The sequence below is a fragment of the Rhinolophus sinicus genome, linkage group LG12 (assembly GCF_036562045.2).
Source record: "Rhinolophus sinicus isolate RSC01 linkage group LG12, ASM3656204v1, whole genome shotgun sequence".
Lineage (NCBI taxonomy): Eukaryota > Metazoa > Chordata > Mammalia > Chiroptera > Rhinolophidae > Rhinolophus > Rhinolophus sinicus.
The window spans coordinates 22,910,979-23,199,336 of record NC_133761.1 but is presented as its reverse complement, the minus strand read 5'-3'; the positions used below and the strand labels follow the sequence as shown (position 1 = coordinate 23,199,336).

General features: G+C 35.8%; 3 protein-coding genes across 6 annotated transcripts; 2 read left to right on the top strand and 1 right to left on the bottom strand.

The window, feature by feature from the left end:
* Window positions 1–59,116: 59,116 nt before the first annotated feature.
* On the bottom strand, window positions 59,117–113,558 carry NUDCD1 (NudC domain containing 1). 3 transcript variants are annotated; one of them, XM_074316782.1, is made up of 11 exons: window positions 113,318–113,469; window positions 105,815–105,945; window positions 105,504–105,658; window positions 95,395–95,580; window positions 91,925–92,105; window positions 89,376–89,555; window positions 85,710–85,917; window positions 80,811–80,955; window positions 77,350–77,475; window positions 63,553–63,712; window positions 59,117–61,526 (listed from the first exon to the last, which is right to left on the bottom strand). In XM_074316782.1, exons 3-11 carry the CDS (start codon window positions 105,609–105,611, stop codon window positions 61,234–61,236), a joined length of 1,587 nt encoding a protein of 528 aa, XP_074172883.1. In that variant the 5' UTR covers window positions 105,612–105,658; window positions 105,815–105,945; window positions 113,318–113,469; the 3' UTR covers window positions 59,117–61,233. The 3 variants fall into 3 exon arrangements, with proteins under 3 accessions (XP_074172883.1, XP_074172882.1, XP_019606196.2); XM_074316781.1 differs by lacking the exon at window positions 105,815–105,945 and having other exon boundaries at window positions 113,318–113,558; XM_019750637.2 differs by lacking the exon at window positions 105,815–105,945 and having other exon boundaries at window positions 85,710–85,914; window positions 113,318–113,558.
* Window positions 113,559–113,722: 164 nt separating this feature from the next.
* ENY2 (ENY2 transcription and export complex 2 subunit) lies at window positions 113,723–123,921 on the top strand. Of its 2 annotated transcripts, none has more exons than XM_019750650.2 (5): window positions 113,723–113,823; window positions 115,301–115,377; window positions 119,623–119,693; window positions 121,053–121,127; window positions 123,660–123,921. In XM_019750650.2, the coding sequence occupies exons 2-5, from the start codon at window positions 115,310–115,312 to the stop codon at window positions 123,734–123,736; spliced, it is 291 nt and encodes a 96-aa protein (XP_019606209.1). In that variant the 5' UTR covers window positions 113,723–113,823; window positions 115,301–115,309; the 3' UTR covers window positions 123,737–123,921. The 2 variants fall into 2 exon arrangements, with proteins under 2 accessions (XP_019606209.1, XP_019606207.1); XM_019750648.2 differs by having other exon boundaries at window positions 113,739–113,895.
* A 10,535-nt stretch (window positions 123,922–134,456) lies between these two features.
* On the top strand, window positions 134,457–285,557 carry PKHD1L1 (PKHD1 like 1). The gene is made up of 78 exons (XM_019750644.2): window positions 134,457–134,675; window positions 136,571–136,660; window positions 145,733–145,877; window positions 146,800–146,908; window positions 150,379–150,436; window positions 152,200–152,293; window positions 155,127–155,180; window positions 155,713–155,786; window positions 156,707–156,749; window positions 160,421–160,491; window positions 161,690–161,800; window positions 164,034–164,120; window positions 167,000–167,268; window positions 168,602–168,693; window positions 172,358–172,517; window positions 172,819–172,954; window positions 173,741–173,884; window positions 175,405–175,562; window positions 176,458–176,571; window positions 179,770–179,919; window positions 180,915–181,039; window positions 182,248–182,411; window positions 183,630–183,802; window positions 189,618–189,765; window positions 190,281–190,435; window positions 192,307–192,429; window positions 193,156–193,261; window positions 196,085–196,195; window positions 197,385–197,549; window positions 198,519–198,640; window positions 199,999–200,131; window positions 200,576–200,771; window positions 202,584–202,726; window positions 203,134–203,238; window positions 203,911–204,099; window positions 204,882–205,052; window positions 205,594–205,820; window positions 206,451–207,435; window positions 209,543–209,791; window positions 210,542–210,691; window positions 212,147–212,321; window positions 213,293–213,449; window positions 213,834–213,990; window positions 214,962–215,041; window positions 215,509–215,638; window positions 216,597–216,726; window positions 218,933–219,174; window positions 220,887–221,023; window positions 223,062–224,091; window positions 225,395–225,586; window positions 232,524–232,675; window positions 233,619–233,778; window positions 234,336–234,507; window positions 235,101–235,189; window positions 235,529–235,683; window positions 236,930–237,059; window positions 238,463–238,581; window positions 241,241–241,370; window positions 243,085–243,258; window positions 247,145–247,248; window positions 248,198–248,327; window positions 249,088–249,209; window positions 250,751–250,841; window positions 254,767–254,915; window positions 254,998–255,120; window positions 255,677–255,788; window positions 255,869–255,985; window positions 261,362–261,527; window positions 264,024–264,256; window positions 264,446–264,613; window positions 267,021–267,178; window positions 269,320–269,461; window positions 272,548–272,892; window positions 276,312–276,463; window positions 276,856–277,002; window positions 277,335–277,488; window positions 280,997–281,275; window positions 285,350–285,557. Exons 1-78 carry the CDS (start codon window positions 134,603–134,605, stop codon window positions 285,358–285,360), a joined length of 12,786 nt encoding a protein of 4,261 aa, XP_019606203.2. The 5' UTR covers window positions 134,457–134,602; the 3' UTR covers window positions 285,361–285,557.
* Window positions 285,558–288,358: the final 2,801 nt, after the last annotated feature.

Below are 288,358 nucleotides of genomic sequence, written 5' to 3'. Positions count from 1 at the left end.
CAGCATTCAAGAACAGATGGACAATGTAAGAAGAGAGATGGAAATCCCAAGAAAGAACCTCTGACAAAATGAAGAATGCCTTTGATGGATTTATTAGAAAGAACACAACTGAGAAAAGAATCTCTGAGTTTGAGAATATCACAATAGAAATCTTCAAAGTGGAAAAGCATAGAGAATAAGAACTAAATAAATAAATCAAATAGAACAGTATATCCAAGAACTGTAGAACAACTACAAAAGGTGTAACATATGCATAATAAGAATATCAGAAGGAGGGAGAGAGAGAGAGAGAGAGAGAGAGAGAGAGAGAAAGGAATAGAAGAAAAATCTTGAAGGAATAATGACTAAGAATTTCCCCAAAATTAATGTCAGAGACCAAACCACAGATTCAGGAAGCTCAGAGAACAGCAAGCAGGAAAATGCCCAAAAAATTATACCTAGGCATATCATATTCAAACTATAGAAAATCAAAGATAAAGAAAATATCATGAAAGAAGCCAGAGAGAAAAAATTTACTTTATTTATAGAGGAGCAAAGACAAGAATTACACCCAAATTCTCCTCAGAAATCAAGCAAGAAGAGTGAAATGAAATATGTAAAGTAGTGAGAGATGTAAACCACCAACCTAGAATTCTGTGCCCCATGAAGTTATCCTACCAAAGTGAAAGATAAATAAAGACACACACACACACACACACACACACACACACACACACACAATTGAGAGAATTTGTTGTTGGTATACATGCTTTGAAAGATATGTTTTAAAAAGTTTTTTAGAGAAAAGGAAATTCATATAGGTAAAATATATATATATATATGCACTTATATATAAGTGAAATAAATGACAATACTGACACAAAAGATAAGAGGGAGGAAGAAGGTGGGTATTTGGTTATTGTAAAATACACCACTTGTAAAGCTGTATAGTGTCATTTAAAAAGGGACTTGGATTAGTTCTAAGCGTATACTGCAAACTCAAAGGCAACCACACAAAAAAAATTTTTTTGTAAGTATAATTAACGTGCTAAGAAAGGAAAGGGAATCATATAAAATGCTTGATTAAACCTCCCCCCAAAAAAAGTCAGAAAAAGAATATAAGACAAAAATAGGAAAAAAGAACAAGTGGTACAAATAGAAAACAGTTACAAATATGGTAGATATTAATCCAACTCTATCAATAATCAGTTTGAATGTCACTGGTCTAAATGCACCACTCAAAAGACACATATTGTCAGAGTAGAGCAAAAAAACAAAACCAAACTGTATGTTGTCTACAAGAAACCCACTTTCAGTATAAAGACACAAAGAGATTAACAGTAAATGGATAGAGAAAGATACGTCATGTTAACACTAATCAAAAGAAAGCAAGAGGACCTATATTAATTTCAGACAGAGCAGACTTCAAAGCAAGGACATTTATTGGATCTAAAGAAGGGCATTACATAATAATAAAGGAGTCAGTTCTTCAAGAAGACTTAACACTCCTTAACATGTGCTCTTAACAACAGAGAGAAAAATACATGAAACAAAAACTGATAGAACTGCAAGGAGAAATAGATTAATCTGCTATTGATGTTGGAGTCTTTCACACCCCTCTATCAGAAGTGTGAAAGTTGAATTTATTACAAATCCAGCAGACAGTAAATCAGTAAGGACAGAGTTGAACTCAACAATATCAATCAACTGGATATCATGGGCATTTATAGACGACTTCATCCAACAACAGCAGAATACACATTTTTCTCAAGCTCACATGGAACATTCACCAAGATAGACCACATTCCAAGTCATGAAGCAAATCTTAACAAATTTAAAAGAATAGGAATCATATAATGCTTGCTTTCATACCTCAGTGGAGTTAAATTAAAAATCAACAACAGAAACATAACTGGAAAACCCTAAAATACATGGATATTAATCAATCACACTTCTAAATAACATGTGTGTGAAAGAACTCTCAAGACATAGAAAACATTCTGAACTAAATTAAAATGAAAATATGACATATTTTGTGAAATACAGCAAAAATAGTGTTTAGAGGAAATTTACAGCATTGAATGCATATATTAGAAAATCCAAAAGAATTGACAAAAAATCTGGAACCAATAAGGAAGTATAGCAAAGTTTCAGGATATCAGGTTAATATATAAAAGTAAATCACTTTCCTATATAATAGCAATGAACAAGTGAAATTTTCAATTACAAGCATAGTACCATTTACATTAGAACCCCCAAAATGAAATGCTTAGGTATTAACCTAACAATATATGTACAAGAACTATATGAGAAAAACTATAAAACTGATGAAAAAAATTAAAGAGTAATGAAATAAATAGAGAAATATTTCATGTTCATGAATAGGAAGACTCAATATTGTCAAGATGTCATTTCTTCCCAACATGATCTATAAATTCAATGCAATGCCAATCAAAATCCCAGCAAGTTATTTTGTGGATATTGACAAACTGATTCTGAAGTTTATATAGAGAGGCAGAAGATTCAGAATAGCCAACACAAACTTGAAGTTGAAAAACAAAGTTGGAAGACTGACACTACCTGAATTGAAAACAGTACAAAGCTACAAAACTCAGACAATGTAATGTTAGCGAAAGGATAAACAAATGTATCAATGGACTAGAACAGAGAACCGAGAAATAGACCTACATAAAAGGTGTGATCAAAAGATATGTTGAATGTTTAAATAAAAAATAAATTACAGTAAAGACACATTGCCATTAATCCCCCTCAAAATACTCCCCCTCGCTTTGAACACACTTATCCCATCATTCTTGCCACTTTCTGAAGCAGTTCTGGAAATCCTCTTTCATGAGTGTCTTTAATACATCCTCCATCAAGATAATGCTCTGTGTCACACATCACTTCTTGTATGCAGCAATTTCTGTCAAATGAAAACATTACAGTGTGTCCTCATCCACCTTATTCATTGGATCTGGCACCGTGTGACTTGTCTCTTCCCCAAAATCAAAATAACCATAAACATTAACATTTTGAATCGATTCAGGAGATGGAGGCAGCCACAACAGTGCAACTAAAGACATTCATGAAAGAGGACTTCCAGAACTGCTTCAAATAGTGGCAAGAACAATGGGATAAATGTGTTCGAAGCAAGGGCAAGTATTTTGAGGGGGATTAATGGCAATGTGTCTTTTACTGTAACTTTTTTAAAAATTTAAACATTTACCATATTTTTTTATTACACCTTGTAATTATTGCCAGCTGACCTTTGACAAAGATGCAAAGGCAATGCAATGGTAAAAAGACAGTCTTTTAACAAATGGTGCTGAAACAATGGGAAAGCCATGGGCAAAAAAGTGAGTCAAGACACAGACCTTATACTCATCACAAAAATTAACTTCAAATGGATCATAGACCTAAATGTAAAGTGGAATACTATGAAACTAAAAGATAACATAGGACAAAATCTAGATGATATCAGGTTTGACAATGACTTTTCAAATATGACATCAAAGGCACAATCCATGAAAAAAAGATGGATAAACTGAACTTCATTAAAATTAAATGTTTCTGCTTTGCAGAAAACATTGCCAAGAAAATAAAAAAACAAACTTCAGACTGGAAAGAAATGTTTGCAGAGGAATATCTGATAAAGGACTGTTATCGAAAATATACAAACTCAACAGTAAGAAAACAAACAACTCGATTAAAAAAATGAGGCAATGACTTTGAGAAACACCTCACCAAAGAAGATATATAGATGGCAAATAAGCATATGAAAAGACGTTCCACATCATATGTCATCAGAGAAATGCAAACTGAAAGAACAATTAGATACCTACCACTACACAACTATTAGAATGGCCAAAATCCAAAACACTGACAACACCAAATGCTGACAAAGTTGTGAAGCAACAGGAACTCTTATACATTGCTGGTGGGAATGCAAAATGGTACAGTCAACCACATGGATGTTTATAACAGTTTTATTCATAATTGTCAAAACTTACAAGCTACTAAGATATCCTTCAGTAGGTGCAAAGATAAATAAGCTGTGGTACATAGGAATAATGGAAAAGTATTCGGTGCTAAAAGGAAAAGCATTATCAAGCCATGAGAAGACATGGAGGAAACTTAAGTGCCTATTATTAAGTGAAAGAAGCCAATCTGAACAGGCTATATACTGTATGAATTCAACTATATGATATTTGGAAAAAGCAAAACTATGGAGACAGAAAACATATCAGTGGTTGCCAAGGACTAGTGGGGAAAGAGGGGTGAGTAGGCACAGAGGATTTTTAGGGCAGTGTTACACGATATTATAATAGTATACACATGTTACTATACATTTGTACAAACCTCTATCGTATGTACAACACCAAGAGTGAACCAAAATGTAAACTCTGAACTTTAGGTGATCATGATGTGTCAATGTCACTTCATCAATTATAACAAAGGTACCACTCTGATGGGGGATATTGATAATGGGGAGACCATACAAATGTGTGAGTAGGGGACATGTTGGCAAATCTCTACACCTTCCTCTCAATTTTGCTGTGAACCCAAAACTGCTCTGAAAATTAAAATCCATTAGAAAATAATTCCATAGAGGTACATTTTATTTTATGATCTATAAAAATTGACAGATTAATTATATTAGATCCTACATCATCTTAAGTGAGACTTGATTGCTTTTGGTGCTCTGTCCTACAAGATGCATTCCGTAATTTTTCAGTGCTTTTTATAATAGTTTTTGAAGCACATTCACTTGAATTAAAAAATAAAGCCAGGCTTTCTAACAATGAGTAAACTTGATTTGCTTGAATGACATGTCAATTGTCTTGACAAAAATATATTTAAATCATATGTATTAAAGCAAATGGGAGATACAAGCATTTTATTAAACTATTATATTGATGATGTATATTAAATTATTACTATTTCATGCCCCAGTTCTTTCTGAGTGTATTGGGTTAAGCTCTAGACCTCTAAGTGCAAAAATATAAGGTATAATAAATAGGCATTTTAAAAGTATTGTAAAGCATTTTTGGTACAGTTTTCAAAAACTGAGAAAATGAATGACTCCAACAACTGGCTAACAAATCTTTGCAAGTGAGGTGATTTTCAATTCTTTGTTCTCAACAAAATTGAAAGCCGACCTAGTAGAGTATGCAGCTAATAGAGCATTAAAAATGATTTTTCGTGTGAGACCACTTTGAGATGTTTGGCATGTAGCTCAGAAAGTATCCAAGGAGTTAAGGGAAATCACTATAACAAAATTCATTTCATTCTCATCTACTTATCTATGTGAATTGATGCTGAACCCTCTCTATGCCACTCAGGCAATAAATAATATTCATCTAGAGTTACATTAACTAATTGGGAGAAAAAGTACAACTAATCATATAAGTGGTTAATTTAATTGTCTTTGTTAAATAATTATCAAAAATTGTATATATTATTTTGATCAAATTGCATAGTCATGATGCAGTAACATGATCCAGAACATGTTTTAATATAATAAAATATTTTAATTTTGATGTATAAATATGGTTTTGTTTTTAAAAGGATGATGGGAATCAATAAAATAATTTTAAGCATAAAAATATATTTTCTTAACATAAAACACCATGGAGGAAGTGGAATAAAATTTAAAGCTAAAGGAGAAAACGATGTTCAATATCTTACAATAAAAAAAGAGCTCCCTCTTGTATCTTTAAAATAAATGGTTGTGGCTGTGAAATTGCTAGGCTATTTAAAGAATATTGCATATATTTTAAGTAGCATTTTAGCAGTTTTGTTTAAAATGTAAATACTGAAATATATCTGAAGTTTTATCCTTTGCTTTTATTGAAATTAATAATTAAAAATTAAAAATAATGGTTTAATGTTAGTCACTCTCAGTCTAATCCTGTCAAAGAACATATCCCAACAGAGGGGCATCCTACAAAACACCTGATCAGCATTCCTTAAAACTGTCAAGGTCAAGGTCACCAAAAACTAAGGAAGTCTGAGAAACTCCCAGAGTCAAGAGAAGATGTGATGTCATGTGGCATCCAGACTAGGATACCAAAACAGAAAAAAGACAGCAGGTAAAAATTAAGGAAATCCGAATGAAGTATGGGCTTTACTTCCTAATAATTCAATATTGGCTCATTAATTGTAAAATATGTGCCATAATAATGGCGAGATGTTAATAATAAGAGAAACTGGGTGTAAGAGTATGGGAACTGTCTGTACTATCTTTACAATTTTTCTGTAAATATAAAACTGTTCTTAAAAGTAATCTTTATTTTAAAATTTAGTACTAAATTAAAAGTAGATGTAAACCTAAAAATGTGGAAGAGGGTATTTAGCTTTTCAAAAAATATTTAGCAGATATCCGTGAGAAAACATGTTTTACGAACACAAGTTTTGGCTTCTGCTATTTTCTGACTGTATTAACTGAGACAAATGACCTAAATTCTCTCTGCCTTGGTTTTCCTATCTGAAAACTTACCTCTGATTTGGGTTGGTGACAGAGTTACAAGGGGGTAAGACCAAGAAACTGAGATGAAATGTTCATAATCATGAAACATTCACATGTACACAAACCTTCTCAAGATCTGGGCCCTCCCTTGCAATGTTTTTCCTCTATTCTTCAATGTATAGTTCCCTGTGCCCAGTTCTGACACTAAGCGCAACCTCTGCCTGCAGCCAAAGGGCAGTTGAGTCAACTGTCAGTGACAATCCTTGGGGGTACCCAGATATAAGTCAGAAAACCCAGCCTCACAGCCATTAAGGACTGTAAGGTCAACCTCTACCAACCTTTCCTTCTTAAAACCATCCACCAAGGACTGGAAATGATATCCATGAGATCAAAGTCACTTGTAATCAAGATAATTGAGGAAAAGATCATTGAGAGCAAGGCAAATTTGCAAAAACATTCAAAGTGGCATGAGAGCCTTGCAGACATATTTGAAATACTGAAATTTCATCTGCATTCTTCCATGTCTGTTTTTCTTTCCAGAATGTAGACTCAATGGAAGACACCATGGCTTTTTAAGCTCTTTATCTCCAACAAGAAGCACAGGTTGGCACTTAGTAAATATTTGTTTAGTGAATAACTTGGACCCCAAAACAATATTTAATCAAATATACTTTATGAAGATAATGAAATAACGTGCATGTTCCCATTATAATATAAACTGATAGTGAAAACAACATGATTACTGTTACATTGAACGTTAAACTTTCCACTTACAATTATATCTGGTATCTAATTTTTAGCTTTGCAAATGTGTTGCAGAGCATATATCATTTATTTTCATTTGTTAAAAATCAAGGTTTTTCTATTTGATGTAAAAGAATCCAAACATTTAAACACCTACCTGTTTACAAGACACCAAATCATTGCTGTCTGTGTGAAAAAAAACTGTTGAAATCCAATCCTGGTTTTGCTTCACTCCTACTTAACATTTTGGACAACTAACTTGGAATGATTTATTCATTCAATTCTTAATTCATTCTTCAAGTCAATGAATATTTATCAAACATCTAGTTTGTGCCAGGTGCTAGAGTTCAACAGTGAACAAGACATAGAGCTTATAGCTCTTGGTACACACTAAAGCAGGTCATGAAAATAGATGATATACGCATATGCCAAAAGTTGTGAGTTTCTAAGGAACCAGAACTATACATGGATGGAAACAAGGCACCTACTATTTCATTAAGTACGTGACACATTAAGTTTCCTAGACTCTTTATGTGCTTTGTCATGTTGACTACTCCCTATAAATGTGCAAGATAGGTATCATCCTTAAACTATTATCACTTGCATTTTGAGGTAGTCGTGTCTCCATTTTACAGATGAGGAAACAGATCTGAGAGAGGTAAAGTTATCTAAGTTCCCAGTGAGTGATGGAGCTGAAATTTGAACCCACATCTTTTTTTTTCTTTTTCCTTCAAAGTGATTCTAATTATTTTATTTTATTTTATTTTATTTTTAGTTTCAGGTGTACAAAACAATGTAATAGACATTTATCATTTATATCCCTCACACAGTAATCACCACCTCCCCTCATCTACTACCCCTCTAACATTGCATACAGCCATTACATTTCCACTGTCTCTATTCCTAATGCTGTACTCCACTTCCTATAACTCTCTCTATATATGACATTGTAGTTGACATTCATTATTGTTCAGCTTCAGCTTCAGGTGTACAGTACAGTGATCAGGTATCTACATCTTCCCTGAAGTGGTCTCCCTAATGGGACAAGTGTCCATCGGATACCCTACAAAATCTTTACAACGTTATTGATTACATTCCCCAAATTGACTTTTGTATCCTCATGGCAATCTTGTGGTTACCGATTGTGCTTTCTAATCCCCTCACCTTCCCCTTTATCCTCAGCCCCCTTCCATCTAGCAATCCTCAGTTTTTCCTCTATGTCTCTGAGACTGTTTCTGATTAGTTCATTCATTTATTCTTTTATTTAGATTCCACATATAAGTGAGATCATATGGTATTTGTCTTTCTCTGTCTGACTTCTTTCACTTACAATAATGTTCTCTAGATCCATCCATATTGTTGCAAATGGTAAGATTTCATTCTTCTTTATGACTGCATACCCAATATACTCTGTTGTATAAATGTACCACAGTTTCTTAATCCAGTTGTCTACCGATGGGCATTTCGGTTGTTTCCATGTCTTGGCTATTGTGTATAGTGCTGCAATAAACATTGGGGTACATAAATTTTTTCGAATTAGAGTTTTGGTTTTCTCTGGGTAGATACCTAGGAGTGGAATTGCTGGGTCATAAGGTAGTTCCATTTTCAGTTTTTTGAGATACCTCCATACTGTTTTCCATAGTTGATCCCACATCTTTTAAATGGTCAAGCCCATCTTCTTTTCATCTATGATTTCTAATATAGACAATGATGGCACTTTGAAAAATCAGAATGGGACAGAGCTTCAAATTTATAACAAGTACTTTGCTTGTCGTGCCCAAAAGAGCATATAAAAGTTTCTTGTTAGTGCAACAACCAATGCTGCTACTCTGCAACCATTTTCCATTTGCCATTCTGTTGAAGTCCTTGGGTCTATTCTTTTTTCAGGAGAGGGCACTTGCCTTAAATCCCAGAGTGACTCTTCCCACTGCCTTTCCTGCTTTCCTCTCTCTGGGTCCAAGTGGTGTTTACAAAAAGGACAGGAGATGTGCAAGCCAAAATATTGGTGAAATAAGCAGCAAGGGTGCACAAATAAAGTGGGAGATAGTGATGGAGGTCTTGGGAGCAGTTGTAGCAAGAAAACCAGAGCGAAGGAGAGAAACAGTGTTAACGGCAAGAATTGGAGCATAACGGTGTGCAACTCGGTTTTGCTGGGAACTGAAGAATATGCAAATCTGTAAGAAGCATTATCCTCTTGAACAACTTCCCTTGACAATCATTTCCCCCCTCCTCCCAAAATAATAATAACCTATTCAATCAGTTTTTGCTATATAACCAAACATAAAAATTTAGCGGTTTCAAATAACCATTTACTGGTTCAAAAGTCTATGGAGTGGCCACTTTATGGTGAGATTCAGCTGAGTGACTCTCCAGGTCAGAGATAGGCTCATTCGTGTGTCAGCTGCAGAATTGACTGGGGACTGATGTAAAATGACTCCCACTGTAACTGCTGTTCTTTGCTCCAGGTAGTTTCTCATCCCCCGCAGGCTAGCCTTCACAAGGCAGTGGGGCAGGATTCCAAGACAGCAAGCAGAAACACTCAGCGCCTCTAAGAACTGGCACAGCATCACTGCTGCCCCATTCTCTTAGTGGAAACAAGGCGCAAGGCCAGCCCCAATTTGAGGAGGAAACAGAGTCCACTTCTTGATGCGAGGAGCTGCAAAATCACATTGCAAATGAGTGTGGAGATGAAGCAGAGAAGAATTGCATTTTTGCATCAAGCAATCAGCAGCTGATTCCAAAGAAAGCATATCGTATACAAAGAATTTTCAATTTCCAGGGATTCCATTAGAACTTAGAAATATCAGGGCTCAGAACTTACCTTTAACTTTAAACGTCCCTCTCTGCTCATTAAAACTTCAATGACAGTAACTGTTTATTGAACACTCATTATATGCCAGAAGCATTACATTTAATCCTCTATATAATACTGCAAGGTAGGATTTACAATTCTTGTTTACAGAAGAGAAAACTGTGGTTCTGAGAGGTTCAGTAGCTTGCCCTGGGCCACAAAGTAATGAGTATCAGGTCTGTCTTATTCCAAGTCCCATGCTTTCCCTCTCTATCAAACTCTAAATTGCCATCTGAATACACATTTGGAAACTCATTTAGTGTCCTGTGTGTGTAATAACACCATGTTTCCCCCAAAATAAGACCTAGACGGACCATCAGCTCTAATGCATCTTTTGGAGCAAAAATTAATATAAGACCCGGTCTTATTTGACTATAATGTAATACTGGGTCTTATATTAATTTTTGCTCCAAAGACACATTAGCGCTGATGGTCCGGCTCGGTCTTATTTTCGGGGAAACACAGCATCTGCACCAAATGGGAAGACCAGGGATTGACATACTGTAGTGGATATAGTGGAACGCTTTTAAGTATCATCCCAGCCTCCTTATTGTATACCTTCCTTTATTCACAGAGGCTAGAAAGCTAAAATCTATATTTCCCATAATCCCTTGAATGTAGGATTCTGAAGGTGATTTAGTTGTTTGGTTTATTTTTTGTTTTTTGGTTTGTTTTGTTTTTTAATACCAACTGTAAGATTTTATATGGTTTATTTTTTAATTTTTATTTTTCAATAAAATTATATATATATTAAAGGTGTACCACATGATTTGATATACACAGAGAAATGATTACTACAGTCAAGCTAATTAGCATATCATCTCCTCATGGTTACTATTCGTGCATGTGATGAGACCGCCTGAAATCTACTCTCTGACAAGTTCCCAGTATTCAGTGCAATATTCAGTGTAGTCATCATGCTGTACAATAAATACGTCTCTAACATTTTTCATCCTACATCACTGCAACTTTGTACTGTTTCTTTATTTTATTCTTTTTCTATTAGACAAGGAGAGTCCTTCAAGGGCTAGTACCACATTTTTGCTTTTGTTTGTTTTCCCTGTCCTCATCTATTATCTAGCTCAGTACTTAGAACACAGAATATGCTTGATAAATGTATTATTTATTGGGGTAAAAAATTTATAACATGAGATCTACTCCCTTAACCAAGTTTTAAGTGTATAGTACAGTGTTTTTAAGAGAGTATAAGCACAGTATAAGAAGAATGTTGTACAGCAGATCTCAAGAACTTTTTCATCTTGCATGACTGAAACTTTATAACCATTGAACAGAAATTCCCCATTTCCCCTCCCTCCAGTCCCTGGCAACCACCAATCTACTTTCTGTTTCAATGAGTTCAACTACTTTAGACACCTCATGTAAGTGGACTCATGCATTTGTCCTATGAGTGGCTTATTTCACTTAGTGTAATGTTCTCAAGTTTCATTCATATTATAGCATCTGACAGGATTTCCTTCTTTTATGGCTGAATGATATTCCATTGTATGTATATACCACATTTTCTTCATTCATCTGTTAATGGACATTTAGGTCATTTTCACCTCTTGACTATTGTGAATAATGCTGCAATAAATATGTGAGTGCAAATAACTCTTTGACAGTCTGATTTCAATTGTCTTGGGTTAAAGACCTAGAAATGGGACTGCTGAGTCAAATTTTTAATTTTTAATTATTGTTAATTTTTTGAGGACCCTCCATATTATTTTCTATAGCAATTGCACCGTTTTACATTTCCACCAACATTGTACCAGTGTTCAAATTTCTCCACATCCTCACCAATACTAGTTATTTTCTGTTTCTGTTGCGGTCGTTGTTGTTGTTTTGATAATGGCCATTTTAACAGGTATGAGGTGATATCTCATTATGGTTTTGATTTGCATTTTCCAGATTATTAGTAATGTGGAGCACTTTTTCACATACCTGTTGGCCATTTGTATGTTTTCCTTGGAGAAATACGTATATATTGAAGTCTTTTGCTCATTTTTACAGCGGTTTATTTTGTTTATTTGTTTGTTTACTTGCTTGTTTTTTGCTATTGAGTTGTAGGTGTTCCTTATATATTTTGGATATTAATCCCTACCATATATATGAGTGGAAAATATTTCTCCCATTCCATTGATTGCCTTTTTACTCTTTTGATTATTTGCTTTGCTATACAGAAGTTTTGGGTTTGATGTAATCCCACTTGCCTATTTTTCTTTTCGTTGCCTTTGCTTTTAGTGTCATATTGAAGAAATCACTGCCAAGACCTGGGGGTGATTTGTTTTGGAAATAAGGTGACCTTGCCTAAAATGTGAAAATTGAAAGCAAGCAGCATGCCACTCTTCTTTCCTCCTCTGCTCCTGCTGTTGCTGTTGGTGTTGCTGTCAATCCAGATTGTGGAGACACTTGTTTTTCCATTGGCTGTATTAGGAAAGGTGCCAGTGTCCAGGCATTACCTTCATGAGTGGTACATGTTGGGCATGTATTTCACAAATACAGGTACAGATTGTAAGAAGCGGTGTGGTTCTCAGGGCTCTGGCAGAAGTAGCCACAGCTTCCTGGTTGTAAGGTATTCTAACTGCAGTGATGATAATTTGGGCTGAAACGAATAGCTTCTTGATCACAGGAAAGGCGGTAGCATTTTTAGAGGCCCAACTTTGCATGTGGCTTTGGGGTTCATTCCTGAACGCTCAACATAGAATGTGTTGCGTCATCCCACCCAACATTTCTGTAAGCCATTTGATAGCCTAGAATAAATAGTTTCCTAAATAAACTAGCCAGAGTATGCACTAACTATATAGCTACAGTAGATTATTTTTTTCCACAACTGAATGCCAACCAATACAGGCATTAACATTGTTACCTGGATGGTAAATATGCTTTTGTTTTCATTTTTTTTTACAGTGGAAATAAGGGGGGAGGGGAGAAAAAGGGTTCCTCTCTGGTCCATTATTGTTCAAATTGTATAAGACTTTCACACCTCTATAACATCTTGTCTGACTCTCTCCTCTCCCATGTACACCAAATATACCTCTCTACAGGGTGCCTGGGGAGACAGAATTGTAACATGGCCTCTGGAGACGAACCTGTACTTAATAACTGAGAAGCAATGGAACAGATATGCTGACTATATTTAGACCTCACCAAGCACAGCAGGAGCATTTAAATTGAAGCTTTAAAACCAAAATTGAAAGGCTATTAGTTCTAACTTAGTCATTTCATCCAGTTATGCTACCTGCACGCACCCAAGAGTTTCTTGTTCTGTTAAGGATTTTGTGTTTAAGTGGTTTATGGGGTGGGTACGGAGTAGAATGTAGACTAGCAGTGATGGGAAGGGAGTCTTGAGAAGAAGCAGAAGACAGGAAGGGAGAAGGTCCCCATTATCTGGCCTTGCAATGTCCTCTCATCTTCTCTTGGGTTGCTATGATCTTAGGCCTCATCTCTTGGTCCCAGCTCTCCTTTCCCTTCCTCATTTGTTTCCTTCACAAGTGCGCCTTCACTTCAGACTACATCTCAACCCCACTGCTCTTTTTCTCCCTCCTTCTCACCTTTATCTCTTTTTATCTTCTTCTCAGTCAAAAGAAGAAACCAAACAGCAAGACAATATGTCCTGCGAAGGGAAGAACAAGCTCTTACTCTGACAGCTAATATGTGATTCTCTTCTGCTACATTCAATCATTTTTATATCTAAAAATTGACACAAAAGGAAAATAAAGAAAAAAAGGAGAAAACATAAATAAGAAAAAGATAAAGTAGTATTTAAATGCTCTCTACTACTTGCCTTTATAACTAGATAATACAGTAGCAGTAGTAGTAGATTACAAGTCAACTTGCGATCATTTAGCTAGCTTTTATTCCATTACCACTCTATATTTGCCTTCATAATGGGTTAAAAAATGGATAGAAAATTGTCAATAAGACCCAGCCCCTACCCTCAATCAGCTAGTAATAGAAAGAAAAAAAAATTCAGTTAGTCTCAGAGTCATCTATTCCTCTCTGGAAGGAACTGTGCCCCCCTGCTTTACCACATGGGCTAACACACTCCCCAATAAATTGTTACTGGATAGTTGGCGCCTCCCACTCAAATGCTTTTACTTCAAACATAGCTGCTTCAGTCCCCACACCTATAGCTGATCAAGACGCCTTCTTCCACTATCCATTCATGTTTTCTTTACCATTTGCAAGCAACTAAACCACAAGGGATTTTTATGTAAAGGGTGACCTGTCAGATCCAACTGCTTGGCAGTCTTGTCATTTTGGGGTTGTTGCTATTTTTCATGGAGCAGAGCTATTAGACAGGGGAGGGCTAACAGGCATCCAAGAGAAACCCCTGGGCTCTGAATATAGTCCTTCTGAAAGATGAGAAGTCATGTGAAAACCATGGAAAGAACATTCCAAAAAGAGGAAGAAGCCGTTCAAAGAGGTCCATATGCATATCTTTCCTTATCTTCAATTTTCCAATTGTGTCTGCATGTGCCTGATCACCTGGCCAGCCTATTAGCCCCAGCCCACAAATAAGTTTAGATTTGTCTAAAGACTGTCTCTTACCATACGAAGTGAGCAAGAGTTTCACCTAAAGTTCTGCCTATATATATACACACTTTCACCACAGTCTTTTGGAGCCTTTGTTAACTGGGGCTATATTGCAACAGCATCCACTCCTGCCTGGTCCAAGTATACCACGCAGGTACATCAACCCAGCGCCACATTTTTTTTCCTCTTCCCTGAATTAGTCACAGGAATTCTCTATGAGGACAAAGGTATGAATTGAGAGAGAGGCAGCAAAACAGTAGAAGCAGATGAGTCTGAATCATCTGCTTATGCAGTTTCTCTATGCCTGTGGACCGCCTCAGATCTACTATTAGCCATTCCCATTGTATCATGGACTGTTGTTATTCCTTTTGAATTGTATGCTTCATCAGCTCAGATAACACTAGTTAATAATGTGCAGTTTGGGCAACAGTTACAATGTCATGCTCCACAGTTCCAGGGTCAGGCTTTGGCCTCCATTAGAGCTCAGCAATCAGATCTGTGAAGTAGGAAATATTGTTTTCACCATCTGCACAGCTAAAGAAATTAGCACAGAGTCACATAGCTAGTTTAAGTGGCAGAGCTAGGAGGCAAACCCAGAGTCCACACTGTTAATCAGCACAGAACATTCTTTAGTAGTGTTTGATTTGGACTTTGAAAGATGAGTGAAGTTTGCACAATGGTATCAGCTTAACATTTTACATTATCACTAAGTCCCACGAAGTGTGCTAAAGGCTTTTCATTTATATTGCATTTAATCCATACAGAAACCCTATGAAGTGGGTACTATTATCATGAATTTTTTTACACATGAGGAAATTACAACTTAGATTAAGTAATTTTCTCACATCACACAGCTGTTTAATGGGAAAACAAAGATTTTCACCCGTGCAGTCTGACTCAGATCAACACGATGAGCCTTGACAAAGTAGAGCATTTAGAAAGAAAGACTGGGTAATAGCCAAAAAGAGCTAGAGACTTAAGGTTAGAGTCAGTTTCTGAGCCTTGATTGCCAAGATAAAGAGTTTGAACATTATCAGGTAAATAATAAGGAACTACAGAAAGGTCTAAGGAATTACTACATCTAGGAGAACCTGTAGTAGTTAATCTGTTTAAGGGCAAAACTCATGCCCAGTCCTGTCACTGCTCTCTGGTTGTGGTTTGCAACAGTAGGTCCAAGGTAATCCAGCAGCAGTGGGAGAAGTCAACAGGGGTGAGACAAACTTCTTCTGCTATGTGTGTGGAAGGCATGCTCTAGATAAGAGAAGACAGTGTCATGTTTTTTAAAGATTTTATTGAGGAAGGGGAACAGAACTTTATTGGGTAACAGTGTGTACTTCCAGGACTTTTTTCCAAGTCCAGTTGTTGTCCTTTCAATCTTAGTTGTGGAGGGCGCAGCTCAGCTCCAGGTCCAGTTGCCGTTCTCTAGTTGCAGGGGGCACAGCCCACTATCCCTTGCAGGAGTCGAACCGGGAACCTTGTGGTTGAGAGGACGCGCTCCAACCAACTGAGCCATCCAGGAGCTCAGTGGCAGCTCAGCTCAAGGTGCCGTGTTCAATTTTATTTGCAGGGGGTGCTGCCCACCATCCCTTGCGGGATTCAAGGAACTGAACTGGCATCCTTGTGGTTGAGAGCCCATTGGCCCATGTGGGAATCGAACTGGCAGCCTTCGGAGTTAGGAGCATGGAGCTCTGACCGCCTGAGCCACCGGGCCGGCCCCCAGTGTTATGATCTTTTGCAAATAGTTCCAGCCTTGGGGGGGGGGGGGGGTAACCATCTATTTGGGATATAATACCTCTTTTTCCTGGTCACATGCACTGTTTTTGACATCAAGATTCAAGATCCTTCTTTCCTAGAATTTCACTGTCCCTGACCAGCTAATATTAGGTTGGTGCAAAAGTAATTGCGGTTTACAAGGTTAAAAATAATTGCAAAAACTGCAATTACTTTTACACCAACTTAATACTTTCTGCCTCAGCAGAATCCTTTGAACTTAGCCTATAAAAACCACTGATCTTTCTACCCAAGCTGTGCCTCTTTGAACTTGACCTCTCACTCGCTGTCCTACGACATTGATCAGCCAAACCCTTTCTGGTCCTAGTTTCTCCTAGATGGTCTCAAACTGCCTGTATTCCCTCTGATTATTTTAGGATATTCATTATAGTGGAAGTAATAGCACAGTTTGGAGAAGGAAAGCACATGATACATGGAGGCCAGTTGGGAAATTCCTGTCATTGTTCACATGTGAGGTAGGAGCTGCAACTAGAACGAAGGCAGCATGAACAGGAAGCTACTAAAGACTTCAAAGAAAGAACAGCATCAAATGGCTAATGAATAGAGGGAAAAAGAGAAATGAAGTATTCAGGGGTGAATTTGCAGTTTCAAGTCAAGGTAAGCAGGAGAATGGAACCATTGAAATGCTAGGTTGAAAGCATGGGAATCCAACTGTAGACAGGTTGAGATTTAATGTGAACACTGACCCCTGAAGTGCAAATGTCCGTTGGGCAGTTGGGAATGAAGAACCTGAGCTCAGGAGAGAGATCAGAGCTAGCTTATATAGATTAGGCATTGTTTACGTAGTGGAGACCAGAAAAGCAAGGAAAATAAAAGAGCTCATCAAGGGAAAAAAATGTTTTTTTTGTAGATTCACTTCGTATGTCCAGTAGATAAAAATGTCAGAGCACAGTAGGCCTTGTTATTCTCTTTATCTCAATTGGTTTCTTTCACTTTTGAGGCTCAGATGAATGTGTAAGGAGAAATAAAAGGACTAAGTTGAGAGATATAATGAGTATAACAAGATGAAAAATGTTTCCCCTAAAAAAAAAATTTTCTCTAAAAATCCTCAATTATAAATCTTATTGAAGCACATTTCAGCTTTGTTATAAAACGATAGTATGAAAAAAACTCTCTTATTTTCAGTTCTCTTATTTTTATAATAAACTTCATTACATATTATGGTAACAGAATGGCATAATCTAGTTATTCAATCATTCATTCCAGTGAGATGGTAGGTTGGTGCAAAAGTAATTTTGATTTTTGCAATTATCTTTAACCTTTTAAACCACAATTATTTTTGCACCAACCTAAGATAACATGTATTACATATATGGATGAATAATTTTTAAAGAACTAGAAAATCTCAACCTCTTACTTATAAGACTACATAAGGCATACTATTTAATTTCCCTTTGATAATTCAAAAGGCATATTGAGATTTTGAATTCTTTAGGGTCATTACTAAGGCTATAAATTTTCATTGGTCAAAGCATAGAATTCATTGGAGTTACTGATATAAAACATTCTAGGCCATCATTTATTCTCTACCTGAGCAAAGGAGACAAATGAGTCTAGACACAAGAATTTCTTGAGTAGGTACAATAATAAATCCTCTAGAAATTAAATGCCTTTATAGTGTAGTTAGCTTTGCTATATCAAGGGTCTATTTAATATGATCATTAGAATCTATCACTTTAAGATTTCATATTCTGGTAACCCATTAGACACAAAAACTCTTAGTAAAACTCTATTTTTAATTTGATTGATTGATTGATTGATTGATTGATCGATCATGAGTTATCTTTTAAGTATGATTTATTATAATCTATGCCATTGAAAAATTTATCTCAGGCATAAAAATAGAGGTTTTTAAATTAGTTCTACCATCTGAAGTTTCCTTTGATAAGAAGAAATGATAAAATGGGCAAGCCTATGGAAGCCCAACGGGACTAACTACTATTAGTTGGGCCACTTTTGCCACCTTCACCCAGGAAAAAAAGTGAGTGGCATTTTTTTTTAACTTAGAGAATTTAGTTATTTGTTTGTTTGTTTGTTTGTTTTTCCTGGAAGGGAATCCTTTTTCTAGTGCTTCCAGGCAGCATAAAGCACACTACATCAATATATGGGAACAAGAAAATTTAAATCTGTGCACAGAAACCTCAGGTCATAAATAATAAATATATAAGTGAAAGAACAAATTCATTGTCCCCACCCACTCATCACATTGGGACTACAAGAAGGTTGGTGTTTGTCTAAGAAATCAAAACTTTGAAAGTACTACAGGCATTCCTTGCTCAGTTACCAAAAAAATGTACAGGGTGGGTATGCAGTTCCGATATGCAAATGTTTGAGTTAAGACAATGCTATACAAATCAAGAACTGTGTGTATTTCAAGGAGAGGCTAGGATTGAGCTCAGGTCTCGAGAAGGCAGACTTGCTCTGTGTAATCAAATTGGATGAATTTGTTGCCATCCGATTTATTTCTCTTTTGGTCCTGAGAACACAAGAAGGGAAGAGAAAAGAGAGAAACCTATTAGCTAGCAAGAGGCCAGGATGTCCGTCAGAATGCCAAGGCCTTTAAAAATTCCTCAGGGAAAAGACTTTTGAGAATGAAACTATTTAATACTGAAATATAACTTGTTTGATGCTCTAAATTTGCATCATCCAATATGGCAGCCACTAGCTAGAGGTATCTATTAAGTACTTGAAATGTGACTAGAAAGAATTGGGATGTGCTCTAAGTATAAAATATACACTGGATTTTGAAGATTTTATATGATGAAGAAGTAAAAAAAAATATCATTATTAATTACATTTGATTGATTACAATGGATTATATTGGTATTTTGGACATATTGAGTTAAATAAAATATACTATCCAATTAACTTTATCACTTTTTAAATGTGGTCACTATAAAACTTAAACTTATATATGTAGTTCACATTATATATCTGTTGGAACGTATTGCTCCAGTAAAGCCTGATACACACTCAAAGGCCTTGTATGAGTGCATTTTGATGAGAAGCAAGAAAAAGGCATTACGTCAAGGACAGGTTAAGTGAGATGGCATCACAAATGGATTAATAACATGTACAAAGCACAACTTTAAGAGTTCTACATATATTGATATTTTTAGTCTTCATTACAATCCTATGAGGACCTCATTTTTCAAACAAGCAAACTGAGGCTAAAAGAGATGAAGAAATTTGCCCAAGGACACAGAGGCAGATTAAAGGGAGGAACAGTATTCTCTGAGACATAGATGACATAGAGATTAGGTTTGCTATGGGCCATTCCATAATTCAATTAGCTTGAATACAAACTTATTCATATACTTTCTGTTTCACTATCTTCCATTCAGAAGGCCCCACCTTTGTGCCCCACTTTTGGCATAATCATACTTTCTTATTGGTTCTCTCTTGAACTCAGTATAAGGCCAAACTGAGTTATTTCTCAGCAAGGTAGATTTTCGGAGAAGTAGGGCTCTTCCTTTTCTAAACTACATGAAGTCGAACAATTAAGTTTGCAAACTCATCCTAGAAAAAGTGTTACATACCTCATTGTTGAATGTCACTGTGGCCACTTTCGAAGTATTCCCCTTGGGAAGTTATGCACTGATGCCAGCACCTAGTCCACACTTCAAAGGAATTTTGGAACTCTTTTTCTGGAATGGCCATCAGAGCTGTTGTCGTATTACCCTTGATTTCCTGTATGTCATCAAAATGTCTTCTTTTAATATTTCCTGTGTCTTTGGGTAAAGAAAGAAGTCATTGGGGGCCAGATCAGGTGAGTAGGAAGAGTGTTCTAATACAGTCATTTGTTTACTGCCTAAAAACTCCCTCACAGACAGTGTTGTCGTGATGTAAGAGCCATGAATTGTTGGAGAAAAGTTCAGGTCGTCTAACTTTTTCACACAGCCTTTTCAGCACTTCCAAATAGTAAACTTGGTTAACTGTTTGTCCAGTTGGTACAAATTCATAATGAATAATCCCTCTGATATAAAAAAAAGTAGCAACATTGTTGCAACAAATTAGTGAACTTAATTGTCAGACCTCATAGATCTAGTACTTGAGTTTAGATACACTGTTCTCACATAATCACATGACCCACTACTTAGCCATGTGTCCTAAACACCAGCTGAAATTCCCTGAATAGCCTTTCTTCACATTTACATTCACTGTGCGTTGGTCTCATCTGTTCTGCTTCAATTTCTCTAACATATATCTCCCACTTCTATATCCACAGATCTTCTAAAAGCACCTCATTTTTTAGAACACTTGATTGCCTCACAGCATTACTGTCATGGTGCATAACTCTCATTCCCAAAGGAGAACATAAATACCCTCTGAATGGAGAAAGTTTTCAGATATTGTTAAATAGGATCTGTTATAATAGGCCCTTGTCCTTAAAAACCTGGAAGAGACTTCCTGGGTGGAATTTACTACATAGACTTGGGCTGCCTTCTGATGAAAAAGCTTAAGTTTTATTTATTTATTTTTTTTTGAATGGGGTAGCTATCTTTCCTTAGAGTTACTTGAAATACTAATTGATGGTGGCTGCAGACACTATATATTGCAGTAGGCAAATACTTCTTCCCTTTGTGTTCCAACACTAGGTATAACTCTGTAATATCTTATAAACACGGCAAGAGAACTCTTGGTCTGCCCACAAAACTACTCTTCCCTGAGTTTTCCCCCATTTCAATGAATAATGCCACCATTCATAACACTGTGGTCGAAATCCAAGAATCAGCCTGCTTTCCCCCTTGGCTCTCTAATCTCCACACATAGCCAAACTAATCTTTTAAAATATAAATAGATCTCATCATTCCCCTGCTTAAATCCTTCCAATGTTTTCCCATTACACCATCATAAAGTCCAAATCCTTAGCAAGACAGGCCAAAGCCCTCCATGTCTTGTTCTCTACCCACCTCTGACCTCATCACCTACCGCTCTTTATCATCCACCCCTTGGCCACCACTCTCCAGCCACAAAAATGCTAGACTCATTTGTATACCACAACCATTATACCCATTTATGCCATTCAGATCTTTACTCAAATGTGACCGATCTCCTTAGAGATTAGTTTCCGGATCGTCATATTAAAAATAGCTCTCCTCTTGCTTCCCTCCATCACTCTCTAGCACCTTAATTTGCTTTCTAATTTTCATAATACTTACCATCATCTTAAAATGTATTACTTATTTGTGCATATGTTTATCTATCTTCTCATTCCCCATGCAGGACATTATAAGCTCCTGCTTTGTTCATCACTATATCTCAAATAACTAGAAAAATGCCTCACATGTAATAAATAATAAATGCTGTTGAATGAGGGAAGGAATGAGTTGCTTTATCCAACAAAGCCAATTGGTGACAAGTTGTAGTTGTTTTTGTCTTAGAACTTTTTATCTTTACTTTTATCCTGATTGACACCTAGGATTTTTATATTTAAAAAAAATTCTTCAAATCAATTAATGGTGGATATAGGGAAGTTCCAATGAGATCCTTACTGCCAAAAAATCAAGTAAAATGGGGACCCATTTGGACACTATTCATTTTTCATTGACTGGTGCTATATGCCACAAGATTTCAAACCATCACACACATAAATACAGAAATGAAGGAGATGTTTCCAAGGCCATATTGAAGATGAAATTCATTATTCCCATCTCTTTTGGCAATGAATCCATTTTGGTATACAGCTTCTATGGTAATTGAAGTAGTGAAGTGTTGAATGTTACAATAGGAGTAAAGGTTTTATAAGATTAAAGCCTTAGTCATGTCAATGTGCTTTGGCAAAAGACCACCAGAAACAAACCTGTAGTTGAACAAAGTTGAGTTTTTTTATCTGTTCTCAGAGGGAGATTATATACCATGGGGAACTATGGCACAGCTCAATAAGGAAGTCTGACAAAGGACCTATGGAATTTGATCTTGTCTTAGGTTTGTTCAAGCAAGTAATGAAAGCATTGTTGGGAATGTCCAAGCAAGCAGGGCTTAGCTTTGGATGGATTCTATCTAGATGCAAATGTAATTCTATGGTTAGATGTCTTAATAAATCACATCTCTATAAGTTGGAAAGAAACAAGGCTAAATATGTGATTAATGAAAGAGTAGTCACTATTAGCTAGGTGAGGGGAATGTTGGATCATTTTGCTTGTACAATGTTCATGTTTTGTCTGTGTTCAGACATGATTACAGAATGGTCTTGTTTTTGTCTTGATCCATCCTGGTCACAAAGGGGCCTTGTATGATGTCTCACATGCTACTCCTAAGTGATGCATCTACCAGAGTCCCAATTACCCCTCCCCCCATGAGAAGTGGCAAACTGGAAGTCTCCGGGACACATCTGGCCTGAAAATATGTTTTGTCTGGGCTGCCCTGTATCTTTGTAAAATTACATTAGTGGTCAACGTTTAAAATTGGGAAAATTTACATGAAATAAATTCAAATGTCTGGCTTGTCTGGAAAGAAACATAAACTCTGGCAATGCTTAGTCTACATTCCCGCCTGGTGGCATTCAACTGGAGCTGAGGAACAGGCTTTCATGTGGTCTGCCTCCCTCATGTGTGTGGGCTTCATAGGTATTTGATACAGAGCTTCTGGTTCACTTCCTTTCCTTTTCTCCCTACCGCTGTCATCATTCTCAGCGGTTTCAAGAGCCTCTGGGTGACCCACCTAACACCTTGGGTACAAGTGTCCCGACCTTCTCACAAAATGATCTTTGCTCCTATCTGATTTAGGTGTTACACTTCTACCTTGCCCCCTCTACCTTATCACTAGTAAATGCACCACCTTCCAAATCCTCAAGTAGCTATCGAGTGTGCTTTTTAATCGATACGAAAGACAGTTTGGGGAATATAATCAATAATGTTGTAAAGATTTTGTAGGGTACTTGATGGACACATGTCTTGTTAGGGAGACCACTCCATGGACGGTGTAGATGCTCTGTACACCTGAAGCTGAAGCTGAATAATAATGAATGTCAACTATAATTATATATATATATGGTCACAGGATGTGGACTACAGCATAAGGAATAGAGTCAGTGGAACTGTAACAGCTATATATGATGTCAGAGGGGTAGTAGATTGTAGAAGGGGGGCTATCACTTTGTGAGGGGCGTAAATGTCTAATTATTGCATAGTTCTGTACACCTGAAACTAATAATAAAAAAGAAAACAGAAAAAAAAATCCTCAAGTAAACCTTTTTGACTACAACCTGCAGTCCTCCAGCTGCTTCACTCTATAACTCCTATTGAGACTCCATTTACCTTACCTACACTCTGCATTTTTAAATCTCATCATTTCCCCCCCTGTCCAACACCCTCCTCATATTGTCACTGCTGCATATCCAGCTTAGATTCCATGACCTATCATATAATTACTCATTTGCAAGTCATCTGCTCAAAATCCAACTCACTGTTTGCAGTCAACGTCTCTGTGTCTGCACCAGACAGCTGAATGCTGCTGGAGACATCATACAAGTGGACCCAAGGAGCTACATTTTAAACTCATTTAAAACTCCAATATATTGTCAACATAGCATCAGAACATTATTATGTTTGCCTAGAGTGTTCTTTGTTTCCCCCCAATATTTACTCTCTTCAAGCTTTCCCCTTCTCCTCTGCAGCCATCTGCTTCAGTCAAGAACCTCACCTCAGACTCCCTAGAATGAGACTTCAGGGGAACCTGGGTTTTGTATTGTTTGACATCACTAGTTAGGCTGGCAGTGTGTAATATAATGCCTGGCCCACAGTAAGAACTTAATAAATACTTGCTGAAAGATTATTTCAAGGAGAATATTTTCCCATCATCAGGTCTACCAACCTTCTTGTGTCTGTACCCATTTCTCTCTGCAACCCCAACTGTTCAACAGAAGAAGTATTCCTACTTACATTTGTGTTCTCTACAATTCAGTCCTTCCACATCATTTTGAAATACATAATAAATCTGATTTAATTTGAAGATCCATCCATGTTATCACAAGATATTCCAACATTATGTTGGTCAAAGAGTGTAATAGACAAAAACGTTATATGGAACATTTCATTATGCTGATTATAATCATAACTAACAGTTATTGAGATCTCACATTTGCTAAGTACTGTTCCAAGGGCTCTTCATGTACCAGCTCATTCAATCTGCACAATAACATGAGTTAGGCACTATTTTTTTCATCCACTTAATGAAGTGCCAAGTACTTGGGTCTGCTGCCCACATTCTCATAACCTGAAAACAGCAGAGCATCACTTGGATCCATGTACTCTACTGCCTCCTTTTAAAAAATTAAATAAAAAGGTGAAAAATTAGTACAAACTGCCACAGTGATGCAAAGAATATTGCTGAGATGGAGAATGGAAAGCAAAGAAGAGGAAGGAATGGGGACCTTGATACTTCTGCCTCTAAGATCATCTCAGATCTATCCTTTCCCTCTTTATTGCCACTGCCCTAGTCCAAGCCATCGCCATTTTCCACCACAGCTATTGCAACAGCCTCCTAACTGTTGTCTGTGATTCTTTCTCCTCCTCAGAGCAGCCACAATCATGTTTAAAACATAAACTAGATGTCAAAGAATTTCCATTGCATTTAGCATAAAATCCAGACTTCAGGCCATGGTCTATCGAACACCAGATATTCTGGCCCCAGCCTAACTTTCCAACCATGTCTTACTTTTCCCAAAATCCCAACTGCCATGCTGAGGAGGAGGAGCCTTCCTTCCTTCAGTCTCTGGAACAGGTGACATTCTTTCCTGACTCAGGGCCTTTGCCTGGAATGCTGTGCCTCCTGGCTCTCTACCTAGCTCTCTTGGATCTAAAACCAAAATGTCACCTACGCCAAGGCATTCCCCAAGCATCCTATACATCGCAGCCTCCTACCTGAAGTTACTCCATATCACATGACTCTCTATTACCTCCATAATATTTAGAATTATCTGAACATATTTTGTTTATTCACTTATCTTTTATTGTATGTCTTCCCAACTCGAATATAAGCCTTCTATTTTTCTGTCTCTTTATCCTAGGCATCCAGAATAGTGTGTGGAATTTGAATAACATCCAATAAATATATTGAACACGAGGTATTGCTTACATAACTCTTAGCACAATTCCAAGGTCCCTACATGTATAACATTGGCCAACAATTGACCAATTATATGACTTCCTAAAATAAGTCAAACTGATTTCTAAATATTTTTTAATCTAAAAATAACTCTTGTTAAGCTCAACGCTTCAAGACTTATTGCTCTTAATTTTTTAGCAATTTATGAAAGGAAGCCACCCGGTTTCCTTGATCATGTGCCCTAATAACACATTGTTCCCTAATAACACATTGGTTTATATTGTTATTCTAGTTTTTAATTTATTAAAGTCATCCTCAGGAGATGATCTTTTCCTATGAGCATCTCTGCAAATATCTATAAGTGATGGTGAGGAATGAGATCTCTTAATTGGTCATTTCCAAACCATTGGCTTTAATTCAGGAGGAGTCAACATGTCATATCCTTTCTTTCAAAATGACATCTCTAAGAAATAGAAACAGAAATAACTATTTCCATTCTGAATAATTCTTGCTATCTCAACATGGTTACTTGGGCACTAAGAGAATATCTACAAAGAATGAATAATGTCTTACTTGAAAACTCTCTGTTTAAAAAAATTAATGCTAAGCTCCTTTAATTTAGGGTAAAAATAAACAGAACTCCTCTACCTTGCCCAAGATCTATTACCCTGAGTGATCATTTCCCCTCCAATTTTAGTCACCCAAATTCTTCATGGTTTGTAGGAAATATGGTCAATTTCTCAAGTGCTACATTTATGAACTCAAAGTTTACATAAAATCTACATCGTAAAGTCTTGAAGTAATCAGGACCCTTTATGGTCTAGTTCATCCAGTATATCTGTTCCTCTATGTAGGAAAATTTTTCAGTATACAAGAATTTGTCCCACATTTTAAATACATGGAAGTTAAGTGATTACTCAGACTTTCTTTGGGGTCACATTCAGCCTACAACTAACATGGTTTTACTTTGGCGAGAGTTGGTCATCATACACAATCCTTTTTTCCCAATATATTTCTATTATACAGATTAAATAACCTACATTCTTTCATTTTCTCATCCATTCTGTTTTTTTGCTTGTTTGTTTGTTTTTGTTTTTTTAATTTTTGAATATTACCCTACTCCCTTTTAGGCTGTTGAGTGGTACAGAGCTAGGCAATACCAGAATCATCATGTCTAATCATCATGTCTAATGGTGTCATCAGGTAAAACTGAGAATCCAGGTGCACTTCTTTTCTTTCTTGGTTCCTTTATAGACAATTGTTTGCTTTGAGGCAATAATCAGTATCAGGAGCACTCTGTCACCCACTACCATGCTGAGTGAAAAGGGAAGTAAACTCTTTTTGCTAAAACAAAGGAATGAGACAGATAAAAAATAGAAATTTTTTTTTCACAGGTTGAATTTATCACTCTACAAATCAAAAAAATTGTCCAATGATGATGCCGCTTCTCTAAACCCAGAAAAATAATGGCACAAAAGAATTTTCTGAGTTGGAAAACAATTTCTTGCACATCTGGGGTTGTACTGCTGCACTTCTAGTTTTCATAATCAGAGTATCCTTTGCACAGCAGCTTCCTCCTGAAAGGTCAAGGAAACTAACTGAACCCACATTATAAATAACACTGAGAACAGCAATGGAAAGAAACCAGGAAAACAAGCATAATGTGCAGTTGCTATTAACAGGTGGTGAGAGAGAAGAAGCTTCTGCTTAGTTGTAGGTCTACTTTGTGTTCTAAGCATGCCGTGACCCCCAGGGACATGGCAGGAGGTGAGGGCAGCAGCCCGCTTTTGATTAATGAGCTCAGACAGGGAAGCAGCTTGTACCCATGTCCTGCAGTGTGTACAAGAGAAGATGCAAGTGGTTGCTTTTAATTTACAAAGCCGTAGATACTTCTGGCTCCTTTGGCATGGCAACAGTGGTCAAAATTAATGGAGGATTTTTGTTTCCCAGCAGCAAGTAGTTCTAGGGGTTGGGGCTTCTCAAAGATCTATTGTGGCTTTATATTACTAGGATTTGGTTGCCAAAATATTTGCAGTCCATTCTCATTTTGCAAGATCAGATTCTAGTCACATGAGATGAAACAAATACAAATGATTACTTGGAACTTATTTTTTTGACAAAGTCTAAGAATCACATGCTTTTTTTGTCGTATGCTTCTTAACCCTATGCCTCATTCATTCCTTCCCTTCCAAGCCAAGATTCAAAAAACAATGGACTCCACTTACTATTATCTCCAGTTCCTTGCTTCTTTTTCATTCCATAATCCATTGGTTGTTTTCTGCATTCTCCAACACACTGAAACTGGCCAAATGTCACCAGTGACCAATAACCCTTTTCAGTGATTGTCTTACTAGCTATTCTGCTGCTTCTGCTCCCGTGGATTTCTCTCTTTCTTAAAACTCTCTGTTCCCTAGACGTCTGTCACACATTATGGATGTCCTCCTACCTCTTTAACTCTTCCTTCCTAATCTTTATTTGCCCCTATTACTATCTACTTTCCAAAATACTTCTGCTCTCATTCCAGTTTCTTTAATCAACCACTCTGAACCATTTCAGTGCTTTAAACATCATTTCTGCAATAAAAATTCACAAATTGTATTTCTACATTTATCCCATTCTATGAGCTCGGACTTGACTACCCAAATGCCTGTTGGATACCTCTATGTGGTTGTCCCACAGGCAAATAAAAAATACAAATTCATCATCTTCTATCCTTCTCTTTTACATCTTACTTCAATAAATGCTGCTAAAAGTCACCCAGTCAACCAAGCCAGAGGCCTTGGAAATTTGTTGAGGCTTCTTACTACCTATCCCTCATCCTCCACCGTCTTTGCGCCATATGAGGTCTGTGACAATTAAGTTCACAAACTTATTGAACCGATGTTGCTAATTTCTTTTGATATCAGAGGGATTATTCATTAAGAATTTGTACCAACTGGACAAACACTTAACCAAGTTTACTATTTGGAAGTGCTGGAAAGGCTGCATGAAAAAGTTAGATGACATGATCTTTTCACCAACAATTCACGGCTCTTGCATCATGACAATACACCAACTCACACGGCTCTGTCTGTGAGGGAGTTTTTAGCCAGTAAACAAATAACTGTATTGGAACACCCTCCCTACTCACCTGATCTGGCTCCCAATAACTTCTTTCTTTATCAGAAGATAAAGGAAATATTGAAAGGAAGACATTTTGATGACATTCAGGACATCAAGGGTAATACGACGACAGCTCTGATGGCCATTCCAGAAAAAGAGTTCCAAAATTGCTTTGAAGGGTGGACCAAGTGCTGGCGTCAGTGCACAGCTTCCCAAGGGGAGTCCTTCGAAGGTGACCATAGTGATATTCAGCAATGAGGTATGTAGCACTTTTTCTAGGATGAGTTCACAAACTTAGTTGTCTAACCTCATATATACCTCTAATGAAATGCAAACAAAATCATCAAGAATTGCTGATTCTACCTGCAAAATCATTCTACTCTCTACTACCTCATTTGAGGAAAAGACACTCATAGATTTTAAAGCAGCTATTATAAAAATGTTCCAACAAGCAGTCCATACTATTTTTCTTAATCTACCAATTACTGAAAGGGATATGTTAACATATGCTGTGACCGTGGGCTTGTCAACACTTTGAATAAATTCCAGGTGGGTAAAAGACTTTAATATAAAGAACTGTAAAATCTATGACAGTTCCTCAGTCTTTCATTGTTTATTGTGACCTTAACACTTTTGAGGAGTACTTGTCAGTTGTTTCGTACAATACCTCCTTCAATTTTTCTAATGTTTTCTCATGATTAGATTGACATGGTACATTTTGGCAAGAATACTACAGAACTGGTGTATCATTATTTTTCCCTTTGTAATTAATATCTTGGGGGGATACTTTGAGACTGTGGTGATATCCTGTATCTTCTTAAACTTTACACCACAAATTTTGGAATTGACTAATGGTTCTTGCCTGTAACAATTATTACTGTGATTTCTCGTGATGATTTTCTAGTCTTCTCATTCCTTCAACATATGTTAATTAGAATTCTTCTGTAAAGAAGACCTGTCCCTTCTACCTCATTTATTTATCAAGTAATGTGTTTGTATCACTACGAACTTAGGTATTTTTATTTTATTATTTACATTATAATCTACTACTATTGTAAGTTTTTTTCGTTGGTCAAATAGTTTTTTGCCAGCTTTTGCCATTAGGAGCTCTTTCAGATTGGCTCCCGTGTTTTTCAACATGACCCTCCCCACATTCTTTTTTGACTATTTCTTTATTTTCTGGCACCATAAAATGCCCCAGGCTATCTTGTGTCATATTTTCAATGTCTCACTCCTGGAATCCAGCACTTCTTCCAGGAGCCCTGGTTTCTTATATTGGAAAATGACATCTAGAAACCAAAATCTGGTGCTAGGTATAACCATTATTCCTGGGGTATCATTGGTTTTAGGTCCCCTCAGCAGCCAGAGCTTAGTTACACACACACACACACACACACACACACACACACACACACACACTCCACATCAACCCATGGATATACACAGAGCAAATTTATTTATTTAGCTATTTGAATACATATAGTAAAAAATAAAATAAAATGAGTTCATACCAATGCTTCAGATTTCAAAATATTTATTCTAGCCTTCCTCCTTTCCTTATTTATAACTTCTTTGTCCAACAGTGAGAAATCTGGTTCTCGTTAGCTAAAATATATTTACTTATTTATTGAACTTTACTTTATACACAAAGTATTTGAATTGCTAATCCATACCCTGTGAGAAACATTTACTAAATAAATATTGGATTTATGTAAAATTCTTTGTGTCTTTATCCAGTCAAATACTGTTTTCAAAGTGATTTATGTTAGTTTTTTACCCTCCCAACTCTCTTAGTATGGTTATGTTAATTTGTAATTCAGTTAGGTTTATTTGTTACAGTTTGTATTTCCTTTTCAGTTCCTCTTACATTCTGGTGGGGGTTTTTTTTGTTTGTTTGTTAGTTTGTTTTGTTTTTCTGTTTGGGGGTTTGTTTGTTGTAGTTTACATACAGTAAAATTCACTTCTTGTACAGCTTTTGGATTTTGACAATGCATACTTTTAAGTTCACCACCACAGTCATGACACAAAATTTTTTGTCGCCTCAAAAATGCCCTCGTAAAGAAAAATTTCTAATAGCAAATTTTTAAAAATGACAAAGACTAACCATAAATAAGACAACTGAAAATTTTATCTCCCATAAACATTTTTTCAAGTTGTTGACTTTTTTGGTTTGGTTTATTTCATCTTAATATTTTGTTCCGTAAATGTCATATTTGGTCTTACAGTTTTATAAGACTTTACTGGGATATATTTTAAATTAACTTTATTAAGGTATTATTTACAAAAAATAAGCTGCTCCTATTTAAAGTGTAAAATATCGTGAGGAAAAGGCAGAAGAGATGAGGCAGAAAGGTATGTTAGAGAGATCTAACGTGTGAGGATTCAACCAGCCATGGCTGGCCTTGAAGTTGGAGAAAAGGGGCTACAAGCCAAAGAATGTAAGAGGCTTTTACCAACTGAGAACAACCCCTGGTCAATAGCCGGCTAGAAAATAAACCAACAGTTTAAAAAAAAAAAAAAAAGAAAAGAAAAGAAACAAATGGGAACCTCGGTCTTATAATTGCACTACTTACTACTGAATTTTGATAACAATATAAATGAACTTGGAAGTGAATTCATTCCCAGAGCCTCCAGAAAGAAACACCCTTTGCCAACACCTGGATTTGAGCTTGTGACAGAGAAACCAAATAAGCCCACCATACTACTGTGTTTCCCCGAAAATAAGACCCAGTCGGACAATCAGCTTTAATGCGTCTTTTAGAGCAAAAATTCAACTTTTGCTCCAAAAGACGCTTTAGAGCTGATTGTCCGGCTGGGTCTTATTTTCGGGGAAACACAGTCCTGAGCAGGGTTTGTTTGGCCAGTTTCAGCTGGAATATATCAATTTTGAAAAGACTCTATTGGTACAGACACAATGGAAAACAGTATGAAGGTTCCACAAAAATGAAAAGCTTAAAAATAGAACCACAGTAAGATCCAGCATTTGCACTGCTGGGTATGTATCCAAAGGAAATGGAATCATTATCTTAAAGAGATATCAGCATACCTATGTTCATTGTAGCATTATGTACAACAGCCAAGATATAGAAACAACCTAAATGTCCATTGATGGATGAATGGATAAAGAAGACAAAGATGGATACATACATGTGTGTACATATTATAATGGAATACTATTCAGCCATGAGGAAGAGGGACATCCTGCTTTTTGTGACAACATGGGTGGATCTTGAGGACATTATGTGAAGTGAAATAAGCCAGACAGAGAAAGTGAAAACTGCATGGTATTACTTACATGTGGAATCTTAAAAAAAAAAAAAAGGGCCGGCCCGGTGGCTCAGGTGGTTAGAGCTCCATGCTCCTAACTCCGAAGGCTGCTAGTTCGATTCCCACATGGGCCAGTGGGCTCTCAACCACAAGGTTGCCAGTTCAGTTCCTCAAATCCCGCAAGGGATAGTGGGCTGCGCCCCCCGCAACTAACAATGGGAACTGGACCTGGAGCTGAGCAGTGCCCTCCACAACTAAGACTGAAAGGACAACAACTTGAAGCTGAATGGCACCCTCCACAGCTAAGATTGAAAGTACAACAACTTGACTTGGAAAAAAAAAAAAGGCCTGGAAGTACACACTGTTCCCCAGTAAAGTCCTGTTCCCCTTCCCCCCAAAAAAAACAAACAAAAAAAAAACTCAAATTGATAGAAACAAAAGCTGTTACCAGGGACTTGGGGGAGGGGAAGAATTAGGCAGCAGTTGGTAAAATGGTACATACATATTGTATGTATGTCTGAAGATCTAATATATAACATAGCTACTACACATGATAACACTGTATTGTAATATTTAAATTTGCTAAGAGAGTAGAACTTAAATCTTCTCACCAAAAAATAAACAAACAAATAAATAAATAGGTAAATAAATATGTGAGTGATGGATATGTTAATGAACTAGATGGGAAGAATCCTTTACAATGTATACATATATAAAATCATCACTTTGTACACTTTAAATATCTTACAATTCTATTTTTCACTTATACCTCAACAAAGCTAAAAAAATAATAAAAATTTTAAAAATAAATAAAGAGAAAGAAGTCACTTCAAAATGTTATGGTGAGTAGAGGACTGAACAATAACTACCAGATTGGAAACTAGGATATAATTTGCCATCTTAGTAAGGGTTTACTTTTCAGTGGGTTGAAGAGAGAAGCCAAGGTACAGGGTATGAAGAACAAAATGAAAAACAAGAAAATAGAAATAGCAATAATTTTTTATTTCTTTTGGATGCTTTACTTGGTAAGAAAAGAAAGGAAGAAAGGGAGTATAAGATTTTATTGTAAAATTAATTTTTTTGTCCAACTTTTAAAATATTTGTTTTACCTATAATCTTCCAACCAATTATAGTATGAAAAGAACAACTACTATAATTGAGATAATTAAGATCTTTGAAAACGAATGTACAATTTTTTCTGGCATCATTTAACCTTATCTATTATTATTTGATAGCAATCTGACATGCATAATATTGTCTCTATAATTAATGGGCTTTAGGCATAGTTCCTGTTTTATATTTGGTTTCCTACCAATTGTTCTATTGCTTCATATTATCTTAGGGTTTTGATAATATGCCTAAGAAATGGAAATCCTTTCTCAAATATAAAGAATTAAGTAATGCATCACACAAAGGTAATATATGTCTTCCCAATTTTTTGTCTTTTTAAAAATGCCTATACATTGCTAATTTATAATAAAAAAATTTAAATTTTTCAAAAGAAATCAGCACTATGACTATATCATTACCTACTTTAATTCTCTAAGTTTGACTTTTTACGTTTTCAGTAAGAGAGTTTCACTAAATTTGTTCTGTATTCATATATTTTTATGTTTTTAAAGTTTGTATTTTTCTATGAAGACTCTGAGGAATAGAAGCTCTAACCAAAAAAACAACAACAAAAAAAAGACTTTAAAAAAAATTTTAACCAAGACAGGAATAAAATTGAGATTTCCAAAGCTAGATCACATATGCACACATATCCCACATTTTGAATTCTCAGCCAGATCAATTATATAAATGGTTGTCAGAGTGAAGAAAAGAAGTATTTATGAAGGTGTGTCTCTGGAAGATCTATTGTAATGCTGTGAGTCTCACCTCAACCTCTGCGGGATGTGTAGGTTACAGAGGGGTCATTTCCTTCACCTTAAGCCTAGTAAGCCCACCTTAATACAGGAGTTAGTTTTTAGTGTAAACAGGCACATACATACTTGATTGTACTTTGTCCTAGCTTTTTCCTCTGAGAATTTGATCTGGACCTTAAGGAAGAGAAATCACTTTTTTCCACTTCATCAAGATGACAGTTGTAACAGAGAAGTATTATTGAACGAAAGTGACAGTGAAAGGGGATCAGAATGAAACCAGCCACCTCAGGCACACAAGCAGTCTGCGAGCAAGAGCTCAGAAAGTCACTTCCAGGAATTAAAGAGGAGAAGGGTATTGACATCCAACCATTGAGGTCATTAACAACTGGTGACCTAGTGGGTCTCTCTGTCCAAGAGGAGAAAGACGTCATAGGAGATCAGGAGAATCTCCTTAAAGAGAACACCTGAGCGTGTGCAGAGGACTTCCAGAACTAGCAGAGAATTATGACAAGGATGGAGAGATGTTCTTCTGTCACGGTGGTGTGGGGAAACACATACTCACCACTACTGCAAACCTTAATGATTCGGTATCAGCCCTGCCTTTCCAACTGAAAGATGCTTCTGCACGTGTCCCTCTCAAAGGAAAGCTTTAGTCAGTAAACACGCATTTAATGAGCACCAATGAATGAGCTAGATTCCCTGAGAGATTATAAGAAAAAGTACATGTTTTAATTCAAAATGGAGGAAATGAAAGGCCAAGCAAGAGAGGAATACTGTTATTTACCTACAATCTGCTCTTCAGTCCAGGACTCCTTCAGGTCTGGGTGATGGTTTTTCCATGAGAGAGGACTTCAGGCCCTAAAGAAAGTGTCTTCCACATAACCAGGCCTGGTTCATTGGTAGAGGTGCTTTGTTATTGAGGGTGAGGAAGCCCTTTTCTCCCACAGAGACTGAAATAAATCCAGAGAAAGCCCACCAGTCTGAGTTTACATGGAGACCTCAAACACTGTCCATTTGTCCACACTTCTGGATGACCTAGGTCTCTCCTGGGGTTGGATTTAACCATATATTTTTAACAGATCCCTTTTATATATCTCAAATAATCCTAAAAAGACCAAGACAAAAATTTAATATACTCTTTTCTAAATTTAATTCATTCCAAAGATTATGTTTAATCTTGTCAGATATTCATTTGTTTTCCTAATCATAAATACAAAAATTCGCATCAGAAATGAATATAAAAGATTTTTCAAATATTTTACCTGTAAATTGTGTAAGAAAGAAATTTTCTTCCCTCACTCACACTTCTCTGGGCCTCAGTTTTCTTTATAAAGATAGAGATTAGATTAAGAAGTTTCCAACTCTCTTTTTCTGTCTGACTTATTTCACTTAGCCTAATGCCCTCAACTTATGTAGTTGCAAATACAGGATTTCCTTCCTTTGTGGCTGAATAATATTCTATTGTATATATATACACCACAACTTCTGTATCCATCGATCCCTTGATGGACACTTACACTGTTTTCATGTCTTGGATACTTTAAATAATGCTGCTATTAACAGGAAGGTGCAGATTATCTCTTCAACATAGTGTTTTCATCTCCTTCAGATATATTCCCAGAAATGGAATTGCTGGATTACATGGCAATTTTGTTTTTAGTATTTTGAGGAACGGTGGACATATGGGCAGTGTTTGGGGTCTCCATGCCAGATCAGATTGGTAGGCTTTCTCTGGATTTATTTCAGTCTCTGTGGGAGAAAAGTTTCCTCAATCTCAATAACAAAGCTCCTCTACCAATGAATGTGGCTTGGTTATCTGGAAGACACTTTCCTGAGGTCCTCTTTCACGGAAAGCCCTCACAGACCCGAAGGAGTCCTGGACTGAAGAGCAGATTGCAGGCCTTCAGTGCTGGCTCTTCAACACAGTGACTGAATCACAGGATTCCTCTCTTGGCCTTTCATTTCCTCCATTTTGAATAGCAACATGCTCTCAGGGAACTGAGTCCATTAATTGGTGCTCATTAAATGCTTGTTAACTGACTAAAGCTTTCACTTGAGAGAGATACGTGGAACCACCATAATATTTTCCATAGTGGCTGCACCAATTTACATTTCCACCAACAATTTACATTCCTTCCTAACAGCAAAACTAAGGAAGGAATTAGTTTTAAAACTTTCTCCACATCCTCATCAGCACTTGTTATCTCTTAGTTGTCTGATAATAGCCATTCTAAGAGGTATGAGGTGATATCTCATTGTGGTTTAATTTACATTTCCCTGAAAATTAGTGATGTTGAGCCCGTTTTCCTGTACCTGTTGAGAACTCATGTATCTTCTTTGTATAAATGTCTATTCTGGTCATTTTTAAAATTCGATTGTTTGTTTTTTGCTACAGAGTTGTGTGAATTCTTTATATATTTTGGATATTAACGCCTCATTGGATATATTGTTTGCAAAATTTTTTCCCATTCAGTAGATGGCCATTTCATTTTGTTGATTGTTTCTTTTGCTGTGCAAAAGCTTTTTAATTTGATGTCATCCCACTTGTTTATTTTTTATTTTGTTGTTTGTGCTTTAGGTGTCATAGCCAAAACATCTTTTCTGAGACCCACTGCAAGGAAATTTTATTTCTAGCTTCTTGCCTAATTGTTCTGGCTAGGACTTCCAGAGCTGTGTTAATTAGGGGGAGTGTGGGGGACAGCCTCCCTGGTGTTCCCAAGCAAGCTTTCTGGCCCAGAGGGGCCCAGAGCTGAAGCCTGGTGGGTGTGGCTATTAATTAGCTGGCTCCCCTGCCTGGGTGGAATGGGAGGGTCAGCTCCTGCTGCCATCCAGGTGTAACCAAGCAGGCCTTCTGGCCAGGAAGTGCCAGGAGCTGCACTTAGAAGTGGGTGTGGCTATTAATTAGCTCCCCTGCCTGGGCTGACCTGGGAAATTGACTTTAAACTCAGAGAGGCTCTTTGTGGTATTGACTCAAACGGACTCGCTCTTTATGTTCTCTTGGTGAAAATTGCCACTGGCTTTGCTCTGGGGACAAAGAACTCTCTACTTGATCCTTGCTTGGCTACACAGCTTGCGGGTGTTCCCACCAGGCTTTCTGGTCAGGGGCGCCAAGAGCTGCCCTCAGCGAAGGGCCCGATTCTGACTATGCAGCTGGCTGTGCAGTTACATTCAGCAGAGACGAGAACTGGGACTGTGCTTCCCGGCCTAGGCAGGAGCATCCCAGGCTCCGGGCCCATCAAGGTTGTTCATTTGAGGACCCAAATCGGGCAGACCTGCGCCTGCCGACTTCCCTGCACCACAAGCAAAGCTGCTGGTTGGGATTACTCCGCGGACACAGCAGGTAGGAACTCTACCAGTATTCCCCTCGCCACACACATACACACACTCGGGGCTGGATGTTGCAAACTGTCCCCCTTTCTCCATCACAATTAGATTCCCAGTGGGGAATCTAGCCTCACAGATTCCCTCACATTCCCCTTGTGGGGAGACCAGAGTGGAGGCTCCCCATGCTGAGGGAGCTGGATGCCTGCCCTGGATTGTCTTTTCTCATTGGACGAAGCACAGACCCAAGGGAGACTTTCTGCATGCTGCTGCGGAGACCCGGGGAGGAGGCAGTGTGGTTAACATGCAGCTCCTCTTACCCTTCTAATAATCTGCCTTGGTGTCTAGTGCAGGGGCTTCAGCCTCACCCCTGTGTTCTAGGATTTTCTCAGTGGGGTCTTAGTGGTTTTCCTTTGTGAGGAGGCGTGAAGCCAGGAATGACCTATGTGACATCAGTCTCTTGAGATGGGTAATTCTTTGTTATGGGGGCCTCCACTGCTGGGCAGAGCAAGAGAAACCCACGATGTAGGATGCTTAGCCGGACCCCTGGTCTCTACCACTAAATGTCAGTAACATTCCCCACCCCAGTGTGACAATCAAAAATGTTCGTAGACATCGCCAATGTCTCTTGAGGATCAAACTGCACCCCCCACCCCTTGAGAAACGTGCTACAGAGAGACTAGAAGGAGGGACAGATGGAGAAGAACGTGTGCACTGAGCTCCCATTCGTGTCAGCATTGCCTCTGTGGTAGCAGTTGCTCTCGTTTCCGGTTTCTTTTGGCGCTACCAGAATTAGCCTCATCATGGCCCCTCAGAGACACTAGAGACTGCTGATGTGGGATATTTCTGTGAGTGCCGGGATCGGGGTCTCACAAAACGGAAGAATGGAAGCATGGACCAGGGAGAGGCGAGGAGTTGCAAAAGAGCATAGTTTATTAAAAGAGTAGCAACTCTCAAACGAGAAGGGGGGTCCCGACTGGGGTGCCCAGTATCTAAGGCTAAAGCTCTTGTTTTTATATCTTCCCTTGCCTGCTTGGAGAAGGGAGCTGGCGCCTTCTAATGGAATTGGTCTATTAGGTTGGTTCTGTTTGCCCAGCCTGAAGGGATTCACGAAATAACCCATTCCTAGCTATCAGATCTGCTCCGTGTGGCCAATAAGGGATTTACCAAAAGGGATTTAGGCAATAACTTATTCACCTCAAGGCTCTAGTTACATTTTGTCCTGGAGTGAATGAACCATTTCAGAACCTGGAGTTTCAGGATATTGGCTGCCTTTGTTTATTCTACCAGAGACCTTCCTGTCTCCCCAACAGCATGCTAACTAACCTGTCTCACTGCCACACTGAGTAGTGTGCCCCTCTTCAAAGTTCTGGTCACCAGCTCCTCTGGGTCTCTGCTCTGAGCTGCAAGGTGTACCCATTATTTCCTCAGTTCTAGGGGGATCATGGTGGAGTGGCTTCTTCCCGGAGATATTACCGCTGGCTTACCTCAGAATCCCTTTGCTGTACTTTCACCTTCTCTCTCTCCTGTAACTATGTAAATCCCCTGTATTCAATCCCCTCTATTTGAAATGTCTACTATAGTTTGTTTTCTGAACTGGCCTCTGACTAATAAAGTGATAATAACTATAATCTTGACATAGGCCAAGCGTAGAAAGGGCAGGAACCTGGGGTCTTTTTTTTTTGTTTGTTTGTTTTCCCCATTCAACAGACTTTTATTGAGCATCTATAAATAGATAGGCACAGTAGGAGGCTTTGAGAACAACAGGTAAGCAATATGCAGTCCCTGTTATCTGGGTCTAGATAGAAAAGGTCTCTCAAAAGCCAACTGTGTAGATGGATTAAGTGCCTGAAAAATTGTTTTGTAATCCAGTGCCTCATTTGGCAACCCACAGATCCATGTCAAGAGGTGCATGCTAGTATTATCTTTCTCTTTACTAGTTTTAATTGTTTGGGGCACATACCCTATTTCTTTAGTTTGGCTTTGCAATTGAAAATACACTCATCCTGACACACCACTTTTATCCTTACTGAAAGAGTGGGTGATTCAAATATGTTATATGAATAGTCACCCAAACATTAGCAAAAGTGAAAAGAGGTTAGAAAACTTATGTTCTCTGTTCAAACATCTCTGTTACAACTTGGGGAAATAAACCAGATTTATTCAGAAAAATGGATGGAGAGTGAGCAAAAATAGAAGCTAGGTACTAGTCATGATAAATGTTTAAAATTTCACCAAATCCTTCAAGATTGATTTGAGACTTCATATGTTGAAGATTGGAGAATTTGAAAACTTTTTTTCTTTTTTTAAAGTCTGCTGGTCACTCATTTTCAGTCCTGTAGTCAGGGTGTCTGCTTTCCTGTTAGCTTTAAAAAACAGTTGTTGTAATACAATGTTGATTTGGCCCAACCCACAGGTGATTTTGCCCAGTTCAAATATTCAAAGGTTTGAGGAGCAAGACGTGCAAGGCAGTTCCTCTGGAATGGCTGTCTTAGTTCTATTTTAAAATGGCTCCACTTATGTCAACTTCTTACAGGCAAGAAATGGATCTGAGGCTGGAGAGGGGTTCGTTCTGTATTTGTTTAACTTGTGCAACACTTAGTAAGGTGTGCTTACCCACTTTTACAGCCGAGGAAACTTAAACTCATTCAGTGACTTGTCCAAAGTCACAAAGCCCATTAGGGGCAGATGTGGAAGGTTTACCAGGTCTGTCCTGATTCAAAGCCCCTGCTGCTTTCTCAGCAGAGGTTTGAACATCACAGCTGGGCTTTCCAGGCTGTAAATCCTGAAGAACAATTCCACGGAGGACTGATAACCTCCTGGAAAGCAAAATAGGGAAATCGTCTAAGTCACAGAGAGAGACACTCTTGTAATGCAAGGCTACTGGATGGAAGAACCCAGCTGCAGACCTAAACCTTTTTATTGAACAAAACAAAGATCCTGGCCTAACTTCTTACATAAATCATTATTGTTCTGCTTAATGGGGCTGCCATAAACCTAATAACCCGAAGGATTTGCAAGCATTTTAATGAAAAATACACTGGCATTTTAGAGGAAAGTAATTCAGCCCCAGCCCAGGGGAACAGGGTTTGGATACAAAGGAGATTTATCCTTGTAGTCAACAATAAGCTCTGTTACCTGGGCAATGGAACACATTAGCACAGATGAGTTGATGTGATAAGCCGCTGCCAGCAAAGAGCAGAATCTGAAGACTAGTAGAAGCACACAGGAGCCGTGGTTCCTTTGGTGTATGACAGGAGTTCAGGGGGAGGAGGGAAGAGAGATAAAGGCCACCTGAAGAATAATGAAATTTCTAGGGAAGTTATATTGAGTTTGCTATTGTTATTTGTTTGTTTAGAAGGTTATCCAATGTACTTATTAAGTGTGTGTTACACGATCCTTTGGTTGTCACTCCATATTAGAAAGCTGCCTTCTATGGGATTATAAGGTTAAGTTACGTGGAATGTTACTCTTGTAGGATGCTTGTAGAACAGGCGTTCACATATTCTGATCTCCATAGCCTGATGGGTTAATAGGCCTCAGATAGTCCATGATTTTAGCTATTTCCCTTGGAGCCAAGTGAATACTTTTTAAAAATTCCTGATTTAAAATGTCTTGTACTCTTTGTACATGTGTTAACTTTGGACTCTATTGCTTGCTTCCTTGTGTTGCGGAGACAAGCTAGGCTCAGAATTCTCCCATTAGCTTTGTTTGGCCTCCTGTAATGTAGTATCAGTGCTAAGCCCCACTCCACGGCTGAGTCATTGGAGAAACTTGCTCTTTCAGCCACAGTGATTGCCCAGAGTGGGGCACATGAATCACGTCAAGTCTATTTGAGGCCATCGCTGGGACTTTCCCAGCTTAAGCTAATCATCCTTAAGCTAGGATGTAATACTCTAAACTGTTGCCAGTCACCTTGCGGCCGATGGAGAGATCCAACATGCAGCAGGAGACAATAAAGCTGATACACTAAGGAGAGGAGACCAAGAGGGCCTCTGTGTCAATGGTGTTTCAGTTCAAGTTCAAACTCTCCGGTCCCCAGTATACCCTGGTTCATACAGCTCAGACCCTTCCAACACGTGTTTCTGTCACTTGCAGCCAAAGTCCTTGCTTAGTATAATTTGTACTGTAGGTGTAATGCTGGTGATTCAAATCTGGCTGAAATTTCCTAAACTCCCCTTCTGAACCCATCACCTGTGGAAATCAAAGCTGCATACAGCCCCTCCAAAGACCGTAGTTAATTCCTGAGAAGTTTACATTCCCCCAATAACTCCAGTGATTGGTACCCAGCATCCTCACATATTACCTGGTAAAGGTAAATACCATGAACAAGGCATACGACATGACAGCCTCTTTTGGGAACAGCCTTCACAAAAATCACATATGTGCATTTGGGTGGCTGTACTAAAGGCTTGGTGGCTGTGCCCTGAGGTATCACACCTCGCGTATCTCATGGCCTTTTAACAGCTCTTTATGCTCTCCCTTCTACTACTTCTTTCTCTCTCTCTCTCTTTGCAGCAATACCAAAAAATTTTAAATCCACTTTTCCCATATAAAAATGGACTCATCATCATCTGTTGTTACCTGTACATCTCAACATTTCAGCTCCAGCCCAAACGTCTTATTATGATAACTTCCTGACAAAGTTCTCTTTCAAAGTCTGATGCCAGCTAGAATTTTACCGTATTACAATAGGTCCTCCAATAATGTCATTTTGTGCAACGTCATTTTGTTATAACATTAATGGAGGGGGGGATCGATTCCCAGCCAGAGTCAGTCTGTGTGGAGTCGGCATGTTCTCCCCATGTCTGCGTGTTTTTTTTTTTCTTCAGGCACTCCTGTTTCCTCCTACATCCCAAAGATGTGCACATTAGGTGAACTAGCATATCTCTGCTGTCTCAGTTATGAGTGAGTGTAGGGTGTCTGTGAGTGGGCCCTGAAATGGAAGGGCATCCTGTCCAGGGTGGGTGACTGCCTGGCACCCTGAGTTGCCAGGATAGGCTCTGGCCACCTATGACCCTACCTGGAATAAGTGGGTTTGGAAAATAATTATGTTGTTTTCGTTGGTCTTTCTTAAATAGATGTATAGCTCACATTTATTTCAGTGTTTATCATTAGAAGTGTTTGGGGTCTTTGTTTAGAATTGTGGTGATGCTTTTGTGACCAGAAATATGCCCTAGGAACTTAATTCTTGTTTATATCACTTAGCCTATGGTAAAATTGGTTTCATTTTATGTCATTTACCTTAGTTGTCGTTTTCAAAGAAATAATGATGACATTAAGTGAGCACTCATTGTACATAACACTTTTTGCTTATTTCTTTTGTTTTTTAAAAAAGTAGATACATTTTTAGATATTTGAGATAGTACATTATGTCTAATTTTATATTCTGCTCTAGTCACCTCAGTTTAGACTATAAGCATTTCCCATGTGAATAGAAACTCTTCAAAACCATATTTAATGTCTTCATAGTATTTTATTATATCAATATATGATAGTTTACTTATAATTTCCCTAACTTTGAGTATTGAGATTGTTTTCAGTTTTTACTGTTGTAAATATCAATGCAGTGAACATCATTATAGATAAATGTTTGTATTTTTTGTCTTTTGGAATTGTTTCCAAAAAGTGAAATTACAGAATTAGAAGGTATGAAAAATATTAAGGCTTTTAATCAAATCACTACATTACTTTTTCAGAAAGATTGTATAAGTTTAAACATTCTCTAGCAATGTATGAAAAAGTACTTGTGTCACTTCACCTTTATAAAAAAGTGCTTGTTTCACTTCACCCTTGTTACCTATGTAAACGTGGTTACCAAGTTTTTAAAGATTTTCTGACTGATAAATGAAAAATGATTCATCATGACATATTTTTAATTACTAGGGAGGCTGAGAAAATTTCATATGCTTTAGCTTTTTGTCCTATTGTAGATGGTCTTTGCCACTTAGATAAAAAGAAGTCTCCCATACCACTTCTCCCTCCATCAGAGAAAAACTCTTTTAATTTTCCTCTTTAAATTTGTTCTGGTGTTTTTCACCATAACTGAGTAGTAATATGCTCAAACTGCCATATCTTGTTTTATCAAATTTAGACAATATGTATTAGCTCCTGGGTATGGAAAAAAAAAAGGATTTGACTCATATTTTATAGCTTAGTTTGGTTCCCACTAAAAATAGATCCTGAGACAAGGATTTATGTACAAGTAGTTTATTTGGGAAGGCAATTCTGGGAATGACACAAAGGAGTGAGGAAATGCACCACAGAAGGGAGAAAACCCAGGGAATGTTGGATTAATGAACCAGTTACCTCTGTGGGCAACTGGGCTTAATATCTCTGGGAACACTGAAAAAATGGGACAACTGAAAGTTGTCTCACTGAGAGCCAACTCTCATCCTCATTAGCTGTGGGTTATTCCTGCGCCATCTTCCCAGTACTTCTGGCCTGTCCAACTTGAGGCCAAGGCCATTCTGGCAGAGAGAGAGAGAGAGAGAGAGAGAGAATATTTTATATTCTCCAGTACAGTAAGAAAAAACATCTGATGTTAATATAACGTTTAATTCCTAATAAGTGATTTGGTTTTTCTGTCTTTGAGGTTTTTAGGATCATCATTTAATCTTGGTTTTGTAAAAATTCATGACGCTGTCTAGGTGTGGGTCTTTCTACACTTATTTTCCTGGACACCAGATGGGTCCTTTTCACCTGAAGATTCTTCCTTCAGTTCTGGGAAATTCCCTACTATAACTGCTCAGTGACTCCCCACCAGAAAACTTTTGCCACCACAGGTTATCCATTTTTTATTGAAAACTAATGGGCAGATTGCCCCTGTGGATATTCTATGATAGTAAGATCTTGGTCTCTTTTCTGATTAGGTCTCCACATAAAAAATTTTGACGGAGAACTCTAGTGAGGAAATTCAGGGTATCGTGTTTCCCCGAAAATAAGACCTAACCGGAAAATAAGCCCTAGCATAATTTTTCAGGATGACATCCCCTGAACATAAGCACTAATGCGTCTTTTGGAGCAAAAATTAATATAAGATTTAGGTTTATTTTCAGGGAAACACGGGATATCAATTCATGTAATTTACTTTATTCTGAGCCAACAGAGAACCAGCTGTTAGGCTGCAAATCTGCCCAAATTCTAGAATGAGAAATACTGTTTTTGGAAGCTTCAAAATTTTCACCAGAAGCCTTAGTTGTCTCCAGACAATTAGTTCTGAGTTTTTGTTTTCACCTTAAAAAAAAAAAAAAAAAAAAGGGCAACAAATGTTTTGCCTTGGAAAATGCCATCTGCTTCTGTTCTATGCGCAGGGTAGAGGAGAATAAGGAAAGCTACAGGTACAGTCAGCCATATAGAGATATTTAATCCATCCCTCTGATTTCAGCCTCATTCACTTTCCTACCTAACTGAATCTGAGCCCAGTGCCTCCATGGGGGTTCTAGCTTGGTAAACTGGCTCCTCTATCTTCAGGAGCCCCCTCACAGTGTATTAGCATTATTGTTTTCTCTACTTATTTCATCGTCAACCCACTTCCAATTTCTGTCTTCTGGAAATTGTTTTGAAATGTGCTTAATCTTCTATCTTCCTATTTATTTGAGGGTGATCTTGAGGTTTTTATCTAGTTGTATGAGGATTTCAATACATGACTGTTTGTCATAATTATACAAAATATTTCTACCAATATTACATTTAAAACTTTTTTGTTTGTTTAGACATTGTCTTTTTCAAGCAGGATTTAAGATATATATCTATATAGGTGTATATCTATATAGATATATATGTTATGTTATGTTATATATTATATATATAATATGTATATATTATATATAAAACAAAAATAAATAATAAAATAAAAATGTATAAGCTTCAACCTGTAATATGGATAAAAGAATTCATATACTCTAGATAGCAGGCTGAGGACAGCTGTAATAAGTAGGATGCCCCCCCCCCCAAATATATCCACATCCTAATCCCTGGAACCTATGAATATGTTACATTGCAAGGCAGAGAAACATTATGGTTGCAGATGGAAATAAGTTTGCTAAACAGCTAACTTTAAGATAGGGAAATTATCCTGGATTATCTAGATAGATCCAATGTAATCAAAAGGGTCCCTAAAAGTGGAAGAGAGAGGCAGAAGAGTCACTGTCAGAGTAATACAGCATGAGAAAAACTGGAACACTATTGCTGGCTTTAAAGATGGAAAAGGGCCATGAGCCAAGGAATGCCCACAGTCTCTAGAGGCTGGGACAGTCAAGGAAACAAATCATCCCCTACACCTTGATTGTCACACCTTGATTGTGATAATTCATTGTGACATTTGCCCAGTGACACTCATTTGGGACTTCTGACCTCTGGAACTATTAAAATAAGTTTGTGTTTTATTAGGAAACTAATACAACAATAAATACACCAAGTTAAAGAGTCTCTCTAGGATTCCTATTGCAATTAAGATTCTGGAGTCCAGAATGGGCAAAACCAGCTTGGAAGTACTAGCTGGAGAATGCTATCACTTAGCACATTACTTCTGTCTGGGTGAAAGTAGAATAATGATACCAATAGACTCGTGTAATAGTTTTTTAAGTGTGGCTTTAAATACAATTCTTGGAGAAAATTATAGAGTACAATTGCCAAAGCTTCTCTTTACACAACTTTAAGTGCTTATGGCGATGTTGAATTCTCTTATTTATTAAAAGCAACATTTTCTGACTCACCCTATTAGAGTTAGTGCTTGATGACTGTGAACTGACTGTAGTTTTTAATTTCACATCAGTTTGAAAAGTTGGCATTACTGGCCTTCAGACTTCGGTCAGATCTAGGATTCATATTTCTTCACATTAAAGTAAAAACATTTGCTAAGGGACAGATGGCTTCCACAACTTGAACTTTCTACAATGAGTCAATTCCCAGGAATCATCATTCTAGAGTCCTACCAGGGATGCAATGGAAACCCCCAGTTAAATCCCTACCAGAGCAGTTCCCTCATCTCAAAAATCTGTCACTACAACTGGCTCCACAATGGGCAGACTTGGCAAGTAGGTCAACAAGCTTTCCTGCTTTGTTAATGACTCATGGACGCCCCGGGTAGGTCAGGGAGCTTAGCTGGCAGCTATCTTTGTAAAACAAGATCTTTGGGTAAGTAAACAAGTACTTTTCGCCCCAGACGGAACACAGGTTGAAATGATACCTTGAAAACTAAAACACATCAAGGGAGGTTAAAAAAGGGGGAGGTGGGAGGAACCAAAACTTGGAAAAAAGAAAGTTAAAAAGCTATGAAGGAAGCCTTGCCTAAAGGAAAGTTATTCATAAACAATTGGGTAGCAGTTTTTCTTCTCATGTACCGAACTATAGTAACCTTTTTAGGCCTAATTAGGAATTACCATACAGCTGGGGTCGGTCACACATCAGATCACTGGAGAAATCATTAAAAAGTGTTCATTTGGAAGGAATTCAAAAGCAATGCGATGGAAATTAGAATGTAATTTATCTAGAGCAGCCCCACCAAGCATGGCGTGAAATCATGAGTTTCTTTTTTTTTTTTAATTAAAGTTTATTGGGGTGACAATTGTTAGTAAAGTTACATATATTTCAGGTGTACAATTCTGTAATATATCATCTATATATCACATTGTGTGTTCACCACCCAGAGTCAGTTCTCTTTCCATCACCATACATTTGATGAAATCATGAGTTTCTAAAATGAATATCATTTGAATATTTTTAATTACTCATTTTTCCAAAGCCTCTGTCTCTGAAGATTTTGAGTATTGACAACTGCAAGAAAAATTAACCAAGCAGCAAAAGAAAAGGAATGATTGAGAAATACAATTGTGCCCCAAACTCTATCTGCTTAAAATCCTAAAGACTTGGGGAATCTATGACTTAAGACATCACCATCCGCACAGTCACCAAAAAGTATGTGGACAAGTCACTACCTGTGTGGGCAAAGCAGATTTTAAAAGTGGCTAAAAGCTCACTAGAGTCGATACTGCCTTGGTTCTAATCCAGGCTCTGCCACTTAATGGCTGTGTAACTAACGTATCACTCAGGCAGGTTATTTAACTTCTGTGTCCTACTTTTCTCTTCCATAAAATAATAGTGGGGTTGTTGTAAGAAAAGAGTTATGGAAAGTCTTAGAACAATGGTTGGTATGTAGTGGTGCTATATATGTATCAGTTGTAATTGTTACTACCTTTACAAAATAGAATTTTGCAATGCCTGTGGCTATGTACTTTAAGGCAAAGATTGCAACCTATCATTTAGACACATGTGTAAATTTAAGATAGATAGTATTAGTAGTCTGTCTTCTATTACAAGACCCCAAGAGGTTTTGTTTGTTTTTGGTGTTTGAAAGAATTCTGTCTGTCCTTAACTTCTAGAAAATTTTCAAAGAAATTTAAAAGGGTGGACCTTTCAACATAAGATATCGCAAACTAAAGACACGCTGCGTATATTCCTTCCACCACTTGCTCCTCATCCTGGTTGTGTGATGCAGGAGAGATTGGTATGATTTCTTCCTCCCTGTCCCTGTCCTCTAACATTGTCTGTCCCCTCTTCTGCCACTGTCCTGACTCCAGCTCACTTTCTCATGAGCTCTTGCAAGGACTATTCCAACGGTCCTCTTGCAGGTCTCGTATCTCCAGCTTCTCCACTGTCTACCTACTTTTACAGACGAACTCTTGTAAGCACTTTAATCTCACTAATCCTGAGCCCCAAACTTCCTGTCGTTCCCTATGATTTTCCAACTAAACTCCAAGATGTTAATTGTGACATTTAAGGCCTTCCTAATCTGGCTTCAAGTTTATGTTCCAACTTTATTTCTCCTTGTTCCTCTCTCATAAACTCAAGACTCTATCCCAGTTGATTCTCTACCATGGACAATTTTGCCCCTCATGGAACATTTAGGAATGTCTGAAGATATCTGGTTGTCACAAAAAGGCGAGCATGCTACTGATACCACGTGGGCAGAGGTCAGGGATGCTGCTAAAGAGCCTACAATGAACAAAACAACTGCTCACTTGCTTTTGGCGAGAGAGGGTATCACCATTTTATCTCATCAGTTTCCCCCAATACAATTATATGAACAACTTGATTTTTAACAATTTCCCTACCCAAAATATTTCTGATTTCTTTTAAAATAAGACATTTCAACAAGCTGAAGGCAAAAATACCAATACAGTTTCTTAAATCCACACATGTTTAGCATGGAAAATGGCTTCAGAGACTCTCTTAGTTCCTTTCTTTCATGTTGTTTCTATAATGGCTTTATTGAGATACACTACACAATCCACTTAAAGTATGTAAGTCAATGATTTTTAGTATAATCACAGAGTTGTGTAGCCATCACCACAATCAATTTTAGGACATTTTCATCATTGCCTCCCCAAAACTATGTCACCCTATTTCTCCCCAGCCCTTGGCAAACACTAATCTACTTTCCTTTTCTATAGATATACCCATTCATATAAACAAAATCATACTATCCCTATTTTGGCTGGCTTTTCCATTTAGCATAATGTTTTCGAGGTTCATACATGTTGTACCACATATCAGTACTTCATTCCTTTTAATTGCTGAATAATATTCCGTTCTATGGGTACATCATATTAATATTATTTATCCATTCAGTCATTTGGGTGTTTATACTTTTTGGCTATTATGAACATTAATATACAAGTTTTTATTTCTCTGGGGTATATATGTAGGCATGGGATTGCTGGGTCATAGGGTAACTCTATGTTTAACCTTTTGAGGAAGTGTCAAACTGTTTTCCAAAGCAGCTTTCCATGTTTGAAGTTGTTGATTTCTCAGTTGTTTTTCTTATATCTAATTCCAACTGGGTTTCTGAAGCACCAGTAATGAACATCCTGGCAGAAACTATGATACCAACATTATAGAAGAATACGCTTCATACTTTTACTACCCTGTATCTCCACTAAGACATCCTCAGCCTCTTTTTTTTTTTCTTTCTAGTGAAGTGTATATTTGCAGACAGAGAAAAACACTGAGTACATATTTGCCATTGAGTAAAGGACCTTGGAAGAATACAGTTTCTTTGAGAGTTCTTTGTTTAATGATGTCAGTAGCTGAATTATTGTGGCATACTGAACAACATTTTTCCTGGGAAAAATATAGACGGCAGATGAGTTTTAATGTTAAGAATATGTTCAGTCTTCTTCAACATTCACCTGGTACCTTTATCCTGTGAGTAAGAGACCCATGTTGGATATTTTGGCAAGTATTAAAAGTAAATCTCAAATACTTTACAAAAGTCAGTTATAGAAGTAGAATACATTTAAATGGCCTAAAATATATTTCCACATTTTTTTTTCTCATTTAGAATAGATTCACAGCATGGGCGTATGGAAAATGTCAAAGTCAAAAAATACAGTTTCCGGATTGAAAGATCTCATAAATCTTTGATCTCCCCCCTCCCTGGCACCAAAGAAGTTACTTTCTAAATTTATTATTATAGATATACTTATATTTTAAGGTAATATATTTTCATAGATGTAAATATATTTTTGAGGAGAGGAGCAAAACTATTTTGGAGTGAATAAAAATTTCCCTTTTTAAGGAGCATTTATAATTTATTAACCCCTATTTACTGCTACTATTGATAAAAAACATAGTATCATCCATAAACTCAGATGTGAAAACCTAAAATAAAGTCTCAATGTAAAGAATATAGTTACACATTAAAATTTCACCGTGGAATCAGGCCTCTTTTGACCAACTCGCTTAGGCAAAACGAGAACTTAATGACTCACATTACCTAAAATTCCAAGAATAGATCTAGCTTTAAACACTGGTAGGTAAGACTAGATGATATAATCAAGGTCCATTTTCTCTCTGACAGCCTCTTAGCTCCATCCCTCTGTTGGCTCCATATTTTGAGAGGTTCTCACCTTACTATAATGACAAATTTGGTTTCATTTATATCCTTTCATCCTTACATCCAATGGCAAGTTTTTGTTCCAGAAATGATAGCAAATGCTCATTGTGAATCATTGGTTCTAAGTAGATCAAGTGCCCACCTATGAACCAATCACTATGACCAGGAAATGTGAACTACTGATTGGCTTAGCATTAAGTGATTGTGCCAAGAATGGAGCCAGTAACATTGAAATATTATATATGATCTTAGAAATTATGATATAGCTACCAAAATAAAGAGGACTAGATGATTCCCAAAATAAGGAAATGTGTGCTAGAAATGCTGTTTCAATATAAGAAAAACATATGAGTACACCAATAGGAGAAAAAAATTGATAAAATTCAATACCTAATCCTTAAAATTGTCAAAGCATTATTGAGGAGTTACCGACATAAGATAAATTTCATGTTTAAAGTATGCTGTTTAATAAAGTTTGACTTATGTATACATTCATGAAACTATCATCACAATTAAGATAATGAACATATCCATTACGCCCAAATGCTTCTTTCAACCCCTCTCACTCAGGCAATCACTGATCTGTTTTCTATCACTATAAATTTGTTGGTACTTTCTAGAATTTTATATGAATGGAATCATACAGTATATACTTTAGTTCTGTTCACTCAGCATAATTTTGTGATTTATCCATCTTGATGGTATCAATAGCTTATTTTTATTGCCAAGTAACAGTCCATTGCACAGATATATCACAATGCATTTATCCATTCACCTGTTGATGAACCTTTGACTTGTTTTCAGGTTTGGCTGTTATAAATAATGCTGCTATGTACAAGTCTGTGCATGGACATATACTTTCATTTCTCTTGAGTAAGAGAATGGGTAAGTGGAATGGCTGGGTCATATGGTAGATGTATGTTTAACATTTTACAAAATTACCAAACTGTTTTCCAAAGTGGTTCCACTATGTTACATTGTCATGAGCAGTGTATGAGAATTATGGGTGCCCCATGTCCTTGTATTTAGTATGGTCAGTCTTAAATCTGAGGCATTTCAATAGCCATGTAGTAATATCTCATTGTGCTTTCATTTTCCAATTTCCTAATGACTAATAATGCTGAGAATCTTTTCATGTGCTTATTTACCATTCATGTACTTTATTTGACGTGATGTTTGTTCAATACTTTGTCCTCTTTTTTACTTATTTTATTTATTATTTTTTGTCTCCTTTTTTTAAAAAAAGTATTCATTTGTTTATTATCTTATTATTGAGTTTTGAGGGTTTTTTTTTTTAATATATTCTGCATACTAGTCCTTTATCAGATATGCACTTGCAAAAGTTTCTCCCAGCCTGTGGCTTGTCTTTCATTCTCCTAACACTGTCTTTCCATGAACATAATTTCTTAATTTTGATGTTCAGTTTATCAATTTTCTCATTAATGAATCTCTCCTTTGGTATCATATACAAGAAATCTTTGCCTAGCCTAGAGTTACAAAGATTTGCTTTTATGTTATCTTTTGGAAATTTCATAGTTTCAGGCTTTACATTTAGGCCTATGATCGATCCATTTTGAGTTAATTTTGGTATAAGGCTGTTCATTTCCTATGGCTGCTCTAACAAATTACCACCAATTTAGTGACTTTAAACAACAGAGATATATTCTTTCATAGTTCTGAGGCCGGAAGCCCAAAATCAAGGTGTCAGCAGGCCATACTCTCCACATATTCTGGGGGGAGAATCCATTCCTTGCCTCTTCTAGCTTCTAGTGCCTTGTGGACATATCACTCCAATCTCTGCCTCCCTTTTTACACAGCCTCTGCTGTATGTTTATAATCTCCTTCTGTCTCTCTTCTGAGGTCACTGTAATTGATTTAGGGTCCACCTAGATAATCTAGGATAATCTCCCCATGTAAATAAAGATCCTTAATATAATCACTTATGCAAAGACCCATTTTCTTAATAAGGTAACATTTACAAGTTACAGGGATTAGGACCTAGTATCTTCAGGTAACCATTACTCAGTCTATCACAAAGGTAAAAATGGATATCCAATTGTTCCAGCACCATTTGTTGAAAAGATTATCCCTTCTCCACTGAATTACCTTCACATTTTTGTCTAAAATTGATTGACCATATATATGTGTGTGTGTGTGCATGTATATATATATATATATATGCCTATATCTGGACTCTATTCTGTTCCATGACTCAATTTGTCTATCTTGATGCCAATACCATATTGTTCATTGTCTTGATTACTATAGCTTTATAGTAAGTCTGGTGGAGTAAGATCTTTTTGGTGTTCTAGGTCCTTTGCAATAGCATATTCTATCAAAAAAAAAAAAAAAGCCTGCTAAGATTGATTGACTGCATTAAATCTATAGATAAACTTGGGGAACACATCTTACCACTAATAACTCTTCTGATTCATGAACATAGTGCTATTGTTTTTATATCAGTTTCTGGTTGTTCATTGCTAGTATATAGAAATACAATTTAATTTTGTATATTGACTGTTTCGTCAACTTTGATAAACTTACTTGTAGTTCAAGTAGTTTGTTTTTATTTTTAATAAAGTCCAAAGGATTTTCTACATAAATGATCATGTTGCCTATGGATAGACAGCTTTAGTTTTTCCTTTCTAATCTGGATTCCTTTTATGTATTTTTCTTGCCTGATTGCATCGGGTAGAACCCATAGTACAATGCTGAATTAAAGTGGTGAGTGTGGACATTCTTGCCCTGTACCTGATCTTATAGGGGGTGGGGGACATTTAGTCTTTCATCATTAAGTATGATGTTACCTGTAGTTTTCTGTGGAGGCCCTTTATCAGACTGAGGAAGTTCTTTCATTTCTAGTTTGCTGAGTTTTCAGTAAGGATACTGGACTTTATCCAAGGCTTCCTCCCCACCTCCATCTACTGATAAGATCTTCTGTTTATTTTTTTAGTCTGTCGGTATGGCAAATTTTAGTGAGCTATATTTTAAATATTAAATCAAACTTGCATTGCTCAGATAATCTCTACCTGGTCATGATGTATTGTCATTTTTGTTTCCTTTATAGTATCCTTTAATTTGCTGAAAGTATGTTAACAATTGTTGCATCCATGTTTATGAAGGATATTGCCTGGTTTCGGTATTAAGGTAATTTTGTGGTTGTAGAATACAGTGGGCATATTCCCTCTTCCTCAATTTTTCAGAAGAGTTTGTGTAGAAGGAAGATATTTCTTCAAATGCTTGAAAGAGTTTACCTTCATACCATCTGATCTGTGAGTCTTTGTGGGGAGGTTCTTAACTATAAATTTCTCTTCAAAAATAGATATAAAGCAATTCAAGTTATCTATTTCTTCTTCACTGATATTTGGTCACTTGTTTCTTTTAAAGATTTTGTCCGTATTTTCTAAGTTGTCCAAATTATTGGTACAGAGTTGTTCGTAATATTTCCATATTATTTTTAAAGTGTTGATAGACTTTGTAATTATTTCACCTCTCTCACTGCAATTGGTAATTTTTATCTTCCCTATTTTTTTTCCTGATCAGTTTGACTAAAGGTTTATTAATTTTATCAGTATTTTCAAAAAAACCATTATTTGGTTTCATTGATTTTCTTAAATGTTTCATTTCCCATTTCATTGATTTCTACTCTAATCTTCATTACTTTTTTGCCAATTTAGGTTGAGTTTGCTCCTCCTTTTCTAGTTTTTTAAAGTGGAAGCAAAGGTCATTGATTTAAGATCGTGTCTCTTCTAGTAAAAGCATTTAGTGCAATAAACTACCCTTTAAATACTGACTTAGCATCACAAAATTTGATGTTATTTTCATTAGTTTTGAATATTTCCTAATTGCTATTTGATTTCTTCTTTGACATATGAGTTATTTAGAAGTATATTTACTTTCTAAGTATTTGGGGATTTTCCCAAAGATCTTTCTATTAGTGATTTCCAATTTAATCCTCTTTTGCTCAGAAGACATACTTAGTATGACATACTTTTTGATTTATTGAGATGCTTATTGGCCCAGAATATGGTTTATCTTGATAAATGTGATGTTTGCACTTGAGTGTTTATTCTTAAGGTCAAGAATATTAAGGATTAATGAATTTGGAAGGCAAGGGAAGTAAAAGCTAAAATAAATGAATGGGACTATAGCAAACTAAAAAGCTTCTGCACAGCAAAAGAAACCATCAACAAAATAAGAGGCCACTAACCGAATGGGAGAAGATTTTTGCAAACAACGCCTCCAAACAGGAGGTAATATCCAAAATATGTAAGGAACTCATACAACTCAACAACAAAAAAACAAACAATCCAATTAGAAAATGGGCAGAGGACCGGAATAGACAGTTCTCCAAAGAGGACATACAAATGGCCAATAGTATGAAAGGATGCTCAACATCACTAATCATAAGAGAAATGCTAATGAAAACCACAGTGAGATATCACCTCACCCCAATTAGAATGACTATCATCAACAAGACAAATAGTAACAAGTGTTGGAAAGGCTGTGGAGAAAAAGGAACCCTCATACACTGTTGGTGGGAATGCAGACTGGTGCAGCCGTTATGGAAGGCAGTGTGGAGGTTCCTCAAACAAGAATAGAATTACCATATGACCCAGCAATCCCTCCCCTGGGTATCTACGCAAAAAATATGAAAACATTTATCCGTAAAGATGTATGTGCTCCAATGTTCATTGCAGCTTTATGGTGAACATTTTCTTCTAATAAGTAAATAAAAGTTAAATGTCTTTGTTTACTGATGAATACTACCTCGTTTAATTACTGTTTCATAATGTATCTCAATACCTAGCTGTTTACCTTTTACCTTGGCTGTTTTTGCTCATTATTCTTTCATACTAATTTTAGAAGGGCTTACTTTTCATTCGTTTATTATGCTGACATCCCATCATTAGGTTTTATTTTTACCAGCTCAACTTCTATTATTGGCTTATTAAGACACGTTTAGGACTAAAAAAATAATTAAAATATTCTTCCAGTAATCAGCAATGACTAGTATACTAGTTTTATTAATTACATTATTTGCCATACATAAACTCACCATTTGTTCTTTTATCTCAATGATCAGAAATGTTAGAAATGCCTGTGCAATGATTTAACCTGTAATTTCCCTGCCTTGTAAAAATGTAGTAAGAGTTGTCATTACTTCAAAGCATCATTTAACACTATTAATCATTAATTTCTCTTTAATCAGTTATTTAACACGTTTATTAAATGCTTATTATACATTAGGACCTGTATCGGGCCTTGGATATAAAATGGCCATAAGTCCCTTAATTATCACTTGAGACTTTGCAGTGGTTATCAGGCAGAACAGGACAGAGCTAGGTTGCTGTCTTTGAAGATGGGAGGTAGGAGGGGGTGGGTGGAGACTCTGTCTGAGGGCAGAAGGGAACAGTACCCTGAAGAGGTAGGCAGGAAAAGGACTAAACCCAAATGGTGCCCATTCGCAGGTAGCACCCTAAGCCTTCAACTTCCGTTTCTTCACAGCACAGCTGTCCTCACTTTCGCTGCTGCACTTTGCTGACCTGTGTCTTCATGGTGGTCCCGGGTAAGAAAGACAGGGGAGATGGGGTTTCTGTGGATTCCTTGAGTTTGGTTTCATGTGGAAGAGGCCATTGGAGCGTCCTGCCCCAGCAGCCATTATCCCTCCCCTGGGACAATCCTTCAAGTCTCATCCTTTTTTTTTTTTTAATGTGGCAGCTGAACTGTGACTCAAATATTACAGATTGGTTTCATTATCTTTTGCACCCTCATTTTTTGTGATTGACATATACATTAATTTCAGGTGTACAACACATTAATATTAGTACATACTGAAAAATGATCACAATTAGTTGACATCCATCACCATACATAGTTCCAACTTTTTTTCTTGTGATGAGAAATTTTAAGATCTACTCTTAGTAACTTTCAAATATGCAATACAGTATTAACTATAGTCATTCTATTGTTCATTACATCCCCAGGAATTATTTATTTAATAACTGGAAGATTGTATTTTTTGACCCCGCCTTCAACCATTTTGCCCATCCTCCACCCTCTGCCTCTGGCAACCACCATTCTGTTCTCTTTATTGTTTTTGTTTTTTTGAGATTCCACATATAAGTGAGATCATGAGGTATTTGTCTTTCTTTGACTTATTTCACTTAGCATAATGCCCAGAAGGTCCATCTGTTTTGTCCCAAATGGCAAGATTTCCTCCATTTTTATGGATGAATGATAATCCATTTGTGTACACACACACACACACACACACACACACATCACAATTTCTTTATCCATTCATCCATCAATGAACACTTAGGTCGTTTCCGTATCTTGGCTATTGTAAATAACTGCAATAAACATGGGGAACATATCTTTTCCAGTATTTTTGTTTTCTTCAGATAAATACCCACAAGTGGAATTGCTGGATCATATGGTAGTTCTATTTTTAATTTTTTTGAGGAACCTCCATGATGTTTTCTGTAGTGGCTGCATCAATTTACATATTCAACAATACACAAGGGTTCCCTTTTGTCCACATCCTTGCTAACACTTATTTCTTGTTTTTGATGTTAACCATTCTAAAGTGTATGAGGTGATAACTCAGTGTGATTTTGATTTGCATTTCCCTGATGATTTGTGATATTCAGAATATTTTCATGCAACTAACTGCTGGCCATCTGTCTTCTTTTGAACAATGTCCTTTCAATTATACTTTTATACATTTGAGTTGTACTGAATTCTTAAATACTTTGAATATTTACCATAAATACTTTGAATAGAATGATACCTTAAGTATGTATCATTTGCAAAGATTTTCTCTATTCAGTAGGTTGCCTTTTTGTTTGTTGATGGGTTCCTTTGCTGTGCAGAGTTTTTGTTTGATGTAGTTCCACTTTTCTATTTTTACTTTCGTTCTTTGCTTTTGGTGTCAGATCCAAAAAAATCATTGCAAAGACTGATGTCAAGGAGCTTACTGCCGATTTTTTCTTTTAGGCGTTTTATGGTTTCAGGCCTATATTCAAGTTTTTAATCCATTTTGAGTTAATTAGTGTGTATGGTATAAGACAGTGGTGGAGTTTCATTCTTTTGCATATGATTGTCCCGTTTTCCCAATACCATTTATTGAAGACACTGTTCTTTCCCCATTGTATATTCTGTGCTTCTCTGTTGTAGATTAACTGACCATATATGGATGGGTTTATTTCTGGGATCTCCATTCTGTTCTATTGATTGATTTATGTGTGTTTTTATGCCAATACCATACTGTTTTGATCTCTATAACTTTGTAATATAGTTTGAAATCAGGAAGCATGATGCCTCCAGGTTTGTTAATCAAGTTTGCTTTGGCTATTTTTGGTCTTTTGTGGTGCCATATAAATTTTAGTATTGTTCATTATATTTCTGTGAAAAATGCCATGGGAATTTTAATAGGGATTACACAATCTGTAGATTGCTTTGAGTTGTATGGACATCTTAACGATATTAATTCCATGAGCACGGGATGCCTTTCTATTTCTGTCTTCTTCAGTTTCTTTAATCAATGTCTTGTAGTTTTCACCTCTTTGATTAAGTTTATTCCTAGGTACTTTATTTTTGATGGAACTGTAAATGGGATTGTTTTATTAATTTCTTTGATACTTTGTTAATGTATCGAAAGAGGACAGATTTTTGTGTCCTGCAAGTTTACTGAATTCATTTATTAATTTTACCAATTTTCTTGTGGAGTCCTTAGGGTTTTCTATATATAATATCATGTCATCTGCAAATAGCTTTACTTCTCCTTTTCCTCCCCATTTCTCCCCTCCCCTTTTCCCCTTCCTTTCCCACCTAATTGCTTTGCCTAAGACTTCTAATACTGTGTGTTGATTTAAAAAGTGGCAAGAGTGGGCATCCTTATCCCCAGAGGAAAAAAGCTTTCAACTTTGCACCATTTAGTATGATGTTAGCTGTGGGCTTTATTGAGGTACATTCCCTTTATATTCACTTTCTTGATAGTTTTTATCATAAATGGTGTTGAATTTTGTCAAATGCTTTTTATGCATCTGATTTTTATGCTTCATTATATTAATGTGGTCTATCACAATGATTGATTTGCAGATATTGAACCATCCTTACATCTCTGGAATAAATCCCACTTGATCATGATGTATGATCCTTTTAATGTATAGTTGAATTTTATTTGATTTGTTGAGGATTTTTGCATCAATATTCATCAGGGATATTGGCCTGTAATTTTTTCTTTCTTTTTTTGTGTGGCATCCTTGTCAAGTTTTGGTATCAGGGTAATGCTGGCCTTGTCAAATAAGTTTGGAAGTGTTCCATCCTTTTCTATTTTTTTTTTTAAATTTTAATTTATTTTTTTATTTGGGGAAGGGGAACAGGACTTTATTAGGGAACAGTGTGTACTTCCAGGACTTTTTTTCAAGTCAAGTTGTTGTCCTTTTAATCTTAGTTGTGGAGGCGCAGCTCAGCTCCAGGTCCAGTTGCCATTGTTAGTTGTAGGGGGCGCAACCCACATCCCTTGTGGGACTCTAGGAATTGAATTGGCAACCTTGTGGTTGAGAGCCTACTGGCCTATGTGGGAATTGAACCGGCAGCCTTCGGCATTAGGAGCACAGAGATCCAACTGCCTGAGCCACAGGGCAGACCCCCTCCTTTTCCATTTTTTGGAAGAGTTTGAGAAAGGTTGGTATTAATTCTTTAAATGTTTGGTAGCATTCACTTGTGAAGCTCTCTGGTCCTGAACTTTCACTTCTTGGGAGGTTTTGATTGATTCAATCTCCTTACTAGTAATTGGTCCGTTCACATTTGCTATTCCTTCATGATTCAGTCTTAGAAGGTTGTATATTTCTAGGATTTATTCATTTCTTCTATGTTTTCAAATTTGTTGGTAGACAATTGTTCATAGTAGTTTCATATGATATTTTTTATTTCTGTGGTTAGTTTCTGGAACTCTCTCGTTTCTGACTCTTGCCATTAGCAACTCTTCTGCCTGATATTACATGGGTTCCATCCTTGGCTAATCTTTCTAATAGTAGAACAACCACTCCACTTATACCCCTCCTATTTTTTTTTCACCCAAGGGAAATTTTACTTGGAAATCAGGAGAATATAAACTCTGTGTCTCTTCATCTTGGCACTGAATTATCTTTAACAATGAAAACATCATGTTATGGTATGTAGTTGATGTTTACTAAATATGTTGAAATAATGACTATTGTTAAATGACTCTAATATGAAAAACACATAAAGTACTACTTTATTACTATCATAAATTACCACTTATAATTTATGATCAAAATCAAGAAAAATACAGGGTACTGCATTCATAGCACTTGTAGTATACACCTCATTTAAATGTGTTTATTATGAAAAGTTTGGAACACTGTTTAAGCTGAGTTAAATGTTTGTGGAATCCTTGAAACATTTTAAGAAAACATGGCCTGGAATAACTGCTCTAGACCTATTACTCTCTTAACATAGGTCAATATGCAACAATATTTAGGCCTAATTATCCTAATAGTTTTCAATTCAACATTAATCATATTAAAAATCATATGTACAAAGAAAAAATTGACTACTATATGGAAACTTGCTTATATACATTGCCATATTGTTAATTAAGCAGCCACATTAATCTGCATTTTTCTTATATTCCCTAAGAGAGTATTTATGACCTGTGAGGTAAATTTTAAAGAAAATTTAAATCTACTGTTACATAACATAGTCTTTTAATAGTTCATTGTTTAAATAGTCTTTTGTTTAACTAAGTTTTACAATGACACTACAAATGTTCTGGAAATATGGTTTTGTTTTGGTTCACCCATACATTTGTTTCCCCTATGTTCATTACTTCATGATGCTTGATATCTAGTCTCTTTCCTAATACTAACAGTACGATTAGGACTTCAAATGCCACTATCAGTTCTCAGGACTTTTCTTAACTTCTCATCTAGCATCCCAATACTTCTTTCTAGGAAATTACATTCTGACATAGTGCTTAGAACATGCAGGTAATTCTCACCGTTTTTTCTCCTTTCCTATATCTTAGACTTGTTTTACCTTCTTTCACTAAAATTTAATTCAGCCAAACACTTGCAAAAAGATAGGCAAGAAATATGTTAGGAACAAGTACTTTCTGTCTTATATCTCTTTTCTTAATTTTCTGACTCTTATATTAAGGTCTCAATTCCCCTATTAAAATACAAATTCAACTTGAAGTTTTTGTAAGGAATACCTAAAGATGGTATAAAAAGTAAACAATTTTCTGGGTAAATGCACACCACAAGAAATCCAAGGAAATAATATGAGGAACTAACTATTCATGGCAAAAAGAAATTTAATGCATAAACAGAATTCTTTTTTCTTAACTGTAGAAATATAACGAGAACTATAAGGACAAATTATAATTTGTGTGGTAGACTGTTACATTAATAACCCCCAATCATATCTCCTGCTATCTATATCCTTATGTATCCCTCCTCACACTGACTCTAGACTTGACCATATGACTTACTTTGTTGAATGGAACATGACCAAATATGATGCAAGTTCAGGCTTAATAAGGTCTTATCTATTAGGGTTTGCCTCTTGGAATGCTTTCTCTCTCATGGGAAGAAGCACAGTCTAGTCTACTGGAGGATGAAAGGCCACGTAGAACACAGACAGTCAAATCACTGGATCATGAAAAATTATAAAACATCCTTGTTTTAAACCACTGAGTTTTGGGGTGGTTCATTATGTAGCAATGGTAAGAGCTACAGTTTATAGAACCTTATCATCTCTTTGTCTATGTCTATGGAAGAGCAAATGGATAAAAATTAAATAAACTATACTTAATTTGAAAAAACACTTAAGGTCTCGCAGCAAACTTTAACAATATGAGACCTGTTGTACTCCTGCTATATTTTCCCCGCTACCTCAACTATTCAGTTCGTTTCAGTATTTACAAGAATCAACATTTAACTATTATCCTATACATTCTAGAGGTACAGAATGTAGAAACCGTATCAATGAACATAGAGTACACGATAAATATTTTTCTTTTTAAACAATGAATTGTATATTTTTCATATAAAAAATGAGATTATAGCCTATTTTTAAAAAATAATTACACTTGCTAATACTTTGTTTTTTACAGAAGCCAATTTTCTCTAAATTTTCAGCTTCATGTCATAGCTTTTATAGAATTATAATCTCTTGAATATATTTCCAATATCGCTTAAAAATAAAAAATTAATACAAGATAGTTTTATTTAACACATTTAAAACTTAACAAGTCATGGCATAACTACCCAGCCTTCCAGCTACCACTGACACTTCCCAGTACAGAGAAGTCAACATGTTGAAGTAACTAATTCTCTGTTTTTACCTTTATTAAAAAGAGGTTTTTGGTAGTCAGAACAAATAATCTCTCATTTGTTGCTTGAAAGCCTAAAATAGGATCATTGGTTTCTAGGCTTGCTACTTGCTGCTTAGCAACCTGCCCTACTTGCCGGCCTTCCTTTCTGTTGTAAAGTACAGTGGACATGGGAGTGGGCTGACGGTAGATGAATACTCGACGAAGGCACTCACAGAGGGCTGCATAGGAGTAATTTGGAGAACAGGCAAAAAATTTTTTGTCTCTCTTTGATGCTTGGACATAGCCTGCCGAGAAATATGAGACAAACAAAAGAAAAATTACATATTAAACAGAAGGAGAAAATTGTGATTTAACATTCCATATTTCATAATTTTATTACAAATTAAAATGCCTAAATAAACTGCATACCATAAATACTTAACAATAAACCATTAATGATTAGCCACAATCAATCTCTCCCAACTGGTGCAAAAAATACAGCTTTACTTCCTAAGGAATAAAATAGACAGGGTTTCATCTCTTCAAGAAAAGTGAAATATAGCACCATATAATTTCCATGAATAATTAAAACACTAAAAGTCTAAAATATAAAACACTAAAAACCTACCAAAATATCTTTAAGTGCCAATTTAATAAATATTTAATCTAATATTTAATAATTTGATTCATAAATCACAGATGTTTCATTATAGAATCTTGTTTTTTCTAACAAATGGGAAAATGTTTACAGGATACCACTGTACAGTTGTATCAGCAGTATTTTCATAATGCAGGCCCCATTCCTGAAGGTACTAACATGCACAATATGTTCTCATTATTTCTGTAATGTAAGTGGTATTTTTATATACCAGAACCAACACTGTAACTGAATTTTGTTGTACTTCAGCTCCCAGAAGTAGAACCCTGAGACCACTTCAAGCTCGAAAGAAAATTCAAGTATCTAATATTAAAATATTCATTAGGACATCTCTTGAAAACTAAACTTTGAAAAAAGTATTCATCTTTTTAAAAATTATCTTTACAGATTAAAAAAAGCATTTATGTTCTGAAATATAAATTAGGATTTTCATATTGGGACATGGTTACTGAATGCTGTAACAAGTGAGATAAAAAATATAACACGAACGTAAATTGAGTCTTCATGAAACAACAAATGAGCAAAGGAACCACTGAACACAGGCAGATCAGTATTGCTTTTTTAATATTAAGCAGAGTTTGGGAAGGAAAAAGGATGTAGATAACCATTTGAGCAGCTTAGAATTAGTTCTCGAGGCTAACCTTGACAAAATTAATAATGTATATAGTATCTCAAGACTACATATCTGATGTAATGTTGATTTAACTTAAATTCACACATAACATAATTCTTCTATACTAGGGGATTTGGAAGACCTGAGCATATGAAAATTATAAGAGTTTCCTCTTACTGAAAAAGATGGAGGATTAAAAAAATAGAAATTTACAGCAGAGACTAGAAATTATAGTTAAATTAATCAAACTTGATTTCAGGTAATAAAAGTCCATTTGGAGTCTGAATTAACCGGTTTAACAGCCTATATTATAAACTCTAAGGGATAACTGACAAAGCTCTACAATTAGGGTTGTGCACATAAAGCCATCAAAATGTACAATTTTATTTCTGCTGCCAGTTTAAAATAATATTTCCATAAAGCAACAATGGTGGCTAATCCATGTGAAAAGTTTCTCCCACACAATACTGATGTATATTGACATAAAATCAATTACTGCATAAGTCTACAATTGTGTAGTCTAAAATGTATTAAGCCCTAGATTTAAAACCCTTTTATCCTACAGAATAAATTTTATTTCTCCTTATCAACATTTCTCCTAAGTGTTTTCATTACAATGGCTCTCTTTGCACTTACGTCCCATGAAACATCTCTCTTAGTATGCATTATCTGAGAGCAATTTTATGATGTTTTTGAAGATTACTCTGAAGAAAGCTGACTACAAGTTCTATGTAGGGTATTATCAAACTTCTTGCTTATATTCTAATACCATATAGCTTAGTTGGAATAAACAAACGATTGATTAGGACGATTTAAGTGGTTAAATAATCACTTTTCTATTCTGCATTGATCTTCTGTACAACCATAAAAACAGATTAGTCCTACTGTTCCAAAAGTACTAACATTCATCAACTATAGCACAACCAACCACATTATAGCACAAATCAATCCAAATGTAGTTAGGATAGCTCAAATTTTTAAAAAAGAAATAAACTTAAAAAAAATGATGACTGTACTTTCTGACATAATGATCAATGCTGTCAAAGAACTTGCTTTATACCTAAGGCATTGAACGTTGCGATGTGCTCCCACATATCGTCTCGTTTGCTGGAATATGGCTGCCAGAGCAGCGCATCAACATCATGGCGCAGACAGAAGCAGGGCATTTCTTTAGGATCCACAATGACAGAGAAAAGGTACTGATTGCTTCCAAGATTCACCTGGAATGAAAAGTGATAAACAGTATTTTAATCAACAAGAAATTATTGAAAATAATAATGATGAGAAAAACTGACACATAACACTTTATGTCAGCAACTGTTCTTTTTACAAATATATACTTAATGGGATTAACTCTTCATAATGCCCTCGGAGAAATGTGCTGTTACCTCCATTTTAAAGCCAAGGGAAGTGATGCACAGGCCACTTACGTAACTTGCCCAAGGTCTGCCTGGTATAAGTCCTGGAACTGAGATTTGAACCCAGAGTCTATGTTCTTAACCACTATACTGTACTACTTCTCAACTGTTAAGTAGTTTAAAACAGGTAAAGCACCAATTTCATAAGCAGAATATTTTTTTTAAACTGCAGAATACAAATAGGAAGTTTACAAATGCTAACTTACAACAATAATTACCAAGAACAATGATAGCTACTAGGATTTATGAGCACATTCTGTATGCAAGTTATAAATATTAATCTCAGCAGCCACAAGGCTGTTATTACTTCATTTCATAGATGAAAGAACATACTTGGAGAGCTTGCGTAACTTATTCTAGGCTACACAGAAAAACCACACTGCTGAAATCCAAACTCAGATCTGTCCACAAATTATTTACGTTGGTGTACTGTTTAATTACAATATGAATTTCAAGAATGTCTATTACATTAATAATTTTTATTGCAATATTGATAGCTAAAGGAATTCATTTTAATAGAAATGAAATCATCATCAAGTTGAGATGATTTCATAACTGGATTCCATCTACAGAAATAGTTACTTTTAATAGAAGTAGGTTGCAGTGATATTCTTCTTTATTAGAAATGTTATTCTCAGAGTTAAAAATGCCTAAATACCAACAAAGTCACATCATATGTAGAAAACATAAAATATGTGTAGTACTTGATAAACATTGCATTTTTTCCATAAGGCTTAGAGCAGACTGGAGGATAAAATGGGTTAAAATTTGAGATGGAGACCTGAGCAGTATATTCAGTAGGGAAAGCAGTGAAGTGGGCTCTCCAGCAAGAATGACTGGTGTAGCTGTGCCACTGTTCTCAGGAGAAACCAGCGAGAGAGCAACCCAATTCCTGTTGCCCCAGCAATGGCTGGGGATAGGGTCTTGGATGGGGCAGGTGCTTTTTTCTACAGAAAGGGCAGGCTAGCACGCAATGGTCACAGACTATTTCTTTTCTCCCTTATCCAGGTAATCATTGGCTCAGTGAGGTTTATTTGCAAAATCACCAACTAACGAGCCTGGGAATGGACACACTTCTTCAGCTAGGCCACTAGTGTGGGCGGTTATGATAGAGCAAGGTTGAGACAGGATTGATCTGAGCTTGAGTTCTGTTGTTGCTATGGCTGGTTACCTTCAGTGCATCACTAGCTTCAAATTCCTCCAGTGTTACCTTGTGCTCTGGGGGGGACTGGATTGCTGGAAGATTTTCCCTCAACTGTACTGTTCTCCAGCCCAGCTTTAGGTCTTCACTATGGATCTACATCTCAGAGAGTCTATGCTCTTACTCCGTCTCTCATGATAGACTGCTGTTGCGTGGTTTGGTGCTTCCCAGCCTGATGGTGGTGGGCTGGAGGGACATAGGAAGAGTATTCTCTACTGTCTTGGTTCAGCCTCAGGCGTGGGCCTTGTATCCTTAGGTTTCAGGGTTGGTACCTTTTCAGTGATACTGCCCCTCCTCCAGTGGTAGGAGACGTCTAATAGTCTGGGCCTCGGATGAGTTCCTGGCCCTTCCCCACACACAAAGATGATGTTTTAAAAATTATTTTTATTTGCCTCCAGCTGCAATAGATTTTCTTCCCAGCCCTTGAGATGCTAAGATTTGATGCTCTTACTCAGCGGCTTAAGGTTTTTGTTACTTAAGGAAAATAATTCAGGCCGTACTTCATGCTTTTTCCACAGAAGATACTTCCGTCCTCCAACCCCACACCACCAAAGTAGCTTTTCTCTCATTTTCTCTCCTACTCCCAGTCTCTCCTGCTATGTCCTGCTTAAGGTCCACAAAGAGGTTCTGTGAATCCCAAAGGTTCTATGGTTTCTTGCTAGGCCACACTGGGACTTGAGCAATTTGTTAGTTGAATTCTTCTTACCCACTTATATGGCAGACCTTTCTTCTTCCCATGCTCAGATGAACCAGTCCTCGTAACCCATCTCTTCTTGGTGGCACCCATTTTTCCTTAGATTTCAAGCTACTTGGTTGCCCTGTAATCTCAGATCTCTGATGAATTTTTTAAAAGTAAGGATTCTACAGATTTTCTAGTCCTTTATTGTTACATTGGGAGTGACACTCTTTTTAGCTTTCTATATCCAAGGAATCTGGAATTCCCTTGCTCATTAATTATAAACTTGCCTAAAAAGCCTAGGACTTCAACTTATAATCAGCAGACTGGCAACAGTTCAACATCCACAAGAGGTTCCATTTACACAAGTAGGCAAATTGTATACTGTAGGACCCTGTTCCCCAGGATGCTGCTAAGAGAATCCGGGGTAGGCATCTAAGGCAACCATGCTTTATCTGAGATTGAAGTGTTTTCTTGAACAGGTGCTTCCCATTATTGGATGGTGGCTGGCCAAAATATTTGGGAAGCCTAAATGCCCAAATAGACAATAAACACACACACATGACTAAAACAGAAGACAGGCAAAAGATATATCCAGAGAGACTAGTAACTAGAAACCATGATATGAGGAGAAAGTAAGCCATCAACAGAGAAAGAGGCATGAACAGCAGAAGCCAATACAGACGATCGTGATGTGATCACCATCATACAGCACTGAAGTAGCGAGCAAGGGACACTTCATTCTCAAGAATATTATCTGGTCATTAGAACTAGGTTCTATTTTCTAATGTCCCACTTCGCCTTTAGGCCTGACTTGCCAACACATTTGTTTATAGAACAACCCTCTAGTTCACCATGAAATCTAAAGAGGTTGTTTCTACTGTTCCTTCATCTCCATGTATGTTCACACTAAACATCTAGCACTTGAGATAATCAAAGGTTTTTTTCCCCTGTTCCCTGCAACCTCTGTAAGTCCAGAGAACAATATTTTGTCCAAAAGAAAATCAAACCAGAATTAACATTATGAACTAAAGTAACTAGTTTTGTTAAGTGAATGAAAATGAAGTGTGATAATTAAAAAGTACAATAAAATTAAGTGTACTTTTGTATGGTCCTATAGAAACAACAACAACAAAAATCAATATAAGCAAAAGAAAGAAAATGTTTGAAGAATAAGACATCATACTGCAATTTGAAGCAGACAAAACAGGGAAGTGAGACATTATCTATATCTGGCATGGGCAATTACCTGTAAGAATCAGGAACAAGATGTTCAAAACGTCCCAGAATAGTCAAGAACAGATGCCCCAAATCCCACTGAGTTTACATCTTAATGGCCAATAGCAAAATGAGACAGCAAATAAGAAAGAAGGAAAAAGACAACTGCTTTGGTCAGACAGGTCAAAAGTAAGAATAGCACCTAATAGCTTATTAGCAGCGGAAAAAACAAAAACAGGAGCACACACAACAAGAACAGAAAATTTTAAAGTGGAGTAGGTTAAGCTACTTAGTGTAGGGTAAAGAGCCCAAATTACTTCAAATGCCTCTAAGGGTATTACTATAGAAATACATAGCATGGTAATTAATATTCACACTAATGATATTCAACCATCAGTAAAATATTACTTTCTTTTTAGAATGCTCTACAAATGAGGTTGGGCAAATAATAAATTTTAGTAAAATTCCATGTAAAAAGGAAGCTTTAAATGTAGTTTTAACACTTAAAATAATTAATTTACATTAGACAACTTACTTATTTGGGAAACTCATTCTTTGTTAATGCCAAATAAATACTGCCTTAAAAAAACAAAAACAAAAAACCCTCTTAAATCCTGAAACCCTTTGGCAAATAAAACTCTACATTTCTTCTATTCTCATGTTTATTGTAGAAAAGGTTATATTTACCTTTGAAGTACCAGTGAAGACTACAATTAGGTAAAATATTCTCTAGAGAAAAATTTGAAAAATGAATTCCAGGTAGTCAATTGTCTTTTTCTTGTATTAGAACATTTAACAATTAAATTAAAGACTTCTAAAGATTAAATGTCAAAGTGAAGGCTTTTAAATAACCTTTAATCACTGCTATTACGAAATTAAATTCAAAAGTAGTATTAAGAAAGGGTTTATCTATTCAGAAACAAAGTATTTGTTAGGAGGCCAGACTGAAAAGTTAATGACATGAAACTTTAATTCCAAATTCATATTCTGTACATGGAACGGTTAAAATTTACTGTTCTTCCTATGCATGAAATATTGAGTTGCTCTGTTTCTACTACTGTATAAGTAAACATATTCCCTGTGTTTCTGCTTTACTTTTACAGTACTACCACACACAAAACATTTGATTCCAGATGTGAGGGTTTTCCACACATCAAGCAATTGTGCAACACCAGCTGGTATCCTACAATTCATTTCAGTTCTGATACAATCTACTGGGAGATAGCGTCAGATTCCACAGATTACTGGCTCAGTTCTACACGACTCCTCCTCTCCACCCCACTTCTGATGCCAATCACATGTCCGAGGTTGCCACCTGTACATCTGACAGACTGGCTATAAATCAGGGTTCCAATGACCCCCTCCTTGGGATTGGTAATTTACTAAAATGGCTCGGCTCACAGAATTCAGGGAAACACTTAATCTTTTGTAACACGTATTACGAAAGGATCTGATAAAGATGAACATCCAGATGGAAGAGATGCACAGTGCAAACTACAGAGGAAGGTGCACTGAGCTCCCATTTGCTCGCCAAGCACACCACCCTCCTAATGCCTCCATGTGTTCTGTGGCCCAGAAGCTCTATAAACCCTGTACTGTGGGATTTTTATAGAGGTTTCATCACACAGTCATGAGCAACCACTAATTCCCTCTCCAGTCCTTCTCCCCTTCCTGGAGGATGGGAGGTGAGCCTGCAAGTTCCAAGCTCGTAATCATGGCTTGGTCTTTCTGGTGACCAGCCCCTGTCTTGAAGTTATCTAGGAGTACACCGGGAGTCGCTTCATTAAAACAAAAGACACTCGTATGCTGGAGGATCAAATTCCAAGGGATTTGGGAGAGCTGTGTCAGGAACCAGATCACAGACCAAATATTACAACAAAATATGCTCCTAGTGCTCTTATCAGGAAATTACAAAGGTTCTAGGAGCTGTGTGCCAGGAACTGGGGTCCGAGACCAATATATACATAGTTTCTAATATTTCACAACTACCTTTATTTAATCTTCACTTCCTGAGAATGAACAATATGATTCTGTTTTATAGAAGAGGAAACTCAAACCCAAGACATTAAGAGATTTAATAAGTCAAGAAGCTAATAAGTGGGATTTAGCTGGGATTTAAGTTCAATTCAATGTGCTTCCAAACCCAAGTTCTTAATCACGGCCACTCTATGGTCTTCCAAAGCCCATTTTATAGTAATTATTACATAGCCACCAGAGTGTGCCCCTGGCTGGGCACTATTTCAGATATGGTAATCCACCTACTATAAAATATATGTATATTCTGCTTGGTCAGTTAAATGTGTTGGTAAGTTGTGCAGGTGTGGCATGTCTAAAGTTGATGTTTATAAACAATGGCAAAGAAGTCTTATAAAATCCTGAGTTGCATTTTTGTTTGAACACCCGTTCGTGAAGTAAAATATATAATTAAAGATGTTGAAACACTGACTAGAGATTGGGCATAGGAAAATGCCAGATCTTAGCTAAGTGATGTAAAATGCAATTGGGGGAAATGCACTTACATTTTTACTTTACTAAAAATTGTAAGAAAGAAAATAAATGGAGGCTATATCAGACAATAGAAATCTATAACTATATCAGAAAATACAAAATTCCATGAGGAAAAAAAAGAAGGAAAAGCAGGTGAGGAGCTAATGTGGTTGTGTTTGACATAGGTTAGTAAGGGATGGAAGGTAACATGAAGAGGTCAGAATAAAGTGAGGGAACTAAGAAGAAAAGGCAGAGCACTTCAGGTAGAGAGATTGATTAATGCAAAGGCATAAAGTAGAAGCATGTTTAGTATGAGGAAAAGGACGAAGGCCAAGGTGGCTACAGACAAGTGAGCCAGGTGGAAAAGGAAAGGTAATCAGTACTGGATTTTACACTATGGGTCTCAGTACTGGTAGCAAAATCCATTTAGTAGATCGAAAAAAGAGTTTTCTATTTTATTTCATTAAAAATAGATGGAATGGAGTACTTACACAACATGGAGAACTTACACAATGGGGTCTTATACAATAAGGACTGCTTTGTGAAATTTCTGTTTCAAATTTGTGTGTGTTTAGTCTCAATTTAAAATATATACAATGAGTCACAGGAAGTTTGAAGGAGGCTTGTAGAACATGGAAGAATCCTAGACATTATTCTAAATATGACAGAAAGCCCTGTAGAAAGAAAAGGAATAGAGAAATGACAAAATCTACTAAAACCTTTAAAAGGATTACTTTGACCTTCACACAAAGTCCTTATTAATTCAAAGGGGAAGATGATAACTTTAGAGCAGAGAAACCTGGTGCACACCATATAATTAAATTTAACACCAGGTGGAAAAAAACAGTAGGAAAACCCACCAAGTTCTTCCTAATGTGATACTCTGGAAAGGAAATATCATTTATGTAGTATTCCTGGCAAAAATGTAATACCTGAATCTGATCTTCAGGAAATATTGGAGACAGTCTATAAAAGGTACAAAATAAAGTCAATGTCATAAAGGCTTCATAACTGGATGCTCCAAATTAAAGGAGAATAAAGAGACATCACAACTAAATGCAGTATATGACATGGGATTAGATCCCAAAGCAGGGAGGGGAAATTGCTATAAAGTACATTATTGAACAATTGGTAAAATTTGAATATGGATTCCATAGTAGATAAAAGTATTGTATCAAAATTAAATTTCCTGAATTGTATTGTGGTTATATAAAAAAATGAGGGGCAGAGGAACCTGTGGCATGTGCAACTCCTTCCTAAATGTTTCAACAAAGAGAAGAGGAGGTAGAAAACACAGAGAAAAAAACAAATGTGGCAAAATGTTAACATTTGCTAAAATCTAAGTAAAGGATATTATTATGGGTTAAGCTATATCCACCCCCCAAATTCATATGTTGAAGTCCTAACTGCCAGTAGCTCAAAATGTGACCAAATCTGGAGATAGAACCTTTACAAGGGTAATTGAGTTAAAATGAAGTCATTAGGGTGGGTCCAAATCCAATATGGCTGGTGTCCTTATAAAAGGAGATTAAGACACAGACACATGCAGAGAAAAAACCATGTGAAGACAAAGGAAGAGCACAGCCATGTACAAGCCAAGGGGGATTCAGAAGAAACTAACTCTGTTGGCACCTTATCTCAGACTTCTAGAGTCCAGAACTGTGAGAAAACAAATTTCTATTGTTTAATCCACCCAGTCTACAGTATGTTGTTATGGCAGCCATAGCAGGAAAATTATTATATAGATAGCTTAATTTCTAATATGGTCAAATTTTACATAATCCAAATAAACAAAAATATTAAGTACCTCAAGGAACTTAAGAATGTAAAGGGGTCCTGAGACCAAAAAGCTTGAGGACCACTGCTTTAAATACTTTCTAAAAGTATTTTCTTCCTCTATAACTTCTGATCCTATCCTTTGTATCTTTTTGAAAGAATTATTATATTGAGTATGTGCCTTTGCTACTTACTAGATTTCAAAATGACATTGACCTAAAAGAATTACTTCCTATTTATAACTCTTCTGCTTCCTGTCTTAATAGGTTTATTTATAAGTTGCAAATATTCTTTTCAGTTGTTTCAATCTAGTGTTTTAAGCAATATATGGTAACTAGGACCATGTGATCTAAGAAACTCACTGTAATTTAATTTTTAAAATATTCTATGAACTTTTGATTGCTCAAGTCTATTTAATTTGATTACTACAAAGCAGTGTTGTCCAATAGAAATAAAATGTAGGCCACATACATAAATTTAAATTTCCTACTAGCCACATTAAAAAGTAAAAAGAAACAGAATAAATTAATTTTATTAGTTTATTTTATTTAAACATATCCAAACTACCATCATCTCATCATAAAAAAATCATATAAAATTATTAATAATATATTTTTTTGTCATGCTAAATCTTCAAAATCTGATTGTGTATTTTACATTTACTCGACATCTCAATTCAGAAAAGCCATATTTCAAGTGCTTAATAGCTATTAATATTATGTGGCCAGTAACTAATGTTTTACAAAATATACAGACCACAGCTCTAGACAGAAGCAAAAATAATTCAGCTTCAATTTTATTTGCATTCTGATTTGAGCTTCATATCCCAGTGACCACATCTTACCACTTGTCTTCTTCAGTTCTGATACTTACTATTTCTATTTTTGGTGCTGCTACATACAGTCATTTAACATTTTACTTTTCAAATGCCAAATTCTAACCCTGATTCACATATTTTTTCAGGGGATTTTATAGTTCGAAAAAAATCTGTCATTTACAATATAGAGTTCTGACCTTTTCGTTATAGTATTTTTTCCTAAAACTATAAGGACATATGTTGACCTTTGCATGTACAGGTAATTTTAAATTATCTGAAGTCATGACAAATGAAATCAAGGAGCGAGAACTTGAAGCAAACGTTGACAAAAGCACAAACTGTCAATAAAGCACTACTTAATTCCTAAACTGGATGTGGCACTGAACATCCAAACTATTATAACTCCTTCATTCCCTTCCTCCGGCGACAAGCCAGCTGGTGCCCTCTTGGGTATACCAAGAAACTACATCTGACCAGGTAGACCTTGACTTTCATATAATACACTGTTTACTTCACTGACTCTTTGCCTACATTTATTAAAATGACTCATAGCAAAATTGAAGTGCTTATGATTGTACAAAACTTTGGTCTCAAATTTAACCCAATTGAGACAAAGATAAGAATATTTAGGAGGTTCCAGTTCAAGATGGTGACATAGGAAGATCCTGAATGCACTTCCTTGTGTGGACACACCAAATCTATTCCTACATATGAATCAATTTCCTCCGAAAAAAAAACAATCCGAAAAACTAGCTAAGCGACTCCTACACATCAGGTGCACTAGGAAAAACCTACTCACCCCTGGCATGGAGAACCACATTGGGAAGGAACTCAAACCCGAGCTTCTCCCTGAGGAGCAATGAATTTGAACCCAATACATCAGGAACAACTTGTAAGACCTGTACTTTAGAGATGAGCCCCCAAAGTATCTAGCTTTGAAAGCCAATGGGGCATGAGATGCAAGCAGACATCTAATTTAATACACATCTAGGGACCTACTGACATACTCTCCAGGTATGGACACTGACCAGCACCAACTTTGTGCTCTCCCTCTGCCTCACTACAGGTCACTACTATTTCCCAGAAAGGAGTTTGTATCCTTTTCTGGTGCTCCAATTTTTGTGGCTGCCACCCAAGGGGAAATCTCTTGATCACCTGGCTCTGGTGGCCAGAGGGGCTTAAGCTCAGGGGTCCCATAGGACTATAACCAACAGAGAAATAGTGCTTAACTGCCCACCATCCCCAAGGTACAGCAGAGAGGCAACAGAGTGAGGCACCTGGTCTTTGTGTGAAAGCTTATCTTCCTAACTGTGGCCTGAAGGGCAGTCTTCTAATTAAGCACACATCTAGGAGCCGGCTATCGCCTTCTTGAGATCTTGGAGGGGATGTGCTATCTTGGTGTTCTCCCTCTGCTGCACAGCAGCATGCCAGTGTCTCTGGAGGGGAGCCGTACAGGCATCTGGAACCCCAGTTTTTTCATATGGTGCGCTAGCTTTTGTGGCTGCTGCCCAGGCGATGACCCCGATTGCTTAGCTGTGGTGCCCAGTGGTACTTGTGTTCCAGGTCCCATGTGATGGTAACAATCAGACAGTTCTTACACAGCACGGACAGCAAACAAACACACCCCCAGTCTTTGTGTGAAAAAGGACTATTTGCTTGTTCTGGAGCTTCAGCCTAGGGGCAGTCTTCTGGTTTGCCACATATCTGGGGACTTACTAAGCTTTTCCCCAGGAACGGAGACCAGCAGGCACTATCTTTGCTCTCCCTCTGACTTGTCCCAGGTCAACGGTACTGCCTGGAGAGGAGCTTGCACACTTGTCCGGCACTGGGATTTTTGCAGCTGCCACACAGGGCACACTGCTAGATCACCTGGTTCTGGTGGCCAGCAGAAATTACCTGCTGTTTCCACAGGAATATACATTTTGCATACTTTAAAAGCTGCTGCATGAGGGTCTGGCTTCCAATCAGCCTGTATCTACATGCTGATTGAAATCTTCCCTTTTGAGGCATGACAAGTATTGATACAGCCTCAGCGACTGGGAGCCACTAAAACTAAAACAGCCTGCTTGGAGAATCACAAAATTTGAGAGACAACCAAGAGCCAGGACAGAGTTGAATGAATGATAAGATTCATCACCTACTGTGTTTCCCTGAAAATAAGACCTACCTGGACAATCAGCCCTAATGCATCTTTTGGAGCAAAAATTAATATAAAACCCGGTCTTATGTTACTATAAGACCGGGTATAATATAATATAATATAACATAACATAATACCGAGTCATATATTAATTTTTGCTCCAAAAGACACATTAGAGCTGATTGTCCGGCTAGGTCTTATTTTCAGGGAAACACGATATATGGGGCCACTCCTTTAAGACTGGAATAAATGGCTGTTAAATCCAGTGTGTAGTAACAACACATGGAATCAAGGAAAATGAAGAAATTAATGAATACATTCTAAAGAAAAGAACAAGATAAACCTCAGAAAGAGACCTTAATAAAAGGGGTATGAGTGATTTACATGATAAAGACTTCATAATAACAGTCATAAAGATGCTCCCTGAGTACAGGAGACGAATGGATAAACAAAGCGAGAACTTCAACAGAGATGTAAATATAATTAAGTACCAACAGAAGTCACAGAAATGAAGAATAAAATAACTGAAATGGAAAATATACTAGAAGGGTATAGCAGCAGACTAGATGAAGTAAAAAGAATCAGTGAACTCAAAGACAAGGCAGTGGAACTTGCCCAATCAGAGCAGCAAAAAGTGAAAACAGCTTATGGGACTTATGGGACAACATCAAGCTGAACAACATCCACACTGTAGGGCTCCCAGAAGGAAAAGAAAGGCGCAGAAAACTTCCCTAACCCGAGGGAGGAAAGACCTCCAGTTCCAGGAAACCCAAAGAGTTTCAAATAAGATGAACCCAAAGAGACACAGAGCAAGACACGTTATATTGAGAGTATCAAAAGTTAAAGACAAGGAGAGAACCTTAAAACCAGCAAGAGAAAAACAACTTGTTATGTACAAGGGAATCCCCATAAGGCTATCAGCAGATTTTTTCAAGCAGAAACTTTGCAGGCCAGAAGAGTGGCAAGTGCTAAACATTCAAAGTGCTAAAAGAAAGAAATTCCAACCAAGAATACTCTCCCCAATAAACTAGTCATTTAGATTGAAGAAGAATTTTCCAAAGAAGCAAAAGCTGAAGGAGTTCATCACCACCAGATCAGCCTTACGAGAAATGTTAAAGAGACTTCTTTAAGTTGAAACAAAAGGGCACTAATTAGTAACAGGAAAACATGAAAGTATAAATCGCACTGGTAAATGTGGTGGGTTAATCACTTATAAAGCTAGTAAAAAATTAAAAGATAAAAATAGTAAAAACAACTACAATAATTTATTAAGGGATACACAAATAAGAAGATGTAAACTGTGACATCAAAAAACATAAAATGTGAGTGGTGGAAAAGAGAGAAGTACAGGTAATAGAAATTAATTATAAGAGTAAGTATTTAATTTTGGTATAGCTTCAATGGTACTTTTGCCTTGCCACTGTTCTTCTGCCATTCCACCACATTTGTCTCCATAGGTATATAATATAAAAATGCTGATTTTTATAAGTCCTTTAAGTACTGTATTGTCCAACTATTAGTTAAAAGTTAAGTATCCAAAAAAGACTAGGAAAGGTTAGTAAGAGGAACCGTCGGCTCAGTTAAACCAATTTCCCATTGACACTTCTGACTTTGGTTCCATGAATTTTGTCAGAATTCACTGTCCCCTCAACTTATACAGGACAAAGAAACACACTAGGCCAAACTTGGCAGAAATTTTCAAGAATTTTCTTGGTCTATATCAAAGACTGAGAGGTCTAAAAACAAAATAACAAGAGATAAAATTGTTCTCTCTTTTATTGCTTTTGCTTGGACTGAGACTCCCAACACTTCTGGTTTTAGTAATAAGACTAAATTAATTTCTACATGCAAAGCTCTAAATTAGCCACTGATTTATTACAGACCCTTCTCACATAAACAACTGTCTGAAACATACACTTAGTTGTACAATATTAGGTAATAAATAATGATTCCCCTAAGCAAGAATATGTAATAAAGCTCTAAATTTTCAAAAAAATCTACATATAAAAAGCTGAGGACCACACCCTAGAATACAGGAACTACATCAAAGCCGTCCAGGCAGCATTCTTCAGTACTGTAATGCACAGTTCTCAAAGCTTTTGAATAGAATTAATTTTAAGGGAAAAAAATTAATCAATTTATATACTTATGGCATACCAAAAAACTGGAAAAAATCCCAGATTAATCAAGGAGTTGATTAAAAATACTCAAAAAATAGGAAAAAGTTAAACCACTTGACACAGAATGGTTTTCTAAGTGTATAACAGGTCCTACAAATCAGTAAGAAACACTAAAACAAATAAGTGAAAAAATTCTTCATAAAAAAAGAAATTGTCAAAAGTAATATATGAAACAGTCAACAATTAAAAAAACAAGCAACAAATTAAAATAAGATCCTATATCTTACACACCAATTAGTAAAGATCTAACAAAAAAATTGAAGAGGCAGGTAAAAATGCAGTAAAACAGGCAATAATTACAAACATTACTAATGAGAACATAAAATGAAAATCAATTTGTCACAGCCTTAGTCCATGAGTCATTAATTTAACTTCTTTAACTCTTTATTAGATAAATATCCTTGAATATAGAAAATACTTCGTGTAAAAGGAGATTTTAAAAAACACCATCATCATGAATAATACAGTTCAAAAAAATTTAAACATGTGTATTGTAATCTGTAGACAACCACTACACACACACACACACACACACACACACACACACACACACACACACCAACAATAACATTATAGTATCATCCAACCAATAAGCCAGAGATTAAAATAACATGCAATCATAAAGAAATGCTATGCCATAATGTTAAATGAAAAGACATGATGTTATTATACATTACAAGCATAACTGTATGTAAAACCTGCACTGAAAAAAGCCAACTGAAAGATTATCAAATATGCAATGGTATCAAAGCAATACAACATTTTTTATAGGGGGGTGGTGCTATGAAAAATTGCTACTTTATGGAGTGATGAGATTTATGTCACAGCCAGTAACTGCTAACTAAGACATCTTTGTAAAATATATTACTTGGTTAATCATCATCTCATCTGAGTATCTTCTATTTATTCACAAATTTTTAGAAATATCATTATCAAGAACTTACCACATGAGTAGTTTTTAATGTACTGCCATCAAATCTGGATAAACTGGAACTTTCTTCAAAGAAAATATCACATTCTTCTAATTCTTGAGCATTACAAGGAGGTTTTTCTTTATCTGGATTTGGATTCTTAGACCAATAAGATAATAAATGAGTGGATTTCTTCATATTTAAAAACGTTAATATTACAGCATTAACTAAAAACTAAATTTCAGACCCACGAACAATAAAAACTTAAACAGGCAGAAATGATGGAATGATAAAATCAGCAAAAAGAACATTGAAACAGCTATTATAAACAAGTTGTATACACTCAAAGATGTAAAAAAACAAAAAACAAAAAGAACAAAAAAACCCAAAAAGAGAGATTATGAAAGATATAAAATAGAACCAAATTTACCTTCTAGATATAGAACTGGAAAATATAATCTCTAAAATGGAAAACAAATAGATAGGATTGACAGCTGATTAGACATTGCAGAAGACCAGTGAGCTTGAAACACAATAATAGAATAAATAAAATGAAACACAGGGAAGACAAAAAATAAAAACACAGTACTCCAGTGACTTGTGAATCAATATCAAATGGTCTAATATATGAGTAACTGGAAGGGGCCAGGAAGAATGGAAAAAATTTTAAAGAAATGGCCAAAATATTTCAAATTTGATGAAAACTATAAACTTATAGATCACGAAGGGCAAAGCTGGGATATGGAGGCACATACTTGTGCCTCCAAATTGCTGTCTGCTCCAGTTTAAATGGCAATGGAAACAATTCTGGTTGTTGTGGCTGGCTAAGGCGGCGATACCAGCAATTAACTGGGGCCATTCTGCCAGAGACTCAAAAGGATATGTATGTCCGGCAGAATACAGAAAGCAGTCTTCATAGTAATCCTCCTTCCCTTCCCATTTCACTTCCCCAGTCACAGAGAGGATGACAAAAATGAAAACTTCAAGACTATTAAGGCAGCCAGTACTTAACAGAACAAGATTACAGAGAAAAGGGAATAACAGCAGAGAAGGGAATCCAACTCTGCTGCTTTCCTAGTGCCATTTACTGATTTCCAAGTTGAATTAAAAACACAGCGGAAAGCATCAGATAAGGGACTAAAACTTTGATTTCTGATATTATCAAAGTGCTTGGGAGACCAAAATTAGAGACCATAGCCCACACAGGAGGAGAAACCCTGGTAAAGAACCCAGACTTTCAGTTGGGTTCTGTCCTAGCAGTAAGAACAAACAAGGAATAAAGATCAGCTATGTAAAAAACGGAAATCCAGCATCAAATCAACCCCCCATTGGGATTAAGAAGACACACTGAAAATTTGGGGCATGCAGCTATAGTAGTGTTTAGAAGGAAGTGTATAGCATTACATCCTTTCATTGGAATAGAAGTAAGGTCAACAATCATCCAAATTTTTACTTAAAAAAAAAGAGCAAAATAAATCCAAAGTAAGCAAAAGAGAGAAAATAATAAATGTAATAACAGAAATGAATAAAATTGGAAACTGGAAAAAAAAAAAAAAGAATGGAAATAGATGCCCAAAGTAATCCGATATCTATTAAAGCAATTAAATTCATGGCTGAAATACTCAATTCTTTTTCCCAAGATCACGAATAAGGCAAGAATGTCTGCTTTCACTATTCACCATGTCTATTTTACAGTGGATTAGAGGTTCTAACCAATGTAGTTAGGCAAGAAAAAGTATAAAGATTGGAAAACCCAAAACTAACTTCAGTTGCAGATGACGAGACTCGATGTTTGTTTGTTTTTCAAAATTGTAACAAACACATGGGGATTCGGGCATAAATAACTCATGCATGTATGCCGATATTCATTTGAAATCACCAAGTGTAAAAGGCAGTTAGCAATTATCTACAATTCAGAACAAGCCACCACTGCTGTCACTATTTTGTCGCCAGAGCCCTATCACAACACATACTTGCTGAATGAATGAACACAGGGCAATGCAGTCTACATGGCGTGCTGTAGCATGCTATGAAATCAAAGTTTTGTAGTCTTATTTATGAATGCCAATGATTCCCAAAATTTTCAATTACTGCTGGGAAACATGAAACTTAATTTCTCCATTTTGGCCATGTTTTATTTTGACAGAGACATTTTAATTTAAATATTCTAATATTTCCTTTTCTACCTTAGGATGCAACTAACCCTATTATACAGTTTTCCTCATCACTATAATTCTAGGTGGCAATCAGACAGACATTTTACATGTGTTGATATAATTTTTGGTGAATAAACATGTAACTGAAATTCTGATGTATGCTATACATGTGTTCAAACTCTTAAAATTATTTTTACAAGTGGGAATATATTCAACAAAATCTCATAATTGGGTAAGTAGTGTAATTATTGTAATTATTACAGTGAATCACTCTGTCAATCAAAAATAATTGCACTGTATGTGATATATATCCCCTTGTGATATTCTAAGCGCACCTAGAAAATTTCAATGATGATAAGTAGATTAATTAGCAAGGTAGACAGTAAAATCATACTTTTTGTTTCCTGTCAGCATTGGTCAGTATTTTTCTAAAGGAGTACACACACACACACACACACACACACACACACACACACAGTCTTGAGCTGCCTAATGACATCTTAGTGAATGACAGACTGCATATACAATGGTGGTCCCATAAGATTATAATGGAACTGGAAAATTCCTATCACCCAGTGATGTCACAGCCATCGTAAGTCATACGGATGTATTACTTACATGTCTGTGGCGATGCTGCCATAAACAAAACTGCACTGTCAGCTGTATAAAAGTACAGCACATATAATTATGTACAGTGTATAACACTTGATAGTGATAACAAACGATTATATTACTGGTTTATGTATTTATTATAATTTTAATCGTTATTTTAGAGTCTACTCTTTCCACTTATAAAAAAAGTTTGCTGTAAAACAGTATGCTGTGTTACTCCAGCAGCAGCCTTGTACATCTTGTGTTTACCATTTCTCTTGATCACATTTCTAGTGCTTGGTTTAATCTTGTGTTGTTTTGTACAGTGACATGCTGTACATGCATGTAGCCTAGAACAATAGGCTATACCATACAGCCTAGGTGTGTAGTAGACCACCTAGGTCTGTCTACGTGCACTCTATGATGTTCACACAATGACAAAATCACCTCATGAGTCATTACTCAGAACTTATCTCCGTCGTTAAGTGGAGATGACCATGTGTGTACATATAACATACATACATGCACATCCACCCTACACAACATGACAGCGTGCACACACACGTATTCACATAGTGTAAGGACTGAATATTAGCATTTTAAGCACCATATTTAAACACTAGTCATCAATACTTAATATGTGTCTTTTACATTAGGAAAAGAAAAATGTTTGAAAAATATAGCACAATCCTCACATAACATACTTCTGGATCCTTAGAAAGTCAAACTTCTACTGCCAATGCTTACCAATTCCTCAGAAGTCAAATGCATCAAACGTTCAGCTATTGCTGCACACTGGGCCGAGTCTCTTATAAATTCCCCTTGTTTATCACCGACTACTAGCTCTGGCCATGTCAGTCCTTCATTCTTCTTAATTAAGGAAATCTCTAAGCTAGAAGTTTAAATGAAAAAAGTATTGTTATATTAAACAACTATACAAATTATACAACCAATACCAAATAGAAGAATCCTCCATAGAAATTACCCTTCCCATGTCCAGATGTGTTACCAAAAATTGTGTTCATTTTTTAATTTTGCGCATGATGGGAAATCTATAATCCAAGTATAAATTAGATTTAATAAATAAACAAGAAAGTACCAGTGGAAACAGTATGTCAAATGGTTTGATGCGGGGAGTGATTGGAAAGAGTAAGAACACCCAGAAAGTATTGCTGTAGTCCAGGTGTGCAGTGTGTTACTGAACGTAAGCAACAGAAATGCAAGCAGCATGGATCTGAGCTATTTCACTGGGGAGTGGTGGTGGTGAGGGTGATGGCTGGGGTGGGGGTGGATACATAAAGTTAGTTGGAAAGACACCTCTTTCCATGTGGAGCCAATTAATTTTATTTTCACAGACTAGTAGCCATAGTATATACCGTGTTTCCCCCAAAATAAGACCTAGCCAGATCATCAACTCTAATGCATCTTTTGGGGCAAAAATTAATATGACAGGTCTTATTTTACTATAAATTATTTTACTATAATACCGGGTCTTATATTAATTTTTGCTGCAAAAGACCGATTAGAGCTGATGGTCCGGCTAGGTCTTATTTTCAGAGAAACATGGTAATTATTAATCTAAAGGTCAGGAAGGTTAAATCAATACAAATGTTAATTTTTAAAATACAGACTTTTAAGAATTGTAAAGAAATGTAGGAATTAGAAAAATATTAACTTTGATAATACAGGAAAAAAATGTTGTTAATGTGGTCTCTATCAACTTAAAATCTAAGTATATTTATACCATTAAGCACAAGTTCCAAATGCACTAAAAAGGGCCTATCAAGGACTCCCGAGATTAAGGTCTAATTCAGTGCTAAAGGGAGGGGGAGCTCAGCCGGGGCCCACTGTGGACATAGGACAGGGAGTTGCCCATGTGCCTCCTGAATAGGAAGGGAAATCTGAGTAGGCTACTTTGGGAGCAGCCATTGCTGTTAATGCAGAGAAAAGTGGGGTGGTGGTAGCTATTCCACAGCAAAGCAGCCTTTTCCATGTGCCATCTTTACTAATCCATGCCCTGGAAAAACCAGTGCAAGCAAACAACTGCAAGAACACAATAATAATTATTATCATAATTATCAAATTGAACACGCAAACTTATCAGCTATTCTTTTTCAAGGCTGTTATTATCACCACCTCATGAATTAATTGCAGCACTTTAAAATTTTCTGAAACTAGTTATTTTAAGAGACTATACAAAATATATTTCTTATGTAATATGAGTTGCTATCATTAGCATTAAAAATTACCACCGCAATCAACGATGCCCACATTTAGTTATATTTTCTAAGGAGAATGCTAATCTTGATAATGATGATGATGGTGAAGATGATAATAATGACAGTAATAAAAATAATGACAGCAGCTTATACTTACCTAATGCTTACCATATGCCAGGTGCTGCCTTAAGCACTTTATATGTTTTAACTCATTTACTGCTCACCACAACCAAATAAAGTAAGAATTATTATTATCTCCATTATACGAGTAAGAAAAAAAAGCACTAAGTGGTTAAGAACTCGCCAAGGTCACAAACCAATAAAGCCGTCGTGCTCCAAGCCCATGTTCTTCACTACTGCACTGCTCTGCCTCTCTGCAAAAACACATGTAGCTAACTAGTGCAGAACGTTTACCACTGACCAGGATGTATAAATACTGTTCTTAGTTGTTACCTAAATAAGTTAGGAAGAATTCATCCAGTCTCAGTTATAAAGAATTTCTGATCCATCATTAAATTTGCACTTAGTGCACCCCTTCTAGCACAACTGCATTTCTGCCTATTAAATCCTGCCATCTAAGCCAAAAAGAACATAAAACCCCATACATAGGAAACTATAGACTAGCTACTCTTCCAACGGGAGAGGAAACATTAGTTGAAAATGAACGAGTAATTTAATCAAGTACAGAAAATCATGTTTTTAAACCAAGGGTACCACCTACGCATCACTGTAATTATCTTTTGCAACATAAAATAGTAACCAAGTACATTAAAATTTAATGGAAGAAACAATACAGGTCTGTTTTCATGTATTAAATCAGGGGTGTCAAAACTTTTTTCAATGTTTTTTACCAAGGGCCATATGCGGTAAAATACACAAAGAGCCAAGGGCCACTCACTCGAGGTGAAGTACGTATTGCCTCACCTGGTTTATTTAAGTAAACTAAATACATTTTTGGAATTTGCTGCGGGCCAATTAACAATGGATTGCGGACCGCAGTTAGCCCGGGGGCCGCAGTTCTGACACCCTTGTATTAAATGCTGAAAGTAGCTGCATGAAGTAGACCTTTGCTGGTTTACTGCTTAAAGACTTACACTTAACAATTTGTTCTAGCTGGTTTGCCAGTTTATAATGCTACCCTCAAATCTATCACACACATAAAATATGTTTAAATAGAATACGTGGGTATAAAATATCTTTAAAACAATCTTTCAGATAACTGAGTTTTTAAAATAATTTATTAAAAAGTATAGGGCGGCCGGTTAGCTCAGTTGGTTAGAGGGCAGTGCTCTTAACAAGGTTGCTGGTTCCATCCCCACATGGGCCACTCCACAACTAGATTGAAACAACTACTTGACTTGGAGATGATGGGTCCCAGAAAAACACACTTAAAAGAAAAAAAAAATGTGTAACCAAAGCACCAAATTTCTCCATTAATAAAGTGAATTCAGGATATCTGCTTTTAAAGGTTAAAACAGTTTTGAACTACATATATATTTCTTAAACTCCCAGGATTTACACTCATACCAAAGACTCACATGGGTCATATACTACTAATCAAGAACTGTACTGAGAGTAAAAAATATCTAACTTATACCTACTTCTGACCAGATTGGACCACTTTTAAAATTAAGTGCCTAATACTATTCATCAATCCATCACTGAATTCAATAATTACTAAGACTTGATAGATAATGAAAGAGAATAATTTTATAAATTCAAATGATTGGGGTGTGAAGTATCTGGGACAACAGATGTGTAAATTGCCATGGTAGTGGAGGCAGATTAGTTTTATAAGACCTTTAACCTTTTCACCTTTTTTTAAATATACCTTTTATTGAGGTATAATTTATAGACAAAACTCACACATTTTAAGTGTAGAATTCATTGAGTTAGACAAATGCATACACCTGTGTAACCCAATGAAGATGATGAATCATCCAGAAAGTTCTCTTGTACTCTTTTCCAGTCAGTCCTACCCCCTAAAGGTAACTGCTGTTCTGATTTTTATCACCATCGGTTAGTCTTGCCAGTTCCAGAACTCCACATATATGCAACTTCACATATGTATTTTTTTGTCTCTGGCTTCTTTCACTCCATATAATGCTTCTGAGATTCATTCATATTGTATTTATCAATAGTTCATTCTTTTTTATTGCAGAGTAGCATCCCATTGTGTGAATGTACCACCACATTGTGTTTATCCAGTCACTTTTTCATGAACATTGAGCTCTTTCCAGCTTTTGGCTTTTATGAATAAAGTAGCTACAACTACACTTTTATGAGTTTGGGGAGGGAGTTGTTTTTTTTAACATGTGCTGTCATTTCTCTTGGCTAAATATCTAGGAGTAGAGTTTCTAGATTACAAAGTACATGTTTAACTTGGTAAGAAACTGCAGAACATTTTGCAAAGTGATTGTATCATTTCCACTCCCATCAGCTACAAGTTGCTTCTTGGTGCTCCACACCCTTCCAACATTTGATACTATCAATCATGTTAGTTTTTGCCATGCATTGGTGTCTCATCTGGCTTTAATTTGCATTTCCCTAATGACTAATGATGATTATTTTCATGTGCTTACTAGCCATTCATACATCTTCTATTGTGATATGTTTATTCAAATCATTTGACCATTTTTAAAATTGGGTTGTCTTTTTATTATGAATTTTAGTAGGTTTTTATTATAATTAAGAACACAAGTTCTTTGTTTGATGAGTAGTGGGACTATTTTTCCCCCCAGTCAATGTCTTGCCTCTTTGTTTTCTTAATGGTGTCTTTAGAAGAGAAAAAGTGCTCAATTTTGGTATACAGAAAAGCTCTTTTTTGATGAAGTTGAATTTATCATGTATTTTTTTGTGAATGTGTCCTGAATACCTAATTCACAAAAGACATGTAAATGGCTAATTCACATAAGAAAAATATTTATTATCCACAATTTTCAAAGAAATATGAACTATTCCACTTGTGAGTATTTATTTGCCATATGCCAAGGGAGGACCTGGGTTTGAGGGCGTCTTTTACATATCTCAAAGAATGGGAATGTACTATCTAGTCAGCAAGTTAAAGGTAACAAAAAAAAATTATTTTTATTAAAAAATTTAAAAAGTACAAATTAAAATAAACCACTTTTACCTATTATTATTGTTACTGTTATTATTATTATATCCAGAGCTGGCAATGAAAAGCACTACCATACAATGCAAGCAATAACTATACTAGTATCTTTCATCTTAACTACAATTATGTTCTTTGACACAGTAATTCCATTTTTAATCTATCTTAAGAAAAATGATCAGAAATATAGAGACCAATCAGACCAACTACAACATTCGCCTCTGAGGGAACCGCTGTAGAAAGAGTAAAAAGAAAAGGAAGTAAAATAATAAAAAATAAAATTTTAAATATAAATAAAACTATATAAAATACCTATTATTATCTTTAATTATCCATGTACTGCTTTCATGATCGACAGACGAGTAGAGATTTCCTTCCAAAACCCTCTGACCCTTCAGCACAATGTTGACATGATCAGGCACAACCTGTACTTGGACGTCCTCCTTGGTACTGTCTTCTGGAAGCCGCACCGTTACTGTCAAGTCATCTTCCGTCTGTTGCCAGTAATACAGAGGTTCTACTGGGAAAAGAAAAATGCGTTCCATAATAAAAAATTAAGAATAGAACATACAAAATTAGAGACTAGAACATACAGACGAATACCTATCTAAAAAAAACCTTAGCGTATTTTCTAGTGATCTCACAAAAAAGTAATTATAAACAATCACATACAGATCTCTTTGGGGAATTTTCACTCAAAGAGTTACAGCAATCGCACTTCACATTTTCCTCTTCCAGGCTTACTTAATACTCTAGGAGATAAGTATTCATAAAATACTAATGACAGTGACCCCTTTATCCCCATTGCTTCTCTCTGTGCCTCCTAGTACCTCTCCTTCTCTCCTTCTCCCTCTTCCCTCACATAGGACACATACACACACAATGAGTGCATTCCTAGATCCAAATAATATCAAATATGTCATAAATTACTGTTTGAAACTTCCACCACTGCCCAGATTTACCCATGTTAGGGCAATGTAACTCTGTGATACAGGAGACCACTATTTGGTGGGACATACATCCACACAAAAATAAAAGATCTATTCTTCTTGTAAAGGTATTGGCTATTCTACCCCACAACTCTGTTGCATGAAAGCAATTTCATAGGAAATGCAAAGGCTGTCAGCATATTTTATCTAAGTTCCCAGTAAAAGAATCCTCCTTTCACCTCCTACTCCATCTTCTCTGCTTGTCTCCTAAAAAGCCGGCTACTAAAAAAAAAAACAACACCTTTAGACCCATCATATTGTAACTATGGAACTAAGAAAATAGTGCTGAATGCAAAATGAATAAATTTGCCAAATGGCATCCATAAGCATTAATCTGGCCATCCACTCATCCAGAAGAAATATAACATAGTGCTTAGGAACCAGTGCTCCAGAGTTGACTAGTTCTGGGTCTGAGAATCCTGGCTCAACCATTTATTAATTTTGGTATGTAATTTAATCTCTGAGCCTTATTTTCCTAATCCATATAATAACAGATTATATACCTCAGGACTGTTGACAATTAAATGAGCTAACATATATAAAATAAAACATTTAATATCAATTCTATTATCTAAATATACACTCACTAAATGTGGGTTATTATTGTTCTTGTTATTTTTGCACTGTTTTATGGCAACACTTTGGGGGTACTATATGCTCAAAGATACAGCATAAATATAGTGTATCTTCTAGAAGAGTCACTTTTACTTGATGTTAAAAAATTTAACGAACATTATATTATAGAAATAAATATAAAATATGCATGAGTTCTCAGTTGATAAAATTGTTACTTTGGGGTAATTTCGAATCTGCATCACATTCCTTTAAGTAGCCTCTCAGATCCTCTCTCTTTTGCTTTTAAAAGTATTTTTAATATAAATTCACTGAAAAACTTTGAACAATAGCTTAAAAGATTGATAATAAGTTCCCTAGGCAAGTAATTTGTCTTCTTCGTATTTTTGTCTACTGCAAAAGTTATGGCAGTTTGTACATAATACTCAACGGATAACTCCTGCCAGATATGGTGGGAGGACTTTGCAAAATCACATGAGCTTTTAGTATAAATTAGAAACCATGGAAACAGACTAAAGGGAAAGTCAGAATTTTTAAATCCTCTCTCCACTAAACATACACAAACACCTAAATAGTTTTCTCAGTTATTGGTTGCTTTGAGTGCCTTTCTATTTAGAGATCATGTTTTAGGTCTTTCAAAGAAAATACTATTATTTATGTCATCATAACAATATTAAATAGGTAACAGAAAATATCAGTCTTCTTGAGGTTTATAGAAAATGAAACCAGTATATATACTATGAAGACTGTTTAAAAGAAAATATACTATAATTAAGAAACTATCCATAATTTTTAAAATTCTGTTTTTCATTTATTATTGTGAAAATCACAAAGTAAATGCAAAATAAATTTCCCAACAGAAAGTGGGTACAAATATTTAGTAAGGACTGTTTATTAGAAGGGAAACAGAAAAAAGGGGGGATTTGAGGTTTACATTAAAAGGGAAGAACAGACTAATAAATTCAGGAGACATTCAGAATACAATGTGAGATGTCAACAAGAAAAACAATACCTGGACTGGTAGGTAGTGATTTAAACAGGTGTTCCACCTAGGCTGCAAGCTGTCTTGGAGCCACATGATCCTAGACACTATGTAAAATAGTTCCAAGGATTAAGGCATTCTTTCATTCCTTCACAATTGCTCACCTAAGGATTTAAGTTCTAAAGAGCATGTGGTCTAGAAATATGCACAGTTGTTCTGGCTAAGCTCTAGGGGAGTTTAACATTATAATTAAGATAGAAAAGTAGAATTTATTCGGAATAGGATCTTCGAGCGAGTCTAACAACAACAACAACAAAATCACATATGAGGAAACTACGTTGTTAAGAGGCTAAATAAATAAAAGGCCACCAAGCACAATTCTTGTATTCCGAGGAGACATTTATCTGCCTAGGGAAAATATTTTTCAAATATTTATTTAGTATTTTCAAAATATTCATTTTTAAAAAGGTATAAATATATAAAAATATAGAAACGAATATTATTTAAAATAATTAACAAAAAAGGTAGATTCAAAGGTTAATATGTATAATTGTTAAATACTGCAAAATCTCTTAAGAAAAATATATTATTCTTTGCCTATAAACATCAGAAATATGAACAGTAATGATTACAGAGGGATGGTCTCTTGAATATATTCTTTGTATACAAATGTAAATTTCTCCTGAAAGACCATGTTACTCTTCATTCTAAAACATGACCTTCATTCATTCAGTCATTCTACACAGAAAACAGTCAGTGATTATGCATGCCCTAAAGGAACTTTCTTTCAGTTGTAGGAAAAGTAAAACATGTACATTACCAGTGTTTCCCTGAAAATAAGACCTAGACGGACAATCTGCTCTAATGCGTCTTTTGGAGCAAAAATTAATATAAGACCCGCTCTTATAGTAAAATAAGACCGGGTCTTACATAATATAATATAGACCCAGTCTTATTTTACTTACATAATATAAGACTGGGTTTTATATCAACTTTTGCTCCAAAAGACACAGTAGAGCTGATTGTCTGGCTAGGTCTTATTTTCGGGGACACAGGGAATACACCTATAATGAACAGACTTGAGCTTATTTTAAAAGATTACTATCTTCAATACTAATATGCTGGCTTCTCAAATGCCAACAACAAATAGACATTATTTATTATTTTGATAAGTATTTATTAAACATCTAATCAGATAAGCTAATAAATATATTTAAACATTTTTGGTAATTATAAAATTATTAAGTTAAATTAGTTTATACTATTTAGATGGTATATTTTACAAAAGATTATTCTGGTAAATGTAAAGGAAAATAAAAAATATTAAGCACCAATCTTCACCTGGTAAAACCCATAACTGGGAAGACAAACCAGACATAAATATGTATATATATAAATACACATGAGCTCTATAAAGATTAAAAGTGAAATTACCTTTGATTTTCTCTGACATATTTTCATCCTTATTTTCTTCAATATCTTGAGCAACTGGAACAAATGTGAAGGACTTGTAGGAGATAATCATTAGACCATTCCCGTCAGGCTCAACAGCAGCATAATGTGGCACTGATTTTCCACGGAGACTATAACGCTTAGCAATTTCATATTTATTATCTGAAAGAAAATAAAGTATTTTTAGAACAAAAAAATTACAAATAAAAAACTATTATAAAAATATTCTGAAAACATTTGTATATTAATTAAAATTAAGTATTTTAAAGGTTCTATTAAAAGGCACACCATTAGGTGTCCTTTAGTAAAAGTAAAAAAATTGACCACCTAATAGTCTGTAAATATATCCCTATTTTAAAATACTGGCTCTCATGAGAATTGTTTTAGAGTGTGCTATCCAATGTGGTGGTCACTGTTCAGTGTGGTTATTTAATTAAAATTAAGTAAAATTGAGCCACACATGGCTAGCTGCTATCACACTGAATGGCACAAATATAAAACACACCCATCGTGCAGAAATTTCTATAGGACAGCAGTTTTCGAGATCATGAAAGTGACTGAGCTGAAACAACAGCCTCTGAACATTTCGTCTTTTCCTTGACTACTACTTTCTACTGTCAACTTTCCCTGCAAGTGGATGATAGACACCTTTTGAAAAGAGCCACAAATTAAGGATAAGGGGGAAGTGTGAAGTGGATTATTTTTCTACCCATTCTAGCCACAGATAAGAGGTTTTGCCTAAAATGACAATGTTTAAAGTAGAAATGATTTTTATACACACTCAGATATAGATCTACATGCCTACTATAATGAAACATAAATAATTATACTTAGAATTTTTAAGATATAAACAACTGTGTTCTGAAAGTTTCTGGTAAATTAACTGAATTTATTCTTCTATGAAGATATGTTATTTTTTGCTTTAAAAAGTACCCAAACATTTCAGTTGAGTCCATACCTTGTAGCTTCACACTGAATATAGTCAAAATTGTAACTCAAATACATTTATCTATTCTAAAACATCTATTATTGTTTTCACACTAAACCAACATTCACACATTTATTTCATACATATTTAAGAACAGATTTTTCATTTCAATGAATGAAGTAAAACCTATTTTTCCTACACAGGTACATGCAGGGCAAAGAGTCAGTCCTCCCTGCCTTAAAGACCCAAACTTCGACACTGTATAAAATAGGCAGCCTTTCCCAATATGTGTGGGACAGAAAATAATAGGTAGGTCTTAAGTGAATTCCATGGTTAAACAACTTGGGAAATTCTGGATTAAAATTAATATCTTTTACTCAAAATTTTTAGAAACTTTAACGTACTTAATGTGTAATGGGGATATTGTATGCCCACATTTTAAAACTTACTTGATGAAGAAATGTAATTTACCAAATGTTCCCCTCAACGCAATTTATAAAAACACTGCTCTGTTGTGTTCATTTAAAAAGAAAAAGTGACACAATTTTTATATACTGGTAATAGTTAGGAAGAAAAAAGGAATGAGACATTAAGGAGAAATAATTAAAATCATTTGGGGAAGAAAAAAGAAAAGTGAGTCTAAATATATCTGTTCAGTTGAAGCAAGGAAACAAAGATGAAGGGAATAGAGGTGATGGTACTAGAGCAGAGTGCCACTGTGTTCTGAGGCAATCTGATGAGAGTTGTGGATTGAGCGAAAGCAGTCACAGAACCAAGTCCCTTCTATGTCTTGGAGAATAGACGGGACATGCATGACGATTTCTCCTATAAGATGTTACATACATTAAGAAAAACACAAAGCTTTTCTTATCTCAAGCAGGGATCTATCTGTATACTATACAGTGTGTGCCACAGATTGAATTTTGTATTTTAAATGGTTAAAAAAAATCAAAAGAATAATACTTAAATACATATAAAAATTATATAAAATCCAAATGTCAGTGTCCATAAAGTATTACTGGAATACAGCTATACTCATCGTGTATTGTCTGGCTGCTTTTGTACCACAGCGTCCTAGTTGAGCAGCTGTGACACAGTTTATATGGTTACCATCTAGTCTTTTACATAAAATTTTCCAATACTGAATCTAAACTTTTAAGATACTGTGTTCTTCCAGAGATGCAAGTACAACACTGAGTAGAAAAACAAACAAATTACATTGAATACTTCAAAGAACAAATCTAGGAAATTTATTCAGCTTACGTATAAACTATTCCTATACACACACACACACACACACACACACACACATACATATATACGTATATATTTGTATATATTAAAAATATATGCTTTAAATTGTTCAAAAATTATGTAATAATGTCTCCTTTTATACAAAAAGGCATAATAGACTGGGGAGGCACATGAATTTTTTTTTTATAACCCACACTAAGGAGAAACTATAGATATTCATTCTAAGTGGCAGGAATCATAACACAATGCCCAAGAAAAAGCAAACAGCATTTGTAGGAACAGCTTTGCATTTCAAGACTACAACATTATGGCAAACACTATGAAGAGATTCATAATTTTGTTGTTTTACCTTTATTTTTCTTACTGATAGTGACCCACTCCAAGGAAACATGGGAACCACTTCCTTTCCTGTCCAATTCTTCTTTCTCTATTCGAAGAAGTAGGGTAGCTATTGAATGTTCTTCAGCTTTCAGCAATGAGATACTGTGAATTATGATAAAAGGATCACCAAGCTCTTCATTAAACATAATCTACAATATAAAAAAACAACATACAAAAATGTATACATAACATGAATGTATATAACAGAGGGAATACAAAGAATTCTGACAATCCAACAATTAATTTGGATACTACTTACTATAAGGAATACAAAATTGAAAAAGCCTTTAAATAAAGGTTGCAATTTAAGTAATATTCCTTGAAGAACTTTTAATACATAATTGTTTAACAGAGAAAACTGATCAGTACTCTTGCCTTAAAAACACAGAAAACAACAGGGCATCCAAACAGCATCTAGAGGAGAAAGACAACTAAAAGCAATCTCCCAGAAAAGAAGTATCACAGCAAAGCAGTGCTCTATACACAAAGAGAGGACTTGAGAAGGTCAATACTATTCATTCCTCCATCTCCTCCCATCTCATATATGGTTAATTTCTGCTTCCTTTCTCCTAGTTTCTGGACACTGTGCATGCATGTGTCTGTGCTTTTTCTCCTATTGTTTTGTTTTTGGTTTGTTTTTGTGTTTTCTGAAAGCTTACAAAACAAGAGTCAAAGGAATTGGAAAACAAATCTCTAAAATTTTATTTCTCCAAAAACAATAGTCCTTTACATTTACAAGGTATAATTCAATCAAGTCTATATAAAACATAATACTGAAGTTGCCTTTAAAAAAGGAAATCTAAGCATACTATGGAGACACATTAAATCTTATCAATTTTTATACCACAAACACATAATTTAAAAGACTTACATTTTTATTAAAGTAAATACTATTAAATAGGAGAGGTTTTAAGACTGATTTCTAAACAATATTTTCAAATAAATGAAAAGTAAATATAGGTTGGTGCAAAAATAATTGTGGCATTTGCAATTATGTTTAACCTGTTAAATCGCAATTACTTTTACACGAACCTAATAGTTAAAAAAGAAACACCAAACTGAAAAACAAAAATTAGCTATTTTTAAAAACTTGTATCTGGAATCCCCTGGTGAGGGAGGGAGGGAGGGAGGGAGGGAGGGAGGGAAGGAAGGAAAGGAAGAAAGGAAAGAAAGGAAAGAAAGGAAAGAAAGGAAAGAAAGGAAGAAAGGAAAGAAAGAAAAAAGAAAGGGAGGGAAGGAAGAAAAGTATGCGTTAACATCACCGATTTTCCTATGTGTTTGAGCAACTCTGAAAATTATTCAACTAGGAGACCTTTGGAATTCATTCTAAAGTCTTCCATAAGCAGAAAAACAACAGCAACAAAAACTCAAATACTCAGAACAGAGATTATCAAGACAGGTTGTTAGTTGGTTGACTGGGTTTTCCTTTTGTATGGGGGACTAGGGAAAACAAAGGAGAAGAAGGAAAAATACTAAATTTTGCCAGGTCCAAGTAGCTAGTTTACTGTTTCCTCCTCTTTCTCTCTAGTGCATTAAAGGGACTGGAACGAGACCAGAGGAGAAAGGTGTCTGGACTTCTAAAAATTGTCAGGCTGAACTTTCCAGGCTTCTGAACAAGCCCAGCAACTCAGCTGTGATGTTGTTAATATACCTCCATTAGAGGCACACTTGGGAAAGCAGGGAATCTTCCTTTCTGATTTCTCTCTACACTTCATTCATCACCATCATGCTTGCTTGGCCCCCGAATGTCCTACCACACCCCCTAACCACTCCTACCTTTAGCTGCCTCTGTTACACCAAATCCCCCAAAGTCCTAAAACTCTCCTAAGTTGTTTCTCTTAAAGTGACCGGTATTCCATAGTAGCCCTCTCACTCAGTTAACGTCCAAGTCCCATCTCTGTCCCACTCCCCACCTCCCCAAGCATGAAGTAGACTCAAATTTTTAATTGAGTTTAAAAATATTATTGAAGGCCGAATATGTGCCAAGGGGATATACACAGCAGAAACCAAATGAATCATAAACCCGTATGAATGTCCTTCTAGCTAAATATGCAGGGTTATTTTAAGCTGAAGGTGAGTGTGTCTCTTCCTGGTCAAAACCAGCAGAATCAACACAGCTTGTTAATATTAGATAAGTTCTCATTCATATATTTCCTGCCCATCATTCCCCAAACTCCTTCTAAATGTTTCAGGTAGTTGTGCTATATACATTGCTCCAGTTAAAAAAAGGAAAAAAAAAGTTACTACTGGAGGGTATAGTAGAAAACATCACAGTGTCCTGTGACTATTTGAAACTGTGATTGCAGAGGCCTGCAAAGGCCCCCCAGTAAACAGGCTACTGTTGTTCTGGTCATATACTGTGTTTTTTGTTTAGTTTTTCAACACAAGACAATTTAGTACTATATACCATTTAGTTTGACTTAGTAAGAAAGGTAAACCATTTCATTGCAAGGCCTTCTTGCTTTTTCTCAAATAATTAAAGCCTGGCCTTGGTAGATATCTGTTGGTCTGATAAAAACGTCTTGTAAGATGCAAGTATATTAAGTCCCTATCTCTTTACCCAGAACTAAATGCCGCGCGCTGAGAGTTAGTCGCAATATCACAAAACTCTTATTAGTGTACTCAGTGTCATTCTTTTCCACTTTCAAAACCGTGGTTCTAGGGAAATTCCTTACTTATTATTATTAAAATCCTAACCTGCCCTTCAGATTTAAATCTGTTACATTAAGAAAACTGAAGTAAAAATGGCATCTTATAGATTGGCACCTTTTTACAGTATGTTGTAGTGTATTTTTCTAAGTAGGGAATACTCTGACCAAAGTAAACATACAGAGTGGTGCAGTGGAAGCATGCTAGACCCATAAACATACCAGCAAATATAACACGAGTAGAGGAGAAAAGATATGCCAGTGTAATTTTTTGGCCAACTCTTCTTCAAGAAGAAGGCAATGTCAATGCTTAGTGCATTGCTTTATACACATAAAACACTCAAGACATATTTTCTGAAAAGCGAATGCAATTCTTGACAACTGCATTGACCCCACATCAAAACACTAATGGTTAACATACTGTGTTTCCCCGAAAATTAAGACCTAGCTGGACAATCAGCTCTAATGCGTTTTTTGGAGCAAAAATTAATATAAGCCCTGGTCTTATATTATGGTAAAATTAGACTGGGTCTTACATTAGTTTTTGCTCCAAAAGACGCATTAGAGCTGATTGTCCGCCTAGGTCTTATTTTTGGGAAAACAGGGTATCTGTTTTGTAAAAGGTATATATTTTATAATTTAATTAAAAGGATATTCAAAACATCATATATTACAAAAAGCAAGAGGTCAAACATAAACTATCCCTAAAAAGTGTTATTTCAAAATCATTAAGGTCATTAAATTATATACTTTCCACACTTTGCATAAATCTGAAAAACAACATCCTTACCTCCCATTTTTCAGAAGCATTATTTCCACGTTCACCAGTTTCAATGAGATATAACCTTCCAGTTCCATCTGACAAGGTCACCCACGTAGAAGACGTGAAATGGATAGATGCACAAAGGCGATTGTCACATGCCATCAGATCTGTAGGAAGTCGAAATACTTCTCGTGGTTTTCCTAAGGCAGTGTCCTAAAAAGAAGCCAAATATTATAAATGAATCCGTTCCTCTCATTGGTCCATACACATATACAGAATAAATATCTGCAGTGTAGTAACCTAATTCCCCTCTTTTGGAGTATGAGCTATATTACTGACTCACTTCCAATAAAATAGGGCAGAAGTGATGGTATGCGACTTCTCAGATTAGGTCATAAAGGCTTTATTTTACATCTTGCTGTCTCTCTTGGATTATACATGGCAGACCCACATGGGGAGGAACCCGGGGCTCTTGACAATAACCAGCACCCTGTGAGTAAATCACCTTGGGAGTGTCTCCTTCAGCCCTGGTCAAGCCTTCATATCACTGCAGTCCTGGCTGACATCTTTCGTGGCTACAAATCTATGAGAAAACTTGAGACAGAACCGCCTAGCTAAGTCAGTCTCTGATTTCTGACCCACAGAAACTGTGTGAGATAACAAATGTTTGTTTCTAGTCACTAAGGTTTTTTAAATTAAAATATTGTAGCATACAGGGGCGGCTGGATGGCTCAGTTGGTGAGAGCACGAGCTCTGAACAACAGGGTTGCCGGTTCGATTCCCACATGGGCCAGTGGGCTGTGCCCTCCACAACTAGATTGAAGGACAAAGACTTGGAGCTGATGGGCCCTGGAGACACACACTGTTCCCCAATTAAAAAAATTTAAAAAATTAATATAACATACAATATTATATTAATTACAGGTATACAGCACAGTTACTCAAAATTTATATATACCTAACAAGGTAATCACCATAAGTCATGAAATTCTGAAGTTGTTGCACAGAAATATATAATACAATGCAGTAATCTAGTCTTCCTTCTTCTCTTATATTTGGAGTTAATGATCAGCATTTGTATCTAATTGGAAAGACAACATTATGTTCTAACTGCCTACATAGACACCAGCCTGTGGTATGAAAACGTTACATTTAGACTACTAACTTAGTCTTTTGTTAACACACATTTATTGCGTCCATGTCCTCATAACTTAAAGCTGCAAAATGGATTACATCATTAAAATGTTTTATAAGAAAATATATACAAAGGCCTACAATTCAAAAAATATACTTCCTCTCATACACCTACTCAATAAACTTCCTCTCAGACACTGTATTCAATAATTTTTTGTTGTTATTTTAGTTTTCAGTTAACAGTTTTTCCTACAGGACAAAAATAATCCTTGATTCACATATTTCATTCCCTGCTCCTAGAACTGTTTAGATATTAATAAAATTTAAATAAGCTATATGCAATGTTCTTACCAGCCGCAAGTTTCTTAGTTACCCATTGTTTCTAAAGCATAATCGTACAATTTAGTTTTCTTTCAAACAGCACCTTTCCTTCTTTTTGTACTCCTATTTTCCTGATTTACATAACATTGAATTAAATAATGAAAATGCAATGACAAATACAGCTGGCATAAAGTTTTTAGAATGACCAAATCCTTCCCCTAAACCACCTAAGACAAGCCCAATCTTGTATGTCCTTTCTAACATCCTCTTACTGAGACACTGTGGTTCCTCTTGCTGTACATTCGCCTTTGCTGAAAAAGTAATAAATCCAAGTAAGTGTTAAATATACTGAAGTGGGTTTACATACTGACATAAAAAAGACCTCCAAGAAAATAACTGAAAAAAAAAGATGCAGAATATGTACAGTATAAATCCACTTATGTTGAAACAAACAAATGTGATAAGACAGCACAGAGTAAGGTGTAGACAGACACCTGGTCTGTTAATACTGTCCCGTTAGAAAGGAAAATAAGGTGGGAGTGGGACCGGTGGTAGAAGAGAATGGGGGTAAGAGGAAACTTTCCCTTTTTACTTTGAATACATGGCTTGCCTATATTTTTTCACTGAGCAATTTATATGTGATATACATAATTGAAAGATGTTAGTAAGATAAAATAAAATGGGACTTCTTCCTCAAAACAATTGTTTCAGAGTAAAGCTTTCTAGTGACCTCCTCAATATGCCCTTCACCGCATCTAATCTAGTGAACTAATAGGAAGAATGCAGGGCTAAACTTAAGTCACTCTTCATTTCATACAAAATTATAAAGGTTGTTTTAAGCCATTTTCTTTTAAATACAAGGTTACAATTGACTGAAGTCTGATTATCAATAAATTATTGCAATATCCAACAGAATGATTAAGGTATTCTAGTATGAAAACGTAAAGCCAAAATTAATTAAAATACAAAAGAAAACACACCGTATTTCTCTTATTAAGTTAAATGACAGTTTAAGTGAAAACAACCTGAATATTCCTGATTTCTGAAATCTAATTCTCAAAGGGTACATTTTAATTTTTAAATGGATAAAACAAATTAGAATATTAAATTATTTCTGGATAACCTTCATTGACAGTCTTACAAAGTGTTCTCATAGTAACACTTTATATGTTAGTGGCATCTATAATGGCCTGATTCCACCAGATCATTTTCTTGTTCTAGACAAAAAATGTTAATGTAACTATGTTCAAAGCTATTGAAAATCATTCTGAGGTAACATTTCACAGCTGAGTTGCAAAATAATTAAAATTTCATTGAATTTCATTCACTTACTGAATGACTATAATGTAAAAGCACTGTATTAAATAAATGCTTTGACATTTTACCATCTCATTTAATTGTTACCAATCCCTATGAAGTTGAACTTATTATCCCCATTTTAAGAAGACAAAGAGCTCTGTTTCAAAAAGATTAAGTGCCCAGACTCCACTGCTAGAAAATGGCAGGGCCAAGACTTAAATCCTGGTGGAATCTACTACAAAGGTTGATGTTCTTTCCTCTATTCCACACTTTCTTGAGAAGAACCACTTCCCAAATTTTTCTAAACAAATGATACCTCAGATCTCGCTGCAATTCTAGGATATTCCCCTTCCAAAAACCCCACTATGAATACAACTACTATATTTAGCTTTCTTTCATGCTATTATACAGTATTTTTAATTAGATTTCTAAGTCAATAAAACATAGTACAAAAATTATAACGTCTACATACTGTATACAATTGACACTATAAATAAATGTTAAATAACTATTAACATAGAAACTATATATTTATTTAAAAAATCTCTAAACAGGAGTTAGGGTCCTCTTAGTTTCATCTACAAGCAGACAAGCTTTGAACTAACAAAACATTTTCCTAACATTTATAGAAAGGGTTACTGAAGTTTTAAAAAAATGGTTAAACAAAATTAAATAAAAATGCCATTTACTAGTATTATTAGACACTGACATTTAAAATTTTGCCCTTTTAAAAGGAAGTGATCTTTTTTCTAGAGAAAGGCTTTCATCACTAATAACTTTCAAGTTTATTTGAAAAAAACTCTTCCTTTTTCCTTTTTGTTGCTAAAGCTTTAAGAAATGATGGTTTTAATTAACTGCAGTTTGACTTGAGTAATGCTTGTGTAACATAAAGCTTTCAATAATGCATTAAGCACACAATTCCAAGAACTTAGTCCTCTTTTTTATTATTTTTTTCTTTAACCAGGTAAATAAATGGCTTCCTATTAATAAGCTCAACCACAGAAAATAAGCTGAGATTCAGGTCTAAACATACAGTTGAGCTGAACTAACAAGTAGTTGTATATAACCTGTCACTCCAAAACACAGGCTCACCAATGATTTTTAAGTGCAATTTAAAGAGGCACCACAAGATGACACTCTTCTTTAGCAGCAGAAACCAGTTTTTCAGGTACACGGAAAAAACATTATGACATAATTAAGTCCCTAAATATTAAGAAAACGCACACATTATTTTAAAATAAGCCACAATGCCATAATAAAATGATATGATAAAGAACTAAATTTTAAACACATTTTTTTTTTTTTTTTGCTTCCCTAAGGTTTTCTACTTTCTAAGCACACTTCTTCCCAATTGACATTGCTCTAACATTAAAGATTTGTAAACCCACAAATGAAACTGACTTATAAGTTGAATGCCTCTAAAACCTCTGTGTTGAACTGCTGCCACCTGCAGTCTCCTGACAAAATCTAAAGGCCAAGCGATGTGGGGATTTCCTTTCTTGGGCCCCACTGCCTTCACTTTTACCACAATAATGTCTAGCCCAGATTGAACAAGGGTGGCTGGTCATTTTACACTAGCCACAGGAAAAGAGCTTCTGAGGGCTTTGAGCATATTTGGCTTTGATTACAACAACAAACTCAGACAATAAAATGGACATGAGAACAATTGTTTTCTGCTATAAAAAAAGGGCCAATGTGGAGTCAGTGGCCAATATTCTCCACTTGCCCCCAACACAGTTCAAAAAGCAGGTTGACGTCTTTTGTTGCCGATCAGAAAAATAAGAAATAAGTATGGTGTTCTTCAGAATAAACTCTCCAGGTGCAGAGTTTCTCAAAACTTGGTCACTGAACACAAGCCAAATCATCTGAGATGCTTGATAAAATGCAGATTCCCAGACCATGCCCAACCCTGACATACTGGGATCTTCGGGAATGGTAAACTGAAGTTAGCTTTTGTTTTGATCAATTATTCCAAGTGACTCTGATGTGCAATAGTTTGAAAACCAAAGACAAAAGCTGAATTAATAAGCAGGAAAAAAAAAAATAAAACAACCCCAAATATGGGCCATTAAAAATAAAATAATACCCTTCTAAAGTTTGGTTAAGGAAAAAAGAGGAAAACTACAGAAAAGAAAAAAGAGAAGACACAATCTTAATAGCACAATACACTCAACTTTACAGCAACAAATTTGAAAACTTAAGAGGAAATGGATGATTTTCCCTAGCCAAAAATAAAAAACATAAAAAATAAAATATACATTACCCAAGGAACAGAGCTTGTATAAACTAATTACCGTAGAATACATTGGATAGGTGATTAGAGAACTGAACATTGAAAAGGACAGCAGGACACATAATAGGTCCAAAGAGGATCTTTAAAACACAGAAATCTGATCGTTTCAATCTTAAACCATTTCAGTTCCAGAAAATTCTCCAATTCATTTAAGGAAGCCAGAAAAACTTTAATCAAAATCTGATACATATCAGTAAAAACAAAATGAAAAAGTACTATAACTTGTGAAAATAAATACAAATGTTCTAAATAAAATGTGAGCAAATATAATCTAAACAATGTATCTAAAAATATATATGCTCTTTCTAAAAGGATTTATTCAAGGAAATTATGGAATTTAATTATATTAATTTAAATCACTGCATTATAAATTAATGAAAAGCACACAATCATTAACAGTAAGTGGGTGCTGAAAGGAATGTGATAAAATTCAACAGCCATTCTACTTAAAAACCATTAAATAGAAACAGAAGTTGAAGGAAACAACCTTAAAACAATAAAGCCATTTATCAAAAACCAACAGTATTTTCTTTGTTTCAATTATAGTTAGTATTCAGTATTGTATTAGTTTCAGGTGTACAGCACAGTGATTAGACATTTATATAAGTTATAAAGTGATTCCCCCTGATACATTTAGTACCCACTTGGCACCATACTTATTACAATATTATTAACTATATTCCCTATGCTGTACTTTACATCCCCATGAATGTTTTGTAACTGCCAATTTGTACTTCTAATCCCTTCACCTTTTTCACCCAGCCCCAAACCCATTTCTCATCTGGCAATCACCAGTTTGTTCTCTGCATCTATGAGTTTGTTTCTGTTTTGTTTGTTCATTTATCATTTTATAGATTCCCCATATAAGTAAAATGTTCTAAAAGTATCAATTAAATCCATCAGGTCTCATGTATCATTTAAGGCTGCTGGATTCTTGTTGATTTTCTGTCTGGATGATCTAGGATGATCTATCCATTGAGTCAGTGGTGTATTAAAGTCCCCTGCTATTACTGTCTCTCTCTCCCTTTATGTCCATCAACATTTGTTTTATGTATTTAGGTGCTCCTATGTTGGATGCATAAATAGTATTTACAAGGGTGATATCCCCTTGTTGGATTGATCCCTTTATCATTATAAAATGTCCCTCTTTGTCTTGTTTTAGCCTCTGTTTCATTTAAAGAGTATTTTGTCTGATATAAGTATTGCCACCCCAGCATTTTTTTCTTTTCCTTTTGCGTGAAGTATCTTTTTCCATTCCTTTACTTACAGGCAGTGTATGCCTTTAGATCTGAAGTGGGTCTTTTCTATGAAGGATATATGTGGGTCTTGTTTTCTTATCCATTCAGCCATTTTGATTGGAGCATTTATTCCATTTATATTTCAAGTAATTATTGATAAGTAGATAGTTATTGCCGTTTTGTTATTCCTATTTGTGTTTTTTCTTTCTTTCTTTCTTCTTCTTCTTAAAGAAGTCTCTCTTAGATTCCCTGTAATACTGGTTTCGTGTTGATGAACTCCTTTAGCTTTTTCTTGTCTAGGAAGCTCTTTCTATGTCCTCCAACTCTAAATGATAGCCTTGCTGGGTAGAGTAATCTTGGTTGTAGGTCCTTACTTTTCATCACTTTGAGTATTTCCTGCCAATCCCTTCTGGCCTGCAAAGTTTCTGATGAGAAATCAGCTGCCAGTCTTATGGGGGCTCCCTTGTAGGTAACTAACTGCTTTTCTCTTGCTTTTTTTAAGATTCTGTTTTTAACCTTTGGCATTTTAATTATGATGTGTCTTGGGGTGGGCCTCTTTGGGTTCATCTTGTTTGGGACTCTGAGCTTCCTGGAATTATATGTCTATTTCCTTTACCAGGTTAGGAAAGTTTTCAGTCATTATTTGTTCAAATGTTTTCAATCCCTTACTCTTTTCTCCTTCTGGTACCCCTATGGTATGAATGTTGTTATGCTTGATGTTGTCCCAGAAGTCCTTTAAACTATATTTCTCGGTCCTTAGTGGGGACCTCTGCAGCCGAGATATCCCTCCCAATTGTTAATCACCACACGTGACTGTGGGACCTCCCCACTTTGCATCTCCGCCCCTTTCTTCTTTATATTCTTAGTTATAAGAACTCAGTTCAGCTAGTCTTAAAGTGGTTCTCAAGGGTGTTGTTTTGTAATTTAGTTGTAATTTTGATGTGGCTGTCGGAGGAGGTGAGCACAGCGTTTACCTACTTCGCCATCTTGACCTGAAATCCCAGTATTTTCTTAAGTAAATTTAAAAGCCATTACAATTAAAATTAAGAACTAAACAGGGATACCTGCAATCCCCATTATTATTCTAACATTTTCTTGGAGGTTCTGTTCAGTAACACCAATAAGATAAATCTGAAATGACACAGAACGTTATTTCCATTTTTATAAACACTGGAAAAGAAGAGCTAAAACCATTTCCTTTTGCTGACAGTATAATTGCATACTCTGAAAACCTAAATGGGAGTAGGTAAAAAATGATGGAATTATGAAATAAGGTGGCTATTTATACAACAGAGTCTTTATCAATAAGCACCTAGAAAGTAGAAATAGCTATGTTCTATAACAGCAAATTAAGAAGCTATAAAATACTTAAGCATACATTTAATAAAATGAGTATAAGATAAAGGGAAAACTAAAAATCTTACTTAAAGACATAAAAGAAGATCTAAATAAATGGAAGGGAATACCATGCTCTGAAATGAAAAAAGAGTTCATAAAAAGGCCAATTCTTCCAAAGTCAATATAAAGTCCCCATCCCAGCAAAAAACTGGAGATTTCTTCTATTGAAAGTTTAAGCTACACTGACTCTGGCCATCAGGCCCAGCTCAGCACAGGGGTCAAGGACACTACTGAAAGAACACAGGGAATTCAGTGAATGCTATGTATTAAAAGATGAGCCTACAATTTTTTTTCTTTTCCTTGGATCTTAGAAAGCCAGTATCAGGCCTTACACCTCTAAGACAAGAAACCAGAGGACTACTCTCTAAGGATACCTGCCAGGCCAGGAGAGATGACCTATAAAAACCATCATTTGGGGCAGGGGATACTCACTCAAACATACAGCATCACTTATCACTTACCACTTGATAGGTGTTCTCCATAGAGGATCTAATAAACTATTTTTAGAGTCTATTATTATGTCTTTTCAACTAAATAATTCAAAGACTTTATAATCCAATTGCTAAATAGAGAATACATATGAAGTGCTGAAAGAGTTCAGTGAGGAGAATAATTAAGAACAAAAAAAAGAAGGCAACTTGTAGAAGCAGTCCCAGAAGTCATCCATGCTAAAGTTTGGTTTCCTTATTGCTTACCAATAAAATTTTTTAAAAAACCTTTTAATTTTATCAGAAAATTAAACATATTTAAATGTACACTGTATATATGGAAAGGCATACATTGCTTTGAAGATGCATGCACACGTGTACCAAAAGAAGCTGTTATTTCAACATTAAGTTCAAACTGGGAAGGGAGGGAAGGAGATGGTTCATAGTCTACTGTAAATTAATAAATTGGAAGAGTCTTTATTTTATGTGCTGCAGCATTCCCAGTGCTTAGAGCAATGCATAACATATAGTACGTCTTCAATAACTATTTTGAATATGAACAGTGTATTCGAGTGAACTATTTTCAAGTGAACAGTATAAATCAGACTATGTGACTGAGTTAGGCTTGTAAGCCAATATTCTTAGAGAATTTTCAGACTTTGGATTTGTCTTCCTAAAAACTAAATATCAGAATTTAAAAAAACGTAAAAGCCCTTAAATTTAAAAGACACAATAAAATGCAAACTATGCATAGGCAAAGTATGGACACATATGACTGTGTATAAATCAACATAAAGCACGTGTGTATATAGGGCATTTGGCTTGTGGGTGCACACTCCCCAAGTATATAGTACACGTAGCATGTATGTGTGTATGGTACCTAAAATTAGTCCATAGGCAGGTGAAGACAGACTACACTAAGAAAGAAAGTATAATGAGTTATTCTAAGGTGTCCACATAAGATAGAGAATAAATAAGTCAGGAAAAGGAATCAAAGACATATTAGTCTTTGCTGTGATTCCATGTCAAATAGGCTACCTGAATAAAATTACAGTACAGTTTACTCTTGAACAGAAGTTTGACTGTGTGGGTCCACTCCCCCCTGGATTTTTTTCAATAAATACCTATATTGTTTTTGATACAGGGTTGGGAGTCTCCGGATGCAGTGGCCCGCCTGTATGATTTAATCTGCTCAATTCTACGTAGGGCACCCATGGATTTTGGTATACATGGGTGGGGTCGGGGATCCTGGAACCAACCCCCCATGGATACCAAGGGACAACTAGGTTTTGGGGGAATCAAAAGTTATACACCGATTTTCTATTGCGCAGGAGGTCAGCACCCCTGTCCCCTGCATTGTTCAAGGGTCAGCTGTATTGGATTTCCTACTGAAACTTTCCAATGGGAGAAGAAAAATATACTGAATAGTCCACACTGTTTATCTATAGTATTTCAAATGCAATCATTAAACTTGCATTCCAGATTTATACTCAATCTTGTGGTTTAAATTGAAGTCAGTATCCCAAATTGTAATTATCACTGGGTGAACTGATGAAAACAAGCGTTTGACCCTCAACTGTGACCCTATTGCATCCTTCTCCCAGCCAAGCACACTACTACACTTTCCCTCTCCATACTATTTCTGCATCTTCTGCCTATTTCCACTGTACATATCAGTTGATATAAGTATGTGGCTACTAAGCACATAGTGGCATTCAATAAAGGTTTGCTGAAGAAAAATAAAGAATCCTCATTCAGTGAAGTGACATCTCAACAAACCAAAGACTCATACCTGTACCTGGATAATAGGAGAAAGAGCGTATCAAGAATGCAAAGCCAATTCCAAAGAGCAAGAACAAACTTTAAACAGCTGTTATCTATTCAATAAGCAGAAAAGGAGCCTTGCACAGACGGATGACAGCCTATATAAAAGAAAGGTATGTGTACATCAATACTCTGGACACTGGATTCCAAGTGAAAATGAGGGATCATGTTGACTGGAAAATGCTAGTATTTTTCCCTTACCAGCATCACTTTTAAGTTCATCATTCTTCCAAGGTTATCGATGTAGTAGACGCTGTCTTGATACCACGCATCACAGTGCAGGTAGTTATACATTCCGAAAGCGTGCATGTGTTCCAGTGTGTACTGATCATCTCGAAGTTTTACTTCTGCCACCGCTGAAATACAGGGAAAATAAACATCAAGAGTTTTGCCTCAGGTTGTTCCTTCCTGCAGAATGCTTACGTGGCAAAAAAAAAAGCACAGAATGTGAATCACAAAGGCCTTCAGGACAATTCACTAGTATTCATTCAAAACAGTTTCTGGACACCTACCAGGAACTGCGTGCCGAGGACAAACTGGGAAGAATTGACACAGTCCCTGCGCTTACAGCACTTAGCAGGTAGTAGCCATAGGAGACAGGGCTTCTCAGGCCACAACGCTCTTTTCTTTTAGGCACCTCTTCCTTGGAGTAATGAATAAACAGAACAGAGAAAATCTAAAATGAAAGGGTTCCTGTCTTCTGGGCAAATATTAAGTCCACTTCATACAGTGTTTTTACACTTTTTAAAATGCTATTATCTCATTCATTTTTACCACACGTTAAGAAGTAAACAGAATGTTTTTCATTATCTCATTATACGATTATGGAAATAAACATAAGCACAAATGGTGACTCCAATGTTATACCACATCTTTCCCAAGAGTACAGAACCAAACGGTTATACCTAGAATAGAAAAAAGTTTTCCTACTTAAAGGATAGTGCTTTTTCCACTAGAGCATATGTTGCCTCCATAATTTTATTTTACTTTTCTCCAGCTTTATTGATATAATTTGCATATAACACTATAAGTTTAAAGTGTACAACATAATGATTTGATATATATATACATATTGCAAAATCATTACAGTAGCATATCCATCACTTCATAGTTATATAATTTTTTTCTTATGAGAACTCTTAAGATCTACTATCTTAGCTGCTTCAATAATTTTAAATCTGCCAAATGTGATCTCTGCCTCTCACTTCTTCTTCCCTCCCATACTGATAGAAACCCTTACAGTTCAGGGCTATCTGTGACCTAGAATTAATTTCTGCTCCAACAGAAAATAATTAGTGGACCAAGCTGGGCCAATACCTTACCTTAATATAAAACTCACTTTACTGTATTCCAATTGGAAGTATTTTCTTCTTTTCCCAGAATGCTCAACTGCTCCTAATTCTATTACATGCTTTGATTGCTGGCTGACTTATATCCATTCATTCATTTATTCAACAAATATTTGAACAGGCACCAGAGATTCAATGATGAGCAAAGCACATAGAATCTACCTTCTTAGCACTTATGATCCAGTGGGGAGACGGACATTAGTCAAATAATCGCATAAGTAAATATGTGATTAAAGTGTAATAAATGTTAAGAAAAATGACTGGATACCGTGAGAACAAATAACATTGCGACATAAAGCTGATCCACTTGGGGAGATTAATGAAAGCTTTCCAAAATTTGAACCAAGCTACAAAGGATAAGGTAAAGAGAACACACACACACACACACACACACACCCCTACTTATCATCGGCAGAAGGAAAGCAGGCAAATGAAGGAGGAAAATCTTGTGTTCCAATGCCCAAAAGAAGGCCAAACTGCCTGAGATACAGAGCAACAGAACTGGACAAGGAAAGATTTACAGATGAATGAAGCTAGAGAACTGGGCAGGGTTGGATCAAGAAAGGCCTTGTATTTATTTAAATTTGTTGATAAACTCAATGTAATAAGAATTCATTTAAGATTTTTAAGCAGTGAAGTCCAGATAGAAATCCATTAGAAAGCTATTGCAGTCATCTGGGTAAAGGATGACTGAAGTTTGGAGGCATTGCCAAAGTAAAATAATTACACATTTATGATGGATTTGATAGAGGCTGAGGAAATTGTTACTATATAACTCAAAGTGTTATTTTATAAGGAACAGTTAGAAACACATAGTCCACTAATTGGGAGGGAAACAATCAATTCTTGGTTTTCTAGCACCACGGTGTGGATGAAACTCGATACTGCAGGAAATGTGCGTGGTACCACAATGGCCCAAACCAGTAATATTAGACGGTATTATGACAAATAACAACAAATACATTTTCTCATAATTGTGCTGTTAGTGCATAGAAAAAGGTTGCCTCTGGCTCTACATTAGAAAGGGGAAGTTATCATCGCATCTATCATGTAAATCACCTTGAGTATAAAAGGAGAGGCAGAGCAACTGAAGGAGAAAAGCAGTGTTGACAACGTGAGGCTGGCAGAACTTTCTTTCACAGAGCCTCCTAAGAGAAGGGGGAAAGAGGAGGGAGTCCTAAATCTCTGCTGAGATCTTTGAGATGGTTGAGAAACGTCTTTAACAAAGGGCTGAGAATCCAGTGTAGTAAATATTTTATTATTTAACATTATCATGCATTGAAAAAAAAAAAAAGCTTTCCTGAGAAACACTTCTTAGTCTTTTAAAAAGAACTTAAGGCCTAAATTCTTTATAAAACACGCATGGAACTTCAAAAACCTATAGTTTTTCATTCACAAATTACTTATTGAATGTCTACTAGGTACCAGGCATTGTGCTTGGCATTGGGCAAACACTGATAAATAAAAACAGATATGACCCCTGCTAATGATGCTAGCAATAGTTGCAATTACTGCTTTCTGTACATAATACACCATTATGTTGAACCACATGAAACTGCCAATATTCAACTCTTTTGACACCAACTAAACACGAGTCAATGTAATACCTATATAAACGAAGTACAGTATTTGTTTAAATGGGTGGAGGTAGAGGCAAAGAACATTAAAACATTAACAAAGGTCATGTCTTAGACCATTTATCTTCTAATCGGACCCAATGAGTTAAGTCTTCTTTCTGCCTAGTTACTGAGTTTGCTATTTGTGTATAAAGATGTAAAAAGTAAGAGTACAGTTTGTGTTACGAGTTCTGAAGCAAGATTTATGGGACAGGGCGGGGCTAGGAGTAGGAGCATTGCTCTCGCTAAGCTGCGTTATATAATGCTTCTGACACATTAACATATTCACTGGTCTCTCTTCCCCAGGTTTTCCTCCATAAAAGCAGACATGAATTTTATAGTAACGTCTACATAAATACAATGGTTACACAGCTCTTCTCTCCGTTTACTCCAATTAAAGCCTTAATCTTCACCAGCATTTATCTCCCTACCATGAAGAAACAGCCCAGAGAGACTACACAGATCACCAGAAACAGCATCAGCTTTAGGGTCAGCTTTGCCACCGACAAGGAGCTTTGTGAAGTTCCCTAACCTTCCTACCCTGTCTCCTCATCTGTAATAAAGGTTAATAGTACTTGTCCTATACAATTGTTGACAAGCTTAACTTTAAAACATATAAAGTGTTTGCTCGAAGGCACATAAGATAAGAAGTATTGATTTCCCTGTTTCTCTTCTCCCTTGCAAGACTAATTCTCACACTGGTGCATGATTCCATTCTCTCTTCCCTCTTCCAGGCCCCTCCTCCAGCAATTATCTCCTCTCTACAGGTCCCTTCTCCACTTAAACACGTTGAAAACTTACCCACTCAGTCTTTTAAGACATGTAAAGTAGTGTAGTATCATTTGAACATATCATGTAATAAGTTAAAGCTGTATATTTAAACCCTAAAGCAACTACTAAAATAACAAAACAAAGATGATAAAGTGGATTCACTAAAAAAATACTTAATCCAAAAGAAGGCTGTAAAGTGGGAAAATTCCATTTTTCCGAAGACTAGATGGGACAAACAGAATACCAACAGCAAAATAAAAGACCCAAACCTAACAAAATCAATAATCACATTAAATGTAAACGGTCTAATTAAAAGACAGAGATTGTCAGATTGAATAAAAAAGCAAGACCCAACTATTTCTGCCAGTAAAAAATGTATGTTAAATACTAAGAGACTAAGAGGCTAACAGTAAAAGGATGGAAAAATACACACACACATGCACACACACATAATGGTAACATTAAACAAAAGAAAGCTGGAGTGACTATTTTAATATCAGATGGGAGATTTCAGAGCAAAGACTATCACCAAGGATAAAGGTTATTTCATAATGATAAAGGGGTCAATTTATCAAGAGGACACAATAATCATTGTTTATGCAACATGACAAAGTTTCAAAAATACATGAAGCAAAAACTGATAGAGCTGTCGGGAAAAACAGAAAAATTCACAACTATAGTCAGAGACTTCATTATCCCCTCCAACACAACAAGGATGAACTCAAAGTAATTATGCTGAGTAAAAAGCTAGACAAAAATGAGCACCTACTGTATAATTCCATAAATACAAAACTCTAAAAAATGCAAATTAATATATAGTGACAGAAAGTACATCAGCAGTTGCTTAGGGATTGAAGGGGATATGGGAAGGAACAGAGGACCGGTAACAGAAGGAAGGGCACAAGGAACTTTGGGGGATAATAGCTAAGTTTAATATCTTGATTGTGGTGATGACTTTATGCGTATATACATATATCAAAATTTGTCAAACTGTACACTTAAATATGTAGTTTACTGTCAATTATATTTCAATAAAACTGTTTAATGTGTGTGATATAAAATAATTTATTATTCATCAGGCATGCTCCAGTCCTAGAGATAAAGGACTGAAAAAGACAGACCCATCAGTACAGAACTAACAGCCTTACCAGAGAAAACAGACACCGAATATTACAAAGTGTGGTATAGTCTATGGGAAAGAATAATACAGACTCCGATATGTACAGGTTCTTTAGTATAGATTTTAACGAGATAGTCAAAGAAGGAATCTCTAAGGAACATGTAAACCAAAATGAAAGCATAGAATATAAGTTAGCTAGGTGAAATATGGAGGGAAAATATAAACAGACATTTACTGAATAAAGATTCCAGGGGAAAAAAATATCTGTAAGATAAATGCCCCAAAATGGAATTGCTGGGTCAAAGGGCAATTGCAATTTATAAAAAAAGGGCTTTTTACCTAGTTCTTTGCAACAGAAAAAGACAAAGTGACATTTACCCTTTACGTAGCAGAGGGGATTTTAGAACAACTTAGTAACATTATTTAAGATAACAGAATAAACCTCACTGCTCCAAGCTCTGAGACCACAGACGTCTTCATCCTCACATCCTAAACACACAGAGCTTCACACACCAGAGGTGCCCACTAAGGGTTTGCTAAATTATGTAAACTCCTTAGGTATGAAAGAAGTCAAGTTGTCAGGAGGAGCTCCTCAATCTCACTATCTCTAGAAATGATAGTTTGTAAAAGAATTAACCTCTTCATAATCATCCTCAAGTAAATCTCAATGCAAGCCACTCACCTGGACTATTGCAAAACCTCCAAGCTGATCTGTCTCCATTCCTCTTATTTTCTAAATTCAACCTCCAGAGCCCAAGAGTAAACCATTTAATCCTCAAATCAATCTCCCTTTATACTTAGTAAAACCCTAAATAGCACCTCATCATCTCCCAAACACAGAATCTAAGCCCAACACTGGTGAAAAAGGACAACTTAAAGTTTTTAATAAAGTTAATGTATTCAATTTAGAAAGCTATTTATAGAGAGATTGTGCTTCCTGCTTTTTGGTGTTAAAATATCCTTTTATTTATGAAAGGATAGAAGAATACATGACAGTTTTTAAGAAACAGCTCCCCTTGGCAAATTAAGAAGTTGGCAAATCATGACAGATGAGCTTTATTTTTTATTGTAAGGGCCCAGAAAAAATTCTGGGAAACACTGACTTACAGGATAAAGTTCAAAAGACAAACACCTACCTTTCTAAATCCTGTCTCACTTTCCCAGATTTTTTTCTCCTTCTCTTCTTCATTTACTCAATTTATTGGGTATCTACTATGCTAAGAGCAATGACAGAGTATTGAATAAAAGAGAAACATCACTGTCTTCATGGAGCTTACAGTCTAGTGGAGGTAACAGATATCAAATAAATATAGAATTAATAACTGATAGTACGGCCTTACGGAAAATGGAATGAAGGAGCCCAAAAGTGAACAAGGATAGTTAGGAAGCTACTATAGTTTAGGTAAGAGATAACTGTGATTTGGACAAGGATGGAGGCACAGAGAAGTCAAAATCTTGAGTCATCTGGATTTGCTGACAGATTGAATGGGGTGGGGGGAGGGGGCTTAAAGACGAAACACTCCATGACGGCAACTATACAGACTTGCACTAACACTCCCGATTTTTGTGCCTCCTGGTTCTATGCCTTTTCGTATGAGGTTGTTATACTGACTCTAGGCTTAATTACATGACTTGCTTGGCCACTGGGACAAAAGCAAACATTCCAAGCAGTAGCTTGGGAAAGTGCTTGTGCACGGCTATTTGTCCCTTGGAATAAGCCTGGACTAGCCAGCCAGAGACCACATGGAGTAAAGTATGGACTATCTGAAATCATCGTAAACCAGGCTATAGCCAGAGAACCCCCAGACACATGAGGAAGTCCAGTCAAGATGAGCAAGAGCTACCTAGCAGACCCATAACTGAACACAAATACATGAATGAGCCCAAGTCACAACTAGAAGAACCACCTACCTGATCTGTAGACTTGTGAGCAACAGTAACTGCTTATTGTTTTGAGCCACTGAGTTTTGAGGAGGTTTTTTTACTGACATGGAGTGGGACAGGGAAAGGAAAGGAATGAAAAGAAAAACCAAGATCATTTTATCTTACCCTGATGAATTCTTACCTATCTTTCAAAGCTCAAGTTAGATGCCGACTCCTCCAGGAAGCTTTCCCAGATCCCCTAGGCTGGTTTGGAAAGATGCTTAAGTACTGCCATCATTTTTTGTACATATCCCATTCACTGCCTTATCACATTGTTTCATAATTATCTGTTTACACTTTTCTTTCCAACTAGACAATTGCACGTTTATATTACAGACTGTGTCTTACTCATCTTGATATTAGCATGTAACATAAAACAGGGCTCCGGACAGATGTTTCTGGATTTTATAAATTAATTAAAGTTATTATTTGATTCTGTAACATCTCTTAATTAACTCCAGATCAGTAATTCTCAAAGTGTGATCCACTGACAAAAGGCATCAGAATCAGCAGGGGGTGTGTGTTAAAAATACAAATCTCTGGGCTCTTTATCATTAATGAAAATGCCATTCTTTATCTTGTAAAAAGAAGGATGACTATTCTGGCCAGCTGCAAATAAACAAAACAAGTAGAAGTATAGGTATTTCTATACTTTGAGGAAAATCAACTTTTCCTCAAAATTTCCCAGAGATGTTCTCTACAATACAGTCCTTAGTCTGATAGCACCCAGGTAACTGAAAATGTTCCGAAATGCAATGGAGTTTCTGTTTTAAAAAATGGGTCTCGGCCAGAGCTGAGTGGGGGGAATGAAGGGGGATGCAGGGGTCCTCCAAGGAGGTGTGGCTTCTCAACGCACACGTTTACAGAGGATGCTGCAGGGGGCAAGCACGTTCTGAGCTTTCCCCACAGCAGGAGCCAGGCCAGGTGCGGACAGGCGGCCTGAGCGCAGACAGCACCCGCTTGCCGGACCTGGGAGCCCGGGCTGTCGAGCCGAGGGCCAGCCCGAAGTCCCGCTACGTAAGAGCCGCAAGAAGGTGGCTCCCATGGAGTTCCGGGATGGGCGTCCTTCTCCAGAGACCCCGCTCCCCGTGTCCACCCCAGCCCGACGGATCGTAAGGAAGTCCTCGGTCGCCTTGCTTGCCCGATTCAGACAGGAAGAAAATGCGGGAAGGGTCGGGCCAATGGCATCCGAAAGGGAAAAGAAACAGAGTGCGAGGGGGCACCGCCGCTTCCCACCTGCGTCAAGCTCCAGCTGGTAACAGGGCAGCGGCTCGAGGGAGAGTTTGTAACCCTCAAATCGCGGATCCAACAGCGGTCTCTTCACCCGCAGGGAGCAATTAGCAGCCACCTCCATCACCTTCCAAGGTCCTCGCGTGAGTTTTAATAAAGCTCTTGCTGAAAGGTCCGTGATTCACTCGTTGCACGGTCTGGGAGGCGGCATGGGTCCCATCCCAGAAAACACGGCGGTGCAAAATGCCTTCTGGGAAATGTAGTGCCCAGGCAAATATTTACTGTTGCATGCTGGGCTATGTAGTTTTCCCGAAACGCACTGCGCGCACGACAATAGGATCTGGACTCTCTTACCCAGAGGGCTGAGCGACCAGGAGGCGGCCCGCGCTGGTTAAATTCTCACATTATAGGCAGGGTGGCGAGACCCCGCCCCGGAAATGCGTGTTCTAGCTTTCTGTGTGCTTAGGTGCCCGAGCTACTGAGGGTCTAAGTCTGGGCAGCCGAAGAGTGTGGTAGGTAACGGTCGTCAGCGCAAGGGTCATTTCGTCGCTGGGAAGGGACGGCCCTCGCCCGCGGTGATGGTGGTGAGCTATGCCCGTGGTCCTCAGGGCCGGGACCCGGGCCCAGCCCAGGCTCCTTTCGATGTGCTGTCTTTCGTTAGCTTCCCCGACCCGCGCTCGCGGGCCTGTAGGGCTCTCCGACAGGGCGTGCTACCGGAGTTGGCCTGAAGCCAGTCCTCGCTTTGTTTTCTGGCTCCTCCCCTCCCGCCTCTCCCGCTGTCTCCGCCCTGTTCTGTTTTCCCAAAGAATGTTTGAACTGGGAGGGATTCCCTAGCGCCCTTGTTTTACCAGTGAGAAAACTGAGGCCTTTAAGAATTGACTTGTCCAAGGTCACTATCCGTATTTTAGGAGCCAAGGCGAGAGATCAAGTTCAATAGTCTAGGAATGGTACCGACTAGACTTTAGAATTATTTTGAAAATGTTAGCTTCCAACTACGAAAGCAAACATTCCTAGTCCTTTCTCAACCCCTCCTTTTTCCTGTTCCACTCAAAAAAAAAAAAAAAAAAAGATCAACTTTGAAAACTCATTGCCAGTCTGATTTTTCATATAGGCAAGATGGGAGACCACAAAACTAGTCTCAAGTTAGTGACAGATTAGGGGAAGTAATGTTAGCTTATCCCAACTTTTACAACCTAACTTTCCTTTCTACACCATTTTTGTTTTGGTTGTCTTACTGAAAATTGAGAATTTTCTCAGTTAGGAATTAGTTTGGGATTTGTTTTCCCCTTATCCCACCAGCAAACTTTGGTAAAGAGGAAACACAAACATACTTAACAGCTAATTTGGTAGTTGTAGTTCTGGATACGTCCTAGTGAAAAGTAAAGCACTTAGAGCTTTACCTGGAAATTTCATTTTTTCACCAACAGTGCTTAATCTTTTATTGATATTTAGACTATATGACTTCCCCCAAATTTTGAATGCAGTTAAGGTACAGAAATGATTAGCAGCCAGTTACAATGTGCTGTTAAAGTGTTTGGGGGGGACATCTGGGGTCAAAGTACCTGAGTTCAAATCCTGCTTTCAGCATTTTCTGTCTCAGTGCCTCAGTTTCCTCATCTGTAAAATACATATTATGTTAATAATACATAAAAGAATAAGTTCTGGGGGTTAAGTGAGATTAAAAAAACAAAACAATGTGTTACCTAGTACCGGGCACATAGTGTTTAATAAATGTTACAGTGATTATTATTATCCAAAGACTCATTAATAAAGGGTATACGGGGAAAGACAATTGTAAAGGGAGTTAATCGGCAGGACTTCTTGGGATGCAGGAAATATTAAGAGAAATGACAGTGTTAACACATTGTTGAAATTTATCACCTCTTTAGTTAATAGAATTTTAAATGTGTTGGGATGCTTGTGTAGAAGATTTAGGGGGAAAGATGCTTTGTAAGTGTCCTCTATCTGAAAATACATGTTGGTGTTCAGGTTAGCAAGATGAACAAAGATGCGCAGATGAGAGCAGCGATTAACCAAAAGTTGATAGAAACTGGAGAAAGAGAACGGTAAGTAATAGACCGTGTTAGTAAATTACATTTAACACCTTAAATGACAGTTACGTTACATACAAGAGTTTAAATATCAAGGAACAACACTGACATCATTGGAAAGAGTTACAGAAAATAGAGATTATCAAAAGCTTCACTTCCTAACATCTGTAAAAAATAGTTAGGTCTGTTCAGTATTGCAAAACTTACAGGAAAATGGGTGATGTAGAAAGATGAACAAGAAATGACTCTCTCTCAAAGAATGTATAATAGAGGGGAAAACATCCAAATAACTACAATTGGAGACAATGTTACCATGTTTTAACAGGTGACAAACATTAAGAGAACCAGTTTTAGTTACCAAGCTCTCTCAACCTCAGAGTAGCGTGCACTCTTCCTAGTCTCTGAAACATTCCTCTTTCGTACCCTAATCGTTAGTTAATTCTAGCTCATCTTTCAAGTCTTAATTTAAATGTCTCTACTAGGTATCTGTGAAGTCCCAAATACCTTGGTCTGGCATAGCATTTAATCACATTGTATTGTGACCACCTACTTTGCTAGTTTATATCCTCTGATAAGTTCCTTGACAGCGAAAATACCATTGTATGCCCAGTATCATGCCTAGCACATAATCAGCCAAGTAAATATTTGCAAAATAAACAGGTTTGGAAGTACAAAGGAGAGGCTAAGGAATCAAGAAAGACTTCCAGAAGCAGGATGGTAAGTTGTATGAGAGAAATATATATGAGGAACAGGCAGGATCTTTTAACTCCACGTGGGGGTTAAGGTGATCAGTTAAGGCCTCATAAAGGTAAAAGGTACTTCAGCTGGGGGAGAAGGATTAGCAAGTCAATAAAGTAAAAAATACAATCTAGGCATATGGAACAGAATGTGTAAAATCACAGAGCTTGTTACAAGAGGATAATGTTCTGGGGAACTGCAGATTTAAAGCTGGAGGGTAAAGGGTGACTGCTGTGTGGCTTGAACAGTGGACAGGAAGAGTGGATTTTGTATGAGTCAGAATTTTTTCAATTGAAAAATGATAGAAACAACTAGATACTGGCTTAATCAATGGAAATATATAAACTCATCTAACTAAAAAGTTGAGAGCTTGACATTGCTTTAGGCACCACTGGGTCCAGGCACTCAAAAATTATTGCCAAGAATGTCTTTCTTTTCCTCTCTCAACTCCCTTTTCATCTGTTAGCTTTATTCTTAAGCAGGCTCTACCCACAAGGTAGCAGAGATTAGTTCAAAATTTACATCCTGGCTTAGACTACCTTCCTTCTAGTAGATTCAGCAAAGGACCTAGCTTGATTACCATCTTACTGAGGTAATAGTCCAGTTATGATCGCCCTGGCCTAGGTCACATTTCCATCACTAGAACCCTACCCAAATTTTTACACTGAGAGTGGTAGAGTTGTTTTTTTTTTTCTTTCTGTCAAAAAAAGGGCAAGAAAATGGGTAGTAGGTTTGTAAAAACATCTTGTGGTGTTTTGTTGGTGGGAGTCATTAAAAGATTTTTTAAAAGGGAATGGCTAGATCACATTTACACCTTAGAAATGTTATTCCGGCAGTGTGGAGGGTAGACTGGAAGCTAGAGATAGAATGCAGTAGAGTGTTACTAGAAGATTGTATAGAGGGTGCCAAAAAAATGTGTACACATTTTAAGAAAGGAAAAACTGTTAAAATTCTAATACTCAACGTATACCGATAACAAAAGATGACTACAAGTCACATTTGACATCTGCAGTACAAAAGGTGCTCAAGGTGGTTACCAGCAGCATAATTTTAATACAGTTTTTTCCTTTCTTACAATGTGTCTACATTTTTTTTTGGCACCCTATATATTTGGTTAAAAATGAGAAACAGCAAAATGGAAAGGAGAACTTAACAGTTTTGGGTTTTTTTTTTGTGTTTTTTTTTAAAGTAAAAGCAGCAGCTCTCACTATAAGGAATAAGGAAGAAGGTGGAATCTAGAATGATGCCTTGGGAAATTGAGACGATAGTATTACCAGTAATGAGTATAGGTGATTATGTGTTACCATATTTTTCCGTGTATAATGCGCTCCCGTGTATAATGCACACCCACGTTTTTGGCCCAAACTTTCAGGGGAAAAAAATTTCGTTTTAATTGTTTAATTCAAATTTTTATTTGTTTACATTTAGGTACTTGTTTTTTGTATCATAAAGGAACTTTAGCATTTATTTTTTAACATATTATGGTACAGGAAATTTTATGTGACAAATAATTACAAAACACAGAACAGATAGAAGGTACAAGAAATTTGATGTACTGGTAACAAATTTACAATATTTATGCATCATAGAAGGCCAAGAACTCTTCGTCATTGCCAAGTTCGTTGTAAGTTCAACAAAACCGATTATTGTATTCCAGGGTATTATTTTGCGTACGGATATCCTTATTGATTTCCAAAGTTACACTTTTAACTCATAAACATAAATAAAAGAAAAACATTTCTATAAATAGGGAATTAGTACTACCCATGTATAATGCGCATCCTTATTTTTCCCTCACAAATTTGGGCTAAAAGGTGTGCATTATACCCAGCAGTATACGGTATTTTTATTTTGTTTGTGTTTTCATTCATGCAACTTAGTTTCTAAGTTTCTACCACATGCCATGTCCTGCTAAGGTGCTGAAGTTACAGTATTGAACAAAATGAAATCTGTTCTTTCATGGAGCTTACGTTCTAATGAGAGGAAACAGACAATACATGTGTAATATGTCAGATAGTGATGAGTTCTAGAGGAAATACAAAGCAGGGAATAAAGGGGTATGTTATTTTGGATAGAAAAAACAAAGAATTCATTGATAGGAGATCAGAAAGACATGAAAGAGTTAGGGGTACTCCAAGAGCCAAGGTCCTCAGACAGGAGCTTGCATGGCATTTTGAGGTGCACATGGAAACTAATGAAACAAATTGGGAAAGGGAAAGAAGAGATAAAGTCAGGATATAACTGGGGTGGGGCCAGATCCTGGAGGGTCATTTACGCTGTAGGAAAGACTTGGGATCTTATTCTAAATAAACTAGGAAGCCACCGAAAGGTGGAATTTATTCTGGGTAAATTGGGGAGCCACTGGAGGGTTTTGAGCAGTGGGAGGAGAATGGAAGTGTGCAAGGGAAGAAGCAGGGGGACAAGTTTGGAGGCTTGGTAATAATCCACTCAAGTCACGATGGTGGCTTGAACTAGGGTCATAATGGCAGAGATGATGAAAAAACGTTTGGATTGTAGGTATATTTTTTAAAACTGGAACCCAAGGATTGATTTACTCATGAATTGGATGTGTAGTTTTAATAAAGTTGCTGAGTGAAGGAGGCTGCCAAGGTTTCTAGCCTAAGGAACCGGAAGAAGGAAGTTGCCATTGTGAAAAGAACAGGTTGAGGTGGGAGAGAAGCAAGGGCTGGGTTTGGGCCCTGTTAAGATTGAAAGACCTAATTAAATGCTGAGATGGAAATGTCACATACTGAAGGTATACGAGTATTGAAAGAGAAGCAGTTTGGTTTGTGCTGTGACATGTTTAAACTTACATGATTTATGCGGAAGACTGAGGATTTGTAAGAGTGGGTATGGCAAACGGATAAGAGAATACTGATAAGAAAATACTTTATTGCATCCGTGATGCCATTAGTTGCAATATACACCTTTTTTTAATTAACCAGTAAGAAACAAAACACTGCCGATTAAATTATAGGTGTGCGAATTACTGAATTGTTAAAATGTGGGGGAAAAAAGCAGTGTTAGATTCAATAAAATACCATAGTTACTGTGTGATTTAGAAAGTTAACGGCAAAAGGGAAGGGGAAGTCTTTGAAGTTAGAGAGAGAGAGAATGGGGAAGGAAGAGCTAAAGAATAAGAATTTGTAGTCAACGATTTTAGGGGTGCAGCTGCTCCAAGCTCAATTAATACCCTCCAGAAGTTGCCTGAGACCCACAATATTCTATCAGTGGGGGGAAGTAGGCGAGAAGTGTATAAGGAGGCCAGAATAGTTTCTTGAGAAGTATTGGCCCGGCCACTTCATTTTATTTCACTGATAATGAAAATGAGGCCCAGAGTTTAAATGACTTGCATAAGATCCAAGAACTATTTGGTAATAGAACCCAGATTAGGCCATGATTAGTCTTGTGACTGGAAAGGACGGGATTTTTAATTGAACAGTTGAAGCTTTGCTTCAAACATTCCTATCTAAGATACTGTGCATTGTTGTAGCTTAATTTGGAAATTCTTCTTTCCAACAGCCTCAAAGAGTTGCTGAGAGCTAAATTAATTGAGTGTGGCTGGAAGGATCAATTGAAGGCACACTGTAAAGGTAACCAGTTTCATTTAGAAGCTAGGCGAATTCCATTGCTCTGAACTGTGTTGGTCTGGGCTTGCTAGGAAAATTATAGTCAGTATTTTAAGGTTGATTGAGTGCTTGGACATAGTTTTAAACAAATGGAAAATTAACTCTTATAATAATGATTTCCTCCTTTCTGTGATACTATTTAGACCTAATTCCTAAATTTTTAGAAATTCTCTGTTTCTCCTAAAACTAGTGAGGCAAGATTTTCTCTGGCCTCAAAATACAGAATCCCACCATTTTCAGTGTGCCTATTCAAAGTGAAACATGAGTTATTTCTAATATGTTTTAATTTAACAACATATTGAGCACTTTATCGTTAGCAGACTTATAGGAATTATATCTCCTGTCTTTAACAGTGTTAGTTTGAAAAACCCATTTTAAAAGCTCTTAGAAAATTACACTTATTTTTTTAAATGTAGAATGGAAGCTTGTTAAATTGCTGAACGTTGATTATGATCCCATTAGGTAAATTACATGTGTCACTAAGACTTTTTGGCTCAGCCTTTAGTGTAATGGCATTCTGGTTGTTTTTAATGAATTGGCATTGTATTATAATGGTTCTACAAATAGTAATGATAATAGAGACTAATTATAGCATTAACCCTAAAAAGGCAATGTGACAAATTAATAAAAGCATAGACTTTGAGGTCATACAGACCTTCACTGATAGAAGACCAGAGCTGGATTTCAACTCATGTTTGGATGAGTTGTTTCATCTTTAAGCCTCAGTTGCCTTGCCTGTGAAGTGGGAAAAATGTTCCGCCTATTAGATTATTGTGAATGTTAAATGATATAAGTCACCCAGCTCATAATACGGGTTCAGTAAATGTTAACTACCCCTCTTCTATTTCTTTTGGGCCAGCCTGGAGAAGAGAATGGAACAAAGGAATGATTCTATATTTTAATTTTGGCATATGGAATTATAAGTTAGACACAAATAATAGCTTTTTTTCCCCTCCACACATTCAAGAGCTGGTATGATAATAATGAAATAACATCTGTGCAGTTATAAGTTGTCAGTTTTTTTATAATTGCTAGATTTGACATTACAGTCAAATTCATTCTAAATGTTACAATATTTGTTAAGTTACAGGTTATTTAGCTGAGAGAGGAGCAGACTTTTATGATTTTGATTTGGTGAATGCTTAATTTGTTTAAGATTGAACTAAGTCTTCATTAAAAAAGAAAAAAAGAAGTGTCCTTTTTTTGTTGTTGTTAAAGACCAATCTGAACTCTAAAAACATGATCTTAACCCTTCCTCTATGAAAATCTTTCTTACAGATAATGATTTTAAATGATATGATTTGTTTTTTGCTTTTGCATAAGAGGTAATTAAAGAAAAAGGACTAGAACACGTTACTGTTGATGACTTGGTGGCTGAAATCACACCAAAAGGCAGAGGTAAGGAATATAAATTGTGTGAAAGGAAACTTATGCTAAAGACCTGACTTTTTTTCTCTCTCTTGCTGTTTAAGCTTGTCTTTATTTTTATGAGGAAGAACACCCTTTCCAAAATTATTTGGGTACTTGTGTTTCGTCATTGGGAAGCGTTTCCTCTGTAGCGTGGTTTTGATTAACAAATGAGATAAAAGGTGTGAAATGTTTTTGCACTCTAAAACAGTATGCAAATGTAAGTTGTTATAGTTGTTAAGATAGATAATTTTTGGGGGATTTTGTAAAGGCAAATATTACCTGAAGGTAAGATTTAGAAATCATCAGATATGGACGACTCCACTTAGCTATTTAATAATTCAAAGTTTTACTCTAGTCCCTGAGTCATTGCTCTGCTATCTTTTTCCTTGTTAAAAATAAACAAAGCTCCATAGTCTTGAATGACTAATTAAGAATTTGGTAGCTGTATAACTTCATGTTCAGGGTAATCCGTATTTCAGATTCACACTACAATTGCCTTCTTCATTTCCCTCTTTAATGCCTTGTTTACAGAAGGCAAAGGAAAGAAAGGAAATACATTAACTGTGATGTTACGTAATAAATACTGTCAGGAACTACATTATATTGTATCTCAGAAAATAACATTATTTTTATTTATTTTGAGAAAGTTTTGTTTAAGTGGAAGCAGGTAAATTAGATGATTCATTAGTTGTTTTCTCACACAGAGATACTTAAAAGAATTTAAGTGTAAAGTGGTAAAATTATTAGTAGAGAATACTAGTTCCCCTGAATTGCTGCCTGCTGGGAAGGAGCTAGAGAATCCCATGGTCCTTTCCAACCATCTCTTTAGGCCTTTTTACAGGTGAAAAAAAAAACGAAAAACAAACCTGATTTTTCTTCAAGCATGTCTCAGGGAAAGAAAAACAAAGCAAAAACAGTATTTATTGTTCCCCACATGGATTTATATTTTGAAATAGTTTTCCTTAATTTCTATTTTCCTTCTGTACTTTAGGCTTAATCTCTAACATGATTTAGGAGCTGGATGTAAAGGATGGAAATTGTCCTTTGCTTCTTCAGCACTGGTATCTGAGACATTTCAGTCCCTTGTAGATCCCTTCCTAGAGAATGAGGAAATAAAGAGAAGTGAAAGTAAATCTTTTCTTTTATGCTCTTAGTCATCTTTGTTGTTAAAGAGAAGTATTTTGTTTTTTAAATTGACCTTTTAAAGTGTGCAGCTCTGTGAATTTTATACACATGTATGAATTCATGTCACTCTCCCTCAAGCTATCCCTTTGTATTCACACCCTACCCCTGAAGCAACTGATCTGTTCTCCATCACCATGATTTTGATTAAAAGTATTTAATGTACATATTGATCACATTTCTAGTAGATTTGAATTAATTATATAATCTTTATTTCTAGGCAGGCTTGAACTAAATTTTTAAAGAAGAATATTCGCCCCATTTGACTTATGTGCTTATATGTGGAATTCTTTATAGAACTACTGAGCTATAGCTGAAGCTTTCAATTTCCTCTGGATACAAGCAAAAACCAGAAGTTTTAATTAATTCCTATTGCCCTTATTTATTAGTAGCCAGAAAAGGAAAAAGTCATGTAGATTTGTTTATTAACACTTAATATTCATTAAAATTTCAGAGCGGGGCTTTTTGTTCATTTTTAGTTTAATACTCTGAAGAGACTATACAGTAACATTCAAATTCAAAAAGTAAAAATATAGGAAATATAATCACTGTTGCAGTTTTTGCATATTTGCTGAGTCAGAGTATGTGCATTTCTGTAAAATATTGCTAAATTACCTTCCCAAAAATCTTATACCAATTTTGACTCCCACCAGCTAACATGAGAGTGTCGGTTTTTCCCTTAGTCTTATCAGCACATTATATTATTGACCTTTGAATTTTAGTCAGTCTAATTGGTAAAATGTGCTGTCGGAATGTGGTTTCAATTTTCTTTTCTATTGTGAAGTTAATGTTCAAGAACTTAATGTTCAAGATCTATGTGTCGTGAACTTAAGAAGTTAATGTTCAAGAACTGTTTCTCCTTTTCTTCATCTCCTTTGCTCATTTTTCTATTAGCCTGCTGATCTTTTTTGTATCAATTTGAAGAAATCTTGTAGAACCGGTAGAGAGATCAGCCCATTTCTGTAAGAGTGTTTTCTCAGTTTTTGTCTTTTACCTTTGTTTACAGTGATTTTGACCAATATTATTAAGTTGTTTTTGCACTTAAATCAAACTTATCAATCTGTTATAGCCTCTGTATTTAAAAAAGGCCCTTCTCACTCCTACTTTAAAGAATTTTCCCGTCTTCTCAATGTGCAGTGTTTCATAGCTCATTCAAATAGTGAATTGCAAATATGCTTTATTTTTTCAGATATCTTATATTTTTATCAAAGCATGAGGGTTATTTTTGAAATAAATTATAAATTAAATTATAAGTGTATGAATTGGTCATCCTGAATAAAATCTCAAATTGATATATATTAATTGGAATCTTCTTACTCTTGTATTTTTATATTTCAGCCCTGGTACCTGACAGTGTAAAGAAGGAGCTTCTACAAAGAATAAGAACATTCCTTGCTCAGCATGCCAGTCTTTAAGATTGAATTAGATTGTGTTGTTTTGTGGTTTTATTTCTGGAAGTAAAACTTGCCATAAATTAGGAACCGCTTTCCCAAAATAAAATCCTTTTTTGTATGATGGTATACAGTTTTCGGTAATGATGTATACATTGTATTGATTTTTTTCCCTAAATGTGTTATTTTAATAAATATCTCATGAATGAGTTCGAAGTTTCCTTGGATTTTGGAATAAATGGGACTTTATTAACAATCTCCCAGATTGGTTGAGAGAAAAAGTCAGCAAGTAATGCAGTTTAAGTATGTGCATATATGTCTGCTAACAACTGAGGAAAAGTAAGCAACCTCTTCTGATTGTCTAGCTATGGTGTATTTCTCTTTTGAATCCCTATAATATTTTATATAATACATGCCCCGTCTTGTACTACGATTGTCTTATTTCTTATTTGTTATAAACTCTTGCGAGTTAGGACTGGGTCTTACTCATCTTTATGTGCCTTCCTTATTCCTCAAAGAATTTACCATCCTTTTGGAAGAGAGAACTTGCAAACTGGCTCGATACCAAGCTCCTCTCACATACTCTACTCATCTGAACTTTGAAAGCAGAAACTAAATTGCATTCCCACATACTAAGGTCAAGAAAGAACTTAATGGGAAATACTCTCCACCCATAGCTTTACTCTGACATCAAGATTGCCAAATCCAATGGACTCTTGGCTATACTTATGTGACCTCTGCTGGAAAATGAGAATGTTGACCATCCTGCCACTTGGAACTTTCCTCCCACAACTCACATTGCTTATTCCTACAACTGGAAGTTCCTTCTGTTTCTTGTGGAGTACCTTTGCTGTATGAGACTTGAAATAATGATGTTTCTTAGGGCTCCCTCTTGGGCCCTCTGCCTGACTAATGATACACTTTTCCTGGGCAAATCCCAGGAAACTTGGGTCGGACCATGGCTTCAAATACTAACAGGTTAATAAATGGTACATTGCATCACCAAACCAGACTTCAAACCATCCGTCATACCCATATACCCAACTGCTATGGATCAGCTTCCTTGGATGTTCCATGGATACCTCAAACTGACCATACCTAAGATAGTGATTTTTTTCCCCCCCTAGTAACTAACTACCCTTACTGTATTCCTTATCTCTGAGTGGTACTGCCCAGACATACAGACCACCCGAAAAGCCTGTTAAAATACTGATTCAGAAGGTAAGAGGTGTGGCACAAGATTCTGTATTTCTGATAAGCTCCCAATCTGCTCATGCTGCTGATGGTGGTGGCAAGGTTGTAAGTTGTCCACACCCTGCGTTGTTACCTGCCTGTGTTACGCCCAGGTTAGTGCAGTAGGCTCCTATGTCCTTGCTTTAGTTGCTTCATGCTTCCTTCAGTATCTCTTCCACACTAGTACCTAAGTGACCTTACTAGAATTTAAGCCTGGTTGTTTATTCCCCTCCTCGAAGCTTCTGAAAGGCTCTTCTGGTTTGCAGGGTACAATTCAAGCTCAGCCATAGCACCTAGGCCCTCTTCATCTGACACTTAACCTATTTCTCTAGTTTAAAAAGTTCCTAAAAAGACCCAAGTTGCATCCCTAAATAGCTTTGAAAACCATCAAGCTAGGAAGCCCTTCTACTTATCTCATTCCTACTTGGCCTTCAAAATTCTGCTTGAGCCACTAAAACTCTGACATTCCTGTTTGATTTAGGTTCCCCATCACTTTTTTCTATAAGAAGCACGGGCATAACTTCTCTTCAACACAGTAGTTCTAGAACTGTACGCGTTTCCTGGAGGGGAGGAAACATGAGTTGTTTTTTTGTTTGTTTGTTTTGCTTTGTATGATACTAATTTGTGAGTGAATGGACAAAATAATGAATAAATGAACCAGTCAGTGGACATGGGAGCACAAAAGTTAATAATGCAATGCATGTATTTGAGAAAAGTTTTCACATTTTTCGTTCATGTGCCAGAGATAAACAATTTTACCTTTCTGATGAATTTATATATTAAGTAGTCTGAACCAATTGCGTTTAATTATGTAAAATTTTGAACGTAGGACACGCCAAAACACAAAACCAAGAGTTTTTTGTTTCACTGCATCTCTTAAATGACAGTTAACATTCATCATTCTGCTACCATTATCAAAAAGGAAATAGTACATAGAAAATGTTAAAAATAACAGGTAGTTCTTAATTTCGTAGTACTGTATATAAAAGCAAACCAAAAATTGCTCATAGAGGTACTATTTTAATAGTTCATAACAATGGGAAAATGAAAAGTTACCGAAATATTTTGAAATAGAACCAAAAATAGTTGAAAGTACTTTATAGCAATTCAAAATACTAAAGAGCATAGCTTTAAAATGATAGTTCTGAGAACTCCCCCACCACCTCTAGGTTTTTTTGACACTTTAAAAATGTCTTGTGGTTTGCATCTACTAGAACTATTGATATCTTTCAAATAAACCAACTTTGTAAACATCTTGACTCACATCATTGATTTATGTTGCCTAAGAATACATTCTTTAAAAATCATGCACCTTTTCATGCCTTGTGTTGGAAATTTGATCGGAGATTACTGTTACAATGACGGCACTAGGTGAGTAAAATACTAATTAGGATTACTATAAGCTCTTGTATAGGATTAAAGAAGATCCAACTAAATTATTTAGGCAATCACTTTGCTTTGGCACTACAAGTGTATCATTTGGTTGAACAGTGCCAACCCAGGGCCTGGGTAATGCTGGGGACTGGTAATTGGATATGGGACTTTTCATAACTTGATAAAAGGCTCCATCCAACTCGAGAGTTGTGACAGCTGCTCAGCAGCTGATGTTGGAAATGATCCAATGTGTGCGTATGTGTTTTAACCCTTTTTGTAAATCGCTATCTCAAGTTACTCAGCGACTTCATAAAACCCCTTATATTTACCATTAGAACCACACAAAGGTCACTGGACGGATGAAAACTAACAGGTACAATCATACAATTCGAGTTCTAGTTTCATCTACGATACTGAATTATCAGGTAAGACTGACTCTTCTGCCTCAGTTTCTTCATCTGCATAATAGATCTGATAATGCTGACGTGGCAAGAATTAAAATTAAAACTGTATACTATTAATAGGATAATCAGAAAAAGCAATATGGATTATGTTACTCCTAGGAAGAATTCTAGAAATACATATCTACTACCCTGTTTCCCCCAAAATAAGACCTAGCCGGACAATCAGCTCTAATGCATCTTTTGGAGCAAAAATATAAGACCCTGTATCATAACACCGGAGCTGGTCTTATATTAAAACAAGACCGGGTCTTATATTAATTTTTGCTCCAAAAGACGCATTAGAGCTGATTGTCCGGCTAGGTCCTATTTTTGGGGAAACACGGTATGAGTTTTCTAGATTTATATAGATATATGAATTACACTCGTGTGGAAAACAGCTTCTTTTGTTTTTCAGGAATCTCTAGATAATACTAACTATCATAAGAATTCCTACAAGAATAAAAATGATCAACATAACCTAACTGGAATAGAATAAATATCGCTATAATAGTACATAGCAGGGAAGACTGAAATTGACCTGTAGTCATTTTTACTTACCCACGTTCTACTGTGAACTTCTCTATGCCATGGACTGTCATAGAGCAGTTTATCTTTTGAACCTATTTATATTTTTGATCCATTTGTCTTTGATCTTAAGTGACTAACAAAATTAATTCTTGATAAATTCTTTTAAATGAATAAATAGATAAATGACAGGAAATAGGGAAAGAAATTTGGCCTGTGCCTGTTTATTCCAGAATTCAAATTATATTTGGTTATTCTGCCTTTCAGCCACCAGGTGGCACTTGAAGCCTGTATTTTGGCCCTCCCTGAGCATGTAACTGAAATGTGTTACTGTCTCAATAGGTCCCATTCCAGTTTGGGCCAGGCAGCTTTTTCAAGATGAAAGTGTTATTGAATTAAAACTTAATTGTTAGGACCTCGGAAGGAGCTGCTGGTAGAAACCAAGGTGAAGCTACAGTGAGATGCAGTAACGGTTTTACTGGGACTTTTTTCCAAAGCCAATTCACTAATGCAGACAGCAAGTTGATTTCAATAGCATATCTCATGACTGAAATCGTTCTTTTTCAGTTACTTTACCAAAAAATAAAAATAAAAAAAACGAAACAAACAAACAAAAAAACAAGCAGAGTAAATTCTTAATAAAAAGTGAAAGAAAATAATTTCCAGTGTTTATTTCCCTTTCATCATGCTCCTTTCTCATACATATCCTTTTTAAAAAGGAATATTTTCCTATTTTATTTTATGTCACTTTGTTTAAAAAACAAGTATAAATAGAGCTTTACATAGTGCTAAAACCCTGTGACACGCAATGATTGTTGCCTTATCATGGCCATGATGGAGAAAGGCAACGGCTGAAAGCAGATGGACTCTATTCATGGTGTGATGTTCATAAGACAGTTTGAAGTACAAGACCTGGTGCCACATCCATAAATCCGTTGGCATTGTGCCTGGGGTGACCAGAATTAAGTGATGATAAATGGCTTTCAGTTACTGTATGCCTTCTTATTCTAAAATTATTTGTTGAGGGCACCCCTTTGATAATTTATCCTTCCTAGACAGCTCCTTACATCAAAGTTGGGCTTCGATGGGATAAGAGGCACAAAAAAGAGTAATTGAAATACAGATATCCATGAAAACCCCAGCCTGCCTGATGTGCAGGTGATGTAGGTAGCGGTACACATTTTGGGATTTGAGGAGCACTCAGTTTGGCTGAAATAATATGTGAGCGAGTGCTCTAGTTCTCTACTCAATTCTACCATTAATGACTTCATTAGTCACTTAAATGTCCTATGTGACAGTTGCCTGTCAACGACACATCTCCCATCTGCTAGGGATGCTGGGAGCATAATAAACTATGAAAATTACAGACACCCCTCTTCGGAGTCAAAGTTATGGTCAAAGACTTTATAAGTCTTTATATATATATGCTGTACTTTTCTCCTACAATAGTATTCATAAAATAGTTCTGTTTATCTTATCTAGTACCCACATTTTACCCCATCCATAAAACACTGGACTTTTAGAAGACATACTGAAAAAGCACAGATGTATTCTCTGACCAGCTGCATTTTCTATGTTCCTTATACAATTTTTTCACTTATAGAGACTTTGTAGAGACCTCCAGGTAACTAACAACCCCTTTATGATTACCCATCACTCCCCTCATGTTCTTACTTCCCTCCTTAACCCATTTAAATTTGATAGTTTATAATTAGAACTCCCTTACAATTACCCTCAACTTCTCTCTCCTGTTTTTCCCCAGTAACATATATTCCTACTTAAATCTAACTGTCCTGAAAGCTTACTCCCTGCGTGCACCTGATTGCTTAAACTTCATTGAACAAAATTACAGAACCCTCTGATAAGTCCCATTCTAAAATACCAACTACAACATTCTGAAAAACAATTGGCATGGACTTATCAAAGCTGTTAATATCATGAAAGACTAAAAAAAAGAAAAGGGAAAAAAGGAAAGAAATGAAAGTTGAGAACTGTCTAGGTTAAAAAAGAATGGACGTTAGTATTTAAAGCAATGTGTCATCCTAGATAAACAAACAAAACAGAACTCTTAAGATTATTAGGATAATTGGAAGTTTTAAACATGGGCTATAGTATCAAGTGTTTTTAAATTTCCTGAGTGTTACCTTTGTATTCAAGAAGAATGACCTTTTCCAAGTTGAAGTGTTTAGGGGTAAAGTCATATTGTAACTAACTCTCAAATGGTTCAACAACATAAAAATGTATATATAGTAAATATGGGGAAAGAGAGAAAAAATGTGATCTAAGAGAAGGGTAGATAGATATTTGTTGCAAACAGGTTTGAAATTTTTCAAAACATTTTTAAAGAAGTAATGGCCACAAATTTCAAATGAACAGTTTTCATTGTCCAAGAGTTCTACTACACTTTGCTAGTGTATACACTTTTCTTACTTCCCAAAATGCCTGTTTCACACTCCTCTCCTGCACTAACAACGCTTCTTCATGCTTTGTCAAGGAACAGCAGCGATCTGACAAGAACCCAGCATCAACCTATCATCAAACCTACCAGCTTTCCTGAATCTGGATCCAGACTTGTAACCTTTCCTCCACCTGTGCTCTGGATCCCAGTTCCTCCATTTTTCTCAGCAATTTCCCGCCTGCAGTTGTCCTCTTCTCTCCTCCATCACAAGTTTCTCCCCCTATTGTATCAGCTCTGGTCCTGGTCTCTCTCATCTTTCATAAAAACCATGTCTTGATCACAGATGTCCCTCAAGGAACAGCCCCTTTCTCTGTCCCATTCAAAGCAAGGAAGGCTTCTTAATTAAGTGGTCTATAGGTACTGTATCCACTTCTTCACCTCCTACTCACTCAATTTGGGCTTGTAAAAATTCCATTCCACATAAGCTATTCATGTCAAGGTCAAGAGAAATTATTACCTTAATCAACCTATCAGCAGCATTGCTAACAAAAGACTGACCACTCTCCTACCTCAGACACATTCTTCCCTTGATTTCCATACTACAAAACTGTCCTACCTTTCCCCTAATTCATGGCTGCCCTCTCAGTCTTTTTTTTCTTTTCTTTTTTTAATTAAAATTTATTGGGATGACAATGATTAGTAAAATTACATAGGTTTTAAGTGTACAATTCTGTAATACATCATCTAAATATCACATTGTGTGTTCACCTCCCAGAGTCAGTTCTCCTTCCATCGCCATATACAATTTGATGCCCTTCACCCTCTCCTGCTATCTAACTTTTCTTCTGGACCTCTAACTGTTGTAGTTCCTCAAATCCTAATCATGCAACCTAGTTTCTTCTCTTTCTGCTCTTTTGCTCCCTAAATCAGGGTTCTTAACAGTTGTTGTGTTACCTTGGCAGTCCACTGAAGCCTATGAATTCATCCTCAGAGTAACATATTTAAATGCTGAAATAAAATTCTTAGAATTACCTGGGAAACTATGTTAAAATATAATTATAAAAACATTTCAAAATGATATTCAGCTTTATTAACACACAAGGCAGTGCATTTCAAATATAGGTCAACTTAAAACCATATCTCATTATTTTAAAATATCAGTGTAAAGGCTTATTCAAGTTATTTCTAAACTTGTATAAAACAATAAATTGTGGGATGGTGTTCAATAGCACAACATATATATCATATAAATGATATGTAGGAAATTCTATCAATTTCGAATTTTGTTCAGGTAGCAATACCAGATATATCACCATGTATTGCTGGAACGAATCGTGTAAGGAGTGTAATGCTTTTTCCCAATTAAAGTTTTATTTGGAAAAAATAATTTAAAAAATAGATCAATAGAGCAACTTCTCATCATTTCTAATAAGTCAAGAACTTTGGTAGTTTCCAGAAGAATCTCACAAAACAGGAATGCTTCTTCCAGGTGTGTACTCAAAGGGAATGGTGAGGCTGTCAATTCCTCCACTGCTTGTTTCAAAATGTTAGGATATTTTGATAGTTCTACAATATATCAAAAACATTTGACCTGAGAACCTCTCCTAGATCATCTGTTGGTTCACAACCTTGGGAGTTTGCCAGGTCAGATCTGAAACAGGCTTCCCGTACACAGAAGGCAAGGATAGATGGAAGAAGGAGGCTGATACCCCAGACTGGTAGGTGGCAGATTTAATAAACAAGGGAAGCTACACATGAGGACAGTCTTGAGTGATTGTAAGATAAGTAAATTTCCACACCCACCTAGCAGAATCTTCAAACTTTCTATAGAGGCTTTAACTGGGTTCAGTCACATATTCAGAGCAAGAAAACAGCGGCTGTGTGTTTCTCTGAAAACATAATTTGGATCAAGTCACATTTCAGTTCGGTATTCTACAGTGGATTCCCATCTCCCTCCGAGTCAAATCTATGCTCCTGTATGATCTTTCCCTCCTCCCGTTACTTCTCTGACTTGGTATCTTCTAGCGCCCTGCTTGCATTCTTCACTCTGGCCACGGTGGCTCCTCTGCAACTTATACACCAGGCACACTCTTTCCTTGTGGCATTGGCATTCATTCTTCCTGGTGCTCAGAATGTACTTCTGAAGACTCATTTCAGACCGTCAGATCTTTACTCAAAATTCACTTCTCCATGACAACGTTCTGGTCCTCCCATCCAAAACTTCATCACACTAAACACACACACACACACACACACAAACACACACACACACACTATTCTCCCCTGCTTTTTTCTCTTTCTAGCATGGATTACTTTCTGACATACTAGATATTTTACTCATTTATCTTGTGTATTGTCTCTCTTCCCTAAGAATGTAAGTTCTATAAGGATAGAGATTTAAAAAACATTACTGCCATATTCTTTTTTTTTTTAATTTTTATTTATTTAAGTGTGTTTTTCCAGGACCCATCAGCTCCAAGTCAACTAGTTATTTCAATGTAGTTGTGGAGGGTGCAGCTCACAGTGGCCCATGTGGGGATCAAACCAGTAACCTTGTAGTTAAGAGCACCGCGCTCTAACCAACTGAGCTAACTGGCCGCCCCGTACTGCCATATTCTTAATGCCTAAGATACTGAATATTTGTTGAACGCAGACTATTGTTTTGTAGGTACCTCATTTTGCTCAAACATCTCTTTTACAATTAGGTCTAGATTCAAAATCAGGCTCCAGCACGAAGCTCATTGTTCCATTTAAGTGAATTCCTTGCTCTTTTTAGTTCTGCAAGAGTTCCTGCTAACTCTTTGTCACTTTCTTATTGCTTTTTAATCAAGGGATCAACAAGTTTAAAAACTGTCTCTTTTTTCATCAGAAAGGCAGGTAGGACCAGCTACATAATTGTGAGACCCCAGGCAAAATGAAAATGGGGATTCTCTCATTCGGAAAATATTAAGGGTTTCAAGATGGTGACAGGAGAGCATTAAGACAAGCATGGGGTCCTAGGAGACTACATAGGTCACATGCCCTTGATGCTGGTGGCCCTACAGGGAAGGTTTTGTTAGAACTAGATTTTTAAAAAATTTACAAAAGAAGCCCAGGGTTTAGTGATCAGGATTCTCCTTTCATGTTTCCCCATTCCATGTTCCATGATGGGTCTGAATTGTAAAGGTTTAAAGTTCTAAAGGTGATTACAATTTAAACCATTAGTCATGTAAACACTGCATTTTAATTTATAAATTCAAAAGAATCTGAAAAAAAGCAGAATTTTGGATTAAATTGCATTTAAATTACTTTTTAGTGAAATCATCCAAAACTTAATTTAGGTTAACTTAATCAAACTTTAATTTGAAAGCCTCCGATAGAAATCAAAATTAGCCAAACAATTCCACATAATATTTCCCACATTCAATTTTATTTTGGCTATTGATATTGAAATATACACTTTACACGTTTCATAGCTAATAAGCAAAAGTTATTATTTTTGTTAATACTGCTAAATTATTCTGGGTAAAATTGCTAAGTATTGTTATACAACATTAGAGTCTTTACATTTAGTAAATTTGATAACTAATTAATTGACAAGTTGGTATTCAACTGGTTGATTTTCTTCTAATTGACTTACTTCCAGATAGAGGAGTGAATAGAACCTGCAGGAATGCCAATTTTCAGAAAGAGATGGGAGAGAAAACTATGAGCTAGAAGTGATTGGAGAAGTAGGAAGAAACCCAAGACTATCCAGAGGAATGGAATTTCAAGAAAGATGTTACCAGTGTCACGTGCTACAGAGAGTTCCAAGAGAAGGAAGGTCGGTGGTACCCTTGCAGGCACTATTTTCAGTAGAGTGGTGATTCTGGAAGTCAGTTTGTAAAAAAGTTATTAGATGAATATATTTAACCAAATCTAACAAAATTATTTTCTTGACCCCAATGAGATAGCTATAAACTTCCAATTATATTTATTAAAATTTAAGGACCTAATTTTATTTACTTATTTTGCAGTTCTCTTTTCATTTCTTCCCGCTTCCTTTCCCAACTAGAGTTTGTCAGATTTAATATATAAAAATGCAGGATGCTGAATGAAACTGGAATTTCAGATAAACAATTAATAATTATTTTTAGCATAAGTATGTCCTAAGCTTTGCAAGCCCTCACTGGAAGTCTGCTGAATTGCAGGCAATGGAGGGGATAAGAGAGCATTGACTCTGGAATCACTCTGCTTAAGTCCTCACTGTGCACTTATTGCCTTGGGCGAGGTACTTAACCTACTCTGTGTCAGTGGAGATAATAATTGCAACAATAGTAATAGTCGTTTGAGATTATTGTAAGTTGAAGTCTCTGAAGCAGTAGGTATGGTGTTTGGGACATACTGAGAGATCAATAAAGATTCATATGATTGTCAAAAGAATAGACCGAATTTATTTGATTGTGAAGGGGGAAAATGTGTGAGGTTTGTGTATTAGGTGGACTTTTAGGCCCAACGGGAGGTGATTAAAAACCATGACAGTAGAGGGGCAATGAAAATATGCAGGTCCAGAATTTTAAAAAAGAAAAAGAAAAAAAGGAAAGGGGGGAAAAAGCGGGATTGACGGAAAACTTGCCCCTTGATCTCTCTTGCCAAAAGGAGTGGGGCCGCTACATCCAAGGCGATAGCCTTGGGACGTTGGTACTCAGGTGTGAGCGCAGGTTTGATGAATGCAGGCTGGCTCCGGGCCGGCTTGTTTCTCCAGTGAAGGGGTGTGGATCTGTGTGCAAATCCCAGAGTGCCGCCCGATATACCGGGCGGGGCGGCCTCCCGCGCCAGAGCTCGCCTGCGCACGTGGGACGCGCCCAGCGCCAGCGGGTGGCGGTCCGGGAGCCGAACGCAGGCGCTGGCGCGGCTGCGAGCGAGCGGCGGGCTGGTCTCTGCGGCACTCGAGTCGCGATGGGACACCTGTGGCTTTTGGCGATCTGGGCCTTCTGGGGGCCGCTCCTGTGTGCCGCGGAACCCCGCACAGGTAACCCATTCGGGGAGGCAGGGAGGCACGCAGGAGAAGTCTGTATAGACACACAGTCCCTGCTCCTGGGGTCGTGGGGGAGGCAGGAGCGCTTGGCACCAGCCCTGGCCAAAGGTGTGGGTGCTGCTGGATGGTGAGCCTAGGACCCAGGGACCTGGAAGTCCGGCTTAACGGAGAGACAGAGACAGAGAGACAGAGAGAGGGAGGGAAGGAGAGAGAGAAAGAGAGAGAGAGAGAGCCTCAAGTGACTCTGATGAAAAAAGACTAAAATTTGTTTGGCCTGGGGTGTGTGTGTTGGGGTGGGGTGGCAGGGGGGAGTGGGAAACCCAAGCCCAGGCATCCTCCTCACTTTTCTTGGGTCCTTTAGTCCCACGGCTGAAAGGTCTCCCAGTAGGAGAAATGGGTCTTCGTGGCGGGTGTCAGTCACTCCCAAGGCCAGCTGCCCTGTGCCTTCAAAGTAATACCCAGGAAAGGTCTGCTGGAGAAACTGATAAGATAAGAAATTGGAGTTGTCCGTGGAGATAACAGGAGGATGAACCTGAGATAGGTGAGGAGCAGCACAGTCTTGGAGATAGGATCCAGCTGGAGTTTCCTACTCTTGGCTGTGGGCTGCTGGAAGTTATAGAAGTGCCTGAAGCAGGAACAGCCTAGGAGCTGTGGGCAAAGACAGGCCTGAAGCACAGAGGCTTTGGGTCTGGGGGAGGGGGTAGTCTTCTTTGTGTGGGAGAGCTTTTGTTGTTGGAGGTGAAGTCCCTACTGAACTTTGCTCAGACAGGAATGAACGATATAATCCTAATTAATTTCACCTTTCTCATAATTCCATTTCACACAATTGATGATTTCTCTGGCTTTTCTTTGTGCCCCCACTTGAATTTTTCCACCTACTCTGAGAATTTGTAACTGGATTGAATAATTACCAGATTGGTACAATTTAAGCAGAAAATAAACCCTACTGGCCACTGTGTGTCTTTGAGTTGTTTTAAAGCATTGCTTTCAGTTCTCCTAGGAGGCTACTCACTCATCCAGGTGCTTGTATAGACACCTCCAAATGTCTAGAACTCTTGTCTTTCCCACAGTTGGTCCAGTTTAGCTGTTGCATGTTCATATTTGCCTTCCAAGATGCAGCAGGGACACCCCTTCTTTCAATAAACTGGTATAACCCAAGAGGTATGGATGAAATGCCCCTTCTGAGTCACGGGTGGCCTCTGTGCTCTCTTCTGTCGCTCTGTACTAAGCTAAACTCCTGGAAAGTTGGGACTGTTACACATTTTTATATCCTCAGGAACCTAACATCGTTTATTGAATGAACCAGGGACCTTTGCATTAAGAACTCACTAGCATCAAGAGACTAGAAAGATCCCAGAAATTATCTTTCCTGAAGCCTTACTCTGTCACAGAAAACAAATTCTTCTTAAAACACAACATTCCTCTTTGTATCTAGGCTACTACTAGCTTTGCATCGCCTAAGTGCTTGTATAATGATCTATTTCTCCACAGTGCCATTTCTCCAGCATTGCCTGCTTCTGCAAATGCTGCTAATTGTAGTTAGGGAACTGAAGTTAGAAGAGCACTACGTGAATTTAAGGGCTTAATAAATGCTTGATAATATGATAGGTAAAAATGATGAAAATGATCATGTATTACTCCTGCTCTTTGTAGCACCTAGGATACTGCTTTGCGTAAAGCCAATTAGTATTAACTAAGTTAATGATTTAACTCCCTGTCAATTCATTGGTGAGCAGTAGAGCCAAAAATAAAAGCATTGGCATATTTACTTTTAGTCTTATAATCTTCACGATATTTTTCTAACAACGTTGTAATATATGGTATGAAATTTGATGCTTGAAATGAAGTATTTGATGATTTCACCGCTACTGTACTTTAATATCTTTCAGATGGCTCTAAAATAATTCCTAAAGTCACAGAAGTAATACCTAAATATGGCAGCATAAATGGAGCTACAAGACTAACTATCAAAGGAGAAGGTATGGTTGCCTTTTTTTTTTTTTGTCTTATGAAGGTAGAGGTATTTTAAAGACTTTTTCACATTTAGAGCCTTATACTTTAAAAACAAAAAAAAAATTCACTGGAGTTATTTCTCCACTTGGCCAGAGAAGTAAAACTCTATCCCCTTTGACAGCTAATGAAATCGCCAAGTGTCTCTATCAACACGATCATCTGAATTCGTGTTATAATTACTTGCTTAACTCCAAGATCTGGATTTTAATGACTGAACTGAAAGGAACACCTTTAACTGAACTCTGCAATTATTTGTTTTATTCTTCGTGGGTCTAATAATATTTAATTTATTTTTATATCAAATAAAACACTTTGGGGGTTTGGGGTAGAATATTATTAGTAAGACAGGATGATAGGAAATAGAAGGGTAAGGAAAGGAGAAAGGCCTTTGACAGTCAAACTTTGGGTTCCTTTTGCCACCCAATCCTATCACATGCTTCATCAAACCATTGGTTCTGTATGACTCTTTCGTCTTGCCTGGTCTTGGGACGAAAACATACTATTTCCCCGAAAATAAGACCTAACCAGAAAATAAGCCCTAGCATGATTTTTCAGGATGATATCCCCTGAACATAAGTCCTAATGCGTCTTTTGGAGCAAAAATTAATATAAGACCCAGTCTTATTTTCGGGGAAACATGGTAGTAGGCAACCAGTGAATATATTTAATGAGTAACTGTTCCTATAATTAAATAGAAATATGTGGTTCTTTTAGCCATAAGGCCTTTGCAATCTAAATGATTGTAGTATTCAAGTGCTTACAATTTTTTGAAGGATGGGAAAGAAAAATTTTAAAAGAATAGTAACAAAAGCTATTATTTAGTCTATAATAAGAATAGAAATGAGAAGTTTTAGGAGTCAGAGAATTGACAAAGCAAGATATTTAATTCTGTTATATATACTGAAATGTCTTTCAACACTTCTAAGTAATATTTCTGCAGAATTCGATCTCTCAATGATATACTTAGAATGGTTTATGTGTCTACATTGTGAAAAATCTATTTTGGATTCAAGTGTTTGTTTTTTAGAGTTAAACACCTGGAGACAGTGTGTTAAAGACTACTTTTAAAATGTCTTTCACCGTACCTCCTTTATATTGTAAATTACTGTTAAGATCATGTATTTGGAAGCTATTAGATTTTTAACAGAGACTTAGATGCCATGAAAGAAATGCCCAGATTAAAACAAAACAAAAAAACCCAGAAAAATAAAACCACCCGGCTGTTTCCTTCTGTCTTGAGATCTGAACTTTTCCTGCTATAGGAACCATGGCTTGAGATTAAGTACATAGATCCAGATCATACCTAGTTAGAAACAGGAAAACAAAACAAAACAAAAACACTATTCTTAAGGCAGTTTGGAAGGACATCCTTGTTAATCTAACTATCACCTTTGCTCTTTTGTAATACTCTGACTCATGAAGCACCAAGTGTCATAGGTGATTTCTAGTTTTTCCATCAGTCTCAGCTTATCAGTGCTTTTGGCAGAGAATTAAAGAATAATGAAATCCTATTTAATTGCAGATACCTGCACCCCTTGCCCAGATTTGTCTTCCCTCTCCCTGCTTTAACCACACACTGTAGGTGAATAAAAATGTGTTAGCATGTCTTTCTCAGGTTGAATCTGAACACTATTTTATGTAGGTTTGGGGAGCCCATGATATATACATAACGCATATAAAACAGTGAAAATGAATTTACAAAACACACCAGAGCTCCTATAGCTACAGGAATGTAGTACTTGAACAAAGTTTATTTGGAAGGACTGCATTCACGTAATTCATCGGTGCTGTCTTTAACTGATACTCTGTGGTTAGAATTGCATGCAGACTGAAGTTACTAATCACACAAGAACACTTTCTGAGTGAAATTATAAATGCTAGATGATTACTTAAGTGTTGGTCCCATATGACTTTTAACATATTTTAGTTTTGTACAACTCATGATGGAAAAGTAAACTATTATAGAAATGTTCGACTTAGAAAGTGAATTCTTTGAAATTCCACACTCTAGAAAGATCTACTTTAATATTTTGGTGTGTCCAAATGACTTTGGACTATTTCCACATATAAAATTGACCGTTACAGGCAAAAATGTGCTACTGCATTACTTTTTTCTAAAGACTGTGCTTCAGGCACCAAAGATACATAATTTTACAGTTACGATGCTCAAGTAAAGTGTTTCGTGCGATGGCATGATCGCAGAAATACTTGTGTCTCTTTCTAAGATGACTAATTTGATGAGGAGCATTATCATTTTGATAAGTTCTATAGTGTTTGTTATTTTATTGGTTTTATTACATTATATTTGTATCTTGTGTCTCAATTGACTTCCTCGATGTTTATCTTATTTCCTTTTATTTAAAAAAATCAGTAAGGTATAAGGAGTAACATTTTACTTTTGGCTCTTTTTTCTATGTATTTTCATATTACAGTGTCTGGCACATATATTTTTGTTAATATGAAGTGTCAAATCACACAGTTTTTATAATATTATGGAAAGCATGTGGACTTAGGTCTTCAAGTCCATCTTTGCCACTTGCCACTATGTAACTAGGGGAAGTTGATGCTCTAAGCCTCAGCTTCCTCAGTAAAATGGGATCGTAATTCTTACCTATTAGGGCTATTGTGAATATTGAAATGGATGATGTATCTGTGATACCCGTATATAGTGTATGCTCCATAAACTAGAGCTCTTTTATTTTTATTATTCTTTTGCATTTTGTGGCAGGTTCAGTTTCATTCATTAGGAGTTTCTGCCATCACACTACACCTTTCCTTTCCATTTTTTTTTAATGTTCCAACTTTTAAGTAAGTTAATATACTCTCAGCCCTGCTTTTTTTAAAGTAGAGAAACCCAAACAGCCTGTATGGCAGCTGTCATCTTCCATGACAGCAGCATAAGCTGCTATCAGGAGGCCCAGCTTTTCGTGCCTGGCAACTCTTGTCTCCAGTTTTTCTGCGCAAGAAAAAAATACATCAACATTTCAGGAATTTCCACCTTAATCCTCAACTTTTTCTGTATCCAGGGTACACCCAGTGCTTCCTCTAATCTTTGTGCTTTGGAGTACTTCCAGAGTTATCTTTTTTATACCCAATTATGTACTTAGAATTATACTGTTATTATTCTTTTTAAAGGTGAGTCCTTAGAATTTTTAAAAATTATACTTTTAAATTAAAATTCTCTTAAAAGGCGATTCTATTGTATGTTTTTTAACTCTTTGGAATTAGCTAAAAAATTAGAATTATTTCTGTGCTTCTTTTTTTAAAGCACAATGTATAATGAAAATATACAAATCTTAATGATTTGGTTCATATTTTCCCATAGATTTTACTCCTCAGAGATATATATATATATAGTGTGTGTATGCATGTGTGTGTCTATATATATTCATATATATATATATATACATATAAATATGACATTAAAACACCTCCTAAGCTAAAAACAACATCATCTTTTGTTGGTATAATTTTTTTAGAATTGTATTTGTCTTAGGAATGCTGAAGAACACATTGTGTTACCATATCGTGGATGTGACATGTACTTAATAGGAAAATAATACATATTATCACATCCTGAGTACACCACAAGTAAAACTTTCCACTTTAGTTAGTTGCCAGCAACCCTTCTGTGTGTTCCAAACTCAATGTGAACTCTAAAGATAAGCAGAAATTGGCAAAAGGAACATGCGGGTTTACAAATAGCTTGTTTTTCTGTGTTTGCATGTGCCGTCTCACAATTCCATTTTAGCAGGGATTGCCTTTCTAGATTCAATACTGCAAATTCAACGCAAATACCTTTCATATGTTAAATTGATGCTTGTATTTGTACCTTAGTCTATGCTGGGTGAGTCCTGTTTGGTAAACATTTAAGCTTAGAAGAAGCAAATGGTGTTTATTAAAATCCCTACCCTTTGTTGAATTTCTGCTTGCTTTTTCTGCATGTAAAGGATAGGAGAGGAGCTAAGAATATAGGTTGTGGAGGAAGTTGCATTATAATGTGAGTTTTTAAATACTGTTGTTCTCTGAATATCAGAAGTATGTTTGATTGGCATCTACAACCTGGGTTCGAATCCTTGCCATCTCTATTAGTTCTGTTATTTTTTAAAAGGAATATTAATACTGAATCTAAAACTCAAGTTCTTTTTGTGACTAATAAGAGCAGATATCAACTGAGCTCTTAACATATGAGCCAGGCACTGTGTTAAACAATATATATGAAGTTGGACAATTAAGTTCGCAAACTCTTCCTAGAAAAAGTGCTACGTACCTCACTGCTGAATATCACTATAGTCACCTTCGAAGTACTCCCCTTGGGGGGCTATGCACTGATGTCAGTGTCTAGTCCACCCTTCAAAGCATTTTTGGAACTTTTTCTGGAATGGCCATCAGAGCTGCCATGGTATTGCCCTTGATGTCCTAAATGGCATCAAAATGTCTTCCTTTCAATATTTCCTTTATCTTTGGGTAAAGAAAGAAGTCATTGGGGGCCAGATCAGTGAGTGTTTCAATGCAGTTATTTGTTTACTGGCTAAAAACTCCCTCACAGACAGTGTCATGTGAGCTGGTGCATTGTCATGATGCAAGAGCCATGAATTGTTAGCGAAAAATTCAAGTTGTTTTCACCTAACTTTTTCATGCAGCCATTTCAGCACTTCTAAATAGTAAACTTGGTTAACTGTTTGTCCAATTGGTACAAATTCGTAATGAATAATCCCTCTGATACCAAAAAAAGGTTAGCAACATTGTTGCAATAAGTTTGTGAACTTAATTGTAAGATCTCGTATATCAAGTCCTCATTTAGTCTTCCTAACAATCCAATAAGTAGATTATTATGGCCACTTTTCTAATGAGGAGCCTAAGACTGAGAGAGTTTATATGTAAAACACTAATGCCTAAAGTCATACTGTAGGGAAATGCTGGGGCTGGGATTCCAACCTAGAATGTCAGGGTCCAAATGCGCTTTCCTTCAACAGCACTGTCCCCTAACATGCAGCTTTACTGGACTTGGAGTTTAGGGGCTTTGGTACTTGCTGAACATCTGGCACAGTGAGGTCCTGCTTCCAGTCTTACACTAAACCAGGAAATAGTCATGTTAATAGTCATGTTTTCTAACAGACTTTTGTAGAACACTGAAAACTTTCAGTAATTTAAAAAGCAGTCATGCAACAGACATCTGGCAACCCCAATTCAGCCACTTCAACTCTTAAAGGTTATTTAGTGTGAACACATATTGTAGTGGTGATTGTTTTGTTGAAACATACTTGAAAACTACTGCCAATTTCAGATAAATACCTAATATTTATTTTTTTAAACATTAGTAATATAAACACATAGGGTTAAAAGAGTTAAATCCACATCTGAGTTTACCTTCTTTTTTTTTTACACTGATTTTAAGTTTATTACTGTACTGGGGAATGATGTGATCTGTAGGTAATTAAGTTCTGAAATTTAAATAGTTTATAAGTTTACAGTAAAGGAAAATTTTTCATAATTTCAAAAATATCATTAGTCATCAATTTGGCTATATTGGTGTTTTAATGATAAGTACTTGTGATATTCAGAGAAAAATAATACTTAAAAACACATATTTTTAGAACTCAGAATTTAGGAAATTTAGATTTTGATGTTATCTGGAAAAAACTATTTATTTACTAACTTAACTTTATTCCAAAAAAATGCTATGACCTAGACAACTTCATAGATTCACTCTGCATACTTGAATAGTATTAAGTGTCTTCTAAACATTTTCATTAGAAGAATATTTAATTATAGTATGTAATCAATAGAACATTATCTAATTTAATTTTTTTCATAAGTTTCATTTCTTAGGTTTATTTTAAAATTGAATGTTTCAACAACATAAAATACTTTTGTGTGACATAAGTACTTAATCCATGTTTACTTCCAAATCTGGTTTTGAATTTTCATATATTCATAGTAAGATTAAAATAATTTTCTGCTCTGTTTCACACTATCCATTTCTCTGTTTCTATTTGAGTCACACCCATCAACATGCAAACATAGTGTTATTTCAGCCACCTGAAAAAAGCAAAAGCATAATCATCAATCTTCTCTTCTTGCTCTACACCCCTGTCCAGCTACCACCTGATTTCTCTGCTCTCCTTTACAGTAAAACTCCCAAAAATGGTGACCAATGTTTATTCTCTTTACTTATCATCCTTCATTTTCTCTTGAGCCTATGCCAGACAGTCATTTATCCATCACCTGTTGGTACAGCACTTTCACTCCTGCCCCCAGTCTGTATTCTCTGAGCAGCAGCTAGTGACGCTTGGGAAGTGTAAGCTCAAGCCTCTCTTCTGTTTCACAGCCTCCAGTAGTTTCCCACTCATAAAAATAATCCAAATGCCCTTATTTTCTGGTCTCATCTCCTGCCCTTCTCACTTGTACTTCTTCGACCTTACTTGCTAATTCTTGAGTCTGTAAACATGCATCTAGCACAGGGCCTTGGAACACCCTGTTCCCTCTATCTAAAATGCACCTGCCATCGTTATTCTCATGGCTTACTCCTTCTGAAAACCATCCTTGACTGTCTATGTCACATACTTCCTGTATCCCAGGAACAGGATTGGAAGATCAGAAAGAAGAAAGTCTTGGAAAGAGACATGGAAATGGACTCATGGTAGAGAGCACGAAGCATGTCTCAAGTTAATTCCCCCAAGAAGGCATCCCCACAGGGGAAACAGAAAAAACAGGTTGACTAGATGGCTCATCCAGGAGCTTGTCTCCTCGGCTTGTGAAATGGACCCAAGAATAGAGGGGCCATGGAGTGATTACTGCTCATGGGCAAACAACAGGGACCCCCCCGCCCCTTTCACCAAAGCTAAGCTACCTACTGCTGTTGCAGAATACCTGAACTGCCAGTAGCAGAGACCAACACTGAGCTCTCAGTAGAGACCATCCTTCACGAGGTTTACCCAGCACTTAGTGACTAGTTGTCTGTATCACTCTCCTTCTCTATTGGGAAGAGCAGAGATTCATTATTGCTGGAACTGGCACCTACTCCACATAATGGGTCTTGTCTTCTCTTTCCATGGTGCCTTTGCCAGCTCCATCTTCTTAGAGCCTGTGGAGCATGATTTACTGCCAAGAGATTCCATAAAATAGTGCTTCAGAACAAGGCACACATCTTATAGAGAAAAAGTTATAGTAACAGGCACATGACCATGAAACCTGTGTCACCCTGAAACATATGGCCTAGAAGCATGATGAAATGGCCTACGAAAGGGTTGGCTAAGGTCCAAGTCTGGGGACAACATCCTGATGTTGTCCTCCATCTTATGCTCTATGCGTAGAGCCAATAGCAGATACGTGCTGCTCTTTCCCAATAGAGTACATGAACCTAGCAAGAAGGACTATACCCCTCATCATTACCCCATTATCACTGCCAGTGATCCAGAAATTGAATCTGTGCTCTCTGTCCTTGCAATTTTAGATTCTGCTGGATTTGGAGTCTGAGTTTCCAGGTAGAGCATGCTTCTGCCTGGGATCCCAATATGGGTTCCACTGAACTAAAACTGCCACTACTACCTGATCAGTTTGAGTTCATCAAACATAATTAGCAGACAACTACAGATAATCATTTCTGATGATCATGAAGAGGTAGAGTTGCTTTACCTCATGCAGATAGGGAGGAACATATCTGGAATTCAGGATATTCATGGAGGCATCTCTTGGCTTCCATGTCCGGTGATAACTGTCCATACGCAATTATGGCAACCACACCCTAACATGTGCAAGGCAACTAAGAGCTCAGACCTTTAGGATGAAAGTTAGTGTCACTTCATTAGCTGAAGTGCTGGCTAAGGGTAAGGGAAATCTACATTGGGTGATAGAGAGGGGCCATGTGCATATTCATTATAGCCTCAGGACCAGTTGTGTTAGTGTGGCCTTGAGCTTGTCCCATTAACCCTGTTGTATTAAATTCTTAGCAGAGCTCTCAGCTGGCCACCACCTTGGAGACTTGATAATGGCTGTACTTAAAATATAAGGCATGAGAATTTCTGTACAGTGCAGGGAATGGCCTGTATTAGATGCCTTTTATGCTCAGCTTCTCATCCTCTTGTTTTCACCTCTCATTCTAGCCACAGCTGTGGCAAATTGTTCCCTCTGTCCTTTGACTCAATTTATATTTTAGCTACTTGCTTCCAGTTCCCACAGCATGTTTTGTCTACTGTCCCAGGGCTTCTGTCATAGAGTGACTTCGGACGTTCAATTCCATATAGCATATACCTATGTGCTTCCTGAAAGTGTAGGAAAAGTTATTTCCCCCAGTGGGAACCCTCAACTAATGGGGACAGAATTTGATGAGTAAATGCTTCTTGCTATTGATTCTTTGATTCTGAGAGGCAGTCTGTATTTTCCTTAAAAGTTACCAGCAAGATTGAGCCCCAGTTATCCTCATTGGTGCCCAGCTTTTCTTTCTTCAGGTTTTCCTCTTCCTTGTACTTAAGGGAACACCACCCAAATAAACTTACCTGTTTACAAGTCCTCACCTTAGATTTTGTGTTACAGGAACTCATGGTAAAATAGTGTTATAGTGTTCCCCTCGTGTAATTTTTCTATCCCCCTTTGCCTGCTTTTTTCATAGTAGTTATCCCCACCAGATATAGCATATAGCATCTGGTGGTACGTGTATATATGTGTATGCATATACATAGATACATATATATGTATACACCTACATACACACACATACATATTTATATATATATAATATTTATTTGTTTATTTTCTTCACCCTCCCTACCCTACCACTGGAATATAAGCTATTTGATTCCACTGCATTTGACAGCACCTGACAAATAATAGGTTCTCAAGGGTTACTTTTATGAATAAGTTAAAGTCTAATTTTTATCCTTCCAAAGTTGATTACAATTATAGGGATAAATATGAAATAAGTTACCTGCTTACTTCAGTACTATTCCTTATTATTTATTGAGCAATTCAATTCTGAATGATAGTTGTTAGATCTCTAAAAACAGAATCCATTAAAATGAGTGTTTTTACTTTTCCAGGTTTTGCTCAAGCCAACCAGTTTAACTATGGAGTTGATAATGCTGAGATGGGAAACAGTGTGCAGTTAGTTTCTTCTTTCCGATCAATTTCTTGTGATGTAGAAAAAGATGCAAGTCATTCAACTCAAATTACATGCTATACTAGGTATGTTTTAAAGTATCTTGAATAATACCATTTTCATCATATCAGAATTGCAATTATGCATATTAGTATTATAATAGTTTTATCACTGGCTATTACAATATTTATCTGATTATCAACTATTTTTTATTTCATGATGTTTAGGCTGTTTTGTACCTTTATTATATTTGATTGTAGTGCTCCTTTCACATATTGGCATAATAAAATATATTCTATATTCTTTCCCAGGTTATTAGAGCTATTATTATTATTGATCTCCTTTAGAAGATAAATGGCTACTATTAAATTATAATGATGCTCCTCAAAATATCAAAATTATTCTTTCCTGTCAGGTTTGATTAATTTTGTTCAAAATCTTGACATAGTCATTGAGATTAAAGATAATCATTTTGTATAGTGACATTTCAAGTTCTTTACTATTAGCCCAAATTAATGTTTGTTATTAGCAACTTAGGGGAAAAATTAATCATTTTAAATTGCAACTTTCAATATTGAAACAGGTAGCATATATTCCAGAGGATTTTTTCTACATTAGGTTTGTTGGCTGTTTTTCTGCAGCAAAGTCTTACTTAGGGAGAAACTTGATTAAAACTTTTTTACAAATAAAGCAAGGAGATATATTACTATTTTTAAATGATGATTATTAAATTTGTTGTTATTGCATTTATTTTTCTTCTAAATAAGCATCAATGCACTTAGAATAAGCATTTGCCTGATATGCTTGATGTTAGAATTTGCAGTACAGAGTTCAGGATGGAGATCATCTTTTCATATTATAGAATGGAATTTAACTGTACCTCAATTAGAATTTTAAACACCATTTTTTCAAAAATGACATGTAGTCTGGAGCAGTATTTTATATTAATATCGTACATTAAATAAAAGAGTTATTGTATTCCTTATGTGTTCTTCATTTGCCTTCCAGAGCAATGCCAGAAGACTCCTATACTGTTAGAGTCAGTGTGGATGGGGTTCCTATTACAGAAAATAATACCTGCAAAGGTCATATCACCAGCCGCGCATGCAGTTTCTATGTATGTGGAAGCTTGTCTTTAACTTATGTATAATTGACTTGCACTTTCTTTTGTGTGAAACTGGGCTTTTATTTTATTTTATTTAAATTGGGGAATATTGGGGAACAGTGTGTTTTTCCAGGACACATCAGCTCCATGTCAAGTTGTTGTTTGCAGTCTAGTTGTGTGTGTGGGGAGGGTGGGGGGTAGGGCGCAGCTCACTGGCCCTTGTGGGAATTGAACCTGTGACCTTGGTGTTATGAGCTCTGCGCTCTAACCACTGAGCAAACCGGCCACACCTTATTTTTTAATTTTACACATTGTTATCTATGTCCACACTTAAAAATATCTTAGCACATAGCTAAGGATAATTTCACTCAGTTTTAATTGTTTTCCATAGTAATAGAGTCTCTTATTATTTCTGATTTGTTTCCACCTTTTTTAATTTTATTAATTAATTAAGCTTTTATACTTCCAAATTATTTTCCTGTTCACACTATTTTTTATCTTTCTCTATTTCTGTTCTTAGTTTGATTCTTCTTTTTCCTATTTTCATCAGAGTCACCTTCATTTTGAATAGAATCCTAACATTTTTGTTTCTCCATTAAGCATTTCTCTTCTACCATTTTAAAGTGTGAAAGAATAACTCTGAAGTTATTTGTAGCCTTGCGTTTCAAAATTTATCTCTTTTCTTGGCAGTCTAAAACAAAAACAAAAACAAAAAAAAACCTATCCTTGTAAGTCGAAATCTAGGCATCTTACATTGTCCCTGAATGACAATAAAGGGACAAGGGATATTTATTGAGAATCTACTTGTTTTATTTGTATTATTTTTGCATCCATTCATCCTTTTCTGCCTCACCCATCCCCCACCTCCAGAAAACTTCAGTTGTTCCTTAAAAATGCTGCTCATAGTTCTGTCCTTTTCTGTTTTCTGTGGCAGCTTTGTGTTTGTGCAGATGGGCTCTTCTTGATCTATTTTTGATCCATTCCAAGAACGCCAGTGGATGCCTGAAACTGCAGATAGTATCCATCCCTGGTCAACTTGTTCAACTCTACTGGAAATGTGACAACAGCTTCTTCATCGGCAGACTCAGCCTCTCCAATAGTCTTTATATTTTTCAGTCCAAACCTATTCCTGAATCTGTGTAACCATCCTTTACTTGTATTCGTAGTAAAGGGCTTGATGTCACTCATTTTAGGGGATCCCTTGCTGAAGTCTTCGTGTAGGCCCAATGCTTTCTGGTACAACATGTTGTCAATGAAAAACATCAACAGAACAGGTTTTCTCTGTTCATGTCTTCCACCCATAAGTTTAATGCCTTTTCCACCTTCACTAGTACACTGTGACCTTAACTTTTGCAGTCTGAGGCGCGACAGAAAAACTAGCATGGATTTCTTTTTCCTTTTTTATAATTTCATGGATAGAAGATTCGTTCTTATTATAGATCTTCGCAACCTCAACATACGATTTCTTTTTCTTTCCTTACTAAATTGAGAACTTTCACCCTTTCACATAAAGGAAGCACTTTACAGCTTCTCTTTGGCATATCTGAATATCTAAGTAGCTTCACTACTCTTGCACTTTGGGGTCATTTTTTACATAAAATAAGGGTTACTTTGACCACAAGGACAGGGATACTGAGACAGTCAGTCTGAGAACCTAGAGGTGACTAAGTGACTGATGGGCGAGGAGCATATGCAACCTGGATACACTGACAACGGAATGATTCATGTCCTTGGAGGGACGGAGTGGGACTCTCGAGTTTTCATCATGATACTCAGAACAGCACACAGTTTAAAACTTATGAATTGTGTATTTCCTGAATTGTCCATGTAATATTTTTGGACCCTGGTTTTCCATGGGTAACTGAATTGAAACTGCAGATAAGCCGGGACTGCTATATTTGTTTTTAAGTGTGGAATTTGATCTGTATATATCTCAGTTACTGAGGACTCTATTTTGCCCAACTTGGCTCCTTACCGTTTTGGTGTTAATTTTGTTTTTCACAGTGTAGTATATTTCCCTTTTGCAGTAATTATTTCTCATTTTGCCTTTTGAAAAGAACTTGGCATGTATTTACTTGTATAATAATAGCCAATAATAAAAACGAGTGTGCTATTTTCTTTGTGCCAGTTGGAGAACTAAGTATTTTATAAATATTAACTCTTGACTCCCACAATAATCCTTTAACTGTATACTGTTATTATCTCTATATTATGGACGATAAAACTGAGGCACTGAGAAATTACATACCTACATAAAGTCATGCAGCTTGGGGGTGGCGGTGCTCAAATTTGAATTCAGGTAGCCTGACTCCAAAACTGGACTTTTAGTCATGAATCCCTCCCGCCTTGTATATGTACTCGAGTATCTCTAACAGATATGTATTCATTTCCTATTTGCTGCAGTAAAAAAATTATTCAAACTTAGTGGCTTATAACACAACTTCATTACCTTTCAGCTCTGTAGGTTAAAAGTCTGATGTGGATCTCAACGGGCTAAAATCAAGGTGTTCAGAGTCTGTGTTCCTTCGGGAGAATCTGTTTCCTTACCTTTTTCATCTTCTGGAGGTTGCCCACATTCCTTGTCTCATGGTCCATTGCTCTGATTTCAAAGCCAGTAGTGGAGGTTGAGTCCTTACCACATTGCATCATTTCTGACCTTGCTTCCATTGTCGCACCTTACTCTGACTATTCTCTCTCTCTCCCACTTACAAGGACCCTTGTGATTACATTGGGCCCACCCAGATAATCCAAAATAATCCAAAAGATCAGCTCATTAGCTACCCTAATTCCATCTGTAACCATCTGCCATTTAACCTAACATATTCACAGGTTCCAGAGATTAGGGGCATGGGCATCTTTGTGAGGCCATTATTCTGTCTACTACAAAGTATTAGAGTTTCTATCACACTGGTGGCCTCCCTGGAATTCTTTCTTCCAGTTCCCATTTGGTATCGCAATTCTTAAGAATTATACCTTCAGTGCTCTAGAAAATTATCACTAGATAGATTACTAAAGCTTACTTTGGTGTACTTTTTCGAAGTTTTGCTTCTGTGTGTTTTGAAATATTGCTTCTATGTTGAAGTATTGCTTCTATGTTTTTTGAAAAAATAACTTAGTTATTCTTTCTTCTTGGACTTAACCCATAGCAGGTTTTCTTTAACTTTATTCTACCAAATTCCTTAAAGTCTTTACCAGAGAGGCTTTTTACTGTGGTTTGACTTACACTGATAACAAAAGGATAATTGAATTTTAAAATTCCAAGCTAGAAACGTTTTGAAGTGAGAGGATTTTTAGGCATAAGGAAAAGATCTTGAATAATCAGAATAATACTCTTAACTTTATTTCTTATATGTAAAAAAGAATATTTTTACAGTCATATTACAGGTATTGTTTAAATATAAATAATATGAGAAGCCGACATATTCCATAAAACCAGGAACAAAATAGAGATAAGAGTGCTTACCGAAAGTATTATTTTACAGGCAAAAAGTTTCAAAACTCCAACAATAAGAAGCATCACACCTTTATCAGGAACTCCAGGTCTGTTATATTATAGCTGAAATATCTTTTTGGTTTGTGGTAATTAATTTACTTTTTGCTGTATAAAATTACCATAATATCTGAAAATGTATAAATAGCATTTTTCTGATTAAATAATAACTCCCAATGATTTTTTAAAACCATGATTCTTAATGGCTGCATATGAATGTACTATAATGTATTTAACTTTCCTTCTATTGGACATTTAGCTGGCTTCCAGTGTTCATTATAACTATAATCATATCAGTTTATAATTCCAATAGGAATATGTGAGAATGCCTTTTTCTGTAACCTTGACAATTCCATGTACTATTTTTTCAAGTATTTATGTGAAAAATGTACTAAGTTTTTAAAACAATTTTCCAGTTCTTTGATTTATATAATTAAATTTATTTTATATTTACTGACATTTGTTTTTCTTCTTTTATAAATTACCTGTTAATCTCCTTGGTTTATTTTAAGGGGAGTCAACTCTTATTAGATTACAAGAATTCTTTATATTTTAAGGATATTAAGCATTTATATGTCATATATGTAGGAAATAGTTTTTAATTTATCATTTGCTTTTAAAATGATTAATGGTTTTTCTGTCATTTAGACACTTTTAATTTTTTTTTTTTAAAGATTTTATTGGGGAAGGGGAACAGGACTTTATTGGGGAACAGTGTGTACTTCCAGGACTTTTTTCCAAGTCAAGTTGTTGTCCTTTCAATCTTAGTTGTGGTGGGTGCCGTTCAGCTTCAAGTTGTTGTCCTTTCAGTCTTAGTTGTGGAGGGCGCAGCTCAGCTCCAGGTCCAGTTACCATTGCTAGTTGCAGGGGGCGCTGCCCACCATCCCTTGTGGGAGTTGAGGAATCGAACTGGCAACCTTGTGGTTGAGAGGACGCGCTCCAACCAACTGAGCCATCTGGGAGGCAGCTCAGCTCAAGGTGCTGTGTTCAATCTTAGTTGCAGGGGGTGGAGCCCATCATCCCTTGCGGGACTGGGGGAGTTGAACCGGCAACCTTGTGGTTGAGAGCCCACTGGCCCATGTGGGAATCGAACCGGCAGTCTTCGGAGTTAGGAGCATGGAGCTCCAACTGCCTGAGCCACTGGGCTGGCCCAGACACTTAATTTTTATTATTCAATTTGTAAATCTTAACCTTTGTGTTGTTTTCCCTCATTTTTATGTGGTAGAAGATGCCACAATCCCAATTACCGTGTTTCCTGAAAATAAGACCTAGCTGGACAATCAGCTCTAATGCATCTTTTGGAGCAAAAATTAATATAAGACCCAGTCTTACATTATATTATATAAGAACTGCAGCATTAGAGCTGATTGTCTGGCTAGGTCTTATTTTTGGGGAAACACGGTACATAAATGTTACATACGTTTTCACTTATTTTTCAAGAGTTTTATTTTTTTATAATTAATTTTTATTTCACCTAGAATTGATTTTGTTTTTTAGTATAAAATAGGGACTCTTATTTATATTTTCCAGTTAACTCATCCATGACCCAAGTGATATTTATTGAATAATTCATCCTGTCTTCCATGAAACACCTCTTTATAAATATTTATAGATACTTCCATAATACTATCAATATTTATTTATATTTTATTGTATTTGCTAGAACTTTCAGAACAATGCTAAGCAATGGTGGTAAATGTGAAATATAAATGTTTAGATGCTGGTTGTACTGGAAGAACTTCGAATGTTTTGATATTAAGTATGTGGGTATATGGGTAGATAATCTTACACAGAACTTTTTGTTTGTTTTTAGGTACATTAATAACAATCCAAGGCAGAATCTTCACTGATGTCTATGGAAGTAATACTGCACTAAGTTCAAATGGGAAAAATGTTAGGATTTTGAGGTAAATTGTTGATGTGGAAACATATTTTTATAACTCATAGCTAGGATATGATATTTGAAAAAATAATGGTCAATTATATTAAAAACCACTACAATGGTATTAACCAGTGTTTTTTTCAGCCATATTATGGAAAGAAGAACAGACTGTTAGATGATGCGTTGACATGGAAGCAGTAGCCAATATGATTTTCTTTATTGGTCTGACAGAATTCCTTCTTTTTCTGTGGTGGATTTTATTACTAGAAGGCACATGGAGGCAAGTGCTAGAGCAATTGAGTTAAAGTCACAGATCTTTAATATTGGAGAATTTTGTTACTTAATCTAACTGCCTCATTTTGCACACATAACAGAAGAAAACAAACACATGCTGAATCCTGGAGGTCCAAAGCTTCGTCACGGTCAGGAGGAGAACCCAAGTCTGCTAACACATAATTTGGCATTTTTTCTTCTGCACTGTGGTGTACAGGAGAGTGCTAAAACGAAAAACCATCAATAACTTATTAACAGGCTAGAGTTTGAATCCTGGTTCTTTCATTTACCAGCTATGGACCAGATGGTAATATTGGTTAGTTATTTAACATCAAAAAATCATTGGAAACAAGGATTTTGACTAGCATTCTCTTCCTATAGCATAGATGGGACTATCTCAGTCCTGCCTTAAAAGACTGAAAGTCCTGTTCATTTCCTACAGAAAGGAGTGCAGATATCATGGCTTTCAAGGTGTTCCATGCATATTGAATACATATATAAAATGGATAAATTAAATAACAACTCAGGTAACATACATACATTTGAATATATAATTTTATGAAACATGCAATTTGAAAGGTTTTACTAAATGAAATAAAACTGATTTATCTGGCATTCTATGTCATAAAACTCTGAATTAAATAACATTTGTGTGAATCTATAATCTGGAAATATTCATATCAATTCCTTATAAATAAGAAGAGAACTACTAAATAGGGAAACAAATATTTGACATTTTATGTAGAGTTTTTCATATGTAACACAGATAAAGATTTTGTTTGCTACCGTGTAAGTTGAGTGTTATAAATGGTCTGCATTGTAATTCTTAGAGGGGGTTTACTAAATCATCCTTTCCTGTAATGATGCCAAGAAATAGAAAGTTTAACTTACAAAAATAGATTCCCTTTCCCCCCTTACTGTAGCTGAAATCACTTCTGTTTAATACAAAGTGATGGATGGAAATTATGTCATGAATTCACAGAATTGCCATCAGCAGGGACCTCAGAGGTCAGGCTACCCAGCCCTTTTACTCTAGAGACCTTGACATACTACATATAAATATAGAAAAGAATTTCACATACCTATTAATGGGAGGAGAGAAGACGTGAGAGCTGCATTTATCTCATTTCTACCATGTTAATTGTGACAGTAGGGCCCCCATGGCATTTCATTGTGCCTGAATTCCATTAACTGGGAGCAGTGGGCAGAGTCCTGGGCAGGAATTCAGGAGACTGAGTGCTCAAGCTTCTTCTGTTTCTCACAATCTAGTGAATTCAGACGAATCTCCAAATTCACACCAGGTACAAATTACAGAGGACATGCAAATGACTAAAGGATCTAGTGCCTACCAAGGAGCTTTTGGTCTGAAAGATCAGATGAGAAAAATTTTTAAATAGTGTATGTATTATGCCAACTAGTGTAGTGTTACCATACACAGGCAAACTCAGAGCACTGTGGGAGTTACTGTGGTTAAGGGCATACAGGGAGCTCACTGTCTGGGTTTGAATTCCTGCCCTACCCTTTACTGGTCACAGATTTAACACAGATTTAAAGCTGGCAAGCTACTTAACTTCCCTGCTTTAGTCTCTTTATCTGTATAATGGAAGGATAATATTTACTAACTCATCAAATAGTTGCAAGGATGAAACATAGTAAGTGCCTGTAAGTGTTAGCTGCTAAAATTATTATTTAGGTGCAGTGAGGCAGGAGATTAGAAGAATATGAATCCATAAATCTACAAGGGTACAGTAATTCAGGTTACTTTCTTTGCAAACGTAATGTAATGACCAAATGAAAGGATTTGTGTGTAAAATTATATCAAAAAGTTCAAAGTTCTCTGCAAACAGAAGTCCTTATATTTTAAGTTCAGGATTGTATCTGGTCTTATTTTGAGTCTAGGATTTGCTGTCACTGAAACTGGGTGGTTTATTATGAAGATGTGAAAAATACAATACTCATCAATAACCTACAGACCTCCAATAACCTAAGGGTTCTATCAACCTTAAAGCGATAGGTTGACTTAATCAGCTGCAGAAATGCTAAAATAGATGTCCTCTCTCCAGGCTTACCCTGCCCCTTCTCAGCTTCTTATTCCCATTTCAATGTCACTGATACTGGTAGATGTTCGTTTCATCCTGATTACTGTGTGGGGCCTCTGCTATGGACTTTGTTTAATTCCTATAGTATGAAACTTACTACAAAATTATCTTTTGTATTTAATTTCGTTGAACTTCAGATGGACGAGTCCCCATTATCTGTTTCTATGTTTTCTATTCCCATAGTACTCATCACTTACTAACACAGTAAATATGTTATGATTATCATGTTTGTTATCCATCTCCCCTGGTTAGAATGCCAGTCCCACAAGGGCAGGGATCTTTGTTTTGTTCATTGATGTGGTTCAGTACCTAGAGCAAAGCCTGCAACATAATAGGTGTTCAATGGTTGTTTGTTGAATGAATATGTGATGGGTAATAAATGATTGAGAGAAAAATTATAGGGTGGCAGTGAGTTGGTGGGAGGAGAGCATTTTGAAACAATTTAATAAACATAATTTGATCTTTTCTAATAAAATATTTATACAGAGTTTATATTGGAGGAATGCCCTGTGAGCTTCTTATACCACAGTCTGATAATTTGTAAGTAATTCAAATAATTTTTTTTGGAAAAATAAATAATAGATATAAACATACTAAGTTTAAATAGTAATTTCTGGAAATACCACATGAATGCTTTATAATATAGTATAAATTATAACATAGTAAATTAGCAAGAATTTATATACTTAGATGTTACCTGATATCATATCCCCTGTTGACTCCAGGATAGGATGATAAGAACTATTAGAGCATTATGAGAAATATGTTTTGCGAAATAGCTTTCTTTATCAAATAATTATTTTACTTGGTAGTATTTTAAACTCTTTAAGGGGAATATCAATAGGGATAGCCAAATTAATTACAAAATACTTAATTGTTCAATGAAGTTTTATTCAAATATCTTCAACCGAAGCTGGGAAACATTTTTATTTCACAGAAATTTTTGTTACAGCAATAGTTTCTATTTTGATAAATATTCTGCAATTCATATGATGTTTTTTTAAGGGAAACACAGTATTTTAAAACTTTAATGTCAATATAAGCTTTGAAATTAACATATATATTTTATTAGGTATGGTCTAAAACTAGATCATCCAAGTGGAGACATGGGATCTATGATTTGTAAGACGACTGGAACTTACATTGGTAAATGTTGATCGTCATTTTTCATAATTCTCAGAAATGCCTGACTCTATTTCCTTGTTTTGTGTTATCCTAGACTTCCCCTGAACCTTCATCCCTTTGTTAAAAATGATCATTTCCTCTTTAACTTGGCTTTTTTTCATTTTCATGTAAGCGTGTGAAAATTATCTTTTTCCTATAAGGTTTACATTTAAGATAACCTTCTTCAAATTACTTTTTTTCTTCTTTTGTCATCCAGCAGATTCTATGACTAATTTGGCTGTTTTTTTCTATAGCCTTAATTTTACAGTGGTTTTTTTTTCTCCCCTTGCTATGTATTCCACACACTTAAACCTTTTAGCTCTTGAATGAGCTTCACTCCCTTCTTGCCTTTGCAAGCTTCTCATCTTGAGAATTTCAGATACAATGTCTTGTTTTCGAAAAGCCTTCCCTGGTCCCCTGCCTTACATTCTTAGTTCACTCCCCTTTTCTGTGATAGCTTTGTCACAATTTGTAGTTGGTTTTCTGTTGGTGTCATGGCTCCTGACTGACTGTATCCTCCACTAGACAATATGCTCTGTTAGAAGAACAAACTGTGCTCTCTCCCTGAATCTCTGAACCGCTCACCCAATTAAATAGCTGTTGAGTAGACAAAAGAAATTCAAGGGTAATATGGTTACATATGTGTTCTTTTATCATTCTTCTTTCATTATTATATTTTGTCGGGTTTTTCTGGTTATAACCTTGAAACACCTTCGTATGTAGTATTAAAATAGTAGATACTTTTTCAAGGTAGTTCCGTTGTCATTTCTTTGAGGATTAATAGATGTGTAATTACAGTTTTAATTTTAAGTTTCTTTGCTTTGAAATCAGCTTTATAATATCTAGTTACTGTTCTCCTGTGTTTGGGAATTTAATTGATTGTGTATTTTAATTAATTGCAGGTCATCACAATGTCAGTTTCATCTTGGATAGTGATTACGGAAGGTAGGTCATTTTATAAGTAATGATTTTCATAATTGATTCATAAAATAAAACTGTATATTTACTTTGTGCTATAGATCCAGAGATTAATCACTAAAAAATTAATCACTTTCTTCCCACAAATTAACATTTAAGGGGTCTGTAACTCCCTTTCATTCATAATTTGTGCCTCAGACATGGCCTTTCAACTATTGGGAAATCTAGCATTACCTAAAGCAACAAATTAGAAAAAAAAATTCGATTAGGATATTGAAGAGTGTTATTTTATGTCTTTGGCTCTTCTGACCTAATTGTAATTCTTTTGATAACTAAGTAATTCATTTTTTATTTGACCTAATGTAAGAATGAACAACACCTACAGTTAACATTACCTGATAAAGTTATTCTTTTAAAGTGGCAAGACATACAGAGTTGTGAAAGACAGTAGTTACAGCTTTCAGTAGTCTGTCTTAGCATCAATGTTAATAACTTGTAGTTATCATTTTTAATAAAAATAGAACTCATTTCCAGGTATCCTACATCCTAATATCAGTAAGAAAGACTGTCAAATGTTTATAGAAATATCAGCATATGCAAATGTCAACATGTTGCAAACCTTGTATTATAGATAATAATGATAATGAACATTGAGTGGCAACAACAATGCTAAGTACTTTACGTATATTTAATACTAATTTAATACTCCCAAAGAACCTATAAAATTGAGTGATATCATCCACCCTGTGTTGCATACTGAGGAAAATGAAACTTAGGAAGGTTAAATAATTTGCCCAAGGATTTTCAACCAGTAGGAAGCAGTGCTAGTATGTGAACCCTTCAGTCTAACTCCAAGCTGAGTGTTTAATTTCAGTATTCTGCCGTGGCTAGTGGAGGGTTTCAGCCACAGAACCATATCTCATCATGACTCAGGATTCTCTATTATGGTAGGATCACCCCATTCCTGGGTACGTTTGCAAATGTGTGGGGACATTTGTTGACTGTCATAGTAACTGGGACATGCTAATGGCCTTTCCTGGGCAGGAACATGCTGTGCCAAATCTAAGTGCATTGTTCTGCACAAAATATCCTGGCATCACCCACTGAGAAAATGAGTCACTTAACAGAAATCCAGATAAATCACATTATTTAGCCATCTGATACTAATATAACTGCAGTAGATCAATAATAGGATAAGTCTGTTGATTTCTTTGTTGTCTCTGATGAGTGACTCAATGATTAGAACTTTGAAGAGAATGGTGATTATTACAATCAAAGATGTTATTCCTGGTTAATGGATGCAGACTGCAAGAGAAGGATGCATGGAACTGCAATTGAATTAGTAAGACCAAATCCACTATCATTGTATTTAGAGATAATCTAGTTCTAGACATCTAGAGGCAATAGGTTTGTAATAATGTGATGCCTGAGCAAGACACTTTATTATAGACTGGTATAGACAGGACCAAAACCATGAAGAATATTATAATTCAAGGACAAACTAGAGTGGATGATATGTAAATGGTACTAAGATTTACCTTGGTGATTTACATGAGGCAAATGACTTGGAGTCCCATGAGTTAACTGTTACTTTCTGCAAGGACATGACATATTTACATATAACTTGATAATACAGAACAAAAGGGTTTTATTGAAAATATTGGAAAACCATATTAAAAGCAACAATTACCAAGTTTAATATGATTTCTTGAACTGTACGAGTATATGATTCTTTTATGTTCTCAATGTCATCTTCCTAAGGTGAGAAAGATGAATTCTTAGTTCTGAGGCTATATGAAAAGTATTAATTGCCAAATCCATCTTATGTCTCTCAGAGAAATAATTATCCAAATATAGAAGTGATCAAGCTTGAATGTGATTGATAAGTATACATAAATCAATATGCTACATTAACATGTCTCCAAAATTCCAATTTAAAAAGCCAGCAAATTTGCTCATAATATAGGGAAGTACATACTACATAAAATTGTTGATTCTGTGATCTTGACTTATAATTTCTTTTTTTAAGCAAATGGCTGTATTTTTATATTGTCTCAGAATTGATGTAATTGTGTTTCTATATAAAACAATCTTAGGAAATTAAGAGAACTATTAAAATACGACATGTATACTTAAAAGCCTAGTTTTAAGGTTACATGGCATTTAAAAATGTTCAACATTTTATAAATTATAAAATACACATTTTACAAATTTCAGGGGCGCTCTTGAATATCCAATGAACCAATTAAAGACCGTTGTGGTATCCATTCTATATTTCTTTTAATAGCCTACCTTCTTTTCTCTTTCACCCAAGTTCAGACAACAGCTGTTCCAAACTGATAAGGTTCGGATGAGGCTGCCTTAATTGAGAAATGCCTAATCATTATCAATGAATTAGTGAAAATCACCTCAGTGTCATACCAAATAAATTACATTCCAATTTTATATCAGGAGGCAATTTTCCCATCAACTTAAGAAGCAGAGTTAATTTTTCAGATGCAGGGTCTGACCACAGACAGTATTGTGCATCATTTCAGATCTTTAGGAAATGTACTAAAAGGCTTATAACATAAAAATATAAACTCCAGTATGAACTTCTTAAATAACTAATTTAACATAACACACTTCCAGGGACTCTTTAGTTTTCAAATGCACGTTATGATGCCTGGATTCGATTTAAAGGGGGTAAACTGTTGGTCTCCACTACAAGATTTGCATTATCCTTTTATTAGGTTGGTTCAAAAGTAGTTGCAGTTTAAAAGGTTAAAAATAATTGCCAAAACCGCAATTACTTTTGCACCAACCTAATAGATTCTAGTTCAGTGTATTCTAATTATGATGAATGAGTTTGAGTCTTAACATTTGAATTTCTTAACTTTTCTAATTATGAATGTCATTGAAGTCATTAAGGGAACAGCATTTCATTTCTAGGGTCAGATTCTTTCCCTTCTCAAACCCTCCAGGCTATGGAAATGCAGGTGTGGACCTATAAAAAATATTGAATAAGCTCTGTGTTTATTAAGCATGACAACGCTGCTGGGTTGTTGTTAACTTGCTCTCACCGGTTTGTACTCTCACACAAATTAGTGGCAGGAGAGAACTGTGTAGTACATAGTTCGGGAGCAAGGGCTCTGGACTCAAACTGCCTGGGTTTAACTTCTATTTCTGCCACTTAATCTTTTTGTGATCTTTGTGGCATAAGTGAGTTCTTTGAGTCTTACCTTCCTTGTGGGGTTGAGGTAAGAATTAAAGGGCACAATAAATTAAAAGATTTTTAAAAATCTTAAAATAAGCTTAAAAGTCTTAGCATGATACCTGATAAGTGTTCAGTGTTAGTTATTGTGACACTGAAGAGAGAGCAGGGTGGGCAGTGGAACAGCCCAGCCTTTATGAAAGGTTATCCTGTTTTTTTATGGTGATATAAATTCTTACTTTATGGAGTTACAATTCGCATGTAATAAAATGCACATATTTGAGTCCTGACAAATGTGTATTTGTGTAGTATTTCTATACTTCTGTCGTTGTGTAACCAATAAATAAGTCAAGATACAAAACATTTTTGTTTTCCCCAAAAGTTCTGTCCAGCTCCTTTGTAAATTATGACATGATTTATATTACTAAAGTAAAAAATTAAATATTTTCCCAACAAAGTTTATTTGTAAAGTAAGAATTTTTAAACTTTTTTTTTTTTTAAACAGGAGTTACCCACAAAAAATGGCATATTTTGTTTCTTCTCTGAATAAAATTTCAATGTTTCAAACATATGCAGGTATGTGAATTTCTGTCACTCTGTGTGTTTGTGGAAGGGAGAGAGAATGAGAGAGAGATGTGTATACTTCATTTCATCAAGTCAACAATAATAATGGCTTAGAGTGTAGTATATTATTTTGTGTACTTCTAAGAAGGGAAAATCGCCTGAGACGGGGAGTCTAATAGGAAACCCTGTCATTAACCCAAGACCCTGGAGACTACATTCCTAGTGTAAGGTTGATTGGAAAATAAACTTATACTGAAAGAGACAGAAGGGAAACTTGCACACCTCAACTTTGGCTGCTGGTTGAGGGAGGGGAAAAAAAAGTTCCATTGTCAATTTAAACCACATGCCAATACTCTCAGATATATGCTCAGTATGGTCCAAAAGAATCCTCAAGCAGATTGAAATTTATTTTAATTTTTGAAGGTCTCAGGTTGGTAGTACCCTTAGAGTGCCAGAAGCAAACACAAGTCCTCCTGCAAGAATTATATTTCCATCCATGTCAGGAGTGATGGAAGTGGCATATTCAGATTTCGAAGATGTTCAGTGTGAAAGAAAATATGTCTTGGAATCAGTTAAATATGACACACCTTGGTTTTTCTATAAATTTATTTAATGTGAAACTCATATGTAAGACTACATAGAACTTTGATGGAACCAATAAGAATAAATTTTAATAAGAATCTACCGTATGGCGTGCGCTGGCCCCATTTACTAATATACTTAAAACTTTTATATATAAAGCCACAAGAATTCCAATCATAAGTAATATATTACTATATGAGAAAAATAATATAAATTTAAGATGTTGGCCCATAAATAAAAGAAAAATTCATTCTTCAAGAGTGCAGGGGACGAAGAGGTGTTCTCCTGCTTCCCTACGTTTTCTTTTCAAACCGCACATCTGTGCTCAGCCCAGGTTTTCCTTACTCCCCGAATCCTCCCATTACCAGTGTCTCTATAGTACCAATCACCACTAAAGCCTGGTCCCAGGGAGATGTACTGGTGGGTCTCTGTGAAAGCCATGTTTATTGTTCTCTGCAGGATTACATTAGAGACAAAATAACGAAACACCTAATTCATTCATTCGGTAATGCAAAACCACTGGGTGCTATGGCTGGGTAATTTAGAAACATTTTAAAAGGCAAGCATTTGGGTTTAGGTGTAATATTTATAACATTTTATTTTATGTGCTTCCCCTCCCACTCCCCAGAGGTCACTGCGATTTCACCTTCACGAGGAAGCATTCAGGGTGGCACCATGCTAACAATAACTGGACAGTTCTTTGATGAGACGGATTTCCCAGTCAGAGTTCTAGTTGGAGGTATTTTTTCATGACTTTTTAATATATTACTTTATAAGAACAAATTGTGTCTTTTCTTTAATAATTTGTTAGAAGAATAATAGTCTTTTCTCAGTTAATGTCTTAAATTTAAAGCTGAATGTTTTTACATAGGGGCTTGATATTTGTCCTGCTGCACCTGTGCAGTGAGAGCCACTCCTTGTAGCCTTGCATGATCAGATTGGTACCAAAGGGCATTGTGTGGGAGCATCGTGGCTGCCATCCACAAATTCTTTGCCACACTTAGAGACACACACCCTCTATTTAATGGACTCTTAAATGTTCTTCTTGAACTGTTCTTACTTCTTCATGGATTGGCTAATTATGAGTAAATTCAAAGTAGTATTCGGGGATACTCTCCTCATCCCCTTTTACGATACAGTGCCTTGTCTGGACATCAGTACTTACTAATGATATTGACCTTGGAAAGAGCATCAACTAATGCGTTATATGGTCACAAATGTACGTCAGGCTTGGTTCTCTGGTTATGCATCACTTTTATGTGTCTGGTATAGATCTGTTCAAAGGTAGGGAGCTATGCAGCTTAAAGGGGAGATTGGGGTAAATATAATAATGGGGATCTTCCCAGTCAGTCATAGTGACCTAACTTACCTTGATGGGCAGGGGACAGCCCATGCACCTGGCACATACTTTTTCTCACACAGCCCTGTCTGCTTAGTATTTTCTACATTTAAGGAATCTGCTCATAAGCCAGCCAAAATGTGATTTCAAGGAGAGAAATTAATATAAAGCAACCTTATCTAACATTTCCATAATGTCTTTCCTATCCATATGAATGCTTGTTCGTCACCTGCATAAATATTAAGACCTAGGCCATAAAAGTTTTAAATTTCATATACGTTATTTTGATATTTGAAACATAATAAATATGCTTTAAATATTAAAATGAGGGGCATAAAATATTTTTAATTTATATAATATGTTTTATGATCTGATATGATACAGTTGATATGCAAATGTACATGCTAGTTTTTATATCTCATTGCCATTAATGTGATCACTAGATTTGAGATTTTGAAGCTTCAGTAATTTCTTGAAAATAATGATTTTTTTTTTTTTGGTTAATCTTCCTTTTGCTCCAAATGAAATAGGCTAAATTGGTTTAATATACTGTTCAACTGTACTGTTTTCTAGTTCAATGATTTTGCATTACAAAGCATTCAAAATAGTGAAAGGTAGTGTCAAAGTATAAATCTTCCAGGCCACCAAACAAAACTTGGCAAAGATACCTTCCTCCATTTGCTAACCCTTGCCTCATTTCTCATGGGCTGTGATTCCCATTTCATTAAATACTTAATGAGGGCTGACCGTACATGAGGCCCTATGAGGGACAGATGGGCATTGAAAACATAGATTCTTCCCTGAAGTCTACTTGTGCTTATGTTAAGTACAATCATTCTCGTTTAGACTCTTGTCTGTTTTGGTTTCAGTCTGCCTGTGCAAATACCATTTACAAGTTATTATCCCCTTTGTTTTCATTTGAAGACCTTGAACTGAACCACCATTTACTTATTTATTTATTTACTTATTTATTTATTTTACCTAAGAGTACTGGGATCATCTGCTTTTGTAAATTCTGAACGTCATGGATTTAATTAACAACATTTCTCCAAGGAACAAAATATATGGCTTCACTTTGGACCCAGAAGAGAAATCTTTTTACAGTTATTTAGTTTTATCAAATTTTTTAAAAAAAATTTTAATTTTTATTGGGGAATATTGGGGAATAGTGCGCCCCTCCAGGGCCCATCAGCTCCAAGCCAAGTTAACATCCCTCAATCCAGCCATGGAAGGCGCCCAGCCGCTGTCTTCAATCTTACTTGCACAAGGCGCAGCCTACCATCCCATGCAGGAACCGAACCAGCAACCCTGTTGCCAAGAGCTCACGCTTAAACCAACTGAGCCATCCGACTGCCCCAGTTTTATCAAAGTTTTAATTTTGTTTCTCAGAAATTGTGAAATTCTATAACTCAGACTTGTGATATTTTGCCAAGAAAATGTTGCCTTATAGAAGTATGACGATTAATGAGTGGTAAACTTTAATGGAGAACATATAAAGGAAATGCAGACCCCCTCCAACTTTGGTTCTTGCTTGTACAACTTTGTTTTAATTTAAAAAAGTGCTTCAAGATGGCTGATGTGATTTGTATTCTGAAGCTCTGTAGTAATAGCTCTGTACCTTGCTTCTCTGTAGGTCAAGACTGTGATGTTTTGAATGTCACAGAAAATAGCATCTGTTGCAAGACACCCTCTAAACCTATTATCAGAACTGTATATCCAGGTAAGTTACCAGAAGAGAGAATGGCCATTTCACATTTACAAAAGAAGAATATTATTGACATACATCATTATGCTTTAGTCCATTCGAGCTGCTATAACATAATGCTATAGATTGGGTAGCTTATAAACAACAAACGTTTATTTCTTACAGTTTTGGGGGTTAGGATTGACATCCTAACCCCCGAAAACGTATTATCATGGTACTGGCAGATTAGATGTCTGGTGAGGACTTCTTCCTCATAGATGGTGTCTTCTCAGGGCTGGGGAGCTCAGTGGGGTCTCTTTTATAAGAGCACTAATCCCATTTATGAGGGCTCCACGCTCATGACCTAATCACTTCCCAAAGGTACCACCTCCTAATACTAACACATTGGCAGTAAATTGCAATATATGAGTTTTGGGGGGACACAAACATTCAGCCTATAGCAATTAGTACAAAGAAAATTATTTCAACTTTTTAGAATTTGTATTTAGAATTATAGTAAATTTTTTCCTAGGTATTTTTTCTCTATATATACTTTCCGGATTAGGAAATATTTGCATTAAAATAGCTGCATGGAGGCTGCACCCCTGGATGTAAGGCTGGCCTAAATTCCTTGGATACCCTACTGAACACAACACATCTCTATTGATAAGAGCATGATGGTGACTTTATTTCAAATTAAATGATGATTACTAAATGTTGGTACTGGATATGTGGAAAATTTTAAAATATGCCTTTTTCTAGTTAAAAAATGAATGACAGAGATTAAATCCTTACTTGTCTAGAGTTATTTAGGAGTGAGAAGAGGGAGAGAAATGGAACTCAAGTCTTTTTCACCTGTGGCCCAGTGAAAGTACAGCTGATGACCTTGATATCTACAATAATACCACTGAGATGCTTGCGTGTTGAGTAGAGTGTGTATCTTTTCTTGTGCACACAGTGAAATCGGTTCATAATTTTGTTAGTGGCTGATTTTTGAAGCCACATAAATTATGTTTATCAACCTCTTAAATTTCCTTGTTTTGACTGATATTAGAAAAAAATGACCAGTTTAAGAAAAGAATTTTGATATTTATAATTGATAACATCACAGAAAGTTGTATATATCAGAGAATGCTGCTGCTGTAAAGGTTGAAGTGTTCAAGCTTTTCTCTAACCCAACTCAGATGAAGAGGAGTAGCCATTACTTTCTAGATCTAGACATTCCAGACAAGCTGAAGGCTGCTGGGGGAAGGCATGAGCCTGTTTGTTATTGTATTTTAAGGAAGAAATAGTTAGATGGCTCCTTTAGTTCTTTTTTCTTTTTAAATTAAAGTTTATTGGGGTAACAACTATTAGTAAGGTTACATAGGTTTCAAGTGTACAATTCTGTAATACATCATCTATATATTATGTTGTGTGTTCACCACTCAGAGTCAGTTCTCCTTCCATCACCATATATTTGACTCCTTTCACCCTTATTTATCACCCCTCCTCCCCCCTTACCCTCTGGTAACCACTAAACTATTCTGATAAGGGGCTAATATGCAAAATATATAAGGAACTCATACAAGTCAACAACAAACAAACGAACAATCCAATTAAAAATGGGCAGAGGACCTGAACAGGCATTTCTCCAAAGACGATATACAGATCGCCAATAGACATATGAAAAAATACTCAACATCACTAATCATCAGAGAAATGCAAATTAAAACCACAATGAGATATCACCTCACCCCAGTTAGAATGGCTATCATCAACAAGACAAATGGTAAGTGTTGAAGAGGCTGTGGAGAAAAAGGAACCCTCATACACTGTTGGTGGGAATGCCGATTGGTGCAGCCGCTATGGGAGGCAGTGTGGAGATACCTCAAAAAATTAAGAATAGAATTACTATATCACCCAGCAATCCCTCTCCTTGGTATCTACACGAAAAATCTGAAAACATTTATCCGTAAAGATATATGTTCTCTAATGTTCATGATGGCTCCTTTTTTGATGAGGCAAAAGCTTAATCACAGGGTTTACACTGGCCAAGTGTAGGTACACCTTAATGAGAATATTCTCTCTCTGATTCTAAGAAAGTGATGAAATCCTTGAGTAGAAGTAATATTTTTTAAAAAATAAAAAGAAATACTGACAGAAATCTTAAAGCCAACAGTACCGTCCTTTGATTAGTTGTAAGCCATTCATTGAGTAACTTTTGTGTCAGAGAGTAATTAAAACAAAGGTTTTGTAATCATATGGTCTGAATCTTGAAGTTTTGAGACTTAACTATATAAAGCAACATCAGTGATGTCATAGGTAATAATTATTATATTGTTATCTTAAGTGAAGCACTTACTAAATGTTAAGTATTTTACATATATTATGTACCGTGTTTCCCCGAAAATAAGACCTAGCTGGACAATCAGCTCTAATGTGTCTTTTGGAGCAGAAATTAGTATAAGACCAGGTCTTATTTTACTATAAGACCAGGTCTTATATAAATAATATATTATATTATATTATATTATATTATATATATATATATATATATATATATATATATTACTTCACTTCTCTGCACTTCAGGCTCCACATACGTGTGTATGTGTGTGTATATATGTATACATATATACACACACAGACATATATAAAATATAATCCTCAGCAATCATGCAAATAGTAATGTTATTCCATTTTACATATGTGGAGCCTGAGGGGCAGAGAAGTGAGGTAATAACAAATTGTACACTGTCTTAGCACTCTATCCTCTGGATAGAGGTACAGGTATGTGTAATTGTTTTGCTTACATACATGCTCTAAAAATGTGAATTGAAATAGAATATCTATAACCACCACCCAGACAGAAGGCCTTTAAGATAACACATCATAATTCTGATGAAAGGCTTCTTTTATTTTATTATGTCCAGGTGGGAGAGGCCTAAAGCTTGAAGTATGGAATAATAGCCGGCCAGTACATCTTGAAGAGATACTTGAATACAATGAAAACACACCAGGGTACCTGGGTGCCAGTTGGGTAGATTCAGCTTCCTATATTTGGCTGATGGAGCAAGACACATTTGCTGCACGACTCAGTGGATTTTTGGTGGCTCCAGATTCTGATGTTTATAGATTCTACATCAAAGGAGATGACCGTTATGCGATTTATTTCAGCCCTACTGGACTTCCAGAGGATAAGGTAGGGAAGCTAAAGAAAATTATTTGATATTATTAAAGCAATATGATAATCTTTATATATACATATACATAATTTATTCTAAACCAAAACCAATAAATATATGAAATAGTTTATGAGGTAAGTTTTCATGTGGTTGGATTCTTGGCTATTTTAACACTTGTGATACAAAATATAAAGTTGTCATAGAAAATCCATGACCTAAGAGAAAATGCTTTCCCATATCTAAATTTTATCTTCCATGGGAAAAACACATATATTTCCTTTACAAGTAAAATTTGTTTTTATTATGACAGAATTATAACTACAACAGAGGAAATTTGGAAAAGAATGAAAATATTTCACTATTGTACTCAGTCATGAAATGAAAAGTCTGTCATTTCCTTATATCTCTATTTTGTTTTCTACATAAATAGGATCATACATCCAATTTTATAGTCCTATTTTGTCATATTAGTATGTCCAGATGTTATTAAGTAATTTATGTAATACCATGTTTTATGACTGAATAGTATGTTATTGCATGGGTTTACTAAGCTCAGATCACTGTCTCCAAACTGTTAAGTTTCTTACTTCTGATTTTTTTATGACCATAAATACTACCTTATTGAACATCTGTATTCATTAAATGATTCTGTATTTTACATTATTTCCTTAGGACAACTTCATAAATGTGAAACTAATGGATTATATCAAAAGAACATTTTATGACTCAATATATATGGCAAGATTACCTTTCAAACTGGAAGCACAAGTTTAAATTGCTACCTGTGATATGAGGTTTTCAATTTTATCGTAGCTTGTCAGTATGCTTCCTCCAAAGATGGTTCATAATGAGAACCCAGTCTTCTTATTCTAGTATGCAGACCTATTTAGTGATCTTTGACATCTTTCAGAACTATTTTTAATTATCTCATTTTGATTAAATACTTCAAAGTTCTCCACAGAACAAAATAATATTTTATTTAACAATTAAAGCCACTCTCCTGGTTTGTGTCTTTCTGTTTTCCCTTGCAGTTGTAATTGTGGAAAAGCTGTGGTCTGTGCAGTACATTTTATATGGTGGTGTTGATGTTAGGGTGGAAGGAGTGAAGTGAGCTTTGCTGATTTTTAAAAATTCCACATCATCGTAGATAACAGATCTTAGAAGATAAATAGGAAGTAGTTTCGCATTTTCTTATTCATAAGAGTTCTAAGACTGACAGAACTGGTAAATAATAAATACTGAAAAGGTTTATTAATAAGGTTTTCTCTCTCTCTCCCTTCCTCCCTCCCTCCCTTCATTCCTTTTTCCCTCCCTCCATCCTCCCTCTATTTTTTTTTTTTTTTGGATAAGGTGAAGATTGCATATCATTCTTCGAATGCCAACAATTATTTTTCCAGTCCAACACAAAGATCTGATGACATTCCTCTTCAGAAAGGAAAAGAGTAAGGTTTTTTAAAATTATTGTGTGATAGCTAAAAATTATAACTTTATATCTAAAATTTTTAATTTGTTTTTATTGATGGAAGTGATACTAGTTCATTGGATTAATTTATAATTGTGCATTTGCTGTAATTTTATTAAATTTTGTGTCTGTATTTTCAAGAATAGTGGCATTCAGTTAATCAGGGAAATTTGACATCTAAATTATCCCTGTTGCAGAAATTGTAATTTTGTGAAATTTACTCAATCCTGTTTTCAGTTTTTTACTAGAACCTTTCAGTCAATCTGGTCATGTAATTTCTCTGTTCCTACACCTGAGTTCTTGAAAATTGCTGGAGGAAAATCCCCAAACTGTATGGGAGATGCCACAGTTATCGTATATTTATTATTCACTAATTTATTCCAGACCCTCGTCCAGGTACTGGAAAATTAATGCACAGGATGTTAGAATATATTCTATATGTCCTTATGGAATACATCATTTAGGGCTGAAAGGTCAAAGACAGAGAGTAATTGAAGGAATCATTCAAAAGCAGATAATCCCATTCAAAAAAATTCAGTCAGGATTCCTAGAAAACAGGAAAGTTAAACACATGATATATTAAAAGTAGCTATTACATGGAGAACATCAAAAGAGTCATTGAGATCATTTTCCATTTATCATTTATATCTGTTAAGATTTGCTACAGAAGAAACTACTCTTCAAATTTTAGTAGCTTAAAGTGACCCAATTTTATACTTGGCTAGGCGGTTCTTCTTGTCGTGGCTACTTGAGTCGGTGACTAATGGTCTAGGGTAGCTTCACTTACATATCTGGAGCCTTGCTTGGCCTGGTTGGAACTTAATTTGGGACATTCCTCTCCACATGGTCTGTCATCTTCCAGGAGGCCAGCCCAAACTTGCTATATTGGTGAATGGGTTCTCAGCAGTAAGGAGGGCAGTTCTTAATGCACACACTTTTCAAGACTCTGCCTGTGTAACTTTTGCTGGTATCCCATTGACCAAAGCAAATGGCCAAACCTAGATTGGGTGAAAAAAATAGATTTCACTTTTGATGGGAGGAAGTTTTTTGTTGTTTTTCTTCTACCACATCACTATTCTAGATATTGATGAGATTATGCTCATAGGCAGTGCCATGAAGATCTGATAGAATTGGACAGGAAGAGTTGGGATCTATGGTACCTGGGAGCAGTCACACTTACGTTCTCACTGAGGTTTTAGCCACAGTAAAATGGAGAAAGCATTGCATTGTTTTTTTCCTCTTCCTTCTACTCTCACGTCTTTATATACTTAAATATTTTCTCTTTCAACTAAGATCACTGGGCCAATTCAGGGTAAATGGAGTACCTAATTAACCCCTACTGCTATTCAGTGTCAGTTCACCTTCAGGCTTTTCCTTGGCCTTGAAAAATGAGTTCAGTTTACCTGCTTGGCAGGAGCACAGAGCTTGCATGAAAGTGACTCCTAATACATCTGCTGCCTGCACATGAGCTTGGAATTTACACACTGCTCTTAGAATGATGACTGTGAGTTCTGCAATTGAGGCCACTCTAGCTGGTTTATTGCACAGTGGTCCCTGGGACCTTCCAAAGGTAGCTCATATCGCCAGTTTATTCTACTCTGATAGTGTAGCCCCTGTCTAAGTGCATGTCTCTTTGGCCACCCTGATCTACTTTGAATCCTACCCTACCTACTGATTTTTAAATGATCTTTCACCCTTTAAAACTCTCTTAGTCTCTTATTCATATGAACAGAATAATAATATCTATTTTATAGGATTTTGTAAAGATTCAATATAATATCTGTAAAGTGTTCAGATTAGTGTCTACTACATAGAAAGTGCCTAATAAATATTTTTTAAGTTGCCAGGTAAGGATACAGAATATAATAGTTCTTCTTTGAGCTCTGCTCCTTGGTTAGTGTCGCCCACTGTGATTTGGTAGAGCTGGCAAACAGGTTCTCAGGGCAGCCAAGAGCCTGATGCAGTCCTTCAATATCAGTTCTGTGACGGGGATGTCTGAGAGCTCCATCATCCTAGACAGATGAGAGGTGACAAATGTCTCTCAATCAGAGTCCTTCATGAAATGTAGATACTTATTCTCTATTCTCTACAAGAGTATGTGTTGAATGATGCTCTTCAAAAATGGCAGCTGTAAAATTGATAGATATTTAGGTAAGGAAGCAGTAGCTTTGTACTCACCTGTAACAGTGGGTCAGTGAATGCCTTATCCTGGATAGGCAGTTGGATGATGGATAGGGGACCTCGGCAATCAAGAATTCTATATGTAGGTGTGAATCCCATCTACCTTATTGGAGGACCATACTCAATCTAATCAGTAAAGGTTTCCTGAGGCAATGTTTTATTTCTCAAGTAAAAAGTGGAGCCAATACTTGAGGAACATGAGAGTAGGAACTTTACATCCCTGATACATATAACCACTCATATACAAAATATATGACATGTCTAAGTCTGCCTGTCATTTTCTTAAAGTATTTAACCTCTGCATATCCTTTGTGTTTTATGCCAGGGAGTTTGTATTCTTTTAACTTTTATTAAATTTATTGGGGTGACATTAGTTAGTAAAATTATATAGGTATCAAGTGTACAATTCTATAATACATCATCTATATATTGCTTTGCGTGTTCACCACCCAGAGTCAGTTCTCCTTCCATCACCATATGTTTAACACCCTTTGCCCTTTTCTACCACTCCTCTCTCCCTTATCCTCTGATAACCACTAAACTGTTGTCTCTGTCTATAAGTTTTGGTTTGTTTGTCTTGTTTGTTTGTTGGTTTCAGTTTTATATCAGATATAAGTGAAATCATATGGTTTTTGACTTTTACTGACTTATTTCGCTCACCATGATAATTTCAAGATCCATCCATGTTGTAGCAAATGGCAGTATTTCATTTTTTCTTATGTCTGAGTAATATTCCATTGTATATATGTACCACATCTTCTTTATCCAATCACATGTTGAAGGACACTTTGGTTGTTTTCATGTCTTGGTCACCATGAATAATGCTGTAATGAACATAGGGGTACATATATCTTTATGGACAAATGTTTCATATTTGGGGGGTAGATACCCAGAAGAGGGATTGCTGGGTTGTATGGTAATTCTATTCTTAATTTTTTGAGGAACCTCCATATTGTTTTCATAGTGGCTGTGCCAATTTACATTTCCACCAGCAGTGTAAAAGGGTTCCTTTTTCTCCACAACCTCTCCACCACTTGTTATTACTTGTCTTGTTGATAATAACCATTCTAATAGGTATGAGGTGAAATCTCATTGTGGTTTTGATTTACATTTCCCTAATAGCTAGTGAAGTTGAGCATTTTTTCATATCATAATCTACAGTGTAATTTTGTTTAAGCTCCTTGAGGATAAGAATTAGTATCTTTCTCAATAAATATTTTGACAAAGTGAATGAATTAGTGGGAACAACTCTCAACTAAGGCAGATATCTTACATACTTCATTTTATTTTAGCAAACCACTATGAAATTTTTAATATTTTAATATTTAAAATCAGAAATACTACAATATAAATCATTTAACAGGCAGGTAATTTATATAGTATTGAAATTTTATTCATTGCAAAAAAATCATGACAAGTGCTCTGGAGAAAATGTTATATTTATTAGTTACTTTATTTTTTAGATATTACATTGAAATCTTGCTACAGGAGTATCGACTAAGTGCTTTTGTTGATGTTGGACTGTACCAGTATAGAAATGTCTACTCTGAACAACAGACAGAAGATGCAGTAAATGAAGAACAAGTTATCCAGGCTCAGTCAACAGTTGTCCAGGAAGTACAGGTTTGCTATGATTATAGACCCACCTTATAGAAAGTGAATGTTCAAAGATAGGAGTTCTATTTGGTTATTCAGTTTACTAGATAAGATACTGTTTTGGGGGAAAGTGGTCATGGAAAGTTATTGGATTGTTGCTTGGTATGTTGGTATTATAAACTAAAGAGGCTGTTACATAAGACAACCATTATTTTATAATTTGCAGTAAAACAGGGCAATAAAGAGACATTGAATAGCTGTATTATGATGCTTTTAAAATATATTTTTCTTCATAGTAAAGATATATATATTTTTTATTGAGAAATAGGTTATAACATTGGAAAACTGGGAAACAACTAATGCAACTAAGGAAGTTCAGAAGATCACAGTAACCAGCCCATGTATAGAAGTTAATTCATGTTCACTTTACCAATATAGATTAATTTATAACAAGGAAAAAACTGGTAAGTGACAAATAATAAGGAAGATTTGATTTGTCTTTATGTATGTATAATTATAAAGAGGTATTTGCAGTTTGCAGTAGTAGTAAAATTCTAATACCTGGAAAATATAATTTTAATATTATGCTTGACAGAAAAGCAGAAAGCTATATTAGATTATAAAGAAAAGCCTTAAAAGACTGTGATAAAAAATGGCATCAATAAAAGCATAAAGAAATAAAACCATGATATATATTATCATTTTCCTCTATTAGAATCATGATAAATGTATATCTAAATTCACACAAGGATTTTATATGTTTGTGACTCAGATGTAAGTTAATAGAAATTAAATTCATCGTTATAGAAAAGTAAAACATTTCTTTCAATTTCTCAAATTAAGTGGTAGACCCTTAGTAATTATCTGTGAATACAGATAGCAATTATCTGTGAATAAAAACATTGTATTTCTATATAACAAATGCTGAAAAAATAATCTTTGCTCTTTCTGTTAATTGTTTCAATCAGTAAATATTGATGAGTGTTTAGTGTTTGCCAAATACAGTGCTTATTACTATGGGAATATAAAACAATAAAATATGAGCCCTGGCCTCAAGTTACTAAAATCCAATGAAGAAGTCAATATTATTGGACTTGAATCAATTTCAGAACACAATTTCATTAAGTGATGACTTATATGGTGCAGAGTATGAGTGCTTTAAAAAATTCAAATATGAGACATCACTGTTGGTTGTGGTAGTGCAGAAAGATTTCAACTGTTCTTTTATTATTTTTTTCAATTCATCCAAGTCTTCCTACCTGCTGATGCTTCTGACATCCTGCTGCAATCAGCCTTAAATGACCTTTGGTCTTTAAAACCAGACGCAGTTCAAGTAATAAGAACAAAAAACCCCCAAAATTACATTTACACGATAACGTTTATTTCAACAAGAGGTAAGCATGTTTTTCACTTTACAGTTCTCTAAAGTTTTCCTTGGAAACAAATTTGTATCCTGTGCAGCACAACTGGAAGAGGTAAAAACTCCATAAAATGAGAGAGGAAAAGAATTAGATTGACAGCCTTGATCAGTTTTAGAAAAAATAGAAATGAAGTGGTTAATTTTTTCTTTGTAATTTATATTTCAGTTGTATGTCCAGAAATGTACAACTTCAATTCATGAGCAATATACTATCTGTATATACTACAAATGTGCTATCAGTATAATACTCTACTTTATAAATTAACAAAAATTAGTGAAGATATTAATTAATATCTGGGAGTAAAATTTAAGTAAGTCAGTATTTCCCAGGACACACAAGTTGGGCCAGATTTTGCCTGATGAAAAGATTCTGTGATCAAATTCACTTTGGAAACACTGCTTACCATGACTTCTACTTGTAGACAGACAGAGCTTATTCAAACATTAAAATCCCTGAGGAGTCCTGCAGTGAGAAACAAAAAAAAAAACAAACAAAAAAACAGTTCACCTGTGTTTAATGCAACATTTTCCAAAGTTATTTGACCTCTCTACCTTTTATTTTCAAGTAATAGTTGTTAACTTATTAATGTTTCATATTTTCAAGTCTTAAAGCCTTGTTTAGCAACCAATTTGGGTTTTGGAGATACCTACCTCATGAAATAGGTCCCTGAATATACGTATTTATTTTTTGGGGGGACAATCATTATTTTCCAATTAATTTAAGTAAAATGTTACTTCAATGTTTGTCTCATTTTATGAAATTATTTATTTGATTATTGAATGGAGTGTGAAGAATTATATTTAACACAAAGTGAAGTTCTAAAATTTCCCCAAAAGTTAGATGTCAGAATACTATATAAATGAAAGTAAGGGCATCCATGTTCTCCTAGGAACTTATTTATAGATCAGAGAAATATGGTACCAAAATCATAACTGGGCAAATTCTAGAACTTTACCCAACAGAGAAGGTGAATAATATTCCACTAGTAAAGCATCCTCCAAAAGAAAAGAGACATCTGAGGGCAAGGCCTATTTTTCCCAAAGTAAAATTGTATAAACAGGCCTTGCAGCATAGGGCTGTTTCCTGAAATTCTGCTTTGTACCCTATTCATGACTAAAAAATAGCAATATTCCAGCCTAGCCCTTTACACTAAGACAGCGGTACTGGCACAAAACTGAAAGAACTTTTGGAATATTCTACTGCCCATTGATTTTTACCTCATGGTCCTAATACCTACTTCTGTTTATCTTATAATACTTCCTTTTAAGCAATGGAAACAAAACCTTAAAGAAATAGCACGTTAGCTACTATTTTCTTATTTCTGCTATGTATAAATCTGCTCAGATTCAAAGGTCTGCATTTTCCCATCATCCTTCTTTTGTGATAATGGAACTCAAAATAAAACCAGTTTTGTTAAATTTGAGTATCTACTATGGATCTATTGATATTTTATTAATCAACATCTTAAAATTCTGTTTGGTACTTTATTGCAGGAGACTTTGATATGCTCAGTTATGAAGTATTTGAAGGGTATAATATCACACTGGATATTACAGAACAAACCAAAGGAAAACCCAGTTTGGACACATTCACACTGAACTGGGATGGGATCACTTCTAAGCCTCTCACTCCAAGGTCATCAGAAGCTGAAGTATGCTCTATATTAACTTTGTAAACAGAAAGCCATTTAAGCATCACCTTTCATTAAAACACAGTTTAAGGAGTAGTAATATACTCTCCTACTTGGCATGATCGGTTGGAGCCGACCCATAACGAACAGAGAAGGGAGTAAATATCACAAAAACAGGGAATGAAAGGGGAGTTCTTAGATCTGTGCCAACAGGATCCAATGTATCTCCATAGCAGTCAGCTCTTCATAAGAAAGATTATTTGTTGTGAGTTACTGAATTTTGACAACTACCTATACAGTGAGTTTAAGTTAATATTTGTTTGATGATGAAAGATCATACGTCATCCCAAATCCTTAGTTCTAAATACTATTTATATCTGTGCTTTGCCAAAGGAGTAGATACGGAAATTATAGGAGCCCTCGTGAATGTGTACCGATTCCTGTGTAAAACAGAATTATTTATTATGTTTTAAATAGTCATAAACACAGACTGTCAGTATCTGTATCTCTTCTTTTGAAAAACAGAATACATCGGGTTGTATAGTTTTTTTCCAGTTAATTTTGAATTAATTTGGAAAACTATTCATTTGGAATCTGTTTAATTACGTGCTAATTCATTTTGGTTTGCTTCATCGTTCTCTTTAAAAAGCTATTAAACAAATATGTCTACCTTAGTAATAACTAAGTACCCTAAGGTTAACCAATTGAATGTAATGCTTGTCATTCTAAATTAAAACTCTAGAAAAAGTCATAGGACACTTACATTACCACATATTACTTATTTAGAAAATGATCTCATAATTATGGTTAAAATATGGGAATTATCTTATGAATATGTTACAACTAGGTAGTAGAATTACTAATGTTCTAACTCTTCATGAAAAATAAGTTACTAAAGTTCATATTGTTAATTTAGTTTCAGGCAGCAGTGGAAGACATGGTTAGTGCTAAGTGTCCACCGCAAATTACAAATTTTGAAGAAGGATATGTTGTGAAATACTTCAGAGATTATGAAACTGATTTTAACCTGGTATGGAATGTTTAATGAACTGTGAAACTGACCGAATAATAATTTATTTAAATGTTTGGAATTTTATCATTTTTTTAAGTAACATTTTTATTATTTATTTAATTTTAGTTAAATTTATTGGGGTGACATTTGTCAGTAAAATTTTATGGGTTTCAAGTATACACTTCTATAATACACCATCTGTATATTGCATTGTGTGTTTACCATCCAGAGTCAGTTCTCTTTCCATCACCATATATTTGACCCTCTTTTCCTTATTCTCTCTCCCCCCTTATCCTCTGGTAACCACTAAACTGTTGTCTGTGTCGATGATTTGTGGTTTCTTTGTTTGTCTTGGTCATTTGTTGCATTCAGTTTCATCTCCTGCATATGAGTGAAGTCATATGGTACTGAAAATCAGAAATGAACTCATAGCATAAATAGGGATAATTTGTGACAATAAAAACACTAAAGGGGAGGGAGTAAATGTCTGAATTAGCAAAGGGGAATGGAGATAAGATGCATGCTGGAGAAAAATGACTATTGTATATATGAAACTTTCTTTACATAAACTGAATGGTAATCACTCAAAAAAAAAATCCAGAACTGAGACACATAACAAAAAGAGAAAACAGAAGAAAAATATTATAGAATACCACCAATATAAAATATCAGGCAGAAACACAAAGCAAAGAAACAGTGAAGACACCAACCGACCAGAAACAAAAGATAAAATGGCCATAGGAAATCCTCATATATCAATAATCACCCTAAATGTAAATAGGCTGAACTCACCATAAAAAGGCACAGAGGAGAAGATTGGATCAAAAATAAAACCCAACCATAGGCTGCCTCCAAGAGACACATCTCAGCTACAAGGAAAAATATAGACTCAAAGTGAAAGTGTGGAAAATGGTACTCCAAGCAAATGGAATCCAGAGAAAAGCAGGTGTATTCATACTTATTTATATCTGATGAAACAGACTTCAGGATAAAAAAAAAAGTAACAAATTACAAAGATGGGCATTTCATAATGATAAAGGGGACAATACAATAAGAAGGCGTAACACTTATCAATATATATGCTCCCAATCAGAGAGCACCAAAATATATAAAGCAACTACCAACAGAACTAAAGGGAGAAACTGACAAAAACACAATCGTAGTAGGGGACCTAAATACACCATTGACAGCTGTGGATACATCATCCAAACAGAAAGTCAATAAAGAAGTATCAGCTTTAAATGACACATTAGACCAAATGGACATAATTGACATTTACAGAGCTTTTCATCTTAGAATATCAGACTATACAATCTTTTCTACTGCACATGGAACATTCTCAAGGATAGACCATATATTGTGATACAAAACTAGCCTCAGCAAATTTAAGAAGACTGAAATCATACCAAGCATATTCTCCAACCATGATGCTTTGAATTTGGAGATCAACTGCAAAAAGAAAGCGGGAAAAACTATAAATATGTGGAGATTAAACAACATGCTACTAAAGAACGACTGGGTCAAAGCAGAAATAAAAGGAGAAATCGAAAGATACATAGAAACAAATGAGAATGAAAATACATCATATAAAAATTATTGGGATGTAGCAAAAGCAGTATTAAGAGGGAAATTTATATCATCATAGGCCTATTACAAGAAACAAGAAAAATCCCAAATAAACAACCTAACATTACGTCTTAAAGAACTAGAAAAAAAGAAGAACAAGTGAAACCCAAAGTCAGCAGAAGGAAGCAAATAATAAAAATTAGTGCAGAATTAAATTAAATAGAGAATGAAAAGACAGTAGAAAAAAATGGCATTTCTTTTTTGAACTAGCATTAATTATCATTCAAAGTGAAATTGCAAACATAACTTTTTGGTAATGTCTGCCCTAACATCTCTTTGCATTAGAAAATGATTCATTTGTGAAAGCAGCATTTCTACCACACATGAATTTTCTTAATAGAAAGTAGGCAAGATGGACAAATATAAGATCTACAGGGTTTTTTGTGTGTTTTCTTCACTTGGATGCAGAATGTATCCCTTTTCCTCATTCGCTTCAGAGAATACAGTTTATAGTAGGGCATTTGTATAGTAAATTGTTTCCTTTGCTTTCTGAGTTCACCCTCTGGTCAATTAGTACAAGACCTAGTGATTATTTCTTTCTTGGTGAGATAAAAAGTTTTTATTTGTTTTTTTTTTATATATACAGCAAAGAAAATTTAAAATACACTTACCTTTCTAATTCTTATTTTAAAGTCTTGAGGAAGCCAGATAGTCACCATTTCCAAGTGAGTATCATCAGAATAAGAAATATGTTAGTTATTCAATTCAGATCAATACCCTAGAAATATACAAGTCCTTAAAAATGTATATAACGTGATGCTCTATATGAACCCATGTATTAGTGAAAAACGGGAAATCTTTCCACTTTAATGGCCTATGTTTTCAGCTTAATTTAATAAATCTATCTGCACTTGGGTTCTCCTATCTTGAATGTAGTACCTGCAGCCGTGGGGATTGTACACATAATTTACATTATATTCCTTTTCTCCTTCATCTTCCATCATCATTACAACACACATTCTTTGTGCCACTTTCGCCTGACTATTTGTGTTTCACGACACTGCTCTCTCACATCGCTACTTCTTTGCACTGATTTTATCCTCTTTTTGAAGCCCCTTGAACCCCTTTTCTTTTTAAGTAACTCCTGTTTAAAGGCAACTCATATGTCACTTTCTCTGAGTCATCTTTCTTGATGTTTTCTCTGAGTTTATGTGAGGCCTCCCTTCAGCCTTGGTTTTATAATCCTTGGGTCCTTTGTCTCAAACTGGTAGGAACAGTATCCTTCGCCATTTGAACCCTGAAGATTGAACAAGAAGCAAACACTTGAACAAACATACAAAAACTTGGCACACAGTGAACACTGAATAAAGATTTGTGGAAGGAAGGACTACATATCCTTGTGGAGTTCATAATATAGGGGAAAGATGAGGCTTGGGAAATAGTCTGATACAGGTACAAGGGATTATGTGATTACGGACCCAGATGAGTGATGTAGTATAACAGCTTTAGAATTTCAAAGAAGAGAGAACATTTCCAGTTAAAGTAGTTAGGGAAGCAATGGGATCTGAGTTGGAACTTAAAGCACTTGGGTGGGAATGTTAGTAAATAAAGCAGGACATGTTGTCATTTGAAATACTATTATTTCTGCAGGAAGATATTAATAGAGGGCAGATGACAGCTGAAAGTGATGCTTACTGTGGTCGTTATTCCCTGAAAAACCCAGCTGTTCTTTTTGACTCGACAGATGTTAAACCAAACAGACTACCATATGGAGACATTTTATTATTTCCTTATAATCAGGTAAGCTCAACAAAATGATATGCTAATCAAATTTGTAAAATACCTTGGTAATAAAATTTCATGAAATTTTAGGACAAGGAAAAATGCTTGTCATCTGAAATCATGTCACATTGGACAGGCACTGCAGTGCACAGTCTGGGTGCTTGTGATTTCCTCTTCTGTTCATTCTCAAAACAAGAAATTAAAATAATATGCAGCACGATGTACATGTATTCTGCTTTATTGCATAGTTCCATAAAAATTATTTGCATTCAAATTTAAATCCTAAAACAAATATGTATAATTTTTTCAATATTCCTTCATTAATGAAGACGAAACAAAAATGGATACCCATCATAGATTGATCTCAGGTATCTAATGAGGGAAAAGTGAAAAGAAAAAAAATGAGAAGAGGAGATGGGACTTTTAGGATTACTTTTTAAGACTGGCAGTCATAGATTTGCCTTCTCTTGTTTTAAAATTCCCAAATTGTAGCATATGTTCTAAAGTTTGAAGTTCTAAATATATTTGGCATTCTTAAGGTGTTGTAGACCATTAAGTTGGTATTTAATTACTGTTTTAGTGACCTCTCCATCTCGAAAAGCTCAGATGCATTCACATCTTAATTAATCTACCCAAATATTTCTCTCTCCTCTCTCTATATATGTAATAGACTTTTAAATTCACTTAAGAGTTCAGTTAGAGCTGGGCTTAATTATTATATAGCTCCATGACTATAAGGGGTGAATTATTTCCATTTTTTAAGGAAACCATATCTAAGAAAAAAATAGAGAATTAATCATTAATTATAAGGTCACTTGAACTCCACTTCCTCCATTCCAGTTCTTCTGTACCTAATTGGCTGGAGTTAATCATTGTTTTGTGAGTTCTGAGACATTTTGTATGGAAAATGCTCAATAGATATTTATTGGTTTGGATTGAATTAATTTGAATTGCTACAAAACAATTTGATTGTAAGATATTGTTACTGTTTTTTTTCCATATTTTCTATGTAGTTATGTTTAGCATACAAAGGATTCCTGGCAAATTATATTGGTCTAAAATTTCAATACCAAGATAAAAGCAAGATTACCAGAAACACTGATATACAATTTACATACAGCTTTGCTTATGGAAACAAGTAAGTTACACTATGAATTTGAAAACTTAAATGATGCTGTAGTATATAAACTATAAAGATAAACCCATTTCCTGTTTGTTTTTGAGAAATAATGAGCATCATGAATCTAACTGCAATTTCCCTGCCCTCTATATAAGCTTCCTACCAGAAATAGCTGTGCCAAAAATAAATCTATAGATTATGAAAATAAAAACTGGTCTAGAGTCATCATCACCCATGACCACTTAAAAGAAAAAAAACAGTGATAAACTGTTCAGTATACCAAATTTTTCTAAGTTTTCTAAAACTTCAGAATCACATAATTAGTAGAATTCTACTTACAGGCCTTCAGTACATTTATTACTTTAAAGAGCGCTTTAACTTAATGTAGTGCTTCATATAACTTTCTAAAATGGACATATCATTCTAAGCTTTGATGCACCAGAGGTGGTTCCCATGATGATTTTGCAAACCATGAAGGAAATGAGAATAAAAAATGTCCAAACAAACTAGGCAGTTCATAACTGCAGTAGTAGCTGATATAAAAAATTTCTCTTAAATTTTATTTAGTTCTTTGAAGGGAAGTATTTATCTCTTTCTTGTAAACTGTCATAGCTGAATTGCTTATTGTAATTTATGGGACTCTGACGCAGTTAGTATTTAATGGAAGGTCTGAATCTAAATTACACATTTAAAAGTACTGTACTATTAATATAAATAACTTAGCACCTTTTTTAGCACCTTAGCCACTTGGAACAGTGCAACTCCAGTGAGCAGTTTTGGAAGTAATAGCAAGTTCCATATTTGTTTCTTAGTATTTGATTGACTTTATTGTTCTATCCCTGATATTTTTTACTAAAATAGTTTACTTCGTTCTTGTGTCTTGTTTTTGTTTATGTGTTCTACACCAAGGTTCGTGCTCCTTAGTTTTCTTAGCTGTTGCCACAGAATATTTTACATTCTTGTGGCTACTGGAAAAACTACAAATAAAAAAATAAAAACCTATATTTGGATACATTAAATCTTTTTACTGACAATGTAAATTTCTGTCTGTCTGCTGTCACTTTGTTATAGCTGCTTTTCTGTGCTAATAAAGTATGCTTCATTGTCTTCTCGTGGAGAAAACCCCAAAACTTTTACTATTTATAATTTTAATGCTTTTTATAGTGTATTTTCTACATTAAACATTACAACTAATCTATATCCCTACTTAATTAACCATATTTCAGCTGGAAGTATACTTGCATAGACCTTCTGAACCTCATACAAACCAAATACGCTGGGACTAATTTTTCTCTTCAGAGGATTAGTTTACAGAAAGCATCAGAATCGCAGTCCTTCTATGTGGATGTAGTTTACATTGGACAGATACCTACAATCTCAATATGGGATGGTATGTTATATCCTTTCATATCTACTTAAACCTTCTAAATCTATTACGTAGTAAAATCTGACTGTGAACATTATTTATATTATGTACTACAGATAGAAACATTAATCTCTAAATATTTATGAGTTATTTTATCACAATAATGTGAATAAATCATAATTTTTAAATGAATAGGGCCAGGATTACATAATAGGATTATTATAAGAGTAAGTGTAGCCTTAATGTAAACTTTGTCATTATAGCAAGAATTAGCTTTTATAGTCCTGGAATCTGTTTATAGATATGTAAACTACGTGGCAAACTTTTTTATTTTGCTTTGTTTGATTTTTGGGAAACAAACTACCAAGATGGAGATCGATTCCTAAAAGCCAACTATTGACCTTGCTGAGGATGTTGACACTGATATCTGTTTAGTGCAATTCAGCTGCATCTTTCCATGGACGTGATAGCAATAAGTAATAATGTGCTAAATGAAAACATTATTTCTGGTAGTCTTAGCATTGTTTTTTAGTCATGTTAGTAGACTCATATATATCAACTGTGCTAATAAAATAATTAAAATTAAACTGTGGTTTATAGAAAATCACCCTAACTCCAGTCACCTTAAAAAGTGAGTATTCCCATTTTTCAGAGGAGTTTTGGAATCCTTTCCTTTGGAACAGTCTTCAAGTGCAAGGTTATGAGTCAATGGATAAAAAATTAAATGTTACTACTTTAGTTACTCCTTTTGAATCCACTGTCACCAGATCTACATTATGATTGGTAGAACACACTTATAAGACAGCTGATTTGTGCTGGGATACATGTTGTAGTTAAACAACATTTATGTAGCACCTACCACGTGGCCAGCACTGTGTCAGGTATTAAAGAAAGAGCCGTGAACTTGACAATCCCGTTCCTGCCACATGTCCCAGTGAGCACCACATTCAGGGCCCCTAGAACAGAGCAGAGCTAACGCAGGGTTTGGTGGCTTTTAAATAACAATTTGAACAAATTTTTTTCTGTTTTACCTGATGAGGCTCATATGTCAAAAGACTTTAAGCTTTATATTTTAGAAGTAAAAGTTTACCAAGCACCATGCACTATGCAACTTAAAGTCTTCTTTCTAAAATTTGGTTCTAAACAGTTATTCCATGACATGTGGCTATTACATGATGATGATTTTCTTCTAAACAGCAGAAGCTATGCCATTTTATTTCTCATTTACTTTACGTCCTTTAGAAATGCCAGAGAGAAGACTCCCAGCATTAGCAAATAAAGGAATATTTTTAAAGCACTTTCAGGTGAATCAGACTGAAGTTAATGGATCAAGTAGGACCAAACAATATTCTGTCACCATGACTTCATATAATTGTAGTTATAATATACCCATGATGGCTGTGAGCTTTGCGCAGGTAAGCCCAGAATTTTACAAGTTACTATTTTCAACTTATGAAGCATTAGTTTTGATCTAGTAAACTTTCCTTTTAATTTTTACAAATAGCTGACATAGAGATTGAATATCTTTTAATAGGACAAGACAGTTATTTTAAGGATAAATGAAGATTTAATGGCTTATTGAACTTGAGCGTAGAAGTTCACTTTAAGCATTAAAAAAAAATGTTCAAAAAATATACCTATGGGGAAAATGCGAAAATAGCCTTAAGAAACAGTTCATCAGATTTAAGTAGAATTTTCTCTGTTGATTTATTAATAAAAGGAAAAGTGGTGGACTCTTCCAATAAAGATCCGTCCAGAGATTATTGAAAGAAAATTTGAGATTCTATATTGTTTTTAAATTGTTTCTGTTATAAATACCATTCATGTTTTGCTTATATCAAGTTTTCCACAAGTCCAAAAGGATCTGAACAATAGCTTTTATTGCTTGAGTTATTTTTAGTAAGATAAGTATTAAATATTAAAAATGTGATGAGTATTTTTAAATTTAATGTCCTACAAAAATATATGAATCAATATAATTTCCTACAACAAACAAAAATATAATAAACTCAAGATTAAGGGTTAAATAATGATTAAATATTGTAGACAGAATCTCATAAATAATGTTTTGCTAACTAAATGATTTTAAGATTAAAAATACTAAAAAACCAAGTATTCCACAAAAATTGCCTTTACCTCATTCTGGCCCAATCTTTTAATTTTAATATCTTCAAGATGAATGTCTTGTAAATATTTTTCATTCTTTTACTCTTAGCTCTATAACAAAATGTAGTTACTAACTCAGGGCTTATGTTGTCAAAGTGTCTGTGTCAAAAGTCTTCCTTTTTTTTTTTTACCTCATTAAAACTGGTAATTGTATCCTCTAGATTTAGCTATTTACCCATCTTTTTCCCAATAGTAGGTAACATCTTGTATAACTATAGAATAACAGCACAACCAGAAATTGACATCGATACAATCTTCCTCCCTTATTCAGATTTTGCCAGTTCTACATACTTTTATTTGTGTGTATGTGTGTGTATGTGTAGTTCTATACAATCATATCACATGTGTGGATTCATCTGGCCACCATGGAACAATTCAATCACAAGGATCCCTCATACTACCCTTTATAGCCACAGCCACCTCTCTCCCACCTAAACTCCCTTTTATCTGTAAATTACTAATCTGTCTCTATAATTTTGTCATTTCAACAATGTTATGTAAATGGAATCAGACCTTATATAATCATGCCAGTATGTAGCCTTTTGAGATTGGCTTTTTTCTCTCGGCATAATTTTTTTGAGATCCCTCCAAGTTGTTGTCTTTATCAGTAGTGTGTACATTTTGTTTGCTGAGTAATATTTAATGGTATGGATGCCCCACAGTTTGTTTAACCACTTACTCATTGAAGGATATTTGAGTTGCTTCCAGGTTGGGGCTATTATAAATAAAGCTGCTATAAATATTAATCTATAGGTTTTCATGTGACATAAAATTTTCCTTTTACTGGGTTAATTGGCCGTGTATTAGTACATGTATAGTTTTGTAAGAAACTGCCATACTCTTTTCCAGAGTGAGTGTATCATTTGCACTCTCACCAACAATATAAGAGTGATTCAGTTTCCATACAAACTTGCCAGCATTGACATTATCACTATTTTTATTTTAGTTATTCTGATAGGGTAGGGACTGATACTCCTTTTGGTGTTAATTTGCTTTCCCTAATGGCTAAGGATGATGAATACCCATGTATCTTCCTCTGTGAATTGTTTCTTCTTCTTTTTTTTTTTTTTTGCCCATTTTCTAGTTGGATAATTTTCTTATTGTTGATATTTTAAAGCTCTTTATATATTCTAGACATAAGTCTTTGGTCAGATATGTGATTTGCAAATATTTTCTTCCAGTCTGTCCCTTGCCTTTTCATCTTCTTCATACGGCCTTTCATAGAGCAAAAGTGTTTAGGTTTTTTCTTTTTAATTTAATTTTTTATTTAGGTATAGTTGATGTGCAATCTTATATTGGTTAAATTAGTTTCAGGTGTACAATATAGTGATTCGACATTTTTATACTTTACTATATGATCACCCCACTAATTCTAGTAAACATCTATCACCATGTAAACTTATCGTAATATTATTGACTATTGTCCTTCCTCCTTTCACCCATCCACCCCCACTCCCTCCTAGCTAGTAACCATCCCTTTTATCTCTGTTTCTGAGTCTGTTTTTTGTTTTGATTATTTGTTTGTTTTGTTTTTAGATTCCACATATAAGTGATATAATAGTGTGTTTGTCTTTTTTTGCCTGACTTGTTTCACTTAGCATAATACCCTCTAGGTCCACCCATGTTGTCACAAGTGGCAAGATTTCATTCTTTTTTATTGCTGCATTTTATATATATATACACATATACATAATGCTCATACAGACACATGCACACCACATCTTCTTTATTCATTCATTTATCAATAGACATCTAGTTTGCTTCCATATCTTGGCTATTGTAAATAATACTGCAATGAACAGAGAGATGCATATATCTTTCTGAATAGTGTTTTCATTTTCTTTGGATAAATACCCAGAAGTGGAATTATTAGATTGTATGGTATATCTGTTTTTAGCTTTGTGAGGAATCTCCGTACTGCTTTCAATAATGGCTGTACCAGTTAGCAGTCCCACCAACAGTGCACAAGGGTTCCCTTTTCTCCACATTCTCGCCAACACATGTTATTTGTTGACTTTTTGATAATAGCTGTTCTGACTGATGTGTGGTGGTATCCCATTTTGATTTGGATTTGATTTTCATTTACCTGATGACTAGTGATGTTGAGCATCTTTTCGTATGTCTGTTGGCCAGCTGTGTGTCTTCTTTGGAGAAATGTCTTTTCATGTCCTCTGTTTTTTTCGATAGGATTGCTAATTTTTTTGTTACTTGGTTGTATGTGTTTGTTATGTATTTTGGATATCAACTGCTTATTGGATATATCATTGCAAATATATTCTCCCATTCAGTAGGTTGCCTTTTTGTTTTGTTGAAGGTTCTCTTTGCTTTGCAGAAGCTTTTTAGTTTGATGTAGTCCCATTTGTTTATTTTTACTTTTGTTTCCCTTGCTCAAGGGAGCATATCCAAAAATATATTACTCAGACTGTTGTCAAATAGTTTACTTCCTATGTTTTCTTCTAGGAGTTTTCAGGCCTTATATTTAAGTACTAACCTGTTTTGAGTTAATTTTTGGATATGGTTTAAGAAAGTGTCCAGTTTCTTTTTTTTTTTTTTCACGTATCTGTCTAGTTTTTCTAACAAAAAGATTATGCACCATGATCAAGTGGGATTTATACCAGGGATACAGGAGTGGTTCAACATCTGCAAAACAATGTGATTCATCACATAAACAAAACCAAGGATAAAAATTATATGATTGTCTCAATAGATGCAGAAAAAGTGTTTAACAAAATTTAACATCCATTTATGACAAAAACTCTCAACAAAGTGGGTATAGAAGAAAATTACCTCCACTTGATAAAGGGTATATCTCATGAGCCCATAGCTAACATACTCAATGGTGAAAAACTGAAAGCTTTTTCTATAAGATCAGGAGCAAGACAAGGTTGGCCACTTTCACCACTGTTATTCAACATAGTACTGGAAGTCCTAGCCACAGCAATCAGACAAGAAAAAAAAAAAAAGAAGAAGGCATCCAAATAGGAAAGGAAGAAGTAAAACTGTAACTGTTTGCAGATGATATGACACTATATATAGAAAACCCTAAAGAATCCACCAAAAAATTAATAGAATTAATAAAAGAATTCAGTAAACTAGCAGGATACAAAATTAATATACAGAAATCGTCATGTTCCTATACACCAATAGCAAACAATCAGAAGGAGAAATGAAGAAAACAATCCCATTCACAATTGCATCAAAAAGAGTAAAATACCTAGGAATAAACTTACCCAAGTTGGTGAAAAAACTGTACTCTGAAAACTATAATACATGAAGAAATTGAAGAGGACATAAATAAATGGAAGGATTTACTGAACTCATGTATTGGAAGGAATATTGTTAAAATGACCACACTACCCAAAGTAATATACAGATTCAATGCAATTCCTATCAAAATACCAATGCCATTCTTATCAGAACTAAAATTTGTACGGAACTACAAAAGACCCCAAATAGCCACAGCAATCTTGAGAAAGAACAAAGTTGGAGGTATCACGCTCCCTGATCTCAATCTATACAAGGCTCTGTACTAATCAATACAGTATGGTACTGGCACAAACACAGACACACAGATCAATGAAACAGAATGGAAAGCCCAGAAATAAACCTTCATTTACATGGTCAACTCATCTACAACAACGGAGGTAAAAATATAGACTGGAGTAATGACAATGTCTTCAAAAGTCTTTAATTTTGATGAGATACAATTTATCAGTTTTTTCCTTTTATGAATGGTGCTTTCAGTTTCAGAACTCTTCACTTAGCCTTAAGTCCTGAATGTTTTTCTTTTTTTTTTTTTTTTTTCCTGAAAGTTTTACAGCTATATATTTTTCATTTAAGCTCATGGTCCATTTTGAGTTAACTTTTGTAAGAAGTGTAATTTTAGATGGAGGTTTGTGTGTTTGCCTATGGCTCTAATTTCCCAGCACCATTTATTGAAAAGGCTATCCTTCCTCTATGAAATTAATTTTTCACTTTTATCAAAAATCAGTTGGGTGTATTTGTGTCGGTATATTTCTGGATTCTCCATTCTGTACGATTGCTCTGTGTGTCGATTCTTCTCATAATCTCATGTAACCACTACTCGGATCAAGATAAAGAAAATCATTAGCTTCCAAGAGATGTCCTGGTGCCTTCTCCTTGTCACCCCTAGAAATACCACTATTTTGACTTCTATCACCATTAATTAGTTTTGCTTGTTTTTAATCATATCTATTAGTAATACAGCATGTACTCTTTTTCATCTAGCTGTTTTAATTCAATACTGTGAGATTTGTGTGTTGCCTGGAGCTGTAGTTCATTCTTTTTTTATTGTTTTACAGTATTCCATGGTGTGTGTATATCACAATTTATCCATCCTATTGATAGACTTCTGCATTATTTCCAGTTTGGAGCTATCATGAATAAAGGCATTATGAACATTCTTGTATCTGTCTTTTGGGATTTACATTTATTCATTTCTGGGGACAGTGGGGCTTATAGTTAACAGATAACTATGAGGGATCAGAAACAGGTGAATGTCGTTTTCACTGTTACAATCTATGAATTTTTATAGCTTGTGTTTCTTTTGGCACTTACCATTAGACAGGTATTTCCTTAGTCTGGATCAGTCACTGTACTGACCATTCACTTCCTCACATTGTTAAGTACATTTTCAAGTCCCCATATGTTATTTCTTCAACAAGGTTTTTAGGTTTTTGATAGCCAGGACCATATCTCATGTTTCTCTGCCTCCCCACAGTGATTAGCACTGTACCTTGAACAGAATGCCGGCTCAATAAATATTTGTTCCTTGAGTGATGGAGGGGATACTCTGAATTAATGAGGTATTACTGTGGTTCCAGAAGGTTGCTGCACAAATGACTGAGTTAACTTAGGCCTCATTATTGCAGCTATATAGGTATGGTCTCTGTTGATTTATGCGACTCTCCTTAATGTTCTGAAGAATCTTGAATATCTGATGCTCATTTATGTCATATCACAGAATCGTACTATGGTTAAATAGAAATCGTGTTAGCCATTGTTACGTTTAATCATTTTATCAATATTTATTTTGGAAATTAGATAATCACAAATGAGACAGAGAATGAGTCTGTTTACAGAGGAAATAATTGGCCAGGGGAGTCAAAGATTCGTATTGAAAGAATTCAAGCAGCGTCTCCACCTCTAAGTGGCAGTTTTGACCTTCACGTTTATGGACATGTTCTCAAAGGTATATAAAAAAATTCAGAGCATGGTAAATGTATCAATTGGACAGTGCTGATCTAGACAACCATATAAATATTTTGGTGTATTTCTTTCTAATATCGTTTCTCTACATAATTTATATACTTGAAATTATGTCAGTAATGTAAAGCTAAATGATGCAGAACAAATTGTATTTTCCTATTTTCTTTATTGCCTCACCAGATATGCCAGGTTATATTCCCAAAAGTTTGTTTTTCTTGTATATCCACAGCTTATAGATTATCTATAAAGTTAATTGATATTAAAAAGAAAAGTATTTGAGCCGAGGCTATAATCAGGTGTATATCAATCATGTAATTTTTGTTTCTAAGAGATATATAAATTCTTGACAAAAGTAGGATGCAAATTCATTTTTACAATATTGGAGGAGAACAGTTGGTTTAAAGGGATAATACGTAGTACACAATTCATGTATTTTAAGGATGAAATTGGTTTGTGAATTTTTGACCCCTGCTGTTTGCCATCCCTCTGTGAGTACAGGCCTCTCTGCTGATGTGTCAGCTGCAGATTTACAGTTTGCTCTCCAGAGTCTGGAAGAAGTGGGAAGAGTCTCTGTTACACGAGAGGGAACCTGTGCTGGATTCTCGTGGAACATCAAGTGGAAAAGCATATATGGAAAGCAGAACCTTCTACAGGTTCCCTCATTTGTCTTAGTTTCTGTTTTCTTCTCTGTGTTGCATGCTTATTTGCACCCTGCTTCATTCCAAAAAGAATTGGAGACTACACATATAATTTAAAATGCCATCTGTAGACTAAACATTAAAGAAAGGAAATTGAGCACAAGAAGACTGTTCTACATTAAGTTGACCGGATGGTCTCGCTCGTGGAGAAGTGCTGTTGGTACTTTTTTCCTTTTCCCCTCTGGAAAAAGTCTAGGAACATGTGTCAAAAGACCCTTGATAGGGGCAGGAAGAGCCTAGACAAGGTCAGCCTCAGAAGAGCCTAGGCAGGGTCAGTCTCTGAACTAAATCTGGGTATACTTTAAGGGTGGGGGAAAGCAAACATAATCACTGTCTAGAATTCTACCACTGTGCACTAGAGCTGTACTCTGGGGCCTTGGATGTTTTTGTGGTTTTAAAGATGACCTTTTTAAGTTCATAAGAGAGTCACCCCTTAAGTTCTCACCTAATTACCTTTGCTTAGTCAGAGTGTGGAAGGGGCCAGTCAAGAGGAGTCAGGGCCAGTGTATGTGAAGGCGAGTAGTCTAGAACAGACTAGGGGCTCAGATTGTCAAACATTAAAAAACTTATACTCTCTTTTCAAGATATGAGTGTGAGGCAACAGTAAATTAGTATGCACTTTTTAGAGGATAATTTAGTAGTATCTAAATATAGGTACCTTATGGTTCATCAATCTCAGCTATATAACTCTTTATGACTGAAATAATAATACAAGTTTTAAATGATATAAGCAGAAAGGTAGTCACTGCCGCATTATTTGCAGTCGCGAAAACCTAGAGCTTTAAATTCCCATCAATAGAAGAATGGTTGCTAAAATGACACAACCTTAGCATGAATACCATGTAGCCATATGTAGACGCACGTATATTTACCTGGAAAGATGTCCATGACATAAGGTGGAAACAAAATAGAACTCTATTTATGAAAAAAATTTAAAAAAGAGGTTATGGGGAAAAGTGAGACCAAAGAAAAAGATATGTAAACATAGAATACAATGTACCTTACATAGACTATGTGGATATCACAAAGGTGTGGGGGTTATTTTAAGAAAACACATGCCTGCACTCGAATTAGAAAATTCCACAACTAAGACAGCTGTAGTGACTGGTCTTCCTCTTGGTCTATCTGCTGCTGTCTGCGCATCAGTCTCTTCTCTCTTTTCTGATTAGTCTCGCCTGCTTCATCGTCATTTCTGCTCTTCATCTCTTTGGATCACACATGGCCCCCCAGGGTGATGCCTATCTGTTTGTTAGCCCCTGTGTACATCACAAGGCTACCATATTGGCAGAGGGATTTTGGAAGGAACGTGTTGTACATTTTGAATTGGTTTCATTTTTACCATTTGCAGAAAATGAAATTCTGTAAGTGGATGAAAAACCAGGGTAGTCAGAAGTGAAAAATGCTAAAGGGGAAAAGTTGACTCTCAGATGGAAAGAGGACTAAATTTTTCAATTAGTTAGCCATCATTTATTTAGGAAAGTGGTCATATTCAGAAAAAAGCGTAGAACATTTTGAGAAAATCAAATTTAATAAATTTATTTTCTTTGAGTATATTTTATTCTGAAAATTCAGGTTAATTTTAGTCATTTAATTCAAGTTGTAGGTGATGCACTATATATAATGCAATAATTTTAGCTTTTCTTGGGTAGATTATGCTCATTTTTGAAGAGGCTCCTTTCCCAAGAAATGTGATTAAAATGTTTTGGTTTTTTTTCAAATCCTTTACCTTTTATTCACTTTTAACCACGTGTAAATTTAACAAGAAAAACTAGTGTGGTCATATTCATTATAGCCTTTCTAGTAAAATAATTTTGTCTAAAAAATAGATTAATGACTCCAACATTATTGGTGAAAAAGCTAATATGACAGTCATGAAGATAAAGGAAGGGGGCTTATTCAGACAGCGCATACTTGGAGACCTACTTCGTACACCCACCCAACAGCCACAGGTATTTTTAAAACTTTCTTCATGCTGTTTGATATCATTTTAAATGTATAACTAGTTTGTAATACAGTAAAGCCCTGGTAAAACAGGAAAAATTACATCTTAATTTTCATGTGAATATTTGTGTTAATAGTTATTCAACTCAATAATATCATTTTATGACCTTTGGAAAAATTATCTTCTGATAAAAGAATGGATTTTTAAGCTCTACTACAGTCTGTTAGAATTTGAAAATATATTCTTTCATTTAATCTTCACAATAACACTGTGAAGTAATTTTTAATGTTACTACTTTAATGATGAGGAATTTGAGTGTAAGAGTTTAGGTAACTTTCCCAAGAGTAACCTTTATTTTCCTTCATAGCACTCAACAGCACCAGGGCATAATGTGCTTTTACTTTAGTATTATTATTATTATTTATAGTCCTATGCAACTATCATCTCACCCTCACTAGACTATAAGTTGGGTGCAGATGGTGGGATGTCATCTGTTTTGTTTAATGTTGTATTCCTACATTCGAACATTTACAGTTGTGCCTGATACAGAGTGATCACATTTGCTGAATCAATGAATGAATAAATGAAGTATCAAAGCAGAAAAAGTACAATTAGAATAGACTAACTTTTGTAAACAAATAAACAAAATTCCATCATTCGTTCTATGCATATTCTACTGAAACATGCTAACTCTTTACCTCTATTCTCTATCTCTGTGTTTTCTTATTTGAAGGTTGAAGTGTATGTCAATGGAATTCCCGCTAAATGTTCAGGTGATTGTGGATTTACATGGGATCCCATGACTACTCCCCTCGTCAGGGCTATAAGCCCCTCTCAAGGTAGCCTCCTGCTTTTTAACTATGGGGTAGAAGACAACTAGCAAAACTGTAAATTCCAATAATAATTTTTTTGTATGCTGGTGTTACCAACTAAGGCAAGCAGACAGTTCTACATAGTGAAAAAAAAAATCTGTCAGATCAGAAAGCTATGGAAAAATCATTATTTTTGAAGAACAAACAAACAAAAAAAACCTTTGCAGTTGAACTCACTGGTCTTCTACTTCTTCCCTTTCATCACATTAGAATTAGTCTCTAAAAATTCACTCTGATGTTGAGGCATTTTTCTTACACTCTACTACCGAGGGTATTAATTGGATCTTTCATCACATGAGACTACCTCTTCTAGGAGATTTAGTATTAAAAGGCTAGTAACAAGACAGCTGCTGTTGAGTAAAAGAAAATAATTAGGTCTAGATTTGAGAAGAAAAGATAGAGAAATTATTGCCAAGAACTCAGTCTGGGGTAACACATTATACCATGTCTTCATACTATGTGATTGCCTTAAAAAAATGTAATTATGCTTTGTGTCTGAACTCCTTTGTGTCTGAGACCTTGGCAATTGTCACACAATTGCCAAGATTTTAAAAGCAAAGAAATTGTAACTAAAAATAACTGCATAAGATGTTTGTTAGTGTTTTAAGGTAGATGTTTATGATCATTTTTAACCTTTGCCTTTTAGTATAAGGTCAATACTACCAATTTCAACTGTGACAATCACACTTGGAGTCATATCATTGCTTCCATTATTGATCTGGTCTTCCTCAATGCTCCTTTTGACAATCCTCAAATGACTGAAGTATAATTATATGTCGAAAAATAAAATTTGAAATTTAAATATAGCACATCTTTTTGTTGAAAGAATATATCCTTCAGACTTTTTGTTTTTTACAGTAATGATATTAACTTTTGGATAATTCATGTTACATGGGGTCAACACTTTCAAGAATAAGGATTGGATGAACTTTAATTTGGTTATAGTCCTTTGGGATCCTTAGCCTTCTTTGTGTTGTGTAATGAATTTCCACTTTTGTATGCTCTGCCTAAAAAAATTATTTCTTGTTCAAAATAATTAACCTGAATTACTTTTTACCACATTTTGATAAATTTAAAAACAATGAAAAGGTAAATATAAATAATGCTATTAAAAAAACTATATTCTCGTCCCTGAAAATTAACAGCTGTTGACATTTTGTCATACTTACTTCTAATCATCAGTTTAAGAAAGAAAATATTACAGGGACTGCAGAAGGCCCCTTTAAGCACCATCCCTAGTCCTAGTCACCTGTAAACTTCCCCAGAGGAAATCAGAGTAATTAATTTTGTGTGTATTCTTCCATGCCATTTTTAATACTTTTTGTATATAACACAAACAGTAATTGTACCAGTTTTTTAAATTTTATGAATGAGATATTACAGTGTAAATATCATTTGCATCTTTTATTGTTCAGCATTCAATTTGAGAAATATCTAATTCATCACTTTGAAATATTTTTATGAACATACCAATTTATTTGTTTTTCTGTTAATGGACATTAAGACTGTTCACAGTTTTTTGTTTTTATGTGTAAGACTGGACTGAGCTTTGTTGTACAAATCTAGTACATACATGTTAGAGCTTTAGGATACGTGCCCAGACATGGAATTGCTGGGTAATAATTGAGTATATGTGTAGTCAGTTTATTAGATGACCAGATTGCTCTCCAATGTAGCTGTACCTCCAGCAGGAATGAGAGCACCATATTCCCCACTTCTTGCCAGCACTCGATATTATCAGCTTCCTAATTTTTGGTCAATCTGGTGGGTGGGCAAAAGCAGTTATCTCATTATTGTTTTAATGTGTCTGTTCCTTGATTAGTAATGCACATAAGTGTCTTCTTGTGTGTTTCTTGGACATTTAGATTATTTTTCTGCAAATTGCTTGTTAACATCCCTTATCCATTTATCAAATTATCTTTTTTTCCTACCGAGTTGTAACAGTGTACTGTGTACGTGTTTAACAATCCTTTGCACATGTCTTCTTCCAGTATATCACTTGTGTTTTGTTTTAGTATCTTGTTCATGGAAACATTTAAATAATTAATTTATTCTAATTTATGTATCTTGTCCTTTATGATTAACCATAGCTTTTTGTATCTTATTTAAGAAATTTCTATATTAAAGTCGTTAAGATAGTTATGTTTTCTTCTAAAATTTTAGAGTTTTGTTTTTCATGTTTAGTTGTTTAAATCCATGTACGATCTTTATTGTGTGTGATATTGTATAAGTAGGGTGACCATATTATTTATTGATCAAATCTGGACACTTTTAAGAATCGAATGGAAAATCATTAAGTACAAGATGCGGGGACAGCAGTTGTAATCCAGGAATATCCTAGACATTTTAGGATGGATGTCACCATAGATAGAGATATCTTATTTTATTTCAAATGCAAAGTGTCCATAATACTTAGCTTACAGTTTATCCTTTTCTCATGAATAAATAATGGCAATTCTGAAATAGTCTAAGTTACCATATAGAGATGTTTCTCTAAGTTCTTTGTTGTAAGAATAATTTTCCTTTCCTTACCTCATTTCATGCTTTCAGTCAGATAATTCTTTCCACTAATCTCTATCAATACACAGATTCAAAATATGAAGCAATAGAGTTATTCAATGGAAAAAATGCCATTACTAAATAAATATCTTTTTCTCTCTGCTTGCTTATAGGCTTATTATTTATGTTTTAGAAGATAGGCTTATTTTTCTCTGAGAAATATCTGATTTCATAACAGTAGATTCTATGTTTTGTTATTGTAACATTGCTTTTTTAACTTGTCATTTTCAGGGTCCTATGAAGAAAGCACAATTCTAACCATATTAGGCTCTGGATTTTCTCCTAGTTCAACTATTTCAGTCTCAGTTGGACCAATAGGTTGCTCCCTTCTTTCTGTGGATGGTAGGTCCTTTTAAAATTTATTATTATTGAGTCTAATTGTTCTTCTCTAAGAGAAAGTGGAATGGAAGAGCACTGTTATCCTATAGTGTACCCTGTGGGGTCATGAAATTGGCAAACTGCTCCGGATAAATGTCTTTTTAAACTTTGGTTACCAAAAAATTAAAGGGGTAAGACATTTGCTAATTCTCTCTCTGTTGTACAGTGTCTTTATCCCATGATAGTTGATTTTTGTTCTTTTTTCCTTCATAAAGTGATTATATGAAATCTTTCCTACCGAAACTTATATAAAATAATACTGAATTTTAACTGTAATTGGAAAAAATAAAACAGGAATAAATAAAAAACAAAAAAGAAATTGTCCCTTCTTTGGTGTGTCTCTGGGCCACAGCAGTATATAAATTGCTGCTCTGATATTCTACTCTGCCTTGCTTTGACCATCTCACGTTAGTCATACAGCAAGAGGACACGGTCATCTTCCCTGACTTCTAGTCCAACAGAACCTCTGTCCATTAACATAGAATTGAAAGATTATTCACGTTTTTCTGCTCATGGAAAAGAGGGCAATAATTTTTTATTTCTCTAAAAATTATTTTTCATAATCGTAGGTGTATTTCTTAATTTTAATAAGTTGGAATTATATAAGCAAATCCATTTCCTTTCATATCATTCAAATTGTTTACGATTTAGATCACCTGTGCATTCTTGAGCTCTAACAATCAATTTTGCTCCTGTATTACTAGTGCACATATACTATTCTAAATGAGGTGAAGAATGTGTTTTCATTTAGTTTTCAGTCACCTTTCTTGATGAAACCTGTTTTACTCAGTTTGGGACATAAACAATATATTGGATCAAAATGTTTAGAATTATGTTGTAAATGATCTTACAAATTGGGATTTATTGTTGTTGTTATTATTATTATTACAGTAACTCTTTCTGCCACAGCAGCAGTCAGGAGCAAATTGTTTACTTTTTATTATTATTTTACCCAGGAATGTCTGATTCATAACATCAGCTAGTTTATAAAAAATTTTTCTCTCATTATTGTATGAGTAGTTTTCCTTAGATATAGTTCTTGGGGTATAAAAATGAAGGCCGCTATTTATATTGGCAGATATACAATTTCGGTAATTTTGTCTCACAACAACATTTGGCTTATTGTTTTCTTCTTCTTCTTTTTAATCACAAGAAAATGAGATCAAGTGCCAGATACTGAATGGGAGTGCTGGACATTTCCCAGTTGCTGTGTCCATAGCTGATGTTGGACTAGCACGGAATGTGGGAGATGAGGTATTCTACTTCATTTATCAGGGTCAAATCTCACACATCTGGCCTGCTTCTGGGAGCCTAGCAGGTAATATTTAATTGTCCTAAACAAAGAAAATTCTGTACATTTTCATCATTTCATTGTACTGTTTCTAGAACAAAGTGAAAGGAGAGGTACCCAAATCTCCCTCATATAAAACAAAGGAGACTTCCCTTTTAGAAGGCACAGTGATAAGTGGCTGGCTAATTCTTTTGTTTCTTATGAAGCACACATCAGGGTGACTGCTTATACTTACATCATAGGTTATTGAATTAATATCATCAATTATTACATGTTTCTATAATAAGCTCATCAATTATGTCAAGATAAGATTTATTAGTTAGTATTCTGCTTACCAGCTGCTCCATTTGTAACCACAGTCTCAGTGGAGCTACTTGACCCAGAAAAAGTTCCGGGAAAGGAAGGCCAATAAGAAGATGAAAAGAAATAACACATTTTGCCTGTTCTGTTTCATTTCCTTTGTGTTTTTTTGTTTGTTTGTTTTACCATGCTTAGTTTTGAATTTTGTTCTGGTTTTGAACTTTTCGGCATGTTTTGTGTTTTTACTTTATTTTGCTGGGATTTTTTTTCTTAGTTTTCCTTTTACTTAGAGGTATTAAAATTTGGGATTTGGTAAGAGTCTTAAACTCACTTTCATGTCCCACCCATGGAATGGTTGAACAAATCGAAACAGCATAATTTCTCTTTAGGATAAAGAAGGCACTCTAGAAAATAAGAGCTGCTGCTGGGAATGTACTAAGGCAATGTTGGTTACAAATCTGTTATTTCATTATTTGCTCAGCCCAGCTCCTTTATGGTTTCAAACTTCAGAGCTCAGGTTCAGGTGTATGGTGTGATTGTATATATCTTGAGTCTGGTCCCTGATCTTTCTGTCAACCCATCTTTTGGATGATTAGACAATTCTTGAATGATGAGTTAGATTATTGCCAAAGATTCTTTTTGTTATCATTCATCTGTTGTTGTTGGGTTGTTGTTTTGTTTTTTCCCCCTATGTAGGTGGTACTCTTCTGACTCTGATTGGATCTGGCTTTACTGAAAATTCAAAGGTATTAGTTGGAAATGAAACCTGCAATGTTATTGATGGGGATGTGAATAAGATAACCTGCAGAACACCCAAAGTAAGGCATCTGATTTTAGTCTTTTTTGTTTCCTAAGTCTAAAATCTTATGAATTTAAGAACATCTCAGTAGAGGGTTAAACAAATGGCATATATACCTAGGAAGTACAGAGTTTCAGTTATGCTCTTTAACAATGATTTCTTCAACATCTTTCTGCTAATATCAAAATACGAAATATTATTCCATAATCTAGATACTTAACATCATTAAAGAAGACAGACACATAAGCCAATATTAAAGAGTGTGGTCCATTTGAAATAATAGGAACCGTTACAAAGTAAAGATAAAATACGTGGGAAGAGGGTGTTAGAAGAATTTTACAGAAAAGTAGAAAAGTTGATGTCCTATCAGAGCTTAAGTGATGAATGGGAGTTGACCAGGTAAATCAAAGAATGAAAAAAAATTAGTACTAATAAATAGTCTAAGAAATTCAGGGAAGCAAATTTAGACATTTTTAGTTTTTAAAAAGGAACGTATACTATAAAGTTTCAGTTTGTCGACCAAAAAACAACAAAACACAGTGTGAAGTTCCCCATGGAATATTCCATTTTAGGACCAATTGTTGTTCTTTATTTAAAAAAAAAAAATAGTGCTTAAATTAAAATCAAGCGTCTGGTTTGCTTATTATGTGCATAAGGATGATGAATCCGGTCACTAACATTTTTTAAAAATGTAGCAGACTGCGGGGGGGGGGGGCGTATTATGCAGTTGAAATCTGTAGGAAAAGTAAATTTGAGCACACTTTGGAATGAATGATGGAAATGAGAATCTGGAGGATACAGTAAATTAAATCCTACTTTAAATTATATCATTAAGTTAAATACTCAGTGTGTGTTAAGTAAATAGTAGAGTAAAAAGTGATTTTCCTAATTGGGAAATGCTATATCAGTGAAAGCACCAAATATTTTTTTTTTTAGGAGTCTAAGTGTAAGTCTTGGATTCTGGAATTAGGTCAGCTAAAGATATGTGATTTGTCAGTGAAAAAGAATGAAAATTATATTCGAGTCTATTTTTCGAGCAAAAAGTCAAAACATTTTGTATCTTATATTTTATCAATTAATCACTTGTCCACAGCATCTTGACGACATTGCTGAGCCCTCAGGAATCTAATAACATAGATGTAAATTAAATTGATCAAAACCACTATATCACCTACCTTTATATAAAGAATTTAAACATGTAACCCACATTTGAAACCAGGACTTTCTAAAATCTGAAAACTGATTCTGATTCATAACTTAGAAACAAAACATATTTGAAAGTTTATTTTGCATACTGCTGTTTATTTTCAGTCATTGGATAGCTATATCTCAGCATTTAACATTTTCTAATTATTTTATTTTTTCTTCTTATTTCAGAGAATTGAGGGTACAGTTGATATTTCAGTTACTACCAATGGATTTCAAGCTACAGTCAAGGATGCTTATAGTTATAATTGTTTACAGACTCCAGTCATAACTGATTTTAATCCAAAAATACGGACAATACTAGGTAAGAAATTCTTCAATAATATCAGTTATTTGACATATATATGTATATGTGTGTGTGTGTGTGTGTGTGTGTGTATATATATAATTTCTAGAAAGTCTTTTGAAATAGTTTTTCCTGCAGTTCTGTTTCTTAAAGCAAAATTGGTTATGAGTTGTTTTTATTTAACCATAGATTATTATTTCACTTTGAACATGTGCAATAGGAAAAAAATATTCTTTAAAAAAATACTTTGCCATTTTTCCCTGTGAAACAATTAAACATGGATTTTATCTCCATGTGGCAGCTGTCAGCTCTTTCATTGATTTTTCTTTTGCCTCTGAAATTGTTACGATTTCCTAAATCCAGTGATAGTTAAGAGACATGTTGGTTTACTTAATATGCAAATTTCACACTGCATAATAAGTTGAACATTTTTGTAAAACTTTTTTTAATTTTAAATAATAGGAGAAGTTAATTTAACAATTAAGGGTTATAACTTTGGACTTGAACTCACACAAAGCGTGGCCGTGTATGTTGGAGGAAAACCCTGCCAGGTTCTTCACTGGAACTTCACGGATATTAGATGCCTTTTACCCAAGTTGCCTCCTGGAAAACATCACGTCTATGTAGAAGTCAGAAACTGGGGTTTTGCATCAACCAGGTATGATAATGAACATAGAATTGATGGAGTTGTTGAACACATGGGCTAATAGCACAGGATAGGAGAAGAAACAGTTATTAACCTTATTATATTCAGTTGCTTTCTTCACCTTTCTGCTATCCTTTTGCAAAAGGTTCTGAGAAAATCTTGTAAAGTGCAATGAGATGCTTGGTTTTGAGACAAATATTCAGATTAGGATATAAGATGGCACAACAAGGTTTATGTATGTGTCACATGATTTTCATTTGTTCTGCAAATATTTACATAGTTAGTAGGGGACAGGCACTTGCTCAGTGCTGGATTCATAGTGGAAAATAAGAGGGACATGTCCCCCATCGCTTGTGATGCCATAATTTTGTTAGGGGGGAAGATTTCAAACAGATGATTACATCCATAAGTTAATTACAAATGGGAAAAAGTCTACAAAGAAGAGGTGCCAGATACTGTAAGCGTATGTAACGGAGAGAACTAATTTTCCTGAGGGAAAGAGAAGAGTTCTCCGAAAAGGTGACAATTAAGCCTTGGGGTGGGAGCTGGCCACCTGAAGGAGAGGAGGTACTCATATAGAATCCTCCTCCAACTCCAACTTTTCTTTAGGTAAGTGTTAGTATTTTCTTTCCCAAAGCTGTTTGTTAACTGGTAAAATTTTAGTTCTGTCATAGGACGTTACAGGTGTAGAATAGAAAAAGAGGAAATTGAAATTTAGGGATTAATAAAAAGCAAGTAAAGCTGATGCTGGAGTGGAAGGAGAAGTGATTACTGCAGAGTCTTGTGAGGAAAGACGAGCAACAGTAAACATAAATCTCAGAGCTACATCCCCTCTTAAATTCACAGGGCAGAGCTCACATGGGTTCTAGAAAAGCTGTTGGCTTGTGCTTTGGCATATGATAAAATGGGCAGAATTGACATCATAGAAAACTGGATATTTGGGGAGGTGGTGCAAGAAATACCATTTTGTTATGCTGAGGAAGTTAAACAGTAGTTAACACAAAGAGTCTTTGAAGTTATAGTGACAGCTGGGATGTGGGAATCAACTCTAAATGTCAGGTCAGAAGCGCATTGTACCTTTCGATGGCCTCTTAGCAGACACATTGTTTGTAATAAAGCAAAATAAGTGAAAAAACCCTCTCATTGAACTAGTAGGAAAAGAGATCAGGACAAGTTTCCAACAAACAGGATGGTGAATTCAAATTAATTGCACAAAACTTTCAGTACTCATATAAAATGTACAGAATTTCATTGCCGTTCTCTTTTATAGATAATGCCTCTTAAAGGTTTTAATCTAATGAATATATAAAATATTATAAAGTATTTCATGTATTTCTTGTGACCTCAGTTCTCATAACCATATATTTGTTTTTAATTTTTATTGGGGAATATTAGGGAACAGAGTGTTTTTCTGGGACCCATCAGCTCCAACTCAAGTCGTTGTTTTCAATCTAGTTAGGGAGGGTACAGCCCACTGGTCCATGTGTGAATCAAATTGGTGACCTTGGTGTTATGAGCACTGTGCTCTAACCAATTGAGTCAACCGGCCTTCCCTCATAACTATATTTTCCCCATAATATTTTAAAATCTTTTATCGCAAATTCTTCTACCATGGGATTATCAAAAATCTAATTTTCATAGTTAGGGAGAAATTATTATCTATATACCATCCAACCAAATTGAGGTTCATAATAATTGTCAGATTAGCTTGAGAAAGTACTGGCTAATTAAATATTCAATTACTCTTCTCCTTGAATGAATCAAGTTCAGCAACATGACCCCATGGAAAGCTCACTGAAACATCTATTAATTTTTCTTTTGCAGAGACAAGTTAAATGCTTCTATACAATATATTTTGGAAGTGACTAAAATGTTTCCACAGAGAGGCTCCTTATACGGTGGCACTGAAATCACAATAATGGGTTCGGGGTTTAGCGCTATACCAACTGAGAACACCGTGTTCTTAGGTAAGAGTTTCTTCCTCACAGGAGAATTGTTTTGTGTTTCAAAACTTAAAGGATGTGTTTTAGGTGCTGAGTTATGACACAAAGATTCTTAATCATGGAAGTTGTATCTTTCTATCAGTGTATAAAAGGTTAAGTGTATTTGGTTAAGATGGTAAACAAAATAAGTGCTTTTGATTTCAATCGATAGTTATTGTGTATATAATGCATATAGAGCACTCAAAAAGAGGAAGGTCTCTGTTCTAAAAATAATCAGGACTCAAACAGGATTATTATCAGAAAAGTGCCAAAGATCCTACTATCTAGTGTGGAGCCTTTGTGGGGCTGACTGTTTATTCATTATACTTCATTTCTACAGTTCACAAATACAGTTGAGAAAATGTTTTTTTCTTCATCTTTATTCTTTCTAGGGTCCTTCCCTTGCAATGTGACATCATCATCAGTAAATGTCATAAAATGTATTCTTCATTCAACAGGGAATGTATTCAGGATTACCAACGATGGGGAAGATTCAGGTATCAGCCAACATCGATAGATTGTAAATAATGGAAACACTTTCCCTTGTAATTAACTGATTTTATTTATTTTATACTTCAGAGTACACAGAGAATATATATTGTTATTTCTTTCTATAATTCATCAATAGTATCCCCTTGACATAGAGGGTCACTTGTAGTGCAGACTTGAGCCTACAATACTAGACTTTATAGTTTCCAAGTTCAGGAATTCCCATTTGTTATTAATGCTGTATAGATCCTCCTTGGTTTCTCATTGGTTGTGAATTTGTAAATAAATATTCAAATTGGAAGTATATAGATTTTTTTTATGCCTCTATGCCTGAAAAAAATTATGTTTAAAGAATTAATCAGGTTTAAAAAAATATTCCATGTGACATTTCTGAACAACTTTTTCATTGACTTTCTGATGTTTAAGATTGTCTCTTGATCATCAATTTTGTAGTTCTGTGGTTTAGTTTCTTTCCTTAGGTTCTCATTATCTCACTTTCCATTATTTCTGTTTATCTTTGGTATATGTTCAAATTACGCATTGTAAAAATTTTACAGTGGTATTTAAAATGTCTTTCACTAGAGGCTATATAAACATGCAGAATTTTCAAAGATAATTATTAAGAATTTTCACTCCTTTTCCTTTTTTCTTTAAAACTATGACTCAATTCTTGCTCCCAGTACATGGATTAGGTTATGCCTGGTCACCATCAGTCTTAAATGTATCTGTGGGCAACACAGTGACATGGCATTGGCAAGCACATCCATTTCTTAGGGGAATAGGATATAGAGTTTTCTCTGTCTCCAGTCCTGGAAGTGTAATTTATGATGGCAAAGGATTTACGAATGGAAGAGAAAAATCTGCATCAGGTATGTTTCCACTTTGTTGAGTTTTGCATCCTGCTGCTTTTTTTCTAGATGTAATAAAAAGACATTTTGTTTAGGTTTAAAATACATTTGCATAAATAATATATACAAATATTCAAAATGGTTTCGTTGGCATTTTATTGCCATAGTAAAAATTGACAAAATTATAAACTATTATAAGTGAATGTAGCAAGATGTTTTATACATTAGTGATGAGTTCCGATACCAGAAATATTTTTATTCGTTCTGGAATAATCAACCAGTTGAAAGAAACGTATGAAAACAAGCAAACTACAAAGAACACTGGAATATCTGTTTTAATCATACCAGTCTGGTGGGAAGTAATGAACTTCTGTCGATTGGAATCGGTTGTAAAATCACTATTTCTCCTAGGACAACACAGTGTAAAGAGTGACTTTTAGACTGTCTGTTTTGGTCTATACATGTAACAGTTTGAGCTTTTTATTCGTAAACACAAACTAAGTATTATTTGTTTATTTTTCATTCCATGTTGAGTTGTTCTTTAAAATTTGGTTATACCAGACTTGACGTAGTTTTCTTAAAAAATAAATGCTGGATCTTGTCTTCCTAGAATGTGATTTCATTATACCTAATAGCTCTAGCATAGCCACTGAATCACTTCCTTACTACTTTCTGTTGAAATATCACATGCATGAAAGTCAGAAACTTGTCAACTGTATGTGCATTTGAATGATTTCAAACTCCTTTTCAAAGATGCATTAATTGCTTGTATTTATTATATGTCCGATCTTATTTTATGGCAGGTTCATTTTCTTACCAATTTACTTCACCTGGAATTCATTATTATAGCAGCGGGTATATTGATGAGGCTCACTCCATTTTTCTCCAAGGAGTCATTAATGTCTTACCAGCTGAAACCAGGCACGTTCCCCTGCACCTGTTTGTGGCTGGCACTGAAGCCACATATGTTCAGGGTAAGAGAATGAAAGATGGAAACTCCGTTAAGCTGGTGACTCAGGTATATGTGACTTTTCTCGAGTAAGAGGCGGATGACTGGGTCTAACCTGCTTCTGTCTCTTAATAGTCTCATGGCCTCAAATAGGTCTGCACTACTCTGAGGCTGGAATTTATTATAAAAATCATGCCAATGTTGTCCTGCCAGCCTCTTAGTATCCTTGTTTGCCTCAAATAAGGTATAATGTGGAAAAGTTCTAACACTCCGTTTGTATCCGAAAATCTATTGAAATGTGAGATGTTATTGTTTCATTTTCCACATGGGCTCTGGCCTTAGACAAATTGAAAAATAAATTTTATATCCACTCTCTACTGTATCATCTTTGTCCAGGCCTTTGTTTTAAGTTGGCACTGCCTGGGGCCTTCTTGTCTTTAAGAAGAAAAGAAATAAAAGTTTACCAGAATATAAACCACCATCATCAAAATAGAGTAATGCAGTCTGAAAACAGCTCTTATTTTAGAACATTATCCATGACTTACTCGCAGTTCTTTTGTCTAAAGGAGGACCTGTGAATTTGCACTTGGGAAGCTCTGTGGCAGGCTGCCTAGCAACAGAACCCCTGTGTGGCCTGAACGATACCGAGGTTAACAATTCAGATAGATTTCTGTTTGAGCTTTCAAGGTGTTTTTCACCATCTATAAGCAACATTAGTCCATCTACTGGGACAGTGAATGAATTGATAACGATTACTGGGCATGGCTTCAGTAATCTCACATGTGCCAATAAGGTAAGACTATAAAGATCTCCTTTTTACTTCTACATATTCAATAAAAGCAAGATATTTTGTCTATAACCTCATAATTTAATCTCTAACAGCTTTATTGTGATATAATTCACATACCATACCATTTGTTCATTTAAAGTGCACAATTCTATAGCGTTGAATCCATAGCTTTGAATTTAGTATATTCACAGGATTGGGAATCCATCACCACAATCAATTTTAGAACATTTCATTACCCCAAAAAGGAACCCCACAACCCTTAGACATTACTCCCAACCCCTCCATACCTTCCTGCCCTAAATAACCACTAGTCTACTTTCTGTCTCTGTGCATTTGCCTATTCTGGACATTTCTTATAAATAGAATCATACAATATGTGGTCATTTGTGCTGGCTTTATTCCCTAAGCATAATGTTTTCAAGCTTCATCCATGTTGTACTATGTATCAGTACTTCATTTTCTATGGCAGAATAATATTCTAGGCTATGCCTTAATCAGTCCCCCAAATCAATTTTATGCATAAAAAGTTTGCCCATGATTATTATTCCTTTAATTTAGTTGCTGATAATACAAAATTTAAGTTTGTATTTAGAGAAATGTATTGACCTGTTTTCATGTTCATTTTACTTTCAGGTTACAATTGGTAACTACCCCTGTGTTGTAGAAGAAAGTACTACCAGTTCCATTGTATGTCATATTGAGCCTCAAAACTCAATGGATGTTGGCATCAGGGAAATTGTCACGTTAAGTGTCTACAACTTGGGCACTGCTATCAACACACTGTCCAATGAATTTGATAGGCGATTTGTACTTTTGCCAAACATCAACATGGTGCTGCCAAATGCAGGATCCACTACAGGAATGACAAAAGTGACCATAAGCGGCTCTGGATTCGCAGTCTCTTCTGCGGGTGTCGAAGTCCTTATGGGTCATTTTCCATGTAGAGTTCTATCTGTGAATTATACGACCATTGAATGTGAAACATCTCCTGCTCCCCAACAGCTTGTGAATGTAGATCTTCTAATACATGGAGTGCCTGCCCAGTGTCAGGGGACCTGCAGCTTTTCGTACTTAGAAAGCATCATTCCTTTCTTAACAAGAATCTTCCCAAACTCCATCAGGGGGTCCACAGAAGTTCTTATTGAAGGAGAAGGTTTTGGCACTATCTTGGAGGACATTGCTGTTTTCATTGGAGACCAACAGTTCAGAGCAATAGATGTTAATGAAAATAACATCACTGTTCTTGTGACTCCCCTCCCGGCTGGGCTTCATCCTCTTAGGGTTGTGGTGGGAACTAAGGGCTTGGCTCTGGGAAACCTGACTATTAGCAGCCCCGCAGTAGCATCTGTCACACCAGTTTCTGGAAGCATCGGTGGTGGAACTACTTTGGTGATCACAGGAAATGGTTTCTATCCAGGCAACACCACAGTCACTGTGGGGGATGAACCTTGTCAAATTATTTCTGTCAACTTCAGTGAAGTCTACTGCCGCACCCCAGCAAAGGCAGCTGGAAGGGTCCATGTGGAGATCTTTGTTAATGCAGTTGCTTATCCACCTCTGTCATTTACGTATGCCTTGGAGGACACGCCCCTTCTCAGAGGAATTGTCCCAAATACAGGTACCTGCCCTTTATTGTTTGACATCATATTATCAGTAATATGTATTAGCATAGAATTGGAATAATGTTTATAAATGATTATTAAGGTGTGTTTTTAGACAATCGCAGTGAACCCAGTTAATACATGGGATTTGAGTTCTGTACAATCTCTATTTTGTGATTATTTTTGTAAATTCTTGGGATAAAATTTTTAGTCAAATGCCAACTTCTGTCCTGAAACAAAAATCCCCATTAATTAACTTGACCTAAATTTCAAAATGAAGAAGAAATAGCTAGATATCTATGGACAAATATTGGTAATTAATTTATGTCATCAAATTGATATGGCACAGGAAACACCTTCTGTCAAAATTCAGAAGTAGTTGATGTTCCTCACATTGAGAATATTTTGGAATACCTTGTTGCCATGAAACTACAATTGATTATTCACTTATCAACACAACAGAATTCTTTTTAAAGAGGTAACTGGCCCATTCAGATGGAAAAATATTATAAGATTTACTCCATTATTTGGTGTGACTCATATTTCTAAGCTAAGAATAGATTGAGATGTCTTCTTGATCCTTTGTCATCATGTTATGTGATCATCTTGAAGCTGTTGGAATACTTGTCATCTGTGTAATAAATTCTGGAGAGGCAGCTGTAGTAAAATGATTGAGAATCTGGTCTTGATGCCTGGGTTCAAATCTTGGTTCTTGTCATTTCCAGAGATGCAACTTTGCAAAATTTTTTAAATATCAGTTTCCTTATACATGCAGGTACGTACCGCATAAAGTTAAAAAAGTTCATTCATATAATGTAACTTAGAATGGTACCTTTAATAAAGAACTCATTAAGTATTAGCCTTTACAAAAAGTCCTTTCTAGTTTACATTACCAGATTTGGGTAAGATGTATTCTCTGCTTTCAAGAAGTTTGCTGTTGAAATTTTCTTTGATACGTCCAGTTTTCTCATTTAGAAATTTTTTGAAAAGCAAACATTAACAATAGCATTGACATACTTTCTCCCCGTATATTTGTGGTCATTGCAAATGATGAACTAAATATTGGCATATGTTCCTTATTTCCATGAGCCATTTCTGTCCCATCTCTCTCTTTGAATGTCTCTTTCAAAACAATGTATTTGAAGATACAACAAATGTAGATAAGTGAGAACCGATCTGTTTTATTTACTGAAGAGACATACTTAAAACAACACTTCCACTTGAAAGATGAAAATGCCAGACAATATTAAAAATTTAAGACCTCCCCCAAACATTTTTAGCTTGTAATTTAAAATTATTTCTAACATGAAAGATTTCATTAATATCTTTGGTCTTTAAAATAACAATGTATATTTCAGTGATCTTTATTATGGTTAGTTATATGGTTATTTTACTGTTACTATTAGAATTAATATCAAACTACTACTTGGTGAATTTTGTAACAAGTTTTGTTGCTTAATATCTATTCACTTAATACTTATATATGTAGGTCATTTAGATGACCTATGAAATATTTCATATGTTTAATATCCTCAATGCATTTTTGTCAGAATGAGGAAGGAAGGAAACTGAGGGATTGAAATACTTTGTTCTGTGTACATTTATTCAAGGCTTCAGCATCAATATTTATCTACAAGTCTTTAATTCCTTCTTTATCTATCATAATTTGTTTATCAAGTTATATATATTAAAAATATTTGAATTAAGAATAACCCATCCTCAAAGAGGTCCTAAAATCAGGATAGTGCCAAAATCAACAAATAGTAAGCCCAGCCTTAAAATATACTCCAACCAGCCACCTCCTGCTCAGACATTCAGACTTCCAACTCTAGATCTTTCTTTTCTTCTCTGCTCTTCTCCACTAGCCTGAATTACTAACTTACAACTCAGTAGAACGAACAGAAGGGCTGGAAAATAATGAATGTTGACATAATTTACACTTAACATACCAAAGTCTATAATGTATACTATAGCCAAAATGTACGTGACACAACATGTTTTGTTAACATTTACATTAGTTTTAAAATACTGGATATTATTTTATTGATAGGTGTGTCTTTAAACGTATGTGAATATACTGGAATTAAGATATATTTATATTGTTTGCTTTTTTTTTTTTTTAAGGTCCACCGGGAACCAAAATTCAGATCACTGGATCTAATTTTGGAATTGATGTCTTGGAAGTGACGGTGATGATAAATAACGCTCAGTGTAATGTAACCATGGTCAACGAGAGTGAATTGCAGTGCATTGTTGGCGAGCATGCTGGTGGCACATTTCCTGTTACGATGCATCATAAGACAAAAGGCTCTGCGGTGTCCACAGTTGTATTTGAATACCCACTTACCATTCAAAATATTCATCCAAGCCAAGGTACTCACAGGTGTACAGGAACTTATAAATATATTGTTTCAGTAAACACCTTATTGAGGAAAAAATAAATAAAACAATATGCTTCAAACACTGCTAAAATTTGTAGTTCTCTTAACACATTAAACATATTTTTTTTAGGCATCAAATAAATAAGGATGCAAGGGCATCAATTCGTCATATTAAAATATCAGTTTAATGCCTGTATTTCTTAGTGTGATTTAATTTATTTAAAATGTAACCCTACTAAAAATGGCCAGGTTATATGTGGGGAAAAAAGTTTTTAAGTCATGTTTAGAAATCACTGCCCTGTAAGTATGTCTACATAATTTTTTGTTTTGTATTTGAAAGTTATTTTAGTGGTTCAAAATCTTAAGAAAGTATAGATAACGTGCTCTTAATTAAAATAATAATTTTACATTTATGTTTTTACTACTCTGAAACTCTTTATGACATCTCTTTTAAATAAAATTTTAGTTCCTAGAAGTAGTTTAAATAAATTACCAGGTGTGACATATACTCAAAGACTACACTACAATCAAGATTGTACACTCAAAAGATAAAACACTATGATCAAAAGAGATACTATTGCATTAATATACTACATTATACTGTAATATAAATATAGTTTCAGTTAGAAGAATCTTCATTAATGTCAATTCTATTTCAGATTTTAAAGTAAAGTTAAATGTATACATAGAAGAGGTTTCCTTTTAATTAGCTTTGTTTTTCCCTTTTCTATGTCTTCCCTAGGGAGCTTCGGAGGTGGTCAGACCTTGACTGTGACAGGCATTGGGTTTAATCCGCAGAATTCCATTATATTAGTGTGTGGCTCAGAATGTGCAGTCGATAGGCTTAAATCTGATTGCACAACACTGTTATGTAAAATTCCACCTAATAATGGTAAGTTGTCAGAAAAAAGAACAGCAGCCTTTGAGAAATGGTTCATTTTATAAAGATCATAGTCTAGATTTCTTTTGTCAAGTTTTTGTGTTCTTTGGGGCTACTGAATCACCTTTATAACCATTCTGATTTTAAGCAATTTCCTCAGGCTCTTTTTTTTTTCTAGGTTTGTATGTGTTTCAAGATTCATAACCTTTGGATTAGAAGGAATTGTTTGTAATAAATTGCCATGTTTTAGGTTCACATAAACTGATGGCTCTTAGTTTATTAAGCATGCCAAATGGAGAACACATTTTTAGTTCCTATTGGAGTATTAGATGTGCCTTGAAGATAGGAAAGTGTAATGGGCACGAGTGTGGACTCTGGTAGTGCATTGCCAAGAGTCAAACCCAAGCTGTGTCTTTTGGCTAGTGATTCAGCCTCCCTGTGTTTCAGTTTCTTCATCTGTAGAGTGAGAATAACATATTGGCTTACTTTATGGGATTCTTGGGAGGTTTAATAAGTTAATGTATGTGAAGTGGATGGAATGGTCCCTGAAACGTTATGTGATTTGCTATTATTCATTTATTTTTACAAAGCAATTAAGAGCTGGCCTCTGAGGAGCCCAAATATTTTGCCACTTCCTGTGTCACCTTAGCTAGGTAACTCAACTCCTCTCTGCTTCATTTCTCCATTTATTAAATGGAGACATTAACCCTAATTCAGTGGGTATTGTCAACTTTAAATATCTGGTATTTTAGGTTCAAAACTAATTTTAATTATCTAACAAAATTTAAGAAGAACCAAAGGGAATATTTTCAATGAATAAAGAATGTTTTATGTGCAAACATTTCTAAAAACATTGGGAAAATTTGAACATTTCTTGTTCTTTTCTAAACATTTTGGCTTCTTTCTCTGACTTCCTATACAAAGAATATTGAAGAAAATGTAATATTTTTATGTCTGGGCTTATTTATTTCAACATCAGAGTTTGTATCCTGATTTTTTTTTTAATGCAGCGATGTTGTTGAGATTTATCAAAGTTTTTAGGATGCTTATCTTAGCACTAGCTCTGCTTCCTATTTTTACGTTTTTGTATTGGGTTTCTGTAGTTTCCTGTCTCTCACCTGGCTTTCAGCTGTCGCTCCTTGCTGTTGTCAGAATGCCTGCCGTTCCTTCCTTCCTGCTCTAATTTGCCATGTTGGCTCCCCTAGGACTGGAAAACTAAACAGGCAGGTTTGTACAATTGTTTACAATAAGAGGCTCCCAGGGAGGGTCTGAGGGTTTTTTCCCTGTTGCTAAGGTGCGTGAACCTTGTGATGTTTTTAGCTATTGCTAGAGATGTTTATTATTTCACCTATAGCCTGTGAAAGTGACTTTGGAAAAAAGAAGATGCTATTGAAAATGTTTGGGGGTTTTGTAAATGAATAAGGGCCTGATGGCAGAATTGTACTCAGTTCCTTTCTGTTCTCATAGACAGGGGACCCGAGCAAGCCTGTGAAGTGAGTGTGGTCAATGGGAAGGATTTGTCACAGGCCACGACTCCGTTTACATACACCATGTCACTGACTCCTCTCATCGCTGGAATATCTCCCAAGAGAGGCAGTACAGCAGGGGGCACCAGACTTACAGTCTGGGGATCTGGCTTCAGGTACTGTCTTTACCTGCACATACATCAGTGCATATTTCCAGGCTCAAGCCGTTATGCCTGCTGTCTCGTATGCCAGGACAGTGTGTAAAGATGGTCATGTGATACATAGCCATCTGCTCAAAAGTCACACTTCAGACATGTCGTAGTACTTATAAACTAAACATTTATTGAGTACTTACTCTGTGCAAGGCAACTTCCTACCCCACTGAAACTTCTTACCTTACGTTAGTAGATATTTTATCCCATTTTATGGTTGGGAGACTAAGATTAGAAAGGTTAAATAACTTGCCCCAAATCCTAGTAAGTAACATCACAAGTACAAATCACCTTCTTATGTTTTCCCCATCTCATCTCCAGCCATGATCTGCTTCATTGAGTAAATGAAACATCACTTCATGCATCAGGTCCAATTCATTTTACGGGCCAGATTCTTTTTTCCTAAATATAGTCTTTATTTAGCTCAAGTGTATGTACTGCTTCGTCGTTCTTCAGCTGGATCAGGCAGAGTTCAAAATGCCAGATCATTTAAATCCTAGAGGCAATTTTAATTCCTCAAGTACTTATAACTACCTCGGACTTGGCATTCTTACATGGAGGTTAAATTCTAAAGTCTGGGAATGTGATGAAAATGTCACAGAGACGAAATGATCCCTGAAAGTCTCTTGCAAAGGTGCCTGTTTGGAGACCATCACAGAATCTCTCAATAAATGGAACCCAGGCAGTTTTTTTTCTCCAACAATGGAAGACCTTCTAGTTTGTACAGTTATATTTCCTGGCCTCTTAATTTCTGTTTACTTTTTTCTCAACAAATATTTTTAAGTCTTACTACTGAAAAAAGTGTATATCTGTACTTTGACGGATCATAGGGTAAGTTCATTTTTGCAGTAATGTATCTGAATTATTGTGACAGTGTGACCTAGAAATTTGAGAAAAATTATCCATGTGATGTTTTCCCCCTTCTTTCGTTACAGTGAAAATATACAGGATGTTCTTGTCACCATAGCTGAAGCCAAATGTAATGTTGAGTATTCCAACAAGACATATATCATCTGCGTGACAAATGCCCACACTCCTTCGGGGTGGGCTCCAGTGCATGTCACCATCGGAAGCTTTGGCATGGCCATACCGGTAATAGTGCTGCTGTATATAGTAACCACAGCAATAGGAAAACTAGCATATGGGAGGTGAAGTGATGGGGAATGGGCTTTTTACTTTGTTAATGTCTCCAAAAAATAACTGAGCTGTGACTAGAATAAATTTAAAGTAGATCATGTTTTTTTTGCTTATTACTAAACATTTTATTATTTCAGATTTTTAATTATTTAATTGTGGGTTAATTGATAATGGGTTTTTTCACTTCATTATCGTGAAATAAGCCAACATATTCGAGGTAGTTTATACTTTATTATTAATGAAAATGTTTATTGTTTTAGATTTCTTCTTTCTTGAGAAACTGAATGAAAAATTCTGATAAAACCTCTGAATTTAAAAGTTTCTCGTGTTCTATTACAGGATAATGCTGACTTCTTATATGTCGATACCTGGTCCTCCAACTTCTCATGGGGAGGAAAATCTCCTCCAGAGGAAGGGTCATTGGTTGTCATTACAAAAGGACAGATAATTTTGCTGGATCAAAACACCCCTATTCTGAAAATGTTGCTTATTCAGGGTAAATTCCTGAAAATCTGCTTATTAGACTCTGCCTGTGGAATAGTTCTGTACAGTTAATTTGATTAAAACTCACTATTATGAACATCCAGAGTTGTATCATGTTTTTAATATGGAGTGTTGTACTGACTTGTTTAAATCAAGTCTTAAAATTCACTTGTGGTATGAAATTATTTAGTGTATTGCAACCAGAATCATTTAATGAAATAGAATAGAAAATATCAGAATATATTGCATTTGTTGTAACCTGCTTTCATTGTTACCTGGAGTTCTCTCTGCTTCTTGATATTCTGTTTTCACTATACAAAACTAAATGATCGGAACTGTTACAACTGCATGTAAAAGAAATAATCATTGGCAAGCATAAAATACTTTGGGGTTCAGTGTATAAACTTTGCCATGTGGTGTTCGCAGCTCAAAGACCTTTGTATTTTATATTTGTTTTGAGTTCTGGGATAATATCCATGCTTCAGAATTTGAAGTTATTTACTATTGGACCTTTGGACAAGTTTCCCTGTCCACAAATTTATGTTAGTCTCATAAAAATGTATCTCAGTACATTCTTTAATAACGCTAATAAAACTAAAGCTGTTACTAGTGCACCTTAGTGGATAAAAGTTCAGAGTTAATGTTGGCATTATAGTGGTCTCTATAAAAAGTGCTTTTATTTTTATTGTTTTCATTCTTAATTTATATTTTGTGGGCCTGTGTTTCTAGAACTAGAATTCATGTAGCTGTTTAATAGCATTTAAAATAACCAAGGGTCAAGAGAAAATCTGCCCTTGGATTTGATTTTCTATCACTTCCGGGGTCATGTCTGAAGTTGTTATATTTTATGTTGCCAAAGAGCTGAAGTGACATGTATAGTGATAGCAAATAGGAATAAGAAATTAAATTTTAATGTGTAATTGAATAAATAGCTTTTAATATTAGTTTTCTTTCTGATATATTTCAAAATTGTATGGCTCACAGGTGGAACTCTAATATTTGATGAAGCTGACATTGAACTCCAGGCCGAAAATATTCTGATTACAGATGGAGGCATTCTTCAGGTATACAAGAGAACCTGATATGTATATATTATTGCTGACCTCTCACCATTTCTTTTAAAACTACTATATGTAAACTGGACAGTTAAACAAACCAAACTCTCACAAGTTTATCTTTGTATAGGTCTCTGTTAGTATAAAATCCTCTTTCTGGGGAAAAGTTTTCCAGAGTATTCTTGCTCTTTTAATGAGAAGATAATCGTATTACAACAGAGCAGAATTTTAAATAGAACAGAAAAAAAAATTAGGTCTGACATATGGCTAAAGTCCATCAGTATACTTTCCCAAGGTCTGGCATAATGTATTGGGCTGACTAGAAAGTTAGATTATCTTTTGGAAGAAAGCTACTGACAAGTAAACAAGCAATTCTCGAAAGAGAAGGGACAAAAGGAAAACATTCCTTTTGAATGATTAGAATTGTGGATATTGAGTTTTAACTTTCTGAATGATGCTTGTGCAACCCCTTGCAGATTGGGACGGAGGCATCCCCATTTCAGCATCAGGCAGTCATTACTTTGCACGGGCACTTCCGATCTCCTGAGCTCCCAGTATATGGTGCCAAGACGCTGGCCGTGCGTGAGGGAATCCTGGATCTGCATGGTACGGGGGCCAAAAACAGGCTCAGGGACCTGGTTGAGGAGAGACTAGACAGGAAACCAGAGATAACCTCCTGATAACTTTCTCTAAATGCAAACTTGCCAAGCTTCTTCTGTCTTTCCACATTCCCTCTTTATTCCTCTTTATCTCTTCTCCCCCTGATGTAGGCCAGGCCAGGCCAGCCCTACACAGGCTCAAGGCTGACCACCAAGGTCTCTTTTGGAGAAGTCCTTCTGGGCCTTCTCTAGATCCTTTCCTTTACTCCTTTGCATGTTCCCCCATAACACCGTTTGCCTGATTTAGCGCTCACCACAGTTCATACTGATTGTTTATGGACTCTTTCTGAAATATAACTATAAATGTATAGTTGTACTTTTGTATAACTCTATTCTGGAAAGTTATCAGCAAATAACAATGATTTTGATCATGTTTGAAGTAGCAGGGTAACTTATTTAGAGGAAGCATGGAATGTTCCTTTTTATATTGAAGTCTTCTATATTACAATAATGTGTCTCTTAGAAATTTAGAATATATAAACATGATACCCATTATGATCATAAATGCCCTGCATTGTGTTAAATATATTTGCTAGTGGAATTTTCAGCAATTTACACATTTCATTTGTCTCTAGATTATCAGTTTAAGCAGTTCCTTTCAACAAAGACATTTTATCAATAGTAACACACCACATTTATATTGCGTTTGTATAAAGAAGATTGTCATAAATGGAGTATATTGGTGCCAAAGGATGTTTTTAACTTTATAGACTGACACATATTGGTACAAACCTCATTGTTACTTTTATAAAGCAAGCATTTCTTTTTTGAGAAACGTGTGAAATACGAAGGTAAAATGAGCCTTCCCCAAATTGACTGACTCCAGGAAAAGATTTAAATGCATAAAGCTCTCAGTAACTGAGAAACACATCTGAAGAAATACTCGGTTTGCATGTTGGCCCCAGGTCTGCCTGTTCCTGTGATCTGGACTCGTTTAGCTCAGACTGCACAGGCAGGGGAAAGAACTTTGATTCTACAAGAAGCAGTAACATGGAAACCAGGAGAGAAGGTTGTAATTGCGAGCACAGGACACAGGTATGATGTCTTCTGGGCCTGATGATTTTGATTTGTAAGCAGAAACTTTTAACTCTGCAAAGGAGGGATGGTTCAGAAGGTCTACAACTATCTGATTTAAATTTGAAAGCTCTGATAAAGAAACAAGAACAGCCAACTATGTATTTGTCAAATGTTAACATTGGGTTGATCACCAGTGTATTGTTTTTATTGATTGAATTTACAATAAGAAAGAGCATTAATTTGAACCTATGGAATAAACATTTGCAGTAAGTCCTCACTTAACATGGTCAAAAGGTTCTGTGACTTGACTTAAAATGACATATAATGAAAACAGTTTTATCATAGGCTAATTGATGTAAACAAGAGATAAGTTCCTATGGCATTTTACCTTGTTTCCCCGAAAATAAGACCTCGCCGAACCATCAGCTCTAATGCATCTTTTGGAGCAAAAATTAATGTAAGACCCGGTATTATATTATATTATATTATATTATATTATATTATATTATATTATATTATATTATATTAACCTGGTCTTATATAAGACCAGGTCTTATATTAATTTTTGTTCCAAAAGATGCATTAGAACTGATGGTCCAGCTAGGTCTTATTTTCCGGGAAACACGGTATCAACATTATAATGAAACAATATTGAATAAAATGATGTTATTCAAGAACCTGCTATACTAATAAAATATTTTGGTTGTTTTTCATGGTTAGGTTTCCTTTTAAGATTTTGATTGAAACAAAACACATTCTGCTGTTAAAAGTCATTTGAAAACTTCTCACTTAGAGCTTTAGCTAAATACATTTATGCATGCAAAAATATAAATGAGTTTCTTTGTTTGTCACTAAATAATATGGTAGAAAGCATCTAGTGAACTGTTTCTTATCTTACAGTCTTGGCAGTAGTTCCCATGATCCAAAATTGTTAGTAATGATTAAATAAAAGGGAAGAAATCATCATTATAGGATGAGTGATGATTAGTATGACCTTCTAGGTGTCAGACATTTTATAACTGACGCTGCTTTATGACTCTCAATTTCTCTTTAATTTTATATTTTGGAAAATAAGAAATAAAAGGAGCGGGAGCCAAGAAGAGCTTTATTTTTGCTTTATTGTCGAAATTATGGGTAATGGCAAAATTGTGTATCAGGGAACAAATAGTAATTTATGACAAGAAGCAGCTAAATTATGTTAAGGTTGTGACTCAGTTTAGAATTAAAATTCAAGGTGGCATTTTGAGTTTGCCATTTTCCAAGTTAAAAATAGACTTGCAGATGTTAGGAAGAGTTAAAAATATACTTAGCTTTATAAGTGACAATTTTTTTTTTTGCCCTTGGAAGAAATTTTAATTACATAATGGCAAAATTAAAAAGTAACAAAACGACAGGGTTTACTAATAGAATAGAAAGCCCTTATTTATAGCTTTTCTGTATGAATGAAAAGTAAGTTTAGTATGTAGCATAGAAATAGTTTTAAGAAACAAGAATTAAAGAGTTTCCCACCAAATCTAATTCAATGTTCATTATTTCATTTGTAAATCCTATTTGAGAGTTTGTAAAGCAGTTGGTTAAAAATATCACTTCAAAGTCAGTCTGTTGGGTCCATCTCCCACCATTACCACTTACTAGGCTTGCAGCCATATTTTTTCACCTCTCTGTGCTTCAGTAAAATTGGAATGCTATTAGTATCTATCTTGGAATTACTGTAAGACCTAAATGAGTTAATATGATGTGTACAGCACTTAGAACAGAAGTTGGCTCAAAGTGCTATATAAGTGTTAGCTATTATGACAAAAGAAGGAAAGGTGTATTTAGGTACACATAACATACAAACATGGTTTTCAGAACCTTCTTTTCTAAAGAAATCTCTGTATCATCTTGATCCAAGGGAATTCAATAGAGCCCAGCCTAAACCACTTTTCCATACCACTTGTAGGATGTTCTAAATGAATAGATCGTTTGAATACATTTCTACAGAATTAGTGAAATTGTATGAAGAAGTGTAGCACTTGGAAAATATTTAATTGAAGAGCATCTGTAAAATTGATTCAGTTGCTTTAAGAAAGTAAAATACCACCTTTAATTTCCTCTTCAAAATATTGTATGACAAAAAGTTTCCTATTTTAGAAATGAAATGTTCAAAATAGCATAAAACGGATGCACCAAAACAGTGTTGATTTATATTAATTTTGAAATTTTTTTGTTAAAATTTATATAGACACAGTCAACGAGAAAATGAAAAAGGGACAATTGCATCTGTATCCGCTGATGGCATAAACATAACGCTAACAAATCCACTGAATTACACACACTTAGGAATCACTGTCACCCTTCCTGATGGAACTCTATTTGAAGCAAGGGCAGAAGTTGGAATTCTTACAAGAAATATTTTAATAAGAGGATCTGATAATGTGGAGTGGAATAACAAAATTCCAGCATGTCCTGATGGATTTGACACAGGTAATTTTAGCATCTATAGGGTGACAACTTAAAATGTTTTCAGACATTGCAAAAATATTCCCCAGGGGCAAAATCACCCCCAGTTGAGAACCGCTGGACTAGGTTGTGCTCTAGTAATAAATAAGTCCCAAATCTCAGTGATTTAAAATAAGAAAGGGTTAGTTCTCATTCATGCTACATGTGTCCAATATGAGTCAACAGAGTGTTCTGCTCATTGTAATTATTCCGGAATCTAGGCTAATGGATGCTACATCTCAACATAGGAAGCTCCAGGAGTCTCCATGTTCTCTGAGACAGGAGATAAGATGGCTGGAGAGGTGAGGGCCAGCAACTAATTACTTTGGTCCTGAAGTGATAGGTCTTTCTTCTACCCAGGGGCCACTAGTAAGAACTAATTTTGTGGCTATGCGTAACTTGAAGGAAGTAAGTTACTACCAACTCTGGTATACCCAGAAGTGGAAGCGAACTGGATATTGGTGAATCTTAATGATGTTTTCCATATGTATATATGATAAATACGTATGTATCATATATATAAATATATACATATATATATATATATCATACACACAAACACATGTATATAGCACAATGTATTTTACAAGTCTCTTAAATATTTTACGTAATCACTAATACCATTACAATCCTATAAGCAGTTAGATAATAACAGACACAGCTTAGGTACAGCGTTTTCCTTCAGTGGGAAGTATAACATAAGACAAAGCTCGTTGGATTCGATGTCAAGTGACCTGCGTTCTGATTCTGGTTGTCAACTAAGAAAAAGTTTAGGCTGTAATAAAGAATAAAAAGCATTTATTTGAGCAAAAGGATTGCAACCCAAGAGACACAGATTCAGATGGCAACCCAAACTGTGCTCTGAGAACAAAGAAAGGCAGAGTTTATAAAGGCGAAAACCATAAAATGTGATTCTTTTATGTGAATGAAGGATTGCTGGCTAGGTTAACAGGGATTAGTTAGTTCCAATAAGCAAACAAGGGAGTTGAAAACTACCAGGAGGAAAGTCAAGTCTGTATGTGTCCTCTCAGCAGTTATTCTTCCAGGATGTTTATGACTCCAGGATGTTTATGGCTCAGCCTTGAGCTGAGTTTAGCAACTTAACAGCAGCTCTGAGAACTGAGGCACAAGATGTGCACATCCTAATAGCTTCCTATTTTAAGTGACTCTCAGCAATGCTTATTCCACTTTGTTTTTTTCCATTATCACAGTTCATCTGCATCAAGTCTCACAATGGCCGTTAAACCAAGTTTCATTCTGTTTAAAATAAGAATACTTCCTGTTCTGCCTACTTACTACAGTTATGAAAATTAAGTGAGATAATGCATATTCTAGTGCTACCCAAGTATAAGATTGCATTAATTATAGTAATCTCCAAATCTGGGGGAAAAGCTTCAGAGATAATCAAACAAAATACCTTTATCAGTATTCATTCAACCATTCAATTACTTATTTAGTATCTTTGAAAATATGGTAGTAAGTACTTTAGGAAATGCAAAGGTGAACAAGACAAGGTACTTACCTTTTTTATTATCTGGAGGAGGAGATGATGTGAATGCAAGTAATTATGTTCCAGAATAAGATTAAAATTATATGTGAATAAAAGGATATAATTCGGAATGAGAAAAAAGTCTTTATGTAATTAGAGGATTTTGACATGGTTTTTCTTTATGATGTCTTTAAAAATATTTCTGAAGGTGAATTTGCTACACAGACATGTCTCCAAGGAAAGTTTGGAGAAGAAATAGGAAGTGACCAGTTTGGAGGTTGCATTATGTTTCACGCGCCTATACCTAGTGCTAACATGGTAACTGGAAGGATAGAATATGTGGAGGTAAGAGGCAGTATTGTTAAATCACAATGGTTTGTCCAAGGTTATCCGTACAACGAATGTGTACTGAGTTTGGGCTGCTAGCCAGGTGCTACTTAACTGGTGGAGGAGACAGACCATTTGAATACACCCCATTATTCACTCATTTAATCACGCTGGAATTTTGTATCTCTATTTTTCTCAAACCTCCCATCAAATTCATCAGCAAGTTCTATCCACTCTGCCCACAAAATACTGTCTCCTGAACCCACTCTCTTTCCACCACCTCTATCTCATCCCTAACCTAAGTCACCGTTACCTCTCACCTGGACTACTGTAATTTTTTTCCTAACCGGTCTTCCTGTTTTCACCCTTGCTTCAGTGGCATCTCCACACCCTAGCACAAGTGAAAATCGTAAAGTGTAAATCAGATCTTGTTACACCCTGTTCAAACCCTTCAAAGCTTCATATTATACCTGAAACAAAAAGTCCAAGTCCTTCCCTTAGGACCCACAGGATCTGTCCCCCAGCTGGCCTCTGACTCTGTCTCCTATGACTTTACCTGTAGCTTGTGCCATGCAAGCTCCTGCTGTCCCCTGACCATGTCGAGCACATTTCTGTCCCAGGTGTTTGCACTTGCTCTTCCTTCTGCTTGAGATGCTTCTGTACCAAATATTTGTGTGGTTAACACCTCATTTCAGTCAGTTCTCTTCAAATGTTCTCTCTTCAGAGAGAGAGGCCTTTCTTCACCAACTGTATTTGAAATAGCTGCCCAAACCCCTGCTTCCCTTTATTTCTTCATAATTCCTGACATTATAGCTACTTTTTGTTTATTTTTTATCTCTCCCTCTAGAACATAAACTCAATTAGTTCAGAAATTTTGTCTTTCTGCTGATTCCTCTGTGGATTGAACAGTGCTTGACATATAGCAAATTCTTGATTATTAATGGAACAAATATATAAATACATTAATCAATATGCAAGTTATCCCCAAGAGATTAGGAGCTCCTCTGTATCTTATTAATATTCAGTCTATATAATCGAGGTTTACTATAGTTTTTATTAAGTATTCAGTAAAAGGAAGGAAGGGAAGGGGAGTGGAGGGAAAGGAAGGGGAGGAAAGGAAGGGGAGACAAGGGTTGTAAAATCCATAAATCCACTAACCAGGCAACACTGAAACTACAAACTACTGAGGGTGATAGAGTTAATGCCTGCATTTTGTAAAACTCCCTTCCTCCTAGGATATGTTACATGCTTGTGACATCTGCGATACAGACTGAGTGAGGTTGCCAGGATCAATCTGTATATTAAATGTTAGTAATGGTTAATTTTTTATTTTTATGAAGAATGAAAATAGAGGCCATAATATTTTATTTCCAAGCCTCACGGGATCATATTTTGCACACGTGCACACACATGCACACTCTGGCGTCCTCCATATTAGATTAGTATTAGTAGATTATAGACTTACTAAAACAAAGTACAACAGATTGGTTATGAAGAGCACCAACTCTAGAATCAGACCAACGTGGGCTAAAATGGCACCTTATGACTATGAACAAGACACTCATCCTTCCTAAACTTCAATTTCTAAATCTGTAAAATGAAGTTAATGATAAGTGGCTAATTCAAAGGTTTGAGGTAGAGACTGTGGTCATGCACATAAGACACGTAGCACAATATCTGGCACATGGTAAACATTCAAGGAATGTTTCTTATTGTTATATAAGAATAAACCTAAAGGGAAAATGTCTTTTAAGCGGTTTTATTTGGCTAAGCACAAAAGGTTTATAATAGACCAAGGAGAAAAGCAGAGTTGTCAAACATGACTTTTGTTCATTAATTATAATCATTGGTATCAAGTATGGGCTGTTATATAATGAATAAAACAAGGTAGGTTGGGGGCCAAATATTTTCAAATGACAAACATGAATAATATGGGAAATATAAATGCATTAACAATGACATAAAGTTGGAGATTATTTTTCAACAAGAAATATGAGCTAAGTAAAAGTCTGTGTCTGTGTGATCACTAAATAGCTGTGATTTCTGGGCTTGACAGGTATTCCATGCCGGCCAGGCTTTTCGGTTGGGGAGATATCCAATACATTGGCACATGCTCGAAGATTTACAGTTTAAATCTTATGTAAGAGGCTGTGCAATTCACCAGACCTATAACAGAGCTGTTACTATCCATAACACACATCACCTTCTGGTTGAGAGGAATATTATCTATGATATCAAGGGAGGAGCATTTTTTATAGAAGATGGTATTGAACATGGCAATATCCTGCAATATAACTTGGCAATATTTGTACAGCAAAGTACTAGTCTTCTGAATGATGATGTGACTCCTGCTGCATTTTGGGTAACCAACCCAAACAACACCATACGGCACAATGCAGCTGCTGGTGGCACTCACTTTGGCTTTTGGTACCGAATGAACAACCATCCTGATGGGCCATCCTATGACCGAAACATTTGCCAAAAAAGAATTCCTCTTGGAGAATTCTTTAACAACACTGTTCATTCTCAAGGTTGGTTTGGATTGTGGATATTTGAAGAATATTTCCCCATGCAAACAGGAGCTTGTACTTCTACCGTGCCAGTGCCTGCAATATTTCATTCACTTACTACTTGGAATTGTCAAAAAGGAGCTGAATGGGTCAATGGAGGTGCCCTTCAGTTCCATAACTTCGTGATGATCAATAATTATGAGGCTGGAATCGAGACCAAGAGGATCCTGGCTCGTTATGTTGGAGGATGGGGTGAAACCAATGGGGCGGTGATTAAAAATGCCAAAATAGTTGGTCATCTTGATGAACTTGGAATGGGGTCTGCATTTTGCACCACAAAAGGCCTGGTTCTCCCATTCAGTGAAGGCTTGACTGTATCTTCTGTACACTTCATGAACTTTGACCGTCCCGCCTGTGCAGCTTTGGGGGTGACATCCATCACTGGAGTTTGTAATGAAAGATGTGGAGGCTGGAGTGTGAAATTTGTTGACATCCAGTATTTTCATGCACCAAACAAGGCTGGCTTTCGATGGGAACATGAAGTGGTACTGATTGACATTGATGGTTCCCTTACAGGTAATGTTATAATTTCTGAGAAAATACGTTGGAAATGTGTTTGCATTAACATGGAGAGTTGAACTGTCAAAGTAAACTCATGTGAATACCCGGTACCAAACTTTACAAATGACTTAAGGATATAGGTCAACACTAGGTACAGATGAGACATTCTTTTCTGGAAGAGCCACAAACTGTCAGATGCAGCCTCCAAATGTGTCTTTTTACTCCTGCCTTTGCACTTTGCTTTTGAATTTACAGCAATATTGATTGAGCAATATTTATGGAAATATTAAGTACAAAAGGAAGCCATTTCAGGAAGCCTCCATTTTATACTCAGTTAATTACACAGATAAGGAACTGCTTACATGACTACCCAAATTCTCCAGTCATGCCGGATAAACATATAAATTCCAGGTTACATAAGCAGTGTAGACAGACTGGATATATCCTGCTCAAATATTTTAAAGGGAAGTAGTAAATTATAGGCCTGTTATTAACCCTTTTTCTTTCCAATCCAGATTCTGAGTTTGGAATTAGTTCAAGAAATATGTTAACTCTAGTAGGTTAAATTTTCTTTTTTAGCATTTCAAGTTCAGAGTATGTCACAGTTTTTGTAAATATTCATAGTTTCTAGAACTTAGTGTCTTTATAAATTTGTATTCATAAAGACCTATCTAAATAAGGTAGAAAGGGTGTGTGTGTAGTGTGTGTGTGTGAGAGAGAGAGAGAGAGAGAGAGAGAGAGAGAGAGAGAGAGAGAGAGAGATTGATTCTGCATAATACTTTAGGAGAGAAAATTGACAAGTACACCTACAGATATTAACAACTTACTTTTGAAAGACTTTGAAAGATGGAAGAAGTTTCTCAGCAAAAGTTTTCTCAACAAAAGTTGTTGACTTCTGTCTCCTGTTCTAATGGTGTTTTTGAGGGGGAGGACATTTGGATGGTTCTAATATATAAAACTTTGTGTAACCTTTATTTGTTTATTTAATTTAGCTTAGATTTGTAATGTTAGTTGGCAGTCCATCAGTTAGGAGTACAGGTTCTATGGTCAGAATGCCTGGATTTGAATTCTTCTGTGTGTTTTTGACCAAGTTATTTATCCCACTTCCCATCTCCTACTTTGGCTCTCATGGGTCTTCAGATCCTACGTTTCAGCTACATCCACAAGAGTCTACCGCAGAGCCTCTTGCTCCATGCCAATATATATATATTTAGATTTTATTAGCAGTGCTATGGGTCACAGTACTTTTACGTGGCAGACAGTTTTTTCAGTTATATAACATGATATAGGAAACATGTCATTGGTGTTCATTTCCTAGGTCACCAAGGACACACCGTCATTCCACACAGCTCGTTGCTGGACCCTTCTCACTGTACTCAAGAAGATGAGTGGAGCGTTGGGTTCCCTGGGTCTGTCTGTGATGCCTCAGTCAGCTTTCACCGTGTAGCATTTAACAAGCCCACTCCAGTGTCTCTGCTTGAAAAGGATGTGGTTCTCTCAGACTCTTTTGGTAAGTGGAATATAATAGTTTAAACCACTAATTTAAACATGTTTTCCTCAATTTTTACCATCTTCTTGAGTTGTCACTCATTGTTTAGAACATTGAAAAAAGCATAATATTTATATGTCAGAAGCCAGACAGGAAACAAACACACCCAAAACAGGCATGTGAGGAATAGTGAATAAATGCATGGACCATCACGATAAGGAAGCACCAGCCATTATTATGACACAGAGCAGGAAAGTTAACATAGCTCTTGGAGCAAGACAATAAAAAATACCATTGTTCCTGCCACTGAAGGCAAATGATTTTGACTATCTTCACTGGTTGAAATGGGATGGGGGAGCATTTGCTAGGTGAGTAGCCACATACCAGATGCCAGAGACTGTTGATTTACTGATTTGTTTTAGGAACGATACTGTACCTGGGACACCAGATGTGCTTGACATCATTACCTGACTAAATTGTATTAATTTACTGTCATTATTCATGATCCATCTGGCATTTGCAACAGCCAAACAAGCAAGTTAAATGGGGCTGTGGTAGGAATCCTGATCCTTGCGTCCTTCAGATCTTTCATTGCGGCACTAATATTTTGATTTTCCCCCCTCGAGGATTTGGAATTGCTTTTAGTATATTATCTAGGCAAGGAGGTGAGGAGGCATGGCTCCTAGAGTGTTCACTCAGTCCTTCCTATTTCCCCTCACTCCATTAATTAGAGAACCAATGAGGGAATCTTCAGTTACTAAATATATCTATTCTCATTATACCTGACCTAGCCTACTCTGACTGGCTGAGATCTATATATTTATGTCTTTATCTTCCATCCATTCATTCTTCCATCATTTGTCTAGGAGTTATTAGTTAAACTATCAATATACATTAAATCCACTCGCATACACTATTTAATGGACTTCAGATTTTGGAAAATAGGAAAAACACTGATGAATCAAAGATTTTTTTTTTAAATGCAAGGCTAAATTTTATTGGAGACTATTTGGGGACAGTGTGTTTCTCCAGGTCCCATCAGCTCCAAGTCATTGTCCTTCAATCTAGTTGTGGAGGGCACAGCTCAGCTCCAAGTCCAGTCACCGTTTTCAATCTTTAGTTGCAGGAGGCGCAGCCCACCATCCCATGTGGGAATTGAACTGGCAACCTTGTTGTTGAGAGCTTGTGCTGTAACCAACGGAGCCATCCAGCCACCTGTTGATGAATCAAAGATTTGCTAAACAGTTCATTATCAAATATAGTTTTCTACATTTTCTGCCTGAATATCTAAATGATGTAGCTTCTTGATGACACTATGTAAAACTAATCATCAAGGTCTAATCTAAGCACATAATAAGGAACCATAAATACAGAAAGAGACTTTATCAACAAAATCCAAGAAGTTCACTTATTTCTCCTTTTATAGTGTCAACATTAACCACTTTTCTTCAATATATTACAAATACTTTCATAATGCTACTTAAAAACTCATATCAGAATTTCCACATTTAATGATATTTACAAAGTAGAAACTTGCAATTTGAAGCTAAATTCATGCATCTCAATCTATGCCAAATGAACTTTGAAAATTTGTAGCATGATTATACCAGTCACACTATAGCTGCTAAAATTACCCATTTCAAATCTGTGAGGACATGCTGGAATTTTGTTGTTCTACTCCATGTTATCAGACCCTCCTATTAAAACATTTCTTGTAAGAATTTCGACTTCTGCCCTTCAAACAGAGTTCTATATCTATTCCCACTATACAGTCTGGAAATGGAAAAATAACCATAAGATTCGCCAGTGGCCCCACTGGACTCGCTTGTGAGACTAAGCAAAGATTCAGTTTATCACCTGGCCTTCAAGGGCTCCCACTCTGGCTGGTAGACCATGTTAGCATGGTGGCATTTAAGGTGTTGGAGTATTAGAATTAGTTCAGAGCCAGGATCTAACAACTCTTGGAAAATCTGGCTGGTTTCCTCTTAATACTATGTAGTAGCCCGATAAATGGTCACAGATTCCTCCCACTCAGTGTGGAAGGGGGGCTCCCAGTCTGTGAATTGGCTTAGATCTAGGAAATAAGTCAGAAGCAGTGAATTTCCACTTGGGTAACTTGAGTTACGTTACAATACCCCAAGACATAGTTTTTCTTCCTACATGTGTCAAACATCACTTTAGTGTGCTACCCACTTATTTCATTTTTAGGAACCCCAAGATCAACCAGCCATCACCAGAAGTTTCCGCAGATCAGAACACTCTGATTATTCCTCTGGCTAATAGTTATTGTGTTCATTAAACCTACCTTTATATCTGACAGTTAAGGGCCACATCTTGCCACTTTGGGGTCCCATTATTCCTACTGATAGGGAACCCAACTGCATTGCAGCAACCTCCATCAGCATATCCGGCATCCAGAGAACAGCCACCATGGAGCTCTTCAAAGGGCTAATAGGACAAAGGTGCTGTTACCACAATGAGGCCTAAAGAGGTGAGGGGAAGGAACAGTTGTATGGACCAGACATAGACAGAGCTATGTGAAACAGGCTGCCTGACAGAGCATGTGCCCTTTAGTTGAGAGATGCAAGAGCCCACTGAGAACCCTGACCTCCCCACAGGGAGAGAGTCAGGGTAAGTAGCTTGCTTCCACTTTCCTCCTTCCCTGTCTCCTCCCTCTCGTGCTTCCCTCTGTCCAAGCCCATGGAGAATAGTGGACAGTAGATCTGCAGGGGAAGCAGGAAGTATGCAGCTCCACTTCCATCATTTACAATGATGTAAGTCATTAGATTTACTTGAAAGGGTCATATACCTACTATCTGAGCATTAGTTATGCCCACTGTCTCAGTAGCTTAATGACATAAATCCCGAAGCCATTCCTTTTTTCCTGATAACTAGATATCCAGAATGAAGCAACGTTACTTAAACTTTTAGAAACTATGATACAATAAATAGTATTTTCAGCAGAGTATCTATAAATGCTTTCTTCCAGTGAAAATCTTGACAGGCCACAACAAAATGGAACCAAAACAGCAAAAGCAAATGAAGTTATTTTATCTGGTGAGATAATGTTTTAGTGTTTTCATTACTGTGTCATAGAAAAGTTCCTCATGATACAACTTTTAACCATTTCCCCAAATTCTTTATGGTATAACTGTGAGTAGACTGAACATAAGTATTTTGTAAGACGTGATGTAAGATAGTTTTACCAAGAACTCAGAGATGTACAACCTTCCTAAGTAAATTATTTTAAATATACAACATGACAAAGTATATATACCTTTAGTTATTAATTTTTAAGCAGTAGTACTTAAGCTTTTTGTGTGTGTATGTGTGGTGGTGGTGATTTTAAGGAGGAGTTTTTGTTTTATTTGTTTGTTTTTGCTTTTTGATTCAAGAAGTCTAGTATTTCTGAATTTATGAGATTGTAGCTTTCCTGTGAAGTCTCCCTGTACCCTTTGGCTTACTCCCTTCAAGAATTAAGATTTTTATTTAATTACTAACCTGTGAACACCATGAGGGCAAGATCTATAATCTTATCTTTCTGTTGCCCTCAAAGCTCAACACAGGACATTGCAAATAGCAGGGACTCAGTAAATATTGAATTATAATGGAATTTATTGTAGTGCTCAGACCACATTGCAGAGTAGAAAAAACATGATGCCAGTCACTTTGCTTTTTAATGTGACAAAAAAGTAAATCAATTTTTAATAGGCATATTTGACTATTTTTATTTTCTCTCCATTAAAGTCAACTGAAATGGTTTACTAAAAATTTTAAAAATTAAAAATATAAAAAGAGATCACTTGTTTTGATTTTATATATATACTAAATGAATCAAAATTTCAACAAATACTAGATCGGGGGAAACAAAGTTTGATATAACTTTATGTATATCTTTATATGTCTTTGTTAAAGCATGTCACACATCATGATGTATCTTTATGTAAATATATATATAAAGTTCAACCAGATGGCCAATTGATTTGAAACACTTACTCTTTATGATATTATTTTTTAAAGATAATCGACTTCAAAGAATTTGTATTTCAGTCCAAAACACTTAAAATCAACATACTGAAAATGATTGCTGCTGAAAAAATATTAAGATAAACACAACTTTGAAAATGAAAGTTAGTTTTACTTATGAAACAGAATTATGAAGAAATGTTAGGTGAAAGTATAATCCCACGTATAAGCAAACTTCAATGAAGTTTGACTCTGACAAATATAGGAGCAAATTCTAGAGGTTTTGGATGGTTTGCGTTAGCTCTTGTGTAAGTCAACTATTGCTTCACCCCAGACTATTCCCAAACTCAATAGCTCTAAACCTACACTCATTTATTTTCACTCACAGGTCTGAGGGCTGGGTTGGTTGATCTAGGCCGGGGTCAGCTGAGAGGTGAGGATCCAGTAGGATTTCCTCCTCCCCAAGGGTTGAATTCAGGTGGAATTCAAGGGTTGAAACAGCCTGACTGCTCATTGGAGGGCTCAGGCTGAAGGGAGAGCAGGTAACTGGGGAGCTTCTTCTCATTAGCATGGCAGAGGCTCAAGGCAGCAACCTCACCCACTAAGCACTTCTTAAGCCTTTGTGAGTGTCAGTTCTGCTAATGTTCTATGGGCCAAAGAAGTCACTCAACATCAAGGGCAGGAAAGACTACTTTGCCCTTATGGAGGGAGAAGAGTGGCTATTTGCTGAAAGATCCAAATTACATAGCTCTTCTCATACGAGCACACTGCACATCTTTTACTCCTGTGTTTTAGTGCTTCAGCTCATGGCCCTTTCAAAACTAGCGTGAATTCATAAGCCTAAAAATTAATGAATTTCTTCCTCCTTTTGTATTAGAATTTTTTTTTTGCCTTATCCTCCAAAGTAAAAGAATGACAGTTTATTTTGTAATCTTGCTTCTATCTTCTTCCTCTTAAATTTGTAATATAAAATTCAATCAGAGATGAAAAGAGAGGGAAGGGAGAGAAAAAAATAGGGTATGGACAATAAACACAGATTTTTTGTTTATATTTTAGGAGATCTTTTCACATCTTATATTGAAGCTATCAGGTACTCTCTTATGACCAGAGCATTACTAAATTAAGAAGTTTTTCCCATAACAGGTAGTTAGGTTCCAAGTTTGTCACTCACAAAATTTAGGGTATCATGGCCAGGGTTCGTGGTAGGTCTAATTGTAACCTAGTTCCTGAAGAGTTCTAAATCAAACTTTTAACTAACTCAACAAATACAGGAGCATCCAATAAGGAATCCAAACTTATGTTTGCATACGCCATCTGACAATTAAGTTCATGAACACATCCTAGAAAAAGTGCTTCATATCTCATTGCTGAATATCACTATGATCACCTTTGGGAAGCTATGCACTGATGCCAGCATCTAGTCCACCCCTCAAAGCAATTTTGGAACTCTTTTTCTGGAATGGCCATCACAGCTGTTGTCATACTACCTTGATGTCCTGAATGGCATCAAAATGTCTTCCTTTCAATATTTCCTTTATCTTTGGGGAAAGAAGTTATTGGGAGCCAGATCAGATGAGTACGGAGGGTGTTCCAATACGGTTATTTGTTTACTGCCTAAAAACTCCCTTCACAGACAGTGCCGTGTGAGCTGGTGCATTGTCGTGATGCAAGACCCATGAATTGTTGGTGAAAAGTTCAGGTCGTTTTCGTCTAACTTTTTCAAACAGCCCTTTCAGAACTTCCAAATAGTAAACTTGGTTAACTGTTTGTCCAGTTGGCACAAATTCATAATGAATAATCCCTCTGATATAAAAAAAAGTTAGCTACATAGTTTTGACTCTTGATTTGGACTGACAAAACTTTTTGGTCCTGGAGAAGTGGCTGACTTCTATTGTGTACATTGATGCTTTGTTTCAGGGTTGTATTGGTACACCCATGTTTCATCATTAGTGATAACATGGCCCAAAGTGTCGTCTTGCCTCTCCAAAGGGTCTTGGCAAACTTCGACTCTCCTTTGATTTTGTTCATCGGAAAGCTCCTTCGGGACCATTTTTGACACACTTTTCTCATGTGAAGATTTTCAGTTAAGATTTTCCTAACTGTTTCTCTGTCAATGTTTGTTTGGTCTACTATGCTTCTCACAGTTAGCCAATGATTTTGATGGACAATTCAATGAATTTTTGCCATGTTTTCATCAGTTCTGCTTGTTACTTGCCACCCTGACCTCTCTTCATGAGTGACACGTTTTCTCCCCCCAGAAAAACGTTTAATAGATTTGTACACTGCCATTTTCTTCATGGCATTATCCCCAGAAACTTGGACTAACATGTCCCTGATTCACTCTTTCCAAATTTAACAAGATATTTAATGTTTGTTCATTGCTCTAATTCAAGTTCAGACATTCTTGCGAAGACACACAAAAACATACAACAAAATAATGAATGCCAATCAGCAAGACAGTGCCACATGTCAACATAAACACAGCTGTGAGACACTGATATACCAAGGTAATGAAACCTTACCAAGCTGTTTATACAGTGCTGCCAATGTAGCACATGGTGGCAAGTTCGCTAAGTTAATTGTCAGACCTGTAATTGTCATTACAAATCAAGGATTTTGCAGAATTAAGTTCTTAAAAGAATAGAAATGGAATTATATTTTAGATCAATGATATTTAAAGAATTGAATTGATATATTTAAGCACTTTTGTCATAGTAGTTTGAATCATCATATTTTAATTTTTCTTTCCGTAAGGAATAAAGGCTCCATCTCAATTTAATATTTCAAATGAGAAAGCATTTTATGTTTCAGTTAGGTGTAATATTACACATTGAGACCTTCAGTTAAAGACATTTAGAACCTAAATAATGAAATGCTATCCTGACCTCTTTGGAGACATCCATAGACTAGACCAATATTTTACATTTACATATAAAAGGATACATTTTCTGTAGGTAGAGATTACTATTATTTGTTTTCTCTTCTCCCACAGGCACAAGCATTGTTCCCTTTAAGAAGAAACGACTGACTCATATGTCTGGTTGGATGGCTCTAATTCCAAATGCAAAGCACATTAACTGGTATTTTAAAGATGTGGATCACATAACCAACATATCATATACATCAACATTCTATGGATTTAAGGTAAACAAAGAGCTATAAAATCCATTTTCTAATAATTAGATTGTACATTACTCAGTTGCAGCCTACGTCTCAGCCTTCCACCAATTGTTAGGTCCAGAATGCCCTTGCCTCACATATTGCACTGTTCAGTCCTGCACACCCTCATGACCCACCCTCAGTCTCAGAAGCAAGCTAAAAAAGGATCCTTGTTTAAGAATCAGAAGTAAGCAATCCTTCTGCCACATTCCTGTAGTAGTAAGCTTCTGCCCTGTTATGATTACCATGAAAATAACTAACATTTATTGAGTGCTGATGATGTTTTATATACCAGTTGCAGGTTTCCTCATTTATATTATGAAACATATCAAAACAGAAAGTTAGAGAAAATAGGTCCAGTCTTTTATGCCCACCACCCAGCTCTGTCTGAATCTACCATTCTGTGTGAATGTTTACCTTCATTTTTTAAAAGAAATAAACATTTTGGATGAAGTAGAAGTCCCTGTATGGCTTACCCTGATCGCATTCCCCTCTCTCCACCTGCGATGGTAACCAGTATCCTGAATTGGGAGTTTGTATCTACATTTGTGTTCTACTTACACTGCATATGTGCAGCCAACAAAACAAAACAAAAACTCCTAGCATTGTTTTAAATGTCTTCAAACATTAGTTAAATAATATATATATATATATATGCATATATATGTGTATATACATGTATATATATCATATGTGTATATAATATGTCTATTTAGAGAGAGGCTTTCATTGCCTTAGTGATACAGTTAGCATTATTGCTATAGACATGTAAAATGTTAATAGATAAAACATAAATGCAAGATGAAAAACAAACTAAAACCAAAACTTAAGTCTTACTATAGGGGCTAATTATGTCATCAAAATTAATGTATATTATACCATGTTTTTTAATATAAAACGAGCCACATTTTCTTGTAAACTTTTATAGGAAGAAGACTATGTCATCATATCTCATAACTTCACTCAAAATCCCCATATGTTTAATGTTATCGATATGAGGAATGGCTCCTCAAACCCACTGAACTGGAATACTAGCAAGAATGGAGACTGGCACCTTGAGGCAAATACTAGTACTCTATATTACTTGGGTATGTATTCATTAGACAGAAGTCGTAATTTTAGCTAAGGCTTTGTCTAAAGGAAGAGAAAAATTGCTTAATGGGCAAATGTGTTATACAGTGCCCTATATATAGCAGGATTCAAGAAATATTTGGTGAATGAAAAGACTGGAGATGAAATTTATGCTGGAAAAAGCCTTGAGTTGAATTAAGAACTTACATTTTATGTTGGGAGATAACACCAGCACTATTAAATGTGGCCCCAAAATTTATTTCACAAAATTAGAGGAAATGAATACAATGGAAGCTGTCATATATTTTGTTTTCATTTTTATTATTTATTTATTTTGGAAAATAAAAAAGTATATAAAAATAAATTTTAATTAAATTCTAAAATACTTGTTTTTGTCAAGATATTTGGGCTATGTGCTTCTCAATAAGACATGCATTTTGTCAGAATTTCCATGCATTTGAATTATATAATACAAAGTCACTATCTGAAGAATATTTTCAAATTGCCTTAACTGTGCTTACATTTAAGTCCTTAGATCATCATGTTAATTTAAACTGCTGTACTGTACTTTTAGTGTCAGGGAGAAGTGACCTTCATCAGAATCAGCCCATTTCCGGGACCCTGGATCCTGACGTGAAAGACGTTACGATTAATTTCCAGGCTTACTGCTGTGTTCTCCAGGATTGCTTCCCTCTACACCCCCCATCTAGGAACCCAATTCCCAGGAAACGACCAGCCATATATAAGTATATTAGCCTTTTGTTTCTTAATACCTGTAATACTTGATATAATCCTTCTCATATGTCACTCTTGTGTGAGAAAATAATGTCCCCCAACTGCACAGTGCCTCGTAGGTCACAAAGCACTTCCACACGTTACTTCACTTGAGTCTTATAATCGCCCTGATGAGAAGATGGAAGAAAATCTCACAAAAAATTATGTGTGTGTGTTACTGGTCATCTCAGACTTGTGGAGTATTAGATCTGAATTATAAGACCAATCCCCTTATTATACAGGTGAAGGCCAATGACCTTATGTGAATTACCTGAGCTCACAAAGCTTCTTGATGACACATCCAGAAGAGCAAAATTAGAATATTGCAATAAGGATTTAGTGGGATAAAAAGTGATTCAGATGTGCATGGAAAGGAGGTTTTCTTCAGTGGAGAGAAGAACAATATTTGTAGTTGTGTGTGTTGAGTATGTTACTAATTGCATGTGAAGTTATAAACTATTTAATTTGCATTCTGTCATCCCCCAAACATCTAGTATAGTGCTACACCCTAAGGAGATGGCCATGAAATATATAGAGAGAATGATAAAACAATTTCTCTTTTCAGCTTGTGGTCAAATGATTCTTTTTGGCAATCATCTCCAGAAAATAATTATACCGTACCTCACCCAGGAGCAAATGTGGTTATTCCTGAAGGTAAATACATAAAGAAATAAAATGCTTGTGTTTGTGCAACATTCACATAGATGCCACAATAGGTAGCATTCCACCTTCATGAAGCACACCTTTGGAAGGAGCAAATGTCGAGGTGGATTCTACTATTGTGTCCTGGACATGGGACTTAGCGTTTATGAGGACTTAAGCCTGACTCTTAAGAACAATAGACTTTGAGGGAGAGACAGAATCAGTCATTGGGTGGAAAAGGGGTCATAAACTTCATAGCCAGGACTCGCTGATAAGGCTGTCAACATTTTGTCTATAGGCTATAATCTACGGACTATGTTATATTTCTTATACTAAAGTATTGTTTCCTAGGAACATGGATTGTTGCAGACACAGATATTCCACCAATGGAAAGGCTCATTGTTTGGGGGGTTCTAGAACTGGAAGATGAGCATAATCATAACATGGAAGCTGTAGAGTCTTCTTACAGAAAAGTTGTTTTGAATGCTACCTACATATCACTGCAGGTAATAGTGAGGGTCTTATAATTCATACCTTTATTAACCAAATTTTGAAACGTTGGAGATTTACAGAAAAAAATTAAAAGAAAGCATATTCAATTAATATGAATAAGAACTACAGCTGGCTCTAGCCCATGAAACGCGAGTGTCATGTAAGCCTAATACATTTCTGGTCTCCTATATATAGTGGACTAAACATTCCTTAGGAAATAATTGTCATGCTACTTTTTAGGGTGAGGTTTGCCCATTTTCAATCTTACGTAGAATGTTTGTATTATCACTAGGTACAGCTCAACTCATAGCTTGATCCAACCAACAGAAAATCCCCAGGAGCTTGGAAAAATTAAGATTTTAAGCCTTTTTTTGAAAGATAACAAACAGTATTACTTAAAATAAATGGACATAGATGGAATTATGAAAACAGAAGCAGACTAATAAAAATATGTCAGTAGTTTGGAACAATCACCTCATTCTCTCATAAACCTCAGATGATCTTGGTCGTATAGCAGTTTAATCAGTTTAATTATTCTGTCAGTCTTTTATTATCAATCATTGAAAAGAATGGCCTAACCAAAAAGCTATTAAGCACCATTAAAACTAGAGTGTGTAGTAGCTTTTCTTTGGTAAAACTGGGCTTTTAATGCTTTTCAAGGTATGTGACATCTTGGTAGATTCATGAACTTTGAGGTAGGGAAAGCTACAGTTGAATCTAGACATCACTGTTTGATAGTTGGTTAACCTTGGATAAAGCTTTCAGCATCAGTTTTCTCACCTATAAAATGAGAATAATATTAATTCATGGTTTAGTGTAAAGGTTAAATTATATATGTAAAGCCTTACACGTTATGTCTGACATAGAATCAGCAAGCATTTAGTCATAGCTTTATTATTAACAATGATGGCTCATAAATAGCATAGCTTTGAAGATTATATTTTATATATGCCATATTATTTTAAAATACAGTGTGATCTGTTCGAACAGTATTAGTTTAGGTCTTATGAGGTCTCATTTTCAGGTCTAGTTCTGACAGTAAGTAGATATTGAATTTGACCTTGGAAAAATAATTTAAATTGCATATCCCAAAGTGAATGGATTAAATTAAGGGTACTTCCAGTTTTAATACTGTTCTTTGTATAACAGAATTCATTCATTTTTACTAGAGGAGGCTGCCAGTCTTCCTAATTCCTTTTTTATGGGGGAAATTTTTTCTGCCCACTTTTCAAGTATTAACAATTTTCTGCTTCACTGCAGGGAGGTAGGTTAATTGGTGGCTGGGAAGATAACCCTTTTAAAGGAGAATTACAGATTATTCTTAGAGGAAATCATTCTACCCCAGAATGGGCTTTTCCAGAAGGACCAAATCAAGGATCAAAGGTCTTAGGTATGTGTTTCCAGATATCAAAAGTGTCATTCATATCAATTTTAAGAATCTTCTTTAAAACATATAGCACTAAAATACTTGTTATCAGTTCATGATTTATGGTATGAGAAGCTTTTACAGACATTTATTTATAGTAAAGGATTATAAAAGTGGCAGAGATTTTTAAAAGTTAAATCATGTCACATTAAAATAGGTACAGATGTGTATATTTTAAACCAAAATGTAATTCATTGCAAAACTAACATTAACAAATCTCTCCATATGCATATTATGTCTCCAGTCTGGTTTTCTTCATAATCTATCATTTATATAAACAATACTTTGCACATTTTGGTGCTTTTCCCCTGAAAGGTAACTCTCCCACATATTATTTCATTCACAGTATTAATAATCTGTGGATCAGTTGACTCTGCTAGCAGCTACCCAACCACAAGTGTTGCTAAGTTTTCATTTCCCACTTACATTTGTATGGCTGTACATATTCCTATTTGAATCTGGAAAGCAAAGGACCTGAGGGGGGTTTAATTTGGTCACAATAAGTAACTGCTTTTATTAATTCGACTGCACATTTATTTAATAGACCCATATAATCATGTGCTACAATTACTCCACAGTACAATTTCTAAAATAGTGACAATCCGTATATAAGGGGGTGAAAAATGGCTTGAGATTGCATTAGTCAGCTCTGCCGAGACAACTTCAAATCTTTAAAAAGACCCACGCAGGCAAATTCAATCTTTAAAAAATTGCTTTTATGGACTTACTTTTTATTTCAAAAATAACATTTCAAATAATACAGAACAGTATCAAGAAAAGCATTAAGAAAAAATATACATCTTTACAATTCTACTCCTCTCTTGAGGAAACTAGCATTAGTTAGCAATTTTTACATGTCTTTTCATGTTTTTTATCTATGCCTATATTCATGTTACATATATTGATTTGTGGTGGTAGTATTTTGCCCTTTACAAAAATATGGTCAAGCTAAATATATTAGTATACAGTTTTCTTTTTTTCACTTAATGTGGATATCTTTCTAGATCAATACGTATTGATAACACTCTTCTTTTTATAGCATATTACACCACAGTATTAGTATATTATACTTTATCCCATCATTCTATCAATGTACAATTGGATTAATTCTAGTGTTCTAATATTTTCAAATATTGTAGTAAGTATCCTCATTCATATATCCTGTGTACTGTCTTTAATTTCTATGGATTAGATTCCTCAAAGTGAGTCAAAGGGTCAGAGCCCTGAGGAGATAACCCCAAGTCATTTCATTTATTCTAAAATGTTCAGTCACTTATTAAAATAAAGCATTGAACTGTTTCATTTTATATTAGCACCTAACTCAGTACTGTGTGATGGGTAAATAGGAGTGTGTTTTTCTCCTGCAGGGGTGTTTGGTGAGCTGGATCTTCATGGAATTCCGCGTTCAATATATAAAACGAAACTCTCAGAAACCGCAGAGGCAGGTTCCAAAGTCCTATCTCTGATGGATGCTGTGGATTGGCAGGTAGAGGAAATACTATGGGGTGGAAAGTGAATACACTCAGTGGGTCAACTTAAAAAGGTGTCTTCTTTATTCTCATGGACTTTTTTTCTCATATGATTAACTAGATGAAAAATGTATATTTTGCAATTAGTGTACACTCAAAAAACTGACATGAAAGCAGGCATTTAAAAACTGTGGTCTCAAAGGTCTTTCAGAATATATAAAGAACATCATGTATATATTAGTTATGAAAGGGAAATACGAAAGTTTTGGGGCAATAAAAAATAATTTATTTTTTACAAATTCTTGCAACACATAAAAAAGGAATTGTTTTAAATGCATTTTATTGTTATTTTGGTTACCTCTTTTAATTTATGATTTTACATTCAAGCATTTGGAAAGAGAACAAATTCTGGTGCCCAGCGATATTCGAATAATGCCTGTGTTACATGAGAGATTTTGGTAAAATATAAGTTATGGCATTTCCTATCTCTGCTACACTCATAAGCATGCATAGGCCACAGTCTCACATGTTTTGCAAATACTTTTAATGCTAAAGGATCAGGGAAATTGATGGATTCCTCTTCCAAACTCTCAGATCTCAGCCAGTTCCCTTCTGCTAAGAATAAGCTTTTAAGTCACAGAACAAAGAGAGGCTTAGTCTGAGTCAATCAAAACAAATCAAACACACAGGCTGGCTCTGTGAATGTAGTTTAAAATCAGTAAATAGAAGAAGGATTTACGGGGAGGTATTCTAATCTACTTATAATAGATTTTATTTGTAAGAATTGAGGTGTAATTGCTTTTTAAAGAAAGTAATTAAATGATTTCAATATCCCTATTTATCCAATTAATATTGTCTCTGTATTATTTATTCAGTTAATGTTTAACCAAGTATCAGATATTCTAAGCACTGAGGGTTCAGTTGTGAAGAAACTGGTCAAACTACAGTGGAAATTGCATTGGGATAGGAGAGGCAGACACTAAATGAACAAATAAATATGTGTTAATTTCAGATTATAATGTGCGTGATGAAGGAAATCAAACAGGTAGTGTGACAGACTGCCATGGTAGAGGGTGGCAGATAACAGTAAATAGGGTGGCCAGAGAAGGCCTCTCCCAAGGGTACGGTGGGGTTCGGGACATGCAACCCCAAAATATTGAATTCAGGACATGCTACCCCAAGTCCTTGAATATTTTAAGATGAAGGAATTTGAGAAACAGCCTGCACTAGAAAGACTTTCTACTTTCCACTGAAGCAGGTCATAAAACCTTCATGTGAGAGGTGACTTCCCCCCGCACCCAGAGGAAAAGACAAAGGGCCAGAGAGAGGAACCTGAATGAAGAAGACTTGCTAGTTACCATGTTTCCCCGAAAATAAGACCCAGGTGGACCAGCAGCTCTAATGCGTCTTCTGGAGCAAAAATGAATATAAGATCCGGTCTTGTATATTATATTATATTATATTATATTATATTATATTATATTATATTATATTACATTACATTACATTACATTACATTACATTACATTACATTACATTACATTACATTACATTATACCTAGTCTTATAGTAAAGTAAGACCAGGTATTATATTATATTACATTATATTATATTATATTGTATTGTATTGTATTGTATTGTATTGTATTGTATTGTATTGTATTGTATTGTATTGTATTGTATTGTATTGTATTATATAAGACCCAGTCTTATATTATAGTAAAGTAAGACCGGGTATTATATTAATTATATTATATTATATTATATTATATTATATTATATTATATTATATTGTATTATATAAGACCCAGTCTTATATTATAGTAAAATAAGATCGGGTCCTATGTTAATTTTTGCTCCAAAAGGTGCATTAGATCTGATTATCTGGCGAGGTCTTATTTTCAGGGAAACACAGTATCCCAGTTTATCACACTTAACTCATACTCTATCACACTTTCCCACTACTCTACAGTCCTCATCAAACCTAGCATAAAAATGGTCAGGTTTAATATTTTCTTCAGATCTTCATTTCCTTACCAAGGCCCCTGTGTCACATAAAATTTATATTAAATAAATTTATATGCTTTCTCTTGTTAATCTGTCTTTTGTACAGGGGTCCCAGCCAAGAACTTAGAAGGGTAAAGGAAAAGTTATTTTTCTCCCCTACAGGTACATTTGAGCAGAGAATTCGATGGCAAGGAGCAGCTTGTCATACACAATATACAAAGATTCTCAGACTTGTTCTTGCTCTTTAAGTTTTCTCTTCCCTTCCCACCTTTCAGGAATATCAAGTGATAGTTAATTGTGTTAAATTTTAAAAACCCCAGGAAATTTTTTTAAGTCTTAAGAATATTGTCCTCATCAGTTTTTGATAAAAGTATGAATATATTATCTTTCATCTGTTTATTTTTTTAATGTACATAGCCTGTGATTTTATTAAATGACTGAATTAAATTTAAGGAAATGCTGAGATAATTCAAAATTTAGAATTCTTAATATCAAACAAAAGCATATTTATTTTAGAGACCTAAGTGTCCTAAGTATATAGTTTGTTCTCTCTGGTAATCCCATAATTCTAATCAGATATAAATTAAATTAGAATTACTTAATAGTTATCGAGAAATATAAACCTTTTTTTTTAATTGTTCTTGCACCTGGCACTTGGATTTTCCTAAGGAGGGAGAAGAGATTGTGATAACAACCACAAGCTATGATTACCACCAAACAGAAACTAGAAGCATCGTTAAAATCCTACATGATCACAAAATCCTGATTCTCAATGATACTCTTTCCTACACTCACCTTGGTAAGTGGCTGTTCTGTAACCAAATAGATAATTAAAATGTCTTGAAATAGTCACATTTTAGTCCTCTTCTCTGTAATTACAATTAATTCGATGAACCGTCTCGCAAATATTTTAGAGGAGCATTTCACTCAGATTGGCACTGGTACCCAAGGGGTGCCACTATTTATATGTGGGCTACAAAGAGTCCCTGCTGTAAGCATTCATTCATTCAGCAGCTACTCAGCTGAGACCTACTGCATTACATTCTATGGGATAAGGCAGACTTCCTGTTCTAAGCAGGCTTCTAGGTGATTCTTAGGCACACTGAAATCTGAGAGCCCTTGATCTGAGAGCATCTGATTGGTTTCATTGACACATTCCTTAGCTGTAACTGCTTTTAGACAAGCTACAGCCAAATGGTAAAACCAATTCTCCAGCATAGAAGGAATTAATCAGAATCATCTGAAGACCATCTTTCAGCCTGTAGGATCAGGACCTTCCCAACACCCCAGCCTTTCCCCATTTGACATGCTACCTTCATCTGAATCCCAGGAAGTGGAAACAGACAGGAGTGGAATGTTAGAAAACCCTCTCAGACGCTGCTGTTACTTATGAGAACTGCAGCTGGAAGGCAGCGTGAGAGACTGGTGCACATTTGACCTGCATGAAAAAACCAACATGAAAGAACTTTTTAAAGCTGTGTTTTCATAGAAGCACATGTGTCTATCATTCTCTATCACATGTTTTTCTGTAAATCAAAAGGAAAAGATTTCATTAAAGAAGACTTTAATCGTAAAACAAAAAAGGTTTTGAAGTTTGACATTATAGAGTCTTTCCTTTAAACTACCAAACATTTCTCTCTGTTTGAAATGTACCTGCTTGTCTTAAAATTTTGAATAAGATTTCTAGAAATGCAGAACTTAATTTAGGTTATGTGTTACAAATCACTCAGATATAAATGTACAGACTGTGTTTGCTATGCTACTACATATTTATAAAGAATTGTGTTTGATACAAAACATGCCACAGGAAAAGTGGAACAAACCAAGGTTTCGGGTCAGGAGAGGTAATGTCTGTATATTCCCGATTTTCCACATGGCCTTGGGCAAATTCTCTTACTTCTCTACCTCATTTCCTCATCTACTGCAAGCTTCTCAACTTGCCTTACAACAGTGTTTTCATGTACAATTTAAAGTAATTGCAAACTATCTGAGAAGCAATAACTTCATAATTGGCAGATTATAGTCGTAATCTTTCTGATGTTTGTAGAAGAGCTTTTTTGATTATATTTCATTTTATAAATAAAAAGATATCATAATTTCAGTCTCCATTTACCCTGTTTCCCCAAAAATAAGACCTAGCTGGACAATCAGCTCTAATCCGTGTTTTGGAGCAAAAATTAATATAAGACCCAGTATTATATTATACTATACTATACTATACTATACTATATTACATTACATTACATTATATTATATTAAAGACCCGGTCTTATTTTACTATAAGTCTTATATTAATTTTTGCTCTAAAAGATGCATTAGAGCTGATTGTCCGGCTAGGTCTTATTTTCAGGGAAACACGGTACGTCTGTGTAAGCATGCAACTCTAATCAGTTCATGCATTCATGTTGACTTTTGGTATAATAGAAAGTTATGTGGCCTGTGAACTACAAAGAAACTAATAAAGACAGACATTTCTCAGCATTGGTAATAATGCAGCGATTCTTCTGTTGCAGCGGAAAGATACCATGTTCCTGGAACCCGTCAGAGCTACACGTTAGCCGCTGATGTTGGGATACTGAGTAGAAATATCAAAATACTTGGTGAAGATTACCCTGGTTGGTTCAAGGAATCTTTTGGTGCACGTGTGCTGGTCAGTTCATTCAGTGAAAATATGATGACATTTAAAGGTTGGTACAAGTTCAGTTTATTTTTCTGAATGAAATATAATGTAGTCTCTTTTATGTTTAGTCAGTTCTTAAACGACTCTCACTTCTGTATAGAATCATGTGCGTTAAAAAAAAAAAATTCAACAGAATACATTTTAAGGATCTTACTGGCTTTATCCAATGATTCATGAATCAGGCAGCATCCAGTCTAGCAGATAAAAAGCAGCTCTGAAGAGCTGTACAAAATGAAAGACTTTATAGGCAGAAGGAAGCGGGAACAAGGAAGTCGTATTGGGCAGAAAAGCGAATTGGTTATTGCAAAGTTACTTTCCCTATAGAGGATTGTAGGGTTCTGTCAGGCAAATTACCCAACTAATGCTGATCCGGTGGTTTCTGATTGGTTTAAGATGCCATTTCTGGGAGAGCCAAACCGGTAATTTAGTTAAATTTTGGTTTGGTGATGTGTGGCTTAGTGTAAGTGACTTCATTTTGGGCCTGATGTATTATTTTTAACAAATGGAAAAATAAAGCCTTGAGTTGGGATTATGTAGCTACCTTCCTAAACTAAATCCCTAACATTTTATCTTCCTGCTTATTATGTATCCCTACTTATTTTACCTTCATAGACAGTAAGAATTATCAAATGAACAATGACCTTATGGAACAGCTAGCCCAGGCTCTCACCCAAACAAAAATCATTTTATAACAGGCACAACAGATCTGTTATTTTTGAAGGATAATTTCAAACATATACTGAAAATAGAGAAAATAGTATAATGAATTCCAATGTATCCATCACCAGCTACCACAATTATCAACTTTGTCCAATATTGTTTCATCTATATGCCCACCCACACTCTTCAAATCCCTGGATTTTTGAAGCAATCACATATATTTTTCATAATTAACATATAACATTGTGTAAGTTTAAGATGTACAATGTGTTGATTTGATACGTTTAATATTGCAATATGATTACTACCATAGCATTAGGTAACATCTATATCACGTTGCATAATTGTTTTTGGTTTTTTTTGTGGTGAGAACAATTAAAATTAGTCTCTTAGTAACTTTGAAGTTTATAATACAGCCTTGTTGATTATAATCACTGTACCGTACATTAGATCTCCAGGACTTACTATCTAGTAGTTGCAATGCTTGTACCCTTAAACATCTCCCCAATTCCTCCACTTCCTACCCCCTGGTAACCATCACTCCACTCTGTATTTACAAGTTCAGCTTTTTTAGATTCCACATATAAGTGAGATCATACAGTATTTATCTTTGTCTGACTTATCTCACTTAACATAATGCCCTCAAGGTCAATCCATATGGATGCAAATGGCAAGAGTTCCTCCTTTCTGCATGTATACATACATATACCATGTCTTCTTTATCCATTCATCTGTTGATGATGGACACTTAGACTATTTTCATGTCTTGGCTATTGTGAATGAAGCAACCACATACTTTTTCACCTAGGAGTATTTCAGTATGTAACTTTAAAAGACTTCTTCAAAAACATCTGTAAGTCTCAAATTTTAAAATGTTAATAATAATTCCATGTCATTAAATGATTTTTTTTGCATTCTCCCAATTTGTTCATTCTTTCCCTCTTTTTTAAGCCTTCCTTCCTTTCCCTTGCACTTTCTTTGTTCAAATCAGGATCAAAATAAAATCCCTGTTGCAGTTGGTGATGAATCTTAAATCTCTTTGATTCATTTCTTTTTCCTTGCAATTTATTGAGAAAAGGAGCTATGTCATCTAGGTCCTCTAGTGTTTCCAATAGTCTGGAATTTAGTGATTGAATCCCTAGCATGTAAGTTGTTCCCATCTCCCTTGTATTTTCTTTGCATATGTAGTCTAGAACCAGAAGACTGATCAGACTCAATTTTTAGACAACAATTCTTCATAGTTGGTAGTGTGTTTTTCCATTAGTAGGCACATAACGTATGACTATTTCTCCTTTTGTGATGTTTGCAGTCATTAATGATCATCGCCTGTATTAAATTACTGAGGTTTAAAATGGTTATGGTTTCTTTCTACCATTCCCTCCTCATTTATAATCTAGACTACTTCTATAAAGAGAAGATTCTCCAGACAACTTTTTGTCTACCCTGAAGGACAGTTTCTGTAGGAAACGTAGGAAAAATGCTTCGTTCTCTCCCCTTTTTAACTAGTTTTCAAAATAATGAGTTGGTTCCCAAGCACCCTCCAAAAGTGACAAGAAGTTTTTATTTGTTTTGTTTTTAGTATCATTTTGAGATCCATGGATTTAACCATATTTGATGTGCTGTAATCCACTGTGATTGTTGGTCTCATTGATATTGAAAATGCCCCCACACTGACCTTCAGAACCTTTTCATGACGATGCCTGAGTTCTCCTTTTGACTAATTGTTTTTTTTAGCTTCTTCACCTTCTGATATGGCAAGCACATGATGAAATGTTTTCTTCCGAGACTGGGAATAAATTCTTCCTCTAAGTAACCCTGGTTCTTTTCATTGCAAGATGGTATTTCAATTCCCCAATCTGGGTACAATGAATAATCATCTATTCTAGACTTGAAACTGTTTCAGGAGATCCTCATTTGTTCACATTCCTGCCCATTCCATTTTGCAACAGCTTTAATTTTAGAAAAATTTTATATTGAGCAAGTAGATATCCCACCATAACTTCTACCTATTGGTCAGACTCTGGCAACAGAAGCTTAACTGATGGTGATATGATGACAGTAATGATAGTCATGACACAAGATTCCAGGCTTAGCATTTAACTGTGCTTAGCATTTCGCACATCTCATTTAATACTCATAGCACGATGGCATAAATATTGTCTCCCTTTTAATTATAAAGAAATATAGATGATTAGAGCTGTGAAATTGTTCTGATATTGGATACTAATTCATGTCTGCCTCATTAAAAGTCCTATGATGGACCCTATTCCCATGACAACCTTTCCTAGCTCCTATAAATTATTTTGTGATATTAAGTCAAGGAAATACACCTGTGGCGTTTGTAGGCCCAGTTGGTCTTAGTCATTATTTCTTCTCTGTCTCTATCTTGTCAATCTTATGTTCTCCACCATATAGCCAATCTCTGGCTCATAGGTTTTGAGACAGACTATGCTTTTACCTCCTAGTACAAAGTTTCTCTTCTCTAGAGTATTTTATTAGATACCAGTTTTTGAAACAAAAGCTGATTTTACCAGCCACGAATCACTGTGCCTCAGTTTTCTTATGTAGAAGATAGCAATAATAAGAGTTCATAACTCATAGGATGTTGTATGAGAATTAAACTACACATTGCCTGTTAAGTACTTAGGATAGCATGTGGCACAGAGTAATCTCTCATGGATTGTTATTGCTGTTATTATGAATCTAGGAAATTGGCTTTTGTCAGCTCAATGGTACTGCTGACAAATTGATGAGCAGATAGTTAGATGGCAATGCATATTCTGGAAGAAATTATGTAAAGATAATGCCCTTAAAAGCTCTCAAAATGGAAATGTCAGGTAAATTATATCTCATGTCATGCATTCTCAATGTGGATAATGTCACTGCCACGGGGGTGAAAATTAGTTCTTGGGGGATGAAAAAACCCTTAGTTATTACAGTGGTTTGTGGCCCTCCAAACCACCATATGTTAACAGATATATAGTATATCTGTGTTAATAAAATTTTATGTGGAGGGACTTAATAGGGAAAAATGTCTAAAAGGACTCTGGGGGGCAGTGAAAAAGAAGTTCAGATATATTGCCTCACTTTTATTAAAGGAGCAAAGAAAAACTGAGATTTCCGTGAAAAAGTTGAAAACAAATTTGTAATTTGGAAAATTACAACTTTTGTAGCTCTTCAAAAAATTTTTTATCCTGTTTAAAAAAAAAAAAATAACTCTCCCTTTCCCCTAGGAAATGCAAGAATAAGTAATGTGGAATTTTATCACAGTGGTCAAGAAGGCTTCAGGGACAGCACAGATCCAAGATATGCTGTAACATTTCTTAACCTAGGACAGGTTTGTACTTTATTTTTAATATTTGTACATATTCAAAGTAAAATATTTTAATTTTGATTGGATTTTTATTTAATTTTATTAAATAGCCATATCTTAGAATTACTAAGACTGTAAGCTAATGTAGTAAAACGAATTTCTTAGATACATGTCCTGTTAACTTTTTTAGACTCATTAGCAGCATTTCACTCGAACTTATTTCATGCATTTATTTAAGATCAGTGAAAAAAAAAATAGAAAAAGGAGCACAAAAGGTGAAAGGATTGAAGATCTATAATAGTATTTTATATCTCCACTTTACTTGGCAATGACCAAAAATATTCCCAAGCAGTTTCTATTAAACAAAGTGAGTATTGCTTACATTTCTCAAATGAAAAGCATGTCTGTATATCCATGCCTCTCTCAAAAGAGGGAAAGTAAGTATTCTGAGATGGCTGGTGATATAGGAAAAATGAGAGAGCATATTTTTTATGGAAATAAAAAGTAATCTTGTAGGTGTAAAACTGAAACCCCTGAAACTCATTGACTGGTTCCGTATAGCCATTTAACTTGTATGCCCTTCGCTAGTATATCAACTTTCATAATTAAACAAAAAGAAATCCCTGCTCATCATATAGTAAACTATTCTGAAAAATAACTTTTAGTACCTTGGCATTATAGAGGTAATGACTGGAATATAAATGCATAGAAAAGTACTTGAGAATTTTTAATCTGCATTTAAAAGAAGCATACTTTTTTTTCCCTGTATTTAATCATATTTAATTATAAATTCAAGGATGTGGAAATTTCCCAGGATTAAAAAACCTGCTGGGAAATCATCTTTCATGAAATGTAAATTGCATATTTTATTTATCAAAGTTTGTTTCCTGAAAATCATCTATTTCTAACTTGTCTCTTTAAATACAGTTTCATTTTATTTTTAAAACATTCACTAAATCCTCATGTTTTATAGATTCAAGAACATGGGTCATCTTATATTCGAGGCTGTGCTTTTCACCATGGCTTTTCCCCAGCAATTGGTGTGTTTGGAACAGATGGATTGGACATAGATGATAACATCATTCACTTTACAGTGGGGGAAGGTATTATAATAATATTTCTGTCCAAATAACATGTCTTTCTGAGACAATCTTATCTGTAACCTCTAGGCCATGCTGTCCAGGTGATCGTCCTGTAAGAATGGAAATGGTCTTTATCTGTGCTAATATGGTAATTACTAAACCACACGTGTCCATTGAGCACTTGAAATGTGGCTAGTGTGACTGAGGAACTGGATTTTTTATTTTAATTATACTTAAGATAATTGTACTTACTTTACATTTAAGTAGTCACATTGGCAACGGATACCATATTGGACAACAAAAATTATTTACCCAACCATGATCTTATGTGAGTTATCTAATCACCAATAGTTTAAATTGCTGTGACTTTTTAAAATACACCTCACATGTCAGTCAAAAAGATTATTCACAAATGAAGGTTATTATTAGGTAAAAGTTATATTCGATTATAAGAGGTTAATTTTTCTTGACTATCAAAGTAAAGCATAATACAAACCTATTTAATGTGTACAAAATTTATTTCTGTGTTTGTTAAACCTGAGGTGGAGCCTGTGAACCCACATGTTTAAGAAGCACCCCAGAAGATTCTAATTCAGGTAGTCTATTAAAGAGATAGAGTTTCACTGTCAAAGAGTTCAGAGGCCTCACTCTAAAATATAAGGGGTTCACTTGTCAGACTCAAACTAGAAAACTAATCTTATGAAAAAAAAATGGAAGACATTCCCCATAGTGCTTATTACAAATGTATATGTATTTGAGGGGGATTTTATTTTTTTTCCAGGTATAAGAATATGGGGGCATGCCAACAGAGTCCGAGGAAACTTGGTTGCACTTTCGGTTTGGCCAGGAACCTATCAGAACAGAAAAGATTTTAGTTCCACTCTCTGGCATGCAGCAATTGAGGTAGCGTGAACAAATTTATAATTATAATTATACAAAATTATAATTTCCTTAGTGAAGATTTCTGTAGAAACTGTGAATCTCAACATGTTATTGAAAACCATTTCTTGCTTAGATAAAGATTGGTGAACGACTGAAATGAGCTAATTTGAAGGAGTGAGTGAACTTTCTTAAAAGATAGTGTGAGCTCCAATAGCCATTGGGGACTTTTCTTTGTGTTAATATTAATTGGTTTAAATAGCTCTTTTATTTCTTTGCTTCTCCAACATTAATTATTGCTGTCAAGTTACGTTTCAAGGTCTCTCTGCTGCTAATTGATTGAATGTCTTGCACATATTACTACTTAGACCTGAATTGAATTTCCTTCCTAATATGGAAAGTGAGGATGGTAGATTATAGACTCTCTAAAATCCCTTTCTCATCTAAAATTCTTACGATTCTCTAAGCAAGGATATATACCCTTATCTAATATTATTCATTGGACCCTTCTTGCTGACCATGAAGTTTCTTCAATTACTGTTGGTCTTTATTTAGATGTGGAGTGAGATTACAAACAAGAAACTAGAAAGTAAAGAGAAAATATTTGGAGGAAACATAGCTTCCTCTTATTTTTATTTTACTTACCTATACCATGGGAACAAAAGAGAATTAAAAATAGCTCTCTTTGAAAGACGGGATAGGATTGTGTTTTGTTTTTGTTGAACTATTAATAATCACCTTAAAGTAAGATCTGAAAGCCTGGAGCTCAGTATACATTTATGAGGTAATGATGTTCTCTTGTGATCTATTAATAGGTGTTAGAATGTAATCAAATGTCAATTCCAAAACTTTATCTGTATTTTTGAAAGCAAAGGTACTTATTTTACTTTTATGAATTCCATTTGGCCTTTTATTATAATCTTTAAAAATAAAGGTGTTTAATATACTTTAAATAATTGAAGTTTTAACTATTTTGCTGACACCACAGGCAAGAACTAAACCTTCTATGCTCTATACTTTTCATATTCTACCACTTTGATTTGGCTCATAAAATAAAATGGCTTAATAATTACCTAACACATGTGCTAACCCAGTTTTTTATTATAGCAGATTTTATTTAAATTAGTGAATGCCTCTATTGAATTTAGTGGTACACTGTAATTGCCATAGTTGTTCTTTTTTAAATAAATCAAATTGGTAGTAGAATATAACCAAAAAATGTGATAAAATCTTTGTAAATTTGCTATAATACTGGAATTTGATCTGTGGGTTGTAAATAATTGAACGACATCAAGTGGATTTGTGACTGAAATAAAAAAATCTCTTTAGTATACTTTTCTAATAAAGTCTAGATATACTATCTAGTGATGGTTTTATACCAAGAACCTAAGGTAATTTTAATACTTCAATTGTAATGTAAGTTTGAATGGGATGAATAATGAATTAAACTTTTCCTCCTGAAAGTGTAGTCTTAACTAGTTTTCCTATGTTTGTTGCAATCTTTGCTCTCTTTGCATTATTGTGTAAGAGCCTGACCCAAAGCATTTTCTTTATTATTGTACTAGATAAATAGAGGGACCAATACAATCTTACAAAATAACGTTGTGGCTGGGTTTGGAAGGGCAGGATACCGCATTGATGGAGAACCTTGCTCAAGTAAGTGTTTGGCACAGAGTCACTAGAATTAGGAAACAACTTGTCTAGATTTGTTAGACATAAATAATTATCATGTGTCAGTTCAATATGTAATATCTCTTCCTGGACACTGAAAGAACTCAACAGAATTACTTCAAGATACCGCTGAGTGTATAGAGAAATAAATAAACTTTTAAGGATAACTATTTTCCATGTGTGTGATCCCAAAACTCTAACAGCAACTACAGTTCTTGGTTTGGCTGGTATTGGGACAGTGAGTACCTCATCCCACTACCACTTTACAAGAACAAAACTTTTAAGTGTAGAGATTTATGTCTATAGGGTTGTGCCACTATCTTATGCTTCCTCTTTAAGGGAATGAATGCTGACTATTCACATGTTAAAATCTGCAAGCATGAAAAAGTCAAAGGACATGAACAGACAGTTCTCAGACACATTTCTATCAGATGAGTAAAAATCAAGAATTAACTGCACAACTGCTAGCTTGGCAAGGCTGCGGGGAGACAGGAATATTTACACATTGCTGGTTGAAGGCCAAAATGATATGATCCCTACAGATGGGAACCTGGCAATAGCCACCAAAATTATAGGGGCATTTACCTTTGGCTCAGCATTTCTACTGTGGTAATCTGACTAACAGTTGCCTCTATAGTAGTTAGAAAAAGATTTGTGAACGAGGTTATTCATCACAGCATTGTCTGTACTGGCAGAAAACTGAAAGCTATCCTGTGAACGTTATATATATGTATCTCCAAGCATTGGAACACTAGGTCCCTCTTAAAACAAATAAAAAATGATACATATCTATGTATTGATATGGAGAAATCTCCAGGATATTCTAAAGTGATAAATGGTGATTGCAGAACAATACAGTATATGCAGAGGGTGCCAAAAAATATATACACATTTCAAGAAAGGAAACAAACAGTATTAATTATAATGCTCAATATATACCAATAACAAAAGATGAATACAAGTCATGTTTGACTTCTGCAATTACAAGAGGTGCTCAAGGTGGTTACCATCAGCGTCCAGACACTTCTGATTACGGCGAACTACTGCTTGAACATAGATAACATCTCTTAAAAAGTGTATATATATATTTTTGTCACCCCTGGTATAAAACTGTTTCGTATATAATATGTTGTGTGGAAGAAAGGGAAGAAAACAGGCATATGTACGGTATTTGTGTTTACATAAAGAAATAGAGAGTGTAAAAACACAAAGTGAAAAAGGTGAGTGGGAACAGGGTGACTAGTGACTTAATATTGTATAACTTTTTATAACCTCATGATTTTTCAGCTACATAAATGAATCATTAGATCAAAAAAGTAAAATAATTGTAGAACTATAGGCTTTACCCCTTGAGAAACTTAAAGGAAATGGAATTTTCTCTGAAAAACTCATATCCCTTTTACAGTTTTTTTTGTATCTCAGTATAATTATTTTGAAGATTCTTTGAATCAGCATTTTCTTCTATGAATTTAAAAATGACTGGACTTGAGCTAATTTTATTCTTGTGCAAAATACATTTTGAAGGAATAAAACAACAAATTTACCTGTTGTTTTGCCAACAGATTTAATTGAGTCCTTGATATATGCTCTTATTAAATATTTTAGTTCCCGACAGCTTCAAGTGGCTTTTCTTTGATTAAAATTTAAGAATATGTAATTTCTCTAAAACCTCCTGGAATGTTATTGTGGCTTTTTGAGAATCAAAATATGACCTGTGAATATTGAATATTTACTAATATGTAATGTCATATAATGCATTTTTCACTGATTATATTGATGTTACTAAATAATTGAGAGTGTCTATAGCAGTTTTTGGATTTGAAGCAATTGAAATATGAAACATTACACAGGAATTAACGGTCTAAGTTCCTGGAATGGGACATCAACTTATACAATCCATCTCCCAGACAAGTGAGAGGCTGGGATGCTGGGAAGGGGGTTATGATCCACACTGGGTCCTAGAGTGGAGCTGTATTTGTCCATGGACCTACACATTGTAGGAACCAAGGGAGAAACATGCAAACAGCTTATACAGGAAACAAAATAAAAACCAGGCAGACCATAAGTAAAATGTCAATCTCAAAGGACTAGGAAAAAGGGAAAAGTAACAGAAGATAGGAGGAAGTCAGATCTTTGGGGAATAATTACAATTTAGGAGATAGTGCTGTTTTTTATAAGGACTCCTCAAGTTATTAAGGTTACTGATCTGATCTGGGCATAAGTAAAACTTTCATTTAAATCTACTTCAATTATCCTGCATACTATGAGTGTAGCTTTCATTAATTGGGGCACTTTACATGGGTTATTTCATCTCATTTTGAAACAACCCTGAATTAGGCATTGAAACTTTTTATATGTAAGGAAACTGACATGTGAAAAGGTTACACAACTTTCCCACGATCATGAATACACTAATTAAACAAATACCGTATTTTGCCAAGCATAATGCACTCCCATGTACTGTGTTTCCCAAAAATAAGATCTAGCCGGACAATCAGCTCTAATGCATCTTTTGGAGCAAAAGTTAATATAAGACCCGGTCATTGTTTACTGTAATATAAGACCAGGTCTTATATGATATAATACAATACAATATAATATAATATAATACCGGGTCTTATATCACATAAGACCCGGTCTAATTTTGCTATAAGACTGGGTCTTATATAATATAATATAAGACCAGATCTTATATTAATTTTTGCTCCAAAAGACTCATTAGAGCTGATTGTCTGCCTAGGTCTTATTTTCGGGGATACACGGTATAATGCACACCCTTGTTTTTGGCCCAAACTTTCAGGGAAATAAAATCTTTCACTTTAATATTTTAATTCAAATTTTTATTTGTTTACATCTAGGGACTTGTCTTTGTATTGTAAAGGAATTTTAGCATTTATTTTTTTAACATATTATGATACAAGAACCTTTATGTAACAAATAATTACAAAACACAAGAATAGATACAAGGTACAAGAAATTTGATGTACTGGTAACAAATTTACAACATTTACACATCTTTGTCCTTGCAAGTTCGTCATAAGTTTAACAAAACCAGTTATCGTATTCCAGGGTGTTATTTTGTATATGGATATCGTTATTGACTTCTAGAGTTATACTTTTAACTCATATGCATAAATAAAAGAATTAAAAACATTTATATAGATACAGAATTAGTACTACCCATGTATCATGCACATCCTTATTTTTCCCTCACAAATTTGGGCAAAAAAGTGCACATTATACATGGCAAAATATGGTATTTAATTAGCAGCTACCCCTGCATTACCTCCTAGGTTCTGGGACTGGTGAGTGAGTTAGACACAGTGTCTTCTCTCACGAAGCTTACATTCTAATAGGAGAGAGGAGATGGATGAGTCACAAATATGTAATAATAAAATATTAAGTGAAAAAAATTTAATTTCCATGTAAAGTGCCTGAGGTGCTACTTTGAATCAGGTAGGCAGAGAGGGCCTTCTAACAAAGTGATACTTACCTTGAAAATGGAATGACCAGAAGGAACCAGCAAAAAGGTGTGCCGGGGAAGCATTTTACAGACAGCAAGTGGCATCGTTGAGTTTCCAGTTCAGCCTTGTTTGAATCCAACTTCATGTTCTTTCTAATGAAATTCATGTTTAATCAGATTATAAATTAAGGGTGCTCACACTAAACCAAACTTTTGCAAATGAGCATACAATTATTCTGAGTAACAGTGAAGGGACAGTTAAGATATGAGTAAATAGTACATAAGGTAAATCATAAATGGCCAAACCATAAAAAAAATTTGATCATCTTGTTAAAATTTACATCGAGATTATATATTTAATTTTTAAAAAAATTTTAATTTTAACCAATACTGCTTATAAAACTATATGACCAATGTTAATTCACTGGTTCTGTATTTCTTTCCAAGGTCAGTCTAATCCCCTGGAAAAGTGGTTTGACAATGAAGCCCATGGGGGGCTATATGGTGTCTATATGAACCAGGACGGCCTTCCTGGATGTTCTCTGATACAGGGATTTACCATTTGGATGTGCTGGGATTATGGAATTTATTTTCAGGTAAATTGATCCAAGATAGTGATTGTTTATTTTCTCCTATGATTGTATTTTGTACTGTGTAACCTACAAGTTTGTATTACAGACCACAGAGAGTGTACGTATCTATAATGTGACCCTGGTTGACAACGGGATGGCCATTTCGTCAATGATTTACATGCCTGCTGCTGTATCTCACAAAACTTCCAGTAAGACAGTACAAATAAAGGTAAGGAATGAATATAACCACACAAAGAGAAAGAGCAACTGTGAGAAGGGTAAATTATTGAAGGAATAATACCATGATCTCTGTGGCTTCTCCCCTGGCTAGCCCAAACCTCCTGCCTTTGGTCTCATTATCTTCCGCCAGGAGACGCTCTATTCTCTCTCCTCCCCGCTCCCCTCACCTCTCCTTGCTTATCATCTGCTAATCTTGCCACAGTTAGTTAAATTTTCATTCTGTCTATAAATATTTTTCCTGAACCAGCGTAGGTTGTATTGACACTCCCTCCTCTTCTTATTCCTACTGTTTCCTGGACATATGTCTATCCAAAAACATGTCATTGTGTATAATGATTTATGTGTCTGTCTTCTCCCTCCCACTTTGAGTGTCGCTCCACTCAGGGCAGAACTCTCACATCTTTTTCATTTTGGTTTAATGAATGATCCATTTCACAAACTTACAGGTTTTGCTTTGCTGCAGTTGAATTCAGTATTACCCATTATTATGTTGTCCTTTAGCAAAAGCTATTATTAAAGCTGTACTGTTTGACTTTTTTAAATAGAGCTCATTAATTGTTGGAAGTAGCCCTGAATTTAATTGCTCTGATGTCCTAACTCATGATGATCCCAATATTGAACTTTCTGCTGCCCACCGGAGTTCCAGACCTCCATCAGGTGAAACTTTTAGAGCTTTAATTTTGGTGTTCATATGAGTACATTTTCAAATTTCCTTAACTTTCTTCTTTTTATAAAAGGAGGGAGAAGTGGGATTTGCTGGCCCACCTTTGCTTCAGCACATAACATGGCACCCCGGAAGCCTCACGCAGGGCTCATGAGTTACAATGCCATCAGCGGCCTGTTGGAAGTCTCAGGCAAGTTTAAACAAAGTCTTTGACAAATCTATTCAATTAAGTGCTATAAAGGATGCATAGAGTATAACTAACAATGTTTCATTGTACTTTAGTAAAAAAAAAAAAAAAAATGATTTATAGGAACCTGCTCAATATGACAAGCAAAGAAATCAGACATCAGAGTCAATTTCAAGAATGGTTTCCTGGCAAAATTCATCTATATTAAAGAATCGACATTTACTTTTTCTTCTACAACAGAAAAAATACTGGAATAGTGACTTCATATTAATTAGCTTTTATAAATTGTAAAAGCCTTTTCATTTAATTTAATGTTTAATGTTTCATTAAACATTATTATTGCTTTTTACAACTGAAGACATTTAAACTCATGTAATTTAAGAACTCATACAATCTTGCTGAAATCCCACAGCTATTGGCGATTTAGGATTAGAATCAATATCTTCTGACTTAAAATTCACTGCTTTTTCACTGAACCAGGCTGCCTCCTTAAAAATGTAAAATGATTATGTATAAATTAATATAGTGACCATAGCAATTATTTACATTTTCTCTATTAAATACACTGTGTCATTCTCTATTTCAGTTTAGCAAGTCTTCCTTTTATGATAATTTTAACCAGTGTCTCCTCAAAGAAAGAAGTTCAATTGTTTCTCATAACTTTATGTCCCAGAAATGAAAAACAAATGATCATTACAAGTAACTCAGTGTTACTCATAATGAATATATTCTTGTCAAAAATTATTTAACATGCTACATCGGTTTCAGTTGAACATATATTTTTCTCAATAAATAAAAGAATATGCTCTGAAATATTACAAATATCATATAGGAATGAAAATATTATTATGAAATGGTCCCTTATAAATAAAATTGATTGAAGGAACACAAATAACTGCTCTTTTATAGGACATAGTCTCAAAAGATAATATATGAATGATTGTTGTCTTTGGCTGGGTTCCCTAGAAGCAGAGCCGTAGAGGAGGATTTTTGTGTGTTTTCTGGAAGAAATGCTCTCAGGAGACAGGCATAGAGTCAAAATAGGACAAAGGAAGTTGCTAAGCAAGGATGGTCATAAGCTGGAGAATAGTTTCACTTGATCCCCTGGGGAGCTCTGGAATGTAAATTACCACGAAGTTGATCTCACATTTTAGGTGGAAGGTTCCTGCCATTTGTACCTCAAGTTAGATTACAGCTGCCCCCGTGGGAAGGGCCTCAATTTCCTGAGTGATGTGACTCCTATTTGCCTACAGCTAATTTTCTGGAAAAGAGGGCAGCTCTGGGCTGTTAGCATTCAATACTCCAAGAGATGGGAGATGGGTGCACTAGCTTGTATCCATTTCTACCCATTCCTTGGACTGCTTGTATCCACTTGCTTTTTTTGTTAAGTTTATTCCTCCGAGACATGATTTCTCCATGGTCCTGAATGGTCACAATTTCTGGGAACAATATAAAAAGAAGCTCAATGGTCACACTGCCACAGCTGGTTTTAGGACTGTAAATGACAATCATCGTCTCCCTCCTCCATCACCTTTACTAAATGACCCTCCTCCCAGACTAACACTTCTGCTAGGCAAGGTGGCTTGCCTGCCCCATATCCTCAGCTCTGTTGGATGTGAGCTCTGGTTACTATTCCCTTATTGGGCCACGACTGCTGTGCTTGCCCATTTACAGTCTGCACTGGGCATGAGCCCCAGTGTCATGTGAGGCAGACACAGTCGTCCCCACCTCCATTATGTAGAGTAGCCCTTCCTCCGCATGATCCGCCTCAGTCACCCCCGATACATGGTAAACGCTGACAAGGACCCCAAAGGACCATGATGGAAGCCCAGCTTTAAGTTTACCAGATTCCTCACTATGTCCCCTGGTGGAAATACTTCCACTGTGGAAGTGATCCTGACTCATAGAACCTAAAATTATGGGATTGGAAACACAAATTTTCCAAGCGGGCTTCCAGGGTTCCTGGTGAACAAAATTTATTCCTCCTCCAAGCCTTTGTTACCAATACCCATATTTTTTCCTATATTTTGAGAATTCGGCACCATAGAATAGCTGTTGGTTTTAAGCAAATAAACACATTCTTGCAGGAGATGTCAAGTTGACACCTCAGCTGTGCCTTCAAAAGGACTATTTTCCAGTCTGCTAGGCAGATGGTTTCCAGATGCTGCAGTATGTACTTGTCATGTGCGCACTTTGCTAAAAGTGTGTTCTTTGATCCAGAGTAATGGTACGCAGTTAGACCACTCTGTGAGTCCCAGGATGGCGGTGCCAACTGAGTCCCTGTAAGCAGAGAAGGAAAATCCGTATCAAGAACACAGATTAATCCCAGCCAGGATAAATTGTCACCCTTTCCAAGGTAGAAAAATCTGATGTAATCAACGGTAATCCCACTGACGGTTCCATTTTCTAAGGAAGCGTAGTTTGGGAGCCTTAGCCGTGGGCGCTGTGGCCGTGGTCAGGTCAGACGTGAAGCAGTGAAGTAGCTTCACGAACCTGGGAAAGAAGTAGTCCATGTCAGTACCCCATCTCCACCCCAAGGCTGCTCAGTTCATAAGCCTAACGCACAAGAATTTGGGTATCTGAGAGCAGAGATGAGCTGACGTCTACTGGCCCTGTCATGCTGATGTACTGCTCCTTCTGCAGTGGATGCTCTTTGCTGATCACTAACACGCCCTTCGTGTTCCGTCCCACAGCCTCATGCACATGCTTTTCTCCCAGGCTTCCTTTCCCCCAGTCATACACTCTTGTTGCTTCCAGGCTCCTGACCAACCAGCTATGGGATTTACTGCTGCCCATAGTCCACGTCTGTCCTTACCTCAGATGACTTCTCGCTCCACACACACGAGAGGACCCTGTGCCCTACCGAAATTTCTACCCACTTTGAGAATCTTCCCACACGACCCCTCTTCCTGCCCCATCCCCAGGTGGGGCTGAAAGGACTTGCTTGGTATTATATAACAGGTTTATTCCAACGTGCCCATTTCGCAGAGCCGTTTGGCCCCTTCTGCCATAGTCTGCCACGGGAATGTTCACAATTCTACTTCACTTAATGTGGATCATCATTTTCCTTAAACTCATAAAAGCCATGCCAGCAACATGGGAGTATACCCCCATCCATGTCGATATGCTCTCCTTTATCTAGCTTTATATTCTGTCTCCCTTGACCCAACACCATCATGATTTACTCCCAGACACATGCTCCCGATTCCTGACAGCATTCTTGCCTGATTCTTGCCTGACTGGGGAAGTTCTGAGCCCGCTATGGGATATGAGGGATTACACACCAAAGGAGCTATAGGACAAGTCCCTGTATAATGCCTCTCATCCCATAGCAGGCCGAGAACTTCCCTGTCAGGCCTTGTTGAGACTTGACCCTAGTTACTGCTCTGTTTGCTAGAAGGGGAGATGGAGATAGATCCTGAGAAAGGCAGGATTTGCCTTATAAAAAACTTACATCTTTTGCGGTCTCTGCGTGATTTCAGAGCAGGGGGATAAGAGAGCTATCTATCCTCTAACAGGGAGAAGGGGGCCACTTACCGAGAACTGGAGCATTCAAGGGAAATCTAACGTGTTAAGGTTCAAGTGCACCTTCCTGTATATCTCCACCCTAACTCAAGGTCCCACTCGTTTTATATCAGGACGTGGTCTTTGATGTAGGAGACTTGTCAGGGCTGAGAATTCAACCCTCTATAAATGTTCTGCTAGTTTTATTATTAGGTCCTGAAATTTGCTGTGAATTTGTGATTGATCACCTCAGCTTCTATTTCCTTCAAAGCATCAATAATGGTCAACAATAGTCGCCTAATTCTAGTTTCCCTGTAACTACTATTTTCCCGGTACCATTCAAATGCCAGAGTTACTGTACGAGCCAAATCATCTCCTTTCACCTAGATCCCAGTTCACCACAGGTGAACTTTTAATAATGACACTATTACAGCATACTAGGGACTCACAGTACCCCACCTACCACCAGTAATGTGTTCTTCATTCCCATCTAGCCAGCAAGCTATCTAAATTCATTATTGCATCATTACAGTGTGTATCTTAGGATCACTTCCGGTACTAACTGTTTAACTCAAGTAATCTAGAAGTAAAGTCAGAGATGGGATTCTTGTGCAAGTAAGTGGTTTATTGAACGTATGCTCTCACAAGAAAGAGAGTGAGGGGAGTAGGATAGGGCAGAGGAAGGAGCTAAGCAAGGATATGGTCTCAGCTGGAGCCTAGCTCCATCTTGATGCTTCAGGGAGCTGTGTAGCATCACTTGTACACCTTAGTTTCCTTCCCTCTTGAGGCAGGGGGTCTTCTGTATCAGTTGTCAGCCAGGCCTGGCTACCCCTATGGTGATGGTGTTGAAGAGTGCATAATATCTCAGGTGATAGAGTTGTCAAGTGGTCAAGGACAATTCTTCAGAGAATGGGGCATCTGTGAGTAGTTAGCAGTCAATGCTCAGAGGAGCTAAGGATGAGTGCCCTGGGCCAGTAAAAGAGGTCCACACAGGTAATAAACAGTATCTGCTACTGGGGTATTTTATTAATACTCATCTACATGCTCAAATTCATGTATATACAATATCTCCTTAGGAAAAAATGAAATCAAGAAGGGTAGTAGTTAGCACGTAACTGATTTAAGAATTTTTGGAATCACCTTTTACTTTTTTTTCTATTTTGAGTTATTGGATTATAAGTACAATAGAGGTTAAGTTTTGGATCCAATAAAGTTTTTCTTTTGACCACACAATATATGCAATAAGCCCAAGAGAACAATAGTGTTTCAGTTAGCCTTTGCTGTGTAACAAACCACGCCCAAAATTAGAGCTTTTAAATAGCCATTGATTAGCTCATGATTCTGTGGATTGGCAATTTGGGCTTTGGTCAGCTGATGGTTCTTCTGCTGGTCTCACCTGGGATTATTCATTAGGCTGCCAACAGTTTACAGAATGGAAAGGGGCTGATTAGTGTAGGATAGTCTCACTTCCATCTGGTGGTTGGTGTTTGGTGATGGCCATTGGCTGGAGTAATGGATGTTATTTAGCTAGGGCTTATTCACATGCTGGAAGTGACAGAATTCCTAGGAGCACTAAGACAGTGAGCTCGAATATGCAGCACTTTTCAGCTCTGCTTATGCCAAAATTACTCTTGTCGCATTGGCTGAGCCAAATAACATGGCTAAGCCCAGAGAAATATGGCAGTGACTATTCAATGATGTTGATATAGAGAGCAACAATCTACCACGAACAGTAAGACAATCTACCTACCACCTAAGGTAAGAGCTCCATGTTCAAGGTAGTATTAAATGATGTGTTTGCTGGAATGTACATGAAATGCAACTGTACCATATCTCCAACAGGAAATAATTATTTTTCTATTATTTATATTTTAGGTTCAACATTTGTTGGATTTAAGGATGTTTGTTCAGGTGAAACTAATGTGATATTCATTACTAACCCTTTAAATGAGGATTTACAGCATCCAGTCCATGTAAAGAACATACAGCTGGTTGATACTGCTGACCAATCAAAAATATTTATACATAGGCCCGATATAAGGTAAAATATATGAAAACCCAGTTCTTTTCCTGTCTTTATAGTTTTACATTGTCTCTTTTCCCCTGTCATAGATCTGAGAAAGTTGCTATATTAAAGTAACTTAATTTCTATAAAATTTGAATCAGCATTATGAAAATTAAGACTAATTCATCTGTGTTTTCAGTTAAGTTGAAGAAGCTAGGCCTAAATATGTATATTTTCTCACACCTTTTTTCTATGCATCACACATTATACTATCATTAAACATAAAAGATAGAGACACAATTAGAAGTGTGTTGTACATTCATATCTCTCCATTAATCATCGTTAGGAATAATGATTATCTTTATCGTTTCTTCTCTCTTCCATACCTCTTTTGTTTCCTGTTGCTTTTTAAATATCTTATCACATGCACTCCAACATGTACTTGGAAATTAAATGTCAATCCTATTTTCACTGTGACTGAGAATATGCAGAAACGTAGAACAGTGACTTTTCAATCACAAAGGTCAGTTGATGGCAGCATATTTCTAGATGCTGAACCACGTAGATTCTAAATCTTAAAAGAATATAGCCAATAACTGCTGCTCTTCCTAAGAGGTACACACCAGGAATGTTAGAGGAAAGAAATTTTCTATTAGAGATGTTGGACCAGTGTTGGTATAGGGAGAAGACAAGGAATAATGCTGTTTAATTAGATAGATATTTTTTTTCAGAGAAATGCAGTTTGACTTCATCTGATTTCTGTTTTGATGACAATCCCACAGCTCTTCATTTAATAATTGCTGAACTGCGGTGTTTTTTTGCTCAACAGAGCTTCTCCCCACTAGAAAGTTATTAGCTCCTGTTTGGTTATCATTGAATCTTTCAAATTTAATATATAATTTTAATATCTGGGTCATGAAGAAAATATTACATTCTAAAATATGTCTTGGAGTTCTGTGCTTTTATTGGGATACTGTTGAAACTTTCAGATCCCTTTCACTAGGCAGTTTACCCTGTCCTCAAATGCTCTAAATGTTGGCTAATAATTATCTAAGATTGCCTGCTTTTCCAGAAAATTGCTTTTAGCCAAACAGGAATAGCTTTGGGAGGCTAAAACCCTCCCGACCACCACCTTCTTACATTCCATGGAAAATGACTAATTTATTCAGGAATACAAAAGGTCAGCCCTCTTGCTCCTGGTGGGAACCAGTCTGGGTGCAATTCATGATCCAGTGGTTCCCCTGGGATCAGACAGAAGCTAGTCTACAGACCATAGTCAAATCCGTTTTCTTTCCCTTGCTCTATATGGCTTCTCTCCTTCTCTTTTGAGAGGACTCCTTCAATAACTAATTTGAACAAAACTCTACATCTCAGCCTCTCTTTCTCTGGAACCGGAAGGAAGACAGAGCCCTAAGCCATAATATAAGAGCGCCACAGGGCACTCTACCTACAGACTTATTTACAAAAGTATTTTGCACATACATACTTGAAAACAACACATGAACTACAGAAATATTTACTCAGATCATCTCCAAAACTATTACAGTATTATAATTAGGACTAATTTATAGCTTTATTTTTCTCTTATAGCAAAAAAAGGAGAGATATGCTATATATTATTTAATAGCTCTGAGCTTTCCACTATAATTTTGTTGCTGTAACTCCAAAATAAATTATATTTCCCCATAGAATATATGATGATTTAGTGTAAGTATACTGTATACCATGTATAGTGCATTGAAAATTAAACATCTGCCTTATTATCATAGCCAATTGACAAGCAACACTCCAGGTGGATCAAAATGGAGGCAAAATACCATCTATGGTTGAAATGTATAATGAATTTATAGTATGTCATCTCTTACAGTTTGGGTATCTACAGAATGGTTATAAAATATGTAGCATAAAGATCAGAATCCAAGTATATCTGTTTGTATAGACATAGGCAAAGGTGTATAAGAATATATACTAATCTGCAATTTGTGATGAGCCTAAGAGCTTGAGATAGGAAGGTGACTAAACTTTTACCAAGTATTTAGATTGTCGTATAGTAACTATCCTATAATATTAAAGACCCATTAAAAAATAAAAAGAAGGGAAAAATAATAAAGACTTCCAAGCTAACACAGGGATCTTGTACGAGTGTGTCCTGAATAATAGAGTAACTGTTCACCTGCTCCGTGGGGCAATGTTAGTATACTGTGAGCAGTGCACAAATATGAAATCTTTCAACAAAATAATGAATAACGAGATGGAATTCTAATTTCATATCCCACAGGTATAACTTGTCCTTTTGAAATGTTAATGAATTCATAGAAGACCAAATCAACACAATGGAAACAAAGACCTCATTACAATGCTAATTACGTATGCTACTTGGTCCCCCTTTGAATCCTTTTGGAAATAAGATTCAATCCATCAATTATTTTTGGATACTCTCTTTTTAAATATTGAAGTATATTCGAATGCCCTTTAGAAACAGGGGAGGGGTACTAAATCTAAGTATTCATACATTTTGTCTTTTCTCCACAGTAAGGTGAATCCATCTGATTGTGTAGACATGGTTTGTGATGCCAAAAGGAAATCTTTTCTTCGAGATATAGATGGCTCCTTTCTGGGGAATTCTGGTTCAGTGATACCTCAGTCAGAATATGAATGGAATGGAAATAGCCAGTTTGGAATTGGAGACTACAGAATTCCTAAGGTGATGCTCACATTCCCAAATGGAAGTAGAATTCCTGTCACTGAGAAAGCACCTTATAAAGGTTCGTTGGATATGTTTCTGTTAGTCTTCAAATTTATGAAACAAAATATCTTTTATTTTTAATGATTTATGTACTCAACCAATAACATGTTTTCTACTTATTAATTTTACATAACGTGAAAAAGATATGTGGATGCTTTTGCAAAGGTATTCCTTTTCATTGTTAAAATGTACATACCTGTGTTTCTAGGAATTATTAGAGACTCAACCTGTAAATACGTTCCAGAATGGCAGAGCTATCGGTGCTTGGGCATGGAATATGCAATGATGGTTATTGAAAGCCTGGATTCTGACACAGAAACTCGAAGACTCTCACCAGTGGCTATAGTGAGCGACGGTTATGTTGATCTCATTAATGGTACGTGTTCAATGTCAAAAAACTAGCGTTACTCAAAGCGTTCGCTATTTATTACCTGCATGGAAACATCTCATCAATTATTTATCACATAAAACCAGCAAACAGTAGGACTTCTTTGCCTCCCATTTGTAAGGAAGATCTATGTGTAAGAGAAATGCTTGACTCTTTAGCAGTTTCCATATTAGAAAACTAGGACAGTTATTCCAAATTGATCATTAGAATAAGAAGAAGGGGAAGAAAGCTATTTCTTGAGTGATCTCCATACCTATAATGATAAGGTTTCCTTTTTGAAGAAAAAATTAGCCTTGTGTCTCCAAAAAGACAATTTGCCTTCCATAAGTTAAAAAACTGGTAATATTTGGAATAGTTGAGAACAAGTATTCTTGGCCTACTCATTTTTCATTTTCATGAATCCTTAAAAGGCTTAATCTTGAAAACAATGTGTTTTGTTCTATTTTCATTCTTGATTTCTTGGTCGAGAATATCTCAAGATCCAGAGTCTAGGTTCCTTACCTTCTGGTCATGGTTGCACTAATACAGAGGGGAGGCAAAGTCTCCATAAGAATTCAGATCAACTTAGGAGTCTAGGATTTTTTCAGTGAATAAGATGAACTTCTAAAAGCTACTGAAAACATAGGTCAGGGACTCATTATATAACCCTGAAATAGCACTGAGGCCTCAAACATTCCTCCCTAAGAAGGCTTAAAGGTCTTTCAAGTATGAAGGGGCACATGACCTGGATCAGAAAGATTTCTGTGCCCTCGCCGTGTCATAACATGTATTAACATATTCTGAGATTCAACAAAACAGCTTATATACCCCCACAAAAATAATCATTTAAAAAAAAATGTGTTAAAGACAATAGAATGAGCTAAATCGGGGTGGGGATGAGGTCCCAGAGTCACGTGATTTTTAAGTTCTCCCCACTTATCTTGCTCCAATATGCAATCACCCCCATTTGAAATGCTGCCTTATAAAGCAGAGATTGTGGGAAGAATTTTATCCAGTCATTGAATAATGGAGATGATTTTAAATTGTTTTATATGGTGGAAAAAGATTTCATTCCATTTATTGTTACGTTTTCCTTTTCTGAAAGGCCGTACAAGTTTTCCGTTTGCAATAATGACATGAAATTTCTCTTTAAAACAAATTTAAATTTTAAAAAAGGACTGTGAATTTAAAGAGAAGTCTTAAGTAAATGATAGTAGCATTGCAAAAATCATTGCGGTGTTAAAAGAATCGTTGAAACTTGGGAATGCCCTATACTAGGTGGCTTTTATCACTCTAAATTTTTTCATTTTATACACAGAAATTTCTGTTTGTTTTCAAAACCCACAAACCGGTTTATTTAAAGGTAGGATTTATATTTTGGATACTAAGGGAAAGTTTAAGGTTCTACTTGAGCTTCAGAAGTTTATATTGATTTAAAATTTGATTGAAGTTCGTTATAAATATTAATAATAATTTCAAGTAAACCAGGAAATTGAACAAAGCTAATGGATAAAATGTGTAAAGAAAATTCAACATTCCATATCTCACTCTATGTTTTATATATGTATAATCCCAGCCACTTAATACTGAAGTGAGATAGAGAAGTTTGCTATAAAAGTCATGTTATATCTCTTCTGGAAATGTCTGGATTCAGGTGGAAAAGTGTCCACTGTCCACTACCTTTTGGCTTTTGAGAGGGTTTATTGGGTGTTATTTCTCAGACTGCTTCACTGCATTCATGATGTTGACCTTCTAACAGTACCGATAATCACAATCTTTAACAAAAATTTATTAAAATAACAGCAGAGAAAGATTAAAGACAATAAAAAACAAACTGAAGAGTTTGGTGAACTTATAGATTAGCTGATGAACACACGAATGAGTGAAAGAAAGACTTAATGAATCAATGGTTCGGACATAGAAATGTCCATGTTTCAAGGTACAATACAGGCTCTATTTAAAAAAAAAAAATTAATTCTGTTAATTAATTTCTCAGCAGAGTCTGAGAAAGTTGGTTTCCCACCCAAACTCCCATTTGATAAATGGAAGAAAGCATCAGGCATTTTCTTCCTTATCATTTGACCTGAGCTCAAACATGACTATTAAAGTGGAGAACATGCAAATCTGCCATTTCTCTCAGTGACCTTCCAATACAAAGCCTCAGCACATTTATTCACCCTTCTTGGTCTGGGCAAGGTGAAAGTAAGGGTAATAGGGACAAGTTGCTTCCCTGCCTTCCTTTTTTAAGCCAAGATTTGAGACATAGCTTAGATCATGGGATCGATGGGTGGATAAATAATGGATGTAGATGCTGAACTTGATCACTGCAATTTACTTTTAATACAGTTATTCTCCAGACTTTGCACTAATAATATTCATCATAGGGAACATGAGTTTTCATTGTATGTGGATTTAGGCCCACAGGACCATGGCTGGTGTGCTGGATACACATGCCAGAGAAGACTGTCCCTGTTTCATAGCATTGTGGCTCTGAACAAATCTTACGAAGTTTACTTCACTGGTACCAGTCCTCAGAATCTCCGGCTGATGTTGCTTAACACTGAGCATGACAAGGTGAGGCAAGACAGAAATAATTTCTTCCGTTATTGCCGTTGATTACTTGCACATATTTCTATCTGCTAAGGACTTTGTCTCCTCCCCTGTTCTTTTGAACACCATCAGCCTTACAGCTCATTTGCAAGGATCATCGGGTTCTACTGAAACTACTATTAGTCTAGGCCGTTTTCATCAGCCTGAGAGCACATATGAGTCCCAGCCACCTCTTCCCCATATGCACTTGATTCATATATAAGGCATGGCAGTGAGTCCTATGATTTGTGTGATTTGCAAACAAACCTGAATTTTTACATAAAAAGAGTGCACATCCAAAACTGGTCACTGGAATTATATATTTATTCTTCCTTGCTGCTATTATTTATATATGTCAAAAATATACCTTTTGAATTTACTGCAGAGATCACAGCATGTTAACTAAAATATCTTCAGTAATAGCCTTTGCTATAAACTGAACTCAGCTGGGATGAGTACCTTTATATGTACTATGTCAGTGGAAAAGAGTATAAGGCATGGCAGTAGTCCCATAACTTTGGTTTTCTTTTCTAAGAGTGTGAGACCTGCAAGTCTCAGAGTATTAGGAATCTGAAGAAACAATGCTAATGAGATGAAGCAGAGAGAAGTAACAAAGGGAGACATCGGCCCCTTTTCAGGGGACAGCAATCCTGACCTTTCAGTTGGAACCATTCTTGATTCTTCTCTTGTTTTTTCACAATCCTGTCCAATAATTCTGCAAATCCTGTTGAGTCTCCATTCAAAATATCAAGGATCTGACTACTTCTCACTATATCCACGGTTACCATCCAGTTTGAGCCAACATTAAGGCATTGCCTTCCAACTCCTCCTCCTGCTCTAGCTTCCCCCCCCTTTACTGTCGATTCTCACCTCCTTAGCCACAGAGATACCTTCAAAATATAAGTCAGATTAGGTCACCCCCTCTGCGCCAAACCCTGAAATAATTTCCCCCATGGTCTTTGTACAAGAGGCAGGGTCCTCACAAGGGCCTACAAGGCTGTATGAGAATCTACCCATCACTTAGTTCTCTGATTTCTGCTCGTCCAGCCACACTGGGCTCCATACTGTTCCTCAACACACCAGACATGCTATCATCTGGGCCTGTGTTTCAGATGTTGACTCTGCTTGGAACATTCTACCCTACAGGCTAACTTTCCCATCTCTTCAACTGCCATTTTCTCAATAGACCTACCCTGACCAGCCCTCCCCTCTGGGCTTACCCAATTACTCATACTCTGATCTCCCTTTTCTTTTTTTCCATAGCACTTATCACTTTCTAACATGCTTTATAGTTTACTTTTTATTATTTCTATTATTTATTGTCTCTCTCCTCACTCTAGAATGTAAGCTCAAACAGGGCAGGGACATTTGCGAGCTCCTAGATTAGTAGTGCCTGGGTCAGATAGGCACTCAATTTTTGAATGAAAGAAAATATTTTTAATTTTAAAAATAAGAATGTAACTACAAAGTAATGTGACTCTTAATATTTTGAGCCTCTGTAGACAATCTCAGAAGAAGATTCCAAAACTATGCATAGCTTATTAGATTCCTTATTAATTTGTCCCTGCCCTTGCAAAAACCAGTCAGTCTCCTTACTTTATGAATATATCTGATAGCATAAAATGTGAGGAATAGAAACATGAAAAGTGAACAAAATTGAATCAGAGAGGATAGTAATTTTGAGTGATTTTTATTAGTCTTACTACCAAAGTTTTCTCGAGCATTTTTTTCAACATTAACTAGCTACTTTTGTGTGGTTACCTTATACAGAGCACTGCTAAGTTCCCATTTCCCCTGCCCCTGGAGTTGAGAGTTTGTTTTGAACTCTGTTATCTTTTAAAGGAACCCTTTCTTTAATTTAGAGATTCTCCTCTAATAATTTTTCTTACATTATACTTTTCTACTGAGAATTAACAACTAAGAGTTAAGTTGTAACAACAGTATGAATGGTTGAATGCAAGTCCATTTAAAAATTTTAGTTCAACATTTATCCTAAATCCATAAAACTTAGATTTAATATTTTACAGGAGGTATTTATAGTTGGAAGACTTTTTTAAAGTGCTAAATTCTAAATATTCTGTTTCATCGTTCCCGTAAGACAACAAAATGTTGTTTATTTTTAACAGGCAGTTCTGGTAGGAATTTTTTTTTCCACACTTCAGCGCTTGGATGTCTATGTGAACAATACATTGGTCTGCCCCAAAAATACAGTGTGGAACTCCCAACAGAAACACTGTGAACTTAACAGACACCTGTACTCAGAAAAAGGTAATACACACTGTATGTGTACTTAATTACGTATAAAATTCTTTGTAATGTTTCATGATATTTTTACTTCCTTAGCCCTTGATGAATGCAGGAGAAAATAGTTTTCAGCCACAGTCCACGAAATATTAAGATGTTTTCATTATAACTTGTCTTTGAAGATGACTCCTGATGGAACTCTTATCTTTCTGCATATACACAGATAAAAGTTTTTTGTGTGTGATGGACATTCCTTTGCCCCTGGAAACATTTTCACTCTGTACATTTAGTTCAGTTATTTCTCTGTACACAAGAAATTTTGCTTAGAATTTTTATTCTATCTCTGCTTTACCTCTATTTCATAGAGATCAGAGCCTAAATCAATTGGCAGTCACCAAAGTATTGCCAAGAGAGCTAATGTAACATCAATACCATGAAGTAAATGTAATAAACTCTGGATGTAAATGAAATATATGTAAGAGGCTAAACTTACCCATTTAGTAATATTTGCAAAACTAGGATTTAACTACTCATTGAAGTATTTTTGTTAAACTGGGTACTAATAAGGTCAATACATTCCATTCCACATGTGCTACTTATCATTTTCGATGTGCCCCATAATTTTGGCTAACAATTACATAAATGTGTGCTGTGGATCGTAATATAAGCTAGATGTGAGAGTATGAATGGATAGCCCATATTCATTACCGTCTATGGAGAAAGTCCTATTGCTACTAATAATAGGAATAACTGATGTTTCCAGAGACATTACTATGTACCAGGCAGGCACTGTTCTACTGCAAGTGCTTTTTCTATAATTACTCATTATTACTATATCCCAATAATAACCCTGTTAGATAGGCTCAGATGAGTAAACAGAGAAATAAAGAGGTAAAATAATTTGCCAAGGTCTCTATCTTAGCTCAAGCTGCCATGGCAAAATACCATAAACTCAGTGGCTTAAAAACAGAAATTTATTTTCTCACCCTTCTGGAGGCTGCTAGCACAAGATCAGGGTGCCAGTATGGATGAGGTCTCGTGAGAGCTTTCCTCCTGGCTTGCAGGTGGCTTCCTTCTCACTGTGTCTTTCTTGAGAGAGAGAGAAAAAGAGAGAGAGAGAGAGAGAGAGAGAGAGAGAGAGAGAGAGCCCATGCACAAGCTCTCTATAAGGGCATCAATCCATCATGAAGTCCCCACCCTTATAACTTCATCTAAACCTAATTACCTCTCAAAGGCCACTCTTACATTGGGGGTTAGGGCTCCAAGACATGAATTTGGGGGGCCGGGGGGACACAATTCAGTCCATAGCAATATCAAAGCTGGCAAGGGCACAGCAAGGATTTGAACTCAGACTCTAGCTCTAGAACGCATGCACTTAACCGTTATGCTAGATTTCCTCCTAATAGACTGAATCAGGGTTATCATTTTTTACATATTTTTTATATCATTTGTATCGTATTATACAAATGACTGCACATATTTACAGCTTAATTTTCATAAATTTTAACTCTTTTTTTCAAACAACACTTTTTTAACAAGTACATTTAAATCAGGAAAGTAGAAACCATAATACCTCGACAGGCAGAATTTAATACAGGGAATTGGTTGTATAGATGTTGAAGGGATGAAAAAGTACCAAGGCCCTCTTATAGATTTTTTTCCTCATGAAATAACATTGCTTGTAAATGGACATTTTGCCTTGGCACTTGGGATATAAAATGACAGCCCTGTATTATGAATCCATACATATTTTTTAGATTACTCAAAGTGTTTTATTATTTTCTGTGTCTCTGCTTCCTTCCATTACTGTGAAGACATGAGAAAGTTATGTAGGATAAATAGCATATGCACTTCTAGCAGTAGCTTGAGAGCAGTTTCAATTTATAATACAAAAGCACATTCTTCAGATTCACAGAATGTTTAAACCAAAATGCATCCAGAATTTATCCTCGAAGGTATTAAATATGCAGTAATAATGAAATGGCTTCTTAATGCCATTGCTATAAATGTCCATTACATTCATAGGAAATGCCTTCTTCTTTCTAAAATTTTACTTTTTTTTCTTGGTAAGTTTCACTATGAAATGTGGTAAGAAGCTACATGTCTCATTCCAGTACTATTATACAGCTCAGCCTTCGTCAGGGATTAATGTGTGATAGTGGATATGTTACCTTTGAGACATTGTTGATACTCTGCTTTAAAAATCATATATATATATACACACACACACATTCATTCATTATATATATATATATATATATATGTAATGATCCCAATCACTTTTACAAAATTTATTTCCCTAGTAGAACTTGTTTTGCATGAACCAAAGATTTTTCAGGCTGAAATGTAAACCTGTTTCATTGGTGTAAGATCCTTCTGGGATGTTTTAATATGTACGTCATTTGTATTACATAATTTTGTCCTTGGTAAAACTAGAAGTACTGAATTGTAAAAGCTCCTCGAGATTTGGTATATAACACTGCATAAACTAGATGACTATAAAGTTAAATTTACATTTTTAAATTACCAAATGCCTTCGGTCAAGGCTTTAAAATTCCTAATATGAAAAAAGTATTACAAGCACAATATAAGTTACTTAGATTTCATGTGTACTGTGTCTACAGTATTTTTTTAAATAAGTTTAGTGTATAATGACTATTTTAAATTAAATTAATTTCTTCTTAAATTAATTTCTTTACAATTTTTTAAAAAAAAATTCATGTATAATGATTATTAATGTATTTATGGCATTATTTAAGTGATTGACTTTAATTTTGCTTGTCAGTTCTACAAGTGTTTTTATTTTTAATATTCATACTTTTTTTTTAATTAAAGTTTATTGGGGTGAGAACTGTTAGCAAGGTTACATAGATTTCAGGTGTACAATTCTGTAAAATATCATCTATGTATCACATTGTGTGTTCACCACCCAGAGTCAGTTCTCCTTCCATCACCATATATTTGATCAATATTCATACCCTCTTATGAAAGAATGATAATGTTGAACTTTTTCAGAATTTCCTAAATTTAAACAAATATTAAATACTACATGGTAATTGTTATCATATAAATATGTTTAACTGTGCTGTTTTGGCTTTTTTCCTTCATAGAGCAATTCCTTCCTAACCTGAATTCCACAGTCCTTGGTGAAAACTACTTTGATAGAACCTACCAAATGCTTTACCTTTTGGTTAAAGGAACTATACCTGTTGAAATCCACACCACTGCAGTCATATTTGTTTCTTTCCAATTACCTGCTGTCACAGAAGATGACTTTTATAGCTCTCACAATCTGGTTAGAAATCTTGCCTTGTTCCTAAAGATACCAAGTGACAAAATCCGTGTCAGCAAAGTAATAAGAAGGGAGAGTCTGCGGAAGAAGAGATCCGTGGGACTCACAGTTGAATTGGAGATTGCAGATCCTCCCCGTCAGTTCATAAGCAATGACACCACAGGTATGAAAAATAGGTATTTGAGATAGAGGAATGTAATTATCAAATTCACATCCGCAAACAACCCCATCAGGGCCTAGTAAGCCAGGCCTCCAGAAAATCCCACCCACCCCACATCCTGAACCCTGTAAGGGCCTACAGACCTTTCTCTCTGCTCTACTCCTATAATCCCAATGCATTTTGGAATTGTGAAGGAACTTTAGCCTCTGTTTTATTATTGTAACCATTAATAAATTCAACAAAAGGATTTGACCTAATATGAAAGAAGTGACCTTATAGCTGAGAAATTACGCATGAAAAGAGTCAGTCAATGGACAGATGGAGGTAGGGATGTCCGATGCTGAGGAAACAGTTGGTGAGAGTTTGGTGGATGAGAAGAACTAGAAAAAGTCCAATGTGTCTGCAGTAAAAGGAGCCAGGAAGGGCAAGCTGCTGGAGATGAGGTTGAAGGTCAGCAGGTGCCAGGTCATGGGAAACCAACAGCTCTCCTCTTTGTAAGCCAAAGAAGGACAGGGGATGTTTTCCTGAGGAAAAAGAATTGAACCTTGGAGATTCTGAGCACTGGAGTGGTGGGTTAGATTTCTGTAGTAAAGTAACAGATTTACCCTAACACATGCAAATATGCAAGAATACGTTCTAGTTCTGCTTCCTATGACTGATCTAATCAGCCTCACCAACCTTCACCCCTTTCTCTGTCCCTCACTCTTCATACCCTCATTTTCTAGGTATCAGATAAAAATCAGCTCACTGTTCCATAACAGGTGTCTTTGCTGGTTTAAATATTTCCTTAGGGTGACTCCTTTGGGGCATTTGAGTGAATATTCAGTCCTTCGCCTAACGTTCAGTGCTTCCTCTCTGTTCAAGTTGGTATGTGAACACCAAGGGGGCTTTCCTGACCTCAGGCCCTCATAGTATGCCCTCGTCTTCATAGTCTCTGCTGCAATATGGATGGTCTGTGCTCTGCACAAGCCTCTCTTGAGGTACAACTGAACTTTCCAAGTCTCCTGCTGCTAATCCCAACATGCTAATTCCCAACCATTATATTGTCTCCAGTGCTCAAAGCACAAGTACTCTCACCTAGGCTTTCCCTCTCTAGGAAGACGAGATCTAGGTTTGTCAGAGGAGGATCACTATCCAGCTGGTGAAGCCTAAAGGGCCTTCACTTGTACAAGTCCCAGGAGGTGCTTTAACTTTCAAGGCCCTGGGAGAAGGGTCCATTTAACAAAGTGGTCAGATCATTGAATGTTGTAAAAGTATAATTTTTCTGCATTCTTCTTTTTAAAGAAAGCTTCTAACTTGCATAAATTTCAGACTCAGAAAATCCATATCTGCCCTATCTGTCCCCACCTTTTTCATTAAACTCCCTGGCTCTCTTCATGTGTAAACCTGGGTACTGGGTGACATTCTCACCTCTGCCACTAGGGGTCATCATTCATTTTCCCCAGGAGGTTTGTTTAGGGGTGACGCTCTCTGTGTACCATATTGCCCTTCTGGAATTCTACCAGTGGGGCAGGCAGAAGGTTCTTCCCCTGTGGGCTAAGTCTGTGGAGAGGCATGCATGAGTGGAGGGACGTGTTGATCAAACTCTCTTTGTTGAAAGAAACAGGAAGCACAGGTTTGAGTTGTAACCAGATAGCCAAAGAAACTAAAATGTACTTCTTAAACGTGATCTAAATTTCCTCACACACAATTCTTCCCAGCCCATCCCCTTAAAGCAGTTCTATCTTGTTAGTCAGATTTATCCAGTTTGGTATAATAGCCTCAGAACATTGAGATAAGGGTGGGGAGAGGGACAGACCCATGGCATGTTTCCCAGACCTAAACTGGGGTAGGGTTTCAAGTCTCAAGGAAAGCCTACAACTTGTCATGGAGTGATAGCGCAGCAAAATATAGGGAAGTGACAAAAAGATGTGCATGTAATAGTACTGCTGGCTCTCCACAACCTTCACACAGTGTTGGGATACCCAGAAGTTCCCAGGTGTCCGAGAAAGGGGTATGTAAGTACTGAGGGGACCTCTGGATAAGCAGAGTCCTGAGGTCAGGAATGAGAGCTCTTCAAGTGAAGGTCTTTGGTTTCTAGGTGGCATCAACAGAATGGACTCCTTCATGGGTCAAATGGTCAGAGTACCTATTAACAGTGCAGGCCAGGTCAGACCGACTACTGGACCGGAAGCAAGTGAGGACAGGTGGTAGTAGTAGTGTATGGACACGGAGACTCCTTGTGCTGCTACCATTCGGTCACATGAGCCCTCAGACCTGGGAAGACGTCTTGGAGAAGAGTACGTAGAGGAAGTGGGGGGAGAGGGAGGAATCTGGAAGACTGAGCATTCATCTAGAAGAGTCTGAGTCAATCAAAAGAGACCTTTTAAATAGGAACTGAAATTCCCTAAGACTGTGATTTTCAAAATGTCGTGTGAGACCCGCTGCCCTAGGACATTGCTTCCTTCTTCCCGAGCCTTAATGGAAGAAACTCAGTGATCGGAGTCCTCAAGGCAGGACTCTGGATGTGGCAGATGCTGGATATCTAGGAACAAGGGGCTGGCAACACCTGCACTACACCAAAACATTCTTCTGGTTACCATTGGGTTTCAAAGATCACACTGACTACAGTGTATAGAATGGAGTGAAAGGGGAAAAGATAGATATAAGAAAGCCAGTTTAAAGCTCTTTTAGTAAGTCCACTGATGATGGCTTTCACTGGGATTTTGACAGTGGGGACAGATAGATTTAGAAATTGGTAATTGACTATATAGTATGAGGGAGAGGTGAAGGGGGAAGTAGAAGAAGGGATCAAGCAAAAGTTCCAGGATTCTGAAGGAGTTGAGGTGCCATTTCATAAGATAAGGAGCATTATGGGGATAGTAGATTTAAGAAGACCTGCCAAGCTAGAAAGAGAACAGAAACTACCTGCAGTGTTAAAAATAACCTTGAAAGTCATAAATGCCCAGAGCAAGTAACCATTTGTTAGTAATTTAACAAATTTAATAACTGGTAAATATACACACTGTAAATTTGATGATGCCAATTATTCTTCCGTGTCCAAACAACACTCTATTTTTTAAAAAATGATATGTGATGACAGACATGCATGATATTGCTTCACTTTTAAACAAAGAATGACATGGGGAAGTATTAACTTGAGACAGATTTTCTCACTAAGCTTTCATTCATTGTTCTTGTATTTTTTATTTGCCCTTGTTTTATTCTTTCATTCCATCTTAAAAACATATTCTACTGAGTTCTTAATTTTCCTGACATCATTAATATGATTTGTCATGTTTAGGTCATGTACAGTTAGAAAGCTGTAAAATTGTATAATGTGAGTAGAGCAGCACAAACATAAACGTAAGTGAAAAACTATCACTTGTTCTCACAATTTTATATTCTTATAATCCATATGTCATAATACTGTCTCCCTGTAGGTCAGATGCAATTATCTGAACTCCAAGAAATCACTGCTTCTCTTGGACAAGCTGTAATTTTAGGAAAAACCAGTAGTATCCTTGAATTGAATATCTCTTCCATGTCTATTACTAATCCTATCCCCAGCCCAAGTGATTCTGGCTGGATTAAGGTAAGAAAATGCAAGTAGAAAAATGCATTTTAACTATTTGATACATTGATGCTTATTTCTTATTTTAACTGTATTTCATGACAGTCATTTAGAGGGCATGTCTTTCTAATTTATTATTGGCCAATTTTTATGGTATCACTAAAATGATCAAGTAGTTGAAAAAGAAGCGTATCTAAAAAATTACTTCTTGGAATAAAATGTGCTTCCCTTTGAATATTTATAACCGTGCTTCATGAATTTGATCTAGAGGAAATATTGTAATAATAGTTGCACCTATTGAACGTATTTTTAAACAAACAAGGACCATTATACTTAGCCTGCCTGAAATGAGCCTGTTACTGAATGTCGTTTATCATGTGAAAACCACTTCATCACCTCATGACCGTTTACAGGTGACTTCCCAACCTGTGGAAAGGTTTGCATTTCCTGTTCATCACGTGGCCTTTGTGTCCTCGCTCTCAGTGATCACTCAGCCGGTGGCAGCACAGCTAGGACAGCCATTTTCTCAGCAGCCTTCAGTAAAGGCAGTAGATTCTGATGTAAGTTATACCTCAAAGCTTTATGTGAGCGAAAGGACTAAGCTATAAATGCCAGAGGGTGAGCCAGTCTCACTGATCCAGGTAACCTGAGGATTGCACTGCCCCTTGGAAGGTGGACTAATATGTATGGATAGCGTCTGTTACTGTTTTAAAACTGTTCCTTTTCCATGAACTTGCTCCAGTGCCCATATTTGTGAACTCTTTGTTCAGGAAAAGGACTTCTGCAGATTTTAAATTTGTAATGAGGCATTTTCAAAAATAAAATTTCACATATCTTAAAAAAAGAAGCATGGGGACAGGACAATTAGAACTCTCTACGATTTTTTCTTTAGGATAATTGTGTATCAGTTGGGATTACTTCACTGACTTTGACGGCCATACTAAAGGACTCTAATAATCACCAAATCAGTGGTCTTAGTGGAAATACAACAATTCCATTTAGAAGCTGTTGGGCCAACTACACGGACCTTACGCTTCTTAGAACAGGTGAGTACACTGTTCTGGATCCTCACATATATACCGATAAATAGGGACAATTACAATTGAACGAAGCATTCTGTAATACTCTGGTCAATAAATTATAGAAATCAGATTCCTATGAGTGTACTATACCTTATTTCAGAAAACATGCAGTCTAGCTTACAAAAATATATTTAATATGCAAAACAAAATAGAAATTAAAATAAGCAATTAAAGAAATTAAAACAGGTAATTTGAGGATATGCATCAAAATTACATCATGATTCATATTTGTGTATTTTTCCAAATTTTCACTAAATATGTGTGATTACATTTATAATAAGAAAAATTATTATATACATTTTCAAATTAAAGAAAAGAAAGGGTAAGATAGGCTCGCATCATTTTAATGTCCCATGCAGGAATTCAGAGTTGGTCTGGAAAGTGGTTCCTAGCATCTCTAGAAGCCAATGCAAAGGAGAAAACATAAGTATTCTCATGATTCACAGTGCCCATCACGATAAACCAGCTGCTGTGGAGAATTGTAATTTGCTCTGAGATCAGAACCAGTCCCCTGTGAGTCCTCATATAGTAGATCCAATGAATTAAGTGACATTTTCAACATTGTTACAGTAAATACAGTTATATCCTCCATAGTGATGTTTCTTATGTTATCTCCACATGGGGTGATGGTGTAACTCCAACTGGTAAAAGTCTTTCTACTAAGGCCAAAGGGTATGTCCAAAAAACATCTCCCTTGGTGATCGATTATATAGTATCTAAAAGAGTGAAATGGATAAACTGCTTATCCTTGATCTAGGCCTCCATTAATCAGTTTATCTTAATCTGGGGCCTTTTAAGATCTGTATAGGCCCTCACTGATGAAGAGTGTCATAGTGGCACTTCCTATTTCTTACCACTGTTTTCTCAAACACACACATGTACACATTAACGGTTAGAATAAAAGTCAAAATAAAGAGTAAAACAAGTAACAGAAATGCCAACATGAGTCAGATTTTTTTTCATAGTAACTAAATATCAAAAACTAAAATCATTCCAGAAGAATTTTTCCCCTCATTTTTGCTTTCGCATGCCTTGTTGAAGCTCTATCTATTCCAGACAGTTTGGTCTGCCAGCTGGGCTCCAATATCTCAGCCTACTGTCCTATGAGACTCAGATGGCAAAAAGTTCGACATTGTACCCATGGACAAGTACCCAGAGTATCCAACACGCTTGCTGGTTAAGGGCACAGCTGTATTCTTTAACAGTCAAGCTAAATGGTGGTCGGACTAGGACCCTTTTAAGGGACATGAGGCACCAGACAAGAATTCTGCCTGAAGAGAAGGTTGTCCACCTCCCCATGGAGGAGGACCCAAGAGGTACCCAGTGGCAAAGACCCATCCTGGAGACCAAGGTCTTCAAACTACGACTTCCAAATAGCAGTGTTCCATTCCAAGTAACCAGAATCACAGGAATGCTGAAGTAATAATAGAGGTTCTGACATTTTATTGTGATAATAAAATAGTACTCCTTTTGTACAGTAACTTTTCTTCCAAAGTTCAAAACTTTCCTCAGAGTGTCTATGCAGAAGAGCCATTGCTTCTAATTTATTTATTTGTTTGTTTGTGTATTTCTGACTTTCTATTTGTCTGCCTCTGTCTTGCTTTTTTTTTTTTCTCCACCAAGTGTAGGGTCTCATTTCCCTGGTTGTGTATAGTAAGGGAGGTCAAGTATAGTCATCTCTTCACTATCTTTAGGTCACTTATCCAGTTCTCAGATTAACCACTGTAAGATTGTAATAGTAACAAATCACATGTGAGAAAATTAACGAAGCATCTTTCTTATAACACTTTCTTGTAGGTCCCCCCACGATTGCTGCATTGTGGGAAATCCCCTTGCAGATTAGACTGTACCTGACAGCGTGGCAGCCAAGCACTCTTCTACTTATAGCTCAGTAAAGGGCAAAGCGGGGCCACCTGTGTATGTGTTGTGGTTTCTAACACAGAAAATGGGATGTGAGAATTAGGTGAGAAAAGAGTAAGACAAGAAGAAAATAAACAGCGGAGATTGCATCTTCGAGTAACCTGGATAAAAACAGTATTACTAATGGATAATAACATTTGAAACATGTTTATCTATCAACCTATGTGATCTATAGTGTTTGTTTCAATTTCTGTTACTACATAACAAGTCAGCCCCAAATCTAATGACTTAAAACAATAACCATTTCATCTGCTCACAATAAGGTGGGTTGGGGATTTGGGCAGGATGCACATCTCTGCTCCAGGATGTCTGAAGCTTCAGCTGGGATGGCTTCTTGGAGTCCTGGGCCTGGATTCTGGATTTTGTCTGGGTTCTTCAGTTCTCCTCAGCTGGCTTAGGCTTCCTCAACAGAACTGAAGGAGAAAAAACAAAAACCTAAATTCTTTACACATCGAAATCATTAAAAAAAAAATACACCTGCCATAAAAATTCAGTTTTTTTCAGAGTCAAAAGGAAAGAATGAAATACACCATTGTCATGGATGGTAACAGTGGTAGAAAAGTCTATAGAGCAACGCCCATCCATTTTGAAAGTTATAGAACACATTTCTATTGTTTGTGAAAACACAGTGTGGTCAAGATCTAATTAAATTCACTCCCTGAAAAAGAAAGGAAGAATAAAAACAAGTGACTTTTTTTTTTTTAGAAAAAGGTAACAGAAAACATAAACCAGAGAAACAAAAACTTCAGGATTGTACAAGTATTGCAAACTCTGTTCTGTGTGGTAACCATTAATGATAGCAGTAGTCCCAGAAGAAATTATGTCAAGGAAAAATATATTGGTTATCTCACATTCAAAACTGTGGAAATATTTAAAATGTGGATTAAAGAACATTTGGATGAGGTTTTTATGTTCCACTCTCCAAAGAGATCTAACAGGTGTTTCCTTAAGCTTGTGTACGTGGGGTAAGAAGGAAGGGTCACCATCTTGCCACACCAAAATAGCGTCTGACTTAGAGCAAATGTGGGAAATAGTTAAAAAATTGTTAAATCTAAGTGGAGGGCATATGAGTGTTTGTTGTACTATTCTTTCAACTCTTCTGGATGTTTGAAATTTTCAAAATAAAAAGTTCAGTATCCATCCCCTCTTCCCCAAACCAAGGCTGAGGCTTCTCCACTCCTCAGTCAAGTATACAAGGATCAAATAGAGATTCCTCACCTGCATCTCCTTTCCCTACTGTCCCTCATTTCAAACAGCCTCTATCCAGTCCTGGGCACTAGGAGGGAATCCCTAAGAAGCAGATAGTGATGCTACAGAAAGAAAATCTACCCCGAGTCCCCCTGCCCATAGTTGGTGGCAGATTGAACTCTTCGAACTGAGACCCTCTCTTCACTTGTTTATACTTCACTAATTTATTTGACTCAATTTCCGAAAATACTTTGTTAGGAATTACACGGTATTTTTAAGTCCATGACAACCCAACCGGAAGTGTATGAAAACAAAACAAATAATAAAGGGAAGTCAAAGACTATGATGATTTATTTTTTTCTAGGAAAAAACTATAAGATTGAATTTATCCTGGATGATGTTGCTTGGGTGGAATCCAGGCCTTTCAGCCTCCCAGCGCAGTCTGTCTCTAGCAGCAGTGGCAGTGCCAGTGGCAGCAGCAGTGGTGGCAGCAGTGGCAGCAGCAGCGGCAGCAGTAGCAGCAGCAGAGCATCAGCTGCGGGCACAGCTGCCCGGATAACAACACTAATTAGCTGTCTGATGGGAAGAGTGTTGCTCTTGGAAATATTTATGGCTGCAGTTTTGACTTTAAACGTAAATCTAGGTAAGCACAGTTCTATTTTTTTATATATGATGTACGTCTCCACGTACGTAAATGCGTACTAAGTAAAGACAGTGCACAACACTTGTGCATGGCACCTCTGTGGACACAGAGACATGGTCTCAGCCATTAGGAAGTAATGGCTTCAGTGGTAGAGACAAGAGAACCCTACAGGAAATGTTATTCCCTTTATGTGGTGGCCTAGCAGAATGGGGGAAAGAGAAGTCCACGTAATGCCAAGACTCTTCTTCAGTTACAAGGGGCAGAAGCTCCACTCAAACTGCTTTAGGCAGTCAAGTTAACTGAGAAGTTCAGAAGTAATGTGATTTCTGCCACAACTAGATCCAAGGACTCGTTCAGAACCAGTGTCACTCTATCTCTTGTCTCCATTCTCCTTGGTAGTAGATTCCCTCCCAGGCAGACACCTCCAACCCTGATGGCAAAGGTGCCATTAGCGTCTTCATGTTTACATTCTACCAGCCCAGCAGCTAAGTCCCAGCTCAGCTAAAGAGCAAACCTCTTTCCCAACACTTCTAGCAAAAGTCTTCAAGCTCTATCATGACCTGGCTTGGGTCACATGCCCATTCTTGAACTAACCACTGTGGCTACGGGGTGCTGTGTAATAGTGAGCCTGGCCTGGGTCACATGGAGTAAGGCGCCGAGAATGATGGAAGTGTGGTTTCACAAAGGGAAATCAAAGTACTACCGTGTTTCCCTAAAAATAAGACAAATAAGAGCTAGCCAGACCATCAGCTCTCATGTGTCTTTTGAAGGAAAAATTAATATAAGACCCGGTCTTCTTTTACTATAATGTAAGACCTGGTCTTATAAGATGCTCCAAAAGATGCGTTAGAGCTGCTTGTCTGGCTAGATCTGTATTTTTGGGGAAACACAGTAGTACCAGAAGAGTAATAAGAGGAAGAGGTCTCTCTGAGCCAGAAATACTGGAGACTACTGTTGATGTCACCCCATCAGCAGCACTTTACAGATGGGATTCTAAAAAATGAGTAAGATGTGGAAATGGAGGGAAAGGTGCTCCAGAAGAGCAAAGGAAAGAGTGGGAGTGAAGAAAGACATCTTCAAGTATACATATTCAGCACGAAATTGCTCATCATTCCCTTCCAAACTCACTTCTCTTCCTGCAGCCCTGTCTTAATGCCAGGGCCATGTTTCTGACCTCTCAGGCTGAGACTTCTTAAGACTTCTCCCTTTCCTTCAACCTCCACATCCCTTCAGGTGCTCTGGGGCATCTATGTCTATCCATAATGTCTCCTATCAGTCCTCCTTTAAAGTCTCGCTGCTCCACTTACAACCTTTTTAGTTCTCATTTGACCTGTTACAATAGCCTCCTGGATTCCTTGCTTCCAAACTCTACAATGCATTTCATTCTCCTTTCCCATGGTCTCCAATTATGCTTTGTTTATACCATTATCAAAGCCCTTGCTGTAGTGTACTTGTATTAAACTCGGATATATGCAAATCTATCTTCCTCACTAAATTGTGAGCACTTAGAAGATAACACTGCATGTTTTATGTAATATAGATGCTAAAAATGTTGTTTAATTGATTTTAAATGTTAAATAGAGAATAAGTCCTTCCCTCAGATTTAGGGGGAAATGTTGAGTAGGGACATTATAGGCAAATATAAAGAGCTTTGATTGGCAGATATTAATCACTTTACAATTAATCTAATGGGGACATGGTGGAGAGTTTCTGACAGATTAATGAAATGAAAGTATCATGTAAGAAATACTGATACGATTTAGGAAGATGAAAACAGTTCTGGAGATTGGTTGCACAACAATGTGAACATAATGCTACTGAACTGCCCAATTTAAAAAAATGGTTAAAATTTTATGTCATGTACATTTCACGATTAAAAAAAAGTCATCAGTATTGATCTACATAGAAACAATACAAATCTCCAGATATTAAAAAGATAATACATATTATAAGACACCATATATATATATATATATATATATATATATATATATATATATATATTGTTGTTGTTGTTGCTTTATGTCAGACGGATAATGTCTGAATTATATTCTTATGTTTGAATAAGAATCAAAATTATAAAAAGGATTTAGGAAGAATTTGAGATTGGGTAATAATTTAGAAATATTCTGAAGTATTTCAAGTAGTAAAACCAAGACTAGATTTTAAATTTAAATATAAATAAGCAGCATCTAGGGACACAACAAGGCTGGTTCTGAGTAGCAGAACAAATGGTCGGCTGGGGCTTCAGGAACAGTGATCAAATAGGAAGGAATAATCCTTTCTTCCCTCCTATGGCAGAAACTAATTAGAAGCCAGTTGTCAAGGGAGAAGCATGGTCTGAAGAGACCCAGGCCTGGTCTTTAATAGCTGAATATGTCAGGGTAGGTTTGGAGCTGAGGGACAATATAACCAGCACACAAAGTATTGTATTTTTATGCCAGTTTTCTTGTCTCTAGAATTCTAATAAAAGTAACAGTTGCCTATTTTATAATAGTGTGACAGGTATTGCTTAAGTTCATTTCTTTCTTCTCAGAATATTAAAATGTAAGGTATAAATACTGTTTTGGCTGCTCGCTCGTGGGCCATGAAAGAATTCACGAGGCAGGTAGAAATATAGAAGGAAGATTTATTAAAGTAAGAGAAGGGTCAACTGGACAGAGTCTGCTGGAAACTACTGCCTCTAGTCTTTGTTTCTTCTCAAGTTTTATATTTTCTAATCAGGATGTAAATTGCTTTGGCCTGTAGTGGAGTTTTCTATTGAGTTGGCTTGGCTTTGTCAGTTGGGGAAGGAGAAGGTACAGTTAAACTGGTTATCACAACCTTGCATATGTTATGTAAATTTAAATTGGAGTGAGGCATGGATCCCAGTCAGCTGCAAAACCCCTCCCAAGTCACAGGGCCAGCACTGGGCCTAAGTAAATAGGAACCTTAAATCTAGTATGCATAGTAAATGTATGGGAAACAGTCATTAAGGTTTGCTGGAGAGGAGGCAAAGAGGAAAAAAACTTTCTAAAAGTTCCAAGCTAAATTACAGTTGTTAAATTGAATTATACCAGAGGTCCAAATCTCAAAATGGAAGATTTTGTGCCACCTTTCCAATCCTCCCGTTTCATGAAATACTGTTTGTTTCCTCATTCAATATATTATTTTCTAATTATCTTCATTGACTTTCATCCTACTTGTTCCTGGCAACTTTGGGATTTAACGCAATTCAAAAAAATTCTATATTTATGTCATTAGTAAATGATATTGTTCCTGGCATTTTTTAGGACATTTTTCTAGAAAACAAAGTTAGTTCACAGCTTCTTCTTTGCTACTAAATGATCTGTCATTCTTTAATTAAGATACAAGATGATTTAAACACCATTGTCTTAATCCATTCGGGCTTCTGTTATATAACAATATAACACCACAGACTGGGTGGCTTATAAACAACAGAAATTATCCCTCACAATTCCGAAGGCAGGAAGTCTGAGATCAGGGGACCTGCAATGTCAGCTGAAGGCCTACTGCTGGGTCACAGACTTCTCACTATCCTCACCTGGTAGAAGAGGGAGGGAGTCTGCGGGGACTCTTTTATAAGGACACTAATCCCATTCATGAGGGCTCCACCCTCCCGACCTAAGCACCTCCCAAATACTCTACCTCCAAATACCATCACATTGGGCATTAAGCTTTCAACATTTGAATTTGGGGAGGACACTTTCAGACTATTGCAACCATTAATGAAATGAAATGCTCGTGTTTTTTTTTAAATATAACTTTGCATTCTAAATTAATAATATTTTACTTTTAAGAGAGTCGTGAAGTTCCGCTAAATAAAATGACAAAAATTGAATGTGAAAAATACAATGTATAAACACCACCATTCTCCCTCCACTGCTCCACAGAGGAGTACATTATTGATTTTCACATTAAATTGGTAAACTTTGAAATACTAATTTTTACACACACTACTTTTGCCCTATTAACCATACTAGACAAGTTAAAATTAATAAAACGTATTTTAAGTCACACTCTATGTTACTACTACTTTAAAAAAATATATTTGTATGTTTTTTTGCTTTCCAGGAAGCAACTGAAGTGCTGCTCTGAAGAACAGGATGAAAACAAATATATAAGAACTGGTCATTTAGTAGTTATTTTGTTGCCCAACAAGAAAAAGTCTATAGCAAAAATGTATGCTAAAAATATTTTTATAATATATAAACTGTATTAATTAGCTTTAATTATAAAAAAATCAAATTTCTTCAAAATATAAATTTCTTTCGATTCCTTATATGTGTACGTACTTATTTCATTAAAAAAACCTTTAGATATTTTTTATTTAGAAGCAGATATGCCACCTCCAAGTTGCTATACCTGCAAATCATAGAATCCTTTAAATAGTAGAAAGAGCTTGTCTAGTTATGACGTACCCTCTTTAGATCAATCAGCGGGCAAGTGTTTTAAATTTTTGTATGTATTGAGGGATCTGACTTCCTCTATCTATTCATGAGACTGATTTCCAATGATCTAAGCCATTCTAATTTCTAAGGATTTGGGGGAAATGAGATTGTTTTAGACCTTTTTCAGACTAAGTTGCTGTTTTTCAAATCCACAGTAATCCCGGGAATTTAGGGTTGTCCTGGATTTCTGAGCCTGCCAAACACTGGCCAGTCTGGAACAAGCTTTTTGAACAAGTCCAAACTGTCTATGCTTACTCCTTCCTCCCACTCAAAACTGCCACTCAACCCCAGGCGACAGCAGAAGAGACACTTAGTTTTGAAAGGATAAACTAGGGAATGCAAAAAAAGCCACAGCTTAATGTAGCTAAATTAACCACAAGCTCTCACACCATAAAATTTGTACTTTTTACTCAGGAAATTCTAAAGGGCATGCTTAATTTGGAGGAAGCACTCCCAATAAAGGCATTGTAATCATGTTCAGGGCAAGTAGAGTGGTACTCACAAAAGTTACCTACTGGCAAGTGACACTCAGGAAGCATTAGAAACAGCTGAGAGAAATCAGTGACGTCCAGACGTTTTTCTTCTGTATACCATCACCTAGTATATTTACCTCATGTCATTGTTGATCTTGCTTAACAGAAAACTTATAAACACGTATCAGGTGGTGAATCTAAGCATCTTTGGATATATTTGGCATTTCATTCAATCAAACAAACATCTATTTAGCATTTACTAGATACCAGGCACTCTGGTGAGAAGACTATAAAGAGTAAGACGCCGTCTCTACCTTCCAAGAGTTTAGAGGGTAGCTGGGGAAGTAATAGTTGAAATAGGAAATACTGATATAATATGGTGTTGAGAGAGAGAGAGAGAAGTGTAGGGTGCTCGAGGGGCATAGAAGAGCATCCTGTGAGGAAAGAGATGGATGAGGGACAGCTTCCAGAAGATGATGACGTCTGAGATGAATGTGGAGGAAGAAAGCATGAGAATTGCGAAGAAGTCCCAGCAGAAGGTGTGGTGTCGAGCACGAAGGCTGAAACACCACTAGACAGCGAGTTCTTCAAGGTAGGGGCTCTCCCTTACTCAGCATTTTTCCTGCCATCTAACAAAACGTCTGGTACTAGGAGATGCTGATTCACCGTTTAGTGGATGAATGAAGCATCGAGTGTAGGGAAATCAACAAGTGGTCTGATGTTACTGGTGCAGTAATATGACATGAGGAAAGGTAAAGAAAGGCTGGAAGGGGAGGAGAGTAGTCTTCTGTGCCACGTTCCCAGAGGGGCTTGGATTTATTCTGTAGGTCCTAGGGGTGCAGTTTTAACCATATGTTAAAACACAAGTTTTGGCCAGGACTAATTATAAAGGGAGGTACCAAACAGAAATTTAAAACTTTTTAAGTAAGTAGTCTAAAAAGAGTAGATCAAAGGGTTTCTGAAGAGCAATCCTTTGAGATGGCTATGCTGGGAGGCCCCCCACACAAAGGGGAGAGAGTGAAGGTACGAGACACCAATGCCCAGTCAACAGAAAAGGACTTGAATTAGCCCCCAAGGAAAGCTTAGCAGGTTTGGGGCGCGCAAGTAATTGGTGTGGGAGTCCTAACTGCCTAATCAGAGAGCAGGTGGCTGAAGCAGCCGGTGGCAGCCAAGCCTAGGGCTGCAGTTTAAGAAGTAACGGCATCCCCTAGTTTGTAGGGGAAAGAATGTACAAGTGTGTCCCTCACACTGGATGTGGGCTATGTGTGCGTGTGTGACAGAGACAGAGGAGTGGGAGAGAGAGTTCCCTAGCAAAGGAAGTCTGAGGTCTTATCCTCAGACCTCAGGAGGGATGCCTAGAAGGGAAGCAGATTGCAGGCAAAGGAAACTTTGAGGGTGTCACTGAAAGTCTAAGGGCTACAGGTAAAGTTCTAGCAAACAGCTAGAATAGAAATAGTCTCAATTTTAAGAGGTCCCTGACAACGAGGTCTGTGGGTAACATCTTTCATGTCCAGAGAGCACTGATACTTGACTAGACCACACCACCAGTTAGTTAATTGGGGACTTTCGTAGTTCTCTCTGTTCCTACCTTGGAGGGATGAGAAACTCTACTAGGAAAATGGGGAGGAGAACAGACACCCAACACACCCCCATTCCATGATAAGAAACTTAAAACTTGGGTTTTCTAATGCAAATCTAGTTTACTTTCCATTTCCTGATACTTCCTTTCTGTTAGACAACTAAATTCCACAAACTGCAGTTACAGAAACTAGAGAACAAATTCTTACATTTGGGATCTAGAAAAGATGCAAAAATCTTCACATCAGAACACTGAAAGCCACAGAATTGACCATCACCATCTGTAATTTTCCTTACCTCAAGTTTTAATTCAATCCATTCAAAAATTTTTTTGTTAAAGATTTTGCATAGTTGTTTTTTTTTTTAATTAGTGTCAGGTACTAAAGAAGTTGTATAATACAAATCACTTGAGAGTAAAAGGATTTTCTAAAATTTTGCTTCTTAGCCACATATTTGTGAAAAAGTTCCTGATTTAACTTCTTTAGTTTTCTGGCTCTCTGCTTTTGTAAAATTTTCTAGAGTTATTATAGTACATACCTATAATTGTTTATGCCAGATGAATTACAATTTTAACTACTACT

Excerpts from the sequence above, each read along its gene's own strand:
- ENY2 (XM_019750648.2), top strand. Across the intron at positions 119,694-121,052 it reads ATTGAAGGCACACTGTAAAG|AGGTAATTAAAGAAAAAGGA; the intron begins GTAACCAGTTTC and ends CTTTTGCATAAG. Across the intron at positions 121,128-123,659 it reads AATCACACCAAAAGGCAGAG|CCCTGGTACCTGACAGTGTA; the intron begins GTAAGGAATATA and ends TTTATATTTCAG.
- NUDCD1 (XM_074316781.1), bottom strand. The coding sequence starts at position 113,435 with ATGGAGGTGGCTGCTAATTGCTCCCTGCGGGTGAAGAGACCGCTGTTG. Across the intron at positions 77,476-80,810 it reads ATTTGACTTCTGAGGAATTG|AATCCAAATCCAGATAAAGA; the intron begins GTAAGCATTGGC and ends TATTGGTCTAAG. Across the intron at positions 63,713-77,349 it reads CATTAAAAACTACTCATGTG|GTGAATCTTGGAAGCAATCA; the intron begins GTAAGTTCTTGA and ends TTTTCATTCCAG.
- PKHD1L1 (XM_019750644.2), top strand. The coding sequence starts at position 134,603 with ATGGGACACCTGTGGCTTTTGGCGATCTGGGCCTTCTGGGGGCCGCTC. Across the intron at positions 216,727-218,932 it reads ATTGCGAGCACAGGACACAG|ACACAGTCAACGAGAAAATG; the intron begins GTATGATGTCTT and ends AAATTTATATAG. Across the intron at positions 269,462-272,547 it reads ACACCTGTACTCAGAAAAAG|AGCAATTCCTTCCTAACCTG; the intron begins GTAATACACACT and ends TTTCCTTCATAG.